General features: G+C 37.3%; 1 protein-coding gene and 1 long non-coding RNA gene across 5 annotated transcripts; one reads left to right on the top strand and one right to left on the bottom strand.

Moving 5' to 3' along the window:
* Nucleotides 1-53,656: 53,656 nt before the first annotated feature.
* WIPF1 (WAS/WASL interacting protein family member 1) lies at nucleotides 53,657-226,406 on the bottom strand. Of its 4 annotated transcripts, XM_074215676.1 has the most exons (10): nucleotides 150,739-159,681; nucleotides 126,053-126,227; nucleotides 97,743-97,803; nucleotides 76,936-77,021; nucleotides 73,442-73,571; nucleotides 69,291-69,473; nucleotides 64,515-65,285; nucleotides 60,134-60,346; nucleotides 59,185-59,298; nucleotides 53,657-57,034 (listed from the first exon to the last, which is right to left on the bottom strand). In XM_074215676.1, the coding sequence occupies exons 4-10, from the start codon at nucleotides 76,984-76,986 to the stop codon at nucleotides 56,979-56,981; spliced, it is 1,518 nt and encodes a 505-aa protein (XP_074071777.1). In that variant the 5' UTR covers nucleotides 76,987-77,021; nucleotides 97,743-97,803; nucleotides 126,053-126,227; nucleotides 150,739-159,681; the 3' UTR covers nucleotides 53,657-56,978. The 4 variants fall into 4 exon arrangements, with proteins under 4 accessions (XP_074071777.1, XP_074071778.1, XP_074071779.1 ...); XM_074215677.1 differs by lacking the exon at nucleotides 150,739-159,681 and adding an exon at nucleotides 226,320-226,406 and having other exon boundaries at nucleotides 97,743-126,227; XM_074215678.1 differs by lacking the exon at nucleotides 150,739-159,681 and adding an exon at nucleotides 183,794-211,049 and having other exon boundaries at nucleotides 97,743-126,227.
* LOC141507734 (uncharacterized) lies at nucleotides 101,477-144,280 on the top strand. The gene is made up of 3 exons (XR_012474262.1): nucleotides 101,477-101,559; nucleotides 112,891-113,024; nucleotides 143,840-144,280. It is a non-coding gene; the product is annotated as an uncharacterized LOC141507734 (long non-coding RNA).
* Nucleotides 226,407-232,221: the final 5,815 nt, after the last annotated feature.

Raw genomic sequence — 232,221 nt, 5'->3', positions numbered from 1 at the left:
GATCTTTTCACCTTTACCTGGACTGACCCTGACACCCACACATCTCAACAACTAACTTGGAGAGCCCTTCCTTGAGGTTTTAGAGACAGCCCCCCATCTTTTTAGCCAAGCATTGTGCTGAGACCTTCTGGGAGTTAACTTTTCCCCCTCCACTCTTCTCCAATATGCAATGATTTACTCTTATGTAATCCAGATTCTGAATCCTCTCAAAAGAATACTACTGATCTCCTTATTTTTCTGACTGATAAGGGGTATCAGGTATCTCAAAATAAAGCCCAGCTTGACTTCCCATCTGTGATCTCTCTAGGTTTCAAATTCACCGGTTCTGAGAAATCCATAACTCAAGACTCTTCTCTTCCACTTCCTCTGACCAAACAGGAACTCTTGTCCTTCCTTGGCTTAGCTAGATACTTGCATAACTGGATTCCCAACTTTTGGGTCCTAGTCAAATCCCTCTATGAGGAATCTAAAGGGACCTCTCTCTGAACCACTACCCCCTGAATTCCCATCTCCACCCCTTTTTAGAAGCTCAGGGAGGCCCTTTGTAACAACCCGGGTCCTTTCCCTTCCTGACCTTAATAAACCCTCCCTGCTTTGTACTGATGAGAGACAAGGTACAGTGGTGAGTCTTCTTGGTCTAAAGTCCAGAACGGACCTGAAGGTAGTGGCATATCTTTTTAAGTAATTTGATCTGACAGTCTGGGACTGACCAACCTGAGTGCGTGTCCTGGGAGCTTCTGTCCTTTTGACCAAAGAAACCCAGAAATCAACATACTCTCAGTCCATGACTGTGTATTCCTCCCACTCTTTATTAATATTATTAACATTAATAATCTTATTAATATTCAAGCTGAACACTGTCTACACCATACCCCCTGACCCTCCTAAACAGCCCTCATGTCTCTCTGGTTAGGACAACAGTTCTTAAGTCCACCACCCTTCTCCCACTACCCTCTGATTCCCCCTTCACACATCTGTCCTGAAGTTCTCTTTCATTTTCTCATGCCCTTCCCTCATATTTTCTTTTTTTCTTTTTTTGTCTGTTTTTGTTTGTTTGTTTGTTTTGCAAGGCAGTGGGATTAAGTGATTTGCCCAAAATCACACAGCTAGGTAATTATGAAGTGTCTGAGGTAGGATTTGAACTCAGTTCCTCCTGACTCCAGGACCAGTGCTTTATCTGCTGCAACACCTAGCTGCCCCCCTTCCCTCATATTTTCAGACCCTGATGATGACTGATTCATCAATAGGATTCCTCAGTGATAAATGGGAAGTGGATATTGGGGTATGCCATCACATCATCCACCTCTCTCATTGAATCAAGCCTTCTTCCCCCATAGACTTCCTCTTAGTGAGGAAGTCTTAGTGAGATTGCCTTAATTTGATCCTCACTCTAATAAAAGAGAAGATTATTAACATCTATACATACTCTTGATATGCTTTTCATATTTTACATTCCCATATCTCTATATGGGCAGAAAGGGACTTCCTTACTTATAAAGGCTCTTCTAGAACTAATGCTGACCTGATCCTTAAACTCCTCTCTTTTGGAGGAGTGATCCACTATAAGGGCCATCAGGGCACATCCACCTCCATGACAACTAGGAGTGAGAAGGCTGACCAGGCAACCAAACAGGATGCATGCCAACCCTATACGCACCTTCAATTAGTTAGCTTGCCTTTCCTGAATCTGGAATATACACTGGAGGAAAAACAAGCTCACCTCTCTAAAGGGCCATTTGGCATGCATCCTGGCTAAGGCAGAATGGTCATTCTTCTCCCAAAGCAAGCTGGCTCCTTTCTCACTTGCACGATTCCCTCCATGTAGGACCTAAATCTACCCTATAATTTCTGTCCCCACTGTTTAGTACTCCTGCTCTCTCTGACACCCTCCTGAACCTTACCAAAGACTGATCTATCTCAAGGAGACCTTTGTATTCCACCCCCTTCTTTCCCAACCCTCTCACTTTGGCACAGGGAGAAGAATGAGTTTGCCCACCTCTTCACTGCCCAACTTGGTGTATGCTTGAGAGGAGATGGGATCTTCTTCCTCTGTGGGAATGTAGCATACCTATGTCTTCCCACCAACTGGGCAGGTATTTGTTCTCTGATCTACTTCTCACCCCACACTGAGGTAGCCCCCTCAGACCCTTCCGGTCACTCTCAATACACATGCAAAGTACTGAAGGGAGACACCTTTCTTAGTGGTGATAGGCATCCTTTCTGGAATGTGGGCACAGGGGTAGGAGGCATCACAACTTCTCTGTATTACTGTCAGCAGCTATCACAAGACCTTAAGGAAAGTCTTGATAGAGCCACAACCTTCCTACTAATTCAAGCATTCCCTAGCTGTTGTAACACTACAAAACAGATGGGGCCTGGACCTACTGACTGCTGAGAAAGGAGGCCTCTGTTCCTGGATAAAGAATACTGTTTCTATGTTAATCAGTCTGGATTAGCTCAGGATACTGCTTAAAAAAACTGACTGATAAGAGTCTCAAGTACTGGGGAAAAATCTGCTGACACCTGGTCCAATTGATTTCAGTCTTCCTGCTTACATACACCACTGGCCCATTCCCATGTGAACTCCACTAATCATGGTCTTTCTGGCACTCTTCTTAGTTCCTCCTTTGTTCTGGATATTTATAGCCTTCATCCAAAAACAGTGAATGATCTCTGCCTAACTCTTTCTATGACACCATTATGGTGCTGATACCTAAACCAAGGAAGAGTTAAAACCGAGAAAGAAAAGTATAGCCCTATCTCCCTGATAAATATAGATGCAAAAATCTTAAAGAAAATCTTAGCAAAAACGATTACAAAAAGTTATCACTAGGATAATACATTTTGATCAAGTAGGATTTATTCCAGGAATGCAGGGTTGGTTTAATATTAGGAAAACTGTTAGGTTTTATCAGAAATCACATGATTATATCAATAGATGTTGAAAAGGCTTTTGACAAAATACAGCACCCATTCCTACTAAAAACACTAGAGAGTGGAGAAATAAACATTATCTATCTGAAACCATCAATAAGGATAGGCTAGAGCCATTACTAATAACATCAGGGGTGAAACAAGGATGTCCACTATCACCACTTCCATTCAATATCGTATTAAAACTGTTAGCTTCAGTAATAAGAGAAGAAAAAGAAATTGAAGGAATTAGAATTGGGAAGGAAGAGACAAAATTCTTACTCTTTGCAGATGACATGGTGGTATACCTAGAGAATTCCAAAAAGTCATCTAAAAAAATATCAGAAATAATTAGCAACTTTAGCAAAGTCACCTCATAATTCCTCAACATTTCTATATATATATAACTAGCAAGATACAGCAGAAACAGCTAGAAAGAGAAATCCCATTTAAAGTAACCTCAGACAATATAAAATATCAGGGAGTCTACCTACAGAGGCAGACTCAAAAACTTTTTGAAAACACAAATAAAATCAGTTTTAAATAAATGGGCAAACATCAACTGCTCATGGATAGGTCAGGCTAATGTAATAAAAATGACAATTGTACCAAAACTAAACTACTTGTTTAGTGCCCTACCAATCAAAATTCCAAAAAATTACTTTAATGAGTTAGAAAAAATTGTAAGTAAACTCATATGGAGAAATAAAAAGTCAAAAATTTCCAGGGATTCAATGAAAAATGCAAAAGAAGGTGGCTTAGCCTTACCAGATCTAAAATTATATTATAAAGCATCAGTCATCAAAACTGTTTGGTATTGGCTAATAAATAGAGTGATGGACCAGTGGAATAGACTAGGTGCAATATCAGGAAACAATTATAGTAATCTGCTGTTTGATAAACGCAAAGAGTCCAGCTATTGGGATAAAAACTCTTTGATAAACTCTTGGGAAAATTGGAAGTTAGTATGGCAGAAACTTGGATTAGACCAACACCTCATACCCTATACCAAAAATAAGATCAAAATGGATACAGGATTTAAATACAAAAAACAATATTATAAGCAAACTAGAAGATCAAGAAGAAGTTAACCTATCAGATCTATGGAAAGGGAAGCAATTTATGACCAAGGAAGAGATGGAGAACATCACTGAAAACAAACTAGATAATTTTGATTACATTAAATTAAAAAGTCTTTGTACAGACAAAACCAATGTAAACAAGATCAAAAGAAATGTAGTAAATTGGGAAACAATTTTTACAACCAGTATTTCTGACAAAGGACTCATTTCTAAAATATACAGAGAACTGAATCAAATTTTTAAAAAAAAAGCCATTCCCCACTTGACAAATGGTCAAAGGATATACAAAGGCAATTATACAGATGAGGAAATCAAAGTAATCCACAGTCATATGAAAAATTGCTCTAAATCACTACTTATCAGAGAAATACAAATTAAAGCATCTCTGAGGTACCACCTCACACCTCTCAGACTGGCCAATATGACCAGAAAGGACAATGATCAATGTTGGAAGGGATGTAGGAAATCTCAAACACTAATGCATTGTTGGTGGAGCTGTGAACTCATCCAACCTTTCTGGAGAGCAATTTGGAATTACGCCCAAAGGGCAACAAAAATGTGCATATCCTTTGATCCAACAATAGCCCTACTGGGTCTATACCCCAAAGAGATTATGAAAGAAGGTAAAAACATCACTTGTACAAAAAGTGTATTTGTGGTGGTAAAGAATTGGAAATTAAGTGAATGTCCTTCAATTGGGGAATGGCTTAGCAAACTGTGGTATATGTATGTCATGGAACAATATTGTTCTATTAGAATCCAGCAGGGATGGGAATTCAGGAAAGCCTGGAAGAATTTACATGAACTGATGCTGAGCAAGATGAGCAGAACCAGAAAAACACTGTGCACCCTAACAGCAACATGGGGGTGATGATCAACCTTGATGGACTTGCTCATTCCATCAGTGCAACAATCAGGCACAATTTGGACTATCTGTGATGGAGAATACCATCTGTATCCAGAGAAAGAACTGTGGAGTTTGAACAAAGACCAAAGACTATTACATTTAATTTAGAAAAAAAAAACATACCTTATCTTATTATGTAATTTTGCTATCTCTTATATTTTACTTTCCTTCCTTAAGGATATGATTTATCTCTCATCACATTCAACTTAGATCAGTGTATACCATAGAAACAATGTAAAGACTAACAACAGACTGCCTTCTGTAGGGGGTTGGGGGAGGGAAGCAAGAATAGTAGAAGAATTGTAAAACTCAAAATAAATAATCTTTCTTTTAAAAAAAAAGCAGTGAACACTGCAACATCTCAGATGGCCAAATCTATGATGCTCTTTTGGGCCCAAGGATACCAACAGTTCCATCCTTTACCCTGTGCTATACCTCATGACATCATCACCCCCATTCAGCTAAAAGCAGCTCCAGAAGAATCGACTCTGACCCTAGTCCCCCCCCTTAGCAAAATTAAAACAAAAAGACTGGAATGTTGGATCCAGACTTGATTATCCTTTCCTAAGGACACAAAGCCTAACCTCCATAGAAACTCCAAACAACACACAATCTCACTCTGGTGAATCCGAAACAAAAAACACATCCTCCATGGAGACCCCAATGGCTCCCAGCCCCTATGGAAACCATATCACCCTGCTTCTTCTTATATCCAATACCCTATAAAAAGACATTCTCCCTACCACCCAAGGCTGAAGTCCTCTTGGACCCAGCCCAAAGTTCCTTCCTTCAATAAAATCCTTGCATTCACTTCCATTTATACTACTATCTTCTTTTTTTTTTTTACCAAGGGTTCACCTTTTGACCTTTTAGTTCCTACTTCCAGTTCCTTTAGCTCTCCCTTGTAGTTTCTCCTTTTCCCTACAAGATTAAATTCTACTTTCAACCAGAGGATTTCCCCAGTTCTGTCAGCTGCTAGTGTCACCTCTTAATTGTCTTCCCTCTACTCTGTATATGTACCTTGTAGGTTTATAGTTATTTACACATTGTTCCCCTCCTCCCCCAACTGGGGTGTATGCTCTGTTAAAGTATAATCATCATCATCATCATCATCACAATGTTTTTCACAATTAGATTTTTGGTAAAAAGACTGATTTCTTTAGAACAGTTAATTACAAACTCAGGAAGACAAAGATCAGGATGTTGAAAGACTTGTCCTACCCTCATGATGCTTAAAGTTCCAGGAAGAGATAACAATCAGATAGCTTATGATTTTATGATTTCTCTTATCCCTCTGTTTTTATAAATATGCTGTCTCCCTGAGTTGTATGTGGTTATTACTAGAATGGTATCCACCTATAGATTAATGGTAATTCCCAGATAATAAAACTTCATGTCTAACCTATATTTTTCTATTATTCTATTTTAGCCCTATATTTTTTTTAGGTTTTTTTGCAAGGCAAATGGGGCTAAGTGGCTTGCCCAAGGCCACACAGCTAGGTAATTATTAAGTGTCTGAGACCAGATTTGAACCCAGGTACTCCTGACTCCAAGGCTGGTGCTTTATCCACTACACCACCTAGCTGCCCCTACCCTATATTTTTAAAGTTTATGATTTTTAGGGTTTAGTTTCTTAAAGAGAGGTTGCTTTTGAGTTTCTTTGAATCTTCAATACTTGGCATGAAGCATTTAATAAATGCTTGTTGACTAACTATGAATCCTGCCCAGACCAGGGCTAAGGACAGAGATGACTTTTCTTAGCACTGGTTTTCAGTTTTGCCCTGGGGAATAAATCAAGGCTATCAAAGTCCCAGGATTAAGTAGTCTACTTATTCTGGGATCCATTGTGGAGGAGCAAGAGGGGCATAAAGAGGTTACAATTTGTCAGAAAAAGTCCACAGACTAATACAAAAAAATTCATAGGTTCAGTTCTTTGGAGAAGCAGCAAGATAGTGAGTTTCAATAGCATAGGGTGGGCGAGTTGGAGAATCATGCTCCCTTGAGCAGGCTGGCCTCCCACAGGAAGACAAATTAAAGGTGACAAGTAGGAGAGAAGAACAAAAGAGGGGAGGAGGTCACACTGCTCAAAAGTGGGCTAGCTTCAAGGAAGCTATAAGTATAAACAGCATAAGTAGTAGAGAAAGGCAAAGAGATAGGAGAGTTTGGGGGATGACACTCCCCCAGAATGGGCTACCCACCAAAGGAAAGTGAGTCAATGTGAGTAGTAAAGAAGGGGTGGGGGACAATTAGTACAAAGGGATTAGATGAATAACTATAAAACCTTCTTCTGTTCAATTTCCTCTACTTCAGTAGAAAGTCATATAATTTATCCATTTCCAAATTTTGCCCAGAGTCAATCTTTTCTCTGCCATCTGATATGTATAGAACTCATTGCATTATTTTATTTGAGACTCAACCTTGACAGGTATACAGATATAACTCATATTTTACAGATGGGGAAACTGAATCCTGGAGAAGTTAAATGACTTACTCATGGTCACACAGCAAGTGTCAGAAGTGGAATTCATATCCATCTCTTTACTATTTCTATGTCAAGAAGTCAATCCATTTTGCCATATCCCTTCTTTCAATCAACCAAAAGGAAATAACCTCATAATGCAATCAAAAATATTTAACAGTTCTTGTCAATGAGTTCTTAGCTTTGAGGGAATTAGGTGAGCTAGTTTCCTCAAGCCTCCCTGCTTTGCATCCCTTTCCACTATCCCAGAACTGAGGAAATAAATCTGCTTTGTGATCCTACTTAAGATTTTTTTCTACTCTTTGGTCCTCATGTTTAACTGGTTTCTTGTTGGCCAAGTAGAAACTTCACAGTGACTTAGCAGAGGGCAGTTAGATGGCACAGAGGATAGAGTGCCAGGCCTTAAGTCAGGCCTTGAACTCATCTTCCAGAGTTCATATCTGACCTCAGACACTTCCTAAATATGTGCCCTCCTCAGTGATGGGATTCAAATAAATTAACAACTGGTTCTCTGTCCTAATGACTGTTTTAAGTATACAAAAAAAATAGACTGAAAGGTAGTTCATATTTAATGCATTTAATACTTAAATAAGAACAATAAAAGAAGTACACAAAACCAGATTATGTTATATTACTCACAGTAAGCAAACACATTCTTATGGAGTGAAAGCAGCCATGTGACCACAGCAGCTAATGTTGGGACATGTGCAGAACCAAAACTCATTCTACTTATTCTAATTCTTCTACTTCCATGGCTTCCAAAATTGGTGATAATATAACCCTTGAAATCTGTATTGCTATTGGTTCTTTGAGTCCCAGCTTCCTACTGCTTTCATCATTCAGGGAACACCAGTGTACTTATAATATCTTGGGGGAATTTGGGTCATAAACCAAAGCAGAAACAACGGACAACATGTCACCCCTGGTTGTTTGGCACTTTTTCTATGTACATTATATTTTTGTTTGCTGAAGTAACAAAAACAAGGGAATTAAAATGTAGTATTTCATCAAATGTATATGAGTTTTAAGAAATGAATAAATAAATATTACAACCATGGTTCCATCAATTTTTTTCACCTATGGAGAATAAACATTACTGCTGGTGCTCAGAAAACTGTTGTGAAGATGAACATTACAAAAGAGTAAGGAAAGTAAATTTGTGATTTCCACATTGGGTGGCAGCCAAGGCTCCTACCTTAGAGACAACCCTGATTACCAGTGCCATTTTAACAACAGGCTCCCCAAACTTAAAATAAAATTAGGTATCAGTTCTGCCTAACTGGTGGGGACCCAGCTGAATTCCATCACTGACCTCCCCACCTTCTAACCCCCCCCCGGGGGGGGGACAAATCACTTAACCTTGATCACCTCAGTTCCTCATCTGTAAAATGAATTGCGAATGAAATGACAATCCACTCCATTATCTTTGCCAATAAAACCCCATAAAGAGTCAGATGTGATGGAAACAACTGAATAACAGCAACAGTCCCTTAGCAGGGATGGGTCCAGGTGCATGTATGCAGGACAAGCAAAAAGAACCCCTCCAGAATGGTGTGTGTTTTATATGAATGCTAGGTAGTGAAAATGTTATGCCAGTATAAAGTTACTTTAACTTACACTTTTCATACTGACTTTCTCCCTACAAACCATTTTGTGTAACTTAAAAGAATGTTCTATTTTTGTAGCATCTCTGGAAAAATTTGCTATTTTGTGCCTCTTGATGTTGTCTTTGTATCCATAACAACTATCTCATAATCTCTATATTTAATCAGAAAATTCACAATACCATGTACTCTGTATCCAATAAACATCCTCATACATTATGTCAAAGTTGTCATGCCCCAGAGGTGAACCAGAACCATCTGGTCACTGAAAAGTTACTGAGGTATATACAAAAGATGTTGTGATAATACAATGTTACCCAATATTTACTAATCATCTTTGCATATGGAGAATCTTGTCTCCCTATATAAACCTTAGCATATTTCCCCTACTTTCCTCTTTTTCCAAAGGACCAGCCTGTTTGCAACACTTTTACAGGTAAATAAACTTTATGTCCTTATAACACTAAGGTCTTTTGAAATTCTGTTCAACCTGAAATAAATTTCAACAATGTGAGGCTTTGAATTACAGCACTTTATCAGGGCTTCTGTTCACAAGAATTTTGTGAACAATGGTGAACACAGAGGGGTCATTTTCTTTTCATTTTACCAACAGAGCAGAGGCAGGAGAGCAGTAAGCACCTCCTCTTAGATCATACCACTTTGAGAAAACTGAAAACTTATAGATCACTAGAAGTATCTTTTAATACAGCTGTACAAATCCTCAGAATCTTGGATTAAAGTGTCTTCCACCATGAAAGCGGAGTCCTACCATACCTACAAATTTGAATTCTTATTATTTAATGATTTTTTTTTTGCTTTTCATTTTCTGGGGGGGTTACAAAATAAATTTTGAATAATTACTAAGGGTAAATAATAAATCCAGTAGTGTTTATTGTTAGAGGATTCTAAAGTTTCATAAATTCAAAAAATATTTTCTGTTGCTGTTTGGGGGGGGCGTTGTTTTATTTTTGCAAGGCAATGGGGTTAAGTGGCTTGCCCAAGGCCACCCAGCTAGGCAATTATTAAGTGTCTGAGAACAAATCTGAATTCAAGTACTCCTGACTCTGGGGCTGGTGCTCTGTCTACTGCGCCACCTAGCCACCCCTTCTGATGCTTTTTAAAAACATTACTGGGGTGGTGGAGCCAAGATGGCGACATGAAGGGATCGAGTCTTAGGAGCTCTCTGATAAAAATTCATAAACTAAGGACTCTAACTAAACTTTCGAGAGACAGAACCCACAAAGGGACCCAGTGAGGCAGTTCTCCTACTCAAGGTAACCTGGAAACGAGCAGAAAGGCTCTGCTCCCTGACAGAGGGGTGGCCCGCCAGAGCCAAAGAACTTCAGCCTCCTGGAGGCAGCCCCAGGGCACTGGGAGCCTCAGCTCACAGCAGCGAGGGAGTCTCCTGAGCTGCACCCCAGGGACCACCAGCACAAAGTGGAGGAACAGCGGGGGACCTCTGCCAGAGTGAGCAGTGGAGCCCAGCCTCAGGGCACACAGCCAGCAGCCTAGACCCAGCAGGTGGAGCAGGTAAGCAGGAGCCCCCAGGGCATGAGCCCATTGAGCTGAGGGAGGGGAGTGAAGAGAAACTGCAAGCTCAGTCCTCTGCCCCTGGAACAGGACTCTGGGGCTCTGAGCACATTCAGATCCTGATCGCAGTCTAGGCCCCCCCATAGAACAGCAGGCCCCCCCCCACCTCAGCCCCGTGGCAGAGGGGGTTGCTTATGGTCATTCACAGACCAGGAGGGAGGACAGAACCGCACACACTGAGACCCTTGTGGGAGTGTCCCAAAAGCTCAGGAAGCACCCCCAAAAAACAGGCTTAGACTGGGAAAATGAACAAACAAAGAAACAAGAGGAAGACCATTGAGAAATATTTTGCAAATGAGCCCAAGAAGGATCAAAATACTCAGTCTGAAGATGAGGAAGCACAAGCTCCTGCATCTAAAGACTCCAAGAGAAACAGAAATTGGTCTCAGGCTATGATAGAGCTCAAAAAAGACTTTGAAAATCAAATGAGGGAGTTAGAAGAAAAACTGGGAAAAGAAAGGAGAGAGATGCAGGAAAAACATGAAAATGAAGTCAGCAGCTTAGTCAAGGAAATCTAAAAAAATGCTGAAGAAAATAGCATGCTAAAAAACAGCTTAGGTCAAATGGATAAAACAGTTCCAAAAGTTATTGAGGAGAAGAATGCTTTAAAAAGCAAAATTGGTCAGATGGAAAAAGAGATAAGAAAACTCTCTGAGGAGGATAAATCCTTCAGACAAAGAATAGAATTCAGGGAGATTGATGAATTTGCCAGAAATCAGGAATCAATACTTCAAAACCAAAAAAATGAAAAATTAGAAGAAAATGTGAAATATCTCATTGAAAAAACAACTGATATGGAAAACAGACTTAGGAAAGATAATTTGAAAATTATTGGAATACCTGAAAGTCATGATCAGGAAAAGAGCCTTGACATCAATTTCAAAGAATTACTACAGGAAAATTGCCCTGATATTCTAGAAGCAGAGGGCAAAATAGAAATGGAGAGAATCCACCGATCCCCCCGAGAAAGAGATCCCAAAAAACCAACCCCCAGGAATATTATAGCCAAGTTCCAGAACTCCCAATTCAAAGAGAAAATATTACAAGCAGCCAGAAGGACACAGTTCAAATATCGTGGAGCTGCAGTCAGGATCACACAGGACTTAGCAGCAGCTACATTGGAAGCTTGTAGGGCTTGGAATACAATATATCAGAAGGCAAAAGAGCTTAGAATGCAGCCAAGAATGAACTACCCAGCAAGGCTGAATGTCCTCTTCCAGGGAAAAAGATGGACTTTCAATGAACCAGGGGAATTTCAAAGGTTCCTTTTGGAATGGCCAGAGCTGAACAGAAGGTTTGATCTTCAGATACAGGACTCAGGTGAAGCATGGAGATTGGAGGAGAGGGGGGAAATATGAGGGACTTAATGAGGATGAACTGCATGTATAGAAAAATGATACTGATAATATTCATATGAACCATCTCAGTTAATAGAGCAGGTAGAGGGAGCTTTTATAGTTGAAGCACAGGAGAAAGCTGAATTCGAAGATAAAATATGGTATAAAAATGGAGTTAATAAGAAAAAATGGAAATGGAATGGGAGAAAGAAAAAGGAGAGGGGGAATAGTCCAAGCTATTTCACATAATAAGATTTTTTTTTTATTACAATGAGCTATTGCAATGATATGGAAGGAGGGAGGCAAGGGGGAATGAGGGAACCTTTGCTCTTATCAGAGATGGCTAGGAGAGGAAACAGCAAATATACTCAATGGGGTATAGACAACTGGAGTAAGAAGGGGGGGGGGATGTGAATAAAGGAGGAGAGGATGGACCATGGGGGGACAGTGGTCAGATATAACACATTTTCTTTTTTTACTTCTTGCAAGGGGCTGAGATTGGATGGCCTGCCCAGGACCATAGGGCCAGGTGGATTCTGGGCCTAAGGGGTGGTATGGGGGCTCAGGGCTTCTTGGTCCCAGGACCAGGGATCTGTCTGCAGCACTACTCAGCAACCCTACAGCAGAGTCAGAGTGAAAGGAGAGAGAAAATATAGTACATGGTAGTGGAGAAATAAGAAAGGAGGGAGTTGTGATCAGCAATGGCAACGTTGGAAAAATATGGAAGTATATTTTGTGATGGACTTATCATAAAGAATGTGATCCACTCACGACAGAGTTGATGGTGTTGGAACAAAGACTGAAACACATTTTTTGTTATTATTATTTGGGGGAGGGTGCAGGGCAAGTGGGGCTGGGTGGCCTGCCTGGGGCCGCATAGCAGGGTGATCATTGGGTGTCTGGGGCCGGATTCGGACCCAGGTGCTCCTGGCTCAAGGGCCAATGCTCTGTTTGCCACCCAGCCACCCCTACTATTATTACTATTTTATTTTATTTTATTTTGGGTCTTTTTTTTTCTTCTTTTTGGTTTTTGCAGGGCAGTGGGGTTGGGGTGGCTTGCATGTCACATGGCTGTGTGATTATTGAGTTTATGAGGCTGGATATGGACTCGGGTGCTCGTGGCTCCAGAGCTGGTGCTTCATCCATTGCACCACCTGGCCATACCTACAATTATTACTATTATTTTTTTTTAATTTTAATTTTTTTTCTCCCCCCTTTACTTTTTTGCCCAAGCAAGTCTATCTATATTCATGGGGGGAGGGGTATTTTGTTTACTTGTAAACAAGTATATTTTATTAATGTAAAGAAAAACATTTGTACAAAATGAGAATAAAAAATAAATTTAAAAAAAGAAAAAAAAATTACTGGGGGGGGCTAGGTGGCGCAATGGATAGAGCAATGTTCCTGGAGTCAGGGTGACCTGAGTTCATATTGGGCCTCAGACTTAATAATTGCTTAGCTATATGACCTTGGGTGAGTCACTTAACCCCCATTGCTTTGCAAAAAAAAAAAAAATTTTGCTGCTATTTTCCAAAGACTACTTCCTGCTTTCTATCCCCCCCATCCTTCCTAGTAGCAAAGAAGTACAGTTAAGCAAAATAATTTTTAAAATTGACCATGTTTGAAAATGTATGCCCCATTTTATACCTTTATTCCAGCACTTATCTGATGGAGGCTGGCAGGGTGGGGGTGGGGGCAGGAGTACACTACAAATTTTTCATAAGTGTCCAAAGTGGAAGCATATCAATCAATTAAATAATCATTTATTAAGTTTATTATTATGTACTAGGCACTCTCCTAAGCATAGGGGATACAAAAAGAAGCAGTATTGGAGGGACAACTTGTAGGCAAATGTACACAAAACAAGATATGTACAGAATAACTAGGAAATAATTAAAAAAGGGAAGGCACTAGAATTAAAAGGTTTTGGGGAAGGTTTTTCTAAAGAAGGTGGGATTTTAACTGGGATTTAAAAGAAACCAGAGTGGTCAGCAATTGGAATAGAAGAGGAAGAATGTTAAAATTTTCTTCTACTGGGGCAGCTAGGTGTCACAGTGGATAGAGCACTGGCCCTGGAGTCAAGAGTACCTGAGTTCAAATCTGGCCTCAGACACTTAATAATTTCCTAGCTGTGTGGCCTTGGGCAAGCCACTTAACCCCATTTGCCTTGCTACAAAACCTTAAAAAAAAGTTACTATGGTGACAAAGAAGTTCAAAACACATACTCAAAATAAGAAGATAACAAAGTGAAGGCTACATCCAAAGACTCCAAGAAAAATATGAATTGGTTTTAGGCCACTGAAGAGCTAGAAAGGATTTTGAAAATCAAGTAAGAGATACAGAGAGAAAAAATTGGGAAAAGAAATGTAAGTGATGTAAGAAAATCATGAAAAATGAGTCAAAAAGCTTAGTAAAGGAAACACAAAAAATACTGAAGAAAATAACATCTTAAAAACCAGACTAGGTCAAATGGTAAAAAGAGGGCCAAAAAGACAATGAGAAGAAGAATGCCTTAAAAAAGCAGAATTGGCCAAATGGAAAATGAGGGACAAAATTTCACCAAAGGAAAAAAAAAATCTTCAAAAGTAGAACTGGCCACATGGAAAAAGAAGTACTCACTAAAGAAAATAATTCTTTAAAAATTAGAATTGAGGAAGTGAAAGTTATGACTTTATGAGAAACCAAGAAACAAAACCAGGGGCAACTAGGTGGTGCAGCGGACAGAGCACCAGCCTGGAGTCAGGAGTACCTGAGTTCAAATCCAGTCTCAGACACTTAATAATTACCCAGCTGTGTGACACTGGGCAAGTTGCTTAATCTCATTGCCTTACAAAAAGCAAAGAAAAAAGAAAGAAACAAAATCAAACCAAAAGAAAAAAAAATAGAAGAAAATCTGAAATATCTCATTGGAAGAACAACTGACTGGAAAATAAATCCAATAAAAATTATTGGACTGTCTGATCAAAAGCAGAGCCTAGACATCATCTTTCTAGAAATTATCAAGATAAACTGTCTTGGATATTCTAGAACCAGAGGGTGAAAAAAGAATTTGGAGGAATTCACTGATTACCTCTTGGAAAAGATCTCAAAATCAAAATTCCAATGAATATTATAGCCAAATTCCAGAGCTTCCAGGTCAAGGAAAAAATATTGCAAGCAGCCCTTCAGTATCAATTTAAGTATTGTGGAGTCATGGTGAGGATAATTCAAGATTTAACAGCTACTATATTAAAGGATTGCAGGTTTTGGAATATGATATTCCAGAAGGTAAAAGAGTTTGGATTAGAACTAAGAATAAAATATTTAGCAAAACTGAGCATACTCTTTCAAGGGAAAAGATAGACATTCAATGAAATAGGGGACTTTCAAACTCTCCTACCAGAGCTGAAGAGAAAATTTGATCCTAATTACCAGAATCAAATGAAGCATTAAAAACATGAAACAGGAAAGGGAAATCAAAAGGGACTTAATGATGTTGAATTAAAATTCCTGCATGAGAAGATGATCCTGATTACTCATTCGGATCAAAAAGTTCAATTTTCACTTTTTAAAACTTGTTTTCTATTTTTTTCCTTTTCCATATGGTTTTTTTCCCCTTTAGTTCTGATTCTTCTTTCACAACATGACTAATATGGAAATATATTAAACATGATTGTATATGTGTAACCTCTATCAGATTACTTACTGTTATGAGTAGGGGGGAGAGAGGAAGAAAAAATTGTGGAACTTAAAAGCTAAAAAAAAGATGATTGTAGAAATCTATCTTTGCATGTAATTGAAAAAGCAAAACAAAATAACATAAAAGATTTGAAGAGCAGAAAAACCTGGAAAGACTTATTTGAGCTGATGCTAAGAGAAATATATTGTGTACAAAGTAACAGCAATATTGTAGGGTGATGAATTGTAAATAACTTAGTTTTCTCATGAATGCAATGATACTAGACAATTCTGAAGGATTTAGGATCAAAGATGCTATCCATCCCCAGAGAAAGAACTGTCTGAATACAGATTGAAACATACTTTTTTTTACTTTTACTTTTATTTTATTTATGTTTTCTTTCACAACTTGACTATTATGGGAATGTTTTGCTTGACTACTACATATGTATAATCTCTATTGAATTGCTTGCTTTCTCAATGATGGATGTGGGAGGGGTAAGGGAGAGAATTTGGAACTCAGTTTTAAAAACAAATGTTAAAAATTGCTTTTACATATAACTGGAGAAATATAAAATACTAAATAAATAATTTTTGCAAGGCAATGGGAAGTGACTTGCCCAAGGTCACACAGCTAGGTAATTATTAAATGGCTGAGGCTGAATTTGAACTCAGGTCCTCCTGATTCCAAGGTTGGTATTCTATCCAGTGTGCCACCTAGTTGCCCCAATAAATTTTTTTGGTCTTTTTTTGTTATTTAGGTTTTTGCAAGGCAACGTAGTTAAGTGGCTTGCCCAGGGCCACACAACTCGATAATTATTAAGTGTTTCAGGCTGGATTTGAACTCAGGTACTCCTGACTCCAGGGCCGGTGCTTGCCCCAATAAATTTTTAAAAAAATAGAAAGGAAAAAGTCTTCATATGTACCAAAAATATTTATAGAAACTTTTTTTTGCAATAACAAAGAAACAAGGGGCGGCTAGGCGGCACAGTGGACAGAGCACTGGCCTTGGAGTCAGGAGTACCTGGGTTCAAATTCGACCTCAGACACTTAATAATTACCTAGCCATGTGGCCTTGGGCAAGCCACTTAACCCCATTGCCTTGAAAAAAAAATGTAAAAAAAAAAAGAAATAGAAACAAATCAGATGCCCATTGATTGGGGACTAGATAAACAAATTGTCATACATTAATGTGATGGAATATTATGTTGTAAGATATGAATAATATGATGAATACAGAGAAACATGGAGTTGATGCAGAATGTATTAAGCATAGAAGTAACAACTCCCAAAACCCCCAACTCCATTAACTCCAATATAAATAGCAAGATCATTAAATAATAAAAAGGAGTATTACAAAAATTATAAAGAACAAGCATGATTCTAAGGAAGAAATATAAGAAGATATCCACTCCTTTGCAGAAGTGAGAGGATCACAGATTATATATTCAGACATTTTTTAATTATTAATCAGGTTTGCTAATTTTTTCCCTTTTTTTTCTTTTAAAAATGGTTTTTTGTTATATGGGATGACTCTCTGGGAAGGGAAAGATAAGGAATGTTGGAAGAAATTTTGATTATAAAAATAAACAAAAAGTACCAATAAAAATTAACTTTCTAAAATAGTATGATCAAATTTCCTCCTACTAGATCATTCCAATTTTATGCAATTGAGCTATTTAGGGGCACTTATTTTCAGCACTCAAATTTAAGACTTCACTTCATTTGCTATAATAATGATAGAAAAGATAGTAAAATTCTTGGATTTCAGTTAAAAAAATCAACATCATTAGTGTTCCCATAAGAAAGATTCCTGATAGCCCACCTGAAGATGTAATCCTGGGGAACAATTGCCAGAGGATTCATCCAGTTAGTCCAGCCCTGAGCCCCCAGTCCTGAAAACCCAGTTATACAGAAACCTATTGAGACAAACTATTTATAAAGCCAATTAGAGCAGAGCAGTTCTCTCTTATCTTTTCCTTCCATTTCCTTTTCTTTTCCCCCTCTTCATCTTTGATCTTATCACAACTGATTGCATTATCTTCACTCCTATAAGTCACACCAGGCAAACATATTCTGCCCTTCATCTAGTTTAAGTTTTGTGTAGGTAACTACCAGATGAGGAAACTCCTTCTGCCAAGGTAAATTTGTACTTTTTCTGTTATTTATAGTTCTAGAGTTGCTTGAGGATGCTGAGAGCTTTAAGTGACTTGCCCAGGTTCACATGGTGAATGTATCAAAAGGGAGAATTGAACCTAGGTCTTCCTGGTAGGCTCTCTATGCATTAGGGCCATAGCTGCCTCATATAAATATGGATGTGATAAATAATGATTTATATTGAAAATGCTTGTAGGATATGCAAGTGAACCATTGCAAACTCTTAGAGTTATGTTAAAAGAAAACTATGTTCTTTTGCAACATTTGCATCAACCAAGACTCACAATTTCAGGATCAAAGCAGAGAGAAAAAAAATACCGAGAACAAGAGATGAATCCTCACAGAAGCTTTCAGACAGAATTTTCACATATTTCTGTATAGCGATATTTTTCGATGACTAAATCTCCTAATTTAGGACTCCCAATTAGAACTGTGCTTGATGCTGAATATATCAAGATATGCCATTAATGAGGCTTTGTAAAAATGATATTTCTTTTTTAGGGAAAAATAAAGACATACTGTTTATTTTCTGAAATGAAATTTGGTAGTCAATAATTCAGATAACCAGGCAATTTTGCTCTTCCTCATATCTGACTTTCCATCATCTCTCTTTTTATATTTAGTCTGTCCCCTAACCTTTTCTCATTTCTGATTGTTCAGTTTTGGGGGCCATTATTTAGCAAAGATATTGACAAGTTGGAGAGGTTCCAAAATATGGCAACCATGAAGGAACCGGGTGTGATGATAGGAAGAAGAAAAGAATCAGGAGAGGAGAGCAGGGGGATTACCATATTTCCCCATGTATAATATGCACCCTTTTTCAAAAATTTGGGGGTCTAAAAACTAAGAGCATCTTATACAGTGGCTGTAGATTTTTAAACCTGCATTTCCTGCCTTTTCACACTTGTTTTTGTGCTCATTGTTATAGATTTTTTTTACTTGCATTTCCTTTTTTGTGCTTGATGTCTTTGTGCTCATTGTTTTACATTTGTTACTGGTCTATTAGGTTACATTCTGCCCAGAAATGGCTCAGAAAAGATTTTCATACAGTGCTGAATTCAGGTTAAAAGTGATTCATTTTGCAAAAGTGAATGCAAATCGTGCTGCTGAACATAAGTTTGGTCTCCTTCAACTGAGAAAACAATCCTAGACTGGCTATGGAAAGATGAAAGTTTTTTTTCAAATTTCAGGCCCCAAAATTAAGGTGCACCTTATGCATGGAGTATCTTATATATGGGGAAATACTGTAGTCTTTGAAGGACTATTAAATGGGGAAAGCTTTCATTTGTTCTTTTTTGGCTTCAGAAGGTAGAAATTACAAAGGGGATAAAGCTTGATGTCAGGAAATACTTCCAATTAGAATTGTCCAAAAATGGAAAGGATGACTTCAAAAATTGAAGCTCCCCTTAAATACTTTCAGCAGAGGTTCCATGATTACTTGTTGGGTAAGTTATAGGAGTATTCTTTTTGTCTTGGGGCTCAAATAAGTGTCTGTTGAGGTTCCTTCCAACAAGTTTGTGATTCTATGATAATTCCTTGTTTCCTTCAAAGCTTAGTTCAAGAATAATTTCCTACATGAGATATTGACTTATTATTATAGTTCTAGGGTCTCTTTACCATAAAATTTCCTTGTATTATTTAGTATATGTTGCATCTGTTATTTAGAGGCGAAAATGCATCAAATGATATGCAATTGCTCCCAATTTTGACAATTCAGTGACAATTTGTCTTGAGTTTGTCATAATTTTAAAAAATTATTCATTAATGGAAAAGGTGGTATAGTTGGGGAATGGTACAACTAATTCCAAATAGATTAATTCAGAAGGCATTTATTTTAGGTTATAAGATATACATAAATATGAAATAGATTTTTGGTACAACTACAGTTAGCTGTTTACTCCAACATGAAGCTCACAATCTGTGTGATCCTTGTCCTTGTCTATCCATTGTTTACAGAAAGGCAGATCATCCAACATGTTGGGGGCCTTGCTTTTTCCTGATATTGCAAATACAGCAACTGAACCCTTACCACAGTCATATGGCCAGTACACCTTTCTTCACCAGACATTTCCCTTTGACTTCCATTCTTTCAAGTTCCTACCCATATCCACCATGTATATTACATATATTTGCATATAACATAAGCTCCTTGGGGGCAGAAATTGTTTAATTTTTGCCTTTGGACCCCCCCAGAGAGTCCCTGATATACTGGTAGATACTTTAATAACTTCTTATTAATCAGCTTTATTTTCATTATTAATTTATTCCTTGGTAAGCTAGTATAAATAACCATTCCTTGATCACACATTGACTTTGAATTGGGGGTAGAACTCTAAGAATGTTCTAGGTGTTGGGAGGAAGTCAAGTTGAGTTTTAAAATTTGTTCAGGAAAATTCATGATGCAGGAGTTTAAAATTTATATCATTTAGATGTTGACAATGAGTAGAAGAACCAGTGGAACTATGTAGAATATAGTATTTGAAATAAGGTATTTTAAAATTTTATTTTATTTTAATTTTTGGAATAAAGCAAACATTTCCTTAGCATAGCATAATTTATTTATTTATTTATTTTGGTTTTTGCAAGGCAGTGGGAATAAGTGACTTGCCCAAGGTCACATAGCTCAGTAAGTATTAAGTGTCTGAGGCCAGATTTAAGCTCAGGTCCTCTGACTCCAGGGCTGGTGCTCTATCCATTGCAATACCTAGGTACCCCAACATACATAATTCAAAGAAAAAAGATTATTGCATATGCAAATCTATTTTGTACAACTTGCTATTCTTTTAAAATTTAGAAAGTCAACATGTAAATTTTTCCCTTCCCCTTCCCCACCTTAGAGATGGCTTCCATTAGATACAAATATTTGTAGACATATAACCTATTCTATACATACTTTTGTTTTTCAGTTCTTTCTCTGGATGCAGATAACATCTTCCTTCACATTTGGGTATTTATGATAGTCAAAATATCTTATTCACTCAAAAGTTGTTCTTAAAATAATACTGCTGTTCTGTATACAATGTTCTCTTGGTTCTGTTCATTTCGTTCTTCATTATTTCATGTAAGTCTATCAATGTTTTTCTAAAATCATTAAGTTCATCATTTCTCATAGCACAGTAGTATTCCATCACAATCATACATCACAACTTGTTCAGCAATTCCCCAAATGATGGGTAACCCACAGTTTCATGTCTTTGCCATCACAAAGAGAACTGTTAACACATATTTTAGAACACATAGGTTCATTCCCTTTTTCCATAATCATTTTTGGAAATAGATTTAGTAAGGATACAGGCAATTTAATAACTTTTTTTGCCCATAATTCCAGATTGTTCTCCTAAATAGCAGGATCAGTTCACAATTCCACCAACAGCAAATATTTTCCACATACCCTTTAACATTTGTCACTTTTCCCTTCAATCATTTTAGCCAATCTGATAGGTTTAAAGTGATAACTCAAGATTGTTTTAATTTGCATTTTTCTAATCAATAATGATCTAAACCATGAAGTAATTTTTCTGGTAGTTTAAAAATTCAAAAAAAAGAAACCATTCCCAGGATTCAAAGTTTGAATACCATTTAAATTGTATATAAGGAATACTTAGGACACTTGGACCTTTTTTCCATTTGAAAAAGTGACTTGAAGTTTTAAGAAAAATTGTATAATTACAAAAATAAAGTACATTTGAAGCTTTGCCTTGTTCTTACTCCTGTTTAATATCTAGCACAGTGCCTGGCATATAGTTAAGGCTATATAAGTGTTCATTATTATTTTTAGTAGTATTATCTTTTTTGCCTTGACCCTCTAAGTTGCCTTTTCCTCTATCTTTTGATTTTGAGTTAGATTTATCTCAGGAATTGACTAGAATAAAGTATGTGATAGTCTTTCAAGTGTATCAAAGAAGAGAAGGCCAAAAAGATTCTTTATATAGATACAGAATTGCACCAAAATTTCTTTTCTCCAAATCCAGATTTTGTCCTCAGAAATTTATATTTATGTTCAATTGACTTTAGTTTAAGAATGTTACTGAGTTAATTATCCATGATGTCAGCAATCCTATGTAATTTTTACATGTATATTCTGTAGGTGGATTTCTCATGGAAAGGCTAGGATGACAACAATCGGAGTAAATTAGGGTATTCTGACTGAATTTCTTGACATTGCATGTACCATGTTCTACTTGGTTGACATTAATAAACCTGGCTCAACGCCGTTGGCTATCTACAAGACCTTTGCCTGAAATTAATATCAAAATAAGAGAATATCTTCCCTTATGTCCCTGTTTTTTATGACAAATTTCTAGAATCATGACAGATAATTAGTACAAACAGAATATAAAGTCCATATCTTATAGGCTAATAGTGAATGAAGCACATTTGAATTACTACAGTAAGATGCAGGCATAAGATTTGAGCTATTTGACTTAGAATTCTCTATATTCTAAACAGCTAGTTAATTAAATATCTAGCTTTGACATTTGTTACTAACTATATATCCCCATATAAGTTAAGAGTCCTTAATTAGGTGAATGATGTAAAGATTTATGAAACTAGAATGTGATTCTGTTATTTGGTTAATGAAAAACAATCTTGGTTAATGATGGAGATATGAGGTTTGAACCTACTTCATTATCTGACCTGGTTATTGGTAAAATAAACTTAAATTTGTGTTAAGATAATTTTTTCAGGCTATTTTTAACCAAGAAGAAAATCTGTAAAAGTAACCTGAACTGGGGAAGACTTACTCTGGGACTTTATTTGATGTTTCCTGAGGAAGGGACCTGAATTTTACTTTGGGGTTTATCCTTTCCCTTTTGTACCTTTTATCTGGAAAATCTACTTAATAAAGGGGATTACTTCCCTTTGTTTTGTCAAAACAACATTCATCTTTCACTTTTCCTCTTTTGTATCTGGCTCTTGCACCCAGAATCTGCTTACTGAAATTGCATTATCTATAATGGAATCTATTTAACTTCAGATGATAGTCCACAATGGCTACAAGCCTGTAGGAACTTCCCTTTGTTCCCTGAATTTCACATATATACTCTATTTAAATCACCCCCCCCCCCCAGGGAAGAACTCATTGAGGCAGAGGTATCTCTATAATCCTTGTCAGTGGAAAATAGTTACAGAAGATGAGACCTTTGTCCCCATTCCCCAAAGGAATTTGTATTACTATTTCCTGAGGGGGGGAATGATTGAACCTCAGTGAAGGACCTTGCTCCTGGCAAGGACCCAGGATCTAGTAAGCCCCAATCAACAGGGGAAAAAACTTCCTGCTACAGGCTATGCATATCTCCCTATGGATATCTGCCCTTTAAAAGTTGATCTGCTCCTTAGCTGAGCTGCTGCCCCACTTTGGGGAGACCTGCCAGCTGTGGAGCATGAAGCCCCATCCTCCAAAAATTAAATTCTTTTTACTTGACATGGAGATGGTCTGAGTTTAATTTCTTTCAAGAGACATCCTATGACAAATTTTCTTGTATCCCATTACACCATGTAATATTTGACCATGATGGTGAGAAGGAAAAAAGGCAGCCTGATAGTTATTCACAGATACACATACACAGCACACTTTAATAAAAATAGCACTCCATAAAGACAGTAAAAAAATAAACAGAAGTTATTGTCAACCAGATTGGAACCAACCTAAATAGCCTGAGTTGAACAGAGCAAAAGGGATCAAACAGAAGGGTTAATTTCAGAGTAAGAAAAATGATGCTTGCCAGCTGAAATCTTCCTGAGGGGAAGGGCATATCTTTCTAGGGGAAAGATAGTTTATTTACATAAAAACCCTGCACCATGACAATCTTTTCTCACCCTTGAGTTGCTGTTTCACAGTTTCACAATCATAACAGTGTTATGATTCCTCTGTACAAAACCAGAGTTATGTGACAGGAGCAGGAGGGCAGTACCTGGCCTGGTTCACTTGGTAGTTACAGGACCAGGGATTGTGAGCATGTCAAGAGATGTGATGGATGTTTGCTCTCAGGTCCCTGGTCAAAACACTGCATTTTACCAGAGGGTGAGATCATCCAGAGCACAAAGGATTATTGTTATGCCAACCTCAGAGCAGAACCTGCTTGCTGGGCCTTAGCTCTGGGAAACCGGGTGTCTCCAAAATATCTTGACATTACAAAACCTCTTAAAAATAATTTAGTTCACACAAATTTAAGTCCCCTTTTTCAGGCCAAATTTAGAATTTTCTAAATACCAAAGGACCCCACCTTGACTAGATATGACTTGATTTCATTGCATTCAAATGAACCTCTTTATGGCAAGCAGAGATGGAGTCAGATTTGGTTAATTCCTACAAATTATCCATGTTCTTAGTCCAAAAATTGAAAACAATGCTCAGCCTTTGTCCTTTTGAAGACCTAATGGAATGATCACATATCCCTTTTTTTAGGGGATTTGTTCCCAAAATTACCCTTGGGTCATTACCATAACCTCAATTAAAGAGTCAATAACTCAACTGAAAGAGATAGGAGTTCTTTTAATTTAAGAGATCCCTTACCCAAGCTGAACCATTCAAATCCTGATTGGATACAAAAAGGGTCCTTGTTAGTACCTGGCATCCAAGGTCAAAAAGATGCCAAACTGAGCATGGATCTTTGAATCCCACTCTCTGACACCAGACATGGCACCCTGAAATAAAGAATACTACCAAAGAAGCAAAAATTAGAATCTTTAATGGATGCAATGGAATTTTATTTCAGGATCAATACCCAGCTCCGAAAATCCTGAGCATTCAAGAGGGTCAGAGGGGGACAAAGTTAAATACACATTAACAGGAAGAGATTCTCAGGGGGAACACAGCCTTTGGAAATTGCCAAGCAAGTTGTTTTGCATAACTGCTGAAAGTCCATGAAGAAGGTTGGGGGAGGCTGGGGAGTGGTAACATCTGATCAGGACTGGGGCTCCTTTCTTTCTTCCTTTTTAAAAAACAAAACAAAACTGGTTTTGATTGCCCTCAAACAATTCACAGCTCTGGTACCAGACAAGTCAGCTCATAGTCAGCTGCATTCAACAGAGCCAATTATTAAATGTTTAGCATGAGCATTGTCAGCTTCAAAAATAAATGATCAAAGAGCCATATAGTCAGTTGTGCAACTGCTGTTAACTGAAAAAATAAAACAAAACCAAAGACCTAGCATTTGTTGTAAGCAAAAAACTTTCTTCCATTGGAGGAGGGAAACTAGATATGTATAGCAGGGGCTTCCCTGATGCTGAGGAGACCCTCTGTTGTGAGACCAAGTCTTGATACATATAGTGATGGCTAGACAAAGAAACACACAGTGAACTTTAGCTATGACAATGAGGCAAGTTTGATTCATAGCAGGATTTCATGATGAAATGTGGTTCCTGTAGGTGTTTGTTTGAGCTTAGAGACCATATGGGGATGGTGTGAAACAGTTCTGTGATTTTGCTGCAGTAGAGTTCATCCAGAGGGTGAGCATAAAGGATTGCTGTTATGACAAACTCAGAGTGCAGTTTGCTTGCTGGGTCTTAGCTTTGGAAAATAGGGTGTTCCATAACAATAAAAAGCAAAAAGTAAGAAGAGTATAGAAAGAGAAGGATGGTCTTGGCATGAGGATCCTGACAGCATTTATACCTCAGAAGTTGGCAAACAAATTCAGCCTTTATTTATTTATTACTTTGCTGATTATCTGGATTAAAAAAAAGAGAAAATGTTAAAAATTTGGGTGTACTGGCATTAATTTACCATGTTTCATAATTTTATGCTCTGACTAGGTCTGCCTTGGATAGAACATAGGGAGCTCTATTAGTACCTCAGGACTGGACCCTCTCCTGACATGGAATTTGTTACACTGATCCTATAGTAGGATATGGGCTTCTATGTACAATAAAAATTTAATTAAGATAAAACTCATAAGCTAAGGACTCTTAACTAAACTTTCCAGAGACAGAACCCACAGAGGGACCCAATGAGGCAGTTCCCCTACTCAAGGTAAGCTGGAAAAGAGCAGAAAGGCTCTGCTTCCCGGGGTTGGAGGGGTGGCCCACCAGAGGGGGTGGCCCACCAGAGCTAAAGAACCTCAGCCTCCTGGAGGCAGCCCCAGGGCGCTGGGAGCCGCTGCTCACAGCAGCAGGGGAGTCTCCTGAGCTGCACCCCGGGGAGCACCAGGCACAAAGTGGGGGAACAGCTGGGGACCTCTGCCAGAGCAAGCATGTGGAGTCCAGCCTTCAGGGCAAACAGCAAGCAACATGGTCTTTCTGCAGCCCTGATCCAGGAACACAAGCAGGAGGAGCCTGTAAGCAGGAGCCCCCAGGGCATGAGCCCATTGAGCTGAGGGAGGGGAGTGAAGAGAGAGATACTGCAGAGCTTTGTCCTCAGCCCCAGGAACAGGACTCTGGGGCTCTGACCACATTCAGATCCTGATTGTAGTTTAGGCCCCCGGGAAGAGCAGCAGGGCTCCCCCCCACCTCAGCCCTGTGGCAGAGGGGGGCGCATATGGTCATTCACAGACCAGGAGGGAGGACAGAGCCTCACACACTGAGACCCTTGTGGGAGTGTCCCAAAAGATCAGGAAGCACCCCAAAAACAGGCGCAGGCTGGGAAAAATGAGCAAGCAGAGAAAAAAGAGGAACACAATTGAGAAATATTTTGCAAATGAGCCCAAGAAGTATCAAAACACTCAGTCTGAAGATGAGGAAGCACAAGCTCCTGCATCTAAAGACTCCAAGAAAAACAAAAATTAGGCTCAGGCTATGACAGAGATTAAAAAAGACTTTGAAAATCAAATGAGGGCGTTAGAAGAAAAACTGGGAAAAGAAATGAGAGAGATGCAGGAAAAACATGAAAATGAAGTCAGCAGCCTAGTCAAGGAAATCTAAAAAAGTGCTGGAGAAAATAGCATGCTAAAAACCAGCTTAGGTCAAATGGATAAAACAGTTCAAAAAGTTATTGAGGAGAAGAATGCTTTAAAAAGCAGAATGGGCCAGATGGAAAAAGAGATAAGAAAACTCTCTGAGGAGAACAAATCCTTCAGACAAAGAATAGAATTCAGGGAGATTGATGAATTTGCCAGAAATCAGGAATCAATACTTCAAAACCAAAAAAAATGAAAAATTAGAAGAAAATGTGAAATATCTCATTGAAAAAACAACTGATATGGAAAACAGACTTAGGAAAGATAATTTAAAAATTATTGGAATACCTGAAAGTCATGATCAGGAAGAGAGCCTTGACATCATTTTCAAAGAATTACTACAGGAAAATTGCCCTGGTATCCTAGAAGCAGAGGGCAAAATAGAAATGGAGAGAATCCACCGATCCCCCCCGAGAAAGAGATCCCAAAAAACCAACCCCTAGGAATATCATAGCCAAGTTCCAGAATTCCCAAGTCAAGGAGAAAATATTACAAGCAGCCAGAAGGACACAATTCAGATACCGTGGAGCTGCAGTCAGGATCACACAGGACTTAGCAGCAACTACATTGGAAGCTCTTAGGGCTTGGAATACAATATACTGGAAGGCAAAAGAGCTTGGAATGCAACCGAGAATCAACTACCCAGCAAGGCTGAATGTCCTCTTCCAGGGAAAAAGATGGACTTTCAATGAACCAGGGGAATTTCAAATGTTCCTTTTGGAATGGCCAGAGCTGAACAGAAGGTTTGATCTTCAGATACAGGACTCGGGTGAAGCATAGAGATTGGAGGAGAAGGGGAAAATATGAGGGACTTGATGAAAAATGACACTGATAATACTCATATGAACCTTCTCAGCTAATAGAGCAGGTAGAGGGAGCTTTTATAGTTGAAGCACAGGAGAAAGCTGAATTCGAAGATAAAATATGGTGTAAAAATGGAGTTAATAGAAAAAAAGGGAAATGTAATGGGAGAAAGAAAAAGGAGAGGGGTAATAGGACAAGATATTTCATATAATAAGACTTTTCTTTATTATTTATTATAATGAGCTGTTGCAATGATATGGAAGGGGGGAAGGCAAGGGGGAATGAGGGAAACTTCGCTCTCATCAGAGGTAGCTAGGAGAGGAAACAGCATATATACTCAGTGGGGTATAGGCATTCAGAGTAAGGAGAGGGGGCAACAGGGGGAAGTGGGGGATGTGAGTGATGGAGGAGAGAATGGACCATGGGGGGAGAGTGTTCAGATATAACGCATTTTCTTTTTTACTTATTGCAAGGGGCTGGGATTAGATGGCCTGTCCAGGACCACAGGGCCAGGTGGATTCTGGGCCTAAGGGGTGGTATGGGGCCAGGGATCTGTCTGCTGTGCCACTCAGCTACCCTACAGCAGAGTCAGAGTGAAAGGAGAGAGAAAATATAGTACATGGTAGTGGAGAAATACCAAAGGAGGGAGTTGAGATCAGCAATGGCAGAGTTGGAAAAATATGGAAGTAACTTTTGCCATGGACTAATCATAAAGAATGTGATCCACGCACAACAGAGTTATTGGTGTTAGAACAAAGACTGAAGCACATTTTTTAATATTATTATTATTTTTTGGGGGGGTGCAGGGCAAATGGGACTGGGTGGCCTGCCTGGGGCTGCATAGCAGGGTGATCCTTGGGTGCCTGAGACCGGATTGGGACCCGGGTGCTCCTGGCTCAAGTGCCAATGCTCTGTCCACCACCCAGCCACCCCTACTATTATTACTATTTTATTTTATTTTGGGTTTTTTTTTTGTTTCTGCAGGGCAGTGGGGATCAGGTGGCTTGCATGTCACATGGCTGGGTGATTGTTGGGTGTATGGGGATGGATGTGGGCTCTGGTGCTCCATTCATTGTGCCACCTGGCCATACCTACAATTATTACTATTAATTTTTTTAATTTTAATTTTTTTCTCTCCCCTTTACTTTATCGCTGAAGCAAGTCTATATTTATGGAGGGGAGGGGGTATCTCGTTTACTCTCAAGCAAGAATATTTTACTAATGTAAAAATAACATTAATTGTACAAAATGAGAATAAATATTAAATTAAAAAACTTAATTAAGCAATTAGTGTGAGGTTTGGTTTAATATTCTAACTACATTTAATCTCATTGCAGCATTCATTTTTTTTCCTTCCCCAAATTCTAATTAATATCTCTCACTCTTGCCAGTTGTATATATGTCCTGTAATAGTTCTTCAAAGCAGCATTTATTTCTCACAGCCAGCAGCATCTCCACCTAACTGCTCCTGCATTCATCCAGGGTGTGTTGGTTACTTCTCACCTGGGGCTGCATCTCGGCCAACACAGCTGTGCCTAGCATCCCTTGTCAGGAAAACTTCCATCAACCTTGACCTGCTCAGACAGGTGAATCTGTTAGACTATAACTATTTATTTCTCCTTTTGTATTTGTGCGATTTGCTTTTCCTCTTCAAACTTTGCAGTCTTTTAAATTTTGTTCTATTTTTTTTCTATTTTCTTACTCTAACAAGGTGCTCCAACAAAGTGCTAATTTGCCTATGTAAATAACATCTCTTGAATCTTGGCCCTCTTCTCTTCTCCTAGCTAAACTCTCAGCAATCTAATCAAATTCCATGGCATTAACTATGATCTCTATTTATATTATACACATAGATCCATTTATTTATATGTATGTTTGTACACCTACATGTATAACCCAAATTTTTCCTGAGCTTCAGTACCCATTACTCATTGCCTATTATACATTTCAAGTTGGATATCCTGGAGACATCTTAAACTCAACATGTCTAAAACCAAACTAGTTGTTTCTCCCCACCCCTGTCCCCAACTTAACTTATCTTTTTTAACTTATCAAACTTAGCTATTTCTGTAAAGATGCCAATGTCCTTGACACTAGTCAAGAATTCTTACTCTCCATCTTCATCCTTCTTCACCTGCCCCAATAAATTGTTAAAGATTACCATTTAAACTGTTGATCCCTTTTCTCCAGAGGATTCTGGGAAGTTGGCTGAGTAGATCAGAAAACTCTAAGCTCTTCACATTTTCTCCACAAGAGAAGACAAAATAGTGTCTCAGGGGTGAAAATAGAGTGGCAAAAATAAACAAGAAATGGGGCAGAACAGTGGTCCTTCTGGGACAAATGAGAAGGTCTGAAGAAAGATCCCAGGATGGTGGTTTAGCTGGAGCAAATCATAAACATTTCCAAAGTAACTCTGCTGAAACAGCAAGGGGCAGGTTGTGTGGGCAACTGGATTGGGAGGTAAGCTTCAGCCTCAGCCACAGGAATTTTCATCTCCTGGACAGTTTGGGAAGTCGTGCCTGAGCAGGTCAAGGTAGATGGAAGTTTTGCTGACAAGGGATGCTAGGCACAGCTGTGTTGTTGCCCAGATGCAGTCCCAGGTGAGAAGTAACCAACATACCCTGGATGAATGCAGGAGTGGTTAGGTGGAGATACTGCTGGCTGTGGACACTTACAGAGGAACTAAGTTCTTGAACTTGGTTCCAGGCCAGAGAATGGAAGATTATAGTTACTGGTTCTCAGGAAGCAAGAACATTTCAACATAGCATGCTGAGGGGTCCTGGCTGTGGTTTGGAGGAGGAAAAGAATGCAGAGTTTGGCCCCAGGAAAAAAGCTCAAAAAAGAACAGTAAGAAGGACTTGAAGCCAAGGCACAATTTCCCATGGAGGAATTATAATAACAAATTGCTAAAAATTTAAAAAAAAGAGCAGGGAAAGTATAAATAACCCAACCATAGACCAATTTACTGAAGTTAAAAAAAAAGAAAAAGAAAAAAGAAATTAATGTCAATGATCACATAGCCCCCTGCCCAAATTCGTAGAAGAATAAAAAAAACTTTAAAAAATCAAAAGAAATAGAAGGAAAAAATTTAAAAATAAGAGTCCAAGAAAAACAAGATTATGAAAAGAAACTAATTGGAAAAGAAGATACAGAATCTTAAGGAAGAAATGACTCCTTGAAAATTATAATTGAGAGTAGCTAGGTGGTGTAGTGGATAGAGCACTGGCCCTGGAGTCAGTAGGACCTGAGTTCAAAATCCAACCTCAGACACTTAATAATTACCTAGCTGTGTGACCTTGGGCAAGTCCCTTAACCCCATTACCTTGCCAAGAAAAAAAGAAAATTATTATTGGGCAAGGGGAAACCAGTGAAGTTATGAGACCAATGAGAGGGTAAAGGGATAGGGAGGGGGAGAGGATAAGGGAGGGATTTTTTTTTAATTATAAAGATTTTATTTTGAGTTTTACAGTTTTTCCCCTAATCTTACTTCCCCCCCCCCACAGAAGGCAATTTGCCAGTCTTTACATTGTTTCCATGGTATACACTGATCCAAATTGAATGTGATGACAGAGAAATCATATCCTTAAGGAAGAAACATAAAGTATAAGAGATAGCGAGATCAGATAATAAGATATCAAGTTTTTTTTTTAATAAATTAAAGGTCCTTGGTCTTTGTTCAAACTCCACAGTTCTTTCTCTGGATACAGATGGTATTTTCCATTGCAGACAGCCCAAAATTGTCCCTGATTGTTACACTGATGGAATGAGCAAGTCCATTAAGGTTGTTCATCGCCCCCATGTTGCTTTTAGGGTGTACAATGTTTTTCTGATTCTGCTCATCTCACTCAGCATTAGTTCATGTAAATGCCTTAAGGGAGGGATTTTTAGAGGGAACCCTAAACATATCAGATCTAGGTTAAAAAAAAGAGCAATATATATACTTTTAGAAGAGTTTAAGGTCTTCTAAATTTATAAAGAAACAAGAAGGTGAGAAAATGGGAAAAACAAGTATAGAAGGATGTGTAGATTAATAGGAATGGGACAAAGAGGGAACAACATATATATTTGGAAGGATATAAAAGTCTACTAAATTCATTTAGAAAAAAGAGGACAAGGAGAAAGGGTGGGGGTAGAGGATAATGGTGAGATTATATGTTGTATAAATATACATATACACATATATGTATATTATACTGTATATGTCTGACTTGATCTCATTTCTCCATTCACACAACTAACACCTGAGTTGAATATAAGTATTGAATATATGTTGAAAATAAGTATTTAGGTTGGTAGATGTCTGCCTAAAAGAAGGATGCATTCTATAAGTTACTTTATTTCTGATGATTACCTGAATTACCTCTTATCAAATTCTTGCAATAATCTACAAATTGATCCTCTTGCCTCAAGTTTCTCCCACTACCAATCTGTTCTGCATAATGCTACCAATTTTCTTTAAGCACAGATCTAAATATGTGTCTCCCTTACTCATAATTCTAGTGTCTTCCTATGCCTCTAAGATCAAATATATACTTATTTAGCTTTTAAATATCTATACAAACTGGCCTTAACCTATGTTTTCAGGTACAGTCCACATTACTACCTCTCCTGCATTGCTCCTTTCTTCCAAACTGACTTTTCTTTTCTTCATTTATGATATTCCATCTCCTACTTCCAATGCCTTTGCACTGGACATCCCCAGGCTTGGAATGCACTCCCTGTGTGTATGTTCTATCACAAAGAAACTTTCTCTTCTTTTAAGATAGAGCTCAGGCTCTATTTTCTGCAAGAAGCCTTTCCTGATCTCCCTATGCACCCTCCCCTATTTAATTATACTATATATATATATATTTCTATTTATTTACTTTATATTCAATCTGCAGATTATTTTTCCTTGTCTTACGTAGAATATGAGCTCTTTGTGAATGTGGATTGTTTAATTTTTAGTGCATGTATTTCTAGCACCTAGCTATGACACACACATAGTAATTGCTTAATAAATACTTGTTGATTGATTGTCATATAGACCACTGAGGAAAATGACCCAACAGTTGATTTAGCCTTAATCTCATGAAAGCTGCCACTTAGTATGTTCTCCCAAAATGAGATTAAATCTTGGCATCAGAAACCTGAATATAAACATTTAGGTTATTATGTACCTGCCTAAAAGAATGATGTATTTCTATAATAAGTAACTATTTCTGATGAATTACTGAAATGTTGCTTTCTATTATTCCTTTCACCACAGAGCACTTTCCCAAGAAGAATTGTCTACAAATAAGAAATGAGCAAACAGAATGAGGGAAGTTAAATGGTATGAGTAAATCCTATTGCAAGAGGAGACAGAGACAACTGACTTGTGTTTTAATTGCCAGCTCTCAATGCTCTTTGTTGTTTGATCAGAATAGTTTCTTTCTCTGAGGCATTAATGATTCTTAAAGCTGCTTTAAGAAGACCTTTTATTATAAAGGAAATGATTGAAAACTGCCAATCACTAATCTGGCAATCCCCTCTCGTGTGCTTAAAGACTGTACTGATTACGATAATTACATTTTTATGAATATCCTCCCTACAGAATAACAATTTTACTATGTCAGAATACACCTTACAAAGATAGATCAATTTCATCTGCAAGGAAAATAGCACCTAATAGCAAAGTTATTTATATGATGGTAAAAGATCATGATGGTGCTCAAGTGCTTCAACTGAAAGAAATTGGATCATTATTTAACCTTTAGATCATGATTAAGGATGAAGGCCTGTCACAGCTTTCATGAATCAACTTTTTCATGATTTTGTTGTTTTTGTTTTGATTTTTAAAAATACATGATCAACATTTGGAATTTTTTCTTTTTCTGAATAGATGATAAAGTCAAAAAAAAAAAAGAAAAAAACCCCCAAGAGTTCTGTTATAACCAAGCATTAAATAAGAAATGCTAAGTAATTTTTAAAACTGAAAACAATGTTGTAAGGAGTCAAGAAAACTTTGCCAACTGATCCACAACTCTGGATTGTCAGGTTGAAGTATTTCAAATAATTAGAATGCGGAGCTAGTAAGGCAATTTAGCATTTAGGTTCACATTTTTACAAAGAAACATTTCATTGTCATGGTCTATTGATTTTGGCCAGCCATCTTGCAAGTTTTTGCCTTGGTTATAAAGTGCAAGACGGAAAAAAGCTTCAAATTCATCACTGATACTAATAAAACTATTGTAAAAAAAAATCATATTGCTAGTCATAGAATTGTATCACTTTTATATCTTTTTCACAGAAAAGGACAATATTATTTGAATTAAAAACATACTGGGGATCTTCTAGTCTGCTGGGGGTAGACTAGGGAAAGAGAGATCCTTGTACAATATACAGACTCCTTGTGGGAAAGAGAACTGTATTCTCAGCTCAAACCCTAATCCAGATTTGTCTTAGAGAATAGGAACATATCCAGAAAGCAAATACTTGTTTGTTATTCAGTCAATGCATATTGTTGTTCAGTCTTTTTTGAATTGTGTCTGATTCTTTGTGACCCCACATGGGTTTTTTTTGGTAAAGATACTGGAGTGGTGTGCTATTTCCATCTCTAGCTCATTTTATAGATGAGGAAACTGAGACAAAGTTAAATGACTTACCCAAGGTCACACAGTTAATAAGTATCTGCAGTTGGACTTGAACTCATGAAGATGAGTTATTCTGACTCCAGGCCTGGTGCTCTATTCATTGTGCCACCCACCTGTCCCAATATTAAACCTAGCAAAATATAGCTACAGGAAATCTCATGTAATAATATCATTCGTAATCCCATATATCTTTTTTTTTTTAGCTTTTTGCAAGGCAAATGGGGTTAAGTGGCTTGCCCAAGGCCACACAACTAGGTAATTATTAAGTGTCTGATACCGGATTTGAACCCAGGTACTCCTGACTCCAAGGCTGGTGCTTTATCCACTACACCACCTAGCTGCCCCCCCCATTACACCACCTAGCCGCCCCCATCCCATATATCTTAATAGAAAAAAATTCCCTAACTCACTCCTCCAGTGGAAAATAGTCCTTTTACTTTGGGGTGGGTGCAGCTACAGGAAGGGAAAGCCCTCTCTGCAAGATATTAGGACAATTGTCTTATGTCACTACCCATTCTCCAGGAAGCTCTTGGTTTCCCCAGCTGTCACTGTTGAGGATTTGTCTCTGTCGTTGTTAATCACAGTCAGCTTCACCGCCTCCTAGCTGTCAGTTGTTTCAGCTCCACCTCCACTACTCTCACCTAGGACTCAGTTAGTTCTGCCTCCTCATGTGTCACTCCATCCTAAAGTTTTCTCTCTCACAAATCCCATCAAGTTCCCCCATATGCAGGGAAACCAGAACTGCTTGTTTGTCCCTTGGACTGTCCCAGGCTTTTTCACTGCCATCCAGTAGGTTTCCAATTGTTGATGCCCTTTTAAAATTAGTTGTTTCGGAGATCATCTGAACTAATGATAATAATAGTTACTGTTTGATTTGATTTTTCACAAAAACCTTGAGAGGTAGGTGTTAAAGTACTCATTAGATGCAGAACCTGAAGCAGACAGATGAATAACTTGCCATCTACTAGGTTATAGCTGAGGTCAAATTTGAACTCAGGTCTTACTGACTCCAGGTCTAGCTATTTATTATATTATTGGTTTTTTTTTTAAACTTGGATCACAGTTCCTTCAAGATGGCATCTAAAGGGGTACCCCAGGCAGCTGCTATGAGACTCTTCTTCATATAAGCTACCCAACCTTGATTTTTCCCTGACTCAGGGTGAGTGATTTTCTTTTACTTCTCTACTTCAAAGAAAGGCAGATGGCTTCTATTCTGACCAAGTTTCTCAGTGTATTTTCTTGAGGCTGTCAATAGATATATTCAGTCTTTTTTGCCAGACCTTTCAGCTCTCATGATGAACTTTCTATACAAATATTATTGAAACTTTCATAGGCTTTGAGGTGGTATGAATAGGAAGGGTGGGCACAAAGGGAAACAGACACATTCAATGAATTCTCTGCTAGCATTACTGACATCTCAACAAAATCCTTGTGCCTTTTTCTTTTTTTTGTTAATAATTTTATTTACTTATTTTTCCAGCTACATGCAGATGGTTTTCAATATTCATTTATTGTAAGATTTTGAGTTCCACATTTTTCTCCCTCCCTTCTCTCCTCCCTCTCCTTGATGGAAATCTGATATAGCTTATACATGTATAACTATGTTAATCATATTTCTATATTAGTCATGTTGTGAAAGAAGAATCAGAATAAAAGGGGAAAAGGGCAGCTAGGTGGTGCAGGGGATAGAGCACTGGCCCTGGAGTCAGGAGGACCTGAGTTCAAATTCGGTCTCAGATACATAATAATTATCTAGCTGTATGACCTTGGGCAAGTCACTTAACCCCACTGCCTTGTAAAAACTAAAAAGAAAAGGGTTGGGGGAAAAAAACCATAAAACATAAAGCAATTTTTTAAAAATGAAAAATGTTAAGCTTTGAGCTACATTCTGGCTCCATAGTTCTTTCTCTGAATGTGAATGGTATTTTCTAACACAAATCCTTTAGAATTGTCATTGATCTTTGATGCTGCTGATGAGAGCTAAATCTATCATAGTTGAGTATCACACAGTGTTGCAATAAGGTGTACAATGACCTGGTTAAGCTCACTTCATTCAGTCTTTCCAGGCTTTTCTAAAGTCTACTATTCATTATTTTTTTTTATCCTTTTCCTACTTTAAAAAAATATATTTATTTTTGAATTTTACAATTTCTTCCCTAATCTCACTTCCCTCCCCCCACCCCGCCACAGAAGGCAGTCTGTTAGTCTTTTTTTTTTAACAAAAAAATGATTTAATTAAAGATAATGACAATGAGACAGACAACCAAAATTTTGGGAATGTAGTCAAAGCAATCCTTAGGAGAAAATTTATATTTCTAAACACTTTCATCAACAAAGGAGAGAAAATAGATAAACAAATAGAACATACACTTAAAAAAAAATTTAACACATTTTAAAAACATCAATTAAATTCCAAAATAGAAATTTTGAAAATCAAAGAAGAGAGTAACAAAATTGAAAGCAGAAAACACATTGATTAGGAACTGCTGGACACTGACATTCTTACATATTAATTGCTATCAATCACTTGGTCAGACAATGCAAGTTGAATAGGAAATAATTGTTCAGCAGTCCTATAAAGAGTCTTTACCTTTTTGAGCAGTATGATGAGCATACTAGGTTATTTGAATATAAAAATGTTGCCCTTCATTTTTTTTTTTTTTTAGTTTTTGCAAGGCAATAGGGTTAAGTGGCTTGCCCAAGGCCACACAGCTAGGTAATTATTAAGTGTCTGAGGCCGTATTTGAACTCAGATACTCCCGGCAGTCTGTTAGTCTTTACATTGTTTCCCTGCTATACATTGATCTAAGTTGAATGGGATGAGAGAGAAATCATATCCTTAAGGAAAAAAATAAAATATAAGAGAGATAGCAAAATTACAGAATAAGATTATGTTTTTTCTTTAATTTAAAGGTAATAGTCTTTGGTCTTTGTTCAAACTCCACAATTCTTTCTCTAGAATACAGATGGTATTCTCCATCGCAGATACCCCCAAATTGTCCCTGATTGCTGCTGATAGAATTGTCCCTGTTGTTCCTGATGGAATGAACAAGTCCATTAAGACTGATCATCAATCCTATGTTGCTATTATGGTGTACAATGTTCTTCTGGTCTGCTTTTCTCACTCAGCATCAGTTCATGCAAATCCTTCCATCCCATCACTCCTGGTTTCTGATAGAACAATAGTGTGCCATAATGTACATATATCACATTTATTCATGATTTATTGTAGAATATTACTCCATCCCTGTGTCCTTTTCAAACTCACCAACAACATCAAAAGCTGCTATCATGTTTGAGGTCAGTAAAACACATTAGAACTCAACAGAAGTTTTTGGAATTCATTCAAAAAAAGATAACAAATGCCTTTTCTGTATTGCATTTTACCAAATGTTGGGAAGATAAAAGTAATAATCACACACACAGAGTTCTTACTCTCAAGGAGTAGGGGAGTTGATAGTACAATGGCAAGACAAAAATGATAGGGCTGGTAGCAATTGGATACCAACTATGAAGTGAATCAGCAGAGCTAACAGGGTGGTTCACATGTGTTTTGCTTCTATATCTGGTGCACATGAGCAACATATAATTGGGATATTATGATTAGGTAATGTGGTGACTCTCCCTGGGGAATAACAAGGTTATTTTGTCAGTAGCTCTATTGTCCTTTGGTGTAATGTGGATTAAATTCAGGTCCAACCTTTTGGGTGCAGAAAGGCGTGGCTTCATATCCTTTCATCAGATGGAGAGTGATTTCTTAAGGAATGAGAAGTTTGAGGTACAGTTGGGTGAAATCATAGACTATGGGATGCCACAGAAGATGTCTCACAACTACACTGATAGGATTTACTATAAATTTATGATATCTAATTTCAACAAGGACAAAATGTATTGAGTCAGTACCTTTAGGGGTGGCTAGGTGGCACAGTGGATAAAGCACTGGCCCTGGAGTCAGGAGTACCTGGGTTCAAATCTGGTCTCAGACACTTAATAATTACCTAGCTGTGTGGCCTTGGGCAAGCCACTTAACCCCATTGCCTTGCAAAAAAAAAAAAAACCAAAACCTAAAAAAAAAGAGTCAGTACCTTTCTTATACTTTTTCTTCTGGATTTTCATGACACTACTTTCTTCTAGTTCTCCATGGTGATTACTTTAGATCTTTTCAGAGAGACCCTTCTCTTTTCATATTTCGTTGAGAAAAGAGAAACTATTAAGTGTGTACTTTCCCTTATCTTTTGTCCTGTCTTTAAACCCATTGCCATCCATCATTCTCTCTTCTTTTACTAAAGCAGCTAATGAAAAGGTAGCTCTTCTCTGTGCCAAGATGAAGTCCTCTAATTACAGTTATCTATTCCCCATCATAGGAGTTAGGGGTCTGGTGGCTCCATGATCTGGAAAAGCCATGTAAAACTTTTTGGCCTTCCCTTAATACCAAAGAAGAAGTCTGGTCTGAATTTTTTCTTTTCTTTTTGGGGGTGTTTACAGTACCTTATTATAGAATTTGGGTTAAGTATTTGGTCCTAGACTCTGTTGTCTGCTTTCCTTCATGTTTTGTCAGCAGCTTCCACAAAACTCCCCAAAATTCCCATTTAATTTCTTTCTGTATTTTTTTTTGTTTTTACTTATTTTAGGCAATGGGGTTAGGTGACTTGCCCAAGGTCACAAAGCTAGGCAATATTAAGTGTCTGAGGCCGGATTTTGAACTCAGGTCCTCCTGACTCCAGGGCCAGTGCTCTATCCACTCTGCCACCTAGCTCCCCACACCCATTTAATTTCTTATGTCTACTTCTATATATTGAAGTTGCAATGGGAAAAATTTCAATGTGGAAGGATAGCTGTAAGGTTTTGACTTCATGTTCTACCACCTCCTCCAACAGATAGTTCTTCCATCATTTTGTGTCGCCTCTCCACTTCTTCCCACTCCCCCATCACAGATTTAATATCTCTTTATTTACTAGTCCCGACTTTGCTGCCTACAATCATACCAGGGCTCCTCTATTCTTTAAAAAATATTGACCAAAGAAACAAAAACCTTCAACAGATCCTGTCATCCCTTTGAATGATCCTCCTATATCTCTCCTTCCTTTTACAACAAATTCCAAAGAAGCTTTCACTTCTAACTCAGCTCACTTCTTAATCACTTAAAAAAATTCAACTACTTAACCTTGGTTGTCCTTCATTCTGGAATAGGACCAAAGTCACATGGCTGTTAGAGATAACTTACAGTGGCTGACTGTGACTGATCAGACCAATAGGAGTTTGGAATGCTCTACCACAGATGGGGCACAAATAGTCCACCTTATAATTCAACTGAAATAACTCTGTTCAAAGTACCAAAGATAAATCCAATTGCTTTTTCTCAGTCCTCACTCTTCTTGATCTTTCTGCAGTATTTGACACTGTATACTTTTTCTTCTGGATTTTCATGACACTACTTTCTTCCAGTTCTCCTCTCTAGTCACTCTTCAGTTTTCTTTGCTGGATTCCAAACATAGTCCAACTCCTAATCACAGGTATTTCTCACAGATCTGTGCTCAGACTTCTTTTCTTTTCTCTTTATACCTTTTCAGTGACCTCATTAGCTCCCATGAATATAATTATCATCTCTTTTTGTACACGACTCCTAGATTAATATATTCAACTCTAGTCTCTCTACCAATTTATAAATCCTTATTAGTCAGTTAGCAAGCATTACAATGAGAAAAGCATTGTGCTAAATTCTGAGAATATAAAGAAAAGCAAAAACATCAATCCTACCCCCAAAGCATATATATTCTTTTGTGTTAAGGGCTGGAGATAACAAATACAAAAAAAAAAAAGATAGTTCCTACTCTCAAGGAATTTAAGAGGGGAAGATAAAACAAGAGGGAGTTGAAAAGTTCAAGGTGAAAGACTGGTAAGAAGGTGGTGCAGGAGAGTAAGCTGATATGGGAATGAAGAGAGCATAGTTCAGGATCCTTTATGAAATGGGGATCCCAGCCAGTGACACACCAAAAGGAAAGAAGGTCCCTGGGCCTTGGAGTTACTTGGAACAAGTAAAGCCACAAATGAGGAAATGGAGCAATCCAGAGAATAATTTGAGTTGGGGATAAGGTGAGTATAGCCTGGGCCCATCATGAAGTAGGTTGACCTGGAACTCTCCCATCCAGAGAGCAGGACCTGGAAGAATGATCTTAAGGTGATAAAGAGGACAGAAAACACAATGAGGTATCATAGGACATGGAGAAAAGTGAAATAATAAAATGTTATAATCAGAAAAAGGATAAATGTTATGATCAAATATGAGCAAGTATACAAGAAAGTGGGTAATGGTAAAGTCAGGGTATAATCATCTTTGTATGCAGCTGAGGTGCAGTGGAGTAGGTCATGGGAATTGAATAAATGGGAAGCCAGGGTATGTAAAGGGATAATAATGTGACTTTTAAAAAGAATTTTAATGGTATTTTCCCCTAATTACATGTAAAGATGGTTTTCAACATTCATTTTTTTTGTTAGGTTTTTTGTAAGGCAAATGGGGTTAAGTGGCTTGCCCAAGGCCACACAGCTAGGTAATTATTAAATGTCCGAGGCCAGATTTGAACTCAGGTACTCCTGACTCCAAGGCTGGTGCTTTATCCACTATGCCACCTAGCCACCCCTTCAACATTCATTTTTTATAAGATTTTTGAGTTCCAAATTTTTTCTCTCCTTTTTTTGCCCCTCCCCAAGATAGCAGGCAACCTAATATAGATTTTACATATCAATTTGTTTATTTTATTTATTTATTTACGTAATTTACTTATTTATTTACTTATCTTTCTATCTATCTATCATCTATCTATATCTATCTATTTATGGTTTTGCAAGGCAAATGGGGTTACATGGCTTGCCCAAGGCCACACAGCTAGGTAATTATTAAGTGTCTGAGGCCGGATTTGAACTCAGGTACTCCTGACTCCAGGGCTGGTGCTCTATCCATTATGCCACCTAGCCACCTCTACATATCAATTTGACTTTAGAAGCTCCCTAGAATAAGGGCATAAAGTAGAGAAAAGAGGAAACTGTACTCATTGAGGAAGATAGGAGAACGTCTTGGGAGTGCAGGGTTTGGACTGGGTGATAAATTTGGATATCATGGACCTTTAAAGAAAAAGAAATCAAGAAAGGGTCTCCAAGTAGCAATGTGGGGCCAGAGGTATTTCAAATTCCCATCACAGTCAATAAATTGAGAAAGTACAGCCAGTACCAGGAAGGATGGAAAGGGAATTGATCAGGATAAAGTCATGTTTCAATGAGAAGTTTAATTATGGGGCATGGATCCCAGAAGACACTATAGAAGAGGTGGGGAGATATGAATTGGGACACAGAAAGATGGATGATCGTGTTGAGGTGGGTAGTGTGAGAGCGTGGTGATTTGTTGATGGGGAGTGGTATTTGTACCTTCACCTAGGGGTTCAGGATCACTGGAATGGGGATGAATATTAGAAGACGAGAGTAAGTTAACAATTCATCAGTGAGTATAGTCACACGGTAGAAGTCTGTTGAGAGAGTCATAAGATTAGGCTGTAAGAAGTCCTTCTTTGAAATTCAGTCTATAGGTAGATGGAGATACTATGTCCTCTTAGACTCCAAGGAACAGTCACATCAGGCAGGAGCAAAAGAAGGCATGAGAGGCCAGTAAGGAGGCAGAAGTGCTGCCTTGCTGTTCCTGGAGAAGGTTTTGGGAAACAGGAGATGGAAGAAATCTTATCTGTAGAGAGTAGCCTAGAGATGTAGATTGTCCTGAGGCCAAAACTCCACTGAACCAGGAAGGAGGCAGCAAATATGGCTTAAGAGATGACCTGGGGGGATGGCTAGGTGGCATAGTGGATAAAGCATGGGCCTTGGAGTCAAGAGTACCTGGGTTCAAATCTGATCTCAGACACTTAATAATTACCTAGCTGTGTGGCCTTGGGCAAGCCACTTAACCCCATTTGCCTTGCAAAAACCTAAAAAAAAAAAAAAGATGACCTGGGAATATGGCAGGCCGACATACATCACCAATAGTCTAGTGGATCTTGGACTGAATATCCTGTAGGCATCTCAAATTCAACATGTTCAAAATAGAACTGATTATCTTCCCCTTCCCCCAACCCATTCCATTTCTGTATTTCTGAGGTTCATAATCTCAAAATTATCTATGATTCTTCACTTTCTTTCATCCCTCATATCCAATCAAAGGACAAATGTTGTTGATTCTACTTTTACAATATCACACACACGTCAAGCCCTTTCTCTCCATTCACAGGATTTATGCCCTTTGCCTTTTCTCTCTGTAGTTTATTCTCCACAGAGTTGATAAAGTTCTATAAACTCCACTTTTGGTAATTTGATTTGGATAGCTCTAAAATATATATATATATAAAATTTTAAATGATAGTGTGGGGTTCCCCCCACCTCTTTAGGTGATTTATTTGAAGTGAGAAACCTCTGGTTCAACTGAGTGTAGGATATGAAGTGAGAGGAAGTCAAATTCTGGTCCTGTCATTTATAACTTGTATGACTTTGGGCCTTTGTTTCCAAGGTTTAAAAATGAAAGGATTAGAATAGGTGATCTTTAAGGCTTCTTCCAATTCTCAATCTATGAGAAGAAAAAAAATTAAGACTTTCTAAAAGTTTGGATCTTGAGGATAGAACTGTTGCTTTGAGGGTAATATGCAGCAATGTAAGGAAGCAGGGATGACTCCCAATTATGGTTCCTCTAGGGATAGATCATAATTCTACCATGATATGAAAAGGAAGTTTTGAAGTCTTACCCTGATGCCCTGTATCATGGACATTTGAGAGAGATTAAATTTCACATTCAATCTGTCAATACTGTTGGCACTAGATCATTTTGGGAAGAGAGAGCCTGGTTTGGAGTTGAGCATGAGGAAATTCAGGGAATGGGGCATGAGACTAAATATGGATATTAGGGATAATAGACATGGCTCTAGGTGAGTTGGTGGTTGACTGACTTTGACTGATCTCATATGATTCCAACATTTTTTCCCAAACAAGAGTTTGTGGGGTACACCCAACAGGTACTTAATGCTTCCACTTTGGCTATAGGTCCTTCTCATAATGAAAGAATCGAAGGAATTGTCATGGAGTACCAAGATTTTTCAGGTGGCATTTAGCTAGGAATGAGGTGACAAATGAGTTGCACTATTAACATCCTGATTAAGTATTGGCTATCCAATGTCAATAATGATTCAGGCTGGGGTCAGTGATATGAAGAACTCCTGGAAAAAGTCTTATGAGCTCCTTTACCCCTTACATGGTATCAGGTAAGGCTTGACCATATAATTTCCATTCTGCTTTTGCAAGGGAACACCACCATCTGATGGATCACTTTTTGAGACCATTCCAGTTAATTCTAGGCAGCTAAACAGTATAGTAGACAAAGTGCTGGAATAAACAGTGTGAATAGAACTGAATTCAAATTCAGCTTTAGAAATTTACTAGCTATACAATCCTGGCAAGTCATTTAGTTCTTGTTTGTCTCAGTTTCCTCATCCGTAAAATTGGGGGATGATAAAAGTATTTATTACCTAGGATTATGGTGAGGATTAAATGAGATATCTGTAATGTGCTTATAAACCTTATATATTCTATTAATGCTTGTTATTATTACTACTAGCACAACTAATAATAATCTCAAACTAGAGTCAACCCCAGGGATAGTGTGGTATTTTTTGAAGGAGATCACATAGACCTGCATGGGTTCCCCAGACATATATCAGAGAGGATCATGCAATTTACATCTAAACTCTGGAAGAAACTTCAAAAATCTCATTTACCAAATCCAACAATTCTAGGTAAATAATAACAATAGCAATAATAGTTGTGACATTCAGGTAGCATTAATTTAAAGCTTGCAAAGCATTTTATGCACATCATAATAACGTGCATAATAACAACAGCTATCATTTATATAATGCTGTAGGTTTTCAAAACTTTGTACATGTTACCTCATTTGATCTTCACAATAACTTTGTGAGGTTTTACAGGTGAGGAAACTGAAGCAAGAATGGTTAAGTGTCCATATGGAAACTTAGTTATGACATTGATATCTATGTCCCATTTGATTCTCATAACAACCAAGTAAAGTAGATACTACAACTATTATTATACCTTTGTTATGGAAGAGAAAACTGAGGCTCAGAGTAGTCAAATTTCTTGCCAGGGCCACTCAATTATCAAGTGTCAGGATGTAAGTATCAATCTTCTTGACTTCTTTTGACTTTATCTCACCTTTGCTACAGTGGATATCTAACACACACCAGCCAAGATATCAAATTGTAACTGTACAATTACATCATACACTTATAGTAGGCTTGAGCTAGTTTCAACAGAATTTGCCTTAGAACCATATAATATACTTTGTCTTTTTAGATTGTCTGTGAATTCCTACCACATATATTCCTAACTAGATACTCTACAAAAGGTTAATTTTGAGGAACTGGGAATATACCCCCATAGAAAGAAATTCAAATTGTTAAGTAAGCCTTTAGGAGTAGGTAAGGCAACAGAGTTACTAATAAAGAACAAAGGTACTCCTTTGTTGAAATCTAGAAACCAAGTTTGATTATATGACATATAGATCCAAGTACACAGGTCCTCCTTGGATTTAGGTGACAAATTCATACCTCTGTTTACTATCTTTAAATAGCAAGCTCATAATTTATAAACTGCAACCACCCCAAACCTGGAAATTCCCTTTGGTTTTTATAACCAAGTTCTGTAACAAACCATCCTGTTTCCCCATGGAAACAGCAGACAATCCACTTTAATGGAGGTGGGAAATGAAGGAAAGATAAGTGGCAAAGCAGAAATGGGAGAGCACTACAACTTGTTTGGGAAGAAGACAACTTAGAGGACTGTATGGAAAAGTTCTCCACCAATAGCCATCTCTTCCCAGATTAGATTTTTGTCAGTGGAGTCCAACCTTTTCAGGGGGTTGGAGAAAGGGAACATTGTTCATACCAGCATTTTAGATGTATTTCTTATCACCTCCATTATGTTATAAGCTTCTAGAGGACAGCAATCATGTTTTATTTATCCTTATATCTCTTCCAACATCTTAGCACAGTGCATAAGAGGTAGTGAGTGTGAATGCACAGAAGGAAGGAGGGAAAGAAAGGAAGGAAGGGGAATGGTTCTTTGATAAAGAAAGAAAGGACTACATGTGAGGAGGGCAATGGGATGAGCTGATCTGGAATGGAAGAATAAGTTTAGGTATAGCAAAAAATCAACTTGGTTAAATAACCTCAGGGACAGATTAATGACATAACAGTAGGTTAATCAAGGAATTGGAGAAATGATAAAATCAGTGTTTTAGGAGGATTAATCTGTCAATGAAATCTTGGATGGCTTGGAATAAAGAGATAAGACTCAGAGACCTGGGAGGTGGTTGTTTCAATTCAGCAATAAGACAGTTGCTGTGGATAGAGCACTGACCTTGGAGTCAGAAGGAGCTAGAATCCAGCCTCAGACATTTGATTCCTACTAATTGTGCTAGATCTTGAGCAAGTCACTTAATCCTGATTGTCTCAAATTCAGGGTCATCTTCAGTTGTCCTGATTGATATTTGACCACTTGACCCAAATGACTCTGGAGAAGAAAGTGAGGCTGGTGACTCAGCACAGCCCCCCTCACTCAAATCCAATTCATATACTCGTCATGGCATCACCTCTTTGATATCATGATCTTCTTTTGAGAATGAAGGACCAAAAAACCCCAACCAAAAACATTAGCGAGGGCTTAGACTTAAGTGGTATCACTGGAAATGGAAAAGAAGGAATAGAATTGGGAATCATTTCAAAGAAAGAATTGACATGACATGTTTATTCATTTTATTGGAATACAGTAAGCTCCAAACAAGTCTAGCACTTGTTTGCAATCTCTAGTATTTGATCCCAAGTGTTTGTTACCAGTTTAATTTTTCTTAAATAATTAACAACTGGCAATCATGTAATGTTTTTCCTGACTAAACACTTTATATACATTATTTCATAGAATTCTCATGCTAATATTAGTAGTCAGAACCATTATCCCTAATTTTTCATTGAGAAAACTGAAGCTTAGAAAAGTTGATTGACTTACTCAAGATCACATAGTTTGTATTTACTAGACTAGTCTGATAAAGTATTTGAATCCAATTTATCCTTTTTGACCAGTTCAGCCTTCACAGTACAGTGTTCCAGGCTGAAAAGTGTCATTCATTGAATGATTCCCTTAGCCTTGAGTAATTTTTCTGTATCTAGTGCCAGTCTGCATGACAGTGGTATAGGACATAATTTTTCTTTCTAACCATTTTTGGAAAACAATATTCTATTATTAGAAAAACAAGATCACTTTTTCTTTTTCAATTACAATCATACAATAGCTTAATGTAATTTAGGGTAGAAAAATTAAGGTAGAAACTGAAATTCAGACCACTGCTTTAGAAGTACAGAGAAAGAGGACCACAGGGACCTGTCTCCTTTTACTGAGCCCCATAGAAAGGGAAGTGATTAATCCAAGGTTGCATAATTAATAAGTATCATAAAAATATAAGTATCAGAACCAGAATTTGAATTCAGGTCTTCTGCTTCCAGTTCTGGCACTCTTTCCTCTTTATTATCTTGTCTCCTCAGGGAGGTGAAGTATAAGCAAAGCAAAAATTGTCCCAATTAAAGACTCCCTGAAAGTTCAGGAGTACACTGATAAATTGTTGATCAAAGCCATCTGAAAAAGCATGACAAATCTTTAAGTTGGGGGGGGCAGAGCCAAGTTGGCAGCATGAAGATAGGCTTTCCCATGCGCTCTCTCCAAAATATTTCACAAATCTTAAAATTATGATTCTAACTAAATTTTCAAGAGACAGGACCCACAGAAAGACCCAATGATGCAATCCTCCAGCCCAAGGTAACCTGGAAGATCATGGGAAGGCTCTATTCCATGGGGTTGGAGGGGGTGGCAGTGCAGCCAGGATCACCAGCAGAGTGAAGGAGGTCCAGCCTTCTGGGAATAGCCCATGGGGCACCTGGGTCCCTGGGAGTGTGACTCAAGGCAGCAGAAGCAGTTTTCTGACCTGCCAACCCCGGGAACACCAAGCAAAACTTGGAAGATCAGAGGGGAAAACTCAGCCATAATGAGTGCAGGGCCCAGGCCAATGTGGCCCTTAGTGCAGCCCAGATCTCAGGAAACAGAAGCAGGCCTATAGAGCTGCCCAGCAGCTACTTCCAGAGTGCTCAGTCAAGGGGAAGTAAGGGGGGGGGGGGGTAGAGGGATACTGTCGACAGCTCTCCTCTGTCCTTGATTCAGGGCTCTTGTGCTTTGTCCATATTCAGACCATGGTCATAGTCACATACTACCACAGTGGAGCAGGGATCCTCCCCATAGCTCCAGGACAGAGGGGAATATTTGTGATCATCCACAGACCAAAGCACAGGCAGGAGAGCAGTCAGAGCCTCTTATAAGACCTTGAAGGAACTGAGGTCCTTGCGGGGATGTCCCAAAATACTCAAAAGTTCAGGAAGCACCCCCAAACCAGGGTACAGGCTGGGAAAATAAGTAAACAGAAAAAAAGGAACCCAGCCATAGACAATGACTTTGGTCCCATGGAGGATCAAAACACAAGCTCAGAAGTCCAAGCTACTGTAACCAAAGACTCCAAGAAAAATAGGAATTGGGCTCAGACTACAGCAGAGTTCAGAAAAGATTTTGAAAATCAAGTAAGGGAGGTAGAGGAAAAATAGGGAAGAGAAATGAGAGCAATGCAAGAAAAATATTAAAACCAACTCAACAGTTTCATCAAGGAGATCGCCTCCCAAAAATGCTGAAGAAAACAACATGTTAAAAACCAGTTTAAGTCAAATGGAAAAAGCAGTTCAAAAAGTTAATGAGGAGAATACCTTAAAAAGCAGAATCGACTAGATGGAAAAGGAGATAAGAAAGCTCTCTGAAGAAAACAACTCCTTCAATGTAGAATGGAGCTAAAGGAAGTTGATGAGTTTGTGAGGAATCAAGAAACAGTAAAACAGGGCAGCTAGGTGGTGCAGTGGATAAAGCACTAGCCTTGGAGTCAGGAGGACCTGAGTTCAAATTTAGCCTCAGACACTTACTAATTACCTAGCTGTGTGACCTTGGGCAAGTTACTTAACCTCCATTGCCTTGCAAAAACCTAAAACCCCCCCAATAAAACAATGCCAAAAGAATGAAAAACTAGAAGGAAAACATGAAATATTTCATTGAAAAACCTGACCTGGAAAACAGATCCAGAAGAGACAATTTTTAAAATTATTGGACTACTTGTAAGTCATGATCAGGAAGAAAAGGCATTCATTTTTAAAGAATTCCTAGGGGCAGCTAGGTGGCGTAGTGGATAAAGCACCGGCCCTGGAGTCAGGAGTACCTGGGTTCAAATCCGGTCTCAGACACTTAATAATTACCTAGCTGTGTGGCCTTGGGCAAGCCACTTAACCCCATTCGCCTTTCAAAAAATTAAAAAAAAATAAACAAAAAAAAGAATTCCTACAGGAAAATTGTCCTGATATTCTAGAAGTACAGGGCAAAATAGAAATTGAGAGAATCCACCAATCTCCTCATGAAAGAGATCCAAAAAAATACCCCCTTCCACCAGGAATATTATAACCAAGTTTCAGAACTCCCAAGTCAAAGAGAAAATATTACAAGCAGCTCAAATGAAACAATTCAAATATCATGGAGCTACAGTCAGGATTACACAGGACTTGGAAGCATCTATATTAAGGGCTTGTAGGGCTTGGAATATAATATTCTTGAAGGCAAAAGAGCCTGGAATGCAACCAAGAATCAACTACCCAGTAAAACTGAACATACTCTTCCAGGGAAAAAGATGGGACATTAGGGGAATTTCAAATATTCCTTTTGAAATGGCCAGAGCTGAACAGAACATTTGAGCTTCAAGTATAGGATGAGAATGGTAAAAAATTATGAGGGATTTAATGATGTTGAACTTTATTCCTACATGGGAAGATGATACTGATTATACTCATATGAACCTTTTCATTTATTAGAGCATATATAGTCAAGGCAGGGAGGGGGCCGAATTTGAAGGTATAATATATGTAAAATGAGTGAAAAGAGAAATGTACTGGGAGAAAGGGAATTGAGAGGAAGATTGGGCTAAGATATTTGATGTAAGAGTCAAGAAAAAGCTTTTGCAATAGAGTGGAAGAGGGAAGGTGAGGGGAAATGAGGGAGCCTTCATTCTCATTGGAAATGGCTCAGAGAGGAAACAATATACCTATTTAATTGGGTTTAGAAATCTAGAGAAAAAAGGAGAGAAAGGGGATGGGAGAAAGGGGAGGGACATGTAGGTGATAGAGGAGAGGGTAGATCATGGGACAGGGTAATCAGATACAACACATTTTTGTTTTCACTTTTTGCAAGGCAATGGGATTGGGTGGCCTATCCAAGACCATGGAGCTGGGTGGTTGCTGGTTCTCTGGGGTGGGATGTAGGCTTGGGGCCTCCTGGCCCCAAGGCCAGTGCTCTGTCTATTGAATAACTCGGCTGCTCCACAGCACACTTTTGAAGAGGATCAGGAAAGGAGAGAGAAAATAAAATGAATGGTAGTGGGGAGAAATGGATGGAGGGAATTACAATCAGCAACAGCAGTTGTGGAAAAATATGGAAGTAACTTCTCTGATGGATTTATGATAAAGAATGTGATCCATCCCAGAGATAGAGCTAATGGTATGTGAACATAGACTGAAGCACATTTTTTTTTACTTTCTTGCACTTTATTTCTCATGAGGATTTTTTATTTTTTGGGGGGGGAATTATGTTTACTCTTACAATAAGACTATTTTTAGTAATGTGTAAATAAAGAAAAATGTAATTATAAAACCTTTAAGTTTAATGTGTATTAATATTTTCTCTATCATTTTTTTTAGGTTTTTGCAAGGCAAATGGGGTTAAGTGGATTGCCAAAGGCCACACAGCTAGGTAATTATTAAGTGTCTGAGACCGGATTTGAACCCAGGTACTCCTGACTCCAGGGCCAGTGCTTTATCCACTGTGCCACCTAGCCACCCCTCTATCACTTTCTTAAATCTATACAATCAACAAACCATAAACTAAGCCAGTCAGTTTCTTAGGTGAAAATGCTCACATTTGAAAATTTAACAATTGACTTTTTCTGAATTTTTGAATTTTTAGGAACTACCTTTGAACTCCTATTTCTTTGTTTCCTTGATTTTCCTTCTCTAATTATATCAGTGGGATTGGCATGCAGAAAAAAGGGTTTGAATTTGTAAAAGGGGAGCTCTAAATCACATTTAAATTTCAGCTGGACAATAGCTTGGTAAAAAAAGTACCTGTTAAGACAAGAAGAGTTAAAAACAGAATGGGTGATATCTCTTACCAGATTGTAAACTCCTTCAAATACCCTTCCCACCTGCAACCTTTTCACATAGTGACTTCTCAAAATATATTGTTAAATTGAACTGAATCCTCTACATCATTTTAAAATAAAACTTGTAAACCACATCACTCCTCCTCCTCAACCCAACCCAAAAAACTTTAGAACTTAAACATCTTGTTTCACATGACATATTTCACATGTTACATATGACACAAAGGGCTGCAAGATAAAATACTAATAAGATTTAGATAAGTTCTGAGTAAATTGTACCTCAAATCTTAATATTTTAAGCATCCTGTTTTTATTTCTACTATTATTACTATTACTAACATTGTGCTATTTCTCCCCTTTTTTCGTGTGTGGTTGAATGATGAGATTCTTCCACACATTTTCCATAAATATAAACCTCTATTAAGCAAATACAAGAGGACTTTTCCCTTTATACAAAGTCGTGACAAAGACCTAAGTCACCTCTGAATAGTTGAAAATAGAGGCCAAAATAGAGACTTTTAGGGACAAAAGGTCCATAGACAAAAATTTACATTGGAGCTTAGTTTTAATCATTACTTACAAGGATGGTATTTACAACTTCATATTATCTCCCGAAAACCAACCTTTGGACTTAGGTTCCCCCATTAATCACTAAGCTATGTTTGTGAAACTGGTTGAAACCAGTTATTACAAGTGATTTTAATGAATAATCCTTAAAATTGAAAAAAAGATGATTTTTTCCCCTCATAAAATAAAGACAAATAGAAATTAGGAAAGGACTGGGCCTTCTAAAGTCTTGATCCAAATTACCTTTCCAACCTTAATTTGTATTACTGCCCTTTTTGAATTCTGCTTCAGCTAAAATGGAGCTGTTCTTAAAACTCTGGTGCTCTTTCCTAGTTCTACCACATTGTACATCCCCCATACATGTGTAACCTGATGCTAAAGAGTCTTATCAGCTTGAGGAGTACTCCACCCCTACCCAACCTCTTTGATAAAAGTAATGTGGAGGGGTAGCTAGGTGGCGCAGTGGATAGAGCACCAGCCCTGGAGTCAGGAGTACCTATGTTCAAATCCAGCCTCAGACACTTAATAATTACCTAGCTGTATGGCCTTGGGTAAATTTGCCTTGTAAAAATCTAATAAATAAACAAACAAATAAATAAAAGTAATGAGGAGAAACAGGATAATTTAATGAAAACAACAATGGGTTCCAATCCCAGACTCTACTAGTAATTTGTCTATTTAGGTTTGGGCAGTTTTCTTCACCTCTTAAGTTCACCTTTCCTTACCTATGAAATGAATGGGTGGACTAGATGATCTCAAGACCCCTTTTAGTTCTAATTCCATTTTCCTTTATCCAAAGGAAACCTTCTGTTAATGGAAACTTGGTTAAGGCCCATGAAACTCTAAAGCTGCTTCCCAGTTAGAAAAGGTGAGGGAATCTGTCTCTGAGAGAAAAAGTGATTAGTATAATGGAGTTAACCTTGGAGAATAAGTGCATGCATGCACATACAGACACAGACACAGATACACACAGACACACACAGACACACAGACACACAGACACACACAACAAGCACATTCTATAACTGGTTTCTGGGCTCTTCCAAGCCACAGAGTATGGAAAATTTTTTTCAATTGGCCACAGTTGTGAAATTTGAATGTTCCTTTAAAAAGATGTCAGTCTCTGACATTCTTTTTTCTTATCTACTCCTTAATTCCTTTGTTGCAACTGGTGATAGATATGTGGCCCCATGAAACAACTTTGATCTTTTACTTCTCTCCTTGTTGAGGGCCAGAAGTAGAGTGCATTAGTATAGGGTAAGGCCAGGATGCTGTGTTAGAAGAAGTATGATGGTATAATCTTATAATATTTATATAGATTTTTGAGCTAAAAGGGACCTCATCACATCCTTTTCTTGGATTACTATAACTATATTACTACAACTTCCTAATTGGTTTTCCTTGCTTCCAGTTTCCGCATCTCTTAATTTATCTTACATGCTACTGCCAAAATCATATTTGATGATCAAGCATGGTCTTTTCCTTGTCAAAAACCTCAAAATTCTTTCTCTAAAGTGTAACAAACTCCTATGTATTAGAAGTTATGTTTGTTTTTGGGGGGGAGGGAGGCCTGGTGGGAACAAATGATGTATATAGTCTATTTTCATTTATCTTTCCCTTAAAGGACTCAACTAAAAAGAATTCCAATTATTTAAGCTATAAAAAGGTGTGGGTGGATTTTTATCTGCATAAGTGGAGTATCAATCAAATCACACTACATTTAATAAAAATAAGTACCATTTATAGAACACTTTAAGGTTTATAAAGCCTTTTACAAATATTTTATTTGATATAGCAACTCTTGGAGGTAGGTGCTATCATATTTTAGTTTTACAGGTAAAGAAACAGACTGAGAGAGGTTTAGTAATATTTCCAGAACCACAGTTAGGAATTTGAATTTGTCATTCTGTCTCCAGATTTAGCACATTGTCCACTCCGCCACCTAGCGGTCTAATATATGAAGGACCCACTACATGTTCTCAGCTGTTGTGGATAGAAAGATCTCAACAAAAGTTTCCATCTTGTAGTATCATAATACTGTCCATCCAAGTGTCAAAATAAGTTGACTTGTAATCGGTTGGGGAGTGTGTTGCTATTTTGACTGTCTATGATCTGCCTGTTTAGCTAAAAATCAAGCTACAATTAATACAGAATTGATCATTTTCAGTAGTCATTACTTTAATAATCCCATGAATCTATGATCTCACTCATGTGTCTGCTCTCTCCAATCATGCAGATTGCCACCATCCTATCCAGCCCTCTCTAGACTATGTCCCTCTTATTTTTGTCCTCTCATGATGTAGCTTGAAATCAGCCCAACATGCTGGGGGGTTTTCTCCCTTTCTCTTGATGTTACCAATTTGCCAAATTTATTTTGTCCTGTTGTTCTATTATTTTGTTAGGAGAACATGAGCATCTGCTCAAAGAAAATCCACATATGACTTCTCATACAGGCATAAATCTTCACAAAAAAACCCAAAAAATTTCAAACAAAGAGGGATGAGAATGAAGAACCAGGAAATACTAACCCATCCTTTGTTTCCAAGTGTATTTTGTGTTCCTGTGGGAAGCCTGACCTGACTCCATGGTGGAAGACAGATAACAGACACTCAATTTTCACCCATTGTTTTATGGATTTTTATAGAAAAACCAACAGTTGACACACGATCATTCTGATTTTATTTATTTTCTGGCTATTTTTAAAAGGCGCAGATCATTGTAGCTGACTGGGCCACATCATTTAAGCTTCTCAACAATGAACAGATATCAAAATGTGCATGTTTACAGTGCAGTACTATGAAAAGAATTTACTATTTGCCCTTCTTTAGTCCCTGACTGCAAAGTAGGAAAAGGTGAATTTCATGCAAGAAATTCATTGAACATTTTAACAATACCCCCTTTGTACTACTAAAATAACATAAGAAATTCTCATAATTTGTATTAGAAGTTAAAATAACAAAAGTCTAACTTTTTTTTAATTAATATGCTACAGACACAAAAAAGTTGATTTCTTTCAAATCAAAAAAGTAAGGCACCAATGGAGTAAGGATTTTTTTTTGCTTCACCCTTTTTACTAAACAAAATGCATAGTGAAATAAATACTGAATACTGAATCTTAATACTGTAAATATACTTTAATATAAAATGATAAGATGAATGTTAAAATACTGTATTCAATCTTGAATATACCTAAAACCTTATAGAAAATGAAAACAAGGGGCAGCTAGGTGGCACAGTGGGATAGAGCAGCGGCCCTGGAGTCAGGAGTACCTGAGTTCAAATCCGGCCTCCGACACTTAATAATTACCTAGCTGTGTGGCCTTGGGCAAGCCACTTAACCCCATTACCTAGCAAAAAAAAAACCCCTAAAAATAAAAATAAAAAAAATGAAAACAGACACAGTACTCTCAGATTTGGGAGAAGAAAAAATGCTGATTTTGGCATCTTTTGCAGTAGTATTTTCTTTTTTTTTCTTTTTGTAGTTTTACCATAAAGGTGCCATGAGAAGTTTTAGCTGGAAAAGCATTTTTTTGTCTTTGTTTTTTCAAAGAAAGCAAGCAGAGATTCTTGGAATATTGGAACATTCATTGTTTTTTTAAAAAGTACATTCTAAATATATAGTTCCAGGTGGTTGGTTATTTTGAGCTGAGATGCTCAAATTTAGGCTGCTCTGAAAAATCTGAGATATAAATGGAACAGGGCAGCTATATGCTCCTCCATTCACAAAACATGGACCATTTTCTCTTTTGCAAATTTCTCTCTTCAATATATTTACATTGAAAAACCAAAGGCCATAATTTCAGAAGCTCAACTTTATTCTTCATCGTAGGGATGTTATGTTGTCAAAATCAGATCAAAGAACAAGATCATGTAGAGAGAGAGAGAGTTTGAAGGCATCTCAGAGACTATCTATTTCGATACCTTTAAAAATAGCTGAGCAATCTGAGATCCAGGGGAAGTGAACTGAAACACAGGTAGTAAGCATCAGAGGAGGAAATCTGAACCAGTTCCTGAACTCCACAGACAGTGCTCTTTCCACTATACCAGGCTGCATCTTCTCTGAGGTTTCCAAAATAAGATGATTTAGTTCAGTAGATAAATTCCCCAAACACTGTAGATCACAATAAAAATACATTTTTTGGACATAATGGGCCCAGCCCTTGCAGTAACTCTTCATCCCTGAATCTTTCAGAGCAGGCAAACACCATTTACTACTTGGCAGATATGTATGGGACATAGTTGGGAAGAACCAATCACATTTGTCAATCCAGGACTTTGATAAGGAGAGGCATTAAAAACAAAGCGCATTCAAACTGGTAATAACAATTCATTATATATTCCTAAGTACTCTTAGACACAACTGAGATAGTACTTTTTTTTTTTGTGAATGCATCTTTTGAATCTGTCTTTGGATTTTTTTTAGTTAACCAGTAACTTGTGAATAATAGATTGATATTGTAGTAAAAAAAAATTGGGTAGATCAATATACATTCATTATTAATGTGCTTTTAAAAAACAATTAAAATATGAAACAATTTTATACACAACCAATTATATAAAACATTTAGATGGATACTTCTTTTCCCTCCTCCCATTCTAAGATAAAAATCTCATTAAGGATCTGTAACCAAAACTGTATGAAAAAGGAATATCTGGATTTTCCTAGAATTCTTATCTAAGCCTCATTCACAGAGCTCCAAGACAAAGGGTCCCTCCATATAAATTTTTCTTACATTTTTCATTTTTCAGTGTTCTGTCCCTCCAAAATGCTCTTCTTTCAAGAAACCTCAGGCTTGGATTTTCAAGACCCTATGCTCACTTACTTGAGTAAATCTGTTTTTCTTCTCATAAGTTTCAGAGACTAGTATTCAATGCAACATTCTCCTAACTTTCTCTCCTTTCTACTCTTGGTCATCACTTGGACTTATGCCGGGCAAATTTCATGGAACCTGCCTCAGAAAGGGAGGAAGACAAAAGTTGTTTCAAATGGGTGCAGCAAGAGTCTACGGTACATACAGATGGCTAACCCAACTGGTTCTGAGCCAGGGAGACTCATAAACCTTCAGTTTTTCTTTAATGGCTGATTTTCATGTGACCACAAACCATACCAGATCAAGATCCGAGGTGCTCAACAAGTTTATGCATTAAAAATTTGGCCATTGTGTGTGTGATTGGGGGGGGGGGGAGAAAAAAATTTAGCTATCAATTCTCTATCTAACAAGAAATAAGGGATCCTAACTTTTTTTTAACTCTTTAACCTCTAAAGCATTTATTTGTTGTTTTTCTTTTTAAAAATGGGATTGTGGTATACTGTTGTTAAAAAAAAAAAAAGGTTTTTGCATTATTTTCCATCTCCTATGTGGATGTGTTGTGGATAAAAGCATCATTTGAAACTGAGCTCAGGAAACTCCCCTAGGTTGTCTATGGTCATAGAAGTAGGAAGTAGGCCAAACATGCAAATATGAAGGTGAAAAATTAAATAAGCAAGTCTTCTTATGAAAGACATTCTCAGGTAAGTGAATAGTATAAGTTTAAGGCAAATAGGCAGTAAATGCTCAGACTTTGTTCTTTAAAAACTACTAACTTAAATTTCAAAACTCTCATTACTTGCCAACTTTTCATGAGAAGTTTTGCATATAGTCCCTGAAGCAAGCAATAGCTTTGAAGGTAATACATATATGTATGTGTTTATATACATATACATTATATATGCATAGATACATACTGATATGTATGTATATATGTATATATTTCTATATACTGGTCATAAACTCTAGATGTATTTTATTACTTGATTTTTGGTAAATCCACAAAATCCACACATGCATCCCAATAGCCCCCACCTTTTAACTTGTAGACACATGAAGGGGAAAAAAGAGGCAAGGATGAGGATAGGGTGAGGGGGCTAATTTCCCAACGATGACAAAAGATGCAGCTCTTCAGCTCAGGTACATACGGCAATTGGGCAAGAGCAGACTGGTCACCCCATTCACCTGGGTATTGGAGGGAGTGGGGGAGCTCCTCTTTCCCTCCTGTTGGAGCCACCTTGAAAGATAAAGGGGGGGGGAGATGAAGGAAAAGTCAAGAAATGGATTAGAATGCTTAATTTTTTCCATGCAAAAATAAAGGGACAGTTACATCCTTACACATCTGCCTACCAACACCTCAAGGAAACACAGCTATATCAGTAAGAAGTGAAGGGAGCAGAAGTAGACTCTGGGATTCTTAAAGGCAGGAATTTGGGGAGTATTGTGTCTAATCTAGCATCTTTAACCACAACAGGGGGCTTAAAAAGTATGTGTTATTGAATAGACAAGGTGATACACCATGGGTTGTTAAGCAAATGTACAAGGCTACTGAGTTTCCTTGCCAATTCAACTCAACAAATATCTATCTATCTATCTATCTATCTATCTATCTATCTATCTATCTATCTATTTATCTATCTATTTAGGGTTATCTATCTATCTATCTATCTATCTATCTATCTATCTATCTATCTACGGGTTTTTTTTGCAAGGCAAATGGGGTTAAGTGGCTTGCTCAAGCCACACAGCTAGGTAATTATTAAGTGTCTAAGACCAGATTTGAACCCAGGTACTCCTGACTCCAGGGCCAGTGCTTTATCCACTATGCCACCTAGCCACCCTCAACAAATATTTATTAAGCACTTATAATATCAAAATTGAATAATTCCTTAACATTCTTCTACTTTGGTCAGTCATCAGATATCACACCAGTATAACACCATTCAAAATTCTTAAGATTGCTGCTGATCACTAGGGAGGTGGGCTTTTCTGATATAGTTAATGCCTCCATGACTGGGGCCTATCTCAGTGTTCTTGGCTAGGTGGCATCATAGTTCATAGAACACTGCAGTCAGGAAAACCTGAGTTCAAATTCCACTTCAGACACACATTAGCTGTAAATCACTTAACTTCTGTTTGCCTCAGTTTCCTCAACTGTAAAATGGAAATAAGAATAGCATTTATCTTCCCAGGTTGTTGTGAGGATCAAATGAGGTAATAATTGACAAAGCACCCATAACATAAGGTCCAGCAGATAGTGTTAATGTTAGCTATTAATATTATCATTATGAAATCGGTTATTCTATTGTGCATTAATAATCAACACAATCCTGAGTCTGCTTTTTAGTGTTTTTTTTTTGTCTTTTCACCTGTCACCTTTATTCGATGTCACTCTTTAGGCTTCTAACCACTTGTCACTCAGGATTTCTAGTCTGCTGACACTAATCTGTAGGAGGTGATAATTTACCAAGACCAAATGGGCTCTGAGGGATGGTAGAATGGCCTGGCCTACAGATGAAAGTATTCACTGTTAGTGTAAATGTTTTGTGACAGCTATATCAGAGTCCTCCAAAGACGTTTTCACCCATTTCTGGGATTGGAGCTGAGAATGGGCACTGTGTTTAGGGCTGAGGTGGGCAGATAATCATCAATTTCCCACCTAAAAATGCTTCTTCCAACGTTCCTATTTCTATGGATGGCATCATGATCCTCTGGCTCAAAACTTCAGTCATCTCTGTCTCTTCCTCTCTCATCCCTCACTTTCCCATCTAATCACCTGTTAAGCTCTTCAATTCCAATACCAAAACAACTTTTACATGTCTCCTTCTTGTTTTTAGGCCATTCAACTCTAGATTTTCCTTGGGAAGCACTTTTCTTCCTCTTGATTTTGTAGTTACTTTCAGAAATTTGAGTTTACTCATATTTTCCAGTCTTTCACAATTATGCTTCCACCAGTAAAGAGGACTATATGAAAGGGTATTACTATTTTAATTCATACAAAGTTTGACCAATACATTTCTTCTTTCTGGAAACAAAAATGGCTCTACTTGTGCCATTAATGGGCCAAAATAGAGATGGAATTATTGAAGCACATAAACTAATAAAATTTCAATTTACTAGAAAATCAAAAGCATACCAAATTGATGACTTAATAAAAGAATGGTCTATAGAGGACACATTGAGTATAATTGGAATTCTCATTTTATGGGGAATTATCTAATTGCTAGAGTTTAATCAATTCAAAAGGTCCCAAAAGGAAATCCTTCATCTCTTTTTCCATCTAATAGGCCTCCCATCTAGTAATGACAAATTGATGTTACCAACAATAAAATCTACTCCAGGCAGTCCAAATTTAAATCATTCAGACATATTTAGGGAAATACTCACTTCGACTTTCATTTCTTGCTGCTTTACTGGGGTAACTCTTGGTCATTGGTACATATGGCTCTGGAGGTGGCAAATCAGATAGTGGATGGAAGTAAAATCTGCTTTCCCATTCATCTGAGGAAAAATCAAATGGTTTTGTCAATACTCTGGTACAAGAGTTAACAACCAAAGGGAATGAAATTCAGACACAATTAGACCCAAATCACTTTAAGGTTATGTATGTAAAAGAAAAGCTAACAGACCCTAACAAAGACTCAATATAGGTAAATGTTCTAAAAGATGTTTGTTAAGGCAGCTAGGTGGTGCAGTGGACAGAAGCACCAAATCTGGAATCAAGAGGACCTGAGTTCAAATTCGACCTCAGACACTTACTGATTACCTAGCTGTGTGGCCTTGGGCAAGTCACTTAATCCCATTGCTTTGCAGGAAAAAAAAATCTAAAAAAAAATTAAAAGATGTTTGTTAACTAGCACATCAGCCTACCACTATCTAAGGAAACCACATATGATAGATTCATGGGACTATAATTTACAGGATCAGTTAGAAAAGAAATGAAAAGTATTGGATTGCCTAAGACCAGAGTCATCTGCAATGAAGGGGTATCATTCACTGACATGACTCCCATGAAAATGGCAGTTTACAGACTGATGACCTCTTTGATCTCTTCTTTCTTTGCAAGGAGTAAATACCATTATTCTTTTAGGATTCTAGAATCTTGTAATTTTTCAACTTGGTACAATGGGAAACAAAGACTTTGTAGATCAGGAAAAAAAATCATCTGCCTTTTTTTCCTTCCTATAGTCTTAAATCACAGTGGGTGATGTAGTGTGGGGTCACTAAAAATTACTGAGACCGTGAGAGAATTAAAAAAGATGTTATTATCAGTGATTTGCATATAGTATAAGAACAAGTCAGCTGCCATATAAAATAGTTGAGGATCATATCTCACCTTCACATGTTAAGTCTTGAAAGCCATTTCTCATTGAAGTTGAGGGTGGTGGGGGAGGTGGAGCTCCAGAGCCAGGCCTATCTGGAGGAAGAGGAGGCCTTGGGCTACCCCTCTGGTTTTCCAATCCACCTCTGGAAGGCAGTTGAGGAGTAGAAGGCAGTGCTCTGGAAGTATTGCCATTTCTGTTTATAGGTGGAGGAGGTGGAAGAGGTCCTGAAGCATTAAAAAAAAAAGGAGAGAGATAGAGAAAGACAATATGGCATCTCACATTTTCATCATAATCAAAAGCAACAAGTAAGCAGGTTTTCACTGGCTATATGACACTCAGTATACCTCTAGAGGTATACCACACTGGAGTTATGTTGAGTATCATCTAACCAATATAGGATACCCCTAAGTATAAACTAAGGTCTTTGGAAAACAACCAAGTTGAGTTCAAATCCTGCTTCAGACACTGACTAGTTGTGTGATCCTGAGCTATTTGCCAAATCTCTTTTGTTTTCATAAACCTTTCTTCATTTTCAAAATGGGAATGATGATAGCAGCCACTTCACAAAGTTGATATGAAGATTAAATGAGATAATAAAGCGCTTGACAGATCTCAAAATGCTATATAAACATTAGCAATTATGAGAGGCTGTATGGAAAAAGTATTCTGTTTTCGGAGTTGGAATGAATTGGTTCAAATTACAGCTCTGCCACTGTGGAAACTCAGGCAAATCACTTAATCTCTTGTAGTTTCATTTTCTTCATTAAATAAAAAAAAAATCCTGTGGTTTTAAAAATTAATTAAAATATCCCTGTTGTCTGTAAAACAAGGGGGGGTTTACTTAATCATTTGTAAGATGAAGAGCTTGGACTAGGTAGCTACTTAAATTCCTTCTAACTCTGAATCTATGCTATGGAGAAGATGCAGTATCTGCTTTATTGCGAGACTAATTTGAGTGGGATACAAAATGATAGAGCATATGTGAGCTATGAGCAAAGATCCACATTAATTTAAGTCCGTACAAATGTATATGTTGCTAACCTAATTGAATTCAAGCTCCTAGAGGGCTGGAAGAACTTTAATTTTGCTTTTGCATCAGTGCCTTAGTAGAGTGCCTAGCACTTAAATGCTTATTCACTAGTATATAGACAAAGTGATACACACTTCTAGGCTAAGGGATTGTCTGAGTGGGTTTAAGTGTGTTACTATAGAAAAGACAATGTTTTACTTTAGTCAAGGAAAAAATTTCCTTTGATGATTTAACCAATTTAATCCTTGGATACTGAAAAAGGATATTAATTATTTCCTATGTAGAACAATATAGTTAGAGATTTAGAGTTAGAAGGAACCCTTGTAAGTGTCCCAAGACAGCTTACTTTGTGGGTATATTCTCGTATTTTGTATTTTTTTTTTATAATGTTGTCCCTCCGCCACTAGACTATAAATTTCTTGAGGGGAGGGACTGTCTTTTGCTTCTTTTTGTAAGGCATTTGGTGGTGAGCCTGATAAACTGTAGATATTTAATAAAGTCCTTTGAAATACACAGAAGTAAGATATCCTTTAAATATAGAGTATCTCTGACTTATTCAATAGACGCATTCCAGCAATGAACAATTTCCACCACAATTGGGCCCTAGCAGAAATATCATTAGGAAACCAACCAGCTGTCATCTTGAAAATCAAAGTTCCCTCTTCAGTCTTCCCCTACAAAGAGACCCTTGGACATTTAGGTGAAAAAAAGATTAGCTGATAAATTCCAGAGAGGGGAGTTCTAATTCTCAATCAGCTAATTTGATTTTTACCCCAAGGTAAACCCATCATATAATATCCTATCCAAGAGAAAAGCAGACTAACCTCAATTTACATTTCAGTTAGGAAGCCAGGAACACTCACTAAAGAAGTAAATGTAAAGGTATAAACAAATGCTCAAAAAAGTATTTCTAAAAATTTTCCATGTAGTGATTAGAAATTATGGGACCCTCCTGGTCAAATATTTCAAAAAGAGTGCTCTGATTCTTTTAAAATTGCAAAATTAAGAGACCATATTCTCTCAAATGCAGTTTAATTGTGCTGTAGTAAGTTAACAGAAAGACAAAAAAGAATATACTACTAAGTTCTAATTTTACTAATAACATTAACATTACTAATAAAATCAACTATTATTTACTAACAATTTATTTTACAATTTAAATTACTGTTATCACTCTCTTTGGATTTTTGCTAGAATTAACAAAAAGAAAAACAAGTTTTACCTTCAATCTCCCCTGGATATTTCAAGGGATATCCTTAGCTAATTGGTCCAATGAGAGGCAGATGAAATGAGAAACTACTAGAAAATTAATTAAATATCCTTCCAAAAACTGTCTTCCTACTGGCAAAGTATGTCCCCAGAAGAGTGAGATTCAGTACCCCATTGGAAGAAAAACTTACTCACTTGAGGAAATTACTAATATGGTGGGAAGAGAATGAAGGAGGTAGAAAGTCTGAGTTCTAGTTCCCATTTGGTCAAGTGTAAAGGAACCAAAACCAAAGATATGCTGATTAATTTTTAAGTACAAAAAATACACTTAAACACATAAGTAACTACTCTGATATGGTGCAAACTCCTTGGGGGCTGAAATTATTTAATTTTTGTTTTTGAATTCCATTATCACTAGAGTGACCTTGTATAAATGAAGTGGTGTGTGGTATGGGGTGGATTCAATTTAGAGATGGCAATTTAGAGCCCCTTTGCCACAAGCTGTCTACAAATCTCCAGAATATGTCAAGAATTAAATAAATCAGGAAATGTTTAACAAAAGAAATAAAAATACAGTACAACCTAGTAAATATTAATTTGTAGGGTTTTTTATTTTTTTAGGTTTTTGCAAGGCAAACGGGGTTAAGTGGCTTGCCCAAGGTCACACAGCTAGGTAATTATTAAGTGTCTGAGACTGGATTTGAACCCAGGTACTCCTGACTCCAGGGTCGGTGCTTTATCCAATATACCACCTAAATTTGTGGTTTTCTAAGTCAATATCCTGTGGCTAGCTAGAATTTATTTGTATTTGAAGTTGACATGGCTAGATTTTACCATTTCTAGCCTGGTGGGGAGGGATACATGTACTCTTGTCTTCATACTCAAAAAGCCTTGGTTCATGATTCTTGTGATGGGGTAAGCAACTGAGTCAAGAAGAGTTGCCTACTCCATGGGCCATAAGGAGCTAATAAAAGGCAATTCCCAATCAATTTGGAGGAGGCTCTTTGTTGGGACACAGCCAAAGCCAACTTTTCCTTGAGTTTTCCAATAGTTTCAACAGAAGGAGGGGATAGTATACATATCTAGCTTTGGGAGAAGTGCTCTAGTCCAAGATCTCACTTCAGAAGTAATTTTGCCTTTCTGCTCCTCACTTTATCTCTAAAATGAGTAAATAATATTTACCTTGTCCACCCCAGAAGGCTGTTTTGAGGAGAGTGTTATATAAATCTTAAAGTGTTATAGAAATATAAACTATAAACTATTACTACTGTTGCAAAACTAACATGGCATGGTGATAGAGAGCTGACCTGAAAGCCAAGAGGCTCAGCATTTACATCTTTGCTCTGACACAAAGGGACTATGTGACTGTTATGGACATTCTCTGCTTCCTAATTTCAGCTTCTAAGAAGATGCTCATGGATCATCTTCTACATGACACCTGGCAGGGCCTTTTCTCCTAAACTCCATACCTAGTATTTTATCTACTTGGCACTTATTTATATTTACACATTTTTTATTTATGCTGTATTTATTTTTAACATTTTATATATCTGACTCCCCAATCAGAATGAGTTTCTTGCAAGTAAGAACTGCTTTACTTTTTGAACTTAAATCCCTAGCACCAACACACAATAGGTTCTTAATAAATACTTTTTGATAAAAAAGTCATAATGGATTCCAAAGAAACCAAGTAAAATGAAGTCATCAAAATATTTTCTTTACAAGTTTACACACCTCTGTTCTGCTCTAATAACTTAATTTATAGAAAAGTTCTTATGTGTAGAATTCCCTATATCAATGAAGCCCAGGTTCTGGTCTTATCACCCATCCTTAAATATATTTATAAAATCATAATGTTATTATACTATATTATCATATGGTATAAAAATGTTATTTATTACACACTACTTTATCATACATTATATTATTGTAATATGCATTTTAATACTATAATATCTATAATATTATAATGATTCTTGATCACCATTAGAATGTAAGCTCCTTCAGGGCAAGAAATGTTTGTGCCTGTCTTTACACCCCCAGACCAAGATCTGACCTACAATAAATGCTTAATAAAAATGATTGTTGTTTGACTGCTAACTGAAGTAAATTGGCCTAGGTGCTCCACAGAGGTTCCAGAGATGCTACCATACCTGATCTGCTTGGTGGATCTCTCACTGGAGGAGGTGGCCTCTCATTAGGTGGGGGAGGAAGTGGGCCTGAACGCCCTGGTGAAGGTAAGGGAGGTGCAGAAGAAGTGAGGGATAGATTCCGTTGGGGAAGTCTCGGGATTTCATCATTCCCACTGGAAACTGGAGGCACAGGAGGAGGACCAGGCCTGCTGGGAGGGGGAGGGGGAGGGGGAGCCTGGGAGGAGGAGGTTGGCCTGGGGGTAGAAGGCACTGGAGGCTTATTGTTTTGAGGAGGAGGAAGCGGGGGAGCCCCTTCTCTGTTGACCAAAGGCCTGTTGCCCATTGGAGGAGGAGGTGGTGGTGGCTTGTCATCCATGGACCTGCTGGGGGCAGGGGGGAGAGGTGGTCTGTTGGAGAAGGGAGATGAGGTGCCTGGAGATGACTGTCGAATGCCTCCAAAGCCTGTACTTCGGTTCCCAGGGAAAGGGGGAGGAGTTGGCCCCAGGCTGGGCTGCCGGTGTACCCCTGGCACCGGGGGAGAGCCTCGGATGTGGAGGTTTGATTGCGTTGGCCTTGGTGTACTGGGCACTGGTGGAGGACCACAGTCGGGCTTTGAACTTAGGTCGGGCCTGGGAGGGGGAGGCATGCGGTTCCTCTGGGGCTCAGGAGGACCACTTCTGTGGCCAGGAGAAGGTGTAGGAAACCGCCCTACCCCTCCTGGGGGGGAAAATGGCTTGGCAGATGTGGCTCTTCCTCCTGGGGGCAAAATAGGGGGGCGGGTTCCTCCTGAGTCTGAAACCAGAGAAGAGGAGATACACTGTTAGAGATGGTGCAGCACAGAAGACATGAAGACACAAAGGACTTCCTCAAATGTGAATCCCACTTCCCAGAGAGTTCTAAGAAAAGGCTGGCCCTTGAATTATTTAGGCTAGTTCCTGAGGTTGGGGGCATGGGGATGGATTGCATGATTTCGAGATTCCTTCCAGTCCCATGAACCCAGTGGGTTTTAGATGATTCTACATCAATGTCTATACACAATCAGTGGACATGGATAGGTTGGTTGCCACCAAGGGCAGGCCACTCAATTTATTTATACTGTTAAAAAAATTAACCAAAAACATTTACCTTTTCTATTATAAGGTTTAAAAAATACTCTTCTCAGGTATAAAGACTGTGCTCACTCTTATACTCTGTACATAGATCTTCTCACTAGTGTTGAGCCCCTTTTGCAGATTCCCTTAACCTTCCCCAGGTGAGCATTGAAGGGGAGGGAGACAAGGAAGACAAGTTCTCCCTCTGTACACCAAGGTCTCCATTTATTTGCCAAAATACAAGTGCTTAAATATTGTTCCCAGTCCCTAATCCACTTCCACTCCCGTGGCACTTAGTAAAACAACATTCTGGTGCTCAAGGGCACCAGGTGATGAAGATTTACAGTATTCCCACACACAACAGTCCCTAACACACTAGTTTCAAAAAACCTCTTCTACAGATAGAGGGAAAATATGATAAACTTTAGTCTCCCCACAAGGAAAAATGGTCAGCAAAAGCTGTCAGAGAAAGATGTGGCAAACAAAAATGAGGTTAAAAAAAAAGTACTGGCATTAATAGGAGTGTTTTTAGCAGCATTGAATGATGTAGACAACTGAATTTTTTCCTGATGGATATTTTCATTTCCATTGTGCTGGACCAGGACTGCCTTATCACAGTTAACATGTCATTGATGGAGCTGCCAGCAGACAGCAATGGAAGCATCCATAGATTTGGGTTCAAGAGGCCCATGGTTGGAACTGAATCTCTGCTGCTCTTTGCGATCTTGGGTGACTTGTCAACCTCTCTGGGCCCTAGTTTTATCATCTGCTAAATGGTTAGTAAGGATGGTCTAAATAAACTCTAAAATCCCCAGCTTTAAACCTATGATCAACCACATGAGATAACTAAGCTGAAAAAATATATATACTCATTCCAGCATATTCATCTTCTTACAGCAACTGGCTGGCACTTTAGTGCTTAGAGGGCTGGGCTTGGAGTCAATCTTCCAAAGTTCACATCTGGCCTATGTGGAAAAGTCACTTGACCCGGCTTGCCTCATTTCCACCTCTGTAAAATGAGCTGGGAGAAGGAAATGGCAAACCACACCAGGATCTTTGCCAAGAAAACTCCAAATGGGGTTATAAAAAGTCAATATTCATCTTCTTAGAACTAATATGGAAATGTTTTACATAATTGAACATATATAACCTATATTTCATTACTTACCTGGTATCAGGGAATGGAGGGAAGGAGGAATAGAATTTAGAACTCAAAACTTAAAATAAAGATTTGAAAACTTTATAACTTTTTTTTTAGGTTTCTGCAAGGCAATGGGGTTAAGTAGCTTGCCCAAGGCCACACAGCTAGGTAATTATTAAGTGTCTGAGGTCGGATTTGAACTCAGGTACTCCTGACTCTAGGGTCTGTGCTCTATTTACTGTGCCACCTAGCTGCCCCTAAAATTTTAAAGTTTTGAAAAAAAAAGTTCAAGAAAGAAAAAAAAAACCAAAACCTGAATTTTGCAATTTGAGAAACATTGCCTTTGACCAGCAGATCTTATCATAAACAAGGTAGCAGTAAATGAAGGATTAATGTATTCATAGCCAGGCCTGAGAAGGGTCTGCTGGGTCCCAAGTCAGTTGTCTTAGATTAGTAGTCATGAATAGATAGGGAGAAAGTTGAAAACCTGAGAAAATTGGAAGTCAAGAAGATCCAAGCAGCAATCAAAAATTTATATGCTATGAAAGGTTTTCAAGGCACTTTTCTTTAGTTATTTCATTTGATCCTCATAATAACCCTCTGAAGTAGGTGCTATAATTATCAACATTTTAAAGAAGTGGAAACTGAGGCTAAGAAGTCAAGTGCCTTGCATAGAATTATAAGTCAAAAGGTTGGTCAACTCAAGTGGAGGAATACTTGAATAAAATGGCATATGATATGATATGAAATATATCAAATATGAAATATTAAGGGTGAACTGGGTCAAATACATCAGAGTAATAATTCTGATATGAGAGCTTGCATTGTCTGCTAGCCATGGGTGAACAAGATTATATTGGCCATACTTTCCCATCAAAGGGAAGACCTGTTGAGGGATATGGTTAGGCCTGGTATGCCAGGCATTTTCATATTATTAAATCTCTGGGTCTGGATACAAATCTGCTAAATTAGTAGGAAACAATAGAACATTTAACAATTTTATCAAAAGAGTGTGTGTGTGTGTGTGTGTGTGTGTGTGTGTGTGTGTATTTTACCTCTTTCCAAAGGGAATTTTAACATTTTTTTAAATTTTATTTAAGGCAATGGGGTTAAGTGGCTTGCCCAAGGCCACAGATAGGCATTATTAAGTGTATGAGCTGGATTTGAACTCAGGTCCGCCTGACTCCAGGACTGGTGCTCTATCCCCTGCGCCACCTAGCTGCCCCCATTTTAACATTTCTTAAAGGATACTGTAACAAGGTGGCACAGGGGATAGAGCACAGGTCCTGTAGTCAGGAAGATCTGAGTTTAATTCTGAATTCACACTTATTAGCTGTATGACTTTGGGCAAGTCACTTAACCCTGTTCGCCTCAGTTTCTTCAACTATAAAGATAAGTTGGAGAAGGAAATAGCAAATCACACTAGTATCTTTGCCAAGAAAGTCCCAAATGAGGTCCTGAAGTGTAGACAGAACTAAACCTCAACAAAGGACTTTGAAGCAGGTTGGTAAGAAATTTGAATTTATTCCTCCTGCTCCTTTCCCCATCCAAGTGAGCATTTTAAGCTGCATTTTTTTTAGGTTTTTTGCTAGGCAATGGGGTTAAGTGGCTTGCCCAAGGCCACACAGTTAGGTAATTATTAAGTGTCTGAGACCGGATTTGAACCCAAGTACTCCTGACTCCAGGGCTGGTGCTTTATCCACTGTGCCACCTAGCTGCCCCTTAAGCTGCATTTTCTAAGATGATTTCTTATGTATTTGCATAGACAGGAGATAATCTCATAGAATAGGTTACCATTTTTCATTTGTGCACAACTAACAGAAACAGGGGGGGATGTTTTAAGTTTTTATTATCAGCTCAGAGCAGATGCTTTGTGGTTTGACTGCTGCTTTGGAGGGTCCCACAAGCATATTTCCAGAATCAATGGCATTGGAATTCTATTATCATCATCAGGAATTCAATGAATGCCTTTTGGATCCAGCCCTGTTCTAGAAAGGTGCTTAGGGTTATGCAAATCTTCTATGACTTCAATAAAATTATTCCCACATTTGATGGTTATTATCTAAGTGCTATAGACTGATTTTGGAAAGTGAACTAAAATATTCACTAGAGAATAGAGTCAGACAACTTTCAAAAAATAGACAGAGCATATTCACAGGATGTCAGGTCATGTGATGCTATTCTTTCTCCAAATCCAGCTTGTGCTAGAAAAATGTTCTGCCAAAGTGTCCCCCAAAGTCTGATATTGGTAGAGAAAATGTTATTAAATACAGTATATTCCTAATAAAATAGTTTTAATTTAAAATAGGCTATAATTTTTAAAGACTAAAGGCAACATGGTAGATCAGAGTGTTCAAATCTTATTCCTGCTACTATCTTTGTGAACTGGAGAAGTCACTTAAATTCTTTCCCCTAAATTATCTCTGTTTCCTCATCTCCAAAATGAAGGGATTAGACAAGATGGCCTCAAAGGTACCTTAATCTATGATTCTATGAAATAAGATAGTTGTGTGTGGGGGGACATATCAATCTAGTAAATAAAGAAAAACTTGTTCATGTCATTACCATTATCTCTGTTGGCTGTGGATCTCAGCTTTGGCATTCCTGCCTGGAATAATCCTCCTAAACCAGGTGGACCACTCCCTCCGAAACCACCACCAGTAGCACCACCACCACCACCTCCACCAAATCCGCCACCACTGCTGCCTCCTCCAAAGCTGCTGCCTCCACCACCAGATCCTTTAGGTTCTGCAGAGAGAGAAAAATGAAATCTTTAGTGCAAATAGAAGGTATGAATGTTATTCCACATATTTCATCAAGCCCTAGAATTTTAGAAAACATCAATGACTATAAAAAGATATAAACATGTATATAAATACATGTGTATGGATATATTTACATTTATAGCTAAGTATATATTCATACAATAAAAACAGAGATCTACCTGGAAAGCAAGATGAAGAGTACTCTTTGGATTCTTCTTCACTACAGTACCTTTCTCTATACCTTGTAGCTCTTCTCTGAAGGGCCTTAATAATAAAGCCCAGATCTTTACCTCCTCCCCACCTCAAATACCACATCTCTTTTCCCTCCATATAAGCTGTGAAAATGCAAGAATTTTTGTAGTTACAACAAAGGAGTACAGAGTAGGAAAACAGAGTGGGTGATCCACTTGTCCCTAATACACACTGACTTCCCTTTTCTTTTCTCTTTCCCCAACCAAAAGGCGCTGGATCTGGAATTTTGTGAAATCGTCTCTCGCTGGTATCTGCCTCTCAGTGTGCTGGGGAGCAAGCTACTTGAGCCGGGGAAACAAAGTTCACATTGTGATGTTTGTCATCATTTCATCGCGGAGTTTGCAAAGCTTGTAATCAGGAGGTTATTTCTTCCTAAATAATGCATTCAAGTTTCACAGGATTATTGGATCAGAGTTATAAGAAGCCTCAGAAGTTATATCATTCAACTCCCTCATTTTACAGAGAAAGAAACTGAGTCCAAAAGAGGTTAAGTGGCTGCCTAAGTTCATGTATTCTGAGAAATTTGGTTCATGGGAGGAGAAAAACATGCAACCCCCCCAATGTCTCCCCAGCTTTCAACCCCTAAAATTAGCCAAAATTGAATTCACTAATCTGCAAAAGAAGAGTCTATTCACATGTTTAGCCTTCATTCCTAAAAGAGATATTATCTTTCTTGCCTTTAGATGTTTCAAGAATCTGTGATTTAATCTTTGTGGGTATTGCTTCCACCAATATGGACACTATCCATCCACCCCATAGCAGAATGCTTTTATGAGTTGCTGTGACTGGAAAAAAAAATCACTGTTGGTCAAACCTCTAATTGTGATCATCTCTGAATTTATCTGGTCAAGTTTAAAATTCAAACACAAAGCCAGTATTATTGTAGCTTTCTAATTCAGATAGATTTGGCTTGGGTCCTTCTTGAAATACGCATAACAGAATTAGGCAACTAGGTGGCACAGTGGAGAGAGTGTTGGAACTAGAGTTAGGAATGCCGCAGTTCAAATTTACCCTCAGACACTATGTGGCTGTGTAATCTTAAGCAAGTCTCTTAACTGCTGTCTGCCTCAATTTCCTCATCTATAAAATCAGGTTATTAGCTGTACCTACCTCTCAAAGTTGTTATAAGAATCAAAAGAGATCATATTTGTAAAGTGCTTTGCAAGCCTTATATCAGTGAGAGGTATTATTATAGTTATTATTCCATCACATTCATATATCATAATTTATTCAGCCATTCCCCAACTGAAGCTAACAAAACCCCTTAATTTCTAGTTTCTTTTTTTTAACCACCACAAAAAACTGCTACACAGTAAATAGTTTTGAAAAGCACCACCATCAATTTATTGGATGAATTTAAAAGCTACTAATTAAGTCAGTACTAACATTTCAAAGCTGAGCACAATGATGGTACACTTATAAAGTGGGTCTCTTACCCCTACTTTCTTAAGTTCTAGATTGTATGATTCAAAACAAGCCTCAGCCTTGATTGCTTGCAAAAGCTATGTAATTCCAAAAGAGACACGTGAATAGCATTCCTGTTTATGTACACAGAGTACAAGAGTATTTATTTGATAGGGTCTTGTTCCCACAAGACATGGAGCACATTTTTAAACATCCCTCAGAAGTAGGCATCCTTAAGTAGGACACAGTGGCAGGATAGATTAGGGACTGGCCTTGTAATCTGGAAGACTAAGGGTCAAGTTTTGTTTCTGATACATAATTACCTAGACAAAGGACAAATCACCTCTCAGTGACCATCAGTTGATTCTCTACAGAGGAGATGCTGTATCAATGAAGTAAGAATCATTGTTAAGAACTTCTTACACTGAAGAAATCATAAATTTGGACCTCTATCCTTCTCCCTCTTCCCCCAAACCAAATGATGTCAAGACAAAAAAAATCAAATCACCCTCTGCTAACAGATTACACTACCAAAATTAAGCTGGTAGGGAGGCAAGAGGGCTGCTTATTGTCATGGGGAGAGAACTGGACTTGGGGAACCCTTAGTATTTTGAATCCTCTTATATGGAATAGCATGGGTAGGCAAAGAAGTAACATGATATAAGGGGTGAAAGACTGGATTGGGAGTTGGGCATATTGGATGCTCATTCTACTTCTGCCAGCAGCCATCTGCATTGGGGGCCGTTAGTTGGCAAAGTATAGTGCCAGGACTGGAGTCAGTAAGTTTCATCTCTTTAAGTTCAAATCTGGCCTCAGATACTTAATAGTTGTGTAACCCTGGGCAAATTGTTTAACTCTGTTTGCCTTAGTTTCCTCTTCTGTAAAATGAAGTGGAGAAAGAAATGGAAAACCATTCAGTATCTTTGCCAAGAAAACCCCAAATGGGGTCATGAAGTCAAGACACAACTAAAAAATGACTGAACACGTACAACTTCACATGAAAGAAATGTGTTTCTGGATCCCTATCAGATCAGCAGACTGGATTAGGAAATATTCAAATATGACCCCTAGCTCCAACATTCTATGCATCAAATATTAGTGTATTATTAGTAGTTATAATAGTCTATTATTCTAGAGCAGGGGTTTTTAGTTTTTTTGTGGGACATATTAGACCCTTTTGGCAATTAGGTGGAACCTCTGGACCTTTTCTCTGAATGTTTATAAATGCATAAAATAAAACACACAGGATTACAAAGGAAGCCAATCATATTGAAATAGTTATTAAAATATTTTTTAAAAAACAAGTTTATGGAAATCAAGTTAAAAACTTGTTCTGGAGGGAGGAGAAGAAAATTAACAGACCCTAATTGGGTGACATTTTCTCAGGAGGACTTAAGTACTCACACTATAGCAACATCTGTATTGTTGTTGACATTTGGGTTTGGAGGTTAGATAGTTTGAAATCAAGTTAAAAACCCTGTACTTCCCCTTTGAGGGGTGGAGAATATGCTGTTGCTCAACCATTGCTTAGCCAAGGAGCAGTAGTCAGAGTTGCCCATCAATTTCCTCTTCTCCATTTCCTTCTCCCTTAACTCCTCTGCCCTTCAACCAGTATTCTCCCAGCAATGCTGACATTTCCATCTTCTTTCCCAATCTGGCAGGCAAGACTTCCACAAATTCTCCTCCTACTCCTAGTTTCAGTCAGTCATATGTACACAAAACTTTTTAGGCTGCCTTAGGAAGGACAATCCCAGCCTAACTTTAGTCTCACAAGGATATATAAAATTGAATATATCTTTAATTTATCTGATTGGTAGAGAGGACTTTGGTATTGTGGGTTGACAGTCTAGAAACCTAGCCACAAAGGGTATTTCCTCGTTCTGCTAAATAATTACAACAGTGTGGGAAAGACAGAATGTCAAGTTTTCCTGGCTATCTTATAGACTTTATACTGGATAAAATAATCAATATATCATGGGATCTATCATCTCAGTCTCTCAAAAGAGAATACAGCTCTGTGCTCCTGACCTGAGCAGGGAATGAGGAGCAATGAGTTAGGATTTAGAAAGCACTTTGAGTGCCTCAGAAAGGAGCCCCTGTGTGACTGGGACAAAGAATGATTATGCTAGCTTCCTGCCTCATTCATCGAAGAAAGCCATGAGGACCCTGGCACCCAATGAGTAATAGAGTACCTCCATCTGCCAGCATTGCAGCTGGCATTAATAACATTGTTGGGATTTGATTATTAGATCATAAACCATCATGCCTTAAAAATAATTTTTTGGGGGTACTTACTGTCCAATATTGGTGCACTCCGGTCATTGGTGACTGTTTTCTTGAGTTTTTTCCCTTTGTTAATGTCAGAAAGGAGAGCATTTCTTCCAGCCTGCTCCGATTTGTTCAAGGAAGGCTTCTCTGTGTTTGCCTAAAAAGTAACCATTGTTATTTATCAGACAGATTAAGACTAACATTCAGTGGGGGCAGCCTTAGCAGAGGAAACTCCTAATTAAGAAAAACTGATAACAAGTTATAAAACTTGGGGAAGTTTGACAATGATACAAATGTGGCTTTTTTTAAAGGAGATAATGGGGGGGCAGATACAGCAAGAAATACATTCATTTTTAGTGTAGGAAAAGTTGCTTCTAGATAGAAGACTGAAAATTCATGCCATTGTCTGTTGGCTTGTGATGGACAGACATTAGCTTGGCTGACCAAAGACAGAAGGAAATTTTCATATCAGGCAAAGAGGGTTTTGCAGTGGCATCTGGGATTTGACCTACAAAGGATAGATTCAGTAACTGCTTCATCTGTCTATCCAATTCAATAAGCATGTATTAAGTGACTGCTTATGTGATCAACAAGAGACAGAATGGAGAGGGAGCTAGGTGGTGCAGTGGACAGAGCACCAACCCTGGAGTCAGGAGAACCTGAGTTCAAATGTGATCTCAATACTTACTAGCCATGACCCTGGGAAAGTCTCAGATTGCTTTACAAAAAAAAAAAGAGGCATTATTGGCTGTATAATTGAAGAAATCTCTTAACCTCACAGGGTCCTAGCAATTTTCAAAGTTGTGATTGTAGAATACCTGCCAATCTGAGTGAAAAATAAATGCGCCCAGAACTGTGGCAGCTACTGGACAGCTGTGATGCTTCAAAACTGTGATCAGCACAGTGCCTGGCCCAGAATTTAATAAATACTTAATGACTGACGTCAGGACTTCCTGGACTTCATCAGTGTGAGTGTTCCCTCTACTGGTACAGGTCACGATAGTTTCTGAGAGTCCAGGGTTTTGAAAAAAATCATCACACTGGCCAGCCTGAGTTCTGAATTTAGCTAAGCTCGTTTTAATATACAGATATAGAGCCTATTATTACCAGGTCCCATGCTACTGGAAGGAGTTGGAAAGATTAAATAGTGAAAGGATCCCTCTCCTCCTGGATTTTTCTTTCTAGTAGGCAAAGGATTTAGTGGAATTTACCAATTACACATGGAAAAATAATATGTAGCATTAAAGTCTGGTCCAAGGATTACCTAGACCCTGAGGGGGCACTTGGTTAGTTTACTAGCCTTGGAAGTCAGAAAGGCCTGAGTTTGAATACTGCCTCAGATACTTGAATAGCTATATGGCCCTGGGCAAGTCATATAAAGGTAGCCTTAGGCCTGGGAGGGTGGCATTAACTTTAATCTATTAAAGAAGAATGGAGCCAGAAAGGAAATAAGTACATCCCTTTCATTATTAATTCTAAGGCTTGGGTTCAACTGCTAATTTGCTACTTACTAGCTATGTGACCTTGGATAGGTCATTTCACTTGGTTCCCCTGTTTCCCATGAGATAAGTGAGTAAAAGTAGTTTGTAAATAATCAGTTACTCTTATGAGTATAAGGTCTTACATTTAGATGGCACTTTCCAAAGTGATCTCCCCATAACAATCCTTCAAGGAAGGCAGTTTAAGTATGCGATCCCTGTTTGAGGAGGCTTATGGAGTTGTATCTCCAGAGCTGGCATTTCAAGCTCACTGTGTATTTCATTCCATGTTATTGTCTCTCTATTTTCATTTATTATATAAGAAGAATTTTCTCTAGAAAGTAGAAAAGTAATGGTTCTGACTTAACAATTATGTAATTTTTCTTGAATAACGACAAAAAAAGAAGAAAAGTTTTTAAAAAAGAAAGCAATAGGGTCAACAAAACGGGATAAATGTGTTAATAATAGATGTTTTGATTTACATGAAGATGAAATACATTTTATAAGGTCACCTTGCATGTAGCCAGAGTCAACTTGGAGGTAAGAATGTATCTTAGAGACTAACGTGAATTGTAAATAGACTGGGTTGGCCTTGGAACTACTTCAAGCTCAAGAGTTTCTTTGAACCATAGGTAACTGGGCAGGTCAGGGCAGAATGAGAAAAGGCAAGTTAATAAGAATGACTAGGGTATGTGTTGAAAATTGGAGACTAGCCTTATTGGAGGAGTGGATTATGCTGGTGAGGGCTAGCAGATGAGATGGTATCTGTAAATCAGGGTCTATTTATGGAGGAGCCTTGAATGCTAGGCTGAGCTTGGCTTAGATATGATAGATGATAGGGAACAATAGAAACTTATTGAGTCAGGGAATATCATGATAAAATCAATATTCTAAGGATATTAATCTCCTGTCAGAATGTAGTATGGATTAGAACAAATAAAAGGAGAAAAAGTGACAAGAGAGGTTGAATCTTAAGGAAAATTGATCTAATGTGGAGATAATATATAATGGTAAGAATACCAGTCACATGACCTATGTTCTGGTCCTAGCTCTGCCATTTAACTTGGCATGAGTCCGAGCATATTAATTAACTTTCTTTGTGAATCAAATGTGACAGCCTGGTTCAGGAGAAGCTGGAAGATCATCTAATCTCTAAAGCCTTTGATTCTTGGAATTTATGGATAAATTTGATATGAGGGACAGAATGGAGGGGAAAATATGGACAGGTCTCAGTTCTGAAGTCAGACGAAATGGGTTCAAATCCTATCTTTGAAAATTATTAATTGTATGATCTTGGAAAAATTACTTAAACTCCATTGGGAATCCAATTTTTTTTCCCTGATCAAATGAATCTGCAAAACAAGCAATTAGAACTTTATGACCTCTGATTTGAACTATATGGCCTCTGAAATACATTCCAGCTCTAAATCTATGGTCCTATAAGTTTAAGATTGTAATGGATTTGGTAGATCAGAAGAATGTTTGTAATATCAAGTAAGTAGAATGTAAGTCATTTTTCATCTTTGTGTTCTCAACATTTTGCCACTTAATAAATGGTTATTGAATCAAATGGAATTGAGTTGATTAGGGGAAAAAGTTAGTAAAAGATCAGTCCCAGTCAGGACTGACCCAGCCAGAAGTGAACTAACTAGGTTAAGATTAGGGAACAAGCCTCAGGATGATTGGCAGTTTATCTGCCTATCTCCTATCACCAGTTAGAACTGGACAAAGTATATCAATGAATGACTTGGAAGAGTTAGTTCTTGGAACACTGTGTCCTCTGTAAGTTTTCTTTTAGTGATATGACTGATCAGGGCAGAGTGAGATCTAATCAGACTATATGTAAGACTTAAAACACTTACAGAGAAACTTGAAACAAATGGAAACTCGAAATAAATGTTCAATGTTATTTCTGTCAGTATGGTTTGACTTACATTGTGCACCTGTATCACTCTGATCATTTCTTATATAAACCAGAAAAGCAAATATGTTTAAAACAAATACACACTTGTGTTTTATACCTAGACACCAAGAGACACTCACCAGGGCAAATGTTGGTGGGGGTGGGGGTGCTGGTGGGGGAGGAACAGGCATCTTGGACGATTAAGCGTCAATATTATGACTCAAACCTGGAGAGAGAGAGAGAGAGAGAGAGAGAGAGAGAGAGAGAGAGAGAGAGCGAGAGAGAGAGAGACAATTAATTAGGCTCTTTTGTGACATTTTACTCTAAACTTTCTTTCCCCTTTTACTCCCCCAAAAAATCAAATTTGGAGTCTAAATTGACCAACTTTTAAAAATTAACTAAATTAACTTATTTTTTTTCCTTCTAAGTTGTTATATAGGTCCTTCAATAATGGGATTTGAATTCATTTGCTCCTTAAACTGCTTAGTTACAATAGCTTTCAAGTGGAATCATAGTGGAATGGAAAGGAACCTGGGCCCTTGGCCCATAAGCAAGAATTTTATTATGAAATCACCAGAGTTTTGCCTTGTTCCACAGCCACACCCGAGCTCTTCTCACAAATGAGTAATACTGGTCACAGTAGGGCCTCAACAAGAGAATGGAACAAACCTACAAACCATAGCTAGTATCCTTTGTTTACTGGAAAAGTTACATTCTAGCAAAATAGTGCTGAAAAGCAAACCTTTCTCCCACTAGTTTGTATTATTAAAATTACAAATGCATTTGTCCTGGGAAGAAACTCAAGCACTATATACACATAATTATAAAAACACTGTTAATTGATTACCTATTAGAGCAATGTTACAAAAGTCAAAGTGTCATAGGTATATAATTCAAAGCATTTGTGTCTTCAGGCCAAAGAACATCATAGTATGTTTTCCCATGCCATAGTCAGGTTTGCTTATGGAGGATTCATGGTATTTTTGAGAAAGATATTAAGTTGTTATTACATTGTAAGCCTGTGAAGTTCTGAGGCAACAATGATTAAATGAGAGCACTAAATTTGCCATCAATATGGTGAGAATCTGGAAGTGGGAGGAAGGGGACAGAAGTGGGACCACACCAGATTACCCAAAGAAGGGTGAACTGGTCCAGGGCAAAAATAGAGCAGTCAAAAAAATCATGCTATTTAGTAGTGGGATTGAGCCCATGAATATCTCCTAACTTCCAGCCTGAGTTTTTAAATTAAAAAAAAGACATTGACTAGGGTAGTGTGTATATATATATTGATTATGCCTATATTAAAATCAAATAAAAAACTCAAATGTGATATTTTTGTTAAATATAATTGAAGTGGGGGCAACTAGGCAGCTAGATGGAAAGAGAGCTGACCCTGGAGTCAGGAGGACTTGAGTTCAAATTTGACTCTGACACTTTATACTTACTTAGCTAATATATATCTATGTAAAGGAAAAATATCAGTTTCTCAATAAAATATGCACAATATTCCCCAAATTAACAGTATCATTAGATTAAATCCAAAAGAAGATAGAGAATACAAACATTAAAAATAAAAAGAATGCAACTGACAGAAATGGTAGCAGTACAACCCCTCATTTATTGTATCTATTACTCAAACAATAATCTCTTTGGCAATTTGCTTAAGCTTTTTACCCAATAATCTTTAAGATACCTTTAACTTTTCACTGAAGGCAGAGACCTTGGCTTGAGAATAACCTTTGCACTTAGAAATGATTTCCTCAGAAAGAAGGAGATAAGCTGAACAGAAAGCTGAGGGTAGAAATGTCCAGTCTTTATTAAGGAATCTAATCTATGACCTTCAAGACTTGATGTTCTGTGACAGCTAGCTGATACATCATAATTATCAGCAAATTAGATTATACCTATTGTTTTTATTTTTCAAAATATTTGTCAACTAATTATTGGTGTTCTCATTAGAGGATGCTAGATTTTCCAATATCACTACACAATATCAAAAGTTGGGCCCATGAGTTAGCAACAGCAAAGAATAGAACAAAATGAAGGTTCAGCTTCTTAAATATATGAAGTGATGAGGAATAAAATGTTGCTAAGGGTTGAATTTTGTTAAGTTTTTGTTGTTGCTATCTCCTAGAGATAGAAAATTAGTAGCTTCAATTATACTTTTTTTTTTGGCAAAGCAAAGGGGTTAAATAACTTGTCCAAGGTCATATAGCTAAGTAAGTATAAATTGTCTGAGCCATATTTGAATTCAGGTCTTCCTAACTCCAGGACTAGAGCTCTATCTACTGTACCACCTAGCCGCCCATGCTTCAATTATATTTAACAAAAATATCATCATCATCACTTATATTTATTGAACACTCTGAATTAGCAAAGTGATTTTCTAACATTATTACATTTGATCCTCACAATAACCCTGTGAGAGAACTGTTACAGATATTAATCCCATTTTAAAGATGAGGAAATCAGGGAAGCTTTAATGATTTGCCTACAGTCCTACAACTAGTGGGCAGCAGAGGCTAGAGTTTTACTCATGTATTCCTGACTTTGCATCTAGTATTCTATCTACTAAACCATGCTGTTTCTAATAGTACCTCTTATATGAAATTTACTATCTATTTAAACTCATTTAACTTCTATGGACCTTAGTTTTTTCATCTATAAAATAAGGGGATTGGTCAAGTTAGAGTTGTCCAACCTTACTTTTAAAGTTTTTATTGAAACAATAGACAATATATTTTGATTTGCTAGTTTAGTGAGAGCTCTGAGGTAGCTTGGTTCATTTACAAAAGTATTTAGTAAACCCACAGGGGGCTGCATAAAATTGTACTGCTGGTGCATTTTGGACAGCCCTGGTCTAAGTGACTTCTGAGTTATAAATTTATGATCCTAAGTTAATTAATATTTGACATATATTCATTAAACATGTACCATGTAAGCTCCTGTACTAGACTCTCAGGAATGTCATGAAAAGCAAAGCCGTCTGCTATCAAAGAGCTTAAAGTCAAGTCAGGTAAGAGATAAATCACAAAAGTTACTTCCATATTTTTCCACTGTTGCATTGCTGGTCGCAATTCCCTCCTTTCGCATTTCTCCACTACCATGTACTATATTTTCTCTCTCCTTTCACTCTGACTCTGCTGTAGGGTATCTGAGTGGCACAGCAGACAGATCCCTGGTCCTGGGGCCAAGAGGCCCTGAGCCCCCTACCACCCCTTAGGCCCAGCATCCACCTGGCCCTATGGTCCTGGATAGGCCATCCAATACCAGCCCCTTGCAAGAAGTAAAAAAGAAAATGTGTTATATCTGACAACTCTCCCACCATGGTCCATCCTCTCCTCCATCACTCACATCCCCCCCTTCCCCCTGTCCCCCCCTTTCTTCTTACTCCAGATGTCTACACCCCATTGAGTATATATGCTGTTTCCTCTCCTAGCCACCTCTGATGAGAGCGAAGATTCCCTCATTTCCCCCTTGCCTTCCCCCCTTCCATATCATTGCAATAGCTCATTGTGATAAAGAAAAAACTTATTATATGAGATATCTTGGCCTATTCCTCCCTCTCCTTTTTCTTTCTCCCATCACATTTCCCTTTTTTTTCTATTAACTCCATTTTTATACCATATTTTATCTTCAAATTCAGCTTTCTCCTGTGCTTCAACTATAAAAGCTCCCTCTACCTGCTCTATTTACTGAGAAGGTTCATATGAGTATTATCAGTGTCATTTTTCTATGCAGGAATACATGCAGTTCATCATCAAGTCCCTCATATTTTCCCCCTCTCCTTCAATCTCCATGCTTCACCTGAGTCCTGTATCTGAAGATCAAACCTTCTGTTCAGCTCTGGCCATTCCAACAAGAACATTTGAAATTCCCCTGGTTCATTGAAAGTCCACCTTTTTTTCTTTTTTAGGGTTTTTTTTTTGCAAGGCAAACGGGGTTAAGTGGATTGCCCAAGGCCACACAGCTAGGTAATTATTAAATATCTGAGACTGGATTTGAACCCAGGTACTCCTGACTCCAGGCCTGGTGTTTTATCCACTATGCCACCTAGCCACTCCGAAAGTCCATCTTTTTCCCTGGAAGAGGACATTCAGCCTTGCTGGGTAGTTGATTCTTGGTTGCATTCTAAGCTCTTTTGCCTTCCGGTATATTATATTCCAAGCCCTACGAGCTTCCAATGTAGTTGCTGCTAAGTCCTGTGTGATCCTGACTGCAGCTCCATGGTATTTGAACTGTGTCCTTCTGGCTGCTTGTAATATTTTCTCTTTGACTTGGGAGTTCTGGAACTTGGCTATAATATTCCTAGGGGTTGGTTTTTGGGGATCTCTTTCTCAGGGGGATAGGTGAATTCTCTCCATTTCTATTTTGCCCTTTGCTTCAGGGCAATATTCCTGTAGTAATTCTTTGAAAATGATGTCAAGGCTCTTTTCCTGATCATGACTTTCAGGTATTCCAATAATTTTCAAATTATCTTTCCTAAGTCTGTTTTCCATATCAGTTGTTTTTTCAATGAGATATTTCACATTTTCTTCAAATTTTTCATTTTTTTTTTTTGGTTTTGAAGTATTGATTCCTGATTTCTGGTAAATTCATCAATCTCCCTGAATTCTATTCTTTGTCTGAAGGACTTGTTCTCCTCAGAGAGTTTTCTTATCTCTTTTTCCATCTGGCCAATTTTGCTTTTTAAAGCATTCTTCTCCTCCATAACTTTTTGAACTGTTTTATCCATTTGACCTAAGCTGGTTTTTAGCATGCTATTTTCTTCAGCATTTTTTGGATCTCCTTGACTAGGCTGCTGACTTCATTTTCATGTTTTTCCTGCATCTCTCTCATTTCTTTTCCCAGTTTTTCCTTCTAACTCCCTCATTTGATTTTCAAAGTCTTTGTTGAGCTCTGTCATAGCCTGAGCCCAATTTCTGTTTTTCTTGGAGTCTTTAGATGCAGGAGCTTGTGCTTCCTCATCTTCAGACTGAGTATTTTGATCCTTCTTGGGCTCATATGCAAAATATTTCTCAATGGTCTTCCTCTTGTTTACTCTGCTTGTTCATTTTCCCAGCCTGAGCCTGGTTTTGGGGTGCTTCCTGAGCTTCTGGGACACTCCCACGGGGGGTCTCAGTATATGAGGCTCTGTCCTTCCTCCTGGTCTGTGAATGACCATATGCGCCCCCTCTCTGCCATGGGGCTGAGGTGGAGGGGGCCCCTGCTGTCCTGTGGGGGGGGCCTAGACTGCAATCAGGATCTGAATGTCATCAGGGCCCCAAAGTCCTATTCAGGGGCAGAGGACAGAGCTTGGCAGTCTCTCTTCACTCCCCTCCCTAGGTTCAATGGGCTTATGCCCTGGGGGCTCCTGCTTACCGGCTCCTCCTGCTTCTGTTCCTGGATCTGGGCTGCCAAAAGACCAAGTTGTTCCTTGTGTGCCCTGAGGGCTGGGTTTCACGCGCTTGCTCTGGCATAGGTCCCCTGCTGTTCCCCCACTTTGTGCTTGGTGCTCCCGGGGGTGTAGCTCAGGAAACTCCCCCGCCGTGGCTCCCAGGGCCCTGGGGCTGCCTCCTGGAGGATGAAGTTCTTTTGCTCTGGCGGGCCACCCCTCCAACCCCGGGGAGCAGAGCCTTTCTGCTCTTTTCCAGGTTACCTTGAGTAGGAGAACTGCCTCATTGGGACCCCTGTGGGTTCTGTCTCTCAGAAGTTTAGAGTCCTTAGTTTCGAAGTTTTATGAGAGAGCTTCTAAGAGACATTGCTCTCTTGTCACCATCTTGGCTCCACCCCCCCCCACATACAGAATTTAATATTTATTCATGACTACAATGTAACCAATGATATAATAATAAAATATAAATGCCTCATGAATGGACTTTGAGGGCTGCATGCAGCCCATAGACCATAAATTTGGACACATCTGCCCAAGAGATAATAGGTCAGTCGGATATGGTATCACCTTCTTCATGATTCAGTATCTTTTCCATAGGATACTAGATCCATAGGATGCTGGAAGGATCTTTTCCTTCTTTCAGCTCTTGCATGTGTCTTTAGCACCATCTATTTTAATCTCCAATTATTCTTTGTTTCACGGATTGGTCTAATCTCCAACTAGGAAGAGAAAAATCTAGTTATCAAAATATTTAAAATAGCAACACAACCAGATTAAGAATCCTTGCTCTAGAGAGAAATGAAACACCTTGGGGTACCACTGTACTAGGATAAAGAAAATGATTAAAGATCTAGGTACACAATCCCTCCTATATTCCAATATTTCCTCTGCCATAAATTGGTCTCTTAAGACTATGTTACTAATTTCCATGTTAAAATAATTCTAATTATAAGAAGTACACCAAAGTTTCCTACCAGATATCAGTGTGATTTGGTGTAAAGATTATTGAAAAGTAAAGAAAATCAATAGAATTGGATTTCAGTCATGGTTTTCCCATTTACTAGTCATGTGACATTGGACAAATCAGAATTTAATTATATGAGTCCTCAACTCCTTATCTATAAAATGGGGCTAATGATTGCTGACCTGTTTTGCTCATAAGTTGAGTGAGTGAGAATCATGAGCTAATATAAATGACAGTGTTCCATACAAATGCAAGCTAAATTTATCATGTGATATAATCTTTATGCAAAAAATCAGTTTTATAAATTATTCTTGAAAATATATGCCCATCATATTAAACATAATCAATATGCCCAAGAAGTTATAAAAAGTATAATATAAACTGAGATAGCTAGGTGGCACAGTGACTAGAGTTCCAGACCTGGAATCAGGAAGATCTATCACTGGCTAGTTCTGTGACCCTGGATAAATCACTCAGCTTCTAAGATGTAAGGGTTCTTGTGAGCATCAAATAAAGTATTTGTAAAAGTGTTTGACTTTATTAAATGATCATTCACTTACCTACATACTGCTTTAAACATAAACTAAATGACACCAACTGATTCCCCTTTCGAATATCAACAGAACATTGAGCATTAAAAAGAAATAAGAATTAATTTAAATCTGTGACTCAGATGTTAAAAGATTTGGTAGTGAGTTGAAAGATGAGATTTCGTTTTATGTTTAATCAATTAGTATAAAGGTACAAGAAAAAAATAGAATTTAGCACATCTGTCATTAAAACAAATGTGGCTGGCAGTCATGAAGTTGAGCACAATAAGTGCTGTTCCTTCTCCCTATTTTGTGATGAGGATTGGACATACAAAAGAAGGGGATTCATTCTACATATGGATCATTGAGGGCAGACACAAATGACAAGGTTGAGCTTTGTTGGGACTTGGAGAGACAGTGCCAAAAACAGCTTCATTCATATAGGATGAAATATTACAAAGAAACCCCAAGAGCAGGGATTCTTAATCTGGTTGTGTCATTATTTTAAATATTTTGATAACTAAATTTCCTTATTTTGCCCAGCATAGAAATGTGGCAGCCACTCATAGGTCCATTCCCACCACTGATTAGCAGAGCAGTTTTGAACTCTTTTGTTTCTGACCTGGACTGGTTTATCCTTCTTTAATCAGTCTAGTGAATGCCCCTCTTGGGGACTAGATTGCTGGCAGGCATAATGTGGATATATGATCAACATTAATTCTATTACAACTCAAGTGATTCACCAACCTTAGCCTTTCCAGCAATAGGATCTATAGGCACATACACCCATACTCAATGATAGAAATATAGGGTCCTTCAAAATTCCTAGCAGTTTAAAACTCTAAGAAGAATCAGAGAGAAAGGGAAATCACAGAGAAAAAGAATCATTAATCTCTAAGAATTTAAAATGATGTTGAGACTTCTGGGACACCCTCTATTTCAATCTAATTTATTTTCTCTGTAATCCTATCTCTTTTATTTTATCCATTTAATAATTTTATTCTAAGAAGGGGTCCATAGGCCTCACCAGACCACCAAAGGAAAACAGGACAAACAAAAGGTTGAGAACTGATCTGATTGCTGGTGTCTACCAGTAGTGGAATGGAGTACTGAAAAGGGGGAGAGGGCTGAGGGCAGAAAATTTGGCAGCAAAAGAACCCTGGAACCTAGGACCAGAAGAGGCACTGGAACCACACAGCAAAGAGGGACAGAGTCTTTTGGAAGAACAAATCCAGATCTAGTCTTTCATTGGACTGTGAGTCATAGAACCATCCATAGACCCTATTTGTACATCAAACTGGGAAGGTCAGTTGTCTAGAAAGTCTCAACATAGGATCCAGGAATGGTTTCCTAATATTCTTCTGAAGTTTTCTTCTTCATGGTTTCTAACCTTTATCTTCTCCAGACTCTCTAACAACAAGAACAATAACAACATCTATTACTAGTATTTACATAGCACTTTAAGGTTTGCAAAAAAACAGTTTTAAAAATTATCTCACTTTATCCCTATAACAATCCTGAGATGAAAGTATTAACTCCATTAAAAAGGTGAAGAAACCAAAGCAGGCTAAGTGACTTGCCTGGGGACATGCCCCCCCCCCCCAAGAAATGTGTGGCTTAATTTAATTAAAAAATTTTTTTTTACTAGAATGGTTTGAGCATAATGTTTGATATGATTGAGGTCATGGTTCAATACTTATGTGAACCAATTAAACCTTACATAGAGGAAAAACATTTTGGTGATGCCTTCCAGTATATTTCTAACCAGAATGTTCTCTCTTGCCAAATGTGGCTCAGTGTTGTTGTTGGCTATACTCCATAATGAAGGATTAACTGAAGACTCTCAACTAAACATTCCATTAGTATGATCTTGAGTTAAGGAATCACATGGTTGGTAAACATGAAGTCTGAGAAATATTAATCAAATGTTGGCTATATCTCAAGGATTGAGCATTTAGATACCTTTACAGGAGGAAATGAGATGTGACCAGTCAGATTAATGTCCCTTATGGTAAATCTCTTAGGACTGACTGTATTTCTCTCATCTCCAGAGCTGGGGGTAAATTAATTTCTTCTTGCAGGCTTAGTTCCATTTCCACCTTTAAAATTCATCAAACCAGAGGGAGTAAAGTCAAAATATTCATGGATCTTTATAGCTCTGGGGCTAACCTTGCTGATTTTTTTCCCATGTTCAGGTGTCTGGGTTCTTTGCCCTCTGGTGTTCAGGGCCCCACTTTGATCCACTATCTCAAACCCTTATTTTTCTTAAACTAGAAGTCTAAGCTATTCTCAAAAGTTAAATGTCCAGAACAATGTATAACTTGAGAGATAAAATTCACTGGATTAAATAATCCTAAATAATGTTTGTCCTTCATTTTCGAATAAGACCACATCAGGGAGGTGATGCCATGACAAGCTCACGAATTGGATTTTAGCAAGGGGCGTGCTGTGCTAAGTTACCAGCCTCACTTTCTCCTCCAAAGTCATCTGGATCCAGTGGCCAGATCTGAATCGGGATGAGTGGAGATGGCCCTGGATGCAAGGCAATCAGGGTTAAATGACTTGTCCAAGGTCACACAGCTAAGCGTCAAGTGTTAAGGCCAGCCTCGAACTCCTGTCTTCCTGAATCTAAGGCCAGCGCTCTATCCACTGTGCCACCAAGCTGCTCCAATCCTAAATACCCCAAGATCTACTAGACGTTGTACGAGATTGTTAGAGCACTGGACTAAGGTTGGGAGGACTTCCCTTTCTGAGTTCAGATCAGATAGCAGACACTTACTAGCTGTGTAACCTTGGACAAATCACTTAACCTCATTTGCCTCTGTTTTTCATCTGTAAAATGAGAAGGAAATGACAAACCATTCCAGTATCTTTGCCCAAAAAACATACAAACAAAAACCAAAACTAAAACCCAAATGGGGTCACAAAGAGTCATAAATAACTTAACAACAGCAACAACATAATGCTCCAAATCACAGAGGCAGTCATGGTATAGTGAATAGGCAGCCAGCCTTAGAACCAGGAAGTCCTGGGTTCAAGTACATCTCTACGTGTAATGGTTGTGGGATCTTGCCCAAGTCTCTTAATCTCTTATGCTCTAGGCCACTGGTATCAAACTCAAATAGCCATTGGGGACACTAATCTGTATGTAAGGCTCTCTACTACAGCACATAGACTTAGATTTAAAATATAATGTTATCTAGGTTTTATTGAAAAAGGTTTTATATTTATTTGTTAAATATTTCCCATCATTTTTTTAAAAGGATTTGGCAAGGCAATGGGGTTAAGTGGCTTGGCCAGGGCCACACAGCTAGGTAATTATTAAGTGTCTGAGGCTGGATTTGAACTCAGGTACTCCTGACTCCAGAGCCGTGTGCTCTGTCCACTGTGCCACTTAGCCGCCCCTACCATTTACATTTTAATCTAGTTCTTGGTGCATGCTGGAGTGTTGTGGCCTTGTTCTAGGTCAAGTTCCTGTCCTTTAGTAATGACAGGACGTTTTAAAAAACCTCCCAGAACCCTATTCAAAAGTTAACAATTATGGAAAGAATTCACTGATTGACTACATTCATTCTGATTATTCTTTTGTCCTTAACACCCATGTACACTTTTTGTGATATTACATTTCACATTTACATTTCACATATTACATTTCTTCAGTCATTCTCAAGTACATATTTCATGTATGCCCAACTAGATCACTTTGTTGGCTGGGGTCTTATCTTTCTACCTTGTCTTGAGCAAATCAAACTGATGCAATGGAAAGGATGACGGCTTTGGAATCTGATTTGCTGAATTTGACTCCTTTCTCAGACACTACATGCCTGTGTGACCTTCATCAAGTCACCTTTAGCACTTAATATCCCTGATCCTTGGTTTTCTTATCTGGAAAAATGAGGTGGACTAGATGACCTCCAAGGTCCCTTCCAGTTCTAAAGTTTTATAATTTCTACATCTTATTCACAATTCAGTCAGTCAATAAACATTTATTAAATGCCTACAATGTGCAAGAGAATTCAAAGCAAGGTAAAGGACAATACCTGCTCTCAAGGAGCTCACTATCTAATGGAGGAAGATAATGTGAAAACAGCTATGTACAGATAAGCTAAAGGAAGGATGATTTGGAGAGAGAAACATGGAATTTTAGAGGTTTTTAAAGAGACCTAGTTGAACCAATTCTTTTAGCTGTTAGAGGAGCAGACTGAGGGCTAGAGAGATAAGTTATCCCCTAGCTGAACCAATTCTTTTAGCTTTTAGAGAAGGAGATTAAGGGCTAAGAGAGATTAAGTTATCTGTGATCACACAGTAAAAATTTCTATTCCTTTAACAATGGGTCACTTAGAGCAATATTTTGTATAATAACATTTTAGAACAACAAAATTTTGGAATCCATAATATTGGGATGTGACCTATAATTTATTTTATAATTCCTCTCTTCTCTCCCTTCATAACAACTAGGACAATTACCACTGCATAAAGAACATTTCTGAATTTAATTGCCCAGATGCAATTTCATCTTCTCTACGAATACTTCATTGATATTTTAGTAAGTATTCAAATTGTTGATTGACCAATACATATTGTTGACTATCATGGCAAGAAAAAATTGTTATGAAATGGAAAGGGCACTGGATTTAGAATTAGATGACCAGGACTTTTACTTCCTGGTTGACTTTAGGCAAATTACTTAACCCTTGGGATCCTGTTTGCACACCTATAAAAGGAATGGTTAGAAAGATAACAAAAGATGGATTCATCAATATAGGAGAGAAAGACAGGCATATTAGTGCATTGTTTGCAGTGCTGTGAATCAATATAAACATTTTGGACAGCAATTTGGAATTATGCAAATGAAGTAACTAAAATTTTCACAGTCTTTGACATAGAGATCTCATTTTTAGGCTTATACTCGAGGGAGTCCATTGATAAGAAGAAAATTCCCATAAAGGATAAAATAGTTTAGCAGTACTTTTTGTAATAGCAAATAATTGAAAGCAAAATAGAGGTTCATTCATTGCATGATGTTTAAATAAACTATAGTGCATGAACATAATGAATATTATTGTGCAATAGGAAATGATGAATGTAACTAATATGGAGTTTATTGGAAAGATCTATATGAATTAATTCAGAGTGAAGAAAATTGAGTCAAGAAAACAATGCACAGAATTACAACAATGCAAATGGATAAATACCGAAAAGCAAATGAAAATCTAATGTTGCCAGATGATAAGAATAAGCAAAGTTAAAAAAAGAGATATGAGAAGATATCATACCCCTCACCCCACCCCATCTCAAGCATGCGTGTGCACACATACATACATACACACACATACACACATACACACACACACAAACATACACACACACAGCCTTTTCCTTGGCAGAGGTGAGACATCCATAAGTGTTGCACTTTGAACATGTTTTTGATTTATCAGTCAGTCAATAAACATTTATTAGGCAACTTTTTTTTGTTAAACACTGTGTGTGTGTGGCAAAGGAGCTGTATATAGGATACACTGAAAGTAATTAACAGAGGGGAAAGTACTGGAATTAAGAGAGATCATCAAAGGTCTCCTGAGGAAGGTGGTATCAATTATGCTAATATTTTCCTTATCTTTTTTCTTTTTTGTCTTTAAAAAATACTATTTGTTACATGGCATGTCTCTTTGGAAAGAGGAGGGGGAAGGATGCTGGGGGAAAACTATAGTAATTAAAAAATACTTATTTTAAAACATGGAAGGTTTGCACTAATAATTTCCAAAGTTCTTTTTAGTTTTTAATCCAATGGTCCTGATCTGACAATCTCATTTTTTGAAATTCACATTACATATAAATGGAATACATTCATGATGAACCAATAACAAATTACATTGGAGAAAAAAAAAGGAAGCAGGTTTTAATGGCTGCCTCCATCCTGAACCAAAACACCTCAAAAGTGTCTGTATTCCTTCCCCAATTGTTTCTGTTTCTACTGCGTAAAATTCACCACTGAAATGGATCTCACTGGAATCCCCTCAGTTGTTTAATCTTAGAAGTTGAAGGTGCTTATGACCTGAAAAGTATCAGAACCAATTAAAATGAAATTGGCTTTGTTCTTGAACTTCCTGTAAAAAATGCTCAACAGGAAAAATTAATGCTCACAGAAAACCACAGTCATCCTGTTTCTTTAACACAAACTTTTCACAGCTGCAGTTGCCTGTAGTTTCTATATTATGATAATGGACAAAAAATCCCCACTCATTGAGTTGCCATTTATAATATTTTAACTCTTTGATGACAGAGGATCATTTCCATAGAGATTTTTTTTTTTAAAACAAAGAGGATACTAGGGACTGGCCTAGGAGCTTCTAGTTGTCTCTGCAATGAAAGATTATAAGGGCCCAAGGAGAACAATGCTAGATTTAAAAAACCAACTAGATTAGTTTTACTGAACCATAAAAAAAAAAGCCAAATGACCTTTTTAAAAACCTTTGGTAGGCTTTCCAGTCTTAGTGCCCTCCCCCACTGTGACTACCCCTAATCTATCTGGTAGATACATATTCTGCTTCCCCCATTACACTGTGAGCTCCTTGGCTATATGGAGTATCTTTTGCTTTTCTTTTTAACTCAGAGTTTAGTACCCAGGAGGTCCTTCTTAGTGGTTGTTGTTCTGTCATATCTCACTTTCCATGGGTTTTTTTTGGCAAAGATACTGGAGCAATTTGCTATTTCCATTTCTGGGGGATTAAGGCAAACTTTAATGAGGATGTTTGTCCTTTGTTCTCAAAGAAAATGGTTGCATCAGGGTAGGTGATGCCATGACATGAACTGGATTTGAGTGGGGGGGGGTCTCACTTTCTCCTTCAGAGTCATCTGGGCCCAGTGGTCAGATATGAATCAGGACAACTGGAGATGGTCCTAGATGCAAGGCAATCAGGGTTAAGTGACTTATCCAGGATCCAGCATAATTAGTCTCAGGTATCTAAGGCTGGATTCAAACTCCTGTCCTCCTGACTCCAAGGCCAGGGCTCCACCCAGCTGCCCTTTAGAGGCTTTACAGGTTCAGTGATTTGCCCAGGGTCACATAGCTAGGAAGTGTCTGAGGCTGGATCTGAACAAAGGTCTTTCTGACTTCTGGTCAAGTACTTTTTTCACTGAACCTCCATCTGTCTTAACAATAGGTACTTTTGTTTTCTTAGTAGAGAACCAGATAAATATGGTGACTTATTTATCAGGGATGACTTTCAATTTTATGTGAGAGCTAAAATTCTAATGGATAGAGGTAGCATCATTCAATGAAACAAGTGATGAATTTGAAGTCAGAAGAGTTGTGTTTGAATACCCATGATCTCTTTGACCTTGGGCAGGTAATTTAACTTCATTGCAACTGATTTTCCTCAACTATAAAATGAATGGGTTGCTCTAGATGGTATCTGAGGTTCCTTCCATTCTAATCTATGATCCTAAGAATAGTGGAGTCAGGAAGTTCTGAGTTCAGATCCTGTTTCAGTCACTGAGTGGTGCTGACCAAATCATTTATTCACTCAGAGTTTCAGTTTCCTTATCTGTAAAATAGCATTTGCTAGCCACCTATGCAGGGTTGTTCAGATGTTCAAATGGGATAATACCTGAATAGAGTGTATTTTATAGGTCTTATATTAAATTTCAACTATTATTGTGAAATCAGGCAATAAACCTATGCAATCTGACTCCTTTTATAGAAAACATTACTCAATTTTTCCATCTTTTTCCCCTTTCCTACTTCTAAATCATTTAAAACAAACAGTTTAATTGCAAGATTGTTCCTTTTCCTTCTCCCCTTCTGACCCCCATTGCACTGTATTACTTTTAATCTACTATCTTTAGTGAGCCTCCCAGGTTATTTTTGAAAGAGATGTCATTAAAATAAACAGTAGGAGAAAAAGCCATTTTTCAAATAAGTTACTCTGAAGGCTCCAAAATGTTACTAAATTTAGCCATAGGGTTGCATAAAGTTCCACAATGCTCCTGTCAGGAAAGCTTCTAAAAGCATCAAGCTGGAAAAGAAATAGCATTAATACTGGATTGTTTTTTGTTTGTTTGTTTTTTGGTATTGCTATCACCAGTGTTCTTTGCCCTTCTTGATTTCATTTAGCAGGCAAGAGCAAAGCTATAGGATCTGGAGAAAACTGAAACCATCAATTAAAGCATAAAATTGAGGAATAGCAGAAGGACACACCCATCTTTAAGTTCTTGACTGTGAGAGGCTTATTATTCGGAAAATAATTCTATTTTGAGAAGCAGAGAATGCAGCAGATAGAGGGCTGAAATAGGAATGTGGAAAAGCTGGTTCACATTCTGCCTTTATCATATAGAAGAAGCGTGACCTTGGACAAGTCACTTTATCTTTCAAGTGCCTAAGTCTACAAGTGGTACAAAAATAGCAAATATATACTGGTAAAGGGAATTTTTTCACATGGAGTTTCTTATAACAATGAAAGCACAGGTCTGAATACACACACACACACACACACACACACACACACACACACACAGGTCACTTTAAGTAACTAATTGAACTTTCTATGTTTACAATAATTATTTCCAACTATCAGTCTGTCAACAAACATTTAATTATGTAATTACTTTGTTCTAGGCATTGAACCACGAATTGTGAATATGCAGCTCTCCAGGCAGAAAGGCTTTTCAATGCTAACATTGATCAAATCTAAACTCCCTTCTCTAGCTTTCAGAATCCTTTGTTTCCTTTAAGGATACTCCTTTTAGTGACTGTTGCCCTTGGTTGTCAGTATTCTCTTTCTCCTTAAGTTATCTGGTACTTTCTTATCTGTTTATAGGTTGTATACCTTAACAGAAGGTAAGCAACTTAAGGGCAGGGATTGTATTGTATTTCATTTTTGTCCTTGCAGGGATAGAGTCATTGACCTAGGTTCAAAGTCCTGTCTCTGACATATGCTAGTTGAATGACCCAGAGTAAACCATTGAACCACTTGGTGCTCTAGCTTAGGGCAGTGAGACAAGTCACTCAACCTCTGTTTTCCCCAGTTTATTTATCTATAAAATGGTATATGAATTGAACCTCCCTCCAGGGTTGTTATGAGGATCAACTAAGATAATATTGGTGAAGTGCTTAGAAGAGCCTGGTACATAGTAAATGCTATATAAATGTTAGTTATTATTTTTATTATTATTGAGTTAAGTGACTTGCCCAAGGTCACACAGTTAGGTAATTATTAAGTGTCTGAGGCCACATTTGAACTCAGGTCCTCCTGACTCCAGGGCTGGTGCTCTATCCACTGCACCACCTAGTTAGCCCCAGAACTGAATTTCCAATTAAATTTTATTATTCTCTAATGTCTTGAATTAGAGAATTGAATCTTCCTTGGCAGATTTCTTGGCAGCATAGCACTATGAAAACAATGGTGAGGATGGAATCTAAATATTTGAATTTGGATCCTGCCTCTTACTATCACTATGACAAATCACTGAATCTCTCACCTCAGTTTCCTCATTTACCAAATGAGGACATTAGATGAGATTATAAGGTTTCTTCCAGCTTTAACAAACCCAAGAGGATTGTAGATGTAAAAACCCCATTTTGAAGAAGCAGTAGATAACAATTTGATGAAACAAAATTCAAAAAAGAGCTAGAAATCCAAGTGATAACATCTGTAGGAGGGGGGACTGATGAAAATAACTTAATGTTTAAATCTGTATAAAACATTCATCAAGAGTATAGGAAAAATAGCAAAATATTAGGTAGTCTTTAAGAAACTATAGCTTTTAAGAGAATTAAGGAAAAGTCATTCTATCCTATTTATCCATGCTGGTACTCCTATTTTTTTTTTTTTTGCAAAGATTCTGTTTAAGGATCCTGGCACTAGATCAAGTTAAAGAGTAAAGGCAAGGGGTAGCTAGGTGGCATAGTGGATAAAGCACCAGCCCTGGAGTCAGGAGTACCTGGGTTCAAATCTGGTCTCAGACACTTAATAATTACCTAGCTGTATGGCCTTGGGCAAGGCACTTAACCCCATTTGCCTTGCAAAAAAAAAAAAGAATGAAGGCAAAAGGGACTAACCTACCTAAGGTTTGTTATCATTGAGGTCATCAATGCAGTATAATTTTGGTCACAGTAATCCAGAGAATAATTTTCACTATAATAGATTACTCTTAGCATAGCAACCCATTCTGAGCACTGTCTCCCAAAGAACTGGAAAAAGTGACAATAGATGTCCTTAAATAGATTGATGAGCTTAAATAGATGACCACATTTTGGAGGACATGACACTCTGAAACTCGTAGCCCAAGTCAATGGATGGTTTAATATTTCTTATACTTTTTGAAAAACGTGTTCTCTAGTCTTAATTTTTTAAGGTTGGTGATGATGATGATGATGATGATGACAATAATATTTCTCTCCAGGCTTTCTCTACCATGCCCCAACTCTTAATCCTGAAGTCTCACTCCAGTTTTGGAATTTGCACATTAGAAATGTACCTCTGCCCCATGGCCTCTCCTTCAGATTAGATGGCTCCTCCCAGAACTCCCATTTAAGGAAGACACCTAGACCAGTCATGTCTCATTCCTCTTTAGTTTACATTTTGGACTTTCTCTACCATATTGTCCCCCCCCCTTCCCCTCCCCCCCACTCTCTACCTTCTTCCCACTTAAGTGTTGTCTTCTTCCATTAGAATGTAAGCTCCTTAAATTATCTTTCTATTTGTATTTGTATTTCCATAAATGCTTGTTGAATGATTGAGGTGGCCATTTTACGTTTTCCTAAGGGAAAAAAAGCTTCCTAAGTTTAAGTACTTTTTGTGTATACAAATTTTTTAAAAATTGTGAGTTAGTTGAGGAGAAAAAAAAGTAAGCATTTTGATATACAGTTTTGAGAATTTCATAGATTTTTATTTTATGTACCTTAATTATCAGAATTTGTAAAGGCTCCATGCTTGTGTTAGTGTAGGAAACCTCTGTTACAAACTCATATGGAATGCAAATTAAAACAACTCTGAGATGCTGTCTCTTAGTCATTAGATTGACCAAGATGACAGAAAAGAAAAATAAATGCTGAAGGAGATGTGGGAAAAATAGATACACTAGTGCATTCTTAGTGGAGTTGTGAATTTATCTAACCATTCTGGAGAAAAATCTAGAACTATGCCCATAAGGTTATAAAACAGGATATACACTCTGATCCAGTAATACTACTACTATTAGCACTATTTCCCAAAGAGATCAAAAATAGAAGAAAAGGACTCATCTATACAAAAATATTCATAAAATGTGTGATGGCAAAGAATTTTTTGATGGCCAAGAATTGAAACACTGAGGGAAATACCCTTCAACTAGGAAATGGCTAAATAAGTTATGATATATGAATGTTATGGAATACTATTGTATTGTAAGAAATGATGAAGAAGATGGTTTTAGAAAAATCTGGGAAGCTTTATAAGAACTGATGCAAAGTGAAGTGAGCAGAATCAGGAGAAAAATGCACATAGCAACAGCAATATTGCTGTGAAAGACAGATCAATATAGTGATCTACCATAGTTATAAAGCATTCATGATTCATCACCTTTAGATGATGTTCAGCCACCTTTAGAATGAGAACTGAATGAAGCATTTTTTCTAACTTTATTTTTCTTGCTTTTCTCCCCCCTGGAACATGGTTTACATAAAAATATGTTTTGCATGACTTCATGTAGAATGGGTATTGTATTTCTTGTCTTCTCAAGGGATGGGGAAGAGGTAGAGGGAGAGAATTTGAAACTGAAAATAAAAATAAATATAAAGGAAAATAGGAAACTCGCCATGTGAGAGCTCCTTCTACCAAGAGTCAGCCTGTCAAATAAAAGAATAGATAATTCTTGGGGAGCTGACCAACATACATAGGGGTTAAAATTCATCTAATCCATCCTCCTTTGTCTCTTGTATGTCTCAAACTATATGATCTGTAGATATCTCAAATTCAATATGTTCAAAAAGGTTATCTTCATCTCCTAAATCTAACTTTCCTTCAAACATTTTTGTTTCTGTAGAGACACCATCACCCAGGTTCCCAATCATGGAGTCATCCTCAATTCTTTTTATCTTCTTCATCTTCTATATCTAATCAGTGGTCAATTCTTTTTTTTTTAGGTTTTTTTTTTTGCAAGACAAATGGGGTTAAGTGGCTTGCCTAAGGTCACACAGCTAGGTAATTATTAAGTGTCTGAGACTGAATTTGAACCCAGGTACTCCTGACTCCAGGGCTGGTGCTTTATCCACTGCGCCACCTAGCTACCCCATCAGTGGCCAATTCTTGCTGATGTTTGTCCTTCATTCTTGAAGAAGACCATGACATCAGGGAGGTGATGCCATGACAAGAGTGTGAATTAGATTTGAGTAGGGGAGGTTATGTCAAGTCACCAGCCTCACTTTCTCCTCCAGAGCCATCTGTGTCCAGTGGCCAGATATGAATCAGGATGACTGAAGATAGCCCTGGCGTGAGGCAATCAGGGTTAAGTGACTTGTCCAAAGTCATACAGCTTGTAGGTGTCAAATGTCTGAGACTATACTTGAACTCCCATTCCCCTGACTCCAAGGTCAGGGCTCTATCCTCTCTACCACCTAACTGGCCTCCAATTCTTGCTAATTCTATCTCTGTAGCCTTCCTCTTATCTACTTTCTTATTTCCAGTCACAGGAGCTACTTGAGGCCTTCATTACCTCTCATCTTCATTCTCCTAATTAGTTCTGCTGCTTTCAGTCCCCTTTCCACTTCATCCTCCTCACTGCTGTCAAAATCATATTTTGAAATACAAGTCTGACCTTGTCAACTCCCTGCTGAAGGACCTTTGGTGGTTCCTCAGATAGCGCATCACCTCCTCAGCTTGGTACTTCAAGCTTTTTAACAATATGGCTTCAACCTACCTTTCCAGGCTCATTGCTCACAACTCCACCTCCATACATTTTATCTTCCAGCAAAGCTGAACTACTTGCTCTTCTCTGAACTCAGCCTTTCAAATACCATTTCTGTGCCTATCACTCATCATTGGAGTGCATTCCCTCTCTCTCTGCAATGGTTTTAGAATTTCTAGCTTCCTTTAAGGATCAAATCATGTACATCTCCTGTTGATATCCTTTCTTGATTATGTTGTTAGTGCTCTTTCCTATTCAAAGGATCATATACATATTTACCTGTTTATATGTTGTAACCCTTCAGTAGAATGTAACCCTCTTGAGAAAAGGAACTGTATAATAGTTGTTGCCTTCTTTCTTCCTTCTTTCCTGCCTCCTTCCTTCCTTCCTTCCTTCCTTCCTCCCTTTCTTCCTTCCTCCTTTTTTACTTTTTTACTTTTTCTTTCTTTTTTTCTTTGTTTCCTCCTTACTTAATAAATGCTTGCCACATTAGACTGGAAATATATTCTAAAAGAAGCTGGCATTTCAAGTGCTTAGTAAATTCGTTAATAATCTGAGAATGATTTACAAAATACAAGCCATGAAAAAAATTCATGTTGGACAGATATTTTATGAAATATCAATATATCTCTCTTCCTTTTATGAAAATAATTTTAAAATAAAATAAAATTAATTTTAAAATAAAGATCCCTTTCCCTGTAACTAAAAGAAACAATATTATTATAACTGCATGGCAACATACATCATACTGATGTCTGTTCATCTATTTGAGGTTTCCGACTCCTTCCTTTACTGGAAGTCTAACGTTGGTCTTTGCTAAACCAATAGCTCAGTAATGAGCCACATTTTTGGCCACATTCTACCATATACAGAAAAATGCAAGTGCAGAAATAAATTTCCATTTCAGAATATAAATGTATTGCAAAAAGGTTAAGGTTTTTCCAATGAAAAAGAAAAATAATGCAATTACTGTTTGCTCATTAACAGTTCAGAGTTGCAGTTACTGATCCCCCAGTGATGGTGAGTGAATACTACCATGCTGTGGAATCTACAAGAAGTCATAGGAAGATAGAACCTTTTCCTCGCAAACCAAGATCTTTCATTTTAATATAGTAGATATCCTAAAAAAGCCATTTTGTTCCCCACAGGTCCTTAAAAGAAAATAAGGATAGCTTAAAAAGCAGTTTTTCTTACCGTCAAATGACGCTGCAAAATATGAATGATGGAGGGAACAGGCATCCAGGACGTAAGAGATCTAGGACAAATACAACAATCATCCCTGAAAACTGAATCATCTTCTAGGGCCAACATGGTGTAGTCAAACCAGCCATTTTAGACAAGTTCTGGACTTCTGGTCGAGTGTTACACACTGAGTCAGACATCCTTCTGTGGTTATTTGCTTCCTGTCTGATTAATTTACTGTTTGCTCCTTCCTCCTTTACTACAGACTATTGTGCAGAAAATATCACTTGGTTAGTCTTAAGAAAAAAGAAGGAAAAAAACCAAGTTAAAAATGTTTCTCCTCTCTACAGTCTCTACATCCACTTGGTATAATGATCCAAATAAACCTCTGGACTATGAATGGGTTCAACTTTTTCAGAAAGTATTGAGCAATAAGAAAAAAACCATCACAGCTCTTGAGATTCTTTTTGAGGGAAATCTGTTTGAAAATGTTTCTCTCAGTGTGGACTGTTCACCTTAGTAACTAAACAGTTGCCAAGGAATAAAATATTCAATTTCACAAATAAATAGTCCATTTGTCCTACAAGGTGATACAAAACTCAAAAAGCAAACAAAAAACCCAACCCACACCTAAACATGCTAGGCATAAGAAAGCTACATTTAGGAATGACCGATTTAAAGCTAGGAGGAAATTTAGACATCTAGTAGAACTCACTCATTTTATGAATAAGGAAACTTAAAGGTCAGAGGTCACAGAGCCAGTAAGTTGCAGAGGCAGCATTCAAATCCAGCTCTCCTGACATCAAATCCAGAGATTTTATATTGGAAATTGCCTTCCAAGGAAAGAGGAGTGAGTAGGAAGGTAGATGAGTTAAAAAAAAAAACCCAGAAACCCTAGGTTGGCAATGAGTAAGCAAGAAACAAGGTATTTTCAAATGTACATCTTATGACAAAATTTGTATATATTGCATGTATGCATGTGAATTTAGTTATTATCAGACACAAAGATAGTCAGCTACAAAGCTATAGCAAAAGAGAGCAAAGTACATTTTGTTTTTTTTTTTATTGTCAAGCTAAAAGTCTTTATTTGGTACCATTATAGGGCTAGTGGCCAAACCAACAATATGTGTACTTAAAAGATGTTTGAGAAAAAGTGCAGAAATGAAAAGAACAATGGAGGAAAAAAAGCTAAGTTTCTTTTTTGTCACTATTTAGAGACTAGAAAGGGGAATCAAAGTTAAAAAAACCCACACACAATTGTGGATTAAGAGTAATCTTACCATGCTGGAAAATGTCCCTTTTACCCATTTGTGGGATTTATAGTTAAAATTTGCTTTACATGTTCTTTAGCCTTGTAAAAACAAAATCACTCACGAGGAAGAAGATATATCTAGTTCCCTAATGAAGTAAAACCTAGAAGCAAATAAGTTAGAATAAATTCCCCTAATACTGCTGAAAATGATCAGTCAACAAACATATAGCAAACAACCTTGGGAAAAATCACCAAACTTCTCTGGAATCCTTACAACTTCATTTGTAAAATGAAAGAGGCTGGGACAGCTAGGTGGTAGAATACTGGCCCTGGAGTCAGAAATACCTGAATTCAACTAGCTATACAACTCTGGGCCAGTCATTTAATCCCAAATGCCTACAAAAAATGAAAGAAGTTGGACTAGGTGATCTCTAAAGTCCCTTCTAGTTTTAAATCTATGAGTCCATGATCTGAGGAATACAATGAACATTTCTCTTTAAATTTACTGCTTTATTTCGAAGTTCTAAATAGATTGCATTGCTAAATTCCCTTTGACATATCACATATATCTTAACTCCATCTCCTATTTCCATACTCTTCCTTCCAGCATTCAAATATATCACAGGTTCTCAACTTAGTGTCTGTCCATGGACTTAAACACCTAGAATATACAAAAAAGGCAAAATCCCTACTAACATTTATTTATTTAGGCTTTTTTTTTTTTTGCAAGGCAATGGGGTTAAGTGGCTTGCCCAAGGTCACACAGCTAGGTAATTATTAAGTATCTGAGGCTAGATTTGAATTCAGGCACTCCTGACTCCAGTGCTCTATCCACTGTGGCACCTAGCCACCCCTTAACATTTATTTTTAACTATTCCCATTAATGAAGAAGAATCCAAATAAAAGATCAGAAACATTGAAAGACCAGGGCAGATGGGAAGTAGGAGAACAACTGGATTGGAGTTTGGTCTCCATTCCCATCTTTATGAAAGTCTTGTAAAACCATCAGCAAGAGACATCCTGATATAGTGGATGGAGAGTTGGCTTCAGAGTCAAGACCTGGATTCCCACCTTGCCTATGATATACAAATCCCTTATCTTCTCAATGGTTCAGGAAACCCTCAAGGATTACAAATTAAAGAGAAAGTGCCAATCATTATTGGTTGATGAGTTCCTTACTGAGAGCTCTTTATACTAATGAAATCATAGATCTAGTTTTAAAAAATGTTGACAGCATGCATTAACATTTATTGTGTGTTTGCCATACATAAAATACAATTACTGGTGCTATAGGGAGTGACATAAGAATGGGAATTTAAGAATACCTCAAAGGACCAAGCTGCATTAATTGAGGCAGTGGCACATTTGCACATGATAGAGATAATAGGATGACAAATGCTATTTCAAATTTAATGAGAATATCTATTTGTAATTATTCACATTTAAGGTGCATTTAAAGTGCGGATATGATAAACAATACAAAATACTTTTAAAATCAACTAGTCCTTTTAGCATTAGGAACAATACAGTACATCCTATAAACTATAAAACCTTTAAGCACTTATAATCATGAATAGTTCTAGCTAAAGAGAATGAGTGATGTCTGGTAAAGATATTTATAATAAAGCATCAGAGGGAAGATAGAAATCTATAATTCTCTTGGTCCACCAATGAGGTTAAGTAATTCCCAAGGATACCACTAGGTGCCACTAAGAGGCAAAAAAGAAAGGAAAAATTAAAAGAGAAAACAAAGAGAGGAAGAAAAAAAGATAAAAGAAAGGAGGAAAAGAGGTTATGGTGGGGAGGAGGGGATAAGTATTGGCCAGATCTAACCCCAAATCAATAAAAAGATGAAAGTTTTAAATGTAATCCAACTTAAAAATAGCTTAAAATTCTACCTCCTTCATGAAAATTTTCCTTGATTTGGCCTCTACAATATCTCTTGAAGTTTTCTACCACTGTAACTCAGCCTTATAATTAGTGTTTCTACCACCTATGTTCCCTTTTCCAAATCATTTTTTTACACAGATGCCAAAATATTATTGCTAAGGGCACAGTTCTACCCTGGCTAAAATCTCTGTGGTTTCTAGGGTAAAATTACAAACTCCTTAGCTTGGCCTTTAAAGTTTTCCAATTCTGGCTTCAACTATCTTTCCAGGTTTATTTCATTTTATTCTCTTTTATACCTTCTGTATTCAAGCCAAACTGAACTTCTCATCATTTCTCAAACTTTAAATTTTATCTTTTACTTATGTGTATTTTCACAAGTCAAGAATATACTTTCTCTTCATCTGCTGCCTTGTGAAATCCTTGATCATTTAACTGGCTAGGTGGTCCAGTGCATAGGGCATTCAAAAACTGGAGTCAGACAAATTCAAAGCTGGCCTCAAGATACTTCTTAGTCATGTGACCCTGGGCAAGTCACTCAACTTATCTGCTTTATTTTGACATCTGTAAATTAGAGATAATAAGAGAACCTATTTCTCAGGGTTGTTGTGAAGATCAAATGAGATCATATTTGCAAGCCTTAAAAAAGCTATAAAGTTACTGTTTCTCTTTCCTACTACTGAATAGAAGGTAAGATCCTTGTGGGCAGGGGATCTTCATTTTTCCCCCCCAGTACTTTGCATAAAGCAAGTATTTAATTAATGCTTATTTGAAATGAGTTGTTGGTCATCAAGAAAGTAATTGCAGTAAGAGTTGTGAGAGGGAGACTCAGATTGCAAGGAGTTTAAGTGGGAGTGGAGTGGCTGATGAGGAAGTGTGACTGGTGAGTATAAACTGCTCTTTTTAGATTAAGTTCAACTTTAAAAGAAAAGTGGGAGGAGGGACAGTAGCAGGACTTAGGGAAGGCTTCCCCCCCCAAAGGATAAGGGAGAAGTGAACACATTGGAATTTTGAGGCAGAGGGAATAATTGAATATACAATAGATGCTTATTTCTTGGGATGATTGATGGGTTTATGTCCCCAAAATGTTGGGGGGGCAAGATGTCAAGGTTGATCTTAGAATGGAAAAGGAATGCTTCCTCCGAGAAAGAAGGAAGAAGAAATGTTGAGGTCTGGAGGAGGGTAGTTGAGTAGGTTCACAAAGGATGGCTAGATCATCTCTAAAATAAGGAGCAAAATATGAAATATGTAGAAAAGGGATAGGGATGAAAGTCTGGTTAAAGGAGGAACTAATTAATCTTTATCCAGCTCTTTATACTTTGTAAACCTTTTACATGTCATATCATTTGATCCTCACAGCAACTCTAGTTGGATGAGGAAATGGAGGCAGAAAGAAATTAATGAACTAGTACCCAAGGGACGATTGAAGTTTAGGTCTTCCTGATTCCAAGGCCAGCATTCTATATACTGGGTCAGGTGCTAGCCTCTCGAAAATGTTGACAATAGATGTTTTGTGGCCTTCTATAGAATCAAAAGGAATTCTGAATAGCAAGAAGAGAATAGCATGGATTTCTATTGGATAGACTGGCCAAATGGAGGTTTCTGAGTCAACTGTGTGATTCTGGGCAAACCATTTAGCTTCTCTTAGTTTCCTTATTTGTAAAATAAGGTATTTAATTAATGGACTGATGCATCTATGTTTCTATGAAGGGTCAGATCAGTAAAAAGGCCCTCTCTCTTTGTAAAGGTTGATGGATGGGAGTTTATAATGAGACAGAGACATTTCAGAGGTTAAGAACTGAGAAGTTTAAACTAGAATATAAATCTTCTGTACCAAATGTGAATGGGGGAAACTTATGTTGGCATGGAGATAAGGGAATTAATATAATTGCACTGTAGGGAACCAGTAGAATTAGTGTAATTGCATTGTTGATAGGCTAATGTGTATCCAGAAAAGTTGTGATCTGGAAAATGTAGACCCGATCTTTTTAATACCCAAAAAGGAAGGCACTGAGGAAGGTGGGAGTTAAGAGTGGCAAATAGAGGGAACAAAGTCTTTAATCTTCTAAAAGACCCATGGGTTCAGAAACAGAGGAAGAGATGAAATAAGCTATGAGAAGCTTTTAAGGAAGCTAATCCCAAAGTCAGATGGCCAAAAAAGGGAGAGCTCTTTCTGCTCCTTACCACTCCTTCCTACTTCCCTCCTTCATAATGTGGCCTCTATTTGAGGGCATGAAGTTCACACTTGTGATTTATCTTCTCTGGGCTCCCAACAACCAAGTTAGAATCAAGCTATGCCTTTTGCCATTAATTAGGCTAGTAACAAATGCCTTTCAGAACTTTCTCTTGTCATTCATACTCACAAGGCAATCTCAGGGAGGGGAAGACTGCAAATAGAGCTCTGGGCCTAGCCAGGAAGACTTGAATTCAAATCTGGTATCAGACACTTTTCAAACTGGGGTGATCTTGGGCAACTCATTTCACTTCTGTTTGCCTCAGTTCCCTCCACTGTGAAATGAGGATCATAATATCACCTACTTTCTATGGTTGTTATGAAGTTAAATGAAATAGTATTTATAAAGTTTTTAGCACTATTTATGAGTATATAGTAGTTGTTTACTAATTGCTTATTCTCTTCTTCCCAAATCCTTCCCTTCCTTTCATGTCAAGATCTCTTTTATGTAATACAACTATGATTACTGAAGTACTCAGTAGTTGATAAAAGAACCCTAAAGTGACATCAGCTTGAAATTAGGTTAAGAGATTAAAGGGACCAATAATTGGTTTTTAGTCCAGGGGATGCTAGGGCTGTATCTTTAATTTCACTTCTCTACTTGATTTTAGCCTCTTTCTTTTATGGATACTAGAAGAAGAGGGCAGCTAGGTGTCACAGTAGATAGAATGCTGGGCTTGAAATCAGGAACTCACTTTCATAGTTCAAATCCCATCTCAGATCCTTATTAGTTGTGCAATTCTGGGCACATCATTTAACTTTCTTTGCCTCAGTTACCAATCTGTAAAATGAGCTACAGAAAGAAATGACAAGCAACTCCAGTAGCCAGGAAATCTCAAGTGAAGCCACAAAGAGTCAGACATGATTAAATGAACTAGGAGAAGTGAACTGGGAGGATGAAAGGACATATGGAAAGTTAGAAGAGATTAAAGGTTGAGAGGATTTGAAAACTGAGACATATTTGAAAATTTTAGTTTAGGATTGTAAAAATTTATCTTATATTCATTTCTATCCCAACTACTCATAGCAATTAATGTTCATCCAATTATACAACAAAATAGAAATCAACTGGAACCTAGAAGTTACCTCTATATTATGGGTGACAGATAAATCACAGCAACATGTCTTCTGTTATCATACTATGATAGTTGTAAGGACAACTGAATATACAGGGGCAAGAAGGCAACTATAAGTAACAGAATTGATTCTAGTCCCTTCCTCTCCTACCCTGGGCCATCAACAGATAGGAAAGAGAAGTGCTAAATGCTTCATAAATATTAACTGGAAGATAAGTGCAATTATGACTCTCATTTTATAGTGAAGGAAGCTAAAGTAGACAGAAATGAAATGAGTTGCCCAATGAGTGGTATTCTGGACTGTACAGCAGATGCTTTTTTTTTAAAGAAAGGGGAACAAGAGGGAAAAAAAAGCATATCAGGGGAGATTTCTTTAGTGGTAGAGTAGTGTAGAATTTTGGGGTTGGAGAGAATGAAGATGAATATGTTTTTCTTGAGGTGTTTTTTCCATTGTGCTGTATTTCTCTGTATTATATATGACTATTATTATGTCATATATATACATGATTAGTATTATATAGTACTAGGGCATATATATCTATATATAGTCACATATATATTATATATGACTAGTATTATATATTACTAGGGTCTTATGTGCCATACTGTTTCAAGTCACTCAGATTCTTAGATACAGAGAATACAGAAGGATTTGGTCATGACAAATCTATGTCACAAGGTCAACTTTTTCCTGGACCCACTTTCAGAGTCATCACCTCTTCTCTCAGGTTTACTTACATCAGAAGCTGAAAGGCCCTGATAGTCAGAAATCACAGACTTTGATTTTCCATTTTGTAGAAATAAAAGGGAAGCAATAGTTTGGAAATGATCAGAGAATTATTCTATGTTCACTTTTCTCAGCAAAGAGGCAAGGCAGAGGGTCGCAGGTGAAACTGTCATTCAAAAGTCTGAATAAGCTTATAATGAATAAGGACAATTGGAAACTGCCAGAGCTCCATATATAAAATGTAAATCAAGGCCCCTCAGGATGTGTTTAGGACTTTGGAGCAGGGGCATTGTGTAGCAGAAAGAGGACCAGACTTGAAGATTATTCTAATTTAGCAGCTCTGTGACCATGGACAAATCACTTATCTTTCTCAGTTCCTTCTTTTCCTCAACATAAGATGGGAATAACAATACTTTTCCTATCTACCTAAAGACATTGTTGAGAATGAACTTTAAAAATCTTTGAGTTCAAATCCGGTCTCAGACACTTAATAATTACCTAGGCATGTGGCCTTGGGCAAGCCACTTAACACCATTTGCCTTGCAAAAAGAACTTTTTTAAAAAAAAAGGGGAAAAAAAGATCATGGGGGTGGCTAGGTGGCATAGTGGATAAAGCACTGGCCCTGGAGTCAGGAGTACCTGGGTTCAAATCCGGTCTCAGACACTTAATAATTACCTAGCTGTGTGACCTTGGGCAAGCCACTTAACCCCATTTGCCTTGCAAAACTCTAAAAAAAAAAAAATAAAAAAAATCTTTGAGTGCAGTATATACAATATGTTCCCAAAGTCTTACTAGAGTCTTAAAATCTTATTTTTGACACTTTGAGTTGTACCTCTGAGACTATTAAAGTATGGTAAAATATAGCAGGTGGTAAGATGCTGAAAGGACAATTGGGTGGTGCAGTGGATAGAGTGTGAACCTGGAGTCAGAAGAATAATCTTCCTAAGTTCAAATCTGGCCTCAGACATATACTCAATGTACAAGTCACTTAATCCTGTTTGCCTCAGTTTTCTTATCTTTAAAATGAACTGGAGAAGGAAATGGCAAATTACTCTAGATCTCAGTCAAGGAAACCCCAAATGAAGTCACCAAGAGTTGGAAATGATGGAATAAGAAGACATTTCTGAACAAATAACTGACAGTAGTATAGATGAATAACAATGAAATCACCTTGAAAGAAGGGAAAAATTAATTATGTATGGAAAGTATGGAAATAGTGTGCTGGATTTGGAGTCAGAGGACATGGATTTGAATTGCATCTGTACTACTTACTACCTATATTACTTTGTGCAAACAATTTAACCTTCTGCATTTTATTTTCTTCATCTATAAAATGAAGGGGTTGAATTAAATGGTAATAATTTTGTTTAGTCATTTTTCAGTTGTATCCAACTCTTTTTGGCTCCTTTTGGGATTTTCTTGGCAAAGATACTGTAGTGGATTGTTATTTCCTTCTCCAGTTCATTTTACAGATGAAATTAAGGAAAACATAGTTAAGCATCTAGGCCAGGTGTTAAATAGCTAGTAAGAATCTGAGGTTGCATTTGAACTTAGGTCTTGATGACTCCAGATCTGGTACTCTAGTTACTGTGCTAATGATAATAATAATAATAATAATAATAATAATAATAATAATAATCAAGTACCTACTATGTGGTAGGTCCTATGCTAAGCATAGGAATCCTGGCAGGTAGGTGCTATTATTCTTCCTATTTTACAGTTGAGAAAATTGAGTGTGATGTTGTGATTTACCTTAGGTCACACAGCTAGTAAGTTTCTAAGGCTATATTTGAATTCCAGTTTTCCTCACTTCAGAGCCAGTACTCTATTCACTGTCCCACCCAGAGCTGACTGAGGTTTTTTCCTAGCTCTAACTCCATTAGGAATATTTAGGACACTATGAGGAAATATTTTATCCTAATTCTCTTCCTCCATGATTCATCACTAAACATCCATACCACTAGCATCAGAGACTACTAAAGAATTTAATCCAACCTATCTTTTTTTACAGTTGAGTAATCTGAGACCCACAGGAATCTAGACTTATTTTTCTCTTTTGTTCCTGTATTTGTGTGGAGAATGGGAATGGGAGCTGACCAAGAGGATGTAGTGGGATGGAGAGCCTTCTAGAGCACAGGTACTGAAGGGCAACTAAGGCAGAGCATCATGGCAGGTAGCACCAGGACAAAAAGAAAACTCAGGGGACCTTTGAACTACCTCTGGGAGTAAGAATGCATACAATCTGGCATCTCTGTTCTAGGATCATCAATCCAGGGCAGAGAGGAGCGATTATAAGTAAGTAGGTCCTTAGCTGAGTACTGGCACAGAAAAAGTTCCAGAAACTTAGTTGTATGTCTCTGAGCTGAGGGGCAGAGCAGGAACTCATTATAACCATTAGTCCAGCATACTAACCTGCACTGGAACTGCCCCAGCAAAAGACTAAGACTATAGGGGAATTCAGTTTCTCTCAATCTGCAGAATTTATCAGTGACTGAGTCTAACATCTGGCTACTGAAACTCAGCTATACACAAGCCAACAAATTCAGCTTGTGGAACTAAGACCAAGAAGGCAGTGAAGCATTGAAAATGTTCAGGCTCCAGACTGACCTGTGAAAGCAACAGAAGGACATAAGAGGACAGAAGCTCAGACTGGAATTCTATTCCACCCTCCCCTCACTTACCCCGAGAAGTCAGAATCCAACATTAACATACAGTCAAAGTCAAGAAGAAAGCTGGAAGAATAATTAAAAAAAAAAGAACACAACCATAGAATCTCAATGGTGGCAGAGAAGCTCAAGACTCAAATATGAAAGAAGATAACAACTTGAAAACATCTATAAGCCAAGCCTCAAAGGAAGAAGCAGATCAGACACAACCCCAATAAAAATTGCTAGAAGATTTAAAGGAGATAAATATGATTAAAAAAACAAATGCTCCAAACTAATCCTCTTATTCATTGTCATCTCAATTTAATTACTCCCAAAATTATATTAGAAAAAATAATAAATTCATTTGGAAGACCAGGTCAAGACTATCAAAGGAGGGGGGGCAGCTAGGTGATGTAGTGGCTAGAGCACCAGCCTGGAGTCAGGAGTACCTGAGTTCAAATCCGGCCTCAGGCACTTGAATTACCTAGCTGTGTGGCCTTGGGCAAGTCACTTAACCCCCATTGCCTTGCAAAAACCTAAAAAAAAATCAAAAGAATCAAAACAATGTAAAGTAATTATTAAAACTATCTGGTACTGGCTAAGAAATAGAAAGGTGGATCAGTGGAACACGGTAGATATACAATACACATTAAATAAATATAGTAATCTTGTCTTTGACAAATGTAAAGATCTACGTTTGTGAGAGAATTCATTATTGGTAAAAATTGCTGGGAAAATTAGAAAGTGGTCTGGCAGATATTAGGCACAAACCAAAAGTCACATTGTGTATCAAGATTAGATCAAAATGGATATACATAACCTAAATATAAAGAGAGGTTGCAAAAGTAAATGAGAAGAACATAGAATATATTACCTGTCAGACTTGTGGCCAGGAAAAGAATTTTTGAATAAAGAAGAGATTGAGAGTATTGAGATGGAAAATGGATACTTTTGATCACATTAAATTTAAAAGTTTTTATACAAATAAAACAAATGTAGCCAAGATTACAAGAAGAAAACTGAGAAAATAATTTTATAGGCAATTTCTCAAATAAAGGCCTCAAACATATAGGGAATTTTTGTCAATTTTATAAGACTATTAATCATTCCCCAACTGATAAATAGTCAAAGGATATGAACAGGCAGTTTTTGATAAAGAAATCAAAGCTATACATAGTTATATTGAGAGAAATTATTATCTTCTATTACATTAATAATCAATTATTAATTAGGATCAAGATTTTTTTATATCCTTATTCAGGGACTAGACCCTGTAGGTCAATAAGCTAGTCTCTGAGGGATATAGCTAAGAAAGGAGATTGCCCTGATGTTTGTACTTTGTTCTTGAAGAAGACTATGTACAACTGGAGATGACCCTATATGTGAGGCAATCAAGGTAAAGTAACTTGCCCAGGGTCACACAGTTAGCAAGTGTCAATTATCTGAAGATGGATTTGAACTCAGGTCCTCCTGAATCCAGTGTTAGTGCTCTATCCACTGCACCACTTAGCTTCCCCTTACATGTGAAGCCATGAAGGGGTTTTGAATTGGTTTCAGATCCAAAAGTTTCTCTTGGAAGAGCTCAAAAAAAAACCAAAGAGGAGAGGAAGAAGAAAATGTGAGAAAAGAAATGAGAGTCATGCAGGAGAATATGAAAAATTGGAAAGAAAAACACAAAAATTAACTGAAGATACAATACCTTTAAAAGAATTGACAAATGGAAAAGGAAACAATTCCTTTAAAAGTAGAATTGTCCAACTGGAAATGGAAACACAAAAGCAAAATGAAGAAAATTAATCCTTAAAAATTAGAACTAGGCAAGTGGAAACAAATGACTCTATGAGACGTCAAGAATCCATCAAACAAAACCAAAAGACTGGAAAAATAGAAGAAAATGTAAAGTACTTCTTGGGGAAAATGACCAACTTGGAAAACAGATCTGGGAAAGATAATTTCTTTCCAGTCTACTTGAAAGCCATGATCAAAAAAAGGTCCTGTACAATATGTTACAGCAAATTATCAAGGGAAACTGCCCTAATATCCTAGAAAAAGAGGATAGTCCTTCAACAAATCCACCACACACTTCCCAAAAGAGATTCCAAAAATAAAAACTCCAAGGGATATTGTAGTCAAATATCAGAATTATCAGCAAAAGGAGAAAATACTGCAAATGGTCAAAAGAAACAATTCAAATTCCAAGGAAACACAGTCAGGATTAACTGGGATTTAGCAACTTCAACATTAAAGGTTTGGAGGTCCTGGAATATGATATTCCAGAGGGCAAAGGACCATGGTTTACAAACAAGAATCAATTACTCTACAAAATTCAGCGTATTCTTCCAGGAAAACGATGGTCATTCAAAGAATTAAAGGATTTTCAAATTTACCTGATAAAAAGACCAGAACTGAGCAGAAAATATAATCTTTACAATACTCAAGAGATGCATAAAAAAGGTAAATAGAAAAAGAGTTAATTAGACTAAACTCTACATCCCTACATAGAAAGATGATATTTTTATCTTTTGAGAATTATATTTCTATTTGGACAGTTGAAAGGAGCATACTTTGACAGAGTGTATGGGTATAAATCGATTATGATGTGATGATACAAAAAAGGAAGAGATTGTCTTAATCCTTTGAGAATATGCTCCTTGATCTTGGGCAGGACTTAACCAACTGGGAGACCTTACTTCCATTTGGAATGAATATAAAATCTAATCAAAGTGAATTCTTTCCTTGAGAGAATAGACCCATATTCTTGGATTTCTCCATTGGATTTTAGAGTGATTCAACTCATGAAAGAGAAAATCAACCAGAGTGGTTTGAATGGAGATAGTAGCTAAGTCTCATGATCAAGTCACATTCTCAGAAGGAGGAGAGGAAGACATTTTAGCCGACCTCTTCATCAAATGTCTACCAATCAGGATGGATTTCTCTTGTCAGGGGGCATCCCCTTTTTCAAAAGTATTTAAAGCATTTAGTGTCTGTGGTTTTATGTTTGGTTGCTAAGAGAAACCACTGATCTTCAATTTATTGCTTATTAGTTAGCCTAATTAATAAATTGATTATTGTTTATCCAGAAACTTTATCTCTTGGGTTTGTCATTTATCACTATATGAAAAAAAATGCTCTAAATCATTATTGATTAGAGAAATGCAAATTAAAACAACTTTGAGATTTCATCTCATACCTATCAGATTTACTAAAATGACAGAAGAGTAAAATGACAAATGTTGGAAGGGATGTGGAAAAATTTGGACACTAAATACCCTGTGGGTGGAACTGTGAACTGATCCAATCATTTTTGAAGAGCACTCTAGAATTATGCTCAGAAAGTTATAAAACTGGGTATGACCTTTGATCTAGAAATATCACTCATAGATCAATTTTCCAAGGTGATCAAGGAAGAAAGAAAAGAAGTTATATGTTCTAAAATATTTATAGTATCTATCTTTGTGGAGACAAAGAACTGGAAATTGAGGAGACGCCCATCAAATGGGGAATGGCTAAATAAGGTTGGTATATGATTGTGATAGAATAAAAAATGAGTTGTAAGAAATGAGCAAGTTGATTTTAGAAAAAAAGAAAAGATTTGCATGAAATAATGAAGAGTGAAATGAGCAGAACTAAGAGAGCATTGTGTATAATAAAAGCAATATTGTTTGAAGAAGAACTGTGAATTACTAGGTTATTCTAGGTATTATAAATAATCAATTCAACTATAAAGTATCTATGAAGGAAGATGCTATCCACATCCAAATTAAGAGCTGATAAATAGAAGTATGCATAGTATGGTGTGTGTGTGTGTGTGTGTGTGTGTGTGTGTGTGTGTGTGTGTGTGTGAGAGAGAGAGAGAGAGAGAGAGAGAGAGAGAGAAGTACACTGATGCATTTAAAACTGTGAAGTGATTCAGTCATTTTGGAAAGCAATGAAGAATTATTCCCCCACCCCAAATTATTAAACTTAATAGTAAACTCCTAGGTCTACACCTCAAATAGATCAAAGAAAAAGGAAAAGATGTCAGTAAAAAATATTTATAGCAGTTCTTTTTGTGACAGCAAAGAACTGGAAACTAAGGGGATGTGAATCAATTGGAAAATCTTTGAACAACTTATGATATATGAATGTGTTGGAATATTATTGTACTGTAAGAAATTATAAAAAGGATGATCTCAGAAAAATCTTGGGAAGACTTGTATGAATTGATGTAGAATTAAGTGAACCAAATCAAGAAAACTATTTCTGTAGCAAAAATAATATTGTAAGATAATCAATTCTGAAAGACTCAGGAACTCCAAAGGCAATAAACAGGCGATCCACATTCAGATGGAGAAGTGATGGACTTAAAGTGCAGATCAAAATATAAGTTCTTTTCATTGTTTGTTTTTAAACATAGCCAATGTGGAGATTTATTTTGCATGGCCATATTTATTTTGGGATCCATTTTTCTTCCTTCTCAATGGATGGGGAGGGGAATAGAGGAGAGAATTTATAATTGAAAATAAAATTTAAAAGAAAAAATAAGGCTATCCTTTGTATTAGTTGTGTTTGCAGGACCATAATGCATAAAGATTATAAGGTCAGCATCATGTATGTCTTTAGGAAATAACTTCAAACCACAAGTTCTTAACTTGGGAGTTCATGAACTTGATATCTATATCTATATCTATATATATAATACATATAGATAGATATAGATAACTGTAATTGTATAAATGTAATTGATTTCCTTTGTAAATTCTATGTATTTTGTTTTTGGCACTTACTAACATTGTGAGAAAAGATTCCCAACCTTCACCAGCCTACCAAAAGGATCCAAGTTACAGAAAAAGACTAAACACTACTATTCTAGGCTTTTCTCTATTCCTTTGGGTATGTATGGGTCAGAACATACCTGATAGGTAATGATCTCAAGAAACTGACAGTCCCTAGCTGCCTGTTGTCATGTCTGCAGACTGGGCTATGCCAAGGTATAACTTATCTCCTTTTCAAAGATCCTTTATATTTAATATTTCATCCCCCCACTAAAGTACATTTTGAATGATATTCAACTAAGCATATGTTTAATACATTTTCAACTCCTTTCAGTTCCAAGTCTCAATCTGGCCTTCATTTATCCCAAGGCTGTGGCCTCATTGCTACCCATTTGCTTGGTATGGTCTTGGCTCTAGAATGCACATTCTGGGAGAAAAACAGCAAACCACTAGGTTTGTTCTTTCATACGAAATCAGGAGTGATCTTATTCTTGACATACACTAAATTCGTAGGCCCTGAAGAAAAGACAGAATAGAAACATATTTTATACTCACTTGAAATATATTCTTCCTTCCAAACAGGGTCATTTGAAAATCTTGGGAATATGACAGAGAGTCTGAAAGACCAGGGCAAATGATGGAATGATTGGCTAAGAGAAGAGAAGGGGTGAGAAAAAGTCCAGTTTGGGAAAGAAAAGAGTCCTTAAGGCTTCCAAGTAAGATCAAAATCCAAAATTTTACATTTATTGAAACCAAAGATGGTTCTGAGGTCTTATTTCCTAGGGGGACAGGAAGGGAAAGAGAGACCCATTTAGTAATGTTTATCTCTTTTTAAACGTACTATCTTTGCCCAAGCTGCTTAAACAAAATTTTCTAGCTTGTCACATTACCTAATCAGGTGATACATAAAATATGATATGATGGAAAGAATAGGGGATCTGGAATAAAAGGACAACCAGAGTTCAAATTCTGCCTCTGTTATTTACTAGTTTTATGACCTTGTACAAATCATTGAACATATTTGGATTTAGCTTCCTCATCCATAAAATTAGATCTTTGAGGTCACTAGCAGCTTCAAATATCTATGATCTTCTGACCTATGAAAAATAGCATAATTAATAGACAAACAAAAAAAAACCTTTGCCAAGAAACAGAGGGTATTTCCTAAGGGATTTCTAAGAAACTAAGTTCCCCAGGGTAATGGAAAAGCCCTCTTCTTGTCTTCCTCAAAATCAGCTTCTCGCAGAGGTGAAAAACCATTTCTTTAGGGAAAACTGTTCATCCTTATTACATGTCAGTCTCATTGTTTATCTTTTGGTGTGGAAGGGAGCCATTCTTTCCCTCTACCCTATAGGTGCCAGGAGACAAAAATTTATGGCACTTCCCTTTAGTTTCTTTTGGCCCATTTATCCTCTTTCCTTCTATCCTCCTTGCTCTTCCTTATTTTTTTTCCTGTTTTAGTAATTATGAATAAATTCAACCCATTCCACCAAGAGAGACCAGGAAACCCAAATGAAAAGGCTGATGGTCTCCTAAATAAAAAATGTGAATTTTGGAGAATGGCTCAGAAGACTTCATCACAGGCAATGTCTTCCATCCAAAAGGGGACCTGAGAGTAAACTTTAAGTATTTAAAAGACTTTTATGTGGAAGAGTAACTAGACTTATTTTTCCTGTCTTCAGATAGCAAAATCAAGAATAATAATGGATGGAAATTACAGAGATGCAGATCTATGCTTGATATTAGGAAAGATTCCCCAACAATTAAGTTTGTCTAAAAAGTAGATTGGACTGTCTGATAGCTTATGAATTTCCCATTTCTGGAAGTTTTCAACCACCCCTGGATGGCTATTCATTGGACATATTATAAGGGGGATTCTTAGATGGGTACTAGGAGGCTTCTGAGGTTTCCTCTAACTGCAATTTGGGTCATTAGAGGTTGCTTCAGATAAGGAAACTAAGATACATTAAAGTTAAATAACTTCCTCAGAGTCCAGGGGCAAGCTATAATTTGATTCAGGATCTCTTAATTTCACTTCTGTGATTCTGTTCATTATGCCACACCATTTTTTTTTTTGAGATGGGAGAAAAGAGTAAGAGGATATCAATTCAATATGGCACTTCTGGTTAATTATTAAGTAGCTTGTTATAAGTGCTTCAGTTGACCTATACTCAGAAAAAGACTTTTATTACATACTTTTCATCATACCATCTGATAAATATGGAAAAACATTTCTTTTAATGTTGCCTTTGGACTTCAGTCACATTAAATATTAGCATCTGGACAGTGGTAACAATGACTGTAAAAGGAAGTTTAGTCAACTTGATTTATATCTTAATATAGGGATCATCTTTCTGGTGAGAGGTATTAAGATCCCTTTTATCTCAAATCCTATGAGATCCTCAGCCACATCCCTTGCTTTTTGAGGGGAGAGGTTATACTTTAAAACACAGATTTCTTTGATTTTTAAAAATCTTAGTTGATTTATGGGTTTGTAAAAATAAATCTGCTTATAAAGTTAACTTGAAGGCCAATTCTTCATTCCAACATGTGGCCTTTGTGGAAGGAAGGTTCATAGTAAGATGTGCCCAGAAAAGTCTCCCCTCCCTATACTGTCTGGAACAGTTGCTGGATGTGGAGAGTCACAAGAATCACCAATGATCCCCACGGGCCACAGCAGCTCACATCTGCCGGCTTGCAGGATTAAGAGAATTCCATGGAAGCAAGCAGACCACTGGGAGTTTATACGCTCCTGCCTTCAGCCGTGAACAAACAACTCCAATAAGAAGGGTGGGCCTGGTGTCCACTGTTGGAATGCCAAGAGACCTTGTGAAAGAACTTGAGGATAAAAAGTAGAGAAAGAGAAAGTTGTGAAAAGGAAGGGCAGAAACTGTGACAAACAAGAGCAGTTTGGGGAAAGTTAACTCTGGGAGAATGGGGTTGCCAAGTATACCTGATGTCTCACTAAAATCATCAATCCCAAACTGATACTTTGCTTTCATTTTCTTTTACTATAAAAGACCTGAAGTCCCAGAAGTTAGAATTATTATTATTCTTTTGATATTAAAATATCACTTCTTTTAAAACCAAAAATGCCTTTAGGAAGGTTAAGGAATCATCAATTATTAACAATTTGATGTAGATTAGTTTAGTCTCTTTTCCTTTTAACAATGAACTGAGATCATCTGTATCACAACAGAATTAAGTAACAGAAAGAGACAGAAAGATACCATCTTAAAGTTGGAAGTAACCTTAGAGACCATCTCATTCAATCCCTTCATTTTTTACAATTGTGGAAACTGAGGTCCAGAAGGAAAGTGATTTGAGCAAGGTTAGACAACTGGTAAAGAGCAATTTCAGGAGAATCCATATTTCAGTCCATATTAGCTACCAAGAATACACAAAATAAACATTTCAAAATCTGGTCTGGAACAGTATGGAACAACAGGAAAACTCCTTTATCACAAGGCTCACTACTCACTACTCTGAAGACAATGACTAGTAGCAGGACTATAATTTCATTTTGTTATAGGGTAAACAGACTGGTTGACCCCAGCTACTTCAGGGCCAGTAATGAGTCTTATCTACAATTTGATCTCACCTTTTAAGTAGTGTAGGAGTCAGTGTAAAGGCAGACCTATATTTTCTTATTTCTAAGGAGTTGGATAGGACAACATTCTTGAAATCTTTAAACTCTTTGTAACACTGTTACAAAACTTAGTTTATTTTGAACCTGGAAGTAATTTGATGACTTCTAAGGTTCATTTAGTTCCCATCTCTTTAGTTTAAAAGAATTTATTTTAGAAGAAAAGTTCTCAGCTATGTTATAATTGCTCTGAGCAATTATAATTAGGCAAATGCTCAACATTTAGGGAGTGGTAGGATGAATACTGATACAAAGGGAATAAGCAAAGCAAAACAAAACAAAACAAAACAAAAAATAGTAAACACAATGACTACAACAATGTAAAAAGAACCACTAAAATCAATTGAAAATAAGTGTTGCAAAATTACAAACAACAAGCTTTGTCCCAGAAAAGAAATATGAGAAGAGGTAATCATATCAGTTCATCTAATCCAATCCTGTAGAAGCAAAAAATATATAGGTTTGTCTTTTGGGGGAGCTAGGCATCATAGTGACTAGAGTTATGGACTTAAAGTCTAATAAAAGAACTGAGTTTGAATGTAGCCTGAGCTACTTAATAACCATGTGTAAGTCACTTCAGTTTTCTCATCTGTAAAATGAAGATAAGAGTATGTAAAATTTACACAAGTTGTATAATGGATCGAACGAGATGACATGTAAAATACTTTGCAAACCTCAAAGGGCTATGGAGGGAAAAGGGTTAAGGTAGAAGGAGGAAAACATAGGAGCAGAAGTAGTTGAGAGAGAAGGAAGGGCTGTGGTGATTATGCCACAGGAAGGAGCTGACCTGGAAGGAGGTTATGATAATAAATTGTGAGCCCTAGCTGTAGTTCCTTATTTGTCTCACATAGGGTAAAGAACAACATTAAGTTTTAAAGAAATGCAACATCTTGAAGGTGGGGGGTAGGGTTCAAAGGACAGATGGGAGGCAAAATGGACCACTGGGTAATATTTCAAATATAGCTATTTACTTTCCTGATTGGCAACATACAAAACCACATGTTTCAAGTCCCCAGAGCCTTTTAGGCCTGTTTTTCTCACACTGGTCACTGTTTAAGGGAAGTCATGGAATTTCCTTCTTAAACAGACCACCCACTTCTCCTTGTACCTGAATGAGATTGATAGAAAATCTTCAAATGCTTTAAATTAGTTCTGTAGAGCTGCAGAAGGGGTCATTTAATGACTGGGGGGGAAAGAGGAGGCAGCCAGCAACAATATAGATCCATTAAAAAATATGGCTCCTATGAGATTGGATAATGAGTGGTGGGTGCCATGTTGCTACTACTTGGCTTTTTATTTCCCATTTGAGGGTTAGGGAATTTTCTACTTCAGCACCATCCATTTGGGAGCATATTCCACAATGTTTCCTAATCCTACTTCAGACAACCTGGAAGGGATGAGGGAAAAAACTATTTTTCAGGCAGCCTGTTTTCCCTATCAGCAGCAAGGTTGTGTAGCCAAGTCTTCTGAGTTGCAGATGTAGCTGCAAAGGCAGAGCTACTATTTAAATCAATTTGGTTTAGCCAAGATATGGAGAAAGGCAGAACCCTGAGAAGAGATGTAATCCTTCCAACCTCATCCCCAACATCTGCCTGTCTGTGGGAAGACAGGGTGGGATATAGTCACATGGCACTTTGTGAGTAACCATGTTAGTCCCTGTTTTCTTACTTTCCTGGCTGGACTAGGGGTTTGCCTACAGTTTCCTTTCATATGTACAGCTCCAGAAACTTGTGAAAAGTATCTAAAAAGCAAAGAAACAAAGTCTTTAGCCCAGAAGACATGTACCTTGAAAAATGTTATCTGAACTATATATGATTCCAAACACAGAGTGCCTTCCTCTTGGCCCAGAGAGGAAATTAAGACTCTTCAAGTAGCAAGAAGGTCAATCAGCTTTGGCTTAAATCAAGTCAGAGGCCTGGAGGGGAACCCAAGAAGTCATATTTATTTAATTAATCTTCTTTTCTCCATAATATGACAACATCATGGAACAATTAAGCCTAAAGTCTGATTTGCTTCCCTTTACCCATGATATAAAAAATGTAGTGAAAAAAGTAGATTTATATTTTGGAAAATTATTTTATACCAATTCTATAAATAGTTTTCAAAGTCCATTACAAATGGGGAAAATGAGTTTGTCTTGAAAGATATTCATGGATACCATCAATTCAACTTTTAAAAATGAGCAAACATTTATTACATGCTTATTATGTTGGGCTAGATTCTGGGGACAAGAAGACAAAAGCAAGAGACAATGGAGACAAAAGACTCTATTAAGGACCCTCTATTTTCTACTGGGATGAAAATACCAAAAATATCAATACATCAATACAAGGTGATTTGAGTGGGAAGAGAACTAACAACTGGGAGGGATCAAGGAAGATTTCCCAGAGGAGGTGATACTTAACCCGAGACTAGAAGGAACCAAATAATAATCTGTTAGGGTGTCAACAAACATTTATTAAGCACACTACTAAACCCTAGGAGGTATAGAGAAAAGAAATAAGTGTACCTGCTCTCAAGGAGCTCATAATCTAAAGGGGAAGAAACCTGCAAATAACTATATACTAAGCAACATACATTCAGGAAAATTTCAAGATAATCAATAAAGGGAAGGCATGAGAAATGGGGAATTAGGAAAGGGCTTCTTCAACCAATCAATAAGCATTGATTAAGGGCAGCTTAGGTGTGCAGTGGATAGAGCACTAATCCTGGAGTCAGGAGGGCTTGAGTTTAAATCTGGTCTCAGATACTTGACATTTACTAGCTGTGTGACTTAACCTTGATTGCCTTACATCCAGGGCCATCTCCACTCATCCTAATTTATATCTGGTCACTGGACCCAGGTGGCTCTGGAGGAGAAGGTGAGGCTAGTGACTTAGTACAGCTCCCCACCCCCCTCCCCTCAAATCCAATTCACTTGCTTGTCATGGTATCACCTCCCTGATGTCATGGTCTGCTTTTTTAAAAAAGGACAAAAATCATCATTGATTAAAAATACACTATATAAAACTCTTCAATGCTATGAGTTGAAAGAAATCATCCTCAACCCATCCCTCTCCCTCATTTCCTCCTCACTCCACCCTCACTTGTTTAATCAGCTGCCAAATCCTGTGGATTCTGACTCCTCTGCATTCCTCTCATGTCTTTCCTTCTCTCCAAATGCATGGCCACCATCCTAATGTAAACGCTCCACACCTTTCACCTGGAGGACTTAAATTGCCTTCTAATTCATATTTCTGCCAGCCTCTAGGCAATATCAAACATCACCTCCTCTGCCTGGCATTTCAAGCAAAGTCCATCACAGTCTTACTGTCAACCAACCTGGCCTATTGTCGCATGGACAATATTCTATCTTCCAACTTCATGCCATTATATGGGACTGTTCCCTATACCTAAAATATGCTCCTTAGCTTTCTTCAAGGCTCTTCTAGGCATTTTATATCAAGTGCCAACAGCCAAAGGAAACTCTGAGTGATCTCTCCATTTGCTTGTGCCCTTCCCACTGAAACTGTCTTGTATTTATTTTTCTATCTCATTTATATTCATTTATTTGTGCAAACATGTTGCTTTACCTCAGCAGAATGGAAACTCCTTGAGGTCAGGGGGCTGCTTTGTTTTTATTTTTGTAACCCTAGCATTTGGTATAGTGCCTTGCTTATATTAGCTGCTTAATAAATGTTTAATGACCTAGTGAATGAATGAGTGTTTTCTAAAGATAGGATAGGGTTTATATGACAGCATTTAGGCAAGAGATTGGACAAAAACGCCAGAGTTTACATTTCATCTTAGAGGTAATAGGAGTCTCTAAAAGTTCTTAAGCAGGAGAAGAACTTGGGTCAGTTCTATGCCCTCCTTCCTCACCCATGCCAACACCCCTTTCTGTAATGACAAACATCACTAGGCTTCATGAATAGCCTCATGTACAACCATCTAACCATGTTTACTTTCCTCATTAATATAATTTCTCATAAAAGTTGAACAGAAAAAAACTAAAGAGGGATAGAATTTAATGAATTCAACAAACCTTTATTAAATGTTAATTTTGGACTGAGAATATTAACTCTTTGAAGGTCACTGCAGTATTTTTTTTAACTGGGTTACAGCACCTGAGTGTCACCATAGTAACAGCAGGCAAACTAGAATTGATGATTTACTATTTCAACTCCTTAGAATATTCAGCATCCTTCAAGACTCAATTCGAGACTTCAAATCTTCAGACTCCCCTACTTGTTAGTTTTATGAGCTCTTCATACTTAATGTTTCTCATTTATTTTATGTTACTACTCTTCCTAAGTAAAAGTAATCTCCTTGAGGGCAAGGGACAGTTTTTCACTTATTGTATTTCCTAGAACCTAACATAGTTCCTTGGATACAGAAGTTATATAATAATTTCTTGTTGTTCCTCAATTGTGACTCTATTTGGATTTTCTTGGTAGAGACTGGAGTAGTTTGCCATTTCTTTCTCTAGCACATTTTACAGATGAGGAAACTGAGACAAACAGGATTAAGTGACTTGCCCAAGGTTACTTGGCCAGTGAGCATCTGAGGCCAGATTTGAACTTCCAGTCTTTAGGCCCAGGATTCTATCCACTGCAGCATCTAGCTATTCCTTATTAATACTTTGTTGAATTGAATCATTTCACTGGTACTATCTGGAGATGACAGCTGAATAATACTACTTGTCCAAAACTTTCCCCAGAAATACCCTATGGATCATAGATATTTTAAAAAAGTATTAGTCATTTATTCCAACTTCCTCATTTTAATGATGAATAAACTGAGGCCCACAGGGCTTAAATCACTTGCTCAAGGTCAAAAGAGGCAGTAAATAGAAGAGCTGGGTTTCAGTTTAAAACCAAAACTCTTTCCACTGGAAGCATGCTGGAAGCTCCAAAGCTCAAGATTATTTTCATGGCTGCCTTCCAGTAATAACCAGTGGAATATAATAATAACTCACATTTGTATAATTATGAAATGTTCTACATAAATTATCATTATGCTTATTATGCATCTTGTAGGTAAAAAGATAATATTATCCTTCTGTCAAAGATAAGGAAATTGGGGCTTATCAAGAGGTAGACATCTAGGAAATGCCTGGAGAGGAACTCAAATCCAGGTCTTCTGTCTCCAAGTCCAAACTTTCTCCCACCATATCAGGGCTGCCACTTAAATGAATGTTTCCAAAGGTAGCACAAAGTTCTTGCTATTTTTTTTATTCATGTATTCTAAGCTGGTGGAAAACAGTCCTGAGCAAGGTCTAATGTCTGAAAAAGTAAAACAGGAGTCCTGCTCTTCACTTTAGCCACTGGCACCACAAGATGGTGGCAGTCAGGCATAAAAAAATCTTAGTTCAGTGCCCAGAATCAAGATGAAGCTTAAGCCACTTAGAAAAAATTCTAGGTATTAAGCATTTCTTGGCCAAGTTTTTCAGAAAACCAGTGTGAGAAGAGCCAAAGGGACAATTTATTTTCCAAAGTAAAAAGGTCTTTGGCTAAGGAACCTTTTTTTTTCTTTTTAAAAATTTACACTTTAATGATCCCTATTGCTTTCATGTCTGAATATACCATACTTCCCCTAATCTTTATTCCGCCTTTATTCAAAGGAGTCTTTTTCTTTTGTAATAAGAAAAAAATGAAATAGAATCAAGTAATAGTGCTCCCATATCTGACAACATATGCAATATTGTATAAGAGGTGGAGTGAGTTTCAGGTATGGGGGGACAGCCTGTGTGTGTGTGTGTGTGTGTGTGTGTGTGTGTGTGTGTGTGTGACAGAGAGAGATGCAGCTCTAAGGAAGGAAAGTAGATGAAATTTTTATTTCTTCTTTGTGGTCATGACTGGTCATTACAATCATACAATGCCTGTATCACTGTTCTAATGTGGTTGTTTTTTTTAAAGGAACTTTCTATTCATTTGTTTCCTTAATCTAAAATACAATACTGTTCAGGGATAATATGAAAAGCCATGTTTATTATTGTTTTTTGTCTTGATATCCATTTATTCACAATTGTATTTTCACCATCACTGTCTTTTTCATTTTTATGTTCAACCATTCATACTCAAATGAAGGGTGAAAATGTATATCCCTGTGTTCCTTTTCTCAGGGCTTTGTTAGAAGAAATCATCTGAAAAATGCTCAGTGATAGGGAAAGTGGAAAGATATAAGCAAAGTGAAGAAACAATTCAGGGTCAAAGAAATACTTGGTCCAGTGTAATATTGAGGATTCTTCAAAGATTATAAGCATATAAGCATATTAAGACTTTAAAAAATTTGTACTAAGGTCATTGAATTGAAAGACAAATCCTTAAAAATGGTATGACTTCTAAAGTCCCTTTGAATATTCTATGATATGATATTTGTTGCATCATACAGAATATTTGTATTTATTGTTGAGTTACATATAGGATACATATTACTGTTTTGTTAGAATTATTTCATTATTTATTTAGTCTTTTCAAAATTTAATCTTCTTGAAGGGTTTTGGTTACTCCCAATCCAATGCAGTCAAAGATGAATTTATTATGTATGCTAAGTGCCGGAAATACAACAAAATAAGAAAGTCCCAATCTTCATGCAGCTTTCATTTTATAAGGGAGATAAAATATGTAGAAAGATAAGATAACAAAAAGGAGTAAAAACACTAATCGCTAAAGGGAATCAGAAAAGGCTTCCAGTAGAAGACAATGCATGAATCAAACTCTCTATTCCATGGGGAACATTTTGATATTCTATCTCTGGCCTCCAAGTGTTTGTATAAGCAGTATACTGGAATGCCCTTTTCTTCACCTCAGCCTGTAGAACCCATAGCTTCTTTCAAAGCCCAGTCCAAACGTAATATCTTATGAGATTTTCCTGACCTCCCTAATCTCCCTCCCTCCCAGTTGTTAAAGCTATCCTCTCAAAATTACTCATATTTACCATACCCCACACACATATATTCTGCTCATATTTACTTATTTGTGCATATACTGTTTACCTTTAGTACAATATAAGTTCCTTGAGGGCAGGCACTATTTAAGTTTTTCTTTGTAAGTTCAGTACTTAGCATAGTGTCAAGTACATAGAAAGTGTTTAAATAATACAAATTGAATGGAAATGAAAGAGTGAGTTTCAGGTATGGCAGATAGCCTGTGAGAGGTGTATGTATGTGTGTGTGTGTGTGTGTGTGTGTGTGTGTGTGTGTGTGTGTGTGAGAGAGAGAGAGAGAGAGAGAGAGAAGAAAAGGGGATATATATCATAGGCAGAAAGGAGAATGGGAAGGTCTTTAAATACCAAGTTGAGGGAGTTGTATTTTATCTACATGTATTAACAGGAATCACCAAATTTTTAGCTGTATAGAGACATGATTGGACTTAAAATTTAAGAAGATAATTTTGACATTGTTTAAAAAAAACCAAGAAGAAAAGTGATTAATTTTTTTTCTTCAAACTCCAGGTTTTATAGATTTTAATACTATAAGAAATCTAAAAGCATATTTATCTACATTCCATCATTTCACAGATGAGGGCCCAGGTAGTAAATAGGTGAGTTGGGACTTGAACTCAAGTTCTTTGATTCTAAAGTCAATCTTCCTTCTATCATATCACACTACAGGTAGTATGGGGGACAGCTATGGCACAATGGATAGAGTGCTGGGCCTGAAGTCAGGAAGACTCATTTTTGTGAGTTCAAGTCTGGTCTCAAATACTTAGTATCTGGGTGACCTTGAGCAAGTAACTTATCTCTGTCTGCTTTAGATTCTATAAAATGAGCAGGAGAAGGAAATGACAAACCTCTCCAATCTCTTAGCCAAGAAAACCCCAAATGGGGCTGGGAAGAGTTGGGACATATCTAAAAACAACTGAACATCAAATAGTTTATACAAAAATGCAAGTGGATTTTTGAAAGATATTTTTTTAAATGCATAATACTAGTAATATAACATAGTCTCATGACATTTGCAATCTGAAAGCCTTATACATGCTCATTGACCTGGAAATATGAGAAAAAAATCAAGTGATAATGGTAATGGTTTACTCTTAAGTTATTAGAGAATATTGCTAGCTTCATAAATGTGTTAGTTTATGGAAAAATTATTTATCAAAAAACTTTATAAAGCATATTAATAACAGAGATTCAAATTACCTTTTTATATAAATAAAAAGGAAAAGATGAAAGCTGAGCTGCTTTAATAAAAAAGCAAAATTAATAATGACTTTAATTAAACTTACAGTTGATATAATTAATCAAGGCCAAATAACTTTAGATGATACACATTAACTGGAATAACCCACCAAGAAGAATTCTACAGAATTCAGAAATTCTCAGAAAGCCGAGAAGCAGATCAAGGGTGAAATAAGGACATCATTTTTTGAACTTTGTGAATAACTCATCCATGCAAACCTGAAACCGGATAGTAATGAAATGCAATGTGTTTGTGTGTGTGTGTGTGTGTGTGTGTGTGAGAGAGAGAGAGAGAAAGGGAGAGAAAGAGAGAGATCTCAGAGGACAACCTACCCTTGTCTCCTGCCAAAACTAGCAAATGAGAAACTGTTCCATGAAATCATGTGAAAACATGAAAATATATTAGCTGGTTTCTTTAGTCATCACTCAATCATCAGATTGCTTGGCTAGGCTAGACTAGTGACCAGCAAGAATTACTCTTCCATACCACACAAAAAATAATGAGTTGAAGGAAGTGGGATGCTGATATATTGAAAACCATCCTTAAAACAAGAAAAACAGTTTTAAAAAATCTCTACATTGCTCTAAGGAGCCATGAGTTGGGTTTTTTAAATTTCATTTTTTTAGGTTTTTTTTCAAGGCAATGGGGTTAAGTGACTTGCCCAAGGTCACAGCTAATTGAGTGTCTGAATCTGCATTTGAACTCAGGTCCTCTTGACTCCAGGGCCAGTGTTCTGCTCACTGCGCCATCTAGCTGCCCCCACTGAGCTTGTTTTAATGAAGATTAATTCTAGAATCATAGCCTCCTTTGACTATTTCTTGATAGCACGAAGGGAGAGTGTGGAAGTGGCAATAATTAAAGGAATTTGTGCCTGAGTCAATTGTCAATGAGAGTAATCTACAGAAAAAATGATCAGTAAATAGGAAAGAATTGAGAGGTCCATTAAAGTACATTCTCTCTTTCTTTGAAGTCCACTGAGGTCAGGTCAATGGAAGGCAGACCTGGCCAGGTGTTAACAAGCTTACAGGTCCAAAGAGAGATTCTCTGTCTGGATTCCAAACTAATTCAGTTTGTAGAAGTTCATCTTCAGAAAATTAGCCCATAGGTGATTTAAAATTTTTTTTTTTATTTTTGCCACAGTGACTCATAAAGTTGTCTTAAGCATGAGATAGTGGTGATGGTAGTGGTGGGAGCTGGGAGTGCCCATGTGAATGAAATTAGATTTTCTGAAGTATGGAAGCATTATACAATTTTACTCTCTTTTTTGACATGGACTCTGGACCCTTTTGGAACGTCATATCCATATTCTTAAGTCTACTATTAAGTGATGATTGTGTTATGATATATTTCACAGGCCCATAGGATAATATCAGTTGCCAGGAGTTATATGGCTCTTTTAAGGTTTACAAAGCATTTTATATATATGCTATCTCTTTTGGGTCTTATGTCAACCTTATGAAGTAGGTTTTATTATTATTATTCCTATTTTACACATGAAGAGACTGAGACTGAGAGAGTTACTTCTTGACTTTGAGTCAAGCTGTCATACCAATATAGATTTGTAGTTGGAAGGGACCTCTGAAACCACTGAATCCAATCCTCTCCTTTTACAGGTGAAGAAATTGAGGCTGATGGAGGTCAAATTGCTCAAGTTGTATAGTTAGTAAGTGTCAGAGGTGAGAATGTAATCCATAACTGGTTCTATTGTTACTGTACTACTTTCTGGACTAACAAGTCATGGTCTTGCCATCTCCAGATGATGATAATTATTTCCAGAAAATTTGGTGCTTAATAAAAAGAATCGAAGAAAGGCATTCTTGCCTTGATTCTGCTCCACCAGAAAGATATTTATCCTTTCCCATTGGATCTAGGACAAATAAAGTAAATTATAGGATTATAGGGTTTTTAGAGCTGGAAAAGATCTTAGAAATTACCTGGTCCAATTTCCTTATTTTATGGATGAAGAAAGTGGTAGCATGAAAAGTGGAGGGATTTTCTGAGAGTCACGCAGTGTATAGCAGGAGGCAGTTGGGATTCAATTCTGGGTCCTCTGACTTCACATCCAGAACTCTTCTCTATACCATCAGTGATTCCCCCAAATATGAATTGCTGGAAATTTATAATAAAAACAATCAGTTGTATTATTCCAATTTTAAGATGTCTATATTTACCCTAAATTAACTGGAATGACAGGACAAAGTTCATTTCTGAATTGTGTTCTGTAAATATTTGCTATTAACCATATACAATGAAGACACTGACTTCATGATTCAGCTGTTTAGTAATATCCAATTCTTCATGACCCCATGGATCTATACTATACATGGAATTTTCTTGGCAAAGACACTGAGGTGGTTTGCTATTATTTCCTTCTTCAGTGGGTTAAAGCAAACATGAGGTTAAAAGACTTGTTCAGAATCAGATAGCTAGTAAGTCTCTGAGGCTGAATTTGAACTCAATTCAAGGTCCTAATTCAATTAGGAATTCAATTCCTAATTCAAGGTCCAGTGCACTATTCATTGAGTCACCAAGCTTCCTATAGGATCCAACCCTATTTTTTTCTATATTTTTGGTATATGGTAATGTTTATGTTAGTTCCATTCATAATTAAAAAGAAAAAATGTTTGAAATTACTTTGAGGTTTTATGTAAAAGTCCCTAAAATTTTGTTAGAATAAATAAAAACATCTTCTGTTAAATTAGGTTATACAGAGTTTTAGACATCATAGAATCCAAGGTAAGAAAAATCTTTCTTGTCCAACCACTCTTTCAGTTATAAACTGTTCAGAAGCTTAGCACAGAATCGACACTTATGTCTTCACTTCTAATAGGTAAAATTTCATAGGAAAACAATCCATTGATAAGTTTATCAATTCATTCCTATAAACTGCCTCCAATCTCAATTCAAACTCTCTCCAATCTACTGGTGTAGAAATGAGAGTAGTTTGCTGGAACCATTTCAAATAAGGCCTTTACATTTTTAGTGTGAGCATTTAGAACTTAGAAACTGGAAAACGCCAAGTAAAATTACAATCGCTGAAAGTTATCATAATTTTCATATAGGAGTCCTCTAATTATATATGAAACTCATAGAAAACTATGAGTTATGTTATTTTAAAGACTGCTTATCAATAATATGGGAATTTGGACATAATTCAAAGATTTTGCAAATTTATTTTTCTTTTAAATTTGCATTTATTTTGGAACTGAGGGGATGCCCATTGATTGGGAAACGACTGAACAAGTTATGATATTTAAATGTTATGAAGTATTATTGTTCTATAAGAAACCATAAATGATCGACTAGAGAAGCATGGAAAGAATTATATTAATTCATTCTGAGTGAAGGGAACAGAACCAAGAGAACATTAAATACATTAACAAGAAGACTGTGAGTTGATCAACTATGATGGATGCAGCTCCTCTCAGCAATTTAGAGATCTAGGACAATCCTGGGAGTTCGCTTATGGACAATGCCATCCACATCCAGAGGAGAAAAACAAACAAAATCACAGAATCTGAATATATACTATGTTTACTTCTTTTAAACTTCTCATGTTTTCCTTCCTATCCCATGGTTTTCTTTCTTTGCCTTTATCCTTATTCCTCACACACAAAATGACTAATATGGAAATATAATAAACATAAATTGTACATGTACAATTTTTATCAGATTGCTGACGGTGGGGGGTGGGAAGGAGGGTGGCAGAAAAATGTGTAACTTATAAATATGCAAGTAGATGGATGCTGGAAAAACTTCCATAGCACATAATTGGAAAAATAAAATAAAATATAAAGTTAAAAATAAGTTTGCACTTATTATTCTATTTCTAACACAGTCATGAGTCAAAATCCTCTCTCACATTAAATGGTGTCACTAAAAAATTTAGTTTTTAATTATTTTCACATAATATAAAATTGAAGCTTTTGCTTTTGTTAGTTTTTGTATCCCAGTTCTTACATTATTGTGTTAATTTTGAGAAATAAATTAATATCAATTAAGAAATAAGCATTCTGATGGTTTCTTGGTAAATACATTGAATTAATTTTTTTTATTAAAAAAACTGGTTAACTACTACAAACCTGAACTTGACTTATTATTTTGTGGTTTCTCTAGACTTGAGAACATGTTATTAATGTTAAAGTATGTTGGGTTTAGGTGTGTTGTGCTTAATTTTTTTCCCCCAAAGAACTGGTTGTTAAACATTTACCAGTATACTCCTGGGGTAGAGGATTCTTTTTTTTTTACCACGATCAATCAATAGATATTTACTAAATGCCTATTAAGGACCAGGAATTTGCTAAGCATTGGCAATACAAAGAGAGACAAAAATTATTCCAGTCTTCAAGGAGCTTACAGTAGAATGAAAGACAGGGTGGATTGTTTTTTTGGTAATTGTCCCTATAGGTGTTCCACAGTTTGTTCATTTTGGCAGAATTTGAATGCAAATTCTCTCAATAATTACTACCTTTTCACATGTGATGGTGGATTGGATTGAGCCTGTCTTTGATGAATATCAGCTTTTTGATCTGAAGCATACTCCAAGATTAGATATGTTACAGTAGAATTATTGCTTTGCATCTATGGATGGAGTTTCCACCCTGAGAGATCTCCATACTGATGACATCACAGGTCTGAAGCAAACCAAACAACCCTTCCCAAACTAAGACAGGTTGATAACAAGGTCCCTTCCTCTTTTTTTTTATAATGGTCATCTGAGTAAATTCATCTTATAATTAATTAAAGGTCTTTTTTTTATGGGGTTGGGGCCAGGGTAATTCGGCTCTGGAATGACAATTCATGCCACTGATATTCAAATGGTCAATGAGTTAGCTTAGAAAAGCTGCCGATATTGACTTTCTTAGGAAGTAGTGAGTTCTCTTTAGTAGCTTCAAATGGGGGGGATGCTCCCTTGTAAATGCATTTCTTCAGCCCCCAAATGGAACTAAAACAAATACATGAGATGATTCTTTCAAATTTAGAATTTTACAAAAATTGAAATTGCCAATAGAGATATAGACTGTACTAGATGACTCTTAGAAAATGATAAATTTATGGCTAGAAGGGACCTCAAAGGGGAGGGGAAGAACAAACAATTATTAAACACCTAGTGTGTTCCAATCACTGTGCTACAATTCATTATAATGGAAGGGGGGGAGGGAGGATAAGTGGCTATTTTATTATTCCCTTTTACAGATGAAGAAACAGAAGTAGGCAGAGGTAAAATGACTTGGCCAGGGTCATATTGCTAGTAAGTGTCTGAGACTACATTTGAATTCAGATCTTCCTGACTCCAGGCTCAGTAATATTATTCACTAGATGACACTGCAGTCATCCAACACCTTTCATATTACTAAATGAACTTGACTGAGGTTATACAGTGGCTTAACCAGAACTTCATCCCAAATTTGCTAACTCCAAATCCATCACTCATTCTATCATACCATACTGAAGTCCCTTTTAATTCTCAGCCTTTTCAGTCTCATATACATCACCCTCTTTTTCTCCTCTTAGTGACTTTGCATGACTGATCTCATGCCTGGAATGCTTCCCTTCATCCTCAATTTCTACCACTCAGAATGCCCGTTTGCCTTCAAAGTTCTGCTCAAGGGACAATTTAAAGAAGAAAGTCTTTCCTGATGTCCCAAGTTGCCTTCCCCATCCCAAAATTTACCTTGTATTTATTTTTTAGGTATTTGTGGATACTTATTTACCTACATGTTGACTTATCTGAACACCTATCATTTACAATGATAAACTCCCTGAAAGCCAGGACTATTTGTTTCATTGTTGCCTTTGTATTCCCATCACTTAATAGAGTATGTGGCATTTAGTAAGTACTTAATAAATGCTTAATGACCGATCAGTTGATTGTTACAAATGTGAGTTTCAGATAATGAAATTATTTTCTAAGATGTTTCCCTCCCTCAGCTTCAAATTTTAGGACATAACTATAGCCTTAATTTCTATAGCTTACTCAACATCTTTCTAGGTGGTACCCTAGTCAGCAATCCTCTGTGGTTCATATAACCCAACATTTCCTTTCAGGCTACTCTGGAAAAACACATTGAGTAATATGGAATAGAATGATCTGTTAAATGTTTCCAGTGTTGTTGTTTTTTTAAGCCAGAAGAAATAACGAATCATAAGACAACTGGGAAAAAAAGGAGGTATGCAAGGCCACAGCAAAAACTTAATAATCTTGTGAGGGAGGAATTGTCTACAAAAGTTTTATCTTTGTCATTCTCTATAGACTGTTTAATACCCAGCTATCAATGCCTCAATGAAATTTTAAGTTGGAATCCTTAATGAACCCAAAGGTTCATCAAGAAGTGGCATTGAGAGGCTTTTATTTATGGTCAAGTAATCTGGAGGTCCAAATTCCAGCTGTTACTTGGTAATTTTGTGACCATGAGCAAATCATTTCATTTTCTCTGGGTCATAGTTACATAATTGATAAAAGTGGAAGGGTTGGACTGGTTGACCTCTAAGGTCCCAATGAAAAAATCTAGCAATCTAATGTACAAACAAGCAAGAACCAGATGATAGAATATAGAATGTTTGGCCTCTGCCTTTGATAGTCTCTTTTCTGTTTTTTATACAGCTTTAGCAACTGAATGACATCTTCTGCCAGTTCAGAGCTGAGGCAAGATAATAATTAGGAGGATGAATTTTTAAATCACTGAGTATTTCAGTAATTATTGGAGAAATGACAGAAGGGAGGGTTTCTCATGTAAGGTGACCTCTTCTCTGATGATTTTTTCCTGGACACAATGAAAATGACAGGTGTGAGGATAGGGAGGTGCTCCCATCAGTCACTTCCTTCCTTATGTATTCTGACTTCTGGGTCAGATCTGATTAGAAATTCAGAGCCAATAATAGGTTTAAAAGCTGGAGGGAGTGCAGTAGGTTCCACTTCCTAGTCAATGCTGACTATTTGATAATGGAAGAAACAGTTGCCACTTAGTTTGACTTTAATCTGTCAGTCTTTTGACTATGTAGAATATGAAACCTTTTAAAATTCCATATACACATTACTAACTTTAAAATAAAATGGAGCCACTTTCAGATCCAAAGAACACAAAATTTTCTGAGGAGTCAACTGAACAAGTCTTTATTCAATTCCTGAAGTATGTAAAGCAGTATAACATGATAAATAGAGAACTGGTCTTGGAGTCAAGTCAGTAGGACTCAGATCTTGCCTCTGTCACATACTCACTATGTAACCCTGGGCAAACCACTTATTTAATCTCCTAGTGTTTCAAGTGACATCTAGACTATAAATTGTAGGGTAGGTGTCATCCTGCATAGAGAGGGGGAAATTTTCTCACTGGGAATCTCTATGCCAATGAACTCTAAGATTGATCTCCCAAAGATATGTAATATACTCTGTTAAGTGCCTGGGATAGGAAGAAGAAAAAGAACAAAATAGATCCGGATCTCAAGGAATTTATAACTTAATTGGAGGTGGGGAAGGGGGAAGGAAGAGGATTGTGATTATTAGTGGTCTTTCCTAGAATCTCAACGGCCAGATCCAATGGGTCTATGAAACAATTGGAGATTTCTAAGCATATTTACAGTTCATAAATATGTAACCTATTTTTGGTTGGGTCACCATATGGAGAAAACAGAATTCCAAAAAAGAATTATGAACAGAACAGATGAAAAGAAAGTTATTGGAAAGGGCAGGACCTTAAAAAAGAGGGAAAGTTGAGTTAAGGGCTTTGAAGTTTTCTTCTGCTTTTCTTCCTCTGTTTTCCTGAACATAAAGTATCTCAACACTAGTGGCTCTGTTTTGTTGCTAGCCAACTCATATGAATATGGGAAGTTATTTTCTCTAAGCCTCAGTTTCTTTTTTAGTAAAATGGGGGTACTAATACTTTTACTTCCAAGCTCTCAGGATAGTATAAAGTACTTTGCAAATTGTTAGTCTATGCCATCATTTTAATTATTACTATTATTATTTATGTTTTTACTATTATTCTCATTCTTTTTGATGGAGTTTGGATAGAAAGAATGGTAGGTCAAATTGATCTTTTGCTATTATTTTTAATTATGTACAGACAATTTCTTGGCTGGAAAAGCTTGTATCTTATTTTTTCCCCTCCATTCCTTCCTTTTTTTCTTCTCACATAGACAATTGGCTAATCTTCTAAAGGGTCTTCCTGATTTTAATTTGACTCTTTCTCAACCAAACCTTTACCTAAGTAACTTTCCAAAGGTACAATTCTCATCATGCCACTACTCTACATAAAAACCTTATGAAGAATCCCACTGACTATCAAATAAAGGATAAATTCCTGATTCTGGCATTCAGGGTTCTCCATAATCTAGTTCCTACTTCCCTTTCTAGCCTAATCTCATATTACTTCCCTTCATGTACTCTATATTTTAACCAGACTACTTTTCATATACTTTCTCACTTCTTGAATCTCCATGATTTTGCTTGGACCATTCTCCATGCTCAGAATAGATTCTTTTTCTTTCTCTAATCCCCATCAATTATTATTTCTTCCTTCCTTCCTTCCTTCCTTCCTTCCTTCCTTCCTTCCTTCCTTCCTTCCTTCCTTCCTTCCTTCCTATGATGACAAATACATAAAACCTTTATTAACCACAAGTCTTCTCCTCACAGGGCTCTCTCTAATCTCAGTTTTTTCATTTTTTTTGCTCAGACCCTCTACTAAACCTATTATATTTCCTTTGTACTAATTTGATTAGTCTCCTCTCAGCCCATTAGATTCTAAGTTCCCCAACTATATAGAGTGTCCTCAATCTTAGTCCATTATAATTCTTTACTTGTAGGAATTCAATAAAAGTTTGTCAAGTGAATGAATTACTAGATATAATATCCCTTACTTCTATACCCAGTGCCACATATTTATTTCCTCAGAGTACCTTGCTTAGATTTTTATTTCTTTGTGCTACTATTTTTTCAACCAAATCATATTTTTGCAAGCTTCTTGAGAGTAGAGGCTGCTCTCATTGCTCTGTTTGTAATTCAGCCCTTAGTAAATATTAGTTGAATTTAATGACAAATAAAATTACTAATACTTAATACTTAAAACCTCCTTAAAAACTTAAAAAACTTTTTCCACCCACAATTCCATACCTCACTGGCTCCATATGATCTCAAACTACCTCTCTTAGCCTTCTTTTTCCCTTTCAAAGTTAGTTTTGATGTTCATTTTAATCAGATTTTTATGTCTATATACTTGTGAGCCTATGGTACATCTCCAGAAGAAAACCCAAACATTCTCCCTCTCATCTCCACTATTTTATCAATTTTCATAGGATCTGTCCCAAGTACTGGAAGTTCTCCTGGTACTAAAGGATTTGAAAATACCTATGGTCACCAGGTTGATGAGTCTATAAGACTCAAGAACATCATACTCCAAGCTTAGATTTCATTTTTAGAATAGCATAAATAGGAAAAGATTCTGGTGAAAAAGACTAAAGTAAAGAAGCAATCATAGTTTTTTCCTTGGAGCTTTACCAGAATTGTGATATACAAGAGTAACCTGGTCATTATTTATTTTTAGAAGACAAAATGATTTCTCTAGGAATTCTTTCCTAGGGGGAAGAAAGGGGGTCTATGTGGCATAGAATACAAGAGCTAGGACTGGGATAAATAGGGCTAGTTTTTATCAGTAGACAGTATTTGAACATTTTAAAATTTGATGTCTTCAAATGAGTCTGAAAACTTTAAACTTAAGAGATCTAAAAGTAAACTTCCAGAAAGGGCTCCCTTACATATTAAAGGCAAAATAAATAACTACCATTAGAGCATCCCTTTAGGACTCAAAATGATATTTGGGCAATATTTATACCTATCAATTAAGGATAGTCATCTTTGTGGATTGCAAAAGTCATGAAAATTCAGTTTCAATTATTCAGTCACTTTACATTTTTTAATATTCTAAATTATTTTGAAGCATAAAAAAATAACCCAAATCCATTCTATCTTCTATTTTCTCTCCTCAATTGATGAAATACAAGTGATATGGTATAAGGGAACCATCATTTTTGATTGGACGAATGGAGAATCCTAGATTGAATTCTCCCTTTCTCTCTTACACACACTACCTGTAACATTATGGGCAAGTCAATTAACCTCTTTGAGTCTCAGTTTTCTCATTTTTAAAAAAAGGGGATTATAATATTAATATCTGTTCCTTAAACTTGGCATTCTATCTCCAGTGCCTGTCTGGACTATTCTTCATGTCTAGATTTACCTCTCTCAACACCCCCCCCCCATCCAATCTGATTTATTCTTTGCACTTCCTTATTCATCTTGATTTAATCCATAGTGCTGCTCCTGCTAGAAGGAGCAGACTTCTGGAAGTCTTGCCTTTCTTCCAAAAGGCAAACAGTGCACAGTAGAGCATCTAACACAGAGAACCACTGTTTGCTCATGAAGGAAGACTGGCAATTTTATAGGCACTTGACACCCATGAAATATGTGCTTGGACTCTGCTTCAGGTGCTTCTTGTGTCTTTATTTTGCTTCCTCAGAATAGGGGTTCAGGAAGTCTTTTGTGAGAGACTGTTTAAAATGAGGAAACATTCATTCCCAGTGGGAAAGAATGTACTCCTTTCTCACTTTCACCTCTCAGAATTTTTATCTTCATTCAAGAGCAAGTCAGGTGCTACCTCCAGCAGGGCTAGGTCTTATCCTTCCCACTCCCCTCAAGTTGTCAATGCTTCTTTCCTCTGCAAATATCTCTATGTATTTATCTGTATGTATTTTGTATCCCTATAATAAAATGTAACCTCCTTAGGCCAGGAGTATTTCTTTTTAAAAATTTATTATTTTATTTATTTATTTTTTGTGTCTAATGCCATTTAGAACAACCACTTATACAGAGAAGGCATTTAGTGTCTATTTACTGAATCAAATAATATCTATAAAGCTAAATGTTCAAATTCAATGAGTATTTGTTTATTAAGTGGTTGCTATGTACAAGTCATTTGTTAGAACTTGATATACAAAAAAAAGAAAAAGAAAAAGAAAATAAGAATGCACACTCTTCATGAAGTTATAATCTATTGGAAGGACAGAGAGCATGTGCCCAAATAAATAAAACTGAGGCAGGAAAAATCCTAATAATTAGAGGATCAGGGAAAGGTTTCATGAGGAAATGACAGATATGGTGTACCCTGAAGAAAGATAAGGGTTCTAGTAGGTGATGAAGCATACATATATAAAATGCATACAGATCAAGGTATGGAGAATGACATAAAGTAGTTTAGGTGTTTTAAGGTAAAAGTGAGGGTGCTAGTTCTAGGAAGGAAGAGATAAGAATGAATGTGAACAAAGCTAAAGGAGAGAAACTGAACCAGGGTTGGCAGTGGAATGGGGGGGAAGGGAGGATGGAGGATGAGGGAAAGGGAAAAGTCAAGAATTAGGAATCTGGGAAACTGGGAGGTTGATGATGCTCTCACCAGATATAGGAGAATTTAAAAATAAGTTGTTTTGGGGTGGGAGGCAGGAAGAGGAAGAAGGTGAGATCAGCTCTTACTCTCCCTTCAATATATATATAGTGGTACTAAGTCAATATTTGATTGTCACCTTGGCCACTTTAGCAGGCCAAAAAGAATTCAAACAAAGGATATTACTTTGAGAGGAGGGGAAAAGAAGTGGGAGCTATATGACCATTAACAAAGTCTGGACTGTGAAGGAGAGGACTGAAAGAATGAGTTCACTGGACAAAAGGCAAGGAGAAGATTCTGAAGGTAAATGTGCCCCATTTTGTAGATTTGATATGGGTAATTTCTGCTTTCAGCAGGCAGAGAAGGTGGGTTGACAGAACAACAAAACAATCCTGAGCTGGACAAATCACTGTATTTCTCTACAACATTAACAGAATCATACTGTTTTAAAGAGTTTGCATGGGATGCCTTCATAAAATTTTCCTTTAAATAGTTTTGGGGGAACATTAAAGATCCCTTATTTGTTTAAGCAATTGACAGCCCCATTTTGCTTTCCATTAGTGAATCAGCATTTGAAATATTAATCTACAGGCTGTTCTTCTAAAACCGCCTAGTTGGCACTTTCTAAAAACAGGCATAGCATTTTGTGGATGGGTACAATGGCATCTTAACATGTCTATGGGCAGAAACAGGCCATGGAATTGTACTGAGTGTGAGTATTAAGTGTGTTTCTGAAAAGACCTCAGGTTAAGAGAATGTGCTACTGTTGAGCCAGCTCAGAAGTAAATTAACCCTGAAAACAGTGTCCACAGCTGCAAAATGCAAGTGTTTGGCACTAATACATTAGGATTAGTGAAGACTAGATTACAATAAACCTTTCACCTCCTCAGGGCAGGTGGTCTCCAACAGAAACAGGGACTTTCCAGAATCTCAGAATCGGAAGGAACCTTTAGTCAATTCATTCCATATAGGCAAAAGTAATTAAAGAAACCTTATTTAAATGTTTACTATCCATTCAATTCAACAAATATTTATTAAGCATCTTGTCTAAACCACCCCATCTAAAGTACTAAGTAAGTGGTTATTCAGTCTCTCCTCTACCCAAGAATGTGAAGGATAAAAAGATGAGTTCTGGACCTTCTCTGGAAAGGACTTCCATGTGTACAAATTCTCTCTCCAGGGACAATTCAGCACGAGTTCTTCTGCCCAGTATTTGGTAGTGAAGAAAATTCAGTCAATGTTTGTATCTAAATAGAAGTCCACTAGGAAACAATTGCAGCTCTAAGAAATTACCAAGAAAATGATTTTCTCCTCCCCAGTGTCATCTTGTCCGCTCTGGCCTCTAGATGTGTGCAGATCAGAGATTATTAACCTGGGGTATGTGAACTTGTTTTTCAAATATTTTGATAATTACATTTCAGTATGATTGGGTGGGGAAAGGGGAGGACTAATTGTCATATGGTAACCCGATCTAGAACAAGATCAGCCAGTCTAACCCCATCATTACCACAGAGAAGTAAGTTAAAGGGAATTAAATTCTACAGGAAAGCTACATGTATCATTTCTCTTCCTATAAAGAGATGTAATGAATCTCATCCAGCACTAGCTTTCTCTATCATCAGAAATTTAAGTCCTTTACTTTCTTTTTTTTAATCCTACACACTTAAATTTATCCATTTAAAAAAAACCATAATTCTAAGAAAGGGTCCATAGGTTTCACCAGATTACCAGAAAGATCCATAACACACAAAAGACCAAGAACCCCCACTCCAAATAATCCTTCATTTCTCTATCTTACTCCTACTTCATTTGCCTATTCAAATTATTCTCTTCCTTCAAGATTCAGCCCCCCTACTGTTTCCTACATGAAGCTTTCTCTGATGTCCCTGATCTCTTTCCCTACCCCACAATGCCCTCAAGTACATTTGTCTAGGTGGCTTCTATAATCTTATCACATTCCAATATTGGACTGGAAGACATGGAGCTTTCTCTGATGTCCCTGATCTCTTTCCCTACCCCACAATGCCCTCAAGTACATTTGTTTAGGTGGCTTCTATAATCTTATCACATTCCAATATTGGATTGGAAGGAGTCAGGTTCAATCTCAGATCTCTCACTATGTTTCTCTCATTTTTCAATCCCCCTTTCTCTCTCACCTTAATTTTCCCCTTCACAGACCAGCTGAGGCATGGTAATCAGATCACAGTGGGGCATCTACCAGGGTGCAGGTGTAGCTTCTACCACACTAGCCCAATGCAGCATGCAGGAGCCCACAGGAGGAAAGACTGACTGCCACTGCTCATTATGGCACAGGACAAGGGTGTTTCCAGAGGATGTAGACTATAGCATCAAACTGAAGAAGACAGAGTTTAAGCATATATAGACACCTAAAACATTAAGCTCCCAGATTCTAAGCATTACAGATAATTTATATTTCATCACAAATTAAAAGTAAAATGTATCAAATAAGTATGATTAATAATGAACATATTACTTATAGTCACAAAGTAAGGGAATGAGGAAAGGATAGAGGAAAAGGGAAGGGAGGGGGAGGGGGGAGGGAAAGGGAGAAGACAGAAAGAAAAGGGGAGAGGAGGGGATGGGAAAATAGGGGAGGGGAGGAAACTTGTCACAGGGTAAGAGGATTTAGAACCAGAAGAGACATTAGAGATCAGTTAGTCTAATTCCATCATTGCCACAGAGAAGGCAAAGATTTAAGAGAAGTTGAATTCTTCAGGAAAACTGCATATATACTTTTCTTACAGCAAAGTGATGTATTGAATCTCTTCTGGCAGGAGCTCCTCCCCTCTCCTTGCCCCCCCCCCCCCACCAGCCAGAAACTAAAGTCCTTTACTTTCTCTTCCTTCTTCCCCCCTTGGGCAATTCCCCCCACTTAGCCAATCTTTCCTTAGACAGACCCCCAGGGGAGCTGAGATATGAGGTATGGGGTATGAGAAAGCAGCTGACTGAGGAGAAGAGGAGGGTAATCCCAAAAGGTGGGGAAGTTCCCATAGCTATCCCACAGGGCCAAAAAGTTGTTTTTTGTTCAGAATGACCTTGTTTATTCACATGCCAAAAATGAATTTGTAAAGTTCAAAACCCTAATGAGATAGTAATTAGATCAATCTTTAAAAACAATGTTTTTTCCACGTTTGGCCTCTTTCAGTAAAACATTGTTTCGGACTTAAGATAAAAAAATAAGCTGGACATCATTAAGAACAAAATTTAAGATGACAGTTGAGAAATTATATATTAGAGCCTTTTTGATCTTGCCCACCCAAAAAAGAACATTCCACTCAATTCCATCTCTGTGAGCCTGATGTAGTAGAAGGAGAACTGGATGGAGTGTCAGAGGATCCAGGTTTGAATACTGCTCTGTTGCATTGGATATTTTGTGTCCGTATACATTTAAACATAAATTTGGACAAATTGCTTCCCTTCTCTGGGTTTAGGTCTCCTCTCCTGTAAAAATGAGGGAGATGAACTAATTGATTTCTAAGGTTTCTTCCAGTGATTGGTTCCTCCTGTAATTCTCAGAAATCAAACTGCTCTCAATAGTGCTTTTATAAACAAGTTGAGATGAAACCAGCATCTGAAGTTCACTGAACTTTGAAGTTCAAGGGAGGGTGAATTTTTCTTGTAATGAAGACTAGAAATCTGTTATTCTATTACTGAGAAAAGGTTAATGATTTCATCTGGAACTATGTCAAAAGAGCAATTAAACCGATGACCCAGCAACACCAATATTAGGCCTATATACAAAAGAAACCATAAAAAACGGGAAAAGTATTGATAGTTCTTTTAGTAGTGGCAAAGAATTGGAAATTGAGGGGATACCCATCAATTAGGGAATGACTGAACAAGTTATGGTACATGTATGTTATAGAGTACTATTGTTCTATAAGACATCATGACTGGTCAGACTTTAAAGAAGTATAGAAAGAATTACATGTACTGATGCTGAGGAAAAGAAGCAGAACCAAGAGAACATTGTACACGTTAACAACAGCATTAGGAGCTGATCAATTATGATGGATGTAGTTCCTCTCAGCAGATCACAGACCTAGGACAATCCTGGGAGAACTGTTATGAACAATGCCATTCATATCCAGAGGGGGAAAAACAACAAAACTACAGAATCTGAATGTATATTCACTTTTTTAAACTTCTCTTATCTTTAGTAATACCTTAATTGATAGTCAAAGTATATGGAAAAGCAATTCTCAAACAAAGAAATCAAAGCAATATATGGTCTTTTGAAAAACTGTTCTAAATTATTATTGATTAGAGAAATGCAATTAAAAGGTCTCTGAGGCACCACCTCACACTTTTCAGTTTGATCAAAATGACTAGATAGGAAAATGATCAGTGTTGGAGGGAAAGTAGGAAAGCTGGGACACTAATGCATTATTGGTAAAATTGTGAACTGATACAACCTTTCTGAAGAACAAATTGAAATCATACCTAAAGAGCATTAAAAATATCCTTTGATCCATCAATACCATTTCTAGGTCTGTATCCTGAAGAGATCTTGAAAAGGGTTAAAAATCAACAAGCACAAAAATATTCATAGCAGTTCTTTTTGGAATGGTAAAGAATTGGAAATTGAGGGGATGCTCATCAATTGGGGAATGGCTAAGCAAGTTATGGAATATGTATGCGATGGAACACCATTGTTCTATAAAAATCACGAGGGATGGGATTTCAGAAAAGCCTAGAAAGACTTGCATGAATTGGTGCTGAGTGAAATGAGCAGAACCAGAAGAACATTATTACCATTAACAATAGCCTGGGATGATGATCAACCATGATGTATTTGTCCATTTCAGCAGAACTATAATCAAAGGCAATTTTAAAAGACTTGTGATGGAAAATACCATCCTTATCCAGAGAAGGAACTGTGGAGTTTATAAGAAGACCAAACTTTATCATCTTCAATTTTTAAAAACTGTCTTCTGCATTATGTCATTTGTTTCTCTCTAATGTTTTCTTTTTTCCATTTGAATCTGATTCTTCTCTCATAACATGATCAATATCGATCTGTGTTTAGTAAGGTTATAAATGTAAAGTTTATATCAGATTGCTTTCTGTCAAGGAGAAGGGAGAAAGGAAAAGAGGAAAGAAAAAATGTAAAACTCAAAATCTTACAAAAAAATGACTGGTAAAAACTATCATAGCATGTAGTTAAAAAGAAATGAATACATTTTTTAAAAACCTCAAGTTTTTCCTTCCTGTCTCATGGTTTTCTTCCTTTTCCTTTAATTCTAATTCCTTTTACAAAATGACTAATATGTAAATATGTTAAGCAGAAATGTACATGAACAACTTTTACCAGATTGTTCCCAGTCAAGGAGAGCAGGGAGGGTGGTAGAAAAATGTTAACTTATACATTTGCAAATGGATGAATATTGAAAAACTATCAAAGTATGTAACTGGAAAAAAGGTTGCTAATTTCTGATGACTTGGCCCTTCTCATTTCACAGCCATAACTAGCGATATTCGTGACTAGGGCATCCAAATCAGAGCTTTGGATAGATATTCTCTTTTTCTGAAGGATTTTCATATACAGCAAAGATGAAACAATAGGGGTAATGAATGAGTATGGGGATACAGCTGATGTTAGGGTGAGGTTGTCTGACTGGTCCTGGATTCCAGTGCTGCTTTCAATACTCCCCAATACTTTCCCAATTTAGCAGAGGGTCCTGATTCATTGCTATCTTCTATCACCACAAAGATACAGTATTTCCAGCCCCTGGGGACCTGTAACAGGCAACTCAGAAATAGAACCAAGTAGGAGTTAATACTGCCTTGACAACATCTGCACAGTGTAAGAACAAGACTACGCAGTTCCTTGTCTCTTGTCATTTCTTTCTAGTAGAGATACAAGGACAATGGTCATCTTAAACATTTTATAAATTCAGGGCCCTGAAGAAAAGCCCTATTTACTCTATCCTATTTACATCCCTATATTTTACCATCTTCCTTTTTTAGGATTCATCTGAGAAATCCTATTCTCTTATAATTGAAATAAGTTAGACTGGGAAACAAAATACTTGGATATTTGATTTCTGGGTTTACTCTTGGCTATACAACTAATTAACTGTGTGATTGTGGGAAAGCTACTTAACTTTTTGGTCTTTTGTTCCTTCATCTGTAAAATTAGATGACTTCTAATGTCCCTCAGGACCACCAGATGGTGTCATGGATAAAGCACTGGGACTAAGAGTCAGGAAGACCTGAGTTCAAATTTGATCTGAGTCACTTCCTAGCTGTGTGACCTTGGGAAAGTAACTTAACCTTGTTTGTCTCAGTTTACTTATCCAAAAATGAAAGGGAGAAGGAAATGGCAAGTCACTTCATTATTTATGCCACCCCAAATAGGGTCATGAAGAATAGGACATGACTGAAATGATAAAAGAACCACAATGTTCCTTAGCTCTAAAATGCTAGGATTCTATGGTTTTTTCCTTCCTCTCTGAGATTTGTATAATAACAATAGCATCTGAAATCTTCTAACCCAAACTTTTGCCAAATTCAAATGTTCCTGGAACCATAAATAGTGTATCTATATTTATATCTATATGTATAGATATAGATACACAAACACATATGTACATATATATATTAAACATACATCTATGTATATGCATCTACTTGACTGAACTACATTTGAACAAACCATTTTCTACTCTTTTTAATCTCTTTTCCCCATTCCCATCTTCTCCTGAGATTCTGTTGAATCTAGAAAGTCAGTTACTTTTCATTTCTGTACCAAGATTCATATTTAGTAACATGTTATCTTTCAAACAATTTCCAATAGACATAACTTCTCTAATATTTTTAGCTTGGTAATTGTTCCATGAGAAAGTTACCATCACCAATACATGTTACTGCTATAGGACAGGACTGAGAGTTACCATCAAATTAGGGAGACAGGATAAGTACATAAATGATAAATAATAATATAAAGGAGCATGTGCTAAATGTCATGCATTAAGTGTTTCTGGAACTCCAAAGATGGATTATAAACCCTGAGATTTGGTGCAGGGGGAGATGGGGTACCAGCTGTACAGGGAGTAGGAGGTAGTCTGAATAAATAAATGAAAGAATTAAGTATTTATCAGTATTGTTATGTGCTAAGCCTTGTGCTAGAAAATATATAGGACATAGTTACTATCCTTAAGGAGGTTATAATTTCATTGATGAGATCAAGAATATATACATAGGATAATTTTTTTAAAAAACTTATCTAGTAAAGTAGTATGTATAAATGTATATAGTACAAATGAAATTATTTCAATAATTTAATTCAAGAATTCAAGGAGACATTCCATGAACTGTGAACCTCATTCAAAAAACATATATCTTGGGGTAGCTAGGTGGCAGTGGATAGAGTACTGGCCCTGGAGTCAGGAGGACTTGAGTTCAAATCCAGTTTCTGACACTTAAGAATTACCTAGCTGTGTGACCTTGGGCCAGTCACTGAACCTTTTACAGAAATATTGCCTTGCAAAAAACAAACAAACAAAAATCTCCTGGAACTTAGAAAACTTACCTCTAGAAGAATGACCCCCTAAATGAAATTTAAGAGGCATAATGACACCTCTTAGTAATAATCCAAATTTGAAAAAAATTAATCAAATTCTTCAAAAAATATTAGCATAAACTGAATGAATGAATGAATGAAAAGGCCCAGAGAGGTTTAGGTGACTTGACCAGTACCATAGAGCTGGTAAATATCTGAAACAGAATTTAAGTCCAGGACTTCTTGACTTTCTATCTACTATATCATGCTTCCAAGAAGTCATGCCATAGTGGCAAAACAAACTTTGAAGGAAGGAAGAAAGGAAACAGTATTTATGAGACACCTACTATACCAGTATACTAATCATTTTGCAATATAATCTCAACTGATCCTTAGAATAACTCTGCAAAGTAAGTACTATTGTTCCCATTTTGCAGGCGGAGAAATTGAGGCAAAGATTAAATGTCTTACCCAGGGTCCTATAGGTGGTAGTGTCTGAGGACTTCAAGTTCCACACTCTGGGTACTAGATCTCCATTTTTTTTCCCCTGAGTTTTGAAGCCTTATCTTGCTTGTTTTTTTTTTTTTTAATGCTATTGTATTTTATTTTTTCAATTACATGCAATATAATTTTGAGTATTTGAGCATTTTCAACATTAATCTTTCTGTCCTGTAACAAAAAGCAAATCCAACCTGTCTCCTAAATCTGTTTACTTCTACCTCTCTGCTCAGCAAGCTGATGAGATTTGTTTTTTTGGTTTTTAACAGCATACTTCCAGGAGAAGAGTATGAGGGAACAGGACCCCACAATGCAGTCCTTACTGTCAACACTGAAGGAAAAACAAATGCAACAACTGCTGACAGACTGAGCACAAAGAAATTATCACAATAACAACCTGACAACAAAAGTGATTCCTTTTTTCCCAAAATGTCACATCACTTATGATTTCTTTAAATGGAAAGATTATGGGGACCTTCTTTCATAAGGAGAGTTCTGGCAACATTCTCCTAAAAACCAGTTTCAGGCCCAAAGATATAATTAAGCTAATCCAGAAAAGTTTTGCCTAAAAATGAAGCAAACCAAACCCTCCCTCTCTCTCTCTCTCTCCACAGCAGAATTCCTTTGTTTTTAAATTCTCCATTATTATAAATCAAGGCAATATGAGACATTGAAAAAGGACGTGTGTGTGTATATATATATATATATATATATATATATATATATATATATATATATATCCTATAAATATAAACAAATATATTTGTTCAAAATTAAACTCTAGACATAGACATGAATAAGTAGGAAATAGTTTGTAAAAGAAAATAGTGAAAGGGACACTGGAATGTGCTAAACTGGTAAGACAGTCACAGGATCAGAAGGTCTTAGTAGTACCTTGGAAGGACTCTCAGAGTCAGCTTCAAAAACAAAGACAAATAGCAACAACAATCTGGTCAAAGCCATATCTAATCCTTTCTACAACTTATCCTACAAGTGGTTATCCAGTTCAAGTCTGAAAAACCTCTAATGGGGGCAGCTAGGTGGCACAGTGGATAAAGAACTGGCCCTGGAGTCAGGAGTACCTGGGTTCAAATCCGGTCTCAGACACTTAATAATTACCTAGCTGTGTGGCCTTGGGCAAGCCACTTAACCCCATTTGCCTTACCAAAAAAACAAAACAAAACCCCAAAACTTAAAAAAAACCCTCTAATAAGGGAGAAGCCTGGTGAGCACTTGATGTGGATTCCTCCCAAAACACATTGGGTAATTCCATTGGTCTTTCATAGAACCTCTGACTGAATTCTTTTATGGAAGTCTGAAGAAGCAATACAAGGACACTCTCAAGATCTTTCTCTCCAAAGAACTTTGGAATCAATTGTAAGATGTGGAAGACAAGGGCAGAGGACTACCCAGTATGATGTGCCTGCATCAAAGAAGACACTGTACTCTATGAGCAAAGCACAATTACAGTAGTTCAAAAGAAATGTGAGATACATAAATTTAGACATCTGCACTTCAAGTGTTCATGTGCATTATTTATGACTGCTCAGTAGTCTGATCTTTTGGTCTGATCAGCCATAGTCAGACACACTGCACCTTAACTCCACTGTGATGTCATTTTGGTCCTTTAAGAATGAATGACAACAACCATGCCTTACCATGTTTCAGTTCTCCCCTCCAAGGAGGAGAATTGTACTTCTGCTGTTTTGTTAAGGACTTAAGTTAGATAAAATGAATGCAAGTTAAAAAGTATAAGATAAGAAAAATAATTTTGTAGTTAGCGGCACCAATGATTCTGTGCTTTTGTAGAACATTGCTATGAATAGACAGTTACTAGATAATGGTCAGGGGATTCCTCTCAAGCATTCAGGCAGGAGAATATAGAACAAATTAGAGTCTTCTGAGAGTTTCCTGATGTTTGCACTGCTAAAGAATGTATCCCTTATCTGTGGCACTATAGAAACACAGACAGAACCCAAATCTGTTTCCTCTCTTTACCACCTCAAATTCTACAAAATTTACCTACTTATAAATTATAAATGGTGAACTTTTTTTTAAACAGAGTACTAGAAAAAACAAAAAACACAAAAAATAAAAGTTGTCCTTCCATGGTTCTTTAACTAGCTACTGTTGAGAAGACTCTTTCATCTAGGCCAGAGACCAAAGTGGTGATAACCTGCTCATAGGTGGCAATTGAAGCATTAAAAAATACAGATAATAATTTAAAAAAAACTGTTCATTCTCATCATGATACGGTTTAGATAAAGACAACTCATATTTCTATAATGTTTTAAGGTTCACAATAGCTCATTTTTAACATATGACTTATTTGTACAAGATGTTGATGAAATAAAGATAAAACTGGGGCGGCTAGGTGGCGCAGTGGATAGAGTACCAACCCTGGAGTCAGGAGTACCTGAGTTCATATCCCGCCTCAGACACTTAAAATTACCTAGTTGTGTGGCGTTGGGCAAGTCACTTAACCCCATTTGTCTTGCAAAAAAAGACCCTGAAAAAATGAAGATAAAATGACCCCTTCAGGGAGCTTTCCCTTCACTATGGGGAATGTAATATGTACCAAGTGTGACAAGTGACTACAGGACCTGAGTGTAACAGGGATACATAGATAGATAATTTCAGTATATATGAAGTATATGTGTAGGACTTTGAAGGCAACTACTGTTTCTCAGAGGCAGAAATGAAAAGGAAGGACATTTCACATATAAATCAGGTCTGTTCAGGGTAGGGGGCAGTAGTATGTAATTCAGGTTTTCAAAGTGCTTTTCTTTATCAACTTGGGAGGGAGGTAACATAAATATTATTCCTTTCCTTTTTTTTTTTTAAGATGAGGAAATAGTCTCTAAGCAGTTAACTGACTTGTGCACAATCACATTAGGTGATCTATGGCAGAATTCAAATATAGGTCCCCAGTGGCTCAAGTCCCATCTTCTATGCATGTTGATAGGGGTTGGATCTGTGGTTTTTAAAAAAAATATGGAACACCCAGATGAAGAAATTTCCTCTCTTGATGAAGACTGGCACCTTCTCTATATCGTATTTTTTTGGAGAGTTTTTAAGAGCATTGAGTAGGGGTGACTAGGTGGTGCAGTGGATAAAGCATCAGCCCTGGAATCAGGTGTACCTGGGTTCAAATCTGGTCTCAGACACTTAATAATTACCTAGCTGTGTGGCCTTGGGCAAGCCACTTAACCCCATTTGCCTTATAAAACCTAAACAAAAAAAAGAGCATTGAGTAGTCAAATGCATAAGGCAATTATATCAGAAGTAGAACTGACAGTTGTAATACAGTAGACATGTGTAAAGGAAGGAAATCAATGTTTGTTAAGTGTTTGAGGCACGACACTAAGCACTTTACAAATATCTTATTTTATCCTTACAACCATCCTGGGAAATAGGTAACATTATTATCCCTACTTTACAGATGGCAAAAAATGAGGCAGATGGAAATTAAGTGACTTTCCTGAGTCACATGGCTAATAAGTGTGTAAGGCTGGATCTGAACTCAGGTCTTCCTCACCCCAGGTCCAGTAATCAAATAACTGTGTCTTCCAGATGCTTCTTGTTATACAAGAGCCTATGTTCAAAAAGTCTGTTCTCAAGACTTGCATCTGAAAGAACTATTTATTACATTATAAAGGCTACACCCAGAACTATATATTGTTCATTTTTTCTCCCTCAGCCTGAAATATTTTGCATATACTTCCCTAAAACATACAATGGCCCCAAATGTCAGTGGTTGTGACTTTACTTTTAATAAGGAATTGAGGAAGAAGATTGAGCAAAGCAAATATGCCTGTAGTTAAAGATCTAGGTGAATTAGAGATATTCCAGCTAAGCCTCTGTTGATCTTCTTAGGGAATTCAGTAAGCTGAGAATTCCACTTTTAAGATCCATTGCTTACATTAATCTCCCTGTGAAAGAGAATGAAAAGAGAAAACAAAACCAAAACACAAAAGCCACTCAGTGAATTTCGCTCCTCCACACTAAATTGCTCTTTTTCTTAATAATAATAATAATAATAATAATAATAATAATAATAATAATAATAATAATAATGATAACTGTCTTTTATATAGCGTTTAAAGTTAGAAACTGTTTTAGAAATATTCTGTCTTCGATCTTTATATCATCCTTAGGGGGGATGTGCTATTTTTATCTGTATTTTACAGAAGTGATTTAACCAGGGTCACACAGCTTGTCTGAGTCTGGATTTAAACTCATGTGCACACACTTTTTCCCCAGTCTTGCTCTTCTAGTCTGACCTCCAGTCTTTCTATCTGAAATTATTTTTTTCAAAAATTCCATTTGAAATTCTATTTCTAATTTTTTTTCTCTTTCATGCATTCTCCTAGTCTAGGCATCTCATTTCCTCCTCGCTGATCCACTATCTATTTCCAGTTGAGTCCTTCTTCTTCTAGAAGTCATTCTGGTCCTTGGATCCTTTGGATTGTCCCTTGATAGAGACCTTGCCTAAAGATACTTCTTAAATTTTCTAAAGCACGAACACAGAAAGCCATAGAGAAGGGAACAATTAAGGAGATGTGGATTTCCAGAAAGCTCTAAGAGCTGACCACCCCCAACTCCCAACCAGAATTCTTGTAGAACATCAACACAGTGCCAGTCTGAGCCCATCCCGAAGTATTACACCGTTGCCAGTTTCATCTGAATTTTCTAGGTGGACCACCCTCAGTGAGACCTAGGATAACTGAAAAAGTTCTGTGAGTGAAATCTTGCCTGGGCAGCTGGGCCAGAGGTAGGAAAGAGGGGGGTGAAAATAAAAAAAAGATAAATAGACCAAAAGTCATTTTTTGTTATCAGCCTCCACATTTTTGTAGAAAAGATTCTCCATATCTGGACTATATTTCCTTTTCACCTTCACTTCATAAAATCCCTAACTTCCTTCAGAGCCCAAATCAGGTGTCACCTTCCACCCGAGCCAGCCCTTTCCTGATCTCCATCAGTTATCATTCCCTTCTTCTTTGAAATAGCTTTAATTTGTATTAACTAGCATACATTTTGTATCATCTCTAGTAGAACATGAGTGACTTGATGCTATAGATTTCAAATTTTGGTCTTTCTACCCTCAGCACCTAGCATACATTTCTTGAATGAATGAATGGGAATAGGGAGAGGAGAAAAGGCAGAAAGCATAGATGCTGCCAAAGGAAGTGGAAATGACATTTAGTTTAAATAAAGTTTAAAAACCACTCAGTTGCCCACTGGAAACTATTGTAAGACAATAAAAGGCCATCCCTGCCCAGGGCTGTTAAAATGAATAGGCCACGTGTTACGGAGCAACAAAACTCTGCAAAAAAAAAAAAAAAAAAAAAAACAAAAACAAAAAACAAGAAAGAAAGAAATAAAAGAAAAGAAAAAAGGAAAGTAAAAAGAAAGAAAGAAGAAAGTTCTGTTTTGAGGGAATCAAACCACAGCGCAGGGCTGCACGTAGTCACCCAAGGGCTAAAGTGCAGCTATCATGTAGCAAAAGGCAGTCCCACTGCAATCCACTGGCGTCATTTCTCCTCTAGCCATCTGTGTAAAGGGCACCATCCACCAATGAAGGGTTTGCTCATTACATCCCCATGGATCAAACTATGGACTGCTTTTGACAGAACTAGCACAAGATTTCTACACATGCAGTTCTTGAGGTGAATACTCCTACTAATAAGAATTCTGCTTTTTCTTTGTGTTGTCTCTCCATATTTGCACAATAAAATAGTAAAAAGTATCACAACCCAAAGAACTGCTATTAGTAAACATGAAACAATGATCTTTCTCTTTTATCAATATTTTGGTTATTTCACATCATTGGAATATAACTATCAAGTGAATCCACATTCATTTCCAGGACTCCCCTTAGCCTCAAATTATTTTCTTTTGTATCTTTCATTCTTTTTTCCTTTTCTTCCCCCCTTCCTCTTTTTCCCCTTCTTTCTTTTTTCCTATCAACCTATGATAAGAAATCATAGAAAACTCAGTGCTAGAAGAGAATTAGATAGTCTATTCTCATTCTCCTTGCCTTCACCCCAACTTTGGTCATAGCTGCCCCCAAAGCGTTCTAGTCAAGTGAGCAATCTTTCTTGTCTTTGAAAATCTTCAGAAAGGCCACCTAACCTCCTGTCCCTCTCTACCGTCATTATCAGGAAATTCTTCTGTCTCTCTCTCTAACCTAGATTCCTCCTTACTTGGCAATTTAAACAAGTTTTCTCCTGATCCTTCTCAAAGGAGACTAAAACCAGTTGTCACACTCAACAGTGTAAAAGACCTTTGTATACATGAAGATAATGATTAAATTGCCCTCTCACCCTTCTCTTCTCCAGGTTGAATGGTCCTGAGTCCTTTCAAACTTTTCTCAAGATGCATTGGCCTCCCATTAATCAGTCCCCAAACTCTGTCCTGGGGTTCTCTTCTTTTAATTGTGAATCAAGACTCCCCAAAGTACCCCCAAAATGGTCTGATCTCATAGTTTTTACACATGCTCTGCTAACTTTCATCTCTCCATTGGCACATTATTATGTTTTCTTCTTAGACTCACTAGCTGCATTACTTAAACTCAGTACTTCCTCATCTAGTTTCTGTGTTGTCCCCTCTCCCTCCCCTACTCCCACCTTATTCCCCCCCCCCCTTATCTCCCCCTTCATTCCCATTCAGAAGTTGTAAAGAGAGAAAGAAAGGAGAAAGGCATCCTTTAGAATTTCCTATGGTAGAGGGTAAATATTTTTAGAATTAAATACTAGCATAAAAAAAGCTTTAATACTGGATGAAATCATCTTCACCACCACATTCATTAGCATCATCTAAATTCTAAATGTCCCCTCAAAAGAAAAGATGCTTTGTCAAGTTTTGCCGGTCATGCAAGGCAGTAAGAGTGACATATACAGAAATGAGGTACTTCAAATGTTATTTAACATTTTCAAGTTTTATGTTGGTTTCCAAGAGCTTAGAAATTCTAAAGAGGGAAGCAAGATTCTGAGAATTTCATTTTCACCATAATGAGCCAAGTTTGTTCCTCTAAAAACTTGTGGCTCCAGATTAAAACTTACACTTGAGCATTAAGTGAAAGAAGGCTAAGGAGAGGGAATCAGAAGGCATTTTAAAGAAGTTCAAGCAAGAAAAGGTGGTGTTTTTTAAAATGAAAAACACTGACCTGTATTGCTTTAAATCCGTTGTCTAGCCCCAAGTTCTAAGGTTCCCCTCCTTTCTTGTAGCCTATTTCCTGTAAATGCTACATGTGACTAGACTTCCTCACTGCACCTTGCTCAGCTTGCCACTCAAACTGGCCAGAGGCATGTGATAAATCGCCTTTGCTTGCTTCACTCAAGGCTTTCTTGCTGTTTTTAAAGAGTGACTTGTTCCTTTCTTCCTCTATACAAGTCACCCCAGGTAATACTTCTCCTGGTGTTCTTGGAATATAGTCAGAGAGATGAGCCAGGAGCAGGGGCTGGGTCACCCAGACAAGCCACTCCTTCTCCTGGGAGGAGGGGAGAAGGGAACTAGTGAGAAGACCGGAAGAGGGAGGGGGTAAAGCCTCCAAGGGCCCCCACGGAAGCTCCGCCTCTGTAGGACACCTTGGACTATTGACAAATACAAGGGGTAGTTCCAGATACTTCTGGGAAACCTTAGGGACCTTCAGGGGCTCTTGGTGGCTAGACAGTGTAGGAAGAGGAGCATCTCCAGGGGCCATGCCCTGGAGAGGGGCTCTGGGCCTCAAACCCTCAGCTCATAAACTAGTATCCCCTAAACTGTGGGAACCAAAATCTCCTAGAGTACTCACTTCCACAACAAGTCTCCTACTTCTCTGACCAGTTTCCTGCTATCTATCTTCTCTTCTCTTTTTTGTCCCTTCTGAGATGTCCTTCTGTCTTCTGGTGGCGTATACAATATTAGTAGTGACAATTAGATTATTAATAAAATAGTAATGCATATTTTTATATCCCCTTAAAGTTATTTTTCTTACAACTCACTTAAGTGGTAAATGTACAGATATCAACTACACAGATATTCAAGTGGAACTGGAAACTTTCTGATATGGTTATTTTTTCCCACAGTGCCCAACACAACCAATCCTCATCCACCCATCCAGCATGATTCTTGTTCAGTCTTTGTGTAAGTTAATCATAAGGGGTTATGGATGGAGGCCTTCCTTCCTCTGTCCTGACACTGTGAGGATACCAATGGGGCACGCAGGCTGACTAGCGGTTATCTCTTGTTCTCACCACATGACCAGTCTTTTTTGACAAAACATTTTTCTGATAACATCCTTTACTCCTTTTCTCTTTTGATGTTTTTCTTTGCTCTCCTTTGCACTGCTCATACTCACCCTCTGAACATTGTTAGCATTTTATTCCTTCTGGAAGAATCAGGAAGAGCACAGAATGAGGGTCCAGGGATGGCCACACTAGCCAGTAAGTCACAGAATGAATTCAATGCCAGTTCTTCAGACTTTTGAGTCCACACTGCCTCTCACAAAGTCAAGTGTAAAGTGCTTTCCCAACCTAACTCACTATATAAAAATGAATGATTATTGACACTACTGGCATCAAGAAGGAGGCAGGGATAATGCTGAACCAGGTGTAAGATCAGCACCCAAAGGACCAGAAAGAGGGATCAAATGATACTAAAGCTGGCCCGTAAAGAGCACCATGCCCAAACTTTCTCATTTTACAGAAAAGGAAACTGAGGATTAGAAAGATGAATTGTTGTTGAGGTGAAGTACTATGTCAAATAGGGATAAGTGACAGAGTTGGTCTCATGGATCCCAATCTAGGTAACCTTTCCTCTTTCTATCCTTTCCTCCCTATAACAGAAAAACTTCTTAACTTAGTTGTGCTGTTTATAAATATGTTAATACAGGGTGTCCCAAAAGTTATCCCTTCTAAATTTTTTTAGTAATAACAAAAAGAATAAGACATTTTTAGGACACCTTATAGATTACTATACAGTATGCCATAGAACTTATTTGTGTATTGTGCTACCTAAAAGCCCTCCAAGTGAATATTATCTAAGTTGTCCAGTTAGATTCATGGATGGATGTGTCCTTAATACTGCACAATGGAACCTCTTTCAAGAGCTCTTGAATGATATATAGTATGAATGGCTATTTCTTATTTTTATTCTGCCAATTCTACCATACTCTATTCTTCCCCAACAATGTAGGAGGAGCAGAAAGCTGAAAACATGAAGGGAGTAAGAAATTTTCCCATTTTCCTCATTCTTTTACCCTTTTTCTTTGGTTTCTCATGAGGGTTCAAAACTGAACCTTCATGATGTGGGATGGTGGCACACAAAACAGGGTCAATGTGCAAGGGTGAGCAACTTTGATTTAGGTCAAAAGCTCCAGAAATTGTTTTGTTTTGGTTTATGATTTAAGTCTAGTAGGCCCTAATGGTATATGTATTTTTTTAAAAATGATATAATCATTTCTCTGTACTTTCCCCATTGAATCATCTTTTTAACAAAGAAAATAAATTAAGTAAAATTCAGTTGACATTATGCATCTGTAGTAGCCCACCTCTCAAGCACAGAGAGGAAAACCATATTTCTATGGACTATTTTTTTTCTAAAAGGCAAATAGCTTAACTGCTCCAATGCTTGAGAATATTAAAAGTTCCAAATGAATATTTCCATAGGAAAACTCAAACTAAGAAATGCCCAGAGAGAATGAACATTGGATTAAGAGTCAATCTCCTTGAATTCTAACAAAATGATTGTGTAACAAGCTTTGGCCAAACCCACATAGAACTGCTTTTACCTAAATCACAAATGATGGTTGATTTTCTGGTTTAATTTAACCATTAGTTTTAGTCATTTTAGTTAATGACTAAAGGACACTTTTGTCCTCGTTTCCTTTAGCTTTAAAAGTAGAATACTGACAAATATCACCACTTCAGGGTTAACAATAGCAAGGAACTTGACAAACAAAAAAAAATGTGAATCCTCTATGAAGTTTTCAGAAAATGATATTTCCCTATTCTAATATTTTGTAAGACTTCGCAACTTACTTTTTTAATGGGGATCTGTGCTTTATTTGATGTAAAACACTGGAAAGTACTCCAGTTTGAAAATGTCCTCTACTGATAAGAATCAACAACTCATCTGTAACTTTCAGAGGATGAGTCAGTTGGCCTAGATGGCCTCCAAAGTCCCTTCCTGCTTTAGATCTTTGATATTTTGTCTATGATGCATGTTAACAGACATGTCCCTGGTCACGTATGCTAGTTCTTGTCAGTGGCAGAACTTGAACCCAGATCTTCTTGACTTCAGTCTCCCATCCTTTATACCATGCAGCTTCTCTATCTTTCTTATTATCACATTCTATTTTGCATTGTGGTTATTTGTGACAATTGTGGTTCAGAAAGAGCATAGATTTGAGAAACAAAAGACCTTAGTTCTAGATTCTGTTATTTCCATCCATAGCTTTAAAGACCACGGGCAAGTCATGTTATTCTCTGGTCCAGTCCCAGTTTTGTCATTTATAAAATGGGGATGATGGTGGGAATGCTGCAACAACTTAAAGAATTCTGTGAGCAAAGCATTTAGCTATGAGGTATAAGAGTCATTATTTGATCTCTCCACTTACATGGAAGTCCTCATTTAATGTTTCATTGTGCCCAGGAGGTGAACCATACCAGGGAAGGTCAAACTCAATTAGACCACATCAAGCTGAAAGGCTCTGATCCTTTACAAGGTTGTTGATGTCCTATTGTTTGAGAACATTCCTCTTTAGGACTGTGGGATCATACATTCAGAGCTAAAAGAAACCTCAGGGGTCTCTCATTTTACAGATGGGGAAAGTAAGGTCACACAAGCATAGAGTGACAGAGCTGGGTCTGAACCCATTCTTCTGACTTCAAATTTATTGCCTTTTCTATGATCCTGTGGTAATAAAAAAGGTTAACTACTAGGCAATTCACTTTTTTGGCACAGCAACGCTTGAAGATCATTTTCTAAAGTAGAGGGTTTTCAATCTCCATTGAATGAGGGAATAGTGATATAGATATCAATATCAATGATAATTCAAACCTCTTGAGATACTGAATTTGTATTAAACTGTTATCTTCTCATGAAAATGAAACTTTATAGGGAGGGCTTTATCCTGCTTTATTCCCCTTTGTATTCCCCACAGGGGGAAATAAAATCCAATCAAGTCTTAAGCATCTACTATGTCAAAAGATGTATTTTAGATGCTAGGGATACAATGAACAAAAAGGAATCCTGCTCACAAGGAGATTATATTTGACTGTGTAGATACAACTTTTATAAAAAGGATTTATATAATATGCTTATATGCATATATATGTATGTATGCACATGTGTGCATGTATGGTATATATGAAGAAAGAGAAAAAGAGAGAGAGAGAGTAATTTGAAGAGTGAGATAGCACTACGTAGGCAGATGAGAAATGTCTTCCTGTAGCATATGGGTCAAAGGAAGCCAGAGATTCTAAGGGATGGAGTGTAAAGGCATATAGATGGTAAATGGAAATGTAGTGCTTTACCTATGTTAAATGTAAAGATGTTACCAAACTATTTGTTCTATATTAGTAAGTAATGAAGTCACCACACAAATATGTTTAAAAAAAGTATTGCATTATGGGTTAAACTGCCTCAGAACATTTTTCCACCAAGCAATTACATCTGTTACATTTAAGCTATGCTTTGTGTAGAATTTTTATACGTTTTAAGAAAATGCTTTGTAATTTTCCCTCAAAGTCTTTAACCTGGCATCTTATTCATTTAGTCATTCAGTCTTGAAGAGATAGTGAAAAGAAAAATCTACTGGTCTGAGAAAATGTTTATTTCCCTATAAAATTCACCCATGTGTACCAGAGGCAGCATTCATACTGTTTATTATATTTTGCTCATTAAAAGTCCTACTATCAAGCACGGCTAGGTGGCACAGTGGATATAGCACCGGCCTTGGAGTCAGGAGTACCAGGTACTCCTGTACCTGGGTTCAAATCCGGCCTCAGACACTTAATAATAATTACCTAGCTGTGTGGCCTGGGGCAAGCCACTTAACCCCATTTGCCCTGCAAAAACAAAAAACAAAAAAAACTCCCACTATCAGTTTTATTGGTTTTTAAAAAAATACTTATGTCATCTTGCTTTCCCCTCCTCTACCCAGAGAGCTGGCTCTTGTAATGAAGAAAAAAGAGATGAAAAAAGCTATTTCATTGTTTAAATAGCTCATACTTTAAACATTAAGAAACTACTTTTTTCTACTACCTACTCAAACTTTACTCCAACCTAATAATTTCCATCAGATAATAAAAAATGACAGTTGGAGAAAAAAAGGGATTTTTAAGTTATTTTAAAATTCACTATTTGATTTAACTTTTAGGTTTTGCTTGCTTCTTTTCTTTAAGGTCCTGGGAGATTGCAACAATATGATGGGGAAATTTCAGGTTGACCCTGTTGAAGGGTGAAATTTTTATCTTTTTGATGTGAAGTAAAATATCATTTACTAGTTAGCAAGAATGTTTATTAGAAACCAAATGTCATGTGAAGCTTGTTTAAGAAGAATAATCAACCAGAGGATAGCAGGGCAAAATGGATCCATCCAGTTCTTTGTGGACAGTCTCCTCAAACCTTCTGATCTCTTCAGTTATTTTTGATTTACATATATCTGTAGATATTGTTTAGAGAGTCACAGTGAGCTGGTCTACCCTATGATGGTACCTACATTTCACACATAGACCAAATAGATACCAATGATATCCATTAGACAGAGCTAGGTTGTTGCAAACAATGCATTCCTCTAACACCTTCCGGAAACATCCACTGTAATATTTATGATGCTCTCATCACATCTGGCATCTGGGAGGTATCCTGGTATATATACCTGATACAATGCTGTTTTTTAAGACCTTTGATTAGATCTGGAAGGGGAAGTAAAAGGAATAAGCATTATGTTATATGATAAGCATGCTGCAAATATCTCATATGAAGCTTACAACAACCCTGGGAGGTAGGTGATATTATTATCTGTGTTTTATGGTTGAGGAAACTGCTGGAGACAGGGTTCATTGACTTGCCTAAGGTCCCATAGTTAGTAAATGTCTGAAGACACATGCTAACTCCAAACCCAGCACTCTAGCCTCTGTGCCCCTTAGCTGCCTCTTACATGGAAGGTCACTTAGTTCTTTATCAGATGAGGAAACTAAGACTCAGAGAAGTTAATTGACCTACCCATGACCATACAGCTTGTAAGAGTAAGAAGGATTTGAACTCAGACCTTCTTGACTCCAAGTTCAGCACCTTTGCTACATAGTCAGAAGTCCAGTCCTACCTCTGACATGCATCTTTGAACTTTACCTTTACCTTTGAACTGTACCTTTCTGGATCTCAGTAGTCTTATCTGTAAAATAAAGACTTAAATTCACTAGATGTCCATAAAGTGCTTTCCAACTCTCTAAGAATCTATTTGAGAAAGGGAATAGAAGTTTGCATTACTATCTGGACATAGATTTTTCTATATTATGTTCTTCTGTTTCCCAATTCTTTCTAGGAATATATAACCTGGATCTCCACAAAGACTATAAACTCTTTGACAACAAGTTTTATATTTCTTTTGTAACCTCTGAAGTGACTAGCACAGTATGGTGGGTTCTTATTGGAAGAATTAAATTCAGAGGTACAACATATTAGAAAGAAAGTAGAACCAGTCTTTTCATAATTAAAAAAATCACCACAAAAATGTTAAATATAAATCTATCTTAACGAAAGAAAAATGGAACTGCAGGGGAGGACACTTTGCCAATTGGTAAAGTCAGAGTTTTTGTAATTATCAAGAATGACCAGCATGTTATTTTGATCAATACAATGTATTCTACAATGACCATGAACTACTTTCTTTTCTTCTAGACTAAGAAAGTACAAGAGATGGTAACTTTGTGGAAGGGGTCTGCTGCTCATCTCCATTCATTTATTACCTTGTTATGAGAGGGGTGGGGAGAAGGAGGTGAAGGAAGAAGGAAACAGAGTAGTAATGAATTTTTTTAGGTGACTTTAAGTAGATTTTTACTTGAGCACAAAGGGAAACTAATAATCAAATGGACCAAAACAAGCAAGGAAAGCCCCAAGGAGCACTCCTCTAAGATCCATGGCCTCAGCCATTTAGGTGTACAGGAGACTGAGGGCAAATATTCACCATACTTGCATTGCAGAACATCTTTCTTCACAACCCTTGGCCGCCATGAATCATTCTGTATCCTAATGGTTCACCAATTTAGAGCTAGATGGGAGTTAAGAATCTATTTAGCTCAACCCCCTTATTTTATAGATAAAAGAACTGATGCCCAGACAGATTAAGTGACTGGTCAAGTTCATTCAAGTCAGTAGCAAAATAAAGATTTGAAATCTGGAGTCTTTCAGTTCCAGAGCCCGCAAGTCTAGTTAAATCAATTCAATAAGCATTTTGTGCTTATTGTCTAGGGTACTTTCCTAAGCAAGGGTGATGTAGAGAATTATGAATGGGAAAATGTATAATCAGAAACAAGTTCTGTAATCTTTAATGCTGTTAAATCTTGTTAAGGCTTTTTGTTCTTAGATATAAATTGATCTCTATTGTTTCACTGTTAAATTGTAAAATTTGTATCCTGTCTCCTCAATCCCAACCCCCAACTTCCAACCTTCTACCTGGTTTCAGTCATGTAAGGGTGGGGGGATTTCTCATTTTGCCCTCAATGCCCAGATAATGGGCAAGGCTATAAGACCTGGGATGTCAGTCCAGTATTTGGTCTAGTCAGCTCTCCCTGGCTATCTTTCTCCCTCTATTTATCTCCCTCTCTCTCTCTTTTTTTTGTTATTCACCCTGTCCTAAAGTGCTTGTTGACTCTTGGAGAGGAGACAAAGTTTTAACCTGTTTAGTTTGTAATAATTTGTAAAAATTCTTGAACAGTTTTAAAATTCCAGAGAGCACATGGATTCCTTTGTCTTTCAGTAACTCTCAATTTCCATCTTTAATTGGTGTCGCCAAAATCCCATCTACAAAAAGGGGGAAAAAGACCAAAAAAACCCAGTGTCTGCTCTCAAGGAGCACACCATCTGATGAAGGGAGAGAGCATGCAAGCAACTATGTACAAATGTGATTGCTACAGAAAAACTTCAGAGGGAAGGCATTAAGGGAGGGAAAGACTATTTAAAGGTGATTGTAGCTGGAACTTGAAAGAAATCAGTCAAGACAGGAGGCAAAAAATAGAAGAAGAAAGTTCCAGGCATGAAGGACAGTCAGTTAAAGTGTCCAGAGTGAGGAGATAAAGGAAAAGCAAGAAACAGATGTGAAGAACAGCAAGGAGGTCAGCAAGTAGATCTGAGAATCCCTGGAGGAGCATCACATGCAGGAAAGGTAGAAAGGCACCAGGTTAATAAGGGCTTTAAAAGCCAGACCCAGAAAGTTACAGGAAACTATTGGATTTGATTGAATTGGGGGGGGGGGCGATATGGTCACACTTGCATTTTAGGAAGATTATTTTGATCATTTTAAGTGGAGGTTGGACTGGAGTGGGAACTCAGCAAGTGGTGTTCTTAGTTCAAGCATGAGGTAACGAGTAGCTGAACCTTGGTGGAAGGAAAAAATGGGGCAGATACTAGATACAGAATGCTTTCCACGGTATCCTGCAGCCTTCTTGAGTCAAGGCATAGAATTAGTTAACTGCTAACAACTTTGGATAGGCCAAAGAATGTAAGCACACTAACCCCCAAAATACTACATAAAGAATTTGGATTGAGATTAATGTGACCTGACCTGCTGCAGAGCTTATGATAATCATGCCAAACTCCTAACAAAACAGTGGCAAAAGTTTAGTTAGAAATAGGAGTCCCCAAGATTTTACTGAGGAGATTTTTTTTTTGAATTTCTACAAAACTTTTATATTACTGGATATAGGGAAAGTTGGTGGTAAATTCCTTGAGATGTTAGTTCAGTGTTGGGGTATGTGTGTGTGTGCGCAAAAGTACATATATACATATATATGGGGACAGCAATAATTGAAAGGACTTTTCAGAGCTTGCTGTTAGGAATCTTAGCAAACCATGATAGAGGTGTGTGTGTGTGTGTGTGTGTGTGTGTGTGTGTGTGTGTGTGTATGTGTGTGTGTGTGTGTGTGTGTGAGATAGGGAAAGAAAAAGGGAGGGAGGGAGGGGGAGAGAGAGAGAGAGAGAGAGAGAGAGAGAGAGAGAGAGAGAGAGAGAGAGAGAGAGAGAGAGAGAGAGAGAGAGAGATTTGGAGGCTTAGAGAGACAGAGACTGAAATAGAGAGACTGAAAGAGAGGCAGACAGAGACAGCCTGAGACAGAGATAAGGCAATAACATCTTGCTCAGTGATTTTAGGTTTTGAGTTCTATTGAGAGAGGACAACTTATTTCATGTAGATCTCTAGTTCATAACATACAATTCAAAGAAAAAGTGACTTCAAGAGAGTATTTCTGTTTGACCTTAATAGAAATTAATGATTTTTTAAAAGCTCATGCACATCATGTACAAGACATTTGCAAAAGAATTCTGGGGAGGCACACCCTTGGCTCTCAGTACTTCAAAATGAGGGTCAACTGGAAGCCTGAATAATTGTTACTTCACTTACCCTGGGGGAAATTTTAGAGCATTATGTCATGTTGAAGGCTTTTCTACATTGCTGCAGACTACACACAACATTTTTGAGCTGCAGAGAAACTGAAGGGAAGTTGATGAAGTCAAGAGCTTGCTCTGTTGTTGAAAAGCAGAGTATTCCATGGTAACCCCTTTTCAAAAAAATCAAAGCAAAACCAAGAAATCTACAGGGAGTTCTGCTGGACAGATACTCCAGGGGCACCAGGTGGTCCCAGGACTTTAGGAGATAATGTGTCTTTTGAAGTGAAGTGGACCGAGCACTTAACCTGAAGTCAGGAAGACCAGAAGTCAAGTCTAGCCTGACACTTTTGAGTTATATGATCCTAAGCAAGTCATTTAATCTCTGTCTGCCTCAATTTCTTCATCTGTGAAATGGGAATAATGGTAGTACTTACTTCCCAGAATTGTTGAGAGCCTCAAATGAGGTAATATTTGTAAAACACTTTGTAAACCTTAAAGCATATGTGTTCTCTCTCTCTCTCTCTCTCTCTCTCTCTCTATATATATATATATATATATATATATATATGTATATATATATATATATAAAGTGCTATATAAATATTAGTTATTATTAGTAATAGAATTTCATTTCTTTGTCCTTGACCAAAATAATGTCAAGAAAGTAGGATAGTAAATTCCATTTGTATGGGGTGGGAAAATGGAATATCATGGACGAATGAAGCCTAGATTTTGAGTCAGAAGACTTGAATTTGAATCATGCCTCTATGACCTATTTGATATTGGACAGGTCATTGTACCCCTTTGAGCCATTTTTCTTATTTATAAAATTGGATTTGATGATCTCTAAGTCTCCTTTTGGTTCAGAAATCTCTGAAAGAACACTATAAAATGTCACTCAGTTAACAAGCATCGATGAAGAGCTCCCAAAGAAATCTGTTCTAGAAGGTACATTTATGTTTTAGAAAGAAGGCTGAACATCCACTCATCTGGTATGTTTTAGAAGGATTTTGTGCTCCGGTTAGTTTGGGTTAGATAAAAATCATGACACAGTGGGTGAGTCAACCAACAAGCATTTATTAGAAGTTGGCTGTGTACCAAGACTTTACTTAGTACTGGGAATGTAAAGAAAGACAAAACATAGTCCCTACTGGGGTGGGAGAGGTTACATTGTAATGGAGGTGAAAACATGGAAATAAACTGGTACACACAGTGTATATATAGTAGATATCATATCCTCATTAATAAGAAAAATCCAGGAGTGAGGAGGATTTGGGCAAAAAAAAAATCTCACTATACACAGATGTGAACTTCTAGAAATGCCCACAAGCAAGGAACCCAACCTGTGGACAATAAAATCTATTCTTTCATTTTGGTTTCACCGTTGTTGCATAATATATTTTTCTTTTAGGTGCCTTGATTAAGGATATGGATGAAACCATACTCTTTCTAAAATAGTACAAGAAAGGTTTAATAAGAAATGACCATCACAGAGCACAGGAAAAAATGTGAGTAGAAGGCAGTAGTAGGAGGATGCCTCAAGAATATTAGAAACTATGACTTCCATATCCTACATAGTAAAGACTTCCTATTTACTCCAATTATTTTATCCCTCTACAAGTGTGACCAAGGGAATATATAATTCATCTCTTACCTATTAGTTAACAAAATCTGCCATTCTCCTGCCTTGGTTGAGCAGTAGATATAGTCCCAGACCTGAAGCCAGGAAGACCTGAGTTCAAATCCAGCCCTCAGACACTTATTAATTGTATGATCTTGGACAAGTCACTTAACCTGTTTGCCTTAGATTCCTGATCTATTAAATGGGGCTAATAACAGGGTTGTGAAGATCAAAGGAAATATCTGTAAAGACTTAGTCCAATGGCTAGCATATAGTAAGTGCTATATAAATGTCAGTTGCTTTTACTGTCATTGGCATAGTGCTATACCTGAACCATTCCAGTCATCTTTTTTGTTTGAAAAAAATATTACCTGATGTTTATATAACTTTTAAAATTTTTCTTACTCAGTTAATCCTCACAACAGCTTTGAGAAATTTCTTCTATAGTTATTATTATCCCTGTCTTACAGATGAGGAGAATGAAGCTCAAAGACTTGCTCATAGTTTCCTAGAGAGCAAGAGCTTGAGAGAGGATTAAAGCCCAGGTCTTTACTGACTCCCAAGTTGAGTTTTTTTTCCTCCAAATGCAATGCTACTTTCATCATTGGTTCACTTTCTCTTGATGCAGCCCATTTATTGGAGAGCAGTGAGTGAAAAGGCATGAATAGGGACATGTCTCACTAAACCCAAAGGAACCCAGTTGTGCCACTTGTCCCTGGATTGTGGCTTTGGATGTACTGATGGTGAGAAATAGGATTGTTGACTCAAATGCTGTTTTAAGAAGCAAGGCAAATTTTTTATGCAAATATATCTTTCAAGATTCAACTATTGGTTATGTAATCATTGAGGGAAAATTCAAATTGTATTTTATGTCAGTTTGTCTGTTATTTCTTTTTTCTTTGCTTAACCCATTCAGCTAACCCCACCCTGAATATAATGTGCCTCTGGAAATAAGTTAGGTCCATGGAGTAAAGAATTAAAGCCTTTTACAAACAAGGGTATTATTTAACTAAATTATCATTATATAGCTCTAAACATTACCCTAATGGTTCTGAAAGAGTTAATCAGATCCCCAGTGTCTAATTTACTACTAAGGGCTAATTTATATCCATGGAGGACCTGGACAACTATATGTCTCTTTGCCTAATAATATAAAAGTAACTATTGAAATCTGGCTCATTATTTTGTGTGTGTGTGTGTGTGTGTGTGTGTGTGTGTGTGTGTGTGTGTGTGTGTGATTACAAATTAACATCTATGGCAGTCTGATTCCTTGACTCTAATGATTTATGAGATTGTAAGGGATCAGATCTGGGGAACTTAGGTAGTAAAGTGGATAGAGTGCTGGGTCAGAAGTCAGAAATACTCACCCTCTTGAGTTCAAATCCTTATTAGCTGTGTGACCCTGGGCAAGTCTCTTAACTATTTGTTTCAGTTTCCTCATCTGTAAAATGAACTGGAGAAGGAAATGGCTAAACCATTCCACTATCTTTGCCAAGAAAACCTCAAATGAGGTCACTAAGAGTCAGACACAACTGAAGAACAACAATAACAACAAAAAGATAATCAGATCTAATAGAATGCAAGTTAAGTTGACTATAACTACTATATTGAATGTCACCTGTTTTCCTTATATGGGTTTTCAGAAATTACTACTTACACTAGAGAACAGAATTATATTAGCAGTTTGAGTTTCTTAAATGAAAAACATTACAACTGATGGGTGAACCAGTGAAGCACAATTTGTATGTAAATACCACTAAATATTTTTTTTTAGTTTTTTTTTCCCCAAGGCAATGTGGTTAAGTGGCTTGCCCAAGGCCACATAGCTAGGTAATTATAATAAGTGTCTGAGGCCAGATTTGAACTCAGGTACTCTTGACTCCAGAGCCAGTGCTATATCCACTGTGCCACCTAGCTGCCCCGATACCACTAAATATGAAGTAGCAAACAAAATTTTCTTTGCACACTAAATTCTTTTTAAGCTATATTCATGAACAAGGACAATAAATATACTGTGATGTGTAATAGATGAACACTGAGTTCAAATTGTTTTTAGAACTTTCTTAGATGCGTGATCTTGAGCAATCATTCATCTCATGTGATCATCTGCAAAATGAGGAGCTTGGATTAGATGATCTTTAAAGGTCACTTTCAGTTCTCTGTGGATCCTGTTATCTCCTATGATTCAGGTCAAACCTGGGCTTTCATGATATTGACAATAAAATAGGTACAATCCTAGTAATTGTCATTGTAATCTAGGGGATAAAATTGGTTTCTTTTTTAATCCTATGTATTTTATGCATTCAAAAACATTATTCTGAGCATAGACTTCACCTGACTTCCAAAAAGGGTCCATGACACAAAGAAGACTAAGAATCCTTGTCTTGGGTCCCCTTGGGGTTGGTTTAATGGCTGTCTTTGTATCATGTCCTTTTCCCATGTTTCAGCTGACTACATTAATTTGTAACTTGAAGGAATTATGATTTTTCCTGTCCTCACAATGTACCTTGGAAAACTCAATTGTCCTATTAAATTAAATTGCTCACTGGGTTCCTTTTGCTAAGATGCTAAAGTATGTACTTTAGTCAGCACCTTTTGTCAGCACTTATATCAACAAATGAGAAATGCAGCTCTGACTTCAGAAAGGAGTATAAGTCTAGAGAATACTTATGAGGTTATTTTCCTGCTGACATCACAACATGATGACCTGCAGTGGCCAAAAAAAGAGCAAATAAATCCATTAGGCATGTTACTCATGATTCTGGTGCTAAAAAAGTCTTGGATGTAAAATATATATAATAGTACTTTATAAATAGGTCACTGTGCACCACATAGCACAAGATATTGCTTTGGAATATAAAATGCTGATTTTGGTTCAAAATAAGACAGTTTGCTATTATACTGATCTCTTCTATATAGTAGAGCATAGATTTGTTTTCAAAGATCCATTTTTCAAAATTAACACTATTTCAGGACTGGTCTCCATTAAATATATACCTTGTGATGGTGTGGGAGAGAGAAACATCTTTCTGCTGATAGGGCACATCCTCTGGTGTATCTGGTTGACTATTTGGACTTTTTGCTTTGCCAAAATTCTAAAGTCAACCTCTGTCTGCCAACCTGCTAAATGATAAAAGCCTAAAGGTCACCTTTATTGGTTCAGTTTTCTATTTGGCTATCAACCCACATAGTACACTTGCTGGCAGCATCCTAGAAACATAAACAGGAACCCAAATAGACTGGGAAGTCTTCCAGAAATGAAAGCATCCTATATTCATTCATAGTTGAGCCAGGGTTCTTATGTTTGCTTCACCATGCCTGAGGATTACTCTTGAAGAGGCAATACGTTAAGAAATGTCTGGACTAACTGCCTAATCTGACTGAGTACCAACACTTTGCCTGAGCATTGGGTTGTTTCACAGTCATTGGTTATTGTAGCTTTTACATATTGGGAAGCTGGTCCTCCATACTGCTTAATGGATTGGATGGCCTAATGGATGGGACAGATCTCCAAGTCTTCTACCAGGTTTCCCAATTCAGAACTGCTCAATGCTTTTACTAACCCACCTCATTACTGAATTTGTGACTCACTGGAAATCCAGAAGCATAGACCAGAGTTCCCAAATCTAAAAATCATCACATAAATTTACATGCATATTACAAACATAATTATCAGTGGAGCCCAACAACTGGGTAATGGCTGAACCAACTATATATAAGTATAGTGGAATAAAACAATTGTATTGCATAGTGAATAGAACAATAGATTTGGAATCGGATGCAAATCCTAATCCTGTTTTATATAACACTAGTTTAATGTCCCAGGGCAAGTCACTTAATCTCTATCTGCCTCAATTTCCCAATCTGCAAAATCTAGCTCAGATAAACTAGAACTTCAAGATCCTTTGCAAATCCAAATCTATGCTCTTTTTAATATTATTAAAATAGCATGAAAAAATTCAGAGGAATCTGAAAAGACTTGTTTGAATAGATGTTAAGCAAAATAAGAACTAAAAGAAAAATTAATATAATGATCACAACAAAGTAAATGAAAATTTCAGAACTGGTCAGTGCAGTGACCAATTAGCATTTCAGACAACTGAAAGTGAAGCAAGCCCCCCAGCTTTCAGTTGAGTAGTGAAGGGCTGGAGATTTTGATTGAGGTATACATACATTTTTTGTACATCTGACACTTTTTTGCTTGACCAGTCATAAGAGTACTATTATGAGAGGGCTAAGGGAGAATTCAACTGACAATGATGCAAAAAAGAACAAAAAAGGACATCAAGAAAACATTTTTTAAAAAAAGGAAGTCTGGGCACTGACTTCTAAGGTCATTTTTAGTTCTATTCCTAGGATCATATATTATCCGATTACTTTGTAAAGACAAGAAATTTAAGAATTTTAAGAATTTGGTCTAAGGTCAAACTATTGACACTATCTTAAAAATATCAGTAAGGCTTTGTCTAGATAATAGGTTCTTTCCTTCAAAAGTTTTAAGTGCTTTTAGATTTTAAAAGTCTCTAATTCATCTTCACAATGTTCCAAGAAATGGACATAGGAAAATAATTAATATTCTTCCTTATTGAAATTGAAAAATTAAGAAAGAATTAAAAGCAACCCAACATAAAAAAATGTGTCTCTATCTGGCATACTATATATATATTATATTAATATTATTTGACAATATTAGTAGAATAAATATAATATATTGTAATTTATTGTATATAATATAGTCTCTCTCTCATACATATACACACACAAACATACATTCTTTAATAGTTAAGTAGTCAAAAGCAATCAGTAACAGGATAAATGTTCAAATTACTAATAAGAGAATTGGGGATGATAATAACTCTGAGGTTTCCCTTCACATGTCTAAATTTACAAATATAATAAAAGATGGAAAGTCAGTATAAGAAGGTCTGAGGATTGATGAACACATTAATACGTTCTTGATGTAACTGGAATTAGTTCAACTGTTTTGGAAAATAGTGTGAGGAAAACTCACCCAACTATTCATAAACTTTGATCCAGTCATTCCACTACAGGGTATTCAGGTCAAAATGAGAAAGAAAGGTCCTTTAGATATAAAAATATTCATAGTAGCACTTTTTGGAAACAAAATGGATCCCAAGTGATTGGAGAATGGCTGTACAAATTGTTATATATGAATAAAATGGACTGTCATTTTACCATAAATAACATCATATATGAAGAATTCAGAGAAACACAAGATTTGAATGAACTGATGCAGAGCAGAGAGCAAAACTAAGAAAAATATGCGCATTGACTAGAATATTTTTTTTTTTTAGATTTTTCAAGGCAGTGGGGTTAAATGGCTTGCCCAAGGCCACATGGCTAGGTAATTATTAAGTGTCTGAGGTTGGATTTGAACCCTGGTACTCCTGACTCCAAGGCCAGTACTCTATCCACTGCGCCACCTAGCCACCCCCAACTAGAATGATATTAATGCAAATAATACTAAAAGGCATCTTAACTCCAATTATGATGACCAATTTTGGTTTTGGAGAGATCAGATGATTAAAACACATCCTCTTGTCAGAAGAAAGGCAGGGAATATAGGGGTGGAATGTTGTATATACTGGTGGTCAACATTCCTTTGCTGGTGGATTTTAACCGTTTTTCTTTGATACTAGAGATGGTTCAGTGGGGAAGGAATACACCAGGAAATGATAATGTGAAAAAAAATAGCCATCAATATAATATTTCAAAAAATCTATCCAACACTTCTATTCAAATAAGTTTTAAAGTACGGGAAATGCTCACTTAGTGCAGAGCCTGGTACAAGATATGTGTTGATTGTCCTGCTCTCTTTGGAAGAAAAATGAGCATTACTATAAAGGAAAGGATTTAAAGTAGTTAATTGACTTTGATTCAACTAATTTCCTGTTTCTTTTGGTCATGCCTCTAAGTAGTAACATAGCTCTTGATGGGGAGCAGAGGGATTTGGAATTCAAGTGCTGAGTATCAATCAGAATGACGATTATGATGTGTTCTCAAAGGTTGCACAAAGCATGGTGACTGCTATCTGTCCCATGATCAGGTGAGATTATTGGGTTAGTCTTCATGTGCCTGTTAGCACCTAGTTGTTATTCAGTCGTTTTCAGTTGTGTCTGACTCTTTGTGACCCCACTTGTCAAGGATACTGGAGTGGTTTACCATGTACTTCCCTGACTCATTTTACAGATGAGATAACTGAGGCAAACAGGGTTAAGCAACTTATCAGTGTCACATAATTAATATGTATCTGAGGCCAGATTTGAATTTAGGAAGATAAGTCTTCCTGACTCCAGACCTAGTACTCTATCCCCTTTGTCAGTTAGTTGCTCCTAAGACACCTGTAGTATCTTTTTATACATCTATTTGATAAGTACATGTGGCTTGTAGAATTGTAATAAACTTGGTCAAATTTACCTTTCTGTATAATGAAATAGGTTGCAGAGTTTTAATGACAATAAACTAATGTAAGAGTTTTTGTTATGGAGTGTGAGAAGTCAACCACTAAGGCCTTTGCATATAATCTGTTGGTTGGTTGCTAAATAAGTATTAAGCAAAAAAAAAAAAGAAAAGATTAGTATAAGGGAAATTATCTGTGATTCTTTTGTGTTTTGTGAAAGTATAAGTATAGGGGGCGGCTAGGTGGCAGAGTGGATAAAGCACCGGCCTTGGAGTCAGGAGTACCTGGGTTCAAGTTTCAAGTCTGGTCTCAGATACTTAATAATTACCTAGCTGTGTGGCCTTGGGCAAGCCACTTAACCCCGTTTGCCTTTCAAAAACCTAAAATAAATAAATAAATAAAAGTATAGCTAACAGAGAATGATGCCAGGTCTTTCGAAACCTATATCATGTATTATACAGGCCAGCAGATAAAAAATAAATGGTATTAACTTTAGACCAAAGATAAACCAAAAGAGTACGGTGAGTGATACATTTAATCCCACTGAACCAATTATTTAGGCCAATGGGTAACTTTTGTGGTGGAGAGTGGATAAATAATGCCTTTAGTATGCATTTACAATTGTAAATCCTTCTTGGAACTTTGGAAAATGTACATGAAATACCAAAGAAATATAATAGAACATTCATTAATAGAACATGGTATACCATAGTGCATCATATTTAAACATTTTTTATTTATAAATTTTTTACATTGCCTAAATTTCCCCCTCTTTTGTTCTCTCTCCTTCTAGATAAATACCCCATTTAACTATTTTTTTACTAAGATATGCAATTTTTAGACTGTATAGACCCCCCACACTATGGTGTGGGGTTAGGGGGAGATTTCTTCTCAAATTTCTGCTTTGGAGCCAAGTTCTTCTTTGCAACTCTGCCACATTCATTTTTAAATTGTTTCATAATTGTTCTTTCCCTTCACATTTCCATTTATATTGTTGTAATTATTGTGAATATTATTTTCTTGATTTTGCTTACGTAGCATCAGTTCATATAAATCTTTCCATGCTTCACTATAATCATCATTTTTTACTTTTCGAACAGAACAGTAAAATTCTACTACATTCATGTGTAACAATGTACTGAGCCATTCTTTAGTTGATAGGTTCATACTTTTTCCCTTTGTTACCACAAAAAGTATTGCATTAAATATTTTGGTGTATATAGGGTCTTCCTTTTTTTTTTTTTTATTAATGACCTCCTTAGGGTATATGCTGAGCAGTGTAATAATATTCTTATGACTTACCTCATAAGAACAGGGGTAGGAGCATGATTATAGACATATAGCATAGAACACAGTTTTTGCTGGACTTCTAGCTCTACTTATAACTGTGTGACAGTTACAAACAGAAATCTGGGGATGTCAATGTAGAACAGAGACAGTAGAAGAAGGCACCATCTTCCTTAAGCTAGCATGGTACAAGACTTAGATTGTGGAGGGAAAGGAATTCCTCAGAATCATAGAACAACAGTTTTTTTTAAGACACCTTAAAAGAGGATTTGATTCCAGACTCTGTGGGTAAGCACCAATCTCTATACCTATAGAAAGTGAGAGACAGGGCTAGAGAGAAAATTAGGACCATGTGTTCAAACTTCACTTAGTTTCTTAGATCTTTAAGGTATTAAGTGCCTTACATCTCTATTATTCCCTCTTAGAGTTCGTCAAGACTAAGCCTCTTAATTTAATAAATGAAGAAAAGGCCCTCAGAGAATAAGGGACTTATCTAAGGTCACATAGATAGAATGGACAGAACTGAGATTTGAACCCTGGTCCCTCATGTTCCAAATCCCATGTGCTTTCCACCATGGCAATCAAGATACCACTTCTTTCAACACCCTATTTTGAATCTCTAATTAGAAATTTCTAATATAGTTCACACATTTCAGAACTTTGACAGCAGAACAGTTTTTAATCATTTAAATTATTTATCCTTCATTGTGCCATACATTATGTTATTTTGTCATGTATAATTTATGACACCATTTATGTTGATTAAAAATTGATCACAGATACAGACAGTTCTAGAGTCTCAAGGTACAGATATTTCCATGCCGGATGAATCACTCGTGAAGGAACAATACAGCATTCTACTTAAAAATCTTATTTTTTGAAACTGTAATGAGTTATTTATATGTTTTCCTCTTCATCTGCCTGCCTGCCCTTCTTCCACATAAATGTGGACTCAAGGTTACCGTCCATTTCCTTCCTTTTTCTAGTAGGTCCCCTCTCTCTACTCTGAGGCACTCAGCAAGAATGATAATTTCACTTTTCTATTTTTAGTGGCAGACCATAAAGGGAGGCATGCATAAGTAAACATTTTAGAATGATACAGAACAGACCTTACCATTTTCATCACCTATTTTCTTTTTCCATCTTGTATTATTTTGTTCATTATCTGCCTCAGCTCATTTGATCCTGCCTGGCTTGAATTTTCTGCTATTGTTTCCCTCCAAGATACCAACCATCCTTTTGTTTCTATCTATAAATCAAATTTCCTGTCACCTTTCTACCCAATCCACTTCCAAATCTCACTTCATTCTCTCAAATTTACAACCCAAGTTGTTCTTTCTTTACAATATCCTGATCCAACAGGACTTACAAGGTACCATCAAGTGATGGATTCATAAAAATTGGTCAAAAAATTAAAAGAATGAGGGTAGCTAGGTGGTGCAGTGAATAGAGCACTGGTCCTGGAGTCAGATACAGGACTGGAGTCCTGAGTTCAGATACTTAATAATTACCTAGCTGTGTGAAACTTTGGCAAATCACTTAACCCCATTGCCTTGCAAAAACTAAAAAAAAAAATCAAAAGATTTGGGATATATTTCTGGTTCTTAAGTAATCCCCTTTCTGACTTTGGGCCTCATTTTCTTCATCTATAGTCCAAAAGAACTGAACTTCATGGAGGCAAACCCTAAAGGGTGTATGCAGAAGTAAATGTTTTAGAGTGATTTGGAACAAGATACTCCCACTTTCATCACCTATTCCTTCTAATTCACCATTTATTCATTTTATCCCTCAATTTGTTCATTTTCCTGGCCTGGTTTTAATTTTCTAATATTTCTTAATTTTCATCAGGCTACCCTTGCCTTTATAACTGTCCCCCAATTGGATAGGCCTTTTCTATTCACTTAATTTCAACCAAAACATTTATTAGGCTACAAAGAAAACAGTAATATAGCCCCTGTCTTCAAAGAACTTACTTTCCAACTATATGGCGTTCTATGTATTTTATGGAACGTTATCTCCTATTAATCATATTTGATATTCATAACTAATTCCTTTGATTCTCAGTTCTTTTCTCTGGTTCTAAGACATAGGCCAATGAAAGTATCTTTTTATTTGAATTTTCATTTTAAAAGTTTCAGATCTAGCTACTAATGTCTGTTTACAGAGGAGGCCAACTGAAGGATGGAATGGCACAGTCTCTAAGCAAAGTACATTCACCTCATGAATGGAAACTCAAGTCACCCATGGCAGGATCACCCCTGTTCTTTCCATTTCCTCTTTAGAGCAGGGCAGTTTGGCAGCTGCATATTAGTAAGCAGAGGCTGCATTATCTGGGGCAAATGGAGCATATGAGATATAGGGACTACTTTGTCAGTTGAACTTGATTTCCCAGATTGACTGTTTCAGGCATGGATGTGCTAAAACAGGTTTTTCACCTATACCATTGCCCTTTGCTTACTCTTTTTACTCAATAATTCAAATACTCTATGATTTAATTGGTTTAAGTATATCCTCTACTCATCTAAATTTCAACCCCTCCAGGATTTAGTAGATGGTCTTCATAAGGGCGGGTGGGGGGGGGGAACCCAAACACGCATATATACTCAAAAATAAAAACTCATCATCTAGTCATCAGTTTTTTGAAGATAAACCTTTCAGAATTTAGTTAGGGGAGGAGGAGGTTCCTGAGACAACATTCTATCTCTGGGTCCCAATTTAAAACCTTTCCAGTTTGGTAGGACACAACTGAATTTTCACTCATATTAGCATCTTGGGGCAGCTAAGTGGGTCAGGGGATAGAGTGCTCACCTGGAATTAGGAAGACTCTTCTTGCTGAGTTCCAAGCTGATCTTAGATTCATACTAGTCACTGGGCAAGTCACTTGCCATCCATTTATGTCCTCATCTGTAAAATTGGCTGTAGAAGGCAATGGCGAACCATGCCAGTATCTTTACTAGTAAAACCCCAAATAGGGTTATGAAGAGTTGGACACAATTGAAAAGCAAAGAACAGCAACAAAAATCTTGGTTTCCTGAATACAATGTTACTTCTCTGCCTCAATAGGCAAAATTTAGTATCGTCAGGGGCTGTTAACCTTTTTTTTTGTGTCATGGAACCTGTGATAGTCTGATGAAGTTTATGTATTGTTTCTCAGAATGTTTTTAAATGCACAAAATAAGATACAGAATCACAAAGGCAACCAATTATATTGAGATAAAGTTGTAATTTTTTTCCCCATCCATGTTTACAGAGCTCTGACCCTGAAATCTATTTATAGGCTTCTTAGGGGTCTTGCCTTAAAAGCTCCTGGCATTTGATAACTAGAAGACATGAAATAATGACCAAGTGACACTTTCATTATACTTCAGTAGTTGCTCTCCTTTCCCATTTCAATCCCTATCCCTGCCCTAACACCCACACATTTTGGACTAAACCAGAATGATCCTGGATCACTGTAGAAAGAGCTGACATATACTGCTTTATCCTAGGGTATGACTAACTTAGTTAAAGAAACAAAAAGAACTGTAAGTGCACATTAGCATAATTTGTAAAATGGAGAAGCACAGCCAGGTTCCTCAATTTCTGCAGTCTCTTGCATATTTGCTAGTAATGAAAAGGGCAATTGTGAGATATGGTGGTTAGAACATCTCTGGAGTCAGGAAGACCCATCTTCAAGTTCAAATTTGGTCTCAGACACTTACCAACTATATAAGTCACTTGAGCTTTTTTGCCTCAGTTTCTTTATCTGTAAAATGAGCTGGAGAGGAAAAAATGACAAACCATTCCAGTTCCTTTTCCAAGGAAACCTCAAGTTGGCCACTGAGTCAGACATGACTGTAAAAATTAAAAAAACAACTGAAACATCATAAATTTAAATCTTGTGAGGACCTTAGAAGTCATGTCCAACCTCCTCATTTTACAGATGAGGAACTAAGCCTTAAAGATGGGCAGTGACTCCCCCAAGGTCACATCAATCTTTTGAAAAGGGAAGTAGATTATGATAATTATTCTTCAATAAAGTATTTACCTTCTGCAACAAAGATGCCAAAAATATGGTCCTAATTGCAATAATTTCAAAAAGCAAATATTTGGGGTTCTCTGGACATTACCATATAGATGAATTCTATAAGTTCTGTTTTGAAATGTAGCATTTAAAACAGTCTTTGATGAAAGTCATAAGAGGTTTAATGCTCAAAAGTGGGTAACAGACTAGATTTAGCTAATTACATGATTTTTTTTTTCTTGGACAGGCAAGAAGAAAACTATGTTGTGACAAAGCCTAGATTACTAGATTAAAAGGAATAAAACCCTCCAGTATCAAAATTGAAGCCCCTTAGTCAATGAGGCTTAGGTCTTACTCTTTCAAAAATTGTAACAAAAGGCTAAAGATATTCTTCTAAAACAAGCACTCTGACCAAGAGATAAGAATGTTCCTTGAATGGTTCTATTTTAACTATGCCCCATACCCATCTCAAGGCTAAAGGAATAGCAGGAGAGTGATTCAGTGGTCAAAAGCCCTAGCTTTGAATCCTGGCCCTGCCATTTACTACTTGTGTGACTTTGAACGAGTCATTTAACATTGTTTGGGTTTAATCTTCATTATTTATAAGATGAGAGATTATAGTGATTTTGGTCTCAGTATTAGAACTGGAAGAAAACAGTGATCCCAGATGAGGAAACTGAGTCCCAGGGCAGTTATGTTACCTGTGCATCATTGCATGAGGAATGTATTTCCTTGAAATCTATAATCCTAGACCTAATATAAAAAGGAAAAAAACTGAAGAAAATGGAACATGCCATTTCATTATTTGAGAAGTCAAATCTGTTTGACTCTAAACAGGCATTATGTATATCTTCACACTTTCAACTTAAAGCTTGGTTATCTGTTTCCTGTTTGTGAAGGGAACAAGTCATTTAAAGAAGATGTTTACGGCATAGAGGATAGTCTACCAAAGTCTCCAAAAGCAAGCAAGAAGATAACTATGTTTAGAGCTCTTAAAACATGTCTCAAGGGATTTGAAAAACTCTGAGTAGAAGAATAACCAACATTTACATAGCACTGCAAGGTTTATAAAACACTTATAAATAGCAACTCATTTAAGCTTCACAATAGCCCTGGGAGTTAGGTGGTATTATTATCCCCATTTACAGGTGAAAAACCTAAGGCAAATAGAGGCTAAGTGACTTGCCCAGGGTCATACCTGAGGTAGGATTTCAGCCTAGCTCTTTGTAGTCCAACTCTAGTTCTCTATTCCCTGTACCATCTAGCTGCTTTTAGAGGAAAGGGACTGAAACAAGAAGTTATTTATAATATGTAAAATTTTTACTTTTTTAGAGAATGAATACAGCTCATTGCTTGTGCATGGAGAATAGGGTCATAAGTAGGAATTCTGGAGCCTGGGGCAAGTTCGTTTGAGGAAAGGCTGGAAGAACTTTCTTTGACTGGTTACAATGGTGCTGAAGAAGATGGAGCTTGAACCCTAAAGCAGAGGGAGCAAAGATTGATCCCTCAACCTCCAGACTCCAGTGGAGAGTGGAGAGTGGGCAGGGAGTGGGTCCAGGAGAGGGGACCTGCAGAGTTAGGACCCTTGAAGTGGTGATCCAGGACCAGGCAAGAGGGGAGGTGGCAGTGATCATGTTGCATAGTTGACAGAAGACAGTGTGATGTGTTCTGTGTGAAGTGGAAGTACACCCCTTAGACATCATCCACTTCAGTAGTTCAGAAAAATTCTAGTAACCTCATCTCTCATTAGGTCTCTGATTTCAAGCCTAACTATTAAAACCCTTGATGTTCCTGGCTAATTATTTCACTTCATCTCACTTTAAAAATATTCTGTTAGGTATTGCAAATACAAAGACAAAAACAAGACCATTCTTTTAAAAAGAAGGCTCCAAATTAGCTCCACTTTGGTTTCCTTCCTGGATCTGAATCTTGCACCCATGATCCTTGGAGAATTTAGGAGTCATGTTCACAGAGAAGTAAATGGGAAGCCAGTTGAACATTGCTCCCTGTTGAGCCCAACCATCTCTTCAGTAGGGGAAGCAGGACATGACAATTTACGGGGTGATGAGTAAGCTGAGGAGGAGGGAGCAAGAGAACTGATTGCATACTAAGGTCTCTCCAGTGATCTGGAATCATGGGAATCAGACTGGCCTGCTCCATGGATGCTGGCTGGCCCTCCTGTATCATTCCTCCTCATCTTAATGAATGATATATTGTGGGAGAATCCAAGATGCCTAGCTAAGGCAGGAAACAGGTCCAGACATTTTGGAAAAAGAACTCAACCCAAAACTGTTGAGGTGGATAGGTGGGTGGGGAAGGCAAAGTCATACTTCTATGCCACCTCTGCAACAATTTGGTGATGGGAGCTATGTTGTCTCCAGCTCCCACAAGATGAGGCTGTCATTATTCCAGTATGACTGTATCCTTCCATGGGGCTATTTATCATAGACAGGGAGGGGAATGGTAGGGAATATAGATTATGACCTTGCTTAGACGGGTAATGAGATAGCATCTTCCTAGTCACAAAGCAGATAATAAAATCTTATATGAGCACATTAATTAATATTGGCATAATTGCACAGAGACACTTTTATATTTGCATTTCTGTCTGGGTAAGAGCTGTCTGTTTGAGACTGCCATCTTCTGAAGTGTAGGAATCAGGCCTATTAATTTGCTTTGAAAAAGACAAAATCAATACCTTCAGTAATGATTTCTAAGATTGGCAAAGTTCATTCTAAAATTCAGTTCAAAGTTAATTGCTTTAAAACCAACAAGAAAACAATGAGAAATTTCAATCTAGTGAAGTTTACTGATTCACACCCCTCTCCCTCTCCAGACAAGCAGAATGTCAAGAGGAAGAGACTTCAGAAGCCGTCTAAATTTAATCTTCACAAAAAGTCCCTCTATAATATACCTAATAAATACTCACAGCAGAGACAGCTACGTAACCAAAAGATAGAAGGCTAGTCCTGGAGTTAGAAGGACCCCAGTTCAAATGCAATCTCAGAAGCTTATTTACTACGTGACCTCTGGAAGAAGTCCTTTCTACTTTTAGCTATCTCTAATTTTTAGGAACTTGCCCATAGTGCATTTTAAATCCATCTCTTTTGACTTCCATTCATTGCTTCCAATTCTGTTCTCTGGGACCAAGCATAGTGACAGTCTTTATATATTGGAGGTAGCTTTTATATCTTTTTCTAAGTCTTCTCCTTTTATTTTATTTTATTTTATTTTATTTTTAGTTGTATCTGTCTCTTTGTGACTTTTTTCAGTGCTTCCTTGGCAAAGATATTGGAGTGGTTTGGCATTTCTGTCTCCAGTTTTTTTTCCTTTAGTTTTTGCAAGGCAACAGGGTTAAGTGGCTTGCCCAAGGCCACACAGCTAGGTAATTATTAAGTGTCTGAGGCCGGATTTGAACTCAGGTACTCCTGACTCCAGGGCCAGTGCTCCATCCACTGCACCACCTAGCCACCCCTTCCAGTTAATTTTTCAAATGAGGAAACTGAGGCATACAGTTCATTGATTTGCTCAAGGTCACACAGCTACTAAGTGTCTGAAGTTACATTTGAACTCAGGGAGATGAGTCTTCCCAAGTCTAGGCCTGGCACTCAATGCTCTATGGCACCACCTAGCTGTTCCAAATTGAATATACCCAATCTCTTAAAAAAGATTCTTATTTGTTATCTCAAGGCTCTTCATCATTCTGGGTACCTTACTTTGGATCCTCTCCAGGTTGTCATTTCCTAAGATGTGATACTTAGAACCAAACACAATACATTCAAGATATGATCTGACAAGAGCTGAATGTAAGGGGGTTTTATCCTGAGCATTATGCTTTTTATGCCTTTATCCTGAACATTATGATGTTCATTATAATGTCATTATAATGACACTGACTTTTTACAATCCACTAAATCTGCCAGATCTTCTTCAGATAAACTATGATTGAGCCACACCGCCTCCATCTTGAATTCATGAAGTTGATTTTTTGTGATTGTGTTTTGTCATTTGTGAAGTTGTACATTTTAAGTACACAAATTTACAAATATCCCTGTCATGTTTCATTATTAAATCTGATGTCCTTGCCCACTGGGATCTTGCCATCTATGACTCTAAGTTACTGATAAAAATGTCCAAAACAGTTTGTTTTTATTTTTTGAATATTTTACATGTAAAATAATTTATTAATTCATTTAAAAAATTTCAAGTTCCAAATTGTCTTCCTTCCTCCCTGATTTCCCTCTTCCTTGAGAGGGTAAGCAATTTGATACAGGTTACCCATATGCAATCACACAAAACATATTTCCATATTAGTCTTATCCAAAACTGTTTTAAAAGAAGTTTGAATTAGTCTGAATGCTTTAAAAGAGATGCTAAGATAGGCATGACTGATTTAATTCCATTCAACTAACTTTTATTGAGCACCTTTATGGTGTTATGGGTAATTCAAAGCTAAATAAGACATGTACTCTGCTCTACACAAAACATAGTCTAGTCAGGAGATAAGGCATCTACAAAAATAACTGTACTGTGTGGTTGAATGTGATAAGCATTATAAAACAGTAAAGAGAGATTAGAACACATCATTTCTGGCTGAGAAGCTTCAGAGAAGGCTGCACGGAAGAGGAGGTATTAGAAATGAGTTTTGAATTACGGGTGGAATTTCAACAGGAAGCAATTTGAAAACTGACATTTTATGTAAAATGTATTGTGTAAGCAAAGGCAATGAAATGAGAGAGCATAAGTACATGTTTAGAGAAAAAGTAAATGGTTCAGATTGGCTTTCTCATTAAGAAGGGCAACCGTGAGAGAGAGTTGGGTAGGATAATAAGGTCCAAAGAAAGGAGACACTAAGCAGTTTGACTATTCTTTAGGTAGTGAGACCCATGGAAGGTCTGAGAACAGGAGGGTTGTTCTGTTTTATTTTTTCCATCTTTGTAACAATTTCAAAAGCATCAAGAGAAAGTTAAACATTCTTTATGATGGAAATAATTAGGGAGATGCCATTCAAAAGACTTTGCGTTTAAGACCTCAGAAACAAACATGTCTGTTGTCTCTGTTAAGAGGTTATTTCAGGATTATTCCCCAGTGATCTTTAATTCAGAGAAAGTAAAAACTTTTTTCCAGAAAACACTTGGGAGAGATTACTCATTGTTCTTTGAATATTAAGGTAGAAACTTACTACATATGTCTGGAAAATATTTCTCTGTCAGATTACCACCAGGTTTTGTTTCTTTTTTTTTTAAAAGAAAGATTTTATTTATTTTTGAGTTTTACAATTTCCCCCCTGATCTTGCTTCCCTCCCTCACCCACCACAGAAGACAGTCTGTTAGTCTTTACATTATTTCCATGGTATACAATGATCTGAGTTGAATGTGAGGAGAGAGAAATCATATCCTTAAGGAAGAAAAATAAAGTATAAGAGATAGCAAAAGTACATAATAAGATAATGGTTAAGTTTTATTTCTAAGAAACACTCTAAATAAAAAAAGGAGGGGGAGTTTTAGTTGGGCAGTGGCAGATTAGAAGTGAGAGAAAAAAATCAAACTGGGCGGGGGGAAGCTATTTCTCTATCGACATGTTCCTATCAGGAACAACCTTTCCCCAGATTGCAAATAGTGTAGATAGGACAGTACCTTAGTTAATGAACTCAGATGTTCAGAACTATATGAAGACTAGGAAAGAAAACCCTTAATCAGAACCATAGAGGGAAATGAATGTGAGGACAGACTGGAAGTTTGGTTGAGCATTCAAAATCAAAATAAATTTTCTCCAATTTTTTTAATTGAAGAGTATGGTTGGCCCTGGCATATTCTAAATCTAAAAGGATTATCTAATAATTCAGAGAGAGGGAGCAGGGCATAGTGGATAGAAAACTGACTTAAGAATCAAGAAGTCCAGGGTTCAGGTCTTGACACAAGTAAGTGGCCTAACCTCTCAACAGCCCCAAGCAACTGAGTATAAATTGCCATTCTCTGTAGTGGAAGTTTCCAATGGGGAGTTCCCCATCCTCCCTTCCTAACATCAGTTAAATTACAGTTCTAGACTTCCCTCTCTCTCTCCCGCAAAAATCCCACGACGAAAAAGATAACCACTACCAAATTACCCAGAAGTATCCACAAGAGAAAGAAGGGAAGCTGCCTTCTTACATTTGAAGCACTTTATTTATCAAATCATCTTTACACTGGTATTTGACTGGTCTTTGATGAAAACTATAACCAGTTCCCCATGACAGAATGAGAGAGAGAGAGAGAGAGAGAGAGAGAGAGAGAGAGAGAGAGAGAGAGAGAGAGAGAGAGAGAGAGAATATGAGAAGTTGGCTCAATAGAGCAATGGTCTGGAGTCAGGAAGATCAGGGTTCATATCCAGTCTTAGACAGGCAGTGGGATCTTAATAAATCTCTTAACCTTTGTTTGCCTTAATCCAATAGAGAAGAAAACAGCCAACCACTGTTACCAAGAAAACCTATATGGGGTTTTGAAGAGTCAGACATGGCTGAAAAGGAAAAATATCTACAACTAACTTTTATACCAAGAACTTGGGACACCCTATGTCATTTGAAAAACAATTCCATTCATACAAGGCCTTAGTTTAGGTTGAACATTCAAAATCAAAAGAAATTTTCTCCACTTCTTTAATGGAAGAGTATGGTTGACTCTCTGGTGTACTCTAAATCTAAAAGGATTGTCTAATAATTCAGAGAGAGGGAGAATGGCATTGTGGATAGAAAACTGGCCTGAGAATCAGGAAGACCAGGGTTCAGGCCTTGCCACAAGTAAGTAATCTAATCTCTAAGGAGCTGGGCTTCATGATAGCTCTGTGATGTTGGCACCATTGTTACATTACCCCCATTTGGTAAGTGGAATTCAGGTTAAATGGCTTGGGTATGATTTTTTTCCAGTTAGTCTTAGAGGCAAAATTTGAATCCAGGCCTTCCTCTCTGACAGACAGAAAAAGGCAGAACCAAGACTAAAGAAGCATTCTAAATATGACAATGAGCTATCTTTAACAGCTACAGAGAAAGATCCTGTTCAAGTTTAAGAAAAACCACATCCAATAACTCATGACCTTGCTTTCAACAGGACCCTCAACTTCCTAAAGGCAGAAAAGAATTAGCTCCTCGGCATGACAATAGTGGGTTAAGAGCAATTACTTTCAACCTTAAGTAACTAATAGTTAATAAACATTTGTTAAGCAGATACCTCCTGCCAGGAACTGTCAAAGTGCTGGGAATACAAATACAAATAAAAATACAGTCCCTACCTTCAGGGAACTTGCAATCTAACAACAGAAAACAACACACAAAAGAAACTAGGGGAGGTTCTATAGAGTCAGAGATGCCCCAAGAGAGATGTAGCCAGGTAAGAAATGGAATGTTTTCATTTGAGCTGCCTCCTTAAATGGAGGTTTTAGAGTTTAACAGCTCCACCTTCAATGAGAGGGGTTGAGAGTAGTGATGAGTGGAGGACCCTGGATGATAAGATCTCAAAGTATAATGAGGTTTTCCTAATAATTAGCTTTCTGGGTCACTGTAGAGAAGCCAGTGATGTCCGAGAGTCCTGCAACTAGATGAGAAATAATCAAGAAGTAAGCAAAACATGACAGCCTCTGGTTGGACTTCTTCTTCTTCTCCTTCTCCTCCTTTTTCTTCTCTCTCTTCTCCTTCTCCTCCCCCTCATCTTCTTCTTCCTCTCCTTTTCCTCCTCCTCCTCCTCCTTCTTTTCTCTCTCTCTCTCTCTCTCTCTCTCTTCTTCTCCTTCTCCTCACTTCTGTATAGTTAAAATGGTGCAGTGACTTCCTGGAGTCATCAAGATTCATCTTCCTGAGTTCAAATCTGGTCTCAGACACAGACTAGCAAGATGCCCCTGGGCAAGTCACTTAACCCTGTTTGCCTCATTTTCCTCAATTGTATAATGATTTGGAGAAGAAAATGACAGACCACTCCAGTATCTCTACCAAGAAAATTCCAAATGGTGTCACAGAGTCAGATGTGACTGAAATAAGTGAACAACAAAAACCAACAATAATCAGATTAAACTAATGCCAACTAATAAATGAAAAAAAATCATAAGCGTATCCATATGGAGGTAACTATGTTAGGGAGATATACACAAGTAGTTTTATTTTACATTTACCTCTCTACTGAACCCTTCTGTTTCTGTGCCTTGGATAATAAATAAATTACTTCCATATGTTTGACAGAAAAACATGTACTTGACTGATAATGAAACGTTGTGCTGAATCTATTTGGGGGAACAAACTTATCTGTTCCTGAAAGAATCCTAGAATCTTAGGGTTAGAAGAGCAGGAATGTTGTGAAGCTTGCTAGTTATTGTCATTATTGTTGTCATTAATTAGCCTCCAGTCTAGTTATGACTTTATTCTTGGAATCTTCTATTACAATCCCACTGAGCTCAAGCAGTGTTCAGAGAATAATATAAGGGGATGTGCTGGGGGAAAAAGGTTACATAGATATTTGCTCACATGCTTTTAAGTTTTATTTGCATTACTAACACTTTCTTAAGTCTAGACAACCAACAAAGCTATAAACCAAAACATAATTTTAAGCATTTGTTTATTTCTGAGACATAAATGTTGAAATGGAAAATTTAACAATTGTTCTCACAAGTGATATGATGGCCCTGTTTGCTCTTCAGCTCATTTTATAGGTAAGGAAACTGAAGCAAACAGGGTTAAGTTGACTTGCCCAGGGTCACTAAGATGAGTCTTCCAGACTTTATGCACTATGGTGCCACCTAGTGTGGAAAGTGACAAATAAGTCACTTAACCTTTCTAGAAGAACCTCAAATTTTTCATATGTCAAAAAGAGGGGCTTAGACAAAGCGTTTAGCTCTAATCCTTTGCTTGTGTGATTTATTATAACTTTCTTACTTTACACATTAGGCAACAAGGTCTAAAGAAAGGAAATGATTCGCCCAAGGACACACAGGGAGAAAATGGAGCCTTGATTCCTACCCAAAGCAAGTTATTTTCTTTTTTTTAGGTTAATTTTTTTTACTGATAGACTAACTTATTAATACAGAACTTGTACAAAATCAAATGACCCCATTTACTAGTGTTATCTTTTCCTGCAAAACAAATTAAAAGCTGTCTTTAAAAATCTATAATCTATGCTATAGTGTTAGATTTCACAAAACACTAGAAAACGCACATTCATAAGATACAAACAAGAAAATGATCTAGGGCATCTGAATACAACTTTCTTCCTTTCTTCCTAAACCATTATGGACTTCACTGGGGGTGAGAAGGAAGGAAAGAAGGTGCATTTCCCCCACTAATTGGTTTTGATTTAATATTTGGGCTGGGTGTTTTCAACAAAGCCCTCAAGTTTTTCCATGGCAACAATATATCTACTTTTGCTGTCTCTGTTTTCTAAAAGCAAAGAGCCTTAATTTAAAGTAATTAGAAATGGCATACATGAATAATTTGACTTAAAAAAAATAAAAACACATAAATCATTGGCACAATTTCAAGGATAGTCCTTTCTTTTGTTTCTACCCTACTATGCAAACAATTTTTTTTTTTAGGTTTTTGCAAGGCAGATGGGGTTAAGTGGGTTGCCCAAGGCCACACAGCTAGGTAATTATTAAGTGTCTGAGGCCTGAAGCCCGATTTGAACTCTGGTACTCCTGACTCTAGGGCTGGTGCTCTAGCCACTGTGCCACCCAGCCACCCCCACACAAACTTTTTTAAATAAAACCTGCAGTCCACCAGTCTTTGTATCTATCAGAATCTAAGTGTAACAAAAAAGAACACTATCTTTTTGGTTATACACAGGCATTTACTACACAAACACACACATATGTATACTCTTAAGGAAAATGACAAAATTGACTACTTTTTCCTATCCAATAAAAATAAAAAAGGCAAAAATAGGACAAAAATAACCATTTAATATAGAAATATTGTCATATAATTCTCTTAGAAAAATCCTTAGAAGTAAAAAGTAGCACCAAACCTTAAATCAGATGTTTAACTGACACATGAGTGCACAAACAAAAATAGCAGCAAATATTATGGTGGGGAGGGAGGGAAGGAAGATTCCTAAATACTAGTTTTATTTACTGGTAAACATAATATCAGTTCTGAATATCTGTCCAACACAGATGAAATAAAATGCAAAATTCTTGAAGAAAAATGAAATAAAAATGAAGAACTAGTTAATAGAAAGGTATTTAGTAGTTCACTTTGGAATTGAAATAGTTAGCTGAAAGGTACAACATCATAGTTTGGGGAAAACTTCAAATCAGACAAGACATCCAGGGACAAACACACTTACTTCTAATAGCTGCAGTTCTCATTCCCTACTGATCATAATTAGAACCCTGAGTGTCAGCCCAGAACCTGAAAGGCAAGAAAGTACTGAGTGAGAACAGGCTGAGAAACTTGGATGCTTTAACTTCACATCTGGGGTGGGTGGGGGAAGGGGATGGGAGGGCTCTACTGCCAGTAGTTTACTAGCTAAAGAGGTGATTCCAAAGAAAAGAGGGTCATCTGCAGAATACCATCCCAAGCAGACTATTATAAGACTTGTTTGGGAGGATGTGATGGGGAAAGAGGATAGGAAAGTTTGATCCTAGGAACCATAAACTACTTTCAGGTTAACTTTACTACACTCCCACATCCATTCCTCCTTCCCCCCTCCTCTACTAGACCATGCAAGTTGATTCTCTTTTAACCCATTCTAGTAGTAGAAAGTGCACACATTGCCATATAATACCTATATGGACTATTCTGGGAGTGATGGGAAGCTTCTCTCTCCTCAATTTCAGCACTCAAGGGAAGGAGCCTCTAGATTCTAGGTAAGCAAGTACCACTTCTTTTCCACTGTAGAAAACATCAAATGAGGCAGCTTCATATTAGGTGATAAAGGACTTGGAAGAATTCTCTCTTCTATTCTTCCATGCTCCCAGTGGACATGAAAACCACTTACTCCCCAAAGATACAAAAAGTTTGTATTCCAATACGATAAAGTCCAACTTTTAAGTAATTTGGCATATGTGGTAAGGGAATCGAGGAAAGAGCCCCTGGTAGAGGGTCATGGCTCCCCAAACAAATCGCTGTCTTGGTTAAGCACACAGTTCAACCTTTCCTGGATAAAGGTCACTTTGGATTATTTAAAGAAGGTAACCTGGATGAAGAACTTCCTCCTAATCCTCCAGCCTTAACCTCATTGACCCTTTCTTTTCCCAAAAGAAAGTTTCATTTGGCTGATTTCACTTTGTAACAGTTAAAACAGAAGCAGAAAAATACTTTTTTCTTCTTCTTTTTTTGTAACAGAAAGACCCAAGTTAGTTACTTTTGGTTAGACTCTTAGGTAACTATTGCAAACAGTACCTACTTTCCTTACATTATATCTGAGATATAGACTAGTTTTGGAAAGAACATGGTATTATCTTATTGCTGATGTTTGCCCTTTATTCTTGAAGAAGACCATGACATCAGGGAAGTGATACCAGGACATACACATAAACTGGATTTGAGTGAAGGGGTGCTGTGCAATGTTACCAGCCTCACTTTCTCCTCCAGAGTCATCTGGGTCCAGTGATCAGATATGAATCAGATGACCTGGAATTTGAGACAATCAGGGCTAACTGACTTGCCCAAGGTCACATAGCTACTAAGTGTCAAGTGTTTGAAGTCAAATTTGAACCTGGGTCCTCTTGACTTCAGGGCCAGTGCCACCTAGCTGTCCCTAGGTATTATCTTATGTCTTTGGGAACAAGTCAACATCTTAATCCTTACCTGTCCTAAATTGGTAGTCCCCCAAGGATCAATAGGATAAATAACTTGTGGAGGGGACCAGTTTGTACTTTTCTATATAAGAGAGAGCAGAAGACTGAACATCTGAAAACTGGTCAGTGTCTGGATCTTCTGCAGATTTCTTTAGTATTTTTAAAGAAGATGTCCCATTCTCATCTCTACTACCTCTAAACTGAAAGAAGATGGGCCAGCAATCATGGTGTTAAACCTCTTTTCTGTTTGGTCCCATTCCCCAATCTAGGAAAGGATTATATTTGCCAGTTTCTTAAAGAGGGCAGAACAATTCAGACACATAGGTAGGTTATAGGAAATCTGAAACATCCCCCACTAACCTAGCCAGTGGTCCTTTACAAGCTTATCACCTCATAAGCATATCATAACAGCTAGAACATGAGCAGAAAGGATGTTAGTACTTCACATCTGTACAACAGCTGGGATGTATATCAAGTAAAAAATCCATTTCCAGGAACTGACTGGATGTAAACTCTCTTAGTGGCTCTTGGGGGCAGTTATTGGGGCCAAGTGACAGGGGCTGTTTGGGTCATCCTTTGTGTATCCAGAAAAAAATGGATCTTTTTTTTTTGAGGAGAAGTAGATTCATCCAATAACCCTATTTATAGAAAAGTACTCACAAACATAACTTCTAAAACTAGGATCTATGATAAGTGCAGGTGTTGACTGAAACAAAGCTATTCCAGCTTTCCATTTCCATAGTTGTTACTCAGGAAATTTATGAATGAGTTTAAGTTAAAATGAGTGGGGGGAAGGATGTCACCTGACCATTAAATAGGACAAGAACTCTTAACATCCATTTTCTTGATGTCTACCACATGCTTCATCCATCTGCCCCTTGGACACTTGGCTCTCCTTTTGGTTCTGCACTCCCTTATCATTTGCCTTCTTTTGGAAGATTAGGAGCAATCTTGGGTCAAGGATATTTTCCTCTGACTCCCAGCTGTTGTATTTGGAGGATCATCCCCTCTATTTGACCAGATACTCCAGCTTCCCCTAATGGAGCCACTAGTAGAAGATGCTCTTGGTAGAGAAGACCCGCTCCCTGATGCTGCTTAGCTCCTCCATGAGGACACAAGTAATTTTCTTTTACTGCTTTCCCTCACTTCACAGCAACTCCTCCACCACTGCTCTCACCCCAAATCTTGGTCTTATTCAAGTCAGTTCTTTATCTAATCAAGTCTGAACTGAATGCAAATTCTTAAAATAAAGAATGACCAAAAAGAACCTGTTTGCTAGGCCTGGGTGTCCAGTTTCTCTGTTAGTTTACTAAACAATATATAACCCTGGTAAAGACTGGGTTTCTCTCACACTCTCTAGACAATGTACTTCCTCCTCCTGGGACCAAAGGCTAGATTAATTAGATGTCCTTTAAAAACTAAATAAAACAAAATGACTACACTGTTCTTTTGGTCTCAGTTTACAAAGGAGCCTTTTGAGGACAGCAGATTATTTTCCAAGTAGGTATTTCACCTTCTCAGTTTTATGTTTGCCCAGGCTGGAAGAGTGTCTCTAGTATGCCTCAATATAAGGGAACTAAATTTACTAATTAAGAAAAAAATGCCATTATTGTGCAAGATGCTTCAGGTGACCAGATATCTCCCTTGGGAGGAATGGTCTTGCTTTGGAGTACTTTTCTCAAACCAATTCCTCAAATCTAGAGTAGCAACCTGGATCCCCATTTTCGGTTATACAAATGTGGACCTTAGGAGTACTGATGAACTAAATCCAGTTTGGGCAAGTGTAGACATCGAAGGCAAGCACTTAAAGTTTAGCAATCCTGTTGATGCTCAGTCATATCCATGTGCCTCCAAGTTGCCCTTTAAAGAAGGTAAATGAATGTTCACTCTTTTGAATTTCCATTGCTCCTGATGACAAACTGAATTCTTTCAATGTGAGCAATTTTAGAAATGATGAAGTTTCCATTTAGTTTATATACATTATACAGTACTAGTTCATGTTCATTTCAAGACCAGGATGATTCAGTGTTAATCACTCCAGATTTCTCTATGGTAAGCCTCTGTCTGTAAGAGAAGTGGGTGCTTGCAGCCCACTTTCAAACTGGATCTTAAATGGTATCTTTGTTCTAAGTCCCAAAGAGAACTAGGCCTAAAGAAGTCATTGAGGCCATGAAAGGGTCCTGAGACCTAGTAATATTGGACTAGGCTCCTGGCACAGAGAATGAAATGAACCCCAGTGCCACTTAAGAGACCAAATTCAAATAATTAAGCATTTAGTAAGTAAAAGTGCCAGACCTGGAGTCATGAAGATTTATTTCCTAAATTCAAATCTGGCCTTAGACACTTTTTAGCTGTGTGACCCTGGGCAAGTTACTTAATCTTGTTTGCCTCAATTTCCTGATCTGTAAGATGAACTGGAGAAGTAATTTGCAAAACATTCCAGTATTTCTGTCAAAGAAAACCTCAAATGGAGTTCACAAAGAATCAGACATGACTCAAACAATTTAAAAACAACACCTTTAAGCTGCCAGATTTAATCTCTTGTCCCAAATCAATCAGCAATGGATATATATCCTCACCTGGGCCTCAAAGTTTGGGTAAGATTTTGGATTAACAAGTGCCTCAACTTTTCAAGAAGGAAAAAAGGAACAAAATCCAGTAAAGTTCAGTTACTGGAATTATAACCATAAAGTCTACTCATTCTGGGTGCTGATATCATATATAATTTTTTTAAAAAAGTAAGTGGCAAAAGAAACACCTTAGATATGAGACCTCAATTGACAAGGTAAGGAAGAAACCCTTGAGAAGTTAGGTCAATCTTTTGAAAGGTATCACACCTTTTTTTTTTTTCAATGAGAAACCATTTGAAGAATTTATTCTATTTTTTTTTTGCAAGGCAATGGGGTTAAGTGGCTTGCCCAAAGCCACACAGCTAGGTAATTATTAAGTGAGGCAAGATTTGAACTCAGTTACTCCTGACTCCACTGTGCCACCTAGCTGCCCTAAATTTATCCTATTTTCAGTCTTATTTGATTTTTTTCTTTTGAGTAAGTAATTCAAATCTGAGATGATGAATATTCAGGTTAGGGTAGGAGAAGATGTCAATCATGGATCAGAAGACATAGGGTAAAAAAAATAAGAATCCTGGAATGTTTTTGTTTGTTTGTTTGTGTCTTTTCTAGGATGGCAAAGGATCTCCAATTCTCATCAATTCTGTAGATTGTCTTGGTTAGAGAATGAAAATTGACCCTTTTTTTTGAAACTTGGATTGAAGAGGGGGAGGAGAGGGGTTTCAGGTATGGCTTAAATTCTTGGTCAGAAGTATAAAGATTTCGAGGCCTCTTTGGTCTCTCTCTTTTATTTATTTATTATTTAAGGGAAAGGGGTTAAGTGACTTGCCCAAGATAACACAGCTAGGCAATTATTGTCTGAGGCCATATTTGAACTCAGGTCCTCCTGAGGGCTGGTGGTATATTCACTGGGTCATCAAGCTGCCCCTTTAGGGCTCAATATATTACCAATTAATAAACAAGGATTGATTAAGCATGTATTCTGTTCTTAGCCCTGTGGAATAGTTGCTCCAGTATAGAAAGACTAACTTCCCCTCTCCCTCTAACAAATAAGAAGAAAATACATGGTTTTCTTTTTTTTTTAATCTGGAAGATGTACAAAATGGAATACTTTGTTCTAGTGTGTGTTTAAACCTTTCCACAAAAATATAAACCTTTATCTTGCTCTTCATCTTGCCTATAGTCTTACTCTCCTTCAGCCTTCCCTCTAATTCCCCCAGTGCTCTATAAACTTTTCATCTGAAGAAACTCATCTTCATCATCTTTAGGAAGGCCAAGGAAAATTTCTTCATAGTATGAGGGGTTTTATTCAATAAATCTACTTTTTCAGAAAACTTCCAGGAGAACATGAAACACAGAAAAAAATGACATTTCTAGTTTCAAAAGGTAAATAAATTTAAAAGTCACATGATTTGTCTAACTTTTCCCTAAAGATTGCTTTCCTTTTAAATGTCTCTTATCATTTATTTAAGTATTGTATTAATTCAATATTTACCCAAACTCACCTTTTTTTCTTTGGGAATGGCCTTCTATACAAGAATCATAGATTTTAGAGCTAGTAGGAACATCAGAAAATATTGAATGGAATTGACCTCTCATTTTAGAGTTGAGGAAACTAAGGCAGAGACAGGATAAAAAAAAATAGCATAGTCTGAAGCTAGCTTTGATATCCACATCTTCCTATTTCCAAATCCAGTATCCTATTCTATTACAGCACCTGCTTTTCCCTGAGCATGCAGTGACAGGGCAGCAGGTGAGGTAGAGTTGAGTCAGGTATGCACCAGTTGTATGCATTCAACCCTTCAAAGTCAGAGATGAAGCCTAGCTGTGTCTCACCTGCCACCCTATAAAGTATGAAATGAAGTATTTAGAACACACTTTAAAATTAATCTACAGTATTAATATTTTCTCCATTACTTTCTTAATACTAGGCAAAATTGGGGGCAGCTAGGTGGTGCAGTGGATAGAGCACTGGCCCTGGAGTCAGGAGTACCTGAGTTCAAATGTGACCTCGGACGTTTAATAATTACCTAGCTGTGTGGCCTTAGGCAAGTTGCTTAACCCCACTGCCTTGCCAAAAAAAAAAAAGACTAGACAAAATATGTAGAAAACACTTTAAAATTGAATCTATAGTATTAACATTTTCTCCAATGATTTCTTAAGACTAGGCAATCAACAAAACAGTAAAAAAGCCCTGATTTGTAACATTTGCCCAGTCCTAAAGTGCCCACATTGAAAGTTAATCAATCAACTTTATGAGCTAGTTCTAGCACACCCTGGGGTACTCTTCTATTTCATTCACAGACATTTGAACCTGCCTGCCTTCCCCTCCACTCTCACTGAGGATTGGGGTTCTTAACCTCAAGTCTACAAATTCCTAAGGACTCCATCGGTAGATTTCAAAGGGTCCATGACCTTGAATGGAAAAAAAATTTTTATTTTCATTAACTTTCAACTGAAAGTTAGCATTTGCTTCAATAGGAATTAAAACAAACAAACTAGACAATTATTATTCTTAGGAGGGGTGCATAGGTTTCCAAGGTCACACAGGGAGCAAATGAACTAAATCAGAGGTGTATTGACTCCTATCCAGAGCAAATGATTTTCTTTTACAAAAATACTTTCCCCCAACTCAAAACTCCTCTATGCTACCACCCAAATCTTACTTTGGTTTACCAGAGCAGTTCAAGACCTTAAAAATGGTTAAGAATCACTACTTTAGAACATGGTAAATTAACTTGGTGAATTCTTATTCAATGCTCTACCAAGGCTATCTAATGCAATGTATTCCTATATACTGCCTAACACTTTGGACTATACTTGTAGTTTTTCTTTCCATATAATCTTTCAATTTAGGATGTGGAGAATGAATATGGAGCAGGGGAGTGGAGGGACTTGATCTATCATTTTATATAACTTTATGAATAGAGAATACTGAATATGCTAGTTCCTCAACACAAGCAAGAGATCATTTTAATTTGGGGAGTGAGCATAACATGTCCCAGATGTTAACTTAGCATCTTCTCATAAATCTGAGGGGAATAATCTGCCTTCATCCAACTAGGTGCCAAAGTGAATCGAGTGCTGGTCTTGGAGTCAGGAGGATAGGAGTTCACTTGATACTTAATAGCTGTGTGACCTTGGACAAGTCAATTAACCCTGACTGCCTTGCATGCAGGGTCAGCTCTAGTTGTCCTGATTCATATCTGGCCACTGAACCCAGATGGCTCTGAAAGAGAAAGTGAGCCTGATGACTTAGCACAGTCCCTTCTCACTCAAATCCAATTCATGTGCTTTTCATGGCATCACCTCCCTGATGCCAAGGTCTTTTTCATGAATGAAGGACAACATCATGCATCAGGCACTGTGCTGAGATAGAAGGAAAAGCTAAAGATACTCCCCTGCCCTCAAGGACCCTACAATCTGACAGGGGAGACAATATGCAAATGATTATGTACAAAAAAGCTAGCTACAGGATAAATTAGAGCTTAGCAACAAGGGAAGTTCTACAAAATAATTTGTGCATTAGGCTCTAGTCAAGACAACCACAGGAAAAAAGACCATTTTGCAAACATCCCTTAGGATTGTGAATCCAAATTCTTGGTACCTGGCCAAGCAGCCACCAAAACAAAACACATGATCAAGGGAAAAAAAAGAGTAATTAAATCCTATCCCTAAGGAGGAGCAGTTATGGACCAAATTCTATAACTTGGCAGTTGGCTGGTATAGTAGATAGAGTGCAAGGCTTGGAGTCAGGAAGAACTGAGTTCAAATCCTGTTTCAGACATTTATTATTTGTGTGACCTATGGAAAATCACTTAATCTTCACTTGACTTTGTTTTTTCAATTGTAAAATAGATATAATATTATTAGCATTTACCTCCCAGGGTTGCTTTGAAGATCAATTGAAATAACAGTTATAAAAATCTTAGTCCACTATCTAACCTAGAGTAGTTACTTAATACATTCTTAATTGATTCCTTCTTTCTTTTCAGAAGGAAAAACTTCAATCACATTAATTAAAAGGTAATAAAAATAGCATGGACTCTACTCTGAAAATGGGATTGAAAGTAATACAAAAAAGAAAGTGAAAGAGAAGGAGGAAGCAACACTGGCTGCCTTCTCTACAGACTCTTACTCAGTAATATGGGATGTGATAGGAGCTGGTGAACCATGGGCTCAGAAACGAGGCAGACTTCCCAGTAGTTATGATAATCCCCAGTCAGAGAAGGTCAAAACTGAAGTTTCAACTTTTGGGTAGGATGACGGTGTCCTATGGGAATTAGAAACTTCTGAATTCTGAGCCCAGTACTACTTCTTTTGTCACATATAAGTCAGGGGTGAGGAGGGTTATGCTTGTTCAGTTTCCCCATCTTGATCATTATATATCTGGAAAGTTCCAGGTAGCCTGGGCTGGACGGCCTGCTGGGTACTAGCAAACTGTTAGGCAAAGCACTCTAGTTTTGTTTAGTTATTTTTCAGTTGTGCTTGACTCTTTGTGACCTCGTTTGGGATTTTCTTGGCAGAGATAATGAAGTGATTTACCATTTCCTTCTCAACTCATTTTACAGATGAGGAAACTGAGGCAAACAGGATGAAATGACATTTCCAGGGTCATATAGCTGGTGTCTGAGGCTAGATTTGAACTCAGGAAGGTGAATCTTCCTGCTTCCAGGCCCAGCATTCCATCCATTGCTTCACCTAACTGTCCAATCTAGCTGCTTATTGGAGCTATTTCTTTTTAACCACTTGCCTACTCCCACATCTATTTATTTAGGATAAAGCTGAGGCATCCAGAAAAGTCAGATTGAAATACTGAAAATGCAATTATTAAGTCCTTCATATGTACCGAACTTAGAATATAATTACAAAGAACAATGTCATTGTGCTTAAGGATCTTATTTTTCTAATAGGGAGATGACATATATAGGGGAACAATACCCCAAAAGAGATAATTTGGTTGGAAAAATTATAGGAATGGGGGGGTGGAGCCACAGGGGAGCAGATTACCCATACCTTATAGAAGCAAAATTAGAATTGATTTGATTATAGTTCTTGAACTGGAAAGAGTGGGGAGTGAAGGGAAGCATGTCTGGAATTCATGTTAGAACCAATCAGAAAGAGGGATGTACACTGGGAGCTCACACAGAGGTCTACATCTCTGAGACTAAGCATGTAATACTTTAGGGTGTGTGTGTGTGTGTGTGTGTGTGTGTGTGTGTGTGTGTGTGTGTGTGTGCTAGTAAATATTAAACAACTGAATCTCCAAAAAATAAAAGTATGCATGATATTCTTTTAATTTTAATATGAACTATTTACATGATTTAGCCCCCAGGGAGGTTAATTCTAGACAACTAATAAAACACTACATCTAGCCCCTTCACACTGAAAATTTAACAGTTTGCTCCTGAGTCTATGGGAGTTAACTCCAGCATATACTTGTGTAGAGGCTTGGGAGAGTCACATAATCTCTCTATGACTTTTTTCTTGACTGTATATTTTAATAGTTACATTTCTTCCATGATACAAATCATAACTTACCCAGGCCTTCATTGTCTATGAGTATCTTGCCAACATTATCACACAAACTTCAGAGAGGATCTATCCAACAAAATTAAGGACCTACCAGGAGGTCTTTTTAGGTTTTATTCAATGTTGCACTGGATCTGTCATCCATAGTTTTAGAATTGCAAAGGAAGGTAGATCATTATAGGTCATCATCTCTCCTGGCCCATTTCTATTCTGAGCTTTTTATAGGTTTCAATTGTAAAATGAAAAATGATCTCTGAGGTCCCTTTGAGTCTGATAGAGTGTGACCCTACCTTTCAAGACTTATACATTATTCTCTTTCATTCACTAATAATGTACTTCATACAATGTAGTCAAATTGGACTTCTTGATGTTTCCCATACAGATTATTACTTCTCCCCTCTCATTGCCTTTGTGAAGATATTCCCCAAGCCTAGAACATGTACCCTCCTTACCTCTTAGAAGCTCTTTCTTCCTTCAAAGCCTATCTCAAATGCCATCTCTTATATGAGATCTGTTCCATAACCCCAAGTGTTACTGCCACACTTCTTTTAAACTTTGAAAGGTCAGAAGCCCCTGAAGTTAATCTACTTGACCTTGTCTAGCTGTAGCATCTATGTCCTGCAGACAAGAGAATAAATGACTCATTCACAGGTTATATGAACCTAGAAGTGAATTCGGTAGGGTTGAATGCTTTATAGAAGGTACTTCAAGTGTGAACCCACTCTTCTTAGGGAACAGGGTAAAAAAAGAAGGGAGAGTATGACCTGATTGAGGGAGGATATGTTTATAATTTTATTCTTATTAAGTAAACCTTTTTTCTAAGAACTAATTAATGCTAATTGGTTAACCAATACTTAGGAGAAATCCATTGATTAAATTGATAGTAGGATATTAATAAATGGTATCAGTGTTACTGAGCTCCTATTAACTGTGTGGGGAACTCATTGGAATAGGGTCTAAAGCTTGTAATGTTAGAAGAATCTCACTGATCTTACTAGTAATGTTAGGATTCTCAGAGGAATAAAGTAGTTATTCTCTGGGGACCTAACTTATCAGTGTAAGGGTGGACCAAAGTATAATCTATTGTATACATTTATATCCATATATGTGTAAATAGGATCATACATCATAGGAATATATATTGAGAGAAAAAAAAGGGATTTCATAAGTGATCTAGTCTATCCCCTTATTTTTAGCCCCAGGGAGGTTAAGGTACATATTATCTCCTCCTATAGAATCTAAACCACTTGATGGAAAGAAATGTTTCATTTTTAACTTTGAATTTCTGACATCTATTACAGTGTTCAACAAATGGTAGATACATAATAAAATGCATATTCTGTTTGACTTATTGTTCCATGATTCTTTGGAGATATGGAAATTCTTTGGAAACTACAAGATTACCAGATTCATACATGACATCATATAATTGTGGGAAATGGGAAAATGGGATCATGGGAAAATATAAGTTAAAAGATGGGGTTTTGTGATGGGGAGTAGATTGGGATCATTAAAAACATTGTGTAAACCTTCACTTTTCAGACATTGGGTGACATGAAGATTATGAATTCTTGAGTGAGACTTGAACATCTTAGGAGATCAGGTTATTATGGTATTATTATAATTATTCATTATTATTATGGCCAATTGAAGACACTTCAGAACAGAAAGGCAGATGTGGGAAGCGAACATCTGGTTAAAGAGATAAAGTCTGAGAAGTGGATTTGCATTTCTGAACCACAGCTCAAATATTAGGAATGATAGGTTTTTGGCTAGAGATGGAATGCATCTATAATAAGAGTTGGCAGAAATGTAGTTGCCTGGAGTCTTACGAAGTTAATCAAATTTATACTGAAAAAAAATAGAGAGGAAGAAGATTAGGCATAGGTATCCACCAAGCTAGACTGCACAGAAAGCAGTTACACTGTAGGAAGAATAGGAAGGAAATAAACATTTATTAAGCAGCTAGCATGCATCAAGCATTATGCTAAATGATGTACAAATATTTCTCACTTGTTCCTCACAATCACTTTGGGAGGTAAGTGCTATCATCATTCTCATTTTATAATTGAGAAAACTGAGGCAGATAAGGTTAAATGACTTATCCAAGGTCACATAGCTAGTAAGTGTCAGAGGCTGGATTTGAATTCAAGAATTCCTGACTCCAGATTCAGTAATCTATCCACTGTATCACCTAGAAATTCATTGAAGACAAAAGCAAGGAGGGAGTCAATAGTAAAATTTATGATCTCAAATATCTGTAATAAAATGCAAATAAATATAAATGCAAATAAAATGCAAATAAATAAAATGTTTGTAAATAAAATGCAAAGCAAGTTGAACTATAAATTCTAAAGGAAGGAAGAAAATTTGACAAGATAGGTTTAACTGAGAATTGACAGGAGAACACAAATGCTTGGAATGTGACTCTGGAAGGGTATGCCATATTTAAAAACAAAAGGGATAATGATTTTGAGGATAAAAGTACCAGATATTTAGAAGATATATTGACATGAGGGAATCCTTGAAACAAAGGATAAAACATGGTGGAAAGTATTTGGGCAAAGATGAATGTATAAAGAGAAGCAATATTGTCATTAGAATATACACAAACTTATCGCCCTAAACACAGAGAGGGAATAAATGAAGAGTTCAAGAAATAGATCACAAATTTAGCACAGAGGTATAAATATAATGCTAATGATAAAATTAAATTATCAAGATATTTGTTGGAGTTCTGCCAAAAAGGAGGACATCTAATGTCCTCCTTCACATCAAAATGTGAAGAATCCAGCAAGAAAAACTTTCATTTTTTGGACCCGATTCTCACCAAGGAAGAACTGTTTGAAGGGATAGAAATGAAAGCAATTTGAGAGGAAAGTGACCACTCCATCTTATAAATTAGTGATGGGAAATAGTCTAGAAAAAAGAATGTTAAATGCTATAACTGTGAAAGAAGATTTCAAAAGACTTAGGAGAAAAGATAAGTAGGAGGACTTTATGTATCAAAATTCTACAGAAGAATCCAGCCTACAAGGGATGAGTAGCTCTCAAAAATAACATATTCAAGATATCTACAAGAAAGATTCTTATAGTGAGAGAACTAGGTGCAGCTATCTAAAGAAATGTGTATGTATAAAGAATTCACAGATCAACTTAACTTCTATGAAAAAAATATGTATAGAAGCTGGAACCAAGGGTAAGTAACAGAAGGTGATTACAAAAGAATGGCATGATAAAAAAAGAATACTGTTAGGAAGAATAAAGTTAAGAATGAGCAAAGTTGGGGTGGCTAGGTGGCACAGTGGATAAAGCACCAGCCCTGGAGTCAGGAGTACCTGAGTTCAAATCCAGTCTCAGACACTTAATAATTACCTAGCTGTGTGGCCTTGGGCAAGCCACTTAACCCCATTTGCCTTGCAAAAAAAAAAAACACCTTAAAAAAAAGAATGAGCAAAGTTGGATAAAAATCAAATGAGAATTTTTTAAAATGATCTATAGTGTAGATATGAAGATAGATGAGGAACAGCTAGGTATACTATTTGATATATATGGACCAATGATAATGAATGATGGAGAGAAGGTATTCTTGATCAGCTATTGTTTTGCTTTCATTTCCTCTGCCAACAAGGAAGACATTTGAACTAGAAACAACAGAACCAAAATGTCCAACAGAGAATTTATATCTAAGATAAAGAAGAAGATAATAAGCAAGCAACCAGATGTCCTTGATGCATTCAATTTACCAGATTCATATTAAGTACATTTCAGGGAACTGAAATGACTAGCACATATGTTTGTTGAGATTTGCTGATCTTTGAAAGATCATGGAGAAGTAACAATAGATTAGAGAAGGTCAAATATCCCAATTTTCAAAGGAAGGGAAGACTGGAGTTTGCAAATTATAGACCAGAGGGTCTAATTTTGATTCTTGGCAAGATTCTAGAACACACTAGTTAAGGGTTAGTGAATGTCTAGAAAAGGAGCCAGTATTGCTTCATTAAAATCAAGTTAAGCCAGAATAATTTCATTCCTTTTTGTCACTGTAACTACACTGGTAGATCAGAAGCATATTTTGTCATTTACATAGATTTTAGCAAAGCACTTGACAAAATCTCTCATTCTATTACTGTGGAAAAGATGGAGATAGCTCAATTAGCCAACAGAAAAGATAGGCAGACTTGGAACTGATGGGACTCAAAGAAAATTAATGGTCTGATGTTAATTTGAAAAAATACCCATAGTTGAATATCGTAGAGATCAATTTGTTGGTGACATTAAACTTCATTTAGCAATCTACGTCCCACTTTCTTTTAGACTAAAGTCTTCTTTCTCTTGATTACCCCCAATTTATCATCTCTATCTATATACATAATTTTTTGTACATTGCATATAATTTTTCCCCTGTTGTTTTCCCCATTGAAGTCATCAAGATTAGAGACTGCTCTTTCTCTTTGGTTTTCTCCTTTTTTTCTTTCTTCCCACCCTTCAACCTTCTTTTTCTTTTTCTTTCTGCTTACTCTCATTTCCTTTCCTTCCTTTCCTTCCCCCTTCCTTTCTTTCTTTCTTCTGGGTTCCCAATACTTAGTATAGTGCCTCAAACATGGTAGGCATTTAATGCTTGACTCTATTTAGTATTTTTATTAATGACATGGTTAAAGTTTATATAGTGTGCTTATACAATTTTTAGATAACAAAGCTAGATAGTCAAAATATCTGGAGAAAATAAAGCACTGGACTGAACCCCATAAGATTCAATTTCCTAGAGATAAATGTAAACGAGTAAAATTTAGGAACTTCACAAACACAAGATAGAAGTAGCCTGGCTAGACAAGAATTCAGCTTAGCCACAGAGGAAAGAACTAGCAGCAATAAGTAAAAGTTACAGAGAGGGAGATTTGGGTTTGATGCACCAAGTAAGACACTTTTTATCCTCCACCAACAATACCCACAATAGGACTTTGTATTCTCTGCACCTTTCAATTAATCGAGTAATTATAAAGATATGGCCTCCTGTAGAAAAGCACAGGATGAGAAAATAGGCATATGAATTAGTAGTTAACAAAGTTTTCTCAATTGCCTTTTGAATTAGTAATGTATTTCATCATCCTCCCTCTTTCGAATAAATTATACATTGGTCAATAAATTATCCAAATATGCAATGCTTTCAAAATTGTATTATCTCTTGCTTGTATTTCCATGGTGGGTGCTTGTTCTCATAGTGGGCACTGATCTCAATTTCATCTTCTTAAATGCCATAAATACTTCACATTTTAGAATGAGATGGAGAGTTCCATTGTCAGTGATGATGAAAATTGATGATTTAGAAATATTGACAAATCTGTTCCATTTTCTCTTTATTTGTTATTCTTTTATAAGTTTCAGTTATGAATGTTCCTATAGTCATATGGCTTAATTGGGCCTCATGCCAAGTTTCCTGTTTCCTTATTTTCACTCAGACTGCTTTTTGCTGTTTTACATGGTGATAATGCTCATAATCTGCTATCATCTTCCTTTGCAGCGCTTAGAAATAGGTTTATATAGTCTAAATGGATGTTTTCCTTGCCTGTAATATCTTTCCCCTTAGTAAGGAAATTAGGTATTTGCTGACTAAATCAATCCCTGGGTGCCTTTTGGCATCTTCATTATTTTGATGGTTTTATATCATTTAACATTTCCTGGGAATGGTGATAGCCAAGGTCAATATCATTGCTTGTTTCTATTTTCCAATTTTCAGCAATGACAGCTTGTTTGAATATGTTAAGATGAAGATAGTATAATTGTACTCAAAGGAATCCCATATTTAGGGGAGGTATGGTGGAAAACTTGCTAGACCTGGAACTGAGAGACCAGATTTAAATCTTGCCTCTGAAATTTATTAACTGAGCTATCATTTAAATCTCCCTGAAGCTTGAAAGTCTTTTCATTTGCAAAATGGGGATAACACAAATAATAGTGACTTTACTCCCACCTCCTTGCTTTCCCAACTTCTTTCAAGTTTCAGCTAAAATTCTACCTTTTGCCCTGGTTTCCACATCTGCAAAATGAACTTGAGAACAAAATGACCAATCACTCCATGATCTTTGCAAAGAAAACTCCAAATGGGTTTTTTCAGACACAACTAAAATGACTGAACAACAACAAATGATTGAAAATTAATAATAATTATAATAGTTAATATTTACATCATACTTCACAATGGCCAGACCCAGGATTAAGCACTTTAGAATCATCTCATTTTATCTTCACAATAACCTTGGCCTTTTAAGAGAGGAGGAAAGAGGTTTGAGCAACTTACCCAGGGTTAAATGGCTGTTAAGTGTCAAGAGGCCTCATTTGAATTCAGTTCTTCCTGACTCCAGATCTGGTGCTCTATCCACTGAGCCATCTAGCTGGTGATAATTATACCTCAACTTAAAATCATTTCTCCCACCCTCCTTCAGAGCTTCTCAGTCTAGTAGCTAATAATAGTTAAAACAAAGTCTCAACTACACCAAGGATCCATTTTAGAAAAATTCTTTGCATTGTAAAAAAACCACATACTCAGATATGGGAAATTGAGTAAAGGCAGTTTTCTTATTCCTTATTCTGACACATACAGACTTTAGAATCTGTAGCTACTGTCCACACTGTACTCCCATTCTAGTTCCTTCCTGCAGGTGCTGGTACCATCCCAGACTCATCTTTTCTCTACCACAGCTGGGGTGTGCCATCCCCTCATGCTTCCTGATACTTCTAAAGATTATCACACCTTCTTTCTCTCCCAAGACATTCAATCTGTTTTTCCACTTCCCTTGCCAAGTTCCCTTGACCCAGTTCCTCCTCAGCTTCCTCTTCTTCCACCTTCACCTGATGATAAAGGACTGTACAGGATGGGGGGATAGGTAATAATATATTCATGGCATTCCAGTTGGGACTAAGAGTGAGTGTTCCTACATAAACAATGTTATAAGTGGTGGTTAGAGTTCATAGTGTGGTTAGTACTACAGGCATTTGCCATTGGGCACTGAACCTTCCAAAACAGGATATGAACTGATACAACATTACTTAAGGGGGTTCATTTAACAGGAACATGATTAGAAATAGATGAGAGGTCAAATGTTATTACAGCCGGATTGCTAAGTGCTGAGTTGAGAATGAGTTGAGAATATTAGCAGGGGTCTTATTACATATTATCTAAAAGTACGTGTGGCTCATAGTACATCTAAGTTCAAATGCTACCTTTGCTCCTTACTAATAGAGACCTTAAGTAAACTACTATATATTATTGGAGTACTTAGAGATAAAGTGAATAGACTAGAGTAATGATTCTCAAATGTGACCAACAAAAACTACAGTATAAAGAAGCTCTCATCAAATCTATCTGAAACATGCTAAGAAATAAATGAATCAGTGGAATAGATTAGGTCTAAAAGAAACAGCGACAAATGGCTATAATAATCTACTATTTGATAAACCCAAAGATTACAGCTTATGGGAAAAGCACTCACTATTTCACAAAGACTACTGGGGAAACTGGAAAATAGTGGTAGAAACTAGGCACAAACCAACATCTCACACCCTAAACCAAGATAAAGTCAAAAATGGGTACAGGATTTAGATAAAAAAGGGTGATACTGTAAGCCAATTAGGTGAACAAAGAATAGTTTATCTGTCAAATGTTATCTGAGGATCCTAAAGAGTCTCAAAAATTCTTTCAGGGGTTCCATGAGGTCAAAACTATTTTCATAATAATACCAAGCTGTTTTATTTTCTAATATTATAAATCTCAATAGACACAATCCACACAAACAAAAACTCTTTGGGAGAGTTTCTATAGTTATAAGAATATAATGGGGTCCAATTGATAAACTGTCAAAGGATACGAACAGGCAGTTTTCAGATGACAAATTAAAGCTATAATCACATGAAAAATTGCTCTTACTATTAATTAGAGAAATGTAATTAAAACAACTCTGAGGTACCACCTCACACCTATCTGATTGGTTAATATGATAGGAAAATGATAAAGGTTGGAGAGGATGTGGAATAACTGGGACTCCAAAGCATTGTTGATGGAGTTATTCTGGAGAAAAATTTGGTACTATACCCAAAGGGTTATAAATCTGTACATTCCCTTTGATCCAGCAATACTGGTAGTAGTTCTATCATTCCAAAGAGATCATAAAATAGTGAAAAAGACTCATATGTACAAAAATAGAGAAGTCAAATATCAATTGGGGAATGACTGAACAAATTTGGTATATAAATGTAAAGGAATATTATTGTCCCAGAAGAAATGATGAATAGATGGATTTCAGAAAAACCTAGAAAGACTTAGGCTAACTGATACTGAGTGAGGTGAGTAGAACCAGAAGAACATTGTACACATTAATAACAACATAGTATGATGAACAAATATGATCTACTTAATAATACAGTGATCAAAGACAATTCTAAAAGACTTGGGATATAAAATGCCATCTACATCTAGAGAAAGTACTAAGGAGTCTGAATGCAGATCTAAGCATACTATTTTTCACTTTTTAAATTTATTTTTGTTTTTTCTATTTCTTGTTATTTTTTCCTTTTTGTTCAGATTCTTTTTTCACAGCATGAGTAATATGGATATATGTATAATATGATTGTTCTTGTATAAGCTATATCAGATTACTTGCTATTTTAGGGTAGAGGGAGGGAAGGGTGAAAGGGAGAAAACTTTACCAAAATGAATGCTGAAACTACCTTTACATATAATTAGAAAAATAAATTTTAAAAAAGAACAAAAGAAGAATCTGTCTGATTCTAAGATCAATACAATCATCATCATGGATTATTCCTAATATCAATAATAATACAGTTTGGTGAAATCTATAAATGGAATGTTTGGCTCACAGACAACGTGTATATAATTATAAATATTAAATAAACTAATTTACTTAAAGTATAAGACTATATATACATAATATAATCATAGACTATATTTATATCATACAATTAAATTGCTTCCTGATGCTTTTTTCTTTTGGCTATAGAAATAACAATCCCCCCCAAAAAACCCAAATTTAAAAAAATAGGATCTGAGACCAAAACATTTATTTGACAGCATCTGTCCACTTTAATTCTATAATCCTAAATATAAACTTAATTACTCTTTATAAAACTGCATCTCTTTATGTTTCCAGTCTCAAAAAATCAATATTTAAATTAACTTGTAGAAGATAACACCTAACCAAGCTTTCAGTAATAATCTACTACTACATGTGGCCATGAGATTTTTAGATCTATTACTGACAGATTTCAGAGAGTTTTAAATTGAAGCATCTATGATAATATCCAGTAACAAAGGGTAGGATCAATTTTTCATCAGTAAGATTCACACCCAGTTTCCCCAAGAGTAAAGACCAATATATTAGAGAGTCAACTGAAGGTGATGAAGTGTTTCCTGTGAAGCAAGTTAATGAAAGAGGGGGGAATATGTCATAGTGGAGAGAAAGCAAGCTTGGGAGTTAGGAAGGCTTCAATTCAAGTCCCTGGTGTGACTCTGAGGCAAGACATTTGATTCCTGTTTGCCCCAAGTATCTCTTTAAGGTTGCAGTTTGTAGAGCTGCTGCAGATATACATTGATAGGGGGATTTTCCTTTACCAGTAAAATCAACCCCCCCAAAAAAACAAACAAATAAACAAACCTCCAAACCCAACCTTGTATACAGTGACCATTTCATTGAATGTTCATGAGGATAGGCCTGGGCCTTGGTCACTTCTACTGACATGTGTACAGGAAGGTGCACAGCCCATGATGTGCTGAGCCTACATTCTGGACATATGCTCAGGGCTGAAGGTCTTGGAGCTTTGGGATACTGTGGGTGGTCCTTGGCCTCCACACCTCCCACAGAAGAGGGTGGGAGAAGGCTGCTGCAGCAGCCCAACTAGGCTTTGAAAGGAAACTCTTGGAGAAATTGTTCAAGTCATATAAAAAAAGAAAGGGACAAAGCTTGGGCCTCTAGTTCTTTTGACTACAAGGCCAAAGTCGTGCTGCCTGTTGCTTGCTATATCTTGAACATAAAAACACATAGACCTGTTTCAGCAGAGTTCATAATTATTTACTATGATTGCAGGGCTGGAAGATGGGTATATTTTGGGCAAAGAAAATATTCAGGGATGTATATTTGTGACTCTGAGTTTATGAGAGAGAGAGAGAGAGAGAGAGAGAGAGAGAGAGAGAGAGAGAGAGAGTGTGTGTGTATGTGTTTGGGGAGTAATATGTTGTTAGAGAGTATAGGTAGACAGACAGACAGAGGAATATTTATAGATAAAGATAAAAATTTGCCTATCACCTTTGCATATTGTGTGATTTTCATTCTACTATGATACAGAACCAAAGCACAGAGAAGTTATGATTTGTCAGGTTAAACAGTAAAGACAAATGTTGAGGGCAGGGTTTTCTAGCTTCAAGTGTAATAATTCTTAATTACCTTCAAATCAACTAAAAATATCAGGGAACTATTTTTAAATACTCTTGAACTAGGTGGCTTCAAGAAAAAATCATTAAAACCTCTAACCTTTAGAATGTAAATAATTTAAACTGTGCCTCTTTGAGCCAACAGAAGGCCATATGTGTCCTATTTTTTATGCTCCCTGATTCTTATAGATCATTTTGTTATTTTATCTTTTCATTTGTGTTTGACTCTTTGTAACCCCATTTTGTTTTGGGTTTTTTTTTGAGGAACTGAACTGGTTTCCCATTTCCTTCTCCAATTTATTTAACAGCTGGGGAACAGAGCAAACCAGTGTTAAGTGATTTGTCCAGGGTCACAGTTAGAAAGTACCTGATGGGGTGGCTAGGTGACGCAGTAGATAGAGCACTGGCCTTGGAGTCAGGAGTACCTGGGTTCAAATCCGACCTCAGACACTTAATAATTACCTAGCCGCGCGGCTTTGGGCAAGCCACTTAACCCCATTTGCTTTGCAAAAAGAAACCTAAAAAAAAAAGTACCTGAGGTAGGATTTGAACTTGGATCTGAAACCCAGAGAAGTTCAATGATTTGTTCAGGGTCACATAGGTACTAAGAGGAAATGTCTTTTTTTTTCTCCCTTTAGGTTAGTACTGCTTTAATTTTCAAATTTCTTTCACATACATATTATCGTACTTGATCCTTATAACTGCCTTGAGAAGATGGTAGATCTGCGTTTATGGTCATAAGAATCTGAGGCATGGAAGGTTTAAATGTTTCTCCCCAAGGTTATATCTCTAGCAACTGGAAGCATTAGACTAAATTCCAAATTTTCTGATTCCTAATTTCGGTATCTTGCCACTCCACTCTACTGATGCTTATTTTTAAAAGATGGCAATTTTGGCATGGGATTAGGCCCCATTACTTGATGTTGTATAGCCAGCAACACCACCACATCCTTTCTGGTCCAACTTTTTAAAGAGTCTATTTTACCTTTGAGGGCTGTTGGGAGACTTGGACATCCCACCAAAGAGTACTGAAATGATAATGCTACATTGAGCAAGCAGTTTGTGTGTGTGTGTGTGTGTGTGTGTGTGTGTGTGTGTGGTGGGGAGGAGGAGGAGATTTAGCTTCAGACCAAAAAAATCCAGCCAGAAATCTAGTATTAAGCTATTCTTAGAAATATAATTCATGGGGTGGCTAGTTGGTGCAGTGGATAGAGCACTAGCCCTGGAGTCAGGAGTACCTGAGTTCAAATCCAGCCTCAGACACTTAATTACCTAGCTGTGTGGCCTTGGGCAAGCTACTTAACCTCACTGCCTTGCAAAAATCTAAAAAAAAAAATACAATTCATTTTGGTGTCTGTTTAGGGCCTGTGGACAGGGAGGAATGTGGGAGGGGTCTAAGACCTGAACCAGAATTTAGGACTGAAGACCCAAGGATTTCCCAAACCTCACCATTGAAACTAAAGAGGAGAATGATGAATTTGGAGAAAGAAAAGTTTGCATCCTGGCTCTCCTGTTTATTATCTATGTTTGTTCCAGATGACATAGGGAATGAATGTCAGAGTTCTTTCATGACAAACCCCCGAGTTTCTCCTTCTATTATTCCACACCATCTCTAGAATAATTGCCATTTATTATAATTATTATTATAATAATAATTATAATAATAATCCTTCAGAAAAAGATTGTTCAATTTTCATCGTCAAAAAATCATTATCTAACGTAATCTTGGATAAGTTGCTTCTCTGAGAGGAAAAATTTCTTCATCTATAAAATGAGAGATTTGAACTAGAACAAGACCCTTACTACCTGTATGACCTTGAGCAAGTTACTTGATTGACCTTCATGAGTCTGTTTCCTAATCTGTAAAATGAGAGGGTTATACTCTGGAACAATCTCTGGAATCTCTCAGTGATATTCTCATTCCCACAGTTTCTTCCACCACTGAATCCTATGATCTCTATGAAACCTTCATTAAGAAGAAAATGGTCCAGGTATAAACAGAGACAGAATCCATGAAATCCTTCAGTATTGGTGAACCTTAGTTGCTCCTCTCAAGGACACATCATTCTGAGGAATGACTCAGAATAAAAGCTAGTCAGACCTGGGAGAACAGCATCTCATTTGGGAACTTGTGTTTTTGCTGAGATTTAGTTGGCTTCCTCTCATCAGACATGTCAGTTAGCGTGTCTAATCCATGACATATTTCACAGCATGAGTCCCTTAGCTTATTATTACCCTGGCAGTTTGGCATAATGTCCAAAGTTATCTTCCAAGGGACTTTTATTCAGACAATTTAGGTTCATTCAACTGGCCCAGCTGTTAGGGAATATTACCCTGACACACTGTTCTTTCTATATCAGAATGTTTCTTAATCTTTCAAATATTCACATTAACAATGGTGTAATGCATTATTATGTCACCTATCAAGGGCTTACAGGATTTTCTTATTCTGACTTCCGCTCCCCAAACAAAATCATTTTGTCATCTGTGTCAAATGAGCTACAAAACAGGGTTGTTCTTCCAGTATGGAGAATGATGGACGGACCTACCCAGAGAAAAGAAGTTTGGCTGACTGATTCTGCTACTTTATGCTCATATAAGCCAATCTGGTGGTACAGCTGCTTTTGATTAGAAAATGCATTGCTTGCCTTCCACATATACAAATAATGCATTTTGGCAAGGGCTCCAATAAACTAAAAGGGGATGAGGGCTGACGGCTGCTCTTACCTCTTTCCAAAATTAGCAAGGGGAAAAGAGGCAACAATCATCAATGAGACTTAAGAGTTAAATTCCTATCATCTATGAATCACTTTCTTCTCTTCATGTAATTCAGAATAATTTAGGACTAAAGCTCTGAAAAGAGCCTTGTTTGTAGAATTAGGAATTCCAGAGGGAAACTCAGTTATGCACACTTAATTCCTCCCAAATCTCCCCCAAACTGGGTATTTAATTTTTCCTCTGAATATTTTATATTAAGCAAGATTTTTGGTTCTCAATGAACTATTTCCCTAATGGGTAATTAATATTTCCTGAGACAAATTTTATTAAATTTGGGGGGTTTATGATAAAGAAATAGAGAAAATTCTAATTTTTCCTTTTCTTTGAAATAGAAATCATGACTTTTGTTTCATTTTTACATATTAAAATGAAACTGAAACCCATTGAGATTACCTGTTCTGGAACACAACTGATGTCTATAGATTGTACTTTGAAAAATGAAGAAAGAAGACAGAAAATGATTAGTCCTAATGAAGGGGAAACAAGTGACAACAGGCACAGTACTTAATGCTTATGTTAAGAATAACTCATTTAAAACAAAATAGAGGGGTGGCTAAGTGGTGCAGTGAATAGAGCACCGGCCCTGGATTCAGGAGGACCTGAGTTCAAATCCAGCCTCCAACACTTAATAATTACCTAGCTGTGTGACCTTGAGCAAGTCATTTAACCCCATTTGCCTTGCAAAAACAAAACAAAACAAAATACAAAATAATTATCAAAGGTTGCATATCATAAATGAATTGATGTGGTCAATTTGCATCCAAGTCTGTAAGAAATGAAAATCTATGAATACTAAGGCTCATCTTTCCTTTATATAGACTGCTTAACTGCTTTATTACATTTGTATGTGTGAGCATATATATATATATACACACACACACATGTGTGTGTGTGTGTATGGTGTGTGTTTATAATATATAAATATATATTTATTTTTAAACCATGTTGATTCATGATAGCATTGCATAGTTGGTGCACAGAGAGAGATTTAAAGTGCTTAGGATAGTTCCTGGCACATAATGGGCGTAATGTAAATGCTTATTGATTGACTGGCTAGTTTTTTTTAAATTACTATTTTTTTTCACTGATCTTTTTAAAGTGAAAGACTGAGAGGAAACATGATGTTTTGGAAAGAGCCATCAGATTGGAAATCAGGAGACCCAAGTTATAGTTTGTGCTCTAGAATAAGTAGGTGCACGGTCTTGGTTAAGTAACTTTATCCATCTATGCTTCAGTTTCCTTCTCTAAAAAAAAAGGATGTATTAAATGAACTCCAATTAAACAAGCTCCAATGACCTCCAGGTCTGAAACTCTATGATTTTGATTCATTCAGTTCTCCCAGTTCCCAGGATATATCTATGGGGGAAAATGGTTTTGGATCTAAATAAAAAGTTTCTGGCTCCAAGAACCCATAAATACTATGAAATTTAAGCCTTGACTTTGACATCCATTTAATTTTTAAATTTACCTCAAGTAAACTAATTCTACTCCCTCTCTTTCCCAACCACAACTTACTGAAAAAAGAACAATAATAAGTATTTAAGAAACTAACACTACATTTGAAAATCAATACTATGAATTGGCTCTAAACCTTAGGAATCCCTCAACTGATGATTTTAATCGATGACATTGTCACAACATTTGAAATTCATAGTACACATAGTAACATAGGTCTAGAAGGTCTCAAATTGGTAAACCACTTCCTTATTGGTAGTCCACTTCCTCACCCCCATTTCACAGATGAAGAAACTGGGATCCTAAGAAGTTAAGTGCCTTCTCCAAGGTTATAAAACTAGTCAGAATTAGAGGTAGATCTGAACCTATGTACTCTGGGTCTAAAGCTAGTACTTTTTCTACTCTTTCACAATGCTTTGTTGTTGTGTTATTTTAAAAAAGGCTTTGAGGGGCGGCTAGGTGGCACAGTGGATAAAGCACCAGCCTTGGAGTCAGGAGTACCTGGGTTCAAATCCAGCCTCAGACACTTAATAATTACCTAGCTGTGTGGCCTTGGGCAAGCCATTTGCCTTGCAAAAACCTAAAAAAATAAAAATAAAAAGAGAATGAATTTCCTTAATATTGGTATCCTCTCTATCCTTTCAAATGTAGACAGCAATCCCTTTGTACCTTAGGAAGTATTTTTTAGTAGATGCTATGTTTTTTATTGGTATTTTATTTTTCCAATTTCATGTGATTAAAGCAACATTCATCCACTTACATATTTATAAATTACACATTTTTCTACCACCTTCCCTTCCCACCACCTTCCACTCAGAGGCAAACAGTTTGATAAAAGTTGTACATGTACATTTGTGTCTAACATGTTTACATATTAGTCATTTTGTGTATGAGGGAATTAGGGCTAAAGGAAAAGAAAGAAAACCAGGGCATAAGAAGGAAAAATATTAAAAAAAGTTTTTAAAAAGTGAATGTAGTATCTATTCAGATTCTGTAGATTTTTGTATGTGTTTTTTCCCCTCTGGATGAGGATGGTGTTGTTCATAACAGGTTTATCAGGATTGTCCTAGATCTCTGAACTGCTGAAAGGATCTAGTTGTTATCTATGGTTAAAAACTTCATGGTCTATCCTCTGTGGATCAGTCTTTACTTGGAGCTAGTAGCTAGGCTGGTTATCATGCAGCATTAGATTGTAAGCTCCTTGAGGGCAGGCACTGTCTTTTGCCTTTTTTGTATCCCAGGTGCTTAGTTCAGTGCCTAGAATGTAGTAGGTGCTTCATAAATGTTTGCTGACTGAATGTCTATTCTCAGATGACAGGCATACAGTCAGCAAATTCCAGAGCAAGACCTGAAGCATTTCCACTGCCCTGCTGTGGAGCCTTTGGGAATACAAGCTTGCATCCATAGCACAATGAGAACTTTGGAGGAATTTTCTAAGGATCATTGACTTAAAAGCCAACTAATTCAAATTCTCCAGGAGTCAAAGAATTGTTGCTAATAGATTTTATTGCTTTCTAGAAAGTGAGCTCAGTCCTTCCTGCCTTTCAGTCAGTCACCAATAAACAGTTATTAAGCATATACTGTGTACTAGAAACTATGCTGAGTGCAGTCTCTGTATTAGTTTTCCAGTTTGTTAAATGCTAAGGATATCAGTCCTCGGTTTTTCTTTCCATGCAAACCTGGATCAGTGAATCTGTAAATCACTCAATATACCTGCTTAGTAAATTGGATAACTGACTAACCCTTCAGTAGCCCACCTCCAAGGCTTTGCCTATTAAAGAACCTATCATCTGAAGAAATCCATGTGTGTTATATCTTACTGCACTGAGTCTGTAATCCCACTATTTAAATAACCAGTCATTAATCCTAGCTACTGTGGTTAATATGCTAATTAATCATAATCTTGAAAAAGAAATAACCAAAGCTCTGTTTTTGTCAAGGTTTACTTTTTTTTAATGTTTCTGGCTGGCTTTTAATTGTTGTTGGTGTTCAGCTTCTCTTTTGTCTCCACCTTTTTCACATTTATCTATTCCTTCTTCTGCATTTTCAGGACCAAGGATCCAAGTTCCAGGGAATAAAAGACCCTCAAAAGACAACATTCATCAATCTTTGGGGAATCAGTTTTCTTCCTTTTTTTCCCCTCCTGATATGTGAAACTCTTTTAGGAAACCATCATTCCAGGAAATTACTATATTTCTCTTTTTCCTGTGCTCATCCTAACTGTCCAGTAACCATCAACTTCTGAGGCTCACATACAAATGTTTGGCAGATCACATAATTAGAACTAGGGAGCAGACACTTTAGCAAGTGGATGAAAAGTGAAATCTTCAACCAGCTGGTTGTTTGACTTGTGAGCTGTGCCAAACAACTGTCTGGGTTTCTTTTGTCCCTTGTATGGCAGCAGTTGTTTGAGTGAACTCACTAAATTGACTGGTTCTTTTGGCATTAATAGAGACAGGATGTACCCACTGCCATAGACTTAATAGCATAAATCCGAAAGGACATCACTGACTAGCAGGTGGTAATGGCCCTCATTTTTCATTTCTCTATGACCCATATCATTTCCTCTCACAGACTTGCCCAAACATATGATTCCCCTTCACCAAAAAAAAAATGTCCAGTAGACAAAAAGACCAGCGATGGAGGTGCTATTCTGAACAATTATAGAAATGATAATTGTTATAACTATTAGAACAGTTATTAATAATAATATATTTCTGTAATGTTCACATTTCACAAAGAATTTTCCTCAAAATTCTTCCAGTTGGGCAATGCAAGCAGTACTCTCATTTTATAGATGACCTCACCTGAAGTTCAGAGAGGTAACAAAGCTACTAAAGGTCAGATCATGAGTCTTCTGCCATTTCTACTATACTTCACAACCTCTTTGCAAAGAATGTAAAGGCTCATAGACTTAAGGTCAAACATTATTTCTAATTAATTACTATGTACTAAACCCTTAGTGCCAGGCTAGTGTTGGTGGAACAATGAGGAAACTAAATGAATAAATAAATAAACCCCTACTCATAAGAAACTTATGAATTATCAGGGGAAACCAGTGTATATGTATGTATATATATATATATATATATATATATATATATATATATACAGTGTGTGTGTGCATATATATATACATGGATACATATACATACTCATACACAAATATACATGTATAGAAAAATATATGCATACATATAAACACATAAGCAGAACAAACATAAAGAAGATAAATACAAATAAACATATAAAGCAGTAAAATAAAAGAAGGTTTGAGAGGGAAGGAACCAGAAGTTAAGGAGTCCAAGAAAAGCTTTTTTAGCCACATTTAGCCACAGATTTTAGCCAAGGGGGATGGTCAAGAAGAGAGATGGAGTAATGTGGGTGAAGAACAAAAAGAACAGTTTGGATAGATCAGAGTGCAAGAGGAAGTATGATGTAAAATGAGATTAGAAAAATGGGTTAAGCTTGGGATGGGCTTTAAAAGTGAAACAGAGGGGTTTATATTTAATTATAATTAAATAACTATATATTTAATAGTTTCTATTTAATTTAATGAGCACACAGGGAACTGCTGAAGTTTATCAGATATGGGAGTGACACAGTTATATCTGTGCTTAAGGAAAAAGATTTTGGCAGAAATGTTGTGTATGGACTAGTAAGAGAAGACATTTGAAGCAGGGATGCCAAAGCTATTGCAAAATCTAATTATTGTTATTGTAATAATCTAAGTGATAAGTTATATGGTCCTGAACTAAGGCAATAGCTGTCTGAGTGGAGAGGAGTTGGATACAACAGGGAGGTTGGAGAAATGGAAATGGTGAAATTTGGCTACTGATTAACTACTGATTAACTATGTAGGATGAGGGAGAGTAAAAAGTCCAGGCTGATATTACAAACCTTGGAGAATGGAAGATCAGCGGTGCCTTTGACAGAAATAGGAACACGTAGAAGAGAGATGTGATTGGAAGGAAAGGGATTGTTTTGGAGATGCTGAGTTTGAGGTATTGAAATGTTCACTAGGCAATTGGTGAAGCAGGACTGAAATCTGGAAGAGATTGGTGGTTCTGGACACTGGATAAAGTTTGTGAGTCATGTGTGCAGAGATGATAAATGAGATGAGGAGGTCATAGAGAGAAAGAGACAAGAAAAGGAAGCCTAGCACAGATCAATTAATCAAACAATTTATTGTTTCCTGCACATCAGACACTTTACTAGATGCTGAAGATACAACAACAACAAAATAATATATTGAGCCCTTTTAAACATTTGTAAATGACAAGAATTTAAATATCAGATGTTACTTTTGAATCTCTACTTCTCAACTTTTCTGAATGTTTTAACTATGGTTATTTAAAGAAGTAAGAAACTTTTCCTTTCTCTGTTATTATCCTCACTGCTACTGAAAAAAAAAACTACTGATAATAAACACAGGCTTGTTTAATTGGTGGGTGCCTTAGGTGTGCTGCCCTTACTTAGGGGTGACCATTACCACTGGATTTTCCTCTTCCTATCTGGGGTGAACATTATCATTGACTGTTCCCTCCCCGACAGTAAGGTTCACTTGAGATGTGTCTGTATATCTAAGCAGAGCTTGCTCAGTCTTTATGCATTCCTGCGATGGTAATGATGATTACTGACATTTATATAGAAAATGTATGTTACAATCATTACTATTTATATAGAAAATATATGCCACTATATGGTAATATGTCTTTCATGATTGGACATACATAACCCCTATCAAATTGCTTAATGCCTTAGGGAGTGGGGAGAGAATAGAGAGAAGAAAGGAATTTGGAACTCAAAAAATTTTTTAAAAATGAATATTATATATTGTTTTTACAAGTAATTGGGAAAATATTATTCAGGAAAAAGAAAATGCATGTTTACCTCTATTGTCTCATTTGATACATTTTCCTACAAGAAGACAGAACAATCAATTTCCTTTTTGACTACAACTTATATGGGAAGTGGGGATGGGAAACAGAAGGAAATAAGTATTTTGCTTTATAAATATTATAGAAGGCAAATACAGATATTCTCATTTTATAGTTTTGGAAACTGAGGCAGAGGTTGGTGATTTGCCCAGGGTCACACAGCTAAGAAGTGTCTGAGACTGGGTTTGATCTTCCTGATTCCAGGCCCAGGGCTCTATCCAAATTTGGGCTCTTCCCAAATTCAATAGGAAGTATCTGAGGATAGATTTGAACTCAGGTCTTCCTGACTTCAATTGTTCTATTCACTGCTCCAGTCAGTTGCCTCAATGTATATGGAATAATAATGTCAATAAAATAGAAGCATGTGCATATCACAATGATCAACTGCTTTTTTATCTCAAAAAAATTTTTTCTAGTACTTTAACCAACCATGCTACACCCCAGAACACACAGACACACAGACACACAGGCACACACACACACACACACACACACACACACACACACACACACACACTCTTCAAGATGACTTTTTCCTCTTAGATGCTACAATAGAAAGGTAAATTTTATTTATTCAATTAACAATTATAAGGCTTCTACTATATGTGGGATGTTGTAGATGAAGTATAATGAGAATAACATTTGTTCTAAAGGAGTTCACAAGTATTGGAAAGATTTATAAAAATAATTGTACTACCAAGTGAACTGTTGATATGTGAAGGGACATAAGAAAGGACTAAGTATTTCCAAATAGTAATGTATATGGTAAAAGATTTAGAGCTTGCATAGATCTAGTACATCTAGTGAAATCTCCTCATTTACAGATTAGGAAACTGAGTCAAAGAAATTAGTATAATGTAAACTATTTGAGAGCAGAAACTTTTTCACTTTTTTATCTTTGTATAATCAGGATCATACCATAGTACCTTGCACATAGAAAGTTCTTAAGAAATTAGGGTTGGATATATAGATTTGAAAAATATCTATGTAGACATGATAACCAGTATCATGAGAGTAGATGAGATTACTCAGAAAGAATCATAAGTGTCTTGTCTAGGGTTACACAGCTAAGAGCTATCAAATGCATGATTTGAACCCAGGTTTCTACTGACTTCACATACAAAGCTCTCATCATTATACCACAAATCTATCCCTTTGATAGATATACAAATTCAGAATTGATCTGGCAGGGGAAAAGGCAAGTCACTGTGAAGAAAGTGAAACCTGGGGTAAGCCTTGAAACATAGGTAAAATTTTGAAAGGTCGAGATGTAAAAGGAAATTCAGGCAGAAGGGATGACAGAAAAGCACAAGGGGGTGTTCAATAATGAATTAATAGCCAGTTTGACTGGAACACAGGGAAATTAAAAGTAGTGAAAAACAAGGTTGAACTAGTGAACTAAGGTCCAGATCATGGAAAATCTTAGATAATTTAATTAAATGTAAAGAATATAATGGAATTTATAAAAAGAAAATTAATTAGATGGAGAAATTTCAGTCATATGTAAAAGATAATTTATCAAAGAAGTAAAAAAGAAATTACTAAGTTTTATTCAATATTTTATTAAAATGTCTTACTTGCATAACCTCATAGCAGCTTATCCTTACTAGTGTATCATCTATAAAGTATACTTATTAAAATAAAAGTCTAATATCTTTCCCTCTTGTTAGCCACATTGCTTTTTTGCAAGGCTTACCCAAGGTCACACAGGACTGGTACTCTATCTACTATGCCACCTACCTGCCCCACACACACTGCTTTCTTAAAATGATGAATGCTAGTTTTATATCTGACTTCCTTGACCCTCCAAAAGGGTGTAGTTGAAACTCAGCAAAACCCAAAACACCAAGATGGCTCCATAGATGCTTATCAAAATTCCTTAACCATCAGTCTGAAGTAGTAGAAAGGGTGAAAATGAACCTGAATATGTTGTGCTGCTGGTTTGTTCTGCCTCCTTGCAGAAAAGATGATAATGATAATAACTGCTGACATTTAAATATAAAATGGATGTCAAAATAATTACTGACATTTACATAGAAAATGTATGTCGCCTTTATTATTTCATTTGATTCATCATCTTACAATCTACAAAAATCAATTGCCCTTTTGACTTCAACTTATATGGAAAGGGGGGTGGAGAATGAAAGGAAATATGCAATTATTTAAGCACCTTTCTATAACATGCTTATAAAGCAGTTCCCTGATACCAGCACCTGTGATAGAAGTATGCCATCTCTGTTCCAATATTGTCTAGTCACTTGCTATCTTCCACATTTGATGAATGGATGACCAACATATGGTTAATTGCTGCTCTAGAGAAAATAGGAAATCCTGTGTCATTGAGTACATGTCATAAATAGCACACGGCTGATATCACCACATGATGATGGGAAAACATTGAACCTTTTGGCTGCCCAAGTTCCAGGTAAATGGATATTCTTTGTCTTCCTTCCTTCCTTCCTTTCTTCCCTTTACTCTTTTATTCACTTCACAATAGGTAGCTATTAGGGTGAGATGTATGCCACAAATCTGGTCATATAAATCTTACAGGATACCATTGGTAGGCTAGAATGTGACTCCCAGTGTTCTAATTGTCACATCTACCTGCCATTCACTCTTAAGAGACACTCACAAGCTAGGACACTCCCATTCTCATCATTCCTCCAAAGACATATACAGTTGTCAGAAAAGATGCAACTCTGAGTGATTATCACCTCTCTTACCGCCTAAGTTTCTTTTTGTATTTTTGTCTCTTGTCTCTGGGTAAAAAATTGGCAGTCAAGTGGAGGATAGAATAAGGAACACATCTGTAACTGATTTTTTTTTTTAGTTTCTGCAAGGCAATGGGGTTAAGTGGCTTGCCCAAGGCAAAAAGCTAGGTAATTATTAAGTGTCTGAGGCTGGATTTGACCTCAGGTACTCCTGACTCCAGGGCCAGTGCTCTATCCACTGCGACACCTAGCCACCCCTGCAATTGATTTTTAATTAAAGTAGGTGTCAAGACTAGTCTGAGGAATAAAACATTAGACCTTCTACAATAACAACCTGTATGTCTTCAAACAGTCTGAATTTTATATGATCCACTTGCTTAAGTGTATACACACACACACACACACACAACACCTTTCAAATTTTATTTGCTACCATCATTTCTTTTAGATGGAAAACAAAGGCTTTTCCTCTTCCAAGGTGCAGTAATGACTTTTGGGTTTTTTTTTTTTTTAAATCTCTTCCTTCAACTTATCACTGTAGGGCCAGAGAATTGGGGAGAGGGAAGCAGGGAAGGATGGAGAGAGAGTAGTGGTTAAGGAACTTTCTGTGTATTTGGATGTAAAATAAATGACATTATTTCTAAAGTAGTAATAGCATTTATGTAAGCATTCTAAGGCATGTTAGACAATTATCTCATCTTATATTTAGGACACATTTGTTTCCTATATAGCAGAAATTAACTACATATTGATCCTCAGTTCACCAAATGTGGATGGTAGCCATTGGACTAGAAAATGTGGGAATAGATCTGGCTACTTCTATCACAGGTACTGGTAACAGGAAACTGCTATATAAGTGTGCTATATGTTACAGATTTAAAAAACCGAGGTATACAGAGTTTAAGTGACTTGCTTAGTGTATCTGAGTAACCTTTGAAGTCAGGCCCTTCTAACTCCATTCATAGTGCTACAGAATCACTATGAAGTCAGCACATGTTTGTGTTTTGTTTTGTTTGTTTGTTTTACCATCTTGATAAGGAGGAATGAGGACATGCAATATTTTGCACATAGAAGATGCACTTAATACATATTAGCATATTGAATCAAGGAGGTCCAGAGTTTTTGACTCCTGTCTCAGATCCTTAATAGGAGCTGGTAGTTTAACCTCTGTCAATCTCAGTTTCCTCAACTATAAAATGAGGATAATTATAGCAAGTACCTCACAGAGTTGTGAGAATTAAATAATAACAGTTAATATTTTAATGCCAGTTATTATTAGTTGATTGATGGTTCAATAGAATTAAGGGAAGCACTGGTAATTATGGATAAAACAAGAGAAAATATGGGCTTCCATGCATCTTAATGTAGTTTTAAACTATACTAAGACTTGGGAACAACTTGATTTTTTTTTAAGGGGAAGGTCAACTTGGCTAATTGTATGGAACTCAAAAGATAACAGTAAAATAAAATGAAGTCTTAAGAGAGATGAAAAGAGTACTTAGTGTTTAGTAACCTCTTTGCCCCTTTTCTTAATTTAAGGAAATGAGAGGACATGGTATGAATGACTTAAATAATCTTCCTAAAAGGAGAGTTCTGATATGCCCTTCTTCAATGATGCTATATTGACCAGTAAGTACCAGCTCCTTAGTCTAACATTCTCAAGGCCTTCCCATGGCCCCTTTACTTTTCCAAATATATTTTTTGTTTTGTTTTGTTTTGTTTTAGATTTTTCAAGGCAATGGGGTTTAAGTGGCTTGCCCAAGGCCACACAGCTAGGTAATTATTAAGTGTCTGAGGTCACATTTGAACCCAGGTACTCCTGACTTCAAGGCAGGTGCTCTATCCACTGTGCCATCTAGCCACCCCCTAAAGATATTTTCTACTAGGACTTTTATGCGTAGAATCATAGACTTTTAAAGCTAGAAGTGGACTTAGAAGTCACTTGGTCTTATTTCATTTTATAGATGAAGAAACTGAGGCCCAAAGAAGTTAAATAATTTGCCCAAGGTCACACAATTAATTAATTAATGGTCAGTTCAGACAGAAACCTTTCAAGTTCACTGCTCTTTCCATTATATGATGCATCCTCTCTTGGATTCACCTAGTATTTAGCTTAGTAACTTAAATCTACTTAGTATGCTAATATTTCCCTATCTCTGTGCCAGATTTTCTTTACCTTTCATGCATCTTAAACTCCTTACATCTCCCCTTCTGTCCCTCTTCCCAAATCTAAATCTATTAATAATAATAATAATTATTATTATTATTATTATAAACCTATTCTTTCCTTTCCTTGGCAGAACCTTTTTTTCCTGCCAAGTCTTTTTGATATTTATAAAGTCATTTGTCTGCTATATTTGGTCAAACATTTAATTAATTCACTCCTAAAAATCTCCTGGATTTATTGAATTTCAAGTCTTGCTTGTGCTTGCTATGGCAGTGTCAGATTGTAGGCCTTATATGGCTGGTAGGCCAGATGTTCTTTGCCCCATTCTAAATGGAGGCAATTTCCCTCTCCTTTTAATTCCCATTGCAATATTAATTATTATTACCATTACATTACTATAATTATTATTATATCTCCTCTTTGACAATTATCACATTCTACCTTGGAGTATATTTAGTTATCCAAACACCATAATATTTGGAGCAGAAAGAGACTTTGCCTATCTTTAAATTCTACCTCTTCATTTTATGGATGAAGAGAAAGACACCCAGGTACAGTCAATGACTTGCCCAATGCCACATATACTCAGGAATGAAGTCAGGATTTGAAGTCAGGTTTGATGCCAATTCTATGCTCATTTTGTCTCCATGAACTTGTGAATGTGTCTTACCTTCTCTACTAGCCAATAAGTTTCTTGAGGGCAAGTACCCTCTTTCACACCCCCACCCACACAACTTTACTACCAATTGTCCCCCCTCCAACTTTAATATTTCTGTTAAGGGTATTACAATTTTTCATATCACTGAGGCTAATAACCAAGGAGTCAGCCTTGATTCTTCCCTTCCCCATGTGAACATTTCATGTGATTTACATGCAGTGGGTGAATAATAAAAGCAATGAATGAATGGATAAATTACATTTATGTCAGCTCTTGACCCATAGTTTAAAGAGGTTCATATCTACATATTCAAGTTAGAATGTCTTAACAGAATGGTAGCACTTTGAAATATGGCTACATATATCATGCTGAAATACTCCTAAAAGCAATGACTGATTTTATTCATAGGAGCAGATCATAATTTCTCTATAACTTAGTAGAGTGCCTTCAAATACAATTTCACTGGCCAGTATTCAAAGCTTTTTGGGCTTAGTAGAACCAATCAATGCTTATATTCTACTATTCTACTGGTGTAACCTTAGAGTTCAGGGTCACCTTTATAGCAACATAAGCAAGGTGTAGTAAGACTGTAGATTTCTGGGAAGTAATAGCAGAAAGATTGTTCAGTTGAACAACAATTAAGAATTAAGTTGAATTAGACTAACTTCCAAATTTATAGTCAACCCTTATTTCTCTCCTGAGATACAGGGTCACATCATCATATCACCAACTGCCTGGACCTTGACTCTTTTTTTAAATTTTTTTTTCTTTTTTTTAGGTTTTTTTGGCGAGGCAAATGGGGTTAAGTGGCTTGCCCAAGGCCACACAGCTAGGTCATTATTAAGTGTTTGAAACCGGATTTGAACCCAGGTATCCCTGACTCCAGGGCCAGTGCTTTATCCACTGCAGCACCTAGCCGCCCCTTAAGTTATTGTTACTTATTTTTTTATTGTTTTATTTTGTTTTTGCAAGGCAATGGGGTTAAGTGGCTTGTCCAAAGCCACACAGCTAGGTAATTATTGTCTGAGGCTGGATTTGAACCCAGGTACTCCTGACTCCAGGACCTGTGCTCTATCCACTGTGCCACCTAGCCACCCCGAGGACCTTGACTCTTTAGAGCCTTGTTTCCTTATCTGTAAAATAAAATCCTTTCCAATTCTCATTAACAAAATATTAGTTACTAATGTTCTCTACCTGATTATTACACAAATATCTCAGAATCAACATATGCAAAACAAAACTCATTATCTTTCCCTCTAAACCTGTCCTTTCTTCAACTTCCCTATTTATGTTAAGGACTTTACAATTTTGGCATCCAATCTTGGAATCATCTTTTACCTCTCACTCACTACTTCCCTCAATCCCATACAATCACTTTCCAAGTCTTGTCAATTTTTCTTTGACAACATCTCTCACATTTCTTTTCCATTTCTCCGCTCACAAAGCCACCATCCTAGGTCCAGGTCCTCATTACCTCTTGCCTACTCTACTACTTCAATACCTCCTAATTAGTCTTCTTGCTTCATCTGAAATCCATCTTCCAAACTATTTCCCCCAAAAAGTCATAAGTCCATCAGAGAAGTTACTTCCATATTTTTTCTCACAGTAGCTATTGCTGATTGCATTTCCCTCCATCCATTCCTCCCCATTACCATTTATTCTATTTTCTTTTCTCTCCTTTCACTTTGTCCCTCCTCAAAAGTATGCTATGGGGCAGCTGAGTGGCCCAGTGGACAGAGCACTGGCCCTGGAGCCAGGAGGACCCGAACCCAAATCCCACCCCAGACACCCAGCAACCACCTAGCTGTGTGGTCCTGGACAGGCCATCCAATCCTACCATCTTGCAAAAACAAACAAACAAACAAACAAAAAGTATGTTGTATTTGAATATCATCTCCCATGATCTACCCTCTCCTCTATCATCTACACCCCTCCTCTTCTCCCCCTATCCCCTTTCTCCCATCCCCTTCCTCTCTTTTTTCCTTTAGGGTAAAAGACTTTTAAACCCTATTAAGTATGTATGCTGTTTCATCTCTAATTCATTTCTGATGAGAATGAAGGCTCAGTCATTCTCCCTCACCTCGCCCCCTTACACTCTATTGCAAAAGCTTTTTCTTGACTCTTTTACTTGAAATGTCTTAGCCCATTCTACCTCGCCTTTCCCTTTCTTCCAGTACATTCCTTTTTCACCTACTGTCTCTGTCTTTATAATGTATTATGCCATCATATTCAGCTCTCCCCTGCGCCTTGTCTAAATATGCTCCTCCTAACTGCTCTATTAAATGAGATGGTTTGTCCCTCTTCTGTCCACCCTCTCTATGCTTCACCTGAGTCCTGCACTTGAAGAACAAACTTTCTGTTAAGCTCTGGTTGTTTCAACAAGCAAGTTTGAACGTTCCCTATTTCATTGAATGTCCATCTTTTTTTTTTTCCTGGAAGAGGATGTTCAGTTTTGCTAGGTAGTTGATTCTTCGTTGTATTCCAAGCTCTTTTGTCTTCTAGAATAAGGGCCCTTTGAGCCCTTAATGCAGACTCTGCTAAGTCCTGTGTAATCTTGACTGTAGTGCCATATTTAAATTGTTTCTTACTAGCTGCTTGTATTGTTTTCTCTTTGACTTGGGAGTTCTGGAATTTGGCTATATAATATTCCTGGGAATTAGTTATTTTGGATCTCTTTCAGGGGGAGATCAATGGATCCTCTCAATTTCTATTTTACCCTCTGCATCTAGGATATGAGGGAAGTTTTTCCTGTAGAAATTCTATAAAAATGTGGTCAAGTTTCTTTTTCTGATCATGACTTTCAAGAAGCCCAATAATTTTTAAATTGTCTCTCCTGGTTCTGTTTTCCAGGCCAGTTGTTTTTCTAATGAAATATTTCACATTTTCTTCTAATTTTTCATTCTTTTGGTTTTGTTTAATTGTTTCTTGATTCCTCAGAGTCATCAGCTTCCTTGAGCTTCATTCAGTATCTGAAGGAGTTGTTTTCTTCAGAAAACTTTTTTATCTCCTTTTCTGTTTGGTCAAGTCTGCTTTTTAAGGTATTCTTCTGCTCCCCTGGCCTGCTCCCATTTCTTAGACAGGGGCTCTGCTAAGGGCCGCAGCTCCATAAAAGGCTACATTGGTCTAGACACTGCACTCACTCTGGCAGAGTTTTCCCTGCTGATCTTCCAAACTGTGCTTGGTGATCCCTGGGTTGGGAAGTCTGGATACCACTTTTGCTACTATGAGCCAGTTTCCCCAGGAACCCATGGGTTGTTGCTAAAAGATTGTTCTTTGGCTGCCCAGAGAATTTGAATGATTTGACTAACATTATTGTTGTGTTCCAGACATAGGTCTCAGTCTGAGCAAAGGCATGGAGGTGGGAGTTGAGAAAACAATTTTGAGTACTGACTGGATGAGAACTGGCTGGAATAGGAGTATGTAAAAGAGAGTAATGTGAAACTTGAGCTAGGCTAGAAAGGGTTTTAAATGCCAGGTAAAAAGTTTATATTTTACCTTAGAGGTAACAGGTGGCTGAGGATGATTTCTAAATGGAGAATGACTGAGCCTTCATTCTCATCAGAAATAAATCAGAGATGAAACAACATCCATACTTAATAGGGTTTAAAAATCTTTTACCCTAGAGGAAAAAAGAGAAGAAGGGGATGGGAGAAAGGGGATGGGGGAGAAGAGGAGGGGTGTAGATGATAGAGGAGAGGGTAGATCATGGGAGATGATATTCAAATACAATGCACTTTTTTGTTTGTTTGTTTTGCAAGATGGTGGGATTGGATGGCCTGCCCAGGACCACACAGCTGGGTGGTTGCTGGGTGTCTGGGGTGGGATTTGGGTTCGGGTCCTCCTGGCTCCAGGGCCAGTGCTCTGTCCACTGGGCCACTCAGCTGCCCCATAGCATACTTTTGAGGAGGGACAAAGTGAAAGGAGAGAGAGAAAATAGAATAAATGTTAATGGGGAGGAATGGATGGAGAGAAATGCAATCAGCAATAGCTACTGTGAGAAAAAATATGAAAGTAACTTCTCTGATGGACTTATGATAAAGAATATGATCCAGCCCAGAGACAGAGCTGATGGTATTTGAACACAGACTGAAGTTCAAGTTTTATCTTTCTTTCACTTTGTTTTACATGAAGTTTTTCTATTTTTATGGGGGGCAGGGAGGATTATGTCTACTCTTACAACAAGACTATTTTAGTAATGTGTAAATAAATTTAAAAAATGTAAAAAACTAAAAATTAAATTAAAAAAGGGGAAAAAAAGGTCTTGAATTCCAGAAAAAATTCTCTGGGCCTTTCTTTCCTCTTCCATAAAGAAAGGCAGTTATAACAGATGCTTACCAAAGACCCTTTAATTTATTGCCTCATTTGTTAGTGTGCTTTCGCTCTTCAAATTGCATTATATGGGGGTGGCTAGGTGGCACAGTGGATAAAGCACTGGCCCTGGAGTCAGGAGTACCTGGGTTCAAATCTGGTCTCAGACACTTAATAATTACCTAGCTGTGTGGCCTTGGGCAAGCCACTTAACCCCATTTGCCTTGCAAAAACCTAAAAAAAATTGCATTGTATGTATTATCTATTTATATAATGCATCATTCTATTGAATGTGAGCTCTTTAGGATAGCCTATTTCTTTTTGTCTCTGTACGTCTGGCACCTAATACTGGGGTCTGATATCTATTATAAAAATGCTTGTTGAATTGAAATTACCTGGAAGAACATTTTCAAGCAGATCAAGATTCCAAGTGGGCAGAATCTTGGACAGTGACAGATTCATTTGAATCGGGAAGAAGCAGCTGTTGTTATTACAAACCAGACTGTTTTTTACCTGTCTGGAATGTGGAAGGATCAGCAAAGAGGTCATCAGGTTTCTGTTTTTATTTTTGTTTTTCCTGGTTTTATACTAAAAGAGTAATCTTGGTCAGGAACATCAGCCTAGAATACGAAAGGCACTATTGAACATGAGTTATATCTTGGCCAGAGCACTATGAGATAATGATTTTAAATAAAAATGGTATGAACAAACTAGTTTCACTATCTCCTTTTGGCTATTAGTTCTTTCTCATTCTTCACTTTAAGTACAATATATTAAATGGTATCTTAATGGAACAAAAGAGCTTCTAGACTTGCCTAAGAGCCTACCTTACTGGCAGGAAGAGACTTGAGTTCCAGGAAAAATCTATCTCATTATATTTTAATAGAACATCTATTCTTAATATCAGAACTAATGCTCCTTCCACCTCCAAAACTTCATATTTCTTGATCATTCATTTCTAACTGCTCATGACCCAGATCAAAGTAGTTCAGGCCCTTTTGCCCCAAGGTGGTCATCTTCTGATGTCATATCTTTTATCATTTTAAAACAGTATGTGGAGTTTTCTTAGCAAATATACTGGAGTGGTTTGTCATTTCCTTCTCCAGTGGATCACCTTTTGTCAGAGCTGTCCACTATGACCTTTCTGTCTTGAGGAACTCTATACAGCATTCCTCTTAGTTTCACTGAGCTATGTAAGCCCCCTCCACCAGGATAAGGCAGATATCCAGAAGAGGCAAACTTCACACGCTCATTGGCAAAGAAATTTCAGTCAAATCTTTCCTGGGCTCAATTTACTAATATTTGAAACAGACATTTTGTGGAGAGAAAGATGCCAACAATTTAAAACGAAGTTATTCTGTTGAACTGAGATTGTTGCTGGAATGAGAAACTGGCAACAAAAAGTAACTGATATGGGAAAATTGTCCATATTCTCTTAAAATCTACTAGAGCGAGTGATTGGCATCTCACGAATGTCTACCTTGTTCAGTACTAGTATTAATGCTATTCAGAAATTAAGGTCAAATCAGATTGACAGTGTCAACAACTTGGGGATTTTATGTGGAACCCACATGGGATCTGGAGTTGTATAATGCAACCACTAGAATGTGGACCATAAAAGGCATTACCATAAAATGAAAAGTGACTTTAAAAGTTTGTGTAGGATGGGTTCTAATTGATCTTCAGTTGAAACAGATGTCAAGACTAACAAGAAAATGGTCATTTTAGTGCTTCTACTGTAACATTCTCCACACCTCTAACATCCTGCTGGTGACTACTTCAGTCACACCTCCCCTTTACATAAGTTATTTATCAGAGCTTCACAAAAACAGATGTGATTCTCTCCATTTTATAGATGAAGAGATTGAGGCTGAGAGGAGTTAAAGAACAGAATTACACAGCTAAATCCCAGAAGCAGGATTGGAATACAGGTCTTCCTGTCACCAAAGCCAGCACTTTATCCACCATTCCTCTCTCTCTTCCTCTCGGATACCGACAAAAGTGAAACAAGAGAGGGATGCCCACATCTAGCCTGGCTCCGACCAACTCCAGTTGTCCAGGGCTTGCCTTCAAACAGACCCACCCTTTGTTAAAACTAAGAAGTTTCCAAATCTAGTGCCAGTTCTGCATTTGGACCACCAGGCGAATTCCTGCCTGGGTCAGCTTGTTTCCTTTTCCTGGTGAGGGCACTAACAACTTTCTTTAAATCTTTGTAGTCTTCATTTTCTTTTCCTTAAAAGTTGTTAGAAAAGAGCAAAAGAAAGATTAAGGAACTAGAGAAACAAATGGTGGCAGAGAAGTCTGAGAAGGGTCTATCCTATATTTTTGAAAAGTGCTGGGTAGACTCGGCAGTGATTTTGAGCACACACCGACACACAGACACACACACACGGATAACGGCAGCTAGACTCGGCAGTGATTTTAAGCACACACACACACAGACAGACAGACAGACAGACACACACACACACACACACACACACAAACACACACACGGATAACGGCAGCTAGACTCGGCAGTGATTTTAAGCACACACACACACAGACAGACAGACAGACACACACACACACACACACACACACACACACACACACACACACACAAACACACACACGGATAACGGCAGCTAGATTCGGCAGTGATTTTAAGGACACACACACACAGACAGACACACAGACACAGACACAGACACACACAGACACACACAGACACAGACACAGACACAGACACACACACACACACACACGGATAACGGCAGCTAGACTCGGCAGTGATTTTAAGGACACACACACACACAGACAGACACACAGACACAGACACAGACACAGACACAGACACAGACACAGACACACACACACACACACACGGATAACGGCAGCTACAAAAAGGACTATTTGGAGCAGACGCTCTAGCGGGCAAGAGCTCCCTTTAAGGAGGAGGCTGAGGACGGTGAAGACTTGGTAGCCTGCACAATGGAAGAGCAGTTGTTCCAGTATTAAAAACAAAACTGGCGCCAGGGATGCGCTCCCAGGCTCTTGGCTCTCTCCGGGCTCTCGCGGTGCTGCCCCCGGGGTCGGGCGGCAGGGGCCGCGGGGGCTTCCCGGCGGGCTGGGTCCCGGGGCGCCAGGGCAGCGCCACAGGCCCCCCCGGTCCCCCCGGTCCCCCCGGTCCCCCCGGCCAGCGAGGAGTGCAGAAGGCGAGGCCCCGGCCGCCCGCGCCTCTGGGGGGCAGGGCCGGGAGGGGGCCCCCTCGGAGCGGGGCAGCTCCCCGGACGTCGCCTCCCCTCCCACGTCACCACCCCCTGCTCCCCCAGGAGCGCCCCCAAACCCTCTCCGGCTCCCGCAGATGCGTCCCGCAGCCCGGGGAGAGCGTCTCCCGGCCGGGACCCCCCGCCCCGCGGACAGCCCGACGCGGGCTCTGGTCCGAGCCCCCCGCCCCTGCGCCTCGCCCAAGCTCGGCCCTGGGGTCGGCCTCCGGGAGCCAGGCGGGGGCGGGGGCGCGTCTCTTACCGGGGGGCGCCTAGAAGCGGGCCCGGGGGGCCCCTCCGGGGGGCTCCCGCGGCTCTCCCGGCAGCTGCGGCGCGCGGGGCATTTTCCTCTGGGAAACTTCTCCCGGGCGGGCAGGAACAGCTCCCCGAGCCCGGAGGCTGCGACCATCCGGGAACTTCGCTGTGATGTAAGCCCTCCCCCTCCAGGCACCCCCACCCCGCCCCTCTGCCGGCCCCGCCACATGCGGACCTCACAGGCCGGCAGCCCGGGACGCAGACGCCTCCTCCCCTCCTGTAACTCAATGGACTCCCGGCTGCCCGCGGCGCCGGGGCGCTGCGCTTGGAGAGGTGGGCAGACAGCCCCGCTCCCGACCGGACCCACGGACCGCAGCTTGTGTGCCCGAAGGCTGGGCACGGCACCCGGGGTCTCAACGGTCCGGCTTCCCATGGCATCGCCGATACTCTCCAGACCCGTGCCCCTGGACAAGCCCGCCACGCTCTGTTTTCCCATCAGTAACATGGGGGGGGGGGGACCAGATGCTCTCCAAGGTCCCTGGCAATTCCAAATCTAGCATCCCGTGTCAAAACGTGATCAAGGTGTTCCCTGAGAGAAGACAAGGAGAGGGGTGCGAGAAGCCCGGGGAGCCTTCGGACCTGGGACGAGGGAGGAGGGAGCCGCCAAAGGCTTCCTGAAAAGTGCCAGAGCAGCTGGACTTGAAGGAAGAGAAGGGTTTCTAGAGAGAAGTCTTATAGTTCGAAATATCACAGCATTTGGAGACAGGAAACCTGACCACGAATCTGTGTTTCATCACTTTTTGTTTGCATCATCTTGGACAAATCACTTAACAATGAGAGATAGGGGAGATTGTCTCATTTCCTTATTTAGAAAAGGAAGGGAATGGACTATATGATCTTTAGGGTTTCTTCTACCTTACAAAGGGAATGTGGACAGCTGGGAGATGCCAGGAGAGATTGGAAATTATAATATAATTGGAATATAGATGTGCATGAAGGGAAGTGTGATAGAATAAATCTGGAAAGATAGGTTGGAAACAACTTGAATACAAGGATAAGGAACTCGAACTTTATCTTCTTATATTAATATCCCGCTGGGAACTTCTTCAGGAGCATCTCATTTGGGTTTGAGTGGGGCCAGGGAGCTAGGAATGCAAAAGCCCCATATGCCTCTGGGCCTGTCTAGGTGAAGACATGGGTCCACTGAATCATTGTCTGAGTTATCCTAAAATTTTTATTTCTTTTTTTAAATTTTTTAGATTTTTTTTTTTTTGCCAGGCAAATGGAGTTAAGTGGCTTGCCCAAGGCCACACAGCTAGGTAGTTATTAAGTGTCTGAGGTCGGATTTGAACTCAGGTACTCCTGACTCCAGGGCCGGTGTTCTATCCACTGTGCCACCTAGCCGCCCCTAATTTTTTTATTTCTTTTTTCTTTTTTAGGTTTTTGCAAGGCAAATGGGGTTAAGTAGCTTGCCCAAGGCCACACAGCTAGGTAATTATTAAGTGTCTGAGATCGGATTTGAACTCAGATACTCCTGACTCCGGGGCCGGTGCTTTATCCACTGCGCCACCTAGCTGCCCCCAATTTTTTCTTTCTAACAACCAAATTGCATCTTTCAAAAACTTGGCCAAAAGAAATATAGATATCTTTCATTGTGGAAAAAAAGGGGGGAAACTAATGAATTTTGATGTAGCTTGATAAAATGAAGTATTATCTTCATTTTACAAATAGGGAAACTGACTTTCAGAAAGTTTATGTGACTTGCCCAGTTAGCCTAAGTGACTGATTAGAATCTGAATCAAGGTATCTCCTAACTTGAAGCCCTGAACATTGTAAAATGATAAGGTGTTTTCAAACAAGTGACTATACCTTGGGAAAAATTATTTTGTTAACTCAGTGTAGGATTAATTAGAGAAGGATGAGACTAGAATCATGTAGATCAAGTTATTAAAATAGTATAGGCAAAAGATGATGAAAGTCAGAAAAAGATGGTGACAGTGGGAAGAGGAAGATAAGGTGAAATGAACAGTTTGACGACTAATTGATTGTGGGAGATGAGGGAGAGGGAAGAGTGGCATGACTGATTCCTAGACTTTGAGTAAATTTGGGTGACTTGTGAAGATGATGATGTCATTAGTAGAAACACAAAAATAAGGAGGGACAAGTTGTGGGGTTTATTTTTTTCTGAGAAGCTTTAAGTTCCAATTTGTCTATGTTGATTCTAAGATGTAGGAGCATCATTCAGGTAATTTTTTTTTTATTTTTTTTGTTTTTACTGATCCTCTCTAACTTGGGCATGACAAAGAAGGCCAGAGACAGTGTCAATAAATCAGAGAGTGGTTTTTTAAATTACTCTCTTTGCAAGAAACAGATGTGCAAATTAGGGGATTACTTCTTTCCTTGAAGTTCTACCTTGCTGTTGTGGAGCCAGATATTTTATACATGATCATAAGTGGACAGATGAATCATTTGCTGAGAGAAAGAATGGATAAAGGTCAAGAGTTTGGAGAACTTATTGGGAGACATCAGAAACGAATTTTAGGATTACTATGCAATAGTGAAGGCCCAGTTAGATTCAATAGCATGAATATTATTGTAAAATAAAAGGGGAAACTTCATATAGGGGGAAGAAGTGATCTAAAGTGGGGAATAAGCAAGTAAAGGAACAACAAAAGTATGTTTTAGATGATTTAAATATGGGTCATGAAGACTTTCTGAAATAACTCAATATTCATTAAGACTGATAAAACAAGAGTAGGAATGAATCTTAGAGACATGAAACTAGAATGAAATGGTGAGCTGGGAGAACATGACTGGTCTCAGGATGCAGGCAAAGAAGAAATTCAAGGAATGTAGGTGGAGTAATGGAAAAGTACACAAGAGTTTTTTCCTCAGAAGAGAATTTGAGAGTTTTGAATCTTGAAGACAGATGATGATGAAGTCTGAACTGTTAGGCCCCTTTAAAAGAGCTGTGGTGGAGTAAAACAGAGATTGTGGAAATTAGACTGAAAAACAGACATTGATTGAACTGAATTGAATTAAACAAATGCATGATAAGCATTTACAATGTTTGAAAAAATGGAAAGAGGTCTACAGTCTTAGTGGAGATGGTGGCATTGACATGAATGAATATATATATATATATATATATATATGTTTATACTTTAGTGGACATTTTTGGTAAGGAGAGCAATCAAATCCCATTCATGTCTTCTCATTCTTTAAAATTGTTGCCCTTGCTCTCTGATATATTCTCTCCAGGAAGTTCTAACAACATATTGAAGAACTTCTTTTCAATCTCTTGAAATTTGATGACTACTAATGGAGCAGAATGCCTCTTGTCTCACTCTTATCACAGGACCACTGAACCTCCTTTTCTAGTTATGCTTCTTATTGAAAATTTCAAAGAAAGTTGATAGGGTTAACAAATTCTCCTGTCTCTTCTGAAACTTGTCCCTTTAATATTCCCATGCCTTTTTCCTAATTTTCAATCTTTTATAATCCCTTTTCCAAAGTCCATTAGTATGAGACACTCTCCTTATTGGTGGAGATGAATACTATGTGAAGGGTAGGACAGAACTGGAGAAAGTTAAGAGAGCTCCAGCCTTCTCCATTCTCCCTTTGGGGACTCTTCAAACTCCTGTTAGAGCTTCAATTTGACTTCCAACTTTGAGAGGGAACATAGAAGAGGCCAATCCCATTTCAAGATGCAAATGGAAAAGACTCTGGGATGATAGGAGAGGAGCTTGTGGTTTCCATGTCCTGAATCTCAGTTTGCTTCTCTTGAGACTTGAGGGAGTTTCCCTTTGGGCAAGATCCAGGACATTCTCTTGGTTGAATTGTAATATGACTCCTTATAGGAAAGCTCCTTCATCTTGTATTGTCTTGTATATATTCTCCTAGGTATATCTTCTCTGATTTGGTTAGATACTGATTTGGATATGTGAGTTCCCTTGCTATTTTGCTATCTGTATTCATTGTGGAATGGTATGAGGTGGGAAGGGGGGGGGTGTCAAACCTTGACTGTAGAGCTTGGAGTTCTCCTTCCTACCTACTCTTCTCCTTCCCAAATGACAAAGAGATAAAAAAGTTAAATGAAACCTGAGTATATCTTCCATATAAACAATATTTAAGGCAGTTAGATATATTTCTGTTCCCATATGTTCTTTCTCTGAGAAGAGTAGAGAGACCCAACTTCCAACTTTCTCTCCTGGTAGGAATGAAGATCTCTCTTGGAGAAAGGTGGAAGAAGGGAGAGAGGAATAGGCTAGAGATGTCTATTCTACTTCCCTTCAAGCCACATATGGGGCCCCTTCCTATACATGTGAGGCCCATTCTCTCTATTGCTACTCAATCACTGATTCCTCAGATGTCTCAAACATGTACTGATGTTTCCCTTCATTAACAAATTATCATTCAATCTTTTTTTGACTAAACCCACATATTTTAGAGAAAGAATGTTATATTGTTTGAGCCAAAAGATGTAAGCATGCTCTACTCTCTTCTCAAACTAGCATACTATGTCTTCTCTTTTATAGGCAACTTACTAGAAAAAGCTATCTAAACTTGTTGCCCCCGCTTTTTCACATCCCACTCACTTCTCAGGCCCTTGTAGTCTACTTTCTGTTACCATTTGATTGAAAGTATTCTCTCTCATATCACCAGTGGCCTCATTATTAAAAAATTCAATGTTTCACCTTCTTGACTCTTCTTGGACATTTGACAGGAGTGACTATCTTTCTCTTTCTGGATACTCTCTCTTTCCTGGGTGATCAAGATACTCTTTGTTATTAGCAATTCTCCCATCTCCCTGATTGTTCAGTCATAAATATGACACAAACATTAAATAAGATACTAACATGTAGAAAATAAATATATTAAAATATTCATTATAATCAAGTTGGAATTAGAATTGGAATACAATGATGGATCAATATTAGGAAAACAAGAGTAACTTATTAACAATAAAATTATTTTAATATATAATTATGTTTTTGATAGAAGGGAACATGCATTTTTCAAAAAGCACTATAAAGCTAGGTGGTCCATTGGATAAAACACCAGCCCTGGAGCAGGAGAACATGAATTCAAATCCAGCCCCAGACACTTGATACCTCCTAGCTTATGTGGTCTTGGCAAAGTTACTTTACCTCATTGTCCCACAAAAAACAGTCCCCTCCCCCAAAATAGAAAAACACTATAAAGAAGAAGCAATCACATCTTTATAGTTATGTAATGGACTGAAAGATACACAGAATATATGATCCCACTGTGCTTTTTCTTTTCCTAATATTGAATCATCATTACATTCCTGGCAAAAATCGTACTTGACCATGATGAATATCTTAAAATATACATTTATTTCTTATTTATCAGCATTTTGTTTGATTATAAAAAGTTGACACTGTAGAGGAAAATATCCCTTTAAAAATCTCTTCCAATAAGTGTTTGCCATTTATATGTTAAACTAGCACAAGATTCCTTGAAATATGAGTTAATTTTGTTCAATAATTCTGTATTTACAAATATTAAGTATAGCATGCAGTAAGGAAACTTGCTAGCTAAAGGTGCTGGCTACTATCATAGAGGAAATCACACACACACACACACACAGTCAAAATAAAAGAGAGAATTTTCTGAAAATGGTTAAAGTCCTTCAAAGGCTTCTGTTTGCATATGACATTGGACTGTTTATAGCAAGCCCTGTAGTACTACAGAGCCTCCTAAATGTAATATATAATCATGGAAAAATGTTGAAACTGGGGCAACTAGATGACCTAGTGGATAGAGCACTGACCCTGGAGTCAGAATGAGCTAAAATTCAAGTTTGGCCATGGACACTTACTATCTATGTGACCCTGAGCAAATAATTTAATTTTGATTTCCTCTTTTAAAAAAAGAAAAGAATT

Source organism: Macrotis lagotis, chromosome 1, assembly GCF_037893015.1.
Source record: "Macrotis lagotis isolate mMagLag1 chromosome 1, bilby.v1.9.chrom.fasta, whole genome shotgun sequence".
NCBI classification, from domain to species: domain Eukaryota; kingdom Metazoa; phylum Chordata; class Mammalia; order Peramelemorphia; family Peramelidae; genus Macrotis; species Macrotis lagotis.
The sequence above is the reverse complement of the archived record's forward strand: the minus strand, read 5'-3'. Positions and strand labels throughout refer to the sequence as shown.

Coding starts and splice junctions, on each gene's coding strand:
- WIPF1 (XM_074215677.1), bottom strand. CDS start 76,986: ATGCCTGTTCCTCCCCCACCAGCACCCCCACCCCCACCAACATTTGCC. Junction 73,572..76,935: donor CCCCACCAACATTTGCCCTG/GTGAGTGTCTCT, acceptor GTTACTTTTTAG/GCAAACACAGAGAAGCCTTC. Junction 59,299..60,133: donor TCAAGACTTAACATGTGAAG/GTGAGATATGAT, acceptor ATTTTTCCTCAG/ATGAATGGGAAAGCAGATTT.